Source organism: Metopolophium dirhodum, chromosome 9 (assembly GCF_019925205.1).
Source record: "Metopolophium dirhodum isolate CAU chromosome 9, ASM1992520v1, whole genome shotgun sequence".
NCBI lineage: Eukaryota > Metazoa > Arthropoda > Insecta > Hemiptera > Aphididae > Metopolophium > Metopolophium dirhodum.
The window spans coordinates 31,634,309-31,907,845 of record NC_083568.1 but is presented as its reverse complement, the minus strand read 5'-3'; the positions used below and the strand labels follow the sequence as shown (position 1 = coordinate 31,907,845).

Here is a 273,537-nt window from a genome sequence, read left to right as displayed (position 1 = left end):
AACGTTTACAAAGTACATAATAGACAAGTGTTTTGTTAAATTGATTTTATGTTACAAAAAAGATGAAAACTATATATTATAGATAAGTTTATTTGCTGTTTATCACAACAGTATCTGTTTATTCCACTCTAAATATAATACGGCAAATGGCGTAGCAGGTTTACAAACATTGCGTCTTATATTAATTTTTAAATTCCCCTTGCAGGTATGTTGCATTGCATTTGCATTTCATTTTTCATACATAAAAACATATTTAAAGTGTTTGTACAATTTGGAAATAAACTAACAGTATTTTGAAACATATAAATTGATTTGGAAAAGTATTCGGTGTTCTGAATTCAAATACATATGTGTAAACATAAAATCTGCCGTAAGAGTTGTTCATGCATGTTTTTTTAAACCAAAAAGTTTTTATCAAAAAGTAAAATAATTTCATTATAATATTATTAGAGTAATGAGTAATGTAACATCATTACATTTATCTCTAATAAGTTACGAGTAAAGAAACTTAACAGCAGAAAGGTGATCGGGAACGAGAAACCAATTTGGTATATCAGTGCGCGATTTTATTGACAAACAAACTGAAGTGTGCAGTATTGGATCATGTGTATGCGGTAATGGAAAGCGTCGCAATAGACACCGCTCCACATGGATGGTCTAAACAATTTAAACTCAACAGACATTGCCTAGATTTTTAGTCCAAGTGAAGTGTAGGATAAATCTTTTTCTTGGGCCACACAATGTTTTAGATTCTGAGCGAAGCGATGAATGTATTGATTTTACAATGATGTGTGTTTTTATTTTTATTTTTGTGTCTGTCATCACCTTTTAGGACAGTAAAAGTGCTTGGATTTTCTTCAACAGTAACTTTTCTGATAGGAAAGTGAATCTAGTTGGTACTTTTGGGGGTCATAAGTAAAAATTTCTCAGTAGTTTTTTTACGTGAAAAACAAAAGAAAAATTAAGGAAAAACGGGAATATTTACGCAAAATCTGTTTTCGAGAAAATCGATTTTGGTTTTTGGTGTAACTTTAAAACAAATTACCGTAGGGACATGAAATTTTGACTGAATTTTTATAATTGAATTTCCCATACACCATAACATTTTCCAAATATTTTGACTTATTTTGAGCTGCTTACGGATATTGTCAATTTCCATTTTTTTTAGTTTTTTTTTCTATAAATATCAATAAAATTTTACCTGTTGAGTAAAAAAGCTTGAAAATTTAATAGAAGGCTCTTAGGTTATTGTTTCAAAGGCAGATGAAATTAGCAGACAAAATTAAAAAACCTTAGGCACAGTTTTTATTTATAAGCATTTAAAGTTCAAATTTTGACAAAATACGGAAAAATCACGAAAACTATCAAATTATTTTGAGTTGAGAATTCATTAAAATTTTTTTTTTTAAATCTAAGATTTGAAAATATTGTTAAGAACCCCTGGCTATATTAGTTAGTATATATATATAGTAGTGTATAATATAATATTGTACGACGGCGACTGTCTGGAATTGCTGCGACAGCAATTCCAGGCAAGCGCTGGCTACAGGCACGGCTCGTATAGCAAGCCGTGCCAGTGGCATTTCAGAGCAGTAGACGGAACATTGTGATTCGCACCAGAACATTATATTTGTCAGACCATTTTTTATAAAACATTAAATAATTCATTAAGTGCATTGTAAGTTTTTCTTTTCAAGTTAAATATAGAGAGTAGTAATTAGTTCGAAAGTGTTCGTTGTTTTTATTTGTGCACGGACCTCCAGGGAGATCCGTAACATTTTTGGTGGCAGCGGTGGGATAACGACAAATATCAGTATCCCGTTACCACGAGCAATAGCCGAACTAGACTTTCAACAATATATTAGAAGAAAAGGAAACGAACAAAAGCGTATCCATCCGAAACAGAACATTGTACACAAGTGGCGTAAGGTAACACTAATAGTATAAGATATTATTATTTTATAATATTTTATATATTTTATATACATCTATATGGTGTGTATATATACATGCAAACGGTTGCGTGTGAACGAGTCTCTATAAACGCGCGATCAGCAAATTCCCGGCGTGGTGTAACACATACATACGCCGTCGAGAAAAAAAAAAGAATTGACGACAGGCAGCCGCCGTGTGTGTGTGGGCCTGGCGTACGTGTTGCCGCCGCCGTCGTGGTTGTGACGACATCCGTGTCGCCGCCGCCGACGTTTGAAAACCGACGACAACACAGCTGTTACGATAATACGATATCAGAGCCGCCGCGCGCCGCCCTCGTTGTTTATAAACACGATAGCGCCGCCGTAACGAATTTATATCAAAATATAACGATATATTTACGTTACTTAATCATCAAAGCGAAACCCAATATTTAATTATTGGTACCCGCGCCAGCAGTTTCGGGGCGTAGAACATCGTTCCGAAGTGGTTAAGGTGTCAAAGAGGATATTCGACGTGTTATTGTTCCGAGATCAATTCGACGTCATATACCAGAGCATTCAGCATCAATCACAACGACCAGACGCAGACGAACACTGAACATTTCAATCCATTATAGTCGAACAATTGTGGTGGTCGTGAGTATTTAGCATTAAGTTTTCAGCTCTGTTTATAGTTAAATAATTTTTTTTTACAAACATAGGTTAATAAATTATTATACATCGTATATTAACATAAACCTATGGTAGAAAAAAAGGTATTTCTTTGTAAACACATGTTCTCAGTGTTTCTTATTCCGAATTCTTTTTTTTTATATATCTCTTTACGATTAGAGAATAAACATTTTAGGAAACTCTTAGGCAAACTTTAATGAGCGCAAATTCGGGGGAGGATTCAACCACCAAGGGGGCTAACACGTCCGTTATTGATACCCCTACCCCTACACCAAGAGTAAGTTTACCTGTAAGGTGCTCCAATCCCGACAATCCAAATTCCGAGCGTCAAATACACGAACTTTCCGTCGACCATTTACTTATTAAGGAGGCGGATTTGTCTGTAGCAACAAATAGTCTTTTAACCGAAATTAACGAAGAACTTAGAAAAATAGACAAAAGTTTAATTCACGTCGCCTTCGAAACCACTTCAACAGAAAATTCAGAAAATTCCCAGAACACAAAAATTCTACAGACCAATCAAGAAAAACTATTAGACTGGTCTTCAAGCGACACAGTTGAATCGACAAACCAAGGAATTAAGCTTTTTGTAAATCAAAAACCATTGGAAATAATGGGAGATAAAGATCAACCAACAGAGAGTGGTGCACTAGGACCACAGTTGAACACAGACATTTCAAATAATCCAGATTTAAGCCAATTAATTGATCTAAAGATTCAGGAAATCATGAAGACAAGAGATAGCACCAGTTCGAGACATGGAGAATCGATATCAAATAATCAAATAGGACTTCAAGATGCGATTAGGCTACTACCAAAGTCATTTGATGGAAAAGACACCGAAAATTTAGAGATTTTCCTTGAAAAATGCGAATTTGTTGTGTCATGTGTAGTGGAACCGGCAATTCCACGACTGCTTCAGGCAATCCAAACCAGGTTAACCGGGAAAGCGAGGCAGGTAACAAAGTTTAAAACATTCGACACATGGGAAGAATTACGAGAAACACTTAAAACAAGTCTAGAACCCCAGCGAACCACACAACATCTATTTTTAGAATTGTACGCCATCAAACAAAAAAATGGTGAAGATATTCTGACCTACTCCATGAGAGTAGAAGCTTTACAAAATCTTATCATTGAACAGGAAACTGCAGACTTTTCACCAGAAATTGCTCAAGCGATGGAAATTTCTATTAAGAGACAGGTAATTCAAGTCTTTATGGAAGGCTTGGGGAACCTAAAGGACTACATTAAGGCGAGAAACCCGCTTACTTTAGATAAGGCAATACAAGCCGCCCGAGAGGAAGAACGGATTAGGATGTCATCCGAAGAATCCAAGAAACTGTACAAAGGAAACTCGGTGGCAACGAAAAAGCCAAATGGTTCTTGCAACATTTGCAATAAACCAGGACATTGGGCCCGCGATTGTAGATCCAACCGAGGTAACAACACAAATCAATCAAAAAATTCCAGCACGCCACACGGAACCTCCAAAGCTACAGTGAACACTATCACGTGCCAGTACTGCAAAAAACCGGGGCACACAAAAGATGTATGCCGGAAATTAAAATATGTTAATGGGAAAAGGAATGAAGCAGCTCAATCAGAGGCTTCGGAAAACCAAAATCAACCGGGCGCTTCCGGCGGACGTCCGGTAGGGAGCATAAAAAGCGCCGCCATATCATTTCCAGAATCTTCACATTGAAGTCAAATTTAACAGATAATACTTTTACATGCAGAACCTCTCAGACAATTAACCCCAATGCTAAATTTTTACTGGATTCAGGAAGTGATCTCAATCTAATTAAAATTTGTTCACTTTTGGATCAGGTAATGGTATACGAAGATACCATTTACTATTTAAAGGGCATCAACGAACAGTTAGTCCCAACATTAGGACGGACAACTATAAGTATTCAAATTGACGAGCGTATGATGCAAGTAGAATTTCAATTAGTACATTCCAACTTTCCCATTACACAAGATGGAATTTTAGGAAAACCCTTTATAATAGGGAACCATACGATTATTAATTATCAAACTAACGAATTAATAGTACCAGATACCGATAACATGAAAATCCAAGCTCGAACAGAAACTTTAATCGCAATACCTATCACAGAATATCAAGAGGGTGAAACACTTTTAATCCCAGCTCAAAAGGTTTCAGAGAATATCCTATGTAGTAATACGATTAACCAAGTGCACCAGAATCAGATACTCATAGCGGTGATTAATCCCACGGAATCTTCAGTGGAACTTACCCAAGCACAAACGAAATCAATTACTATCTATAAGTTTGATGAAGTTAATGTTTATGCAACTCAGAACATACCAGAAAAGATCAGCGGACAAGGCCGTTTAGGAACCCTAAGGGAAAAATTAAATTTGGATCATCTAAACCAAGAAGAAAGAGAATCTCTTATGCCAATATGTGAGGAATACTCAAATATCTTCCATCTAGACGGAGATAAACTATCTTGCACTGACCAGATTTATCATGAGATCAAAACAAGTGAGGCTGCACAACCGATTAATGTACGTCCATATCGGTTGCCTTTTAAGCATAGACAAGAAATTGACAGACAAATTCAGAAACTTGAGGAGGACAACATTATTGCCCCGAGCAAAAGCCCTTGGAATGCGCCATTACTCGTAGTTCCCAAGAAGCCTGATGAAAACGGAGTCGTGAAGTATCGCGTGTGCGTGGACTTCAGAAAGTTAAACCAGATATCAACAGGAGACGCGTATCCTCTACCGAACATTACAGAAATTCTGGACCAATTGGGAAAATCCAAGTACTACACTACGTTGGATTTGGCCCAAGGGTACCATCAAGTCAAAATGCACCCAGATCATTGCAATAAAACCGCCTTTTCTACGGACAAAGGTCATTTCGAATTTTTAAGAGTTCCATTCGGGTTGAAGGGAGCTCCAGCCACTTTCCAACGTCTAATGAATTCCGTATTAACGGGATTGAATGGGATCAAAGCATTTGTGTATTTGGACGACATCATTATTTATGCCCTAGACCTTGAAGATCATTCAAGGAAATTAAAAGAAGTATTCGCCAGATTACGAGAAGCAAACCTCAAACTCCAACCGTCAAAATGTTCATTCATGCGAAAAGAAGTGAACTATTTAGGACATGTTATAACCGACAAAGGAGTAAGGCCTAACCCACAAAAGATTGATTGCGTAGTAAAATTTCCAACGCCAACAAGTGCTAAGGAAATCAAATCATTCTTGGGTCTGTCAGGCTATTACCGACGTTTCGTTCCGAATTATGGACAAATTGCAAAACCGCTCACGTCGTTATTAAAGAAGGATGTTCCATTTTATTGGTCGGATCTTTGCCAAGAATCGTTTGACAAATTAAAAGCTATTCTCACCAAAGAACCTCTCCTACAATACCCTGATTTTGAACAACCATTCAATCTCACATGTGACGCCAGCAATTTTGCAATTGGCTGCATATTATCTCAAGGACCAATTGGGAAAGATCTACCAATTGCATATGCATCGCGCACTCTAAACAAAGCAGAGCAAAATTATAATACAACGGAGAAGGAACTTTGTGCAATAGTATGGGGAGTCAAACAATACCGACCGTATCTATATGGTCAGAAATTCAAAATTATTACAGATCATCGAGCGTTAAGCTGGTTTTTCAACGTAAAGGACCCGGGGTCCCGATTAATCCGATGGAGGTTGAAACTAGAAGAATATGAGTATGAAATCCACTATAAGCCAGGTGTTGCTAACACCAACGCTGATGCATTAAGTCGAATCAGAACTGTCACGACTAGATCCAAAATCAAGTCAGAACCTTCAAGACTAGAAAATAGGGTAACGTCTACAAATGGTTCCGACAGAATAAACATTGTAGATTTACCGGAAGTCTCGAACACTTCAGAACCTCTATGCAATACAGAGCCTTCTGATGAATACCAATTTTTTTTAAATACCGAAGCTAAACCTACTACCAATGTAATTGAGTTACCAGGTAATATTTTCGACTCAGAACCTACTACATCAATAGCACATTGCGTTTCCGCTGATTTTAATATGTCTCGAGGTATCGCCCTTCAAATGAGACGGAAATTCGGGCAGGTGGACCAATTGCGAAAAGAACAAAAATCAGTTACTGATGTAGCCGTTATTCAGTCAGAACAACGAACAATATTTTATTTATTGACAAAAGAGCATCACTGGCAAAAGTCGACGTATCAAGCAATCTATAGTTGTTTACAGAAACTTAAAGAATTGTGTTTGCAATTAAAAATAACCAGTCTAGCTTGTCCAAGGATTGGAAGTGAAGCAGATGGACTACAATGGGAAATCATCCGAAACATGTTTCGAAACACCTTTGGAAATTCGAACATCAAAGTCTGTATCTACACCAGAGATGAATTAACAGAAGATCAGAAAATACAGAAAATAAAAGAATTGCATGAAAACCCGCTAGGAGGACATCATGGATTAACTAGAACGTTCAATAAGATGTATGAAGAACATAACTGGAAGGGCATGAGAAAACAAATCAAACAATTCATAAAAAAATGTCCAGATTGTCAAAAGAATAAAACAGCGACAAGAACACCAAAAGAGCCTATGGTGATTACCAGCACAGCTACCAGAGCCTTCGAAAAGATATTCCTAGATGTCGTAGGACCACTACCTCGTTCACATAGTGGAAATTCTTTCATCTTAACTTTACAAGATGACCTCACTAAATTCGCATTGGCTTCCCCCATGGAGAACCATGAAGCGAATACTGTAGCACAACATTTTGTGACCAAATTCGTGTGCTTACACGGAATACCACAAAGTCTGGTGACAGACTGTGGTACGGAATTTTTAAGCAACGTTTTTAAAGAGGTGTGTAAACTCCTTAAAATTCGACAGACGTCGACCACGCCTTATCACCCTCAAAGCAATGGCAGTCTCGAAAGAAGTCATCGTTCTTTAGCAGAATATTTACGAAATTTTATCGGAAAAGATCAACTAAACTGGGATACCAAAATTCCCTATGCGATGTTTTGCCATAACTCCACTGTTCATTCAGCTACGAAATTCCAGCCATACCATTTGGTTTATGGAAATTCTGTAAAAATCCCCACGTCTTTCACTAACGAACCAGAACCTCAGTACAATTATAATGACTACCAATTCGAAGTCAAAAGACAAATGCAAGAAGCTCAGGCTTTTGCAAGAAGCAATTTGCTGGAAGCAAAGAGTAAGTCAAAGGAACAGTACGACAAAACAGCAAAACATCAAATTTTTGAAGTTGGTCAGAAGGTTTTACTACAAGAAAAAGCCGCGAAAAACAAACTGGCCCTGAAGTGGTTGGGTCCGTATGAAATTTTAGATGTAAATCCGACAAATAAAAATGTAACCATAAAAAAAAGTAACAAGAAGAATCAGACCATACACCAAAATTTACTAAAGTTATTTCACGAAAAATGAAACAAGAAAAATTAATTTGTTCCAGGAAACTCATCATGGCATTCTTTGGAATTTCCAAGAAAAATCCGTCATTCCCGAAAATGGTAATCCTGATAATGTGGATATGGGATAGTACAGCAGAAGCTCAAGAGAATTATAATATTACTACCTTCCCGGATCACAAAGGATTCTATTATGAATCTCACGGAGTGATCAAAACTTCTCACACTAAATGGAACTTGGTAACGTATGTGGATATTGGAATCTTGACCACAAAATATGAAAAGTTGATGACCCAGTATAGCGAAATGGAGACAATTTGTAAGCAAATGATAGCAAACTTTGGTAATACAGAAATAGAAAATATTTGTAATCAATTCGTAAACCAATTTTCTACTACAACCCGTCCATATTTATATGAAATTCAGTTAAATCGTCGTAACGCGATGTTATCGATAGAGCATAACTCAAATAATGAAATTCGAAATCGCCGAGGATTGGGAGGTACCTTCAAGCGCCTGATCAACGTTTTGTATGGTGCATACTCGAAAATCGACACCGAATTCATATTTAAACAGATCGTAGAATTAACCAAAAACAAAATTCAGAATATTAATTTAGTCAAAGAAAAAACAAGAGTTGTACAAGCAGAAATATTGGATGCAAATCATACTTCACAGGAAGTCACAGAACATCATCAGAAACTAGAAAATAACTTGCAGTATTTACAAAGACTGACCAAAGAAAGTATCGTTAAAATCAACAAATTAGAATTTAAAAATAAACTGTTAGAGCAAGCCTTTTTATTCGAGGTAACTCTCAATCAGTATGCTTACGAAACACAAAACCTTGTTGCCATTATAAATGCAGCACTGGATGGTCAGATCCACACCAGCGTAATCACCCCCAGAAAATTATTACGGGAGTTAAAAGAAATTAAAATCAACTTACCCATGGGAAACGACCTCCCTATAGAAGTAATACCCGAGTCCATGTCAAACCTTTTCAAAATCTCTGAAATAACGATTTTCGTGCAAAACGAGTACTTAATATTTTCTATTGAAATACCCTTGATTTCAAGTAAAGTATTAAATGTGTATCGAGTTGTTTCATTACCAATGATATATTCTACCAATACATTAATTTTAATTGAACCCGAAGTCGAATATTTGGTAATTAACAATGATAATGAGGAATTTTTCACTATGACAGGGAAACAGTGGGAATCATGTGTAAATTTAGGAACTTACAAATTATGTAAAGGTGGTCAAACATTTCACCGCCGCTCGAGATCGAACGTTTGCGAAGTAGTACTTCTAACATATCAACCAATCCCAGAAACTTGCAAAATAAAACTGGTAACATTAACAACATCCATTTGGGATAAGTTATTGGATTCCAATGCATGGTTATTTTACACACAACCAACTTTAGTGACCATCAAATGTGCGGAACCTCCACAAATAGTAACATTTCAGATCTCAGGCGTAGGAAGGTTGACCACCTCCCAAGATTGTGAAATCCATACAGAAAATTCCATTATATTTCCGACAAGTAGATCTAATAGAGGTATCTCTACTGATTTAATTCCAGAAAGCAAAAAACATGAATCAGTATTATCAGAGAGTCTTAAAAATATAATTCCCCAGAACCTAAAAGACATAAGTATCGTACACGATTTTAATTCTTTATCCAAAAGGCTAATAGAAATAAGTAAGTTACCAAAGGTAACAACAGATTCTCTAATAATATTTCAAATGGAATTTCATATGGTACTTGTGTATATCTTAATGTTAACTGTAATATCCGTAGTTAGTGGATTAGCTATTAAGTTTAGAAATAGCATAATTAGAATGTACTCTCCGGATTTACCGGATATTTTATCACTAAATAATCGATAAGTAAACATTATAATCATAAATTTAGTTGTGAAAACATATTGTACGGAACATTAGGGAACCATTAGGTCCCTAAGTTCCATTTAAGTTGGGGGGTGTTAAGAACCCCTGGCTATATTAGTTAGTATATATATATAATAGTGTATAATATAATATTGTACGACGGCGACTGTCTGGAATTGCTGCGACAGCAATTCCAGGCAAGCGCTGGCTACAGGCACGGCTCGTATAGCAAGCCGTGCCAGTGGCATTTCAGAGCAGTAGACGGAACATTGTGATTCGCACCAGAACATTATATTTGTCAGACCATTTTTTATAAAACATTAAATAATTCATTAAGTGCATTGTAAGTTTTTCTTTTCAAGTTAAATATAGAGAGTAGTAATTAGTTCGAAAGTGTTCGTTGTTTTTATTTGTGCACGGACCTCCAGGGAGATCCGTAACAATATAATACAAGATTATCCATAAGTTAGTCTACCTTTATCAAAAAAAAAAATGTCTACAAAGAAGTCAAATTAAATTTTTATGAGCGTTTGAAATTCATATTTTTACAACATTTGATATTCTCTCGATATCTCATTTCACGATTTTCTTATTTTGTTGTAATTAAAAAACGTATGACTGTAGATACTTGAAAATTTCACTAAATGTTTGTATTAGCAATTTCTATACTCTATAACATTTTTAAAATAATTTGACTCTTTTTGAGCTGTTTACGGATATTGTCAGTTTTCAATTTTTTTAGTTTTTTTTTCTATAAATATCAATAAAATTTTATTTGTTGGGTAAAAAAGCGTGAAAATTTAATATAAGGCTCCTGATATATCGTTCTAATAGCAGTTGAAAAATATTTAAAATACATAAGCGCAATTTTTTTTTATAAGCATTTAAAGTTCAAATTTTGACAACATTTATCAAATTTATAATTTATTAATTATTTTGTAGTTACAAATTTATAAAATGCTTAACTTTTATGGCTGAGGATTGAAAATTTAAAACAAGGCTCCACGTAAATAGGTTATATATAAATTACTTTATTCACAATAATGACTAAGGACTGTTAAATGGCAAAGTCGAATCCACTGATCTTGTTTCGCTAATAGGCTTGAAGTATCCCAGCGATCTACCACTCCTTTTTATGTCCCTCATGTCACCACAAACTCTCAGGTTGATTGCGAACGCCTAATTTTTTAAATATTTTAAACATTTATTAAAAACTTTTAAAACTATTTTCTTTATTTAATTGTTGTATATATTTGATTATTCATGTACTTATTTACGTTTATAATTTACTTTTTAATTTTAATATACATTATGTCAAAAAGGGCCCCGCCAGTTCAATGGCTGAGACACGAGTTTTTAATAGACACGTTTTGCCCCCCACGGTGTATTTTACACTTTGGTTTTCTAGAACTATAGCCCCTGTAAATATTCAATCCTAGTTACGCCCATGGATAAACCTGCACTATTGAGCATAAAAAACCCGGCAACGTTGCCATTTTCCATTTTAAACAATATTATACAAAAATATTTATTTAAATAATTATAATTATTCAAAATATAACACATCAAAAAAATAACATGATTTCATAGTCAATAATATAGTCACATTTCATAAATCTGTTTGATAATAATAATAATAGTTATGAAAATAATAAAATCAAAATATGTTACGAATTAAAAAAAATACTGCATGGTTTATAAGTCAAGAATACTATAATAAAGTATGGGTAATATTATGCCTATAATAATTTTGGAATTTTATTTTAATTTATTAAGTATCTTAAATTTTAACCCAATTTTGATTGTTTAAAACGTCGGAACTTTATTGCTCCGGAACCAATTTATTAATTGATAAAATTGTCTATAAAGCTGGGTTCAGCTCACGGCTCGCGTTTGGTATCATAATAATTGGTGTAATAATACGTAAAAATAATAAATAACAACATTTCGGCCACGTGAATGTGATAACATCACATAAAATATTCTATGATGAATCGTGTTGCTAAAAAGTTATTTGTTCAATCGTTTTATGCTCAATCGTGCTTTACCACGTTCAATAAATAAAATATGTTGTTGTTTTTGGCCATGTCGCCAGGTGGTGCACTTAAGCGGCCATAACTCCGGAACCACTTATCCCACAGCGGACAAACTTCACAGAAACTATCTAAATATCAATCTTAATATGTCCTGAAATTTTTATCGAAATTGGTTTGGTGTATCTTGAGTTATAAAATGTATTCAAAATGTACACTTATTTTTATATATATAGATAAATACAAACAAATATAATATATTGTACCTATTTATTATAATTCATAAAAAAAATAACATAAAGATACATAATATTATATTAACCAATACAATACATATAAACATGTACCTACCTGTAATGTATATATATATTTATATAAAAAAAAAAATGCAAACACCTGCATGTTTAAGTGTTAAGCAAGTCAGTCATCACCGTCTAAGACGAAACCAAAATGAGCAATCCGTCTACGGCGGATAGAATGGTAGGTATGTGCCATCGCATGTCCGGTGCTTTTTCTTATTTAAAAAGTGTAAAGTCAAAAACCGTGTTGGAGTGTCTAGTAAGTCAGTCATATCAAGTCAAAATCTATTAACTTTCAAGTTCGTCACCTAGGCAGGCTATCCGACTTAGTCGGATAGCGAACAATGTGCTGCAGAAAGTCAAGTTAGTATGTCTAGCTGCTATAAATGAAGAGAAAAAATAGTATTTTCCAAATACCCAATCACACAACATTCGAAATAATTTACGAAAAATAAAACAAATATGTATTTATTGTATGATATAACAACAATGATAATTTAAAGAAAATAATATGTGTAAAATTCCTAGTAATTTTTTTTTTTTTCTTTATTAGTAATACACAATCTGTACACAATCGACACAATAAGAGTATGAGCTGAGACACAATAAAAAACATGAAATTATGAGCTAAGAAGCCATCCACCGATGACACTTATGTTTTTTTAAATTATTTGTTTTAACTTAATTATTATTATTATTTTTTTTTTTTTTTTGTTAGGGATTAAGTAGGTCTCTACACCATTTACGCTTAAGGCGACGAGGAGGATTACCAGGAATGGTTAATGAAGCCAGATTTTTTACAAGTTCGTTTGGATGAGAGTTAAGGCGTAGGTGGAATCGTTTGTAATAATTTTTAGCTTCTTCCTGAACTGTTTTCATATGTAGGTCTTTATGCAGGGAGTGATTTGAGACATATAGTGGAGAGTTTTCTTAGTATTTTATTTTGGAATCGTTGAATTTTATTTAGATTTGATATTTTTGCGTTACCCCATAGCTGTAAGCCGTACGTCCAAATTGGTTTTAAAAGAGATTTGTAAAGAAGTAGTTTAATATTTAATTTAGAGTGTTTGTTGTTGACTATAAGGGTTTTGATTATTTGTAAGCGGGAATTTAATTGTGAAGTTTTGGCTTTGATGTGGTGAGCCCAGGTTAGACGGCGGTCAAGAGTTAGGCCAAGATATTTAACGTTTGAGGATGGGGGGATCTGAGTACCAAAAAGCGATACCTCTGGACATGGTGCTAATCTAAGTGTAAATGTAGTATGTACTGATTTGGTTTAATTTATTTTAAAACGCCACTTTTTATACCAATCTTCCATTAATGAAAAATGGTTTTGTAGGTTAGTGGAGGCTATAATAGGATCTGGACTGGATGATATTATGACTTTATCGTCCGCATAGTCTGCTACTAGTGTGTTGGGCGTGGTCGGTTGGTCAGGTGTATAAATATTGTATAGCATTGGGGAGAGGATACCACCTTGCGGAACTCCTGCCGCACCTAGTAATTTAAATAACATATAGGTACATAATATACAGTGGCGTATTTAGGAAGCACTGGAAGGATTTCAAAACGATAGTGAAACAAATTATCACAAAACCTGTTTATCCTATGTAAATTATTTTTAGAAAGTAATGGACATTTAAAATACATAAGTGCAACGATTCAAAACGAAATCATCGAATCGTGTAACCAAATTTTATTGAAACGAATTGTGAGTAGAGTGAACTCTGCTCAATGTTTTTCAATACTCGCTGATGAAACAGCTGACATTGCGAACATCGAACAAGTAGCGTTGTGTGCAAGATACCTCGATAAAAAAAATATGATATTAAAAGAAGAGTATTCAATTTATACCTACGTTTGATACGACAGGAAAAGGTTTAACATCATTAATATTAGAAAGCTTGCACAATTTTGCTATAGAAACAAAGTACATGCGAGGACAAGGTTATGACGGCGTGGCTGCAATGTCAGGAGAATTTAACGGCGTTCAAGTCATAATTCGTAAGACTCATCCTCTTGCTCTTTATGTGCATTGTTCCGCACATGTCCTTAACTTAGCTGTTTCAAACTCCTGCAAAGTACAGTAAATAAGAAAGTGTTTGGGGACCATTTCTAAAGCTCGTGATTTTTTCAATTTTCCTAAAAGAAAAGATGTTTCAAAAACTCAAATTGAAAATAGTGATGAAAAAGTCTCAAAAAAATCATTAAAACGTCTTTGCGCTACCTGATGGATTGAACGTTACCATGCAGTGAATGATTTTGAAGAGTTATTTGAACAAGTGATAGAATCATTAAACTTTATATCTGAGTGGAAATATGTTGAGACTTCTTCACATGCCAGTAATCTGTGTTGTGCTATATTAGAAGGTGGATTTATTATTTCTATGCTTATAGTAGCTAAATGCTTTAGTGTTGATCTTCCTTTATCGAAACATCTTCAACGGGTTAATATTGACCATGGCTAAGCGATCCAATCAGCGGAGGATACAATAAAAGAACTTGAAGATTTTCGAAAAAATGATGGTTCTATATTCCAAGACATTTTTGAAAATACTGTTTCTCTTGGTAATAAATTTGGTGTTACTATAAGTATCCCTAGAACTACGAAAAGACAAGCAAACCGTGTAAATGTTGAAACTGATTCAATAGAAGTATACTATAGAATCGCTATATTTATACCTTATATTGAAACATTTATTGAGCAATTAAAAGTTCGATTTACCAGCCATAAAGCTATATAAGTTAATTTTAATTCACTCATAAGTCTTCATACGGATGAAAACCATTTTTTGTCACTAACCGAAACATACATGGAAGATCTTTCTTCGTCCTCCAAGACAGTATTATTATCGGAGTATAATTTGTGGCAAAGACGATTGAGAAATTTAGAAACTTCTAACTATAGAAACGCAATGGAAGCTTTGTCTTTATGTAATCCAGAAATATACCCAAATATATTTAAATTGTTAACAATTTTTGCGACACTGCCAGTTTCAACTGCACAGAACGAAAGATCATTTTCATCACTTAAAAAGATAAAGACTTATTTACGTAATACTATGGGCCAAGTAAGTTTATTTTTTTTTTTGACTAAGTCTAAATCATAATTATAAAATTAAATAAATAAATAATTGTTTTATTTAGAAAAGGCTAAATGGATTATCCATGTTATCAATCAATCGGAAGGATCGCATTGAAAGTAAGCATTGGACGAATTGGCTGTAAAAAAAAAGACGTCTACCTTTAATATTGTGAGATTAAAATTTTGAAATGTTAGTGTTTTTTTTTCTTTTAATATATCTATAATATTATATAAGTATACAAAATAAATTAAACACATACGAAAAAATACTCAGTAAATTTAAGTGTTAGATTAGTTTTGTTTTATTCAGTAAAATTGTTTATACTTTATTCCTGTCATAATTTTATTATAATTAAAAATGTAAGTAGCAATCCCATAATTTTTTTTACAAAAAAATTTCCACTTATATAAGGTATTAAGATGTATTATAATCAGGTATGAATTAGTGATGAAACTATGTTAATATTTGTCATTAAATAATAAAAACAGATTTTGCGTAAAAATTCCCTTTTTTCCTTAATTTTTCTTTTGTTTTTCACGTCGCGTTAGAAAACTAATGGGAAATTTTTACTTTTGACCCCCCATAGTACCAACTAGATTCACTTTCTTATCAGAAAAGTTACTGTTGAAGAAAATCCAAGCACTTTTACTGTCCTAAAAGGTGATGACAGACACAAAAAAAAAAATAAAATAAAAAAAAAAACACACATCATTGTAAAATCAATACATTCATCGCTTCGCTCAGAATCTAAAACATGCTATGGACTGGATTAACCGAGCCCGTTTTTTAAGACCCCCAATAGATCAGGCTGAAATGGTGGATCAAATCATATCACACTTTTCATTTAACATCTCCGTCGCCCTCCGAGGTCTCCGCATCTTCACAACTAATGAACTCATCAGACAGCTCTCCCACCTTCAACAAGCCAATCCCCCTCAAAACACCCACAATAATCAATCTGCCCCCCCTTATCAAAATCAAAATTCGTATCACAACTCTTCTGGCCACAATCATCAAAACAGGTATCCCCCACGTCAAAACAATTACCAGCGACCCCAGTATAATGTAAACAATCAATCAGCCCCAGTTCTCACTCCCACTACCCCTCCTCTGGAAAACTGGTCTAACCATGCCCGTGAGGATGTGTCCCTCCCCCCCCCCAAACAATACTCAAAATATCTCCATACTCACACACCCATTAAATTCCGATTCTAAAAAAACACCTCCCCCAAATTACCACCCCGAAATTTTCATCACTCTTTTTAATAATTCTCATAACGCTCTATTAGACTACGGCGCTACTGTCTCTGCAATCTCCGAAGACCTTTTTCAAATTTTAAACCTTAACCTCAATCAACACAAAATCCCTATTTTCCCTCTCACAGGCATTCTTTTAACAACAGCTCTTAGCAACAAATGAGTCAAAATAAAATCTCAAATATATTTAAATTTTTCTATTCAAAATTATAAAACTCATGGCATCTTTCTTGTAGTACCTCAACTATCCACTCCTCTCATATTAGGTACCGACTGGTTGTTGGAGAATGGGGTGACCATAGACTATAGTAACAAAGACATCACCATCCCCTCCCTCAAGGAGCCAATACCTTTTAAGTTAATAACTGACCATGACCCTCATAGTCTGGGTAACTCGTTAAAAAATATTACTATTACAGATGATCACCTCACAATGTATGAACGCCCCTCACACACAGTATATCAAACCTATCCTTTTGAAACAGAAAAAAATATAGCTTTAAATGACATCCCCCTTAATAATATTCAACAAAATTTAATTTCCTCCCTTTTACTCCTACGTGAAACTGGCACTACAAAGTTGGCACAATAATCTAAAACCATTCCAACAAACTCTACTCGGACTTGTTGGACGTTGTTGGACAATTGTTGGAATTTGTTGGAAGCTACATTCAAAGTTATGCAATTTCAAAGTTTGTACTGCCAACTACATGACCAGCACTACATATACAAAAAAAAACTCTACCAACAATACTCATATAACATTGTTGGACATTGTTGAACACTTGTTGGAATTTGTTGGAACGTATTTCAAAAGTTATTCAAGTTCAAAGTTTGTAGTGCCAACTTCACAACCAGCACTACGAATAAAAAAAAAAACGCTGAAAACAGATCCAAAAATATACTTAAACAGTTTTGAGACATTATTGGCCTTTTGTTTGACATCGACTAAAAAAATATTCTGAATTTAAACGGTGTTAAGTAATTAAGTTTGGTTCTTAAAAAAATGATATCTCAATTAAAAATTTTTAACTATCGTTACATTGAAATCTAGTGTCCAACAACTTCAAAAAGTGGTCCAACAAACTTGTTAACACATCGTACAAGAAGGAAAATTACTCCAACAACTTTTCTAAGTTTTAAAATCACCATTTTCTTCTAGCACTACATTTTTCGTTTGTTCACCTAATAATCATATTAAAAATTTTTAATTGTTATTATATTGAATTCTGGTGTCCAACAACTTTAAAAAGTGGTCCAATTTAAATTTAATGTAAAACCTCATGATCCATATAAAATTAAACCCTATCTCGTACTTTTCTCTAGCCGACCCGCAGTCCGAAAGGAAATTGATAAAATGATTAAGTGGGGGGTGATCGAACGATCAGACTCTCTGTATAATAATTCCCTAGTTACAGTAGTCAAGACCGACGGTTCAATACGCTTGTGCCTAGATGCTCGCAAACTAAATACAATAATTCTCCCCACACGTGATGCGTCTCCTCCCATAGATGATATCTTAGCAAAATTTAATAATAAAGCATTTTTCTCCTCCCTCGATTTTTCTTCAGGCTATTGGCAGATTTCCCTTGACCCCTCTGTTCGCAAATATACTAGTTTTTTATATGACGGACGGTCTTACCAATTTGGTGTAGTCCCCTTCGGATTAAATATTTCTAATGCTGCTTTCGGCAAAGGACTAGAAGCCACCTTGAATAATTATACTACCTTGGTTTTGCACATGCCGGTTACCTGAGCTCCCAGCTCTACTAGGTTTACCTCGCTGATCTACCTGACTTCGCGAACGGTGTCCGTGTATGACGAACTAGCAGCCACCTTGACTAAAACTGCCGGCGGCTTTGCCCTGGGCTTCCCCCTGTCATTAGAGCAGCGGTCCCCAACCTTTTTGAGGCTATTACCCATAAGTCAGGTTAGATATTAACATATACCCCCGACCCCAAAAAAAAGTTGAGTAAAAAAAAAAACAAAACAAAATATATATTATGTTAATAATTATAATTTATTTTATTTTTTCAAACAAATAAAATAAGAGTTTTTATTACGACTAATGAATAACGGCAATGAACATTAATGAGACGGTTGATATTGCTTTTTTCTAACAATTTCTTTAATATTCGGTTCAGTTTCGGCCAATGCACATCTTAGGTCGTGTTCCAAGTTTAATCGGTTTCTTGCTTTTGTTTTCATTGCATTTTTTAACGCATCTTCTTTACGTTTGAAAAATGCAATATCTTTTTCTGCAACCTGAGAATGACTTCTCTCAAAATGTTCTTTTAATTTGCTTGGTTTCATACTTTCTGTTGTGAGAACTTTGTTGCGCAGAACACATTGAGGCTTCTCGACACTTTTATCAACAAACTTAGTAAACCCCCATTGTAGAAAAGCTTCTTTGTATGACCGTTTTTTCCCTTGTGACATGGTTCCTGATTCAAAGGAAAATTATTAAAATCCAACATAAAAAAATATAAAATTATTTTACTCACCTACTTTTACTTCACCACAAAATAATCAGAAAATCGACAATACTGATCGATATTCAGTAGACGGCACAGACAAGTACACTAATGAACAAACAGTGAACGACTGACTGATGGTAAAAGATTAAAACCATTAAATTAAATATCGATATAATTTTATAATAATAGAATATAAAATGTGTAGACAATTGTACAACAAAAATAATTCCAGGAAATTCAATATAATGTAATATTCTAAGTATTATTTGAAGATAATAAAATTATCAGTGTCATTAGGACATAAGATAAGGTATTTCCCAAAACTATTAACAACAATATTATATTATTACAATATCATTTACAGTCATAATACACATGAGTAAATGGATAACAAGTTCTTAAAATACAAGTTTAACTTTTACCCCCCAAAAAATCGTGTTTTTATATTCAGTCGATTCCTCAAGTACCGATTTTCTTATTTTGTTGTAATTCAAAAACCAATAACCGTAGACACTTGAAATTTATATCATAGGTTTATTTTATCAATTCCTATACTTGATAATGTTTTCAAAATATAATGGCTGTTTACGGAAATTTTCAGTTTCCATTTTTTTTATATAATATATGTCAATAAAATTTTATTTGTTGGGTAAAAAAGCGTGGACATTTAAAATAAGGCTCCTGATAAGTATTAAAAATACATAGGCTTAATTTTTATTTATAAGCATTTAAAGTTAAAATATTAACAAAATTTATCAAATTTAAAATTAAAAAATTATTTTGTAGTTAAAAATGTATAAAATGTTTAACTTGGGAGGAATGGAGACAGTACCGTTGTCTGTATTATGTTTAACTCAATAAAAACTTGGTGATAACGGATTACACTTGTTTTTTTTATTTTATGACTGTAGGCCCTACAGTGTAGGGTATCCGACGATTGCGAAGGACTATTCGATAGATTGAACTTGTAGTGATTGTATCTACCGAAAAGATTGAAGGCGTCAAGGATAGGCAACCAAAACTACATGCATGATTAACGTTTCAGAAGCGACAGTATGACAACACCTACTTCGGAGATTAGGCAATTTAACACATAGCTCAACGATGCTGACGGTGGGTAGCAATGACGCGACGATGGACAACAAGGAACCAAAACGCGCCGAAACACGAGGGTGTGAAGGATACAAGTTATACAATGGGAAATAGGTCCATGCAATATAAGTGTATAGAGGGGGGATATCTCTCTGTGGTCGGATATGTATGGTGCAATGACCACAGAGCTCACAACAATTGGATATAATCTTACAACTAACTTATGCTACAGAAGTATGTCCAGCTGTCACGATATCCATTGAACGATCCAGAATGTCCACGCATTAGTGACTGAGGTGGAGGTATATATGGTTGGCCGATCCACAGCGTATAGCACCTGGACGACCTGGACGGCCACTCACACAACGCACAATGGTTGCTGGCGGACTTACACTAATGAAGAATGATGCCAATAACGACGTAGATGATATTTATGATTCTTATTGACTATAGTCAGTCCGGACTATCTAACAAAGATGTAGGTATTATAAACGGAAACAAATAAATAAGTTATCACCGAATTGTAAACGATACATGATTTATTGGTAGTCGTTGTATAAATGATCTGCAGATTCAGTATCCACAAAACCAGAGAGAATTACAGTGATTATTGTGTCATCTTACTGATGACGACAATGATAAAAGGATGTAACGTGTATATAAAAATTAATACGAACGAAACTTGGGAGCTGCGTTAATAGCGAGCGTCTCCAGTACACACACACTAACAATACGACAGTATTATAATACGAACTCTTTTTGGTTATGTTGGCACAACGTAAAAAGAAACAAAATAAAATATATATAAACTATGGCGGTGTTTACATTGATTTAGCAAAGACATTAGAAATACGTTTGTATAGAGTGGATCACGTGCGTAATGCGTAGGCAAAGAGGGTGAAGAGCGGGGAGAAAAAAGTTGTCCATTATGCGTACTGTACGTTGTCACCGTTACAGATGTAGTGACGGAAATGCTGACGACAGCAGCATGAACAATATTACTAAATCTTTATCCAAACTTGACGACTATATTATGGTCAACCGACTTAGAACAATATAGCCCCCTATATTCTGAAAAACATCCAAAGGATTGAAAGCGTGTTCAAAAACGCTTTGTTTCATTTGATGGTTATGTCTTATAGATTACTTACCCTCCTCATAATATTAGATACACATAGACATAGATATCGTAATTTTTAATCTATCGTATTGAAACAATATAATATATTCGCAGCACCTAAGAGCATTTGACCAGACGTCCTACTTCCACGTTGTCGCTCATCGTAATATTATATATAGGTAACAGCGGGTACCTATACTTAGGTGATTTTCCCGCAAACGTACTAGGTAATAGCTCCCACTGTGCAATATGCGGTGACATAAACGTTTCAGAGACGTTTCAAATCAACTTGTAACATTGCGTTTATTGTTACTTTTACGTTGCGCCGATGTTGTGGTAACTGCCGTTGTCCAAATTTGATGACGTTTCTTATGAGTTGTATTGACGTTTACACTACATATTTTATAACGTCGTATCAACATCTCTGAGATGTTATTAATAAAACGTTCTTGAAACATCTATTTTACTTTTAGTAGATGTTACATATATGTTATTAATCAACATTAATACGAGATCAATTGTAGTAAAACGATAAAAAAAAGTATAAAAATAATAAGTCCGATTAGGGTATCGAACCTTATTGTAGGGAGAACCAATGTTGTTCCTACCCAACTGGGAAACGCCTTAATCTACCTTTTATAACTACGACTGCCTATTGCAAATAACGTGTATAATTGTTGTATTTAGGTAATAATATTTCCACAATATTGAGCTTAGAGATGATAGATAAATAGCAGCGGGGACTGGGGAGTATTATTATAAACGAAAAGTTAGATTGTAAAACAAAGTACTTCTGTACAAGTTAAATACTGTATTATTATGTGAAAATAACATTTAAGTACATTACTTATCTAAAATGTTTATTTTAGATAAAAACTTACGTCAACATAACTATATATTATGAACTATTGTCTCTTACAACATGTCAACATAATATTAAATACCTACCTACCATGAACTAAGAATAAAAATAAAAATCTTCTTAGTTCATGCTACCTAAATACAAATTATATTACGTAGATATGGTATCTACCTAACTATGTGTTTCAAATACATTAATTTTTTCTGATATTTCTCAAAAAAAAGAAAATTAGTGATCTTTTTAATGTCAAAAAAGTACTTAACATGTGTACTTACCTATACTACCTATAATAACTGTATTTCTAGTCACCATCTTACAAACATAAAATAAAATGATCATATCTCGCTTGAAAATTAAAATATCGTATAAAAGTTGACGCTGAGAATACGTAATGTTCTTACTTAAAAGTTTGATAATAGGTGAATTTACTCTAATATCAAAAATAACGGCACAATAATTCAATAATTATTGAAACTAGTGAACGAAAACTTGCCATGTCGTACATGACGTGTAAGACGGAGACGACAAATGTATGGGTAGCGTCCTATAGGTACTAGGTAGGTACTTAAAGTTTAAACTATGCATGGCCTGGCCTTTTCGTACATACGTAGGTATCAATGTACCATACGAGTTACCGTCTGAAGTCTACTGAAAAAATGTTTTTAAAAAATATTATTTCACTTACCTTTTTTAAACTTGGTGCAGTCATCGTACCTATATATTTATACAGTATAGGTAATAGTTAATTAAACAACGATATCGAATGATTATAAAATCAAAAAAAATGTTCAACGCACAGAGGGATATAGCAAAAATCGTTTACAACAATAAACCTAACCTAACCTTACAACAGTTGAAAATGCAATAACCAAGGCTGGGCAAGTTAATGATTTTTTTTTTAACTCAGTTAAGTTAAGTTAATATGCACCAATAACAAAAAGTTAAAAGTTTAAAGTTAATTTAACTCTAGGTTAACACGGTTAAGTTAAAAGTTAATACACAAATTTTGTTAACTTTTTATTAAGTTAAAAAAGTTAATTTGTTTATACAACGCTAGCGTACTTCATTTTTTTCCAACCCAAAACTAAATTATAGGATATAGTGTTAATACTTCATACAGTATTTCCATATAAGTTAGATTCGAATGATATAAATTTTTAACTTTAAACAATTTACGATACATATTTTTTTGACATGAAAACGAAATAGACTAAAATAGTGAAATATTATAAAATTAAAAACAAAATATATTAACTTAACTTATTTCTTAAAATGAAAAATTAACTCGTTAATTTTACGTTAAGTAAGAAAGAAATTTAGTTAGTTAACAGTTAAGTTAATGAAAAGCCAAAGGCAACTAGTTAAGTTAAAAACTTAAAATAAAATTAACTTCTTAACTTAACTTTAACTTTTTAACTTGTTAATGCTCAGCCTTGGCAATAACGCAGTGTTAAAAATATTATGTGTGGTAACTGATGGCCGGTGGGTGGGTTAGCTAGCCGCTCGTGGGTTATAGATAAAAAATATATAAAAATACCACTATATTTGTCTATTTATAAATAATAATTGAATTAATTTGTTATTATAATATATTTATTATTATTAAAAATATAAATCGTTTTCCATCACATCACTACGCTGTTGTTGTACTGTTACGGCAACTTGTTTTAGAGATGTTGAAACGTCAACATTTCTGGGATGTTTTTATGTAAACTTAAGACATTTGTAAAACTAAACCGTTAACACAATGTTTTGGTAACGTCGAGGGGCGATGTTAGCATTGAAACTTATATCATACATCGCAACAATGTTCTGTAACCTAAAATGCACAGTATATACATTATATGGTAGGTACAGGTGTAATATTATTGTCATAGTAACTACAGATATATTATATCCCAGCGGACGTTAAAAAACAACCGTTCTTTTTCTTTTTTTTTTTTTTTTATTATTTTAAAGCCTCGGCATCTAGGGCCATTGGCTACTACAAATTTATGGGGTTACATTGGAAGGTAATTGTTTAATATTAATACATATTATTTTACAGAAGGTTGATTAAATTAGAATTGATTATAAATGAAATCGTGTTTTGAATGTTGGCTGGCTGAAGGGCTTCGGCGAGAATGGATGGTACTCCTGCTTCCCGTTTTTCTCTTTAAAATTGGCGGCATTCCGAAATGATATGCTTGATTGTTATCTGTGTGCCGCAGCTTGTATAAATAGGGGGTCTTCCTTCTTCATCAGATGTTAATGATGTGTGCCCAATTCGCATTCTGTTGATTGCCGTTTCTATTTTCCTAGATATGTTCGGTGGAGAGGGCCATGCTATGGTGGTGTGTTTGATTTCATAGAGTTTTGTTTAACCTAGTCTCCAAGCCCGAAACCACATGTTGCTTGTGATTGTTTTAGATAAAGATTTGGCGTCGTGTAGAGTAAAGCCTTTAAGTTTTATAGCGTCCGGGGATGTTATTGCTTGGCGAGCATTTTCATCGGCTCTCTCGTTTCCCGTGATTTGATTGTGACTGGGGATCCATATCAAGATGATGGAGTATCCGGAATTTGTGAGGTTATGCAGTTGGTTCTGAATTTTTCTGGCGATTTCGTTCGGAGTGAAGGGATTTTCGATGCTCCTTAAAGAACTTAGCGAGTCACTTAGAATAGCTGCTTTGAGTATGCGTCTTGTTTTGATGAGGTCTAGGGCGTAAGAAATTGCCGTTGCCTCCGCTGAGTATATTGAGCAGAAATTGGGGAGTCTCAGCATTGATACGTGGTCTTTAAATACTACTGCAGCTCCAACTCCGTTATCCGTTATGGAGCCGTCGGTGTATATTTCAGTGTGGTCGCAGAGATCGGAAGTGATTGATTTTAGGTGTTGGTTAAAGATTATGGTGGGGTATTATCCTTAGCTAGTTCGCTAAGTTCACTGTTTACATAGTTGTTGAATAGCCAAGGGGCCATCAGAGAGATTTCATTTTTAATAACGTCGGGGTGTGGGAAATGGGTATCTTCTAGGGAGTCCGTGATTTGTTTCGATACTTTGAGATTGTTTTGGGTGTGTCTAATTACAAGTAACATGGTGCTGTGTACCCTCCTGATATCGAGTGGTGCGACTCCGGCTCTATGTTGAGGACACTGGGAATTGGGCTGGAGCGAAAAGCTCCGGTGACTAGTCTTAAGCCCGTGTTGTGAACGATGTCTATCATTTTAAGTGCTGATGCCTTAGCTTTTATGAACAGAAAAGAATTGTATTCGAGCTTGGATAAGATGAGAGCTTTATATATTTGTAATAGGCTGGACGAGTGGCTTCCCTATGACCTGTGAGCGAAACATTTCAGCGTATTGATTCTTATGAGCGACTCCTTTCGGATAGCCTTGAGATGTGGTATCCATGTGTTTTTTGAGTCGAACAGTATACCTAATATTTTTATGGACTTTTTGACGGGGATAGGTATATTGTTCATTGTTATAGTGGTGATATCAGTATTTCTTTTATTGGTGAAAAAAGTGCACTGAGATTTTTCAACCGAAAAGGAGAAACCTGATACGAGTGACCAGTCCTGCAGTTCTATTAGAGTGACCTGCAAGTGTGTTATGATTGTCTTGGGGCTGATGCTTCTGCAGAAAATGTTGAAGTCATCAGCGAACAATGCGCATTTTACGGGGGGTGCTATAGCTTGTGGAATATCATTGATTACTAAAAGAAATAAAGATACCGATAGAGTGGACCCTTGGGGTACACCGTTATATTGTGTGTATAATTTGGACGGTTTGTCATTAAACCTAACTTGAAATGTTCTGTCGGTCAGGAAATTCTTTATGAAATTGAATAATTTGTCAATAGATATGATATTTGACAGGATTTTTAATATGTGAGGACGCCATGCAGTATCGTAAGCTTTGGATATGTCGAGGGCTATGAGGCCCATCACTTGTTTCGTTTCGAGAGTAGAATTGATTTCCGCTTGTATATCATGTAGTATGTTGCTTGTACTTCTATGTCTTCGAAAGCCGTTCTGGTGGGGATCGAGCAAATTGTTTTTTTCAAGAAACCATCTGAGTCTGGAGTCGATGATTTTTTCCAATACCTTAACCATGGTATTGAGGAGTGATATTGGTCTATATGATTTGGTTTTGAATTTGTTTTTGTTTGGTTTGAGTATCGGAATGACTATAGAGTGTTTTCATTTTTTAGGTATTGCTCCGGAAGACCATATTTTGTTGAATACCATGATAATTGAATCCAGGGCGGAAATGGGTAGGTTATGAATGAAGCAATACGGTATCCCATCTGGTCCTGGAGCGAGACTAGTGCATTTTCCAAAACCGTTCTTTTTGTGTTAATAATTATATATTGTTTTATAAGAAAATTCAAAATATAGTCTTCGTAATCCATAATAATAATAATAATAATAATAATTGTAACTGCATATTAGCTTATGGCCCAGATGTTGCTCTAATGTGTTTGTACTTTTTGTTTTATATACATTGGTATTTAGATATATTTATTTCATCGAATGATTATTGTACGTCAGTCTATTATGTTTTAAATATACATAATAATATATTAAGTATGCAAATGCATTATATTAGAAAAAAAAAAATTCAATAAATTATTTAAAACTTATAGTTAAGCAGTGTTATATTGCAATATTAAGTATGTTATTGTGTATAATGAAACTAAATTTTAGATTCTGAGAGGAACGATTCTAAACGATTTTTATCTCATGTGAAGTGTAGGATTGTAGGAATCTTAATCTCGGGCCACACAATATTTTGTTTTGTTTAATAATATTATTAATATATATATTATGTATATTAAATGTATTATTAATTTGCTTGCCTTTCGCTATTTTAATTGCATAGGCACTATTGTTCATAATTGTATTGCTACTTATATAATTACTATCCTTAATATTTATCATATTTATGTATTTTTCTTTGTAAATTGCCGTCAGTTGTAGAAACAAATACAATAAAAACTTATCTGTACTTGGTCTTTCCTCGGAGGCTGAACTGTTGGTATTAGATTTATTGAAGGGCTGTTAAATGGCAAAGTTGAATCCACTGATCTTGTTTCGCCAATATGCTTTAAGTACCCCAGCCTTTCACTAGATCTACCACTCCTTTTTATATCCCTCATGCCACCACAAACTATTTAGCTAACAAACCAATGAGAAGGTTGCTTGCAAACGCCTAATTTTTTTAATATTTTAAACATTTTTTATTTAAAAACTTTTTAAATTTTTTTCTTTATTTAATTGTTGTATATATTTGATTATGCATGTACTTACATACGTTTATAATTTACTTTTAAATTTTAATATACATTATGTCAAAAAGGGCCTCAGCTGTTAAATAAATAAAATATGTTTATCACATGTGCACGTATTAATAATAAAAAAAAAAAAGGCATAACGATGGTGAGACATTATTATAATACATAATATAATATAGAAAAATTATGCTTTGGCAAAGAAATAGATGTTATTAATATATCTAATAAGATTATATAAATCATAAATATAAAATATGAAATCTTTTTATCTAATAAAGAACAAAATGTCTTATATTAAACCATCATAATTTTTAAAATGCAAGTATATTATAAAAAATTTAATTTTTTTATTTATTAATTAAATCTAACTTCAATGTTTTATTTGGAATGACAAAATGCTACTGGCCCCACTGTGGTTAAACCTAAAAAATAAAAATAAAAAACAGTTTGATTTAAATTAATTAATTAATTATGAAAATATATATTATTATATTTTTGAATATAATAATAATTATAGAACCTGTTATTGGTACTAAGTGCGTATTTTAATTAATTTTAAAATATAATATTAAATGCCTGATCTATATATTGTAACCAATGTATTAATTATTACCTTGTTGTAATTGTGTTATAAAATCATTGGCATATTCTGAAATAATATATATTAGTTTACTTATTAGTATTAGTGTAACATTTTTTATTTAGATACACAGTCATAAAATATAATATACACGAGTTATAAATGCTTAACAATTTAGAGATTTATTTGATCGATACACAATATTTTAAGCAATAATCATCATAGAACATATTTTAAACAATTACTTACTTCCTGAAGGGGCCGCGTATGTACCATTAACTAAACAATACAAGGAATACAATAAGAATAAAATATATAATACTAACGTTCGGCGTTCCACGGTTGCATCCAAAAACCGCACAATTTTGATTTTGACCCCAAAAAGGTCGATGGATAAAAACTTCACACTTTATCGGTCATGGTATAACTAAACTTATAGTGTATTAAAATTTCACACTATTTTGTGTGCTAAATAACGGATAAGATAATAAGGTTCTATACAATAATTATGCTAACACGTCTATGCACTAAGTCTTATTTCTTTAGTCACGTATTTAGCCACTCGTTATTAACCGGTCTTGTTCTCCTAAATAGTGGACAGTGGTTAAAGTTATTAGTGTAAAATATTGTCCGTCCAATCGAAAAACAAAAACTAGTTAGTAAATAGGTACATAATAGTAATATTCTTGATTTTTAATTAAATTATGTTTATTTTTAGGGGCACTTGTTTAAATGTTTAAATCTTATTTGCATAATATTGTACTTATACATTATAAAGTAGGTACTATTTTAAAATATCTTTTGGAGTCAAAATCATAAGTGTGTGGTTTTGGTTACAACAATTATAAAAATAAAAATTATATACTCAATATAATATACATCAATACATCAAAATATTATGTTGTTTTAATAAGGTTTTATTTTTATCATAAAATGCAGGTGCAGGATTTCTTATACTATTCGTCAAAAAATATTCATTACAATGTACAATTATTATAAAACGTACAACGTATCAGGAATTTGAATATCAAATGATATAGCATTATAGCTTTCCAAATCCAATAGCTTGATACCTAGTTGAAAATTGTAGACATAGCGATAGCCATAATATAGGCATATATCGAATCATACACAGATCTATAAAATATATTCATTGATTATCGACCCTCATGTTTGCGTTTGAAGTCAGTAATAAAAAATAATGGGTTGTTTATATAGTGGAATATAATTTTGAATATCCAATATCTAATAAGAATATCGTTGACGATGGTATTATCCCCGTAAATTTTGATGGTGATGGTAACACTGCAGTTTGTTTACCTTTAATTTTCATTTTAGTCTTTTTTATAAACATATCATAAAAAAAATGGTATAATTGTTTAGCTGATCCCACGAATTTCGTTGCCCATAAAAAATGACAAATCTTCAAAAAACTATGATTGTTCTACTCCTTTTGGGCGTAACTCACCGCAGCAATTGCAACTCAGCCACCCTGGTAGGCAATCCGACTACGTGGATTGCGGATACGCCGATGAGCAGCTATAAGTGCCTAACCTATAACCATGGTATAAAATGTGCAAAAATTCGATTTGATGCATGCTTGTACCTGATCTGCCATATTAACCAATGGCAACCAAATAATCATTTCTCTAATAACCATTGTTATATATTATAATATAATATTCAACTCTACATGATAATTATTAAGAACAACAGGAATATTGTGTTATACGACGACGTGACCGTGGAATCCGCTGACCCAGGGATTCTATTGTGACATGGAGCGTCGCCGTCTAACACACTACGGGAGGCCAGGCAGTCTTTATATTACGTTTGAACCGATACATTGTCATTAGCCGTAGTAATAATAAAATATAATTTTTATTAAAATTATTTTGCGTACGTTATTCTAATTGTTGTGTAAAATCATAACACCATTTATAAACAAAAATGTCCATCCTGAAACTCAAAATCCCTGTTTCAGCAACTTTCCGAGTTGGACCTGCCGGGTTCAATTGTGTTTAATCTTAGCTATAAAAATAATAACTTTTATGAATTTCTAACTGAAAAATAATTTTCAACATTTAAAAGATTTCTTATGGCTATAAATAGCTCGAAAAGAGTCAAAATTTTTTGAAAATATTATCTTGTATCTATAGATAGTGGTAATTTTAAATACCACTTAATACTATTTAATTTGATGAACATTTCAAGTTAAAAGTTACATGGCAACTTATAATTATTAACTTATTAGCTTAATTTATGATTTTTTTTTTAATAAATAAACATCCAGTAATATGCTTTAAATAATATAATAATAAAATAATAAAAATTAAATGTTTATGCGATATGTATCATCAATAATAATTTTATTATACTAATTATTTAATTATTTATAAATTAACTTAACTTGGATTTGACTAAAAACAACTAATTGTTTATTAAGTGTATACCAATAAAAATCAGTTTAGTTAAAAAGTAAGTTAAAAAATATTAAACTATTTAGTTTAGTTAAAATTAACTTAAATTATATCTAAACTTTAACTTTTTAACTCGTTTCTGCCTAGGCTTGTCAATTATACTTAATAATATATTATAGGTTAGGTCTATTACGGTCTGACGCGGCGCACAACGCCATCTCTTGAGCCTTATATATTTTTAATTTTACCTGAACGGCATTTAACTAACCTATTACTCGTGTTACGTGATATTCAAATATTTGTTAAACCAAAACTAATCAATGAACGGATTTATGTTTTACCACAGCGCTTAATTATACAAACTGTGACATGTAAGGTTCATAAAACTATTAAATAACTATACATGAATCTTATTACAACTATAAATAATGAATGTATACTTACTGTAGTTTTCAGAATTCTTAATCCAACGTCTTGTAGGTTCCCAACAATCTAAATTATAAATACGTACTTAAATTATTGTAAAAATTTCCGATTTCATCCCATTGCAAGGAATTATATGATCCGCCAAGTTGAAAGAAATTGAAGTATGACACCTAATATCATAATATATCTATGTGTCTACTAATTTTTACTTTAGAAGGTAAACTATGTTATGGCAAAATAAATAAGGAAAAATACTGTAAAAGTCGGCATAAATATAAATCACTCATCTATTTTTTCGGGGCCAGTTACAATAATTTAAGCCAATACAAGTTATTATCCGATAAATTCATGATGTGTTCATTGCATAATGGTAATATTGTTGGTTTTTCAACTAACCAAATTCATGGGCTCAGAACCAAAAGAGAATAGCTCAAAATATCAAAATGTTCAGGAGAGCCATTTTAAACTATTGTTATATGCTCACCACTATAGAGACTATAGAGACGCTTGTTATACGGAATATAATAACGCCTGTATGTAGGCGTCTTATCTTAGATATTTTGCTTATGCGCGACAAGACTATTGTATCGGTCCTGTCGGCAATTTAGTCTTGAACCCAACTCATTTGAGTTAAGTAGTGTGATATTTACATTTTTGAAACTAATAAAGTATAATATTCTCAATTAAATCTATAACGCGTATTCTTTTTAAAAATAAACTATTAAACAACATTTGACTATCACCCGCTACACAGAGAACAGTTTCAACAAATTGTCGTCTTTGGATATAACCAAGGACACAATATAAAATATAACAGAACGTCACAGGCATACACGGTGGCGTTCATAACACTATTTTCAACTTGAAACTGTATTATATTTTTTTACTTTTTTTTAACGAATTATTTTTAATTATTGGCACGTAAAAATTCACAAACTGTTTTGCGTTAACAATGGAAAATTGTTTTTTTTTTTAATCAAAACTTAACGTAAAAAAACAAAAATGTAAAAAGTTTTCGATATGAACCAAGAAGATCTTCATATTATAGAGAACCTTGTGGCTGTTAAATCATTTTTTCACTTAATTTTTCACATAAATAATGTGGTATTGGTATTTAATTTAAATAGATACCTATTTACAAGACAGAAACCGGGGAGGGGGTTAAGGGTTCAACCATCCCCATCCCCGAACATTTTCTCAGATTATGTAACCTTATAAATAATTTATTATTTAAACATTAAAATATTAAAGTAATATGATTTAAATTTTCATAACCTCCCAAATATTCACCGCCCTAAAATATATTCTGAGTGTGGCCATGATTACTTGATTTGTAAATTTCAAATTGTTTAGAGAAATCTTTGTTTTTTTAATAAAATAATGTACAATGATTAATAATAGTATTACAATACATCATATTGTTATTTTATACAAGAAATATCAGATAGTACTTTTTGGTTATCACAGATTTATTTTATCATTTAGATAAAACCTTTTAGTTTTAGCACTATTCAACTATTGTTAAGAACCAAAAGGTACTATTTAGATTGATATCAAAGAACAAATGTGTACATTTGATAGATTTAGAACCTTTTGGTTCAGGATAACTCTTTAAATAATGTACCTACAAAGTTGGATTATAGAGCATCAAACATTAAATCTATTGTATCAAAAAGTGGATCTTCAAAAAAAAATCTATTTATGTTTTGGTTTTGAGCCCACACAATGTCACATGTTTATATTTTAGGTACACAAAATATGTAACACCTATATTATAATTTATAAGATTATTAATTATAAACAATGAATGACATACCATTAAAAATAGTTTTGAGATTCAAAGATCCGAATTAAATACTCACCTTTAGAATGATTATAGTTCACAAAACCACACCACACGAATTCTGCTGTAATGATACGATGTTTCAAATAACAACGAATATTTATAATATTTTTAAAACTATCAACTGGTAGAGGAATTTTTTTTTCAATTAAGCCTGAGCAACTTAGGCCATTAGTTGTTTTGTTTGTTTGAAGGTTGTTTGTAGGTTGTTAGTAGGGTAGGAACGGTCGAAAACACGTTTTGTATGTGTCTCATCGGATTATTGGAATATATTTTATTAATACTTGAACTGTAGAACTATATACCTAAGTGATAAACCAAAAATATCTAATAATAATTTTTATTTTTTAGGTAGGTAACGTTTTATTTTTTAATTGTATTACAAACTAAACGAATTATTGAATTCAGGATTTGAGTTGAACCCGTACTTTTAAGACATTTTTAGCTTTGTACAAATTATTAAAGGTGGGCATTTACTAGTTAAATAAAATTAAGTTAAGTTAATTTTCAAATCAACTTATGAACTTAACTAGTTTAATAAAATTGACACTTGAATTAACTTAGTATATCTCGATTTATTTAAAAATAATCTATCAAGTTAAACAAATTTTGAAATATTTGTTTTTATGGTTTTATACGTAAATATTGATATTCAAATAAAAATAAAAATCATCGATTGCTTATTATAATTTAGGAAATTAGAAAGAACGCAGTCACTCTTTACCAAATAAAAAAAGTAAATTAACCTTTTTTAAATTGAGTAGTCGAGTTATTTTTATTTTCTATATTAACTTTTAACTTATTGAGTTAAAATTGTGATTTGCTAACTGTTAACTTTTAATTTATCATAATATCAATCTTGTATAGTCTAAACTTAATTGAGTTACATGTTTTCATTAAATTGCCTAACCTACTTTAACAAATAATAAATATACAGTGAGAAACAATTATTGTGATAGCATTGTGCTAATTTTTCTAAATAGCTGGGATAAAACACAAAAAAAATTAGAAAAAAGTGAGTTTTTTCACAAAAGCACTTTTCAACAAATTCTGTTTTTTTTTATTTTCCACCTTATTCAATAATTTATTATTGTTATGCTTACTATTTGAATAAAAGTAAAATACTGTACAAATAACATAGGTATGTTACATATTATGTTTGAAAGAAATAAACAACCAATAACTGTAACTATAACGATTTCAATTATTTTTAAAAACTAGTGATACGTAATTTTTTTTTTATGTTTCCATAAAATTAAAATCCCCAGGATTTTAAAATGAGGGGGGAATCAAAATTTTAACAAAAATACTCAATTCCAATAATTTGGGAACCTGCTTTTGGGAATAAAATTAAAACCTCCCCACCTTGACTACGTCACTGAAAATACCTATAATTCAACTTACTTGTATATAAATAATAATTATTTTACAGTATAAAAGTGATCATATTATGATTAAAGCGGAAATCACTTTATACACGTGTATGATGTATAGGTATATGTTGTGAAGTAAAATATAATAATACTTACTGAAACAAGCTTTAGCTTGAAACAAAATAATTAATGGTTAGTAAAAAATGTTATATTATATAATATAATGTTATGTAATAGTTTCTTAGGAATATGTTTGGTATTAAATCAGGACCGGGCCTGGAGCCTGGAATTGGAACCTAAGGAGCTAAGTGATACAAATACCTCGATTAGATCAATCGAACAAGAGTGGAGTGAAAAGAAAAGAACTTTGGGTGGATTATGTGGTTTAAAATTTACATTGAAATATTCATAATAATTTTCATAAACACTAGAAAAATAATTAGCAAAATCACTAAACATATATCATTAGATCTTAGAAGTATCAGTTAGACCAGGCATGTCAAACACGCGGCCCGTAGCTCATTTTTTAGTGGCCTGCGGCTACCAATATTAATGGACAAAAAAAAATAATAAAATATTAATGTCGTTTCACATTATTATACTGTCTTATCTTCTGATAAACTATAATTGAATAATAATTATTGATGGATTTATATAAATTTATATCTATATATTATATAGATTATAGATTATAGATTAATAATTTATATCACAGTGTGCGACACGCGTGCCTCTTCCATTGTTAACATCTACGTTCGATAATCAACGTGTGTTCGAGTTTAAATTTTTATGTACGGCCCAAATAATAAACTATTCAATATATCTGGCCCACTTGATACTTTGAGCTTGACATGCCTGAATTAGACGATATAAATATTAATCTACTAAAAATAAAAAATATCATAATAATATTGTGCTTGCTAATTGATTCAAATACTGATTCAAAAGGATATTATTGTGCTGAAAATTTAATTTTGCTGAAAACCTTATTCTGTCAATTAATATTATTTTATATATGATTATTATATCTTTAGTTTATGAACTAAAGTTACAATTATGTATTTTACACCTATGATTATCCTTTAATATGAATCTGTGATGAATCGTGTATACTGTATAGTAAAAACAAATAAATAGATACTTACAATCAGCGTATGTACAACCAAGAACATTTAATATAAAAAATATAGATATCATATTATTAAGACTTTTTCCCATGTTTGTAGGTACAAATCTGCTGTACAATAACTGAATAATATTTTACAGCGTTGAATATGAGAATAATATAAAATGTTTTCTAGTCAATACTTAGTATTATACTAAATAGGAAGGTATGTAAAATAGCAATATATATAATGAAACGCGTCGTAAGATACTAATATCTTTTCCCACCAAGTGAACAAAGGCCTTGTACTGCGTAAACAAAATTGAGTGGGAGTCGATCGCAGCGACAATGCGAGTTAGTGGCCGTAGTTATCCCAGATTTCATTATAATTTTTTATTCAAAAGTTTGCTTGTTTCTTATAATACCTTATTTCTTACCGTACAGTTCTGATGATATTTTTTTAAAGGGTAATCTACACATTTTTTCCAATCAATTAGGTAATAATTAAAATTAAGCTATAAACACCCTACAAGTCTCAATAGGAATCTATTGATAAAACTTTTACTAAAAACAGTCTAGTAGTTTTTGGGTCTATAAATTACAGACAAGCATTATATCCATTTGTATATATTATATTATATAGGTACAAAATAATATACAATATTACATATTCATACAACAAACGTATAGTCTACTTGTTATTACCTGATGGACCAAATGTTTAGAAGCTAATAACTTTTATTGTATTTATGTAATCTAAAATATGGGCAAGCTGTTGCATAGATAATTTTCCACCCTATATGTTCAGAAATTTTTAAGCCACTACTACAAATACAGAAAGATAAAAGTTGTCCCGCGCAAAACAGTTTTTGCTATGTTGTACTTTTGTAAGACAGAGACAACACATGCGGGTGTGACATCCTCTTAACAGCCTTGGACAGTGAATTAATCGGAATCCGTAATAACCTTAAAACCCTTGAAAAATCAAACATCTGAAACCCATATACCTAACCAGAAAGATTTTTTTTAAATCATTTGAATTAATCAAAACCCGAATAAGATATTCTACTTAAACTGAAACCCTAAAAATATTATTATATTGTTATTATATAACAGTTTATAAAAACCAATAAACATATGAATTATGAATATGTGATTGTTTTAATTTTTTTTTAAAAGAGAATTTTTGATTATTTTTTGTTACTGACTGATGCGAATTTTTCCATAAAATGTTGTACTTAAAAAAACAAATATATTATTTGGTTAATATTCAACATATTATATATGCATTAAAATATCACAATATTATTATACCATTCATATCATACCCATTGTCCATATCATAATTTAATATAGTTTTGTTTATTATGTGAACAATATTTAAACTTTTATTAAAAAAAATTAATATTAAAGCCTTACATATTGTAATCAATTCGTCGACCAATAAAACTTAAAATATACACTAAGTCAAAATCCGCACACAATCTTAAAATAATGCACCTCAGTTTGTTGTATCTTACAAAAAAAAAAAACATTATTAGAAAATGATTCCATAATAAAATATCATGACAAACAAATTTTCTAAGAAACCTCGGGAGGTTCATATTGAGATTATAATTTTAAAGAATTGCAATTTATGATCATTTAACCATTTATACATTTAAAATGCTCATAAATTGGTTCAATATTAAAATATCAAAAATACACTTTTGAGGTGCCTCAGCAGTCTATAATATGATTTCTAGAATTTAGATATAATGATTGACAATTCACTCCAATATTAAAAATAACAGAGTACAACGAGAACTGCTGCAGGTAAAATTGTACGTGTTCTGCATTAGTAGACGGAGACGACAAATTCTACCGGCACTAAGGTTCATACACGTAAAAATCCAAAACAATTTAGTTATAAAAAATGATAAACACAAAGGTTGTATAGCGTTTTAATTCAAGATGCAATCCCCGGCTAAATCCACCATAGCATATTTTGGTAATAAAAATAACAATTTTTTAACATATATTATAGTGACAGAGAATTCGTAAACTTCTATCGACACGAAATTGTTAACTATAACCTTATTTGGGCCCCACAATGTGATTTACTCTGTGAACATTTAATACATTTTCATTGCAACTTAGTCGTAAGTGCTGGTTATATTTTTCTTTTGTAGTTTGAACCACATGTTAAATTGTTTTTGTATACCTAGTGTGTTTACATACTAATATCTGCATATATTTCGATACCGGTTATTAATACAAACCACCATAAGTTTTAGTGCTGAATTTCCCAGTACAATTTTCTTATAAAAAGTCAAAATATATATTATTTTAGTAAATGTTTAATATATACACACATTGAATATTACAACAATCGTATACGCTATGAATTTAATTTTTTCCATCTGTACGAATAAGAACTGCCGAATCCTATACTAAAATATGATATATTATTTTGTTAGGTGTACAGTACTTAAAGCCTTACACATTGTTGTCAATTTTCCATCCAATGGAACTACCTACAAATATTCACTGAATCGATAGTCCTCAGTCAGTTTTTAAAGAAACCCAATCAACATATATATATAAATACAAATGATTATAGGTACATCAAAATATTTAGATTGCAGCGTTATAAATTATTATATCCATTCGCCCCTTTTTAAAAAACGGTTTTTTTTTATAAATTGCCTATCTATACCAATATAATTTATAAAAGAGAAAAGATTTGTATATTTGTTTGCAACGAATAAACTCAAAAACTACTGGACGAATTTCAAAAATTATATCACCATTAGAATGCTACATTATCTCTGAGTAACATAGATTATATTTATAAGTAGAAAAAGTTAACGATCCCCAATAAAACTTCCATAATTTAAACCTTACGGCTTTCATTAATGTATCGGTTGAGTCACGGGGAAGGTTTTTATGTATAATTATTGTTTTGGAAAAATTAATTTGGTGGTAAAAATATTAACAATAATATCCATATAATTCGATGATGACAAAGCAAAAAGGCATAAGCGACACTTATTATGAAATGTAATTCGGGCATAAGCGACGGCATTCTGTATCGATTGCTCTTACTCATTTATCGATAGGTACGATCATTATTTACGATATAAAACAAAAATTTAGATTTAGACATAAGCACCAAAAAATTTTAATTAATTAACAGGTGCGTGTATAAATAGGGAATAAGCGACATTTAGTTTTAAATGTTAGCATAAGCGTCATAGGATTTTACTTTATGGAACCTAAGCGACAACATCATTATTATATTTAATAATAGATTTTATATAAAAACCATTTTATGGTATCTGTTCGGTTGATTATAAATAATAATAATAAAAAATAACACATCGTAATCTTAAAAATGCAATATCGTATGAAGTTATTAGCATTTTTATTCCAAAGAGAATATTTAACAACGTTTCTATTAAAATAACATGTCATTTATTTATGATTGATGATTATAAATAGTGATGATCAAAATTGGTCTTGATCTTGTAGTCTTGCAAGACTCTTGTGGCAAGACCAAGACCAAGACCAAGACCAAGATTAGGCTTGCAAGAACAAGACCAAACCAATACGGAAGCTGCAAGACCAAGACCAAAACAATACTATCACTGCAAGACTCTTGCAGTCTTGCAATTTTTTTTTTCCCCCGAAAACACATTTGTGTATAGTTAGATTTAGATTTCATTAACTAATAATTTATAACGAAAATAATAAGAAATTATTTGTATTGTTATTATTTGATCAGTATTCGAGGAAATGGCGAATTATTGAAAAAAAGATTACCTACTGATTAGAAATAAATGGAATTAATATTACAAAATAACATTGTTGTCTCATACTAATTAGCAATTACTAAAAAATTATTTTACTTTCCTAAAATCGATAAAGACGTCGAAAGTTGTCTTGTTAATAGAATAATGTATGTTCATAATACTCCTCTACTTTGAATCGAATATACTAATAATTGCTGAAAGTCATTACGGACTACGGTAGGTATCATTTTAATAGGAAGTACGTTTTTATTTTCGTTCGTAGTTTGTATGATTTTTCTGTACTGGGCATTGAGTTCTTAAACTAGTGTCTTATACAGTACCTATAGCATTTCATTACTGTCGTAAACTTGTTGTCTGTTAGTATTACACCTTGTTATAGTACCTAGTTGTTACTTGTTACTGTACCTTTAAAATGAGTGATATTGAAGATGTAGTGGACCAAAGCGAGAGTGTGAATGAATTAGAAGATAATAACCAACGTTTTAAAAGTAAATTTAGTGGTTATTATGAAATAAAATGTTCAAACAATGAAATTTCTGATTTTTGTAAATTGTGCGAAAAAAATAAAAATAAAATAAAAATATTGAAGATACAGTAGGTGTACCAACAACTATAAATCCTATACTGGACTGCCCAACAAGGTGGAATTCTACTCATAGTAGCTTGGGGTGGCTTTAAAATTGAAAAATGGAATTAATACATTATGTAGTATTTTACCAGAGTTAAAGGATTTACAAATCGATGATACTGAATGGTATATATTTGAAAAAGTATTAAAATTTTTAATTAATTTTAAAATTCTCACAACAAGACTTGGTGGTGACAAATATGTTACTCTTCCCCAAGTTATTGTTTCGTTTAACCTGTTACTTGATAAGGTAGAAAGTACTATAAGATTGTTAGATGAGAAAATCCAACGGACTGTAGAAGATGAGCAACTAATTTTGGGTTTTCAAGCTGCACGTGATAAAATTTTAACACTACAAGAAAACGAACTGGATATACTGTGTATCATTGATTATGGATCCTAGACATAAAGCAGAAACTTTTGATTTAACACTTTGGGGGTGGAGATTAAAAAGATGAGCCTGCAGAAATTTGAAGTGATTACATACTAATCATACTATGACCAAGAGCCAGTGTTAGAGTTACCAGTACAAGAAAGTCATGACATTGATAGTGATGAAGACATCATAGATTTTAACACGTTATATTCAACACCAGTTACTTACACAAATTCCCAAAATTGTATGCAAGAACTAGATACATACTGAAGTCAGCCGAGGAGTGCAAGCAGTGAAGATGTACTACAGTGGTGGAAGCTAAACCAAGTTCACTTCCCTGTGTTAGCTAAGATGGCAAAAGATTTTTTAACAATTTCAGCCACCTCTGTTCCTGCAGAGTCTGGCAGAGAGACTTTTTTCTAAAGCGTCTTTAGTCATTCGGAAGCACCGAAACCGACTAAACAATGAGTCCGCCAAATGGCTTCTTTGCAGCAACTCGTGGTCAAAAAAACTTTAATACATTTACCTATTATTATTTAATTTACATTACATTATTACATGCACTATTCTTTATATTACCTATTTATAAATTAACCATAAATGATTCAGTTGTTTTTTTTTTCCTTTAATACGATTTTAAAACAAAATAATAAAACAAAACTTATATTTAAAAGATGTTTTGCAGTTTAAGTTGTGCGGGATCAGCTAGTTATTTATAAAAATTACTATGGCTTTATTTTTATTTTGCCATATTTTATATTTAACAAGCCGATTGAGAGCTGTTAATTGTTATTACGTCTTTAGTGTCGGCCAATATTGGATATTCACTCGATTTCTCAAGTATCAATTTTCTTATTTTGTTGTAATTCAAAAACGAATAACTGTAGTCACTTGAAATTTATATCATTCGTTTATTTTATCAATTCCTATACTTGATAAATTTTCAAAATATATTGACTGTTTTCGAAATGTTTACGGACATTTTCAGTTACCAATTTTTTAATTTTTTTTTCTATATATGTTAATACAATTTTATTTGTTGGGTAAAAAAACATGGACATTTAATATAAGGCTCCTGATATATTGTTACTATAGCAGTTGAAAAATATTAAAAAATACATATGCACAATTTTTATTTATAAGCATTTAAAGTTCAAATTTTAACAAATTTTACCAAATTTAAAATTAAAAAATTATTTTGTAGTTAAAAATTTATAAAATGTTTAACTTTTGAGGAAGTCGGAGGGATATTGGGTTTTTAAAATTGTCTGGGCTTCGGCGTATTTTGGGCACCTAGTGATAATTTAGTCGATCGGTTGATTGGAGAGGTTCTCATATGGATGGTCTAAACTATTTAAACTCAAGAGACCTATTCTTAGGACATCAGTTAAAACCAATCCACTCCAAGACGAAGTAGGCAACCTTCATTAAGACTCTGTAGCAATAGCCATCATATTTCCCACAAGCATGGAGAAGCATTTTTCACCGCTTCCCAGCCATTCTTAATCTATGAGGGGGTTCAAAAGTCTCTAGATCAATACATTAACTTAATCTACGGAAAATCTATATTTTTCTCCTCTGGTGAAGTCTGGAATATGCTACGTAAGCTACTCAACAAAAGTGCCCCTGGGCCAGACTATATTATGTCCAACTGCCCCCTGAAATGAGGAGTGAAAAAAAATATATAGCACCTAATAAAAAACCAAATAATCTAGATACCCTCGGCCGATCCACGGTCAATAATATCATTGACTTCTCAACAAATGTTTTACATGAATTTGAACTTCACCAACCAGTTAATGAACTATGTACGGATTTTCCGAAAGCATTCAGTCATAATCCTTATTTTGGATAAGCTGGGTGTGGTAAATCCATTATTGTCATGGATTTAATCATACCTCGGTGACAGATTTCAATTTGCTGATTTACTGAACAATAAATCGGAGAACGTAAAAGCAACATCTGGTTTATCTCAAGGTAAACATTTGTCAACGCTCCTATTAAATATTTTTATTAATCCTATATCGAAGATTATCTTGCCTTGTAGAATACTTATTTGCTGACGAAGTAGGCAACCTTCATTAAGAATCTGGAGCCATGATATTTTCCACTAACACGGAGAAGTATTTTTCACCACTTCCTAGTTCCCAGCACTTCTTGGGTCTATGAGGTGGTTCAAAAATCTCTAGATCAATACATTAACTCAACCTACGGTAAATCTATATTTTTCTAAATCTATATCTATTATTTTTGAACTCGCTTTCACTTTGTTTTTCATAAAAACATATTAAAAATGTTTGTACAGTTAGAAAATAAACTAACAATATTTTGAAACATATAAATTGGTTTGAAGATGTATTCAGCGTTCTAAATTCAAATACATATAATTTATGTTAACATAAAATCTACTGTAAAAGTTATCCATGCATTTTTTTTACCGAAAAAGTAACTTAGTTACTTTTCTGCTTGAAAAGTAAAGTTATTTTATTATAATTGTACTAGAGTAACGAGTAAAGTAACTTCATTACATTTATTTCTGAGTAACGACTAAAGTAACTCAGTTACCTTTTAAAAGTAATTTACCCAATACTACAGAGATTTCATAAACGTCTTCCGACATTATATTGTTAACTATATAACCTTACTGGGGACCCCAAAGGTGATTCAATCCGGTGCACATTTAACTAATTTTTCATTGCAACTCGGAAGTCGTTAGTGCTTCTAATATTTTTCTTTTGTAGTTTGAACCACATGTTAGACTGTTTTTGTATACCTAGTGTGTTAACTTAACCAACATAATACATTGTCGTGCCGTCGATATTTTTTATTTCGTTTACTTAGTTTGAGCCACCAGCGTGGCGCTAGATTAAAATATGTAAACCTATAACCTATATAAGCTATAATATATATTATATTGTTATAGTACATACAAGTTATTATGTTTCGGAAAATTCAAAATAGTACTGTTACATGAAAGTTATGTTATATTCTACTGGACCAAAATCCAATATGAAACATCCACAAAGTGTGAGCTACCCTTTATAACCGTCTTTGCTCAGAATCGTTTTTCGTATACAATGATATTATATCATTGAATTCAAATTTAACACTAACTATTACAGCTAGTGATGATCAATGTTGGTCTTGGTCTTGCGCTCTCGCAAGGATCTTCCTACAAGACGAAGACCATGATGGTACTGAACTAGGCAAGACCTAGACATAGCTAAGGTTTGCAAGACCAATACCAAAACAATACCGAAGCAGCAAGACTTAGACCCAAAAATTAAAATCTAAAAATTATAAAGGTCAATAATTATTAATTACCTACTGGCTACTGATATTTATTGTAAACATAATAGGAACATACAAACTTAATTATGCTGGTAAATTGATTCATAAAATATGAATACAAGTAAAATTATATGAATATAGTTTAATATAATTAAAAAAAGTGCAGTTTTAAAACGAGTAAAATAAAAATCAAATTGATTGACCATTGTTTTATGTTTATGTTTGAACTATTTATATATTATAGGTATATAATTGTGTTTTCTTATCAAATATCAATAACTATATTGCATACAATGATTAGAATTTAAGATGATATTGAAAAATGAAAATTGTAGTTTGGTTCACTTGATTATACGATTTTCTTGGAAAATTCAAAATATACAGGATATGCATCTTAAATTTTTCGTCTACAGATGTTGCAGTTGCATGAAAGCTTTTTTTATTATCCGAGTTATATTAGTGTAAGCCGTTTAACGGAAAATAACAATTTTATTGAAAAACATTTTTAAAGAGATTAGGTAGGTCGTAGGTAGGTACTCATATTGTTATATTTTTTGTGCATCCATTACAGTTTTTAAGATTTGCTGGATAAATTTGCTAATGAAACAGTAAGAAGTATAAAAATTACATACATTTTGAATACTTAATTTTAAACGCATGGAATTTTATCATAATATTACAATATGACTTGAAATTTAAAACTTAAAATAATTAAAATCTATAATTGAAACATTATAACTCAACTTTTTATTTTTTTTTTAAGGAATTTAAGTTATAATTTATGATATAAGGTTGGTATTTTGCTACAATTCATTTCACGTTATAAGGCAATATATTATTTAATTTGCAATTTTTGTTTCAAACGTGTATACAAAAGTAAATTGCAATATCAATCAATAGCCTACAACCATATAATATCTGCAGAGTATATTTTTTTCTGACCATAATACGTAATAAATATGTTACGTAATACCTACTTTGGACTTAATGGGGTCTGACGCTATGATATGTCATTGTAAAAATTAAAAAAATGATTGATATAAAAATAAACTTATTGCAATTATACAGTTTAATATTATGTAAGCATTTGAAAAATAATCTCTCGGTCACAATAAGTGTGTTTTCTACATTTCAATTCTACAATAATAGTGATGCGCCACTGTAGGTTGCGTCGAGGTAGTCAAAGCCATAAATCAATTGGAAAAAAAGTAAAATATTATATTAAAGACTTAGGTACGGACAAAACTAGACGACAATTAGGTTTTATAACGGTTCTATCTCATACGTCTTGTAGTAAGTACCTATATTATTTCAATGTTATTTCACAATACATACGTACACAGTTGTGTGTACACATTTGTGAAGTATAATATTTTGAGCCGCAGAATCGTCTCCGTATGATACTGATTTGCGAACAATAATATTACTATCGTTCGCACGGTAATTAAATATGATTTATCGTGTCGAACAAAGATAAAAATAATGCCGTAGTAATATAGTTCGTATATTATATAGGTACCTAAATGTAGAATGAGCACGACGCGTGTGTCGTTGGGTGTAATATGTAAGCAAAACAAATAAAACGCGTAGATGTTGTAAATTGCCGCCATTAAAATGTCAAGGAAAAATGTATGGATACCTGCAGAGTGCACATATAATACGGTTACCAGGGTGGAGAACCAGCGCTGCAACGGAATAGACTGAGGTGAAATTCGAGTTATTTAATGTTTATTACCATTTAGAACCGAAAGAAAATGCCAAGTCTAGTGCTAGAACTAAATCAGTCGGACCAGTCGGTATTCATATATATATATATTATATGGAGGTACGCAGTGGGCGTTAATTAATTGGCATGTTCGCTTGAGGCGTGGATGCCAATAATCGAAGACAATAATAATAATTATAATTATTGTTATAGCGTATAAAGAACTCCTTGAAATATCGATTGTATGAGACTATATACATATAGTGCACCGGGCCAGCTGCACACCACTCTCGGTCGTGTAAGCACAGTAAGCGAATAGAATAAAAACTATGAGTTTTCCTAAATATATATATATATATTATATATATCAGTATATTGGCTGTACAGTTTTGCAGTACACGGCTGACAGCTGCCGTCAAACCTATATAATATATATTATGCCACTTTTGCTTCATCGTACACACGGTCTGTACACCGATCGAATTGCAATATAAATGCCACTGACGGTCGCAGATTCACAGATTACTTACTTTGACGAGAGAATACAATATTTAGGGTCGTGGAATTGTGTCGTACCTACCTTGTAAGCATTTACAGGACTGCTATTATTACAAAATATAATATTACAATAAATTATAATGTCATATTGAAGAAAAAAAATCGCAGGTCGTAGGGGCCTATAATATATGGATACTACTATAATGATATTACGTATGACTTTTACAAAAACAACGAACCAGGTGAAAAAAATTTAAATAAATTATTATCAGAAAATGTGAAATTCTCTAAAAATGTTTTAGATGCCATTTCACATACCCCATATACGTTTGTAGTAATCATTATTATTATTATTAAAATTAGGCAGGTATACTTTTTATAATCAAACTATATATAAATATTAGGAAGAGAAGTATTTGTTTTTTTTTTAAATATATAATAGGTATTAATATTTTTATCATCAATTGGAATTATTATTATCACCGTTGGTATGTCAAATCGGTATTTTTACTGCTGTGAACATTCATTTAAAATAATGTTGACATTGTAATAAACAAAGTCTTATAAATATATATTGTTTTTAATATTTCCACAAAAATCACAGTTTTCATTTGTCATAGTAAAATAATGATGCACAATATATTTTTATATTCAGCATATTTTTACACACATAAACGATAAATAATATAATATTCGGTTTTATATTATAGGTTAGGCTATTTGGCGTAGAAATAACATTTGAGTTTACTTATAGTTTCGTAAACTCCATTTAATTTTGATTATATCGAATAATTATGGTTTATGGTAATGTGAAATCATTCACTGTTACCATTTCTTACACGGGGCGTAATAACTATGAATATTTAGTAGACGATAATTATACTAAATTGAAAAAATGAATTCACTAGTCAAATGAACGGAATTTCGAATATCTTTGGTATTATAGCGTATATAGGTAGAGTAAAATGTTTAATCAGCACCACTGATATTATAATATTGTACATGCATAAATGTGGTTCTCCGTACCAAAAAAAATGTATGGTAAAATAATTTAAATACTACAGCATTCAGTTCTGTAAAAATATATACAAAAATATGTATATAAAAAAAATTATATACAAATAAAATTGATAAATTATGAGAATAAAAAAAACTTTATTTGATAGATAGATCGGTTATCTATGCAAAAAAAAAAAACAATAATAATAATAATAATACAAATACAATAACGCTAGTATATAAGTTGTATATACGTCTAGTACATAAAAAAAAATAAGATTAAATTAAACCGTAAGAACTAAGAGGACGTCGTCTCGAAGGGTATGATTGATACGATCTACACGTAAGTATATTATATAATATCGATAGGTGTACACGTGATTTCGGAGGAATGTGTACGTATATATATATAGATAATATATATATATATATACAATTAAAAAATACAATTTAAAATCGGACTCGCCGACCGAAAGTCCGCCGCCACGGTCATTGCCGTCAGTCGATGACTTGCGCGACCCGCTTGTCGTCTTCGGCCATGTCCTCGTCGCCCCATCCCCAGATGCCACCCTCCACGTGGTGGTGATTGTGGTGCTGGTGGTGGTGCCGTTTGGTGCCGTCGCCCGTCCTCCGTGACCGCTTCTCCACCAGACTGGCGTTGGCAGTCTTCAGGTTGTACGCCAGACCGAGCCGGGCGCACCCGTCGATGAACGCCGTGCTGAAATTTAACCGGTAATTTCCCAGCTCGGCCGCCTTGTAGTCCCACGGGAACGCGTGATGGTAGTTGTGCCACCCCTCGCCGAACGCCAACAGCGCCACGGTGGGGTTCTCGGTGGGTGTGATGTTCCTACGGACAGACAGATGCGGACGTGAGCATAACGTAGGTATAATATGACGAATACCGCATATGGTATTCTTTGGCGTATGGTCCTAAACGACATGTTTTCAGGAAGATTAAACAAAACATTGAAAAATCATTCGTCGACAGTACAATGTCTGGGCCGATAATATTAATTTAATTAAATGTACCAAGTTTTATATGTTAATTCTTCATTATTTTTAAGTGACTTAAGATGATTGCATTTTTACTTTATACGACTCATGCTATCAGGGAATGCATTTAAAATTATCATACTAAACTTGACTTAATATATTAAGACCATTTTAAAATTATTTTTTTCAGATTCCCAATTCTTAACTAGACATACGTGTTGTGTACCCAATATAATGTGACTTAAAATGTTTAGACCAAAACAAATTTCACCAATTGAGTGAGTTTTAGTTTTGACTTACGTGATCTGTACCAACAAAATATAAAAATGTTTGATTCTAATAACACTATACGAGACAAAAATGTAAATTTTTGACTTAAGTCATTTATACCATACGCCAATCATAATATTGTAATAACACGTCAACCACCCAGTAGGTATGGTAACCACTACCCACGCTATTCAAATTCTGCAGTGATGTCTGACTAAAAAGCCGACAGTTTTTATACGTAGCCACCTTGCCATCCCAATTTCGCCAAGTTTCCAGGAGCACGCGAGTACGCCAGACCAACCCCCGGTATTAACCATATATTTTTTTATACCGATATACCGCAGTATCGCGCATTACCGCGCCTTTAGACCCATTCAAACCTCATGGTTGTCATTTGTCGTACATCGCAGACGTAGTGATCAGCGTGTATTGGGTTACATCACGTAATTGTGACCACGGGCTTCGAATATATACCACACACGAGATCGCAGATTTCTGATAAGAAGTCAAGTTATAAATAGTATTACCATAATCGCTAATTAAGATGATCACCTATATATAACAATATATAATATATAATATCTATAGTGAAGATGTGATGTAACGTCTCAAGGAATTAATGTTTTTTTTAATATACTAAATATATTTATTTTGAAAAATATACAATTTATAGGTATATATTGTATACATTTTATGTAATGAACATAATATGTGGTAATTTAGTTCGTAGACGAATCTTGATTCAAATGAGAAGACTATCTATATACTATATTATTATAAAAAATCCGTCCGTTCAGAATTAAAACAAAATATTTTGATTTGAAATTGTTAAGAATTTATATAACACCTAATATGTATAAATATTTGAATTATTATTCGTTATTGTTTTATAATAAGATTTTTTTTTATTATTACAATTTGGCCAATGATTATTTAGATTACATATTTTTTTTAGAAAAGATAGATGGTTTCCCCCAAATACTTTACGTTCAAATTTCAATAGTACATCTTAGTATTGTGTAGGAACTATGAAGTGATTTGAAGAGTGCAATAGGAAAAAGAGTAAAAAAAAATCCATGAAAACTACATTATTATATCTTATATTATAATTTATATACACATAGATTAAGCCGGATATTAAGCTACTTGTAGATATGTATATAAAATTTTAATATTATTATGTTTGAAACAGTTTTTCGAAACTCTGTATACGCCCTATACGCGTTGTAGTAAACGATTAAAACCGTCAAATTCACTTATGGGAGTATCAGTACGAATATATGTAATATGTATACGTACACTAAATAATATAATAATATTATAATACATTAGCTTATAATCGATATTGCCGTTTGATCGTGTCACAAGTCACATCGACACAACGCTGCAGTACCGCAGGCTGTGTATTCTCTGATAATCGTTAGGAGTATACGTTGTTGGTAGGTACATAATATATACCAGATACCTATATACGTATATATGTATATGATTCGGTTCTTCTCCGCAGGGGTTATACACCGATATTCATATTATTGAAAATTAGTCTAATTGTTTAGGACATCCCGCGAGGACGTACAAAATGAAAGCGATCCGGTATGATAAACGTGCATGTCTCGCTGACTCGCCGCTTTAAACGATTAGTGAAAATTGTACTGGACTGTATATAGCATTATAGCTATCTAATAATAGAATTTACATTGCCTGGAGCAACCATGGCGCAATGAACACGATGATCCCTAGTGAATCACCGTACTAATCGTACGCACGTAGAGCTTTCCTGGTTTCAACAACAAAACTTTGGGAATATAACCCATGCATCGATGAGCGAAATTGATATCGAATTCGTGTATTGTTTTAACGAACTCGACATTTTAATGTTCTGGTAACTATATTATAACAATAATTTGCTATTCGTTTTATCGCAAAACGGTCAACACCAATAGTTTAACCGTCACAAAGTTTTAAACAACACATTATACCACAATATTATTACGAAGAATGTATACAATTTTGTAGAATGGTTTTTGGAAATATTAGTTTTGGTTATTTTAAAAATATGTAGATATGCAGATGTTTAACAAAGTATATCTTCAAGGATGCCAGTACAGTAAGAGAAGCAAAAACAATACTTACATACTTATATGAATAAGTATGTAATTATCTTATAACATTATACGCAGTACCAGTACCTAAACGTTGAGCTTCAAATGGGTCATAAATTATCAAACTGACATAAATTGAATTAATTAAATGCATTACGCGATTTAAAGGATTGCATATCATATAATATTACCTGTTGACTAATATTGATGACGAGCGATTGGTGAAAAAATTATTTATGTTGTAATCGAAAAAATGAATTAGGGCCATAGTTTGGTGTAATGCATAGAACCGTATATGAATACGGTTCTATGATGTTAAAATGACCTTACGGGTGTTATCAGGTCTGAACAAGTATCTATGCTGAATTAACCGAAAAATTTGTTCTATAAATATTTTTTTTTGAACATGGATGATTTAAAACGACAATATTTCCGATGTTTCAGGACGAGGAGACTATAATATAAAGTGTATACCTACACGCGCAGCAAATATTGTCCCCCTCGTTGTTTTGCAAATAAAAAAACCCTACGATTTGAAATCTTCGACACACGTGTCCTGATGGGTCGAAAAAAAATTATTGTCACAATCGTATAATATGATATGATTGAATGAATAATAATAATAATAATAATATATAGAGCGTATTGAATGCGAAGTGGTGTTCGAGACCGTGAAAAGGTTATAGTATTAACTAGGTACATTTCTCAATGTTAAGAATTAATCCAAATATTGTCGCAAATGCTAAAACGTGTTAAACCACATTGAAGATTACGACAATCGACCAACGGAGAAGCATAAATATTAAAGTATTTAGTCATCGGCTAGTGGGAGGAATCTACAAAAAAAAAAAAGCTTTCACTAACATCATTATAAAATAAAGGAGAGAGATGTTCACCTTGTGGAACACCCGAGGTTGGAGTAGGTAATTATACATATTGATTCGGAGAGGGTTATTATTCTTTTCTATTCATGTTTTTTTTGCATCCGTTACGTAAGACTGTGGCCAGGCCAAAAGCGGACCTTTTATGTCAAACATTTTAGCTATTAATTGGTATTGGTGAGTAAATAACTATAGATGTTATTAATTATACCACCCCATTATTATATAGCTGGTATTAGTTTATGATTGAAAACGGCGTACCAACTATATAATATTTTAAATATTAAATTTACAAACAAAATACATAAAATATCTATATATTACTACCGATAATAACGGGGTATTAATTATTGGTGTTAGCAGGGATAAAAAAGAACGGTTATATTAGTTTATCAAAATAATTATATCATAATTATACTAACTTATCGTAGGGTTTTGTGCCCCATATATGAGCAGCGCTGTTAACCAGCCACGTGAAGTGTAACGATATCATGTAACGAGTGACACCAACCACAACGAATGCATACCAAAAACGTTCCTGCCACAACCAGTATGGTATGAAAGACGGTATCAGGAACGTTACCAAAGGAACTAGCCATAAGTAATATCTGAAAAAAAAATGATAACAATATATTACAAGAACAACAATTATTATGATAATATTATATTACAAAAACAATAATTATGAAAATATTATACATATATAAAAACAACAATATTATGGTAATAGTAATTAAGGCGATGTGCTTTCTATACCCACTCGGTGGGTCTATTATTCCTAAACATAACTCGACTAGGTTGGATCGGAATGGACAACTTTGTTCTCGATTTTAAAAAATGTCGTGTTAATCAATCATTTTCACGATGTATAACGAAGTAAATTACAACATAACATAATACATAGATTAGACTACGAGAGTAATGAATATTGTATTTGATTTGGTCCGGTTTGGTGTGTAAACTATAGCAGATTCGAAAGGGAAATTTGATTAAAACACGACGTTTAATCTACTTAACTAGATAATATAATTTTATGTTAATACGCGTAGGCTGTAGACACTATTATGCAAACTTTATTATGATGTACTATTGAGTGAATTTTTCAATAAAGTAGTAGAAAAAAAAATTGTATAGTTAATCGCTAGTGATACATTCGATATGTTGTGAAAATCGTGACGTTTAGATGATATATATTTTATTCCAATCTATTTCATCTGAGAATCAAATAATTGTATGATATTTATAAGAAAAGGATAATATTGTTATGTTTCTAGGCACCACAATATTCCGAAATGTATGTCATTAATAATATTGCAGTGAATACAATAATATATTATTGTCTCGAAGATTCTACCACTGAATCTGCTTCCGTTATGATTTTGTTATATAAAAAGAGTGACTAATATGACTATATAGAGTATGGTATCGTGCGAAATAAAAATATAATATAATTCACATATTTAAAATAAAAAGCGGGTAAGTGAGATATCTCTCTGCTGTACAGTAGGTTATAAGTGGGTCAATGTATAATTGATTGTATTAAACTTGAATTCAATGATATAATAATATCATTGTACCTATAAGAAATTAAGTATAACGATTCTGAGCGGAGACGGTTTGTCAGTCTCATTTTTTAAATTGTTATTATTTATTATAGCTTGTAAGTTGAATTAATATTATTATTTTTTATTTGTTGCTATGGTGATAAAGAAAGAGTTAGAAATTAAAATCCCATTTTTAGTGGGCTTTCGTAATTTATCGGTAGTTTTTCCAGTGGCATTATAACTATAGATAAAATCGAAAAATGACCTTTTTAAAGTACCATTCTTATGCAATTTGCTAAAAAATAAGGTACTATAATATTTTGAAATTGAAGCACTCCTTCTGGTAGATATTTTGTATAGGTACAGGATAAAAATGAAATAAAATAAACACCATTGTAAAACCACTAGCTTCCTCGCTCCGCTCAGAATCTAAAATAAAGTATTTAAGTGTTTAAATATTAAGACGGCTCCATATTCTATATTTTCAATCACAAATATTATGCATTGACGTAAGTAGGTATTATATACATTATACATGACTCTATAATATCAGCTTCACTCGTCACTGCTATCATAAAAATATTATATTATACAAATGTAGGGAAATAACTTTCTAAAGCATTGGAGTATAATAGTATAACCTCTACATATATTTGAATACATAACCATTAGTTTATACAATATGCATAATGTTTAATTACTATTGAACAAAATATTGTTGTTAGAAAATTCTACTTATTAATTTAGAAAATAACTATTGAAAAACGAGATTTCTGATGTAAAACCACAAAATCCTCGACAAAACGTATTAATATATTACATTTTTTGGAATGAAATTAAATGTTTGTAGAGAATATAATACAATGTTAATATGACTGAAATCACTGTACCTATGTCCTATAATATATATATATAAAATTAAACATTAATCATATCGGTTTATCGTTTAATGTTTAGATATGAGGTAATTTATTTTTAAGTTTTGAAATACATAGTTGGTGAGTTAGCATGATAGAGAATATCCAACTTGATAAAAATTACATTTATTATAAATTAATAATTCATAAATCATAATAATATGGAACACTTTATACTTTTTTGATAATATAATAATGTGATGAAATATCTTATTATGGGTTTGTAGAACACATAAAATCTAATCGACTTCTATTAGTTATGTATTTTAAACAGAATTTAGAATAATTTACGTCATAATCAACAATTGCTAATAGTTTTATTGTCTTACGCCTCCTAGTCGTTAGCATAGTATTGACTTTTCTTAACATTTAAATTATTAGACCCATTTCATAGTCACGCGTATGGTACGCAGCATATTCGTGTGACTGTGAAACGGGCCATAGACGTTATCAATAAAAAATACTTTTCAGTGCATTGCAGTTAGCAATAAAGCAACAAATATCATACTTAAAATACTATATTCAAGAGCTCTCGTAAGAATAATTATTGTAATCTCGTCATGTGTTTATTACAATTTTACTTATTTTTACCAATTTTCTAGTGGTTATTCGCATTGTCCGCCGAATAAGTGAAATTTTTTCAGATAATGCAGAGGTAGGTACATGGCCGCCGGAATTACGATTCCACATAAACCTCATATTATTATAGGTTATTTACGGACGAAGGCCGAACGTAATAACTATGGTGATAATAATATTATTAGTTAATGCGCTGTAATTGCTATTGTGATTTACAACGATCACTATTATAATAGGCGCAACTTCAACAAAAATATGAGTCGGTAGCACCGCAATGTACCTAAGTAGTATCGCGGATCGGTGTAAATGAAATATGATAATTTCAAACTGAGATTATTGGAAACAAAAAAAAATCGGAGAGTATAAAATATGGTTTAAACATATTATTATGCATAGGTTAGGTGGTGGCCTACTGGCCTCTAATTTTGGATCTGAGGGTGGTGTTATAATAGGCGCTCCTATAGTCAACCCACTATCACGTATTATAACATCGTATTATTTACAAGGTGTTATTAGTACAGCTGATAATATTATGGAGATGTCTACCTATTATTATACGCACATAAAATATTAATATTATGCGTTTATTTAGCGCTTTTTACACTTGCATTACCTAGTATATTAAATTGCACGGTGAACGGTGCGATTTCGTTGGCGCGTTTTCATTTAACACGCATAATAATATGTGCGATTTAATGACGTGTTAATGCATAGTAATATATAATATGACGCGAACGTAGGCAGACTCTATGGCGGGTAACTGGGACGTTGTTGCGTAAGTAAAACGCACTGCATTGATGTTATAATATAATATATCATGACGTATTGATTGAATTCGCCGAGTCATTCGTAGTAAATCGGAACAAGAACGATTTGTGTGCGAATGTGTTGCGAAACCAAACAAAATCGTTACATATATAATATCATTAGATATATTAACTTTTCGTCGGAAACGGTATGACACGCATGTTAAACCGACGCGAATATCGTACGAACCACGCCAAAAGGTATTGCCAATAATGACCATAACTATATACACGTCGAGTACAAACCGGAGCTTGAAACCGATATTTGATACCGATTTTGAATACCGGTTAAAACCGTTAAAAACCGAAATCGATACCGAAACCGAAAACAAAATCGAAAAAAATCAATACCGCTAATCAAAATCAAAATCGAAATCGAAAAATATAAAATCCGGTATTCAAAACCAAAAACGAAATCAGAAAAAATAAATACCTATATCCAAAATCGAAATCAAAATCGGGAAAAAAATAAATACCGATAAACGAAACCGAAATCGAAATAGCCGTGGTACAAACACCGTTCAACGGACTTTTCCAGACGACCGCGACATCTTAGATAGCCAATAGGAACCTAGCCTATATTATAACAATATTATGTACTATGCAGTGTCGGGAAGGAAGTCATTCTATTTAAAATATTGGAACAAAGAACGGGAAAGAGTTCCTATTTTTAAGGAACTTGAACGAAAATTTCCGTTCCTCAAATTATGAAAAAATGAAAGTTATTTTTAACAATAATGTTTTCTAGAATATATTTAGTGTTGGTATCACTTCGTCAGTCACTAGTAAATATTAAATTACCAAATAGTACAATATACCGTGATCCCAACATTTCAATTTTTATCACGAACAACCTAGGTAGGTATCGTTGGAATATATTTTAATATTTGGTGGATTTTACCAGATCATTTTTGTTTGGTACCTCTTAGAAATTCCTGTTTTTCCGCCAATTTCTGTTAGTTTTGAAAGTAAAAATTTAGTTTTATTATAATGAATATAAAAATTAGCTGATTTTTAGCTGGTTAAAAGGTGGCTGCAAAAAACACCATTGACAACCGCTGAGATCGTAAAAATATTGTAAAAGAACGAGAATGCGTTCTTTTTTCGAAACAGGAACGAGGAACGGGAACGAGTTCCTTTTTAAAAGGAACTTTTTCAACACTGGTACGATTGAAAACCGTACAAGGGATATTATTATATTATTCTATAAAGCAACAGTTCTCAATATTTAAGTAGTGGTGACCCAAGATATTTACCAAATTTTTTATAAATAATGTTCAATGAATAAGGATTAAAATTGATAAGCATTTTATACTGAGCACCAATTATCAATATTATCAATAACTTATAATGGTACTCTTAGATGAATTTACAAAAACGGTTTAATTTATTATTTATAAAACTATTTCATATAGCCAGACTAAAAAATAAAAATATTATATCAACGTTTTAAATTTTTGCCGACCCATTTAACATTATAGGCGACCCAAAATTGGGTTGAGAACCGTTGCTGTAAAAAAAAACTCTTTCTATAGGAGGTATTTGCGACCGCGGACTGATGTAATTATATTATTATTTTAACAATTTTGTGTAGGGGGAAATGGTGTAGAAAAAAAATCCCCCCGCGTGGAAGGCGCGTGTGCAAGCCCAGATTGAGACATTTTGAGGCCCTTGTACGAAAAAAAAAATAAGCCTATAACGAATAACGTGATGTACAAATCTGAAGCCCCTAAAAAATTCCAACTATCGAGCCCCGGGGGGCATACCCGGACTTGCGCGTGTGCGGGTGTTTCAACGACAATAATTTATTATTATTATAATATTGGGCCTCGACAATAATATCGATAACGCGCCGTGTTAAGCGTTCATTGCAGCGGAAACACAATACCGCGCGGCTGTGAATAATTAAAGCCAGAATAGACATAATAATATGTGATCCGATAGGTGGCATATTATATAATATAATATGCACATACAACGTAGTCGTTTGCAATAACCGAAAGCGTTTGAGTGTATTAATATTGTACATTATAAACAATTCAGCCGATGATAGAAGCTGATAAAATTATTTTAACATTGCATTTATATAGTAAAGTAATATTCTTGTACAATATTATGTACTTACGCTTTTCTGCAGTCTAAAAAAAAAAAAAACGATTAGAAAACTGTAATATCGGCTGATTGGTGTGCGACGTGTCTTCAAACGTCGTCCGCGGAGAATACGTCATTATAATTTATAATTGATTTCGACGGACGGGAGGGGAAAAAAACGATGCCAATATATTCACAGGAATATTATCAAATTTTTGAACGAAAATTACACAATACATCGATCATCCGTCGGGTTGAGGCAACTTAACCATATACCATCAGTTATAATACGCTTCTGCAGTTAGCCATAGGGGTTTTTTTTTTAAATTTTATGAAACGATTGCGTCAGAGTACAGAGCGATTATTATTAACGTAAAACAATATTATAAGCCTGCGTCAAGCACAGCCTTCGACGTCATTTTGACCAGACTGAAAAAAAATGTTGCTGTCATCGTATAATATATTAAAAATTATTCTCGAAAAAAAAAATAGAAGTTTTTAATTTAGTTCGTCGATTGTTATAAATTAAAATAACAAATAGTGAGTTTGACGATCAAATCGTTTGAAATTCATATATATAGTAATTTACATAATTTTCCACGTTTGAAATATTATGAGAAAAAAACTGCTAACACAGATACCTACAGGAAATACCATGGAAAATATTTTAAATGTATGTAACGGTATTAAAATATATTGACAATACATGATACATCATCGCGGTTGAAAAATCACACTTCTCTGCGCAGCTCCGGTGCTTAGGGAAACCACTGAGAAATTCGAAGGTTTTTCGTCAAGCACCAATTATATTATATTTGACTTACGATTTGAACACTTTGTCTACCGATCCAATACGCAGTAGGAACAAAAATAATAAAAACGCCCAACACTATCGAACATAATAAAATAAAACCTCAGCTCAGAACAAAAATTAAAGCACCCCTATATAGCTGCAGGTATAATCATATTATTATCAACGACGGTATCGTTGAAAAGCAAGTAAGTACAAAACTTAAAATAATTAAAATATAATATTTGAAATACTATATATGAAAATAATATCGTTGGACTCACTTTTTCTGCCACATGACCACCGGATCAGCTTCCAGGTCTTTCATCTCGATCGCGCCACCCTTGGAGGACACGTCCGGGTGTTTGCGGACCATCAGCCAGCCCATGTGCGAGAAGAAAAATCCCCGAGAAGAGTTGTGGGGGTCAGCGTCCGTGTCGGTGAACTTGTGGTGGACCCGATGATCCCGGACCCATTCGTAAATGTGGTTTTGAAACGCCAATGTCTGGAACACGGCCAGCAGCACTCGCATCGGCAGACGGGCGCTGTAGCACCGGTGGGCCCACAGTCGGTGGGCGCCGACCGTTATGCCCAGAGCGCTACATGCCGCCACCACTATCACTGCAACGACATCACAATAATCAGCAAAATTATAATATTACGATAATAATAATAACAGTGTAACAATACTGTGATAGGGGGACGGAGTGGCTGAGCGGACTAAGGCGTCGGTTAAGACGCGCACCGTCGTCGGTTCGAATCTCGGTCACGGGCGGCCTTTCTCTCCGGGCAGACATCTGTCTGGAGAGAGAGGCCGCCATCGGGGCGACCAGGTATGGCAGAAACCTACGGGTGCCTAATTTGAAATTCTGCCAAACATACGTGCTTACAAAAACCTACAGTACCCTCCCCCACAGTTAAAAACCACCCAACGGCCTAAGTTGCCGCGGGTTAATTAATAATAATAATAAGTATTGTGATATTCCTTTGATAGTACTCGTCGGTGCGACGGTGGCTCAGTGATTTTAGCTCAAAACGTGAGATTAGATGTTTTTAGTCAATGGGAGTAAGACATTTATTTCAGCTGAAAAGTATTTTTCCAGTGGTTTTTTTTTAGTGAGGAACCTCTCCCTGTTTACGGTACACGCATAAGGCTGCACCCAAAGTCCGTGCCAAGAAAAACCCTCCGATTTGCATGTCATCTCTTAAACAGGCGTCTATCAGGTGACAAGTTGCATAATATATTACGTTTTCACTTGAAAAATTTGTATTTATTTTGTACACCTAAAGTAAAAAATTAAACATTTTTGAATTATTAAAACATTTTTTCTTAAGATCACTAATTTTTAAACCAGTTATTAAAAAAAAATTATTTTTGAAATTTAAGTTCAAATATAATATTTACCCTGTAATAATTACTAAATTTAATAAAACCATATTTATATTCCAATTTTGCAGACTTGGCCAGGAATTAACATATTAGATTCTATATCGAGGCGTGCACATAAAATAAATACATTATGACGAGTAAAATTAATGTAATGTATGTACCAAAAAGTCTGCGATGCCCGTGGGCCGTTGCATGCAATTGGGACACTAATTGTTACTTATTTTTTGGCTTACGGATATGCACCGATGTGCATGGCAGTGTAATATGCACTTGCACTATGCACCATCTACCCATCCGTATAACATTATATACCTACATCCACTGCACCTCCTCATAAAATTGTTATTGTTGCGGGTGTGTAATATTATTGTACAGTATAATATACTCACTGAACAGTATGGTTTTTATTTGGACGTATCCGCAGAGCCCCAGGTAGAGCCCGTAGACGGCGATCGAGTGCAATACGATGAAGCCGATCACGTTGCGCCACACGATTTGCCAATTGTACCCTGCCTGTTGTGGGTAAGTCTTGGGCTTGGACGGCCGGTGCACTATCGGTGTGGGTGGTGGCGAGTGGGATGCGTCCGACGTCAACTTGCTGTCGCCGTACTCGACTTGCACTCCCGACCATATTTGCGCAAACGACGACGACGTGGCCATCGGGTCCGGATCGGTCGCAGTATATTATAATAATATTATATAAGTGGTAGCTGAAAAACAAGACGGTTTTGAAGGTAAAAAAACGGCGGCTTCAGCAGGCACCGCGCGCATGTATATTATATAGGTTACTACTGTTTAGGTTAGGTTGGGTATACTAATAATAATTCGAATACCTGACAATAATTATACCAAACTGTGTTTTATAATTTATAATTGTCGTTCACGCGTCTAATGTGACATCGTGTTTGATATACCTACGTGATATTATTCCCTAGGTATGTGATATGATCACGCGCGAGAAGGAACGTATCAATCACTGCACATAATATTATGTTGTTCACGTAGTATTGCACTGTATTTGAGTAATTATCTGTAGCTATAGAATGTCTATACTATTCGCGATTGCATTGATGTCGACATTTCATAACCGTGGTACGTTTTCATTTAAATAACAAAATTGAAATTAACGTTTTTCCGGTGAGTACGATCGTTTAAACTACTTTAAAGTCATAATGGTGGAGGGTCGATAGTCGATTAACGGTATTTTAAGTTAATCTCAATTTAAGCTAGAAAAGTTCACTTAGTTTTAAAGCTAATATTAATTGTCTTATTAAAAAAATTCGATACTTAAATTAACGAACAACTGAACAAGAATTAAATATATATTGTGCATCTTTCTACTATTTATTAATCAGTTACACTTTTAATTAAATAAAATTGAATTAGTATGGGCGTCTGCAATGCGTGTGTATTTATATACTTAAATTTGTAATTAAGGCAGTTAAGTTTTGTTTCAGTAACCTAAATTTAAATAAAACGACATATAAACGTTTGTCATCTTTGTCCGAATACACGTATTATAATAGGTTATTAACAAATCCCTATTTATGAATTTCATATTATTATTATTATTCGTCACCTAATCGTAGCATTATGACACTTTTCCATTATAATAAACAACAATTATTATACATAGGTATCTGGGAAAAACCTAATACGTATTATAAGATGATTTCTAAATTATCCATAAACTGTTTTTGACATTTACAGTATATTGATACTTAAAATGACACTAAAATAGTATTGTTAAACTATAAACATAATTAACAAAAATCTACTATGTAAAGTTCCAAATTTCGATGACGTAGTCTACTGGTGCCTGGTTCTATACGTATCGTATATATTTTTATATAATATTATATTATATTTTGTCTAGGTAGTTAGTGTGAAAATTAAATAAGCCACGACAGACGAGAGACATTTTGTATGGAAATAGTTTGTACTGTGCAGTTATCTTCTATAATTATGTTGTACACATAGAATTATATTATGTTATCTATTCACCTATAGTTATTATTCTCAGTGCTCAGTCTCCATACGTCTAATGTTCTAGACGAGTTCGTTCAAGTACACATAATCATTGAACTCGTTTTTATTTTCTAAATGCACTTTTTAAGAAATATTGCACATCGTCTCATCTGTGGAGAGAAATATAGGAGATCTTCAATTTTTACCAAAATATTAATTAAACTATTCAACAATAGTTAATAACATTTAATACAGGTATTGAAAAACTTAAGTGCATACCCGATAGTAAAAAAATGTATACATTTTAAAAAATAAACAATATAACACTGGAACCATTCATCTTTTGAAAGGATTCAATCGATAGAAATTATGGTGAAGTTAGTTTCATACTATTATAGTTTGTGTAGTATAATCAAAAGTAGTGCAAATATTTTTTAATCAATATTGTAAATTACTTTCTAGTATTTTCAAATCATGTACAGCTGCAAATTATTTTCACGCCAACTTCATGAAGCTTCCCTTCCCTCTCGCTCTGAGTAATTGAGTAATTCGCACTGTACCAACGTCAACGCTTAGCAAATCGAATGTGAAAAATTATTTTTGAGTGTGTCACAGTAATAACTGAATTCCAGGTCGTGTGGACAAATTCACAATAAACAAGCATTAATATTTGGCAAAAGGAAAACGTCAAAAAGTTTTTTTTTTTAGGAATTATTTCAAAATTACATTTAAAAAACGATTTTACACCCACACAAATTCCCTTGAATAACTACTTTCAAGAAATTAGTATGAGTTGAAGAGCAGAACAAAATTGCAAAAATTAAATTGATTTAAAATAGATTTAATAAATATTGCTATTGGTTTTGAATGGATCCGACCAAAAGTTGAACGTAAACATTAATAAGTATTATTTTGTTTTGTATAGGATTTTAAAATTCTAAAAATAAATTTACAATTTAATGATTGCAATTAATTTAATATATATTTACACTAGACTTTAGTGATTTAATTAAGGGGGAGCTGACTTTGTAGACCAAGGTATAAAATATAGCTACAGAATGGTGAAACCACGATTATTTTTAATTTTTTGAACAAGTGTATAACCCGTCCGGTTAATCTTATCTCATAGCAACCGTTGCGATTTTAACGATTATAATTTACAATTCCATTGACCAAGATAGAAAGTAGGATTATGATATTATTTTCAATATTATAGTGTTTTGCAGGACACCTCTTTTTTTTAAAACGTAACAGTTGCCGAGTGCCAAGATAAACTGGACAGGTTATACTCAAAACTAAATTTGTTACAAGACTCAGGCAAGTACCTGCGCATTTATTATGTATCTATACTTACTACGTAGGAAGCTTATAACAATTAACGAGGTGTATGTTTTGAAAGTGCCTATAAAATACCCCATTGTCTACAGTATTATTACATATTGTGTTAGATGGACGAAACTCGATGGTGTTATTATTTTGTTTGTAATTACAACGAAGACAACAAACGATCGTCCTCGGGCGGTGTTCGAGGAGTGACATCATCATCACGATAAACCCGAGCTTGTAACGATTCGACGACTTAAATGCGTTTGGGATGTATAACATTGATTATTCATAAAAACGTTACACTATTATATTATGCATTAAAATTATTACTGTTAAGAGTGCTTTTTCTAAAATGTCTATAAATTATTAATTCTGTTTTCGGGATGTAGATACCTAATACTATACTATAACATTCTATTCAAATATTAAAACTTTTTTGCAGGGTTTTCTTTACAAGAAATGTATGGAAACATCATAAAATGACTTACGACTACTTATACGCAATATCTTATATTAACGTAAATATTAATTATTGCCTATTCATGTATAATGCTAATTAAATTCCAAGAAGTTCCCTTCAAATGTAATACTAAACATTTATATTAATTCATACATTTTTAGTACAAAATGAAAGTTGTGCATACAAAATATTAAAGTTTATTATACTTATTATAATATTATTATAACTATTATACATTTAATGCATTTATTTGATTAAAATATAGTTCAATACTTTTGTGCCATGTATGCATGTAAATAAGCAAAAATCTATGGCATACGAATAAAATAAAAATATAAACTATAATAAATTAAAAGTATAAAGTATTATTTAAGTATTACAATTTTACTTTCGTTACTTTATCATAGTATTGGATCGAAAATTGGTTTTTTTTTTTACTGTTGTGACATTTACTTTTTTTGACATCATAATAGTATATAATAATATTATTAATATCTATATTGAACTTTACTTTTACAATACTATTAAATGTCTATAGGAACCTACTTTAGACACATTTAGTGATACATTAATATACCAACAACATTAAAATATTAATCCACTATTTCAACATTATTAAATATTACAGAATATATTCATCAAAATGTATGCATTTATAAATTAAAATAGTTAATATAACCAGAATTTTTAGGAGCATTAAGGCAGAGGAAAAAATTCAATGTGATCACTCTACAATTGTGCAGTGCTTAAAAGTTAAAAATCAGCACAATCGCGGTAACCAGATTAAGTCCATACCAATTTCGTCATAGTTTTATCATATGCGATTTTTGCGGATAACTTCGTAAAAACCACCAGGTCGCCGAAAAAAAACCTTCTCTACGATACACATCTAATTTTTTAGCATATTTTTAGTGTTGCGTTTGTTAACATGCAAGACAAGTGCACGGCATTATTGTAATATCGATAAATGTAGTCCATCGAGATTTTGTGACCCGATCACACGTCTTTTGCCGGCCCACCAGGATTTTATCGATGCCAATAATCTGGTCCAACTTACTCTTCGATCGAATACGTCTAGATACGTCGTAGATCGTATTGTGATATATTACATACTCCACGTATTGGTAGTAAAAGTAAAAACCTGATTTGAGACTTGTCATACAAGACTATGATTAAAAAAAGGGTCAATGCCGCACATCTTTAGTTTGATTTATATCCATTGAATCATAATATAATCTGAAGTGTAATACTATGTAGCTATCTGTTTTGGATTCATCTATTTATGTCTACTTATAACATTTCTATTATTTGACGGAAAATCTGAACTTCTATTATAATATCCAATGTTATAAGTTAAAAAAATAGTTTTTCATTTATCTGTTCGTCCATATTTTTAACCACAATTTAAATTAACTTTATACTATAGTGTTTGTATCCGTCGGATTATCTAACAATTCACACAGGCGTTAATTAAAAAATAATATTAAAAGGTGTTACCGTGGATAATCGAATAAACCGTATGCATGGGACCTGTATAATTATTATTTTGTTCGAATCAGATTAAAAAATATATACTTTATAAATATATAATAATATATAATAGCTACACTGTGTATTTAGTACATAATACAATATAATTTTTCAATGTAGAAATAAAAGACGTACATTTTTAGATTCTAGCATTTCAAAAAAAAAAAAATATTAAAAGAATTTTTACGCAAAACCAGTTTTTGACAAAATCGTTTTTTTTTTTTTAATAACCTAACAAAAATAACCCTAGATACTTGAAAATGCACAAAATGTTTATCTAACCATTTTATATAAATGATAACATTTTTTAAATTTTTTAAATATTTTGCCTCTTTTCAAGTTATTTAATATTTATATAGACATTTTTAATTTGATATTACATTTTTACCGCATCATTTAATAAGAATTGTCCAAGTAATTTTTTTTTAGATTGTGTATTAAAGTCATCCGACTATTCAAGATGTATACCTACCTCGAACGTGTACTATACAGTGGTTCAGGGATATAACCGAATTTAAAAAAGGTTTCTTGTCTTGTTTTTAAGACCAATTTTTCTGATTTAAATTTTTTTTATCTAATATTCTGAAACCAGCATTATTAGAAATATAAATTTAAATTTAAAAAAATATAAAGATAAAATATATTAGGTACATAATAATATGATATGCATTTTTATTCATGGTAAATACCTACTCTTCTTTGATGACTTCTGTCGGAATAGAAAAACAACATAATAATAAGTAATAAAATATTATATAGCTCAGTATTATTTCAATATTTCATAATACCTAACGCAGACTAACATTGTGAAAAATAAAAAGATTTTGATATAATGGTATGTATATTTTGATACATGTTTCTTGTTTAGTGTCTGCGCTTTGCCGCAAAAAAAAAGGAAAAAAACAAAATACTCCATGTATAATAATATATCCGATTGTAATGATTAATTTAGTTTGATATATGATATGGACAATTCAATAAAATTAATTTAATCGATGACCAAAATAATTACAATATAATAATATTTATCAAATTAATTTCATTCGAATCCATTATACTGAGCTGAAATAGTTATCCACAAAATAATTATTGTTTAGTCCATGAATTGAAACTGAGTGCCCACAAAGTTGATAAATCACAATAAGAATTAAGCACAAAAGTACAAAATTCCTGAACTATTATTACTTACTATAAAACAGTTGTTTCAAATAATTTATTAGAAACGAATACGGTAACACGAGTTAAATACAAATGCCGGACGATAGAAATTGGCAAGCATATAGCTATATATTTGCAGGTGCTACAATTATGTGGTTTTATCACGACTAAATACTTTTTGGGCCAGTTAAAATATTCCAAAAGTTTCATAAAGACTTCTTAGAATGATTAAAAACTAACTGTACTCGCGTGGTACTTTGAATTTTTGTGTATTCTCGTCGAGTTTGACGAAAAAACTGTGACATTTTAGATGAATTCAAATTTACACGAATTGATTAGAAATAATATTATCATCATCGTTATAGGTAGTAAAGAACTTACCGTAAGTGTTCAAGAATTATTTCATTAATTTGTGGAATATTTAGAAATCAAGAAAAACGTAAACAATTTGAGATAAGTTTAGAATAATGTTTTTTTTTCATTTATCTCTGCCGTGTAATGGTTACATAATTTATTACTTTTAAGTTAAATATAACAAGACAGAAACACAGAACCATCTCGTGTTTAAATGAGAGAAACCAGTTTCTGCTGTTGGTATAGCAGGTAAAATATTAGATTTTCATACTTCAGCCATACACGTAATTATTTGTCTTGTTCGTCTTAAGTTCCGATAGTTATAGCGAGTAATGAGTAATGAGTGATTCCGTATAGATCTTTATTTATTAAAAATAAAAATAAAATTATACGTCTATATGGAATGATAAGGAAGCGTTTTCTTTTCAAGCAATCAGAATATCAAATTATAGAATTCAAAAAACTACGTAAATAAAATTACATATTATTCCGCCGTTGCGTGTGGTTTCGCGAATCATGGAAGTGGGCATGTGGCCGTGAATGAGGGATATTATAAGGTATCGAACTGTCAAAAATCATTGTCATGAGTGAAGTATCGTCAAAATATGTAATATTAGGCATTATGCAAACTCATTAAAAATAAAACTGTTGATCTATTAAACGTTGACAAAACCTTGGCAAACTCACACTTAAAACGCACACGCCATACACATACATAACACTAGATCACAATAATTACATGGAAATGCAGCGGGTATTATTATTAATTATTGTAAATGTAAACATAATGACTAATGAGACTGAGTGAATTTTGAAATTATTGCAAAAAAAAAAGAAAGTTCCTAGGTAGTAATTAATTATGAATTATAACATAACATTTATTTTATCTATATATTAATATAATATAATAATAATATGGTCTGATAGACAAAATATAGTACTCGGACGTGTGTATAATAATTATTGTATAGTACAGCTCAAAGTACATAATATATACTATAACCGTACTTACCTATAATTATATGAATGAAAATACTTTGGTAACAGGGAAGAGTATAATATTATGTTTATGACGTTAGTTTGATTAAAAACAAATAAGACGGTAATAAAGTTTTCGGTGGAAAAAGCACATACGAATTGCTGTACAGTAAAACCATAATTGAAATATTTGAAATAAAATACCTACCAATATTTTGCAATGCATCGGAGTGTTTTACGATTTTCGATTCTACCATAATTTCGTGATTAGCTTGTAGTTGTTTACAAGAATTTTTCAATGATCAGACAAATATGTCGTAAGTCTAAAATAAAATTTCATAACAAATTCTCGCGTGGGATTTAAACATTATGGTGTCTTGTGTCAGTGTCGCGATCGAATTATAACTGTGCATAATATACAATGCCATCGTACACCGACTCTAATAATTGTTTGTAGCGTAGTTCAAACGTAAAATTTGAATACATATAATATAATATATCAATGAGATGGTACTGTTTAATATTCAACGATACTCTACATTAGCGAATTTCTGTTTATTGCATCGACATAAAGACGCGTTTATTGTTTTTATTTTTCTCGTCTTTCGTTTTTCCACAGGATACGTATTTATTTTATATATAAATAGGTAGTCTGCTTAAAGGAATATAGGTACAATGAAATTCTACTTATTTATTATTAATAAATTCACATTGTTTACATTTCAGTGAAAACTGTATTAATTTAAAGAGCAAAAACTTATTTTCCGGATCCGTATCCTATATATATTATAATAATTACCTATTCACATAATTACTAACCATTTATTCATAATAATAATAATAGAATGTATAATAAAATAAATCGATCGATCATAACACGGTATTCGGAGTATAGATAGTTAAAAGCAGAGTAGACATTTGTCCTTCCATCGACTGAAAATATGATTAGATATATGTTTTTCGAGATGTTTATATAATAATATTATGTCGATCGTGGCCCCCAAAATTGTTTGTGTCTGTCGTTTTAAAAATGTTATCCTCACGCCGCGGGTTATGGTGGTGATGTGAAATTTTACTTTTTTTTTGCAAACGTCATTATCGACAACTCGGTAACTTTGCAAATGATTTTCTCATTGAACCCTTTCATAACAATGTACCAGACAACACTAATGTTAAACGTCGACACGGTTTGACGACCGTTAGATTAGGTCTTTCACTGGCATCCAACGACAGTAACTGTAAATGTTTAAGCGCTATATAACGATATGATATCAGTATAATGACGGTATTCATTAATCATCTAAATTTACACCTGGTACGACATTCGTTTTGAAGTCAATTACCGAAGAATAGTATATAATATTATATATTTTCTTATAGCGAAACAGTGTCATACCATAAAAGAGATGCTCATCAACAACAATAGCGTACGTTTGGCTATGTTTGTAACAGTTCAAAATATACTCTAATTATTGTCGTTTTAAACCATCCTATATGTACTTAGGTATACCTACTAACCTATATATTTTCGATATTGTGTAATATGATTTATTTTATTTTCGCGGTAATTTAACTAAAATTACAGAGACATTAAAATTTAACAGGTTTTATAATGATAAGAGTCCTAAACGTTTTTAAATATGTTTAGTATATATTGTACATACCATACGACAGCATATTATTTACCTGGGCGGAATTATATGAATAATAATATAATTTACACAATAATTATTATTTTGTTAATTTGTTGTTTAGTTGTAACGTTTTTGTATATTATTCCTTGACTAATATAATTAATTATTTATTTGTACGATTTTTCAGTGGTATATCGATAGAGATATAATATTATATATTTTATATATATGACAAAAATAATAAAATCCCAAATAAAATTTGTAATTTAAGGTATTTGTTGACTTGTTATCTAAATACATTACGTACCTATATAACATTATTTATAATACAACTCTAGCAATATTTCGATAGACGCTACACATTATTTTTCTAGAGCGCAGTTATGAAAAACAATTTAATATGTATCTATATGAAATATTTATTTCTGTTTTTTTTCGGCGATAATTGAAAATATTAATATTTTTTTGGTGTGCATAACAATATATTTATATTATAGATCCTTCAAATTCAACATTCAAAATGTTTTGTTTTATTATTTTAATTTTATAATATTTTTTGTAGGACACGTAATAATAAATAATGAATAAAATAAAACCATTATGTCAATATGAACAATAAAACAAGAACTAAACATAGTTGTAACAACAATAATCATAGTTTTTCATTGCGTTTTATTTTTATATTTGTGAACATAAAAATAAAAAATAATCTTTAAATTAAAATAAATTCTCTGATAATAATATTCGAATAGGTAATATCCATTAATATTGTTTATGCTAATACGTGTGTATATGAAAGTTAAAAAAATTAATTTTTTCTGTATTGTATAATATATTTGAATTTTAAAAATTCTAATGGTGTATTATCTATTTTTCAGCATATTCAAAACTATATAGTCACATATTATCTTGATATTATTTTGAAATTGCTTTAAACTAAAGTATAATACCAAAACATTGTAAAATGAGTAGTCATGTAAGTATTAACTATGTAATAATATGAAGAATAAAAAAAGAAGAATTTTTTTTAAGAGAAAATTAATTGTCATTACACTTCACATTTATTCACAATTATTTTGTGCAGTATATTATATTGTAATTAAAAACTGGCAAACATTTAAAAGATGAATAATATTCTAATAGCTAAAAAATTTAATTGGTATTATAATAAGTGACCTGAACGGGACTTATAATAATACCGTGAATAAAATAGTTTGCTGATAACGAACGTGCTTCGACAATATTATGCAGTCGGAAAATTTAACCGGAATCAAGTCGGAAGCGATCAATGCAATTCGACAAGATATTATGTTTAAATAAAAAAAAAAAAAAAATTGAAAAACCAAAGCGGTAATAATACCTAATAAAAGTTATTGTACCTACCTAATAATTAACAAAATAATATAATATCGTGTACCTGGTAATGAAGTGTTAGTTGTGCTATTGCGACGGGATGCGACGATATCGTATGCTAATATAATAAATTATTATATTCGAAGAGCTTCGGAAAATCACTGTCGGCGCATAAAACTGCAGTCTGAGAGTATTATTTAGCGCACACGTTATTATGATAATATTTTAAATTATATTATACACTGTGTAGATACGGAATTATTGTGCGGTCATCGTCACTCGTGCGACGGACCTTTCTTGGCGAGGTAAAACCCAATAGCGTTCGGCGGCACACGTACGCGCGAGGAAAAGTCTCGAAAACGCGCCGCGGAGGGAGAGCACTCAGGGTCGACGCAAAAGAAAGGGAACGTGGTGCCGCCGAAATCTCCGATATTTCTTTTACAACGAACATTACCATTCTATTATAACAATATAATTAAATATTATTTTCAGGTTTCACAGTTTTTGCCGCATAGGTGACCGACCGACCGGTGGTGGTAACGGCGGCGGCTGCGCGATTTGGCGGTTTGTACCTACGTACTTCTCATTAGTATATTATTACCTATTAGATAAGGAACGATTGGAATTCGTCATGATAACACGATATTAATAATTGTCGGGGCGATTTTCGGAAGAACGACAGCGATGACGAGACGCGAGTAATGTATGATAATATAATCACGTATTATAATATATACAAAAATGGGAACATATGTTGGTTTTTCACGATTATACAGTTTTAAGTGAGTTATGAGCATTTTTAATTAACGCTATACCTATTATATACGCATAACTTGCTAAAAAATTGAACTATCGTAAATGACCAACATACGACCACAGATAATGCTCTTACCATTAAGTTTCATAATAGGTCGATTCACTCTAATTTTTAAACTAACGGAGCTAAACGTTATCTGCTGAGCGTGAATTTACTATGTTACGCACTTGTGGGACGGATCTCGAGACAACAAATATCCGTGTGGCGTCCTCTTAATAATAATTATTTATAGGTATCCGTGTCGGAGTTGGGAGTGTGGAATGGCTATCAGCTCATGAAAAGTGTTGATGTGAATAATTATTTAACTTAAAATTCGATTGAGTTAAACCATAACGCGGACCATGCACTGATAAAACAAAATTTAGTAGGTACCTACGAAATAAACTGTGGATAGACGAAAAAATATGAACTTAACTATAGGTTAAAATAAAGTTATATTTTTTCTCTATGTAAAACAACATAGATATGAACAACAATAACACTGTGTCTCTATTTAAAAGTCAAAACATTATTTGTTATAAGAATTATCTCAGAAATATTTTACTTTTTTGTATTTTAAATATGATTAAATCCATTGATCATTAGTACTAGCGGAAGTTATTAAATCCAATAATACTTAATAACTAAATGTTCCCTAGTGTTTACTAATATTATTATCCCAGCATAATTATTTTATATTTTGGAACTATACAATATTAGAAAAATGATAATAATATTTGTGGGGGCATCTTGCTCTCCAATTAGGGACACATATTTTATGGATTTAATTTTGAAATACGTTAAAGCTATATACTTATATATAAATATTTTTAAACTACAATTGTATTTGTGGGCACCAATGTTTTAAAATTGATGCAAATAATTTAAATAATTCAATTTTAAACTATAGAAAATCTTATGAAATAGAAAAATAAAAATATTGTGATAAGAATCAGTTATCGAGGCGCCTTGACTACTGAAAACCCGATTATCCCGCACCACACTTAGCAATATTAAGAAAAAACTGCCGAAATAAATAAGAATTTAATAATGTGGTCTGTCCATCAACCAAAAATGTTATTTCAGCTACAAAAAACTCAGCTAGTGAGCAATCTATATTATTGTCACAAATTTATACACAATTTTTAATCTTATATAAATTAACGCTAACAAATCATGTGAACCAAACATTGGTTGTAAAGTTAACAAGTTAAAGAAAAATGCACATACCTATACATCTTATAAAATATAATATAGGTATAGGAGCTAGGAAAGCAAACGGAGCTGAACTCACTGAATTTATAACATATCACCCCGTCACTGTCGTGGCCTCGATGATTAAAATATAATAATAATATTATGTTTAAGCAAACGCGTTTTATCACATCATGATTATCCGTGTCCGTAAACCGTGCCTAAATAGTATCACATATACCCGGTACCCGGTACCTATAATTTGACCGGTGATAATACTATTATTATTATTATTATTATTATTATTATTATTATTATTATTATTATTATTATTATTATTATTATTATTATTATTATTATTATTATTTGGTATTAAGGTGGGTTTCCACTACATAGGTACGTTCACATGTACGTGCATTTATTGACCGGATCCATTCGCTATGAATGGTCTCCGAAACGTTTCCTATCAGTTAAGATGGGTTAGATCGGTTAGGATTGGTAATATATTAGTTACCTCATATATTCTTATATTCTTATTCTTTATATTTTCTTATATCAATATAGATCCATGTACACGAAAAAATTGAACTAGATCTAACTTCATGGTATCATGGTTAAACCCGTGGTAAGAACCAATAAACACTCTGGTATACCAAAAGCTTACCATGTATACCGACCAATCACAAAAAATTATTTTTATTTTTTATACACGTATGTAGTATGAACCCACCTTTACGAGTACAACCGGTACTTATAGGTATATACCTAGACGTTTTTACGAATCGTGATAATATATTTTATTACCCAACCATAATATTATTTCATATTTATATGCTCATACATAATGTGAACAAATTATATTGATTTCATTTTCTATGGACCATCAAAAGTTTTTTTTTACCCATTTACCCTTAAGGTTATTTTTTGTCTATTTAATTGTTTATATTTTATAGTTAAGTGTTTTATATTAAAAACTTATTAGGACAATTATTATTCATAAAATGTATATATCATACCGCATACAAATATTCTAAATGCCATCTATAATCTATTTGAAAAATACACAACTTACATGCATGGTTAAAATAATTACAAGTTAATTCAATTTTCTTTTATTTAACTACAATGCATACAATGGTTTTAAAAAAAAGTAAATGAATAATTATTTCTTAGTTGAATAATTTAGTAGATTTAGGTACATAGATATATGTACTTAAATTGAATAAAACATAAAACAATAAAAGTGTACAATAAAAAGGAATAATAAGATTAATAACTACAAAATGGTTAATTGTTTAAAAAATTTAGAAGTTTCCAACCACTAATCACCAATTGGTACTAAGGCTGATAATTAAAAAAAAATGTATGAAAATTTTTTTAATTGAATAATTTTGTTCATATTAATTTTGTGCTCATGCTAAGTGTTACTATTGGGTGACATCTTACCCCCATATTATCATGCTTGTTTACTCTCTTCAAATACACTTATTGTGCTCATAGTATGGATTGTGTATTTCTTATAAAACCTTTTAAAAAAAAAATATAAATTTTAAACTTTTCATGGGCAAACTCCACAGTTTTACACAGCAGCTCATGTGATTCCCTCCAACCCCCCCCCCACCCTCTCCATAATATATGTTGACAAAATATAGTATATATATATAGTACCATGTCTATTTCTTTTGTAGATATTATATCTTAATTCGTGGTTATTACCAACAATGTTTTAGTAAATCCAAAATATATACTTTATGTACCTCGTAAAGAAATGTCTATTTTCATTCGTGTTTTGTTGAGCACCTGATGGTGAAACCAAGACTTTCCTCTGATGGAAACTCAGTGGTATTCTGCATTTCTGGTATGCGTCTTAGACACCATAGTATGATATCACCATAGCATGATCATCGATGAAAGTAGTCAATTTGGAATTAAAATCTGTATTTGTCATAGCACACAACAGACACGAGAAACGATGATATTATTATTTTTTATTTATATTTAATTTTAATTTTAATTTTGAAGTTTGCATATTCAAGTTTCAAGATTAAGTTACGTGACGAATTTATCGATTTATGCTAAGAATAGATAGGTACTTAGTCACAAATACTAAACAAAATGTCAACACCACTCAACATTTTATTACTTTATTATTTTATTACTTCTGAAGGATTAATTAATGAGAAATATGCTGATGTCAACGGATCTATTTTTAGCGATGCCTCAATTGATCAATTAAAGATAAAGACGTGTCATTACCTACTTTTGGTATTTTATTTTTATAATATAAATAATGGTTATAATGGAAAAAATAGGCAGGTGACAAAATTCGACATGTTTCTACTTTTACGTACATTGACTTAATTGCACAAATATCTAAAAAAATGTGTTCAGAATATGGAAATCAATATCATGAATTTCAGTCGTGTATAACTGTAAAAGATACTTTTTAAAAGTATTCAAGTATTCAAGATACATATTATACTTATTTTAAGAAGTATTCGAATACTCAGTAAACATCGAACTTGGACTACAAATACAAATACTTTAAAAAAAAGTATTCATAGACACTTCCAAGCGATTTGAAATATTTTCTAAAATTTTTTTTTACCTTATAAATTAACGGAACCTATTTTAATATTTTATTTTAATTTTATGTAGCATTTTACACCGTATCATTTGGTAGAACTTTGAAATACTCTTCTGTTTTCTTAGTCGACGTACCTACCTGTTTGAATTTTCGATCGATTTTGATTCACGGTAAAAAAATGTATTACTATACATTATAATATTCTCGATTTTTATTTTTCTTTCACGTGATAAAATTTAAAATGGAACATTATAATATATAAGCTATAAGATAATATTCTGATAGATACTTTGAGAAAGCATTCAATATAATTTGTTCATAATATGTATGAGCATATAAATATGAAATAATATTATGGTGTCTAAGGTGCATTAAGTATATTATATACGGGTGGGTCCATGCACGCTTTATGTACACGGGCACCCGGGTATCTATACACAGCTTTATTATAAACCAATAGTATACACATGCACGCAGCTGATAATTAACCATAACCTAGCAACCCTGTACGTCACCGAGTGGTTGTAAACATATCCCGTCCATGGAAGAAACGCAAAAATGTAAGCCGAGAACTTAATAACAATCAAATATTATTACACAAGTTCTTCTTAAACGGTACGTTGATAACGACTGAAAGGCGTTTCGTATATTATTATTTCGACGAACACGATTTCCGTCGCCGAGCGTTGTTGCATAAAATGTTATAGGTACGGTAGGTAAAATTTGATATTATTATGTTCATAAAAACTACGGGTTTGTGAATAGCGTTTGAAAAAGTGACACATTATAGATGGTATATCGTGACGATTATTATTTATTTTATCACGCCATATAGTAATTTTCTTGGTAAACGTACTCGCTTGTAAAAACATATTTTTTCTTCCATACATAGTTATTACTTTTAAGTCATTAGTCGTTACATGCCGTTTTCCAAGTTTTTAGTTTTTTAAATGACAACATACGGTGATGTACCTACCCATTTCGAACTGGTAATACAAATTAGTCGTAGGCACACGCAGTGCAGTAGATGAGTGGAGTGTAGCACGATAGGAGTAAGTAAAACAAAAAATGTCGTTCGCACTTCTGCGCCCGCACAAAGGTTTCGCAGTTTAAAAACGTATAAACTCGAAAAACGACGGTGGTAAAATTCATAATAACAATATGTAATTCATTTTTCAAAAGACGCGTACATTCACCGCGAAAATATGACCGATAGGAAAAATCGTCTCTCGCATAAGTACTACCAACTGGCATAGCGTAAAACTATAATATTATATTACGGGTACTTACGGAAAAAAAGCAGCAACAGCAGCAGCAGCAGTCCACGCGTAGGCGACCGACGGTTATGTGATACGAGCACTGAACAGAATGGATTAAAAGCGCAGAGTAAAAGTATTTGCGACTACGTGCATTATACAGAGCGGTGAAAAAACATTTGTCAATATTATAGGTATACGAATTCTCATTCCCTACCTAAATAAATTCGTTGCACCGTGTGCGTGCATGCGATTCTGCGAGATTAAAACACACACACACACACATCTCGTGTGCACGTGTTATACATAATAATAATAATAATATATATTATTATTATAACGAGTAGGTGCCTATCTAGGTATGTATAGCATCGACCAGATACCCGAAATAACCTTAACACGACCGTGGTATGGACCGTGCACAGTCTTTCTTCCTAAACCGCGGAACGTAAATCGACTGCTAGTGTGTATGTAGAATGTAGGTATAGGTATAGTAACTGTATAATATTTTTCTTTTATTCGTTTTTTTTTTTTTGTTGTTACAGTGGATTCGGTCAAAACCATTAGTCTCGACAATTATATCGGTACTGCAAAGGTATAAACGAACTGATACGTCATATTTATCGCGATTGAATTTTAGAAAAAAAAAAACAAATTGTAAAGCCTGCAGCGTTTCAGAACGATTGATTAATTGAGGATAAAATAACAATATATGAATAAGACGGAAGGATGGACTGAGAATTAACTGGGATATTTAAGAAATCAATCAAATCGAGAGAAATCTTTTGCGTGAGCTGTATATAATAATATTATATATTATGTATAAATGAAGAGCGTTTATCTGCACTGCGGCGAAGAGGATTCGCATATTTTGTTTTGTATTTTATTTTATGGCACGAATGGTTCGAAAGATAGGTAATAGTAATGCATTTAATATTATTATTTCTTTTTTAAAAAATTTAAATTGATGTTTTCCAAAACATTAAATCATTAAATAATAGGCAGGTTATAAAAATTTTAAAATAAAAGTAATAGAATATAATTAACAGATAAATAATTAACGTACCGACCAATTATAGGCGTAGGCTATACCTAATATATATACATAGGTAGTTACTAATAATACGAATAAATCATAATTTTTATGATTTAACCGCATAAATAAGTTAGTATACCTATTGCTCTATATTAAATTGGATTATATTTTTATTAAACATTATAATTATTGTTATGCTATTTCCTGAAAATATTGTATAGTTTTAAGAAAAACCCGTATGAAAACCCCCAACGCGCAATTTATATTCGACGCGAAAAATAATTACGCGACGAACGTAATGGTATTAAAATGAAAGTGAATAAACATTTCTGACGCATTCACTGGTGATAGTAATAGGTATACTTCTCAGTCTCAGTAAACCGAACCGTTCAAAACGATATATTTTGTAACTCTGTCCTTGAATATAACATTCAGGTTTTTGCGTTCGAATTTTTTTTTCATGTCGCGCCGTAATGACTATTACACTTATAGATGTGCACAGATCATTATTTTAATATTTCGTTTCGTTTAATTGAACTCGTTAACACAATTGTCTTCTTTGTTAATAACAAAATAACGATTTAATGAGAAATTAGTGAAATTCTAACACATAATATTATTATGGTTTAGTAAACACTTAAGACGACGACACAATATCGCAGTGCTCTACGTAGTATTGTTAGATACTATTTGTAGATTTGTATATAACAATTTATTGTAACAATCTTGAACCGTTGAAGTGTAATATAATTATTTATTTACATATTAAAGTGATTCACTGGCTGTTGTATATACATTGTTGATTGTTAAATTATATATTTATAATTAATACGTTATCCTACGCGAGAAATAATAGCGATTTCACTGCATAATTGGTACAATCAGTATATTATTTGATGGGTACATATTTTTACAAAGTTATAATATAAAATTGTGAAATTTAAACTGTTTAGTATGTTCAACTTTACTTTTTGAAGTAGAAAACCAAAATATTGTTTTTAATATAAATTTAACGTAGTTTGTGATCAATTACTTATAATATATTCAATTATTCTAAAATACGGCACGTTTTGATGGTGATCTAAATATTACAGTATTTTGTATATAGGTCAGTGACGTGCTAAAATCCATCGTTTATTTTCCCAGTAGATATTATGATTTTGAAAAAAATATATAGATACCTATTTATTTTGTATGTTAATAGTTGGAAGTTGAAACTAGGAAGTACGTTTGGATTTACGATTTAATTTTTTTTATAAGTTTGTTTTTTTTTATGATACTTAGTCCATGTTTTGAATTTGTTGTTCTTAAGATTCATTGCTAATCAACAAAAAGGTAATCAACAATTTTTTTTTTATTTAATATGTTAATTGTTTCAATATACTAAGTATTATTACAATCGCTCATTAATCAACAATTTATTTTTATTTAACTTTACATATTTATAGACAATTTAAGACTGCACAATATGAGCGGAGTAGAGTGTGGGAAGTTCCCATATAATTTTAAAATTTAATTATTCGATTTGCATCGATGAAGAAAAGAAATCTAGATTTTGTATCGTAGTATATTTTTAATTTTTAATTGTCTAATATAACTATTTATTTGAAATTTTTACCTACAAATGTTCCTATTGAATATATGTTTTTCCCTCTGTGTAGGCCCAAGTGGGTAGATAATTTAAAGTAGAATTTTTGGACCTAAAGCATTTTACCCCCTTTATTTCCCCTAGAAGAAGAATACAATCTTCACTGGTGGGAATACCCCTCAAAAATAACTTACGCAACTAAAATTCACTCCTTTATATAATTATTATTGAAATGCTTACAAATAACTACAACTTGCGTTTTTTTTTTACAGGTATGTGTATATTGTATGGTGACCAACTGGCCTGTCGTTCGAAATTCATACTTTGACATAATTCGGCCGAGATAATGCGTATGTGTGTTGCGTTGAAAAAAATCACCTTGTACACCAAACTAGCGTGTGCGAATAGGATAATCGGTGCGTAATTATTATTATCACAAATTAGTATATTGCGAGGTACCTACGACGAAATACATTTTTTTAATAGTAAACCTGATGGACCGCGGAAGCAATAATGCAACAGCAGTGTAGTAGCAGTACCCGCACGGTAAACCGATTTCGTTGTGTGTTCGTGTAACATGTGACTCTGCTGAGTTATGAAGTACCTACCTACCATGCATGCGATGTGAAAGTTTTCGATTTTTAAATTGGTTTTTTTTTTAACTTCGCGTCGACTATACGATGACTGCCGCCGCCGTGCGAGTTATATAGGTACGTCCTATAGAGAAACGGGACGGTCGTTAAACCTTGGCAAAAGACGAGCGAACAAAAAAAATTCACCTTGTTTAAGCCCGAGTACCTGTGCCGCAGTTTGTATAGGTATAATGTTGTATATTATATAATATTGTCGAGGCGGAAAAGGCCGAACCGCACTCGAGTAAAAACAATGGCTGCACGACAAACGCGTCGGGGGCGCTGCCAGACGGCGCTACCGATAAATGCACCGTAGGTACATATAGCGATCGTATAAAAGAGACGATTTGCACGCGAGTCGACCGAACAAAGGATGGCTCGTTCTACATTATGACAATGCGTATATTATATACCTACAGTATTATTATCATCGCGTCATTGTCATAACGGTTGAAAGACTGTAACACGACAAAACGGTTATACTTGGTATAGTCGATATACCGACGTCGGACGATATATTATTGGCGAAACGAGCTCGCGGCTCTAACCGATACACATCCGAGGCATTCCGAGCGTGATGTGCCTCGATCAAATAGTTGCTCTTTTCGCGAAAATCCGATAAACGTGCGACGTGTGAACACTCCAGACGTGACTTGAGCCACACAATATATTGTGTGGTGCGTATACGCAATCTATTTATAATATATAATATTATAATATTACGTTATACGCGTATTGTAGGTATCTATTTATGTATAGGTATACCTATACAGAATGACAGCGCGGAATTCCGTATAAATTCGTCTTGGGGTTTTGTCCGGAACTGCTTTCGGAGGGGTGCGTGCGCTAGATAATAATAATATATAATATTATGCTGCAGTGCGTGCTCTTCTGCAGATGCGTTCTTAGGAATCCGTTCTTACCTTACCATAGGTTACCTGCCTACCAATGCATACCATACGCAATGTGTACGCATTCGTTGTTTGAAAATTCCCTCCGAATACGCGGCGGAATATATAATCGTATCCGGCGCATAAATATTGGATTTTTCTTCCGCTTTTTCAGTTTTACGGGGCAACCCTAACGGTGTACCTAAACCTACTGTATTATATATTATTTATACGTAAGCAGATCGCACGTTACCTGCAGTGGACGCCGTATAGTTACACAATCAATCATTTAAAATTTAACCCGACTGATTTATTAAAAATCTTTAAAACAGTCGTGTGCTCAAAATATTCGTTTGCAGTTTATTTCTCTACAAACTTATTGCGATTTCGTTTAAAAATCAATTTGCCATTAGAATACGTTATACTATTATTGATATTATTATATCGTATACTGCTGGACGACGGTTACGTTAGAAAATCAGGCAGGTACTCGTGTAGTATACTACCAACTAATAAGTTGTAACTTATACCATAAAATATGACATACTTATCATATTGTTATAAAAGTTTTATTTTTATTTAATTTTATTACGGGAAAGTACCCGTGACTCGACTCATTGCGATTAACATATAATAATATTATAATCTCCATTATATTATAACTGGTCAATATCCACCAAGACAACGAACATTTTCTAGGGTGACGTAAAAACAACATGAAGTTCAACATATAAAGCTGGATTTACGATTAGGCCGGCCAATTTTCGGAGGTGGCAAATTGTGTAAGAAATTAAAAAAAAATCATATAAATATTTTATGCGTTTATGTAACTGCATAAATTACAGGCGTATGACACTGATTAAATACACTGTAATTAATTAGCAGATAGAATACAGCATTTTTAGCGGATAAAAATACGCGTACAGTTGTTTGATATGTATAGAATTGAATTGTAAGTTAATCATAATGCATACTACTCTAACTCGAGTAACGAAAATTATGACAAAAAAAATTTAGGTACACATAAACTGTGCGTCTGTGCCTTTACCTATATATATTATAATATATAATTAAACTGTATTAGTTAGGTATATGATTTAATAATTAACATTGTGAGAGAGAAAAAAACTAATCAAAAACCATAACAAACCTACTTAATATTTTTCCTTTACAAGGAAAATCTATGAATCGTAAATATTATCTTGTTGTTAACAAGTAACCATGACAACAAAAAATCGGTTAGAAACGAAAAACGTGTATCCTGCCCATAAACATATTATTTATGTTAAAATTATTGCGATAGGTGTTATATAAGTATTGCATATTACATAATATATACCTATAATTATACTAGTATGTAAAATACATCGAATAAACAATATTGACTATGATTTTACTATGATTTTACTATTAATTTAAAATATGTGCCCATCGATTTCCTTTGACTACTCGTCCATAACCTACCTTAATAGTCGGTGTACTCATTGTTTCATTGTCAATGGATAATTATTATTTTACGCAGAATTTGCCGGCCAAAAATGTATGTCCTGGTTACATAGAGTTATCTTCGATTTCGCGCGTTTCCAAATGTTGATATACTTTAAAGTTTAAATCCACATAGGTTAAATTTTCCTATATTAAATTTTCGTATTGTATACAGTATAATATACTATACATATTATGTTGCTACATGGGTGACTTTTACGAGTATTACATGTGTATTTAATTCAGGACTGAAAAACTAGGTCGTACCACTTATTTAGAATACGTACCAAACTTTTAAAAACGTTGCTTACATATAGTTAAAAAGTTTAATGTATACATAACAATTGCTACGGTAGTAACTTAACAAGAAATGTTTCGTTTAATGAAATGTATAATGGTTAGGATATTTTTCCAGATGTTATTTATTTTTAGAAGTAGGTATCAAAAACATGGAAAAAAAATTTAAACAAGTCTAAAAATATTGTTTTTTTGATAAGTATACCTATCATATATTTTACTATAGTTTCTTAAAACATTTATTTTTTTACGTTTTTCACCGTATTCACACTATAATTTTAAGACAACAATAATAAATAATTTATTCAAAAAAAAATTTAATTTACTCAAATACAAACTAGAGTACTTAGCACTTAATACTTACAAAATTGAAAATACTGATATTTCTAATATTTTTTTACACGATTATGTACACAACTCCATGATTTAACACATGTATAGGTATGTTCAGTGTGAAATACAATTATTGCAGAAAAATTAACACTCGTAATCAAAATAAATTTGTGGTCTTATAGAATTCAATACTTCATAACAACTCATTCAACGTGGCAAGATTTTCTTTGGAATATATGATTTCATTATTTGCGTGTTTTCTGCTTATAAAATACTTGCTATATCCCAGACAGCAATTTTTTGATTAATAATACTATTATAACATTGTAATAACGAATAATATTAGTATAACGTTATTATAATACTATTATAATATTATCATTACAAAATTCTGTCTGGGATTTAAAAAATAATAATTGTATATATACAATTATAATTGAATCACATTGGTTTATTTAATAACTGTGCTAAAAATAAAATTAAAATGAAAGTTCATGTCAATTAATTAAAATAATAAACTTAATTTCACTTTCATAATAATAATTATTAAGACATAAAAAACTCGTTTTTAAAGACCCATACGAAGACTTAACATTTCAACTATTTATTAATAGGTCCTTCGTATGAATTAATTTTAAAGCTATGTTACTTATGTTAAGCTTATGTTTATTGCACAGCTCAAGTATATGATATACGCAAATTGTGTTGGGTGGCCCGTAGAATTACAGGCGATGGACTCATCTCGCTTCAATCATCCCAGTTCAGATCAGGCTGTAGTATGACGCTGTGTTGTCGATAATTAATTTTAATTTGCAATCAAAAACCAATTTTGATTGAAGCTCACGAAGAACCGCTATATACCTACGCTTGCTGACAATTTGTTGAAAACCTTCGACGGTCATCCGTTTTTTTCTGTAAAATAATAATGTTATATCATACACCATTTTAATGAATCTAAAATTGTCATTCTATATCGCAATAATATTATATGTACATTGTAAATCGTATGATTGGTAAGAATCACAAAATATACTACATAGTGTAATATAATATAATATTTACATTTCTCATATTTCAGTACAAAATAGTCATTACTTTACTCGAGATAACTATTACATATTTTATTGTAGAATGTCCCAATAATATAATGCAATAATAATCTAACGTTATCTATAGAGTATACTTACATATTATTTTATTCGTTGCTATATAGTATATAAGTTACAATAGCAATAAAAGTTTTCAAAACTGTACATTGCGCGAGTTATTATCCCAAATTTGTTTCGGACGTATGACGAATAGGTATAGGTTACTGTCCCCATAGTAAATTTAGGGCACTCTCTTATTTCCCATTGTGTACGATATGTATATCATTATATTTTATTAAATCATTTTATACAAATGGGATTTTGAATAGATTCGCACAGAATACCACGGTGTGTTAAAAATCCTATTAATTGAATCCAAACTATTTTAGACCTACTAATAGATACAGAATATTCATGTATCTACCTACTACTTACTATTTTGTATGATAATATCAATAATACGATAACTAATAACGTATATAAAATATAATAAATGCGTAACTGAATATAATGATATAAATAAGCTCGAAAGTCACTAATGTTTAAAAAGTGTAAAAATTCTAAAAGGATATACGGAAAGTCGTTATGGTAATGCTATTTTGTTTTAAACTATTGCAGGTTTTGGTGTAGGTATGGGTAGGTACCCGTTTTCGAAAATTCATTTTTGGTTGGACGCACCACCGAAGTTGTCCGAATATATTTTTTCAAGCTTAAATTATTAATGATAGGTATATCTCCGAGTAAAGTATGAAATGACGAAATTTTAATATACATTTGATATATTATTTTATTTTAAAAGAACAAATTGCACATACGCTTTCATGTGATATTCGATAAATTGTTACAACATAAAATTACGTTAAACATTTTATATACATCTACAATTTAACACGATGCCCTTCAAATACGAATTTCATCAATTACGTAAAACATGTTCTGAACTGCAGGCCAAACACTGACCATAATATATTTCATCTAGATCATAGTATACTTAAACCCTGTTCATTGCCGAACATTCAAATTCAGAAATAACTGACAACTGTTGTAGTAAATATTAAATTTCTTCCAATTTTTCTTTATTTGTTATGTCTTTAAGAAGAACATTTTGAATAGTTTCTATTTTTAAGAAGAGGTATAACATAATTTAAAAAAAAAATAAATTATAAATCTGTATTAATATAATTAATTATGTTTGTGTTAATTTATAGAAGTTAACTCAAGTTTAAACGGATATTAATAAATAAAAATACAAGCACTGAGTAATGTGAATTGATATTCAATTTTGGATTCTGAGTGAGACGGGGGAGATGCGGGAGGAATACGTTTTTGGGCACATTTTCTTCATCACTTAAGGGCGTAATATTTTCCCACCGAATAAGAGCACGTTTAAGTTCATATAATTCTGAGCCGAAACATTGTCTTAATTGTTATTGTAATTCAATGTGTTTTTTTTAATTTGTTAATTTCCTCGACATTTTCATACATATATTAATTTTTTTTCAATACCAAGGTATTTAGTTGGGTTTTCTTAATGTGTTCATTAATTTTTAATTAAGTTTTCACAATGCTGTTAATTTTTAAAATTGTTCCTAGTTAGTTTTGTGCCCAAACGTATGTATTTATAATAATGAAGTGTTTTCATAAATGCGCCCAAAAGTGTTTTCAATTTTCAGGTAAATTTTTGATAACGTGCCCATTCGTATTACGCCTAGAATAATATTGGTCTTACAATGATATGGGTTTTTCTAACAAAAAATATTCAAACAGTACAAGTAGGTAACAACTAGCTGTCAATCAAGTATGAAAAATGCGGTTAGCTATAGATGTGTGGTAATTTCAGGAGTTATCGCACAATATCTTATATTATATTCTAATAAAAATAAAATTGAGAGGGATGTGTCATCATCGTAATATCATTGTATTATAATATTATCAACCTTTAAGTTATGAAATTATAATTTTGGTGTGAATTACATAGTATATTATAGTGGTTTTGCGGTTAACGATCTAAACATAATAATATAACGATAGTAGGTAATAATGATTATCATCTGTGTTTGACCGATATAAATTTAAAACCGGACTGGACTGGTAGCAGGTATTTTCTAACAATTATTACTAGAATTAAATTTGCAATTGATCATCTCGACTAAAATGTACACATATATTTATGCATACACAGCACAGTAGTTGACAATACAGTAACAATGTTATTTGATTGAAACATAGTGATCATACAACGGCTGTTAAATTGTAATTAAAATAAATAATATATTTCATAAATTTTAATACAATGTGCAGTCAATGACTTATAACCGCATCTCAAATCGATGTATTGATAACTTTGAGAGACTGAACATTTGACATAGTTATATTATGCATTTCTAACAAAGTTATTAATTGCTCGTGTTAAACAATTTTAGGTCATTTGAATAATAAAAATAATTATTTGTAAATTATCAGGTATAATGCTGTATGTACCTATCGTTCCTTCATATACGTCATATGAATTAGCATAATGAATGTTTAGCCAATATAACAAGTACCTACATGTTACAGAAAAAAAGTACATTGTACTTTTTAAATGCAAAATAATTGTTTAGAAAATGATAATGCATATTGTATATATTTTTTTATTGATTTTTATTTGCGGATATAAAGGATATAAAATATATATATAACGACAGCCAGAAAAGTATATTGATGTATAATTGAGTAATTTGATTGTTTGTAATTTAGAGATATAAAATTGACTATGGTAGACACTAAAACAAAGTTAATTAATTAAAATGGAGTAGGTACGAAAATATTCCATCACGGAAGATGGAAGATAATCAGAAAATTGCGAGTAGTTCGAAGGTTAATACTCTATTGTATTGTTGTTGTTATTGTTTATTTTTCAAACAATTTTTTGCGTAGGTTTTATGAGTTTTATTTTTATTAAATTTTTATACCCATTTCGTTTAGTAAAATGTTATCGACATTAATAGTGCAACGGTAGATATTTTTACCCTCGTAAAAATAAAGATAAAGTACACATTTATGAAATCTAAAATATAAGAGTCGATGAATAGTAATACAAATATAATATAATAGGACAAATGATAAAAGAAAGAACTCAAAGAACTGCTAGCTAAGTATAGCGAACGAGCAGTCTTTGGACCATACATACATGTCCCGGGGAAGTAATGTGAAAACTATTTCCCGGGGTTCATAACAGAACAACTCAAGGGTTTGGGTCGAGGATTTTATTTTTTATAATGGACTTGCCAAACTAAATGCCAACATTAGAAATGTACAACAACTCGAAATGTTATTTTTTATTTTCGAGTTTCGATAAAAACTTATAATATTACGAAAAAAATAATACGTCAGCTATACAATAATAATGCAGTTTAGTATCGATGGATACAATAGGAATCTTTTTATTGTATATCATAGACTGTGTTTATTGTCGACTTAAGCAAACGTAATGTCCTAGCAAGTGCGGACAAGTGCGCGCGATTTCTATTCTGTTCTGCACCCAATGCGTTGCCCGCATGTGGCGAAATACCTATTTTGTTTTTTACTGCATGCCTGCAAATCAGCTAGAAGGACCAGGGCTTAAATCAAAAACAATAATACTGTTAACTGTTATATGGATATTAAACGTTGTGATCGAATGAATTTTTAACGTTATAAATAATTTAAACGTTATTCAATTTATGTGTTTAGACGTTTTAAAAATTTAAACGTTCTTCAAATATTTAAACGTTATTCAATTTATGCGTTTAGCGTTATATACAATTAAAAAGTTACAAATAATTTAGCGTTTTACGTTTAAACGTTATTTAAATTGGTGTGACATTACTCTACTAGCCAGTACCTAGGTTAGGTACAACCAGGAACGGATCTATAAATTAAAATAGGGAGGGGCTAGACGAAAATATTTACTTCAAGTAGGTACATTTATTTTATTTTGATTAGGTACCCAGTATTTTAATTTTTAAATCACAGTTTTACAAAAATAACCATATAATATTATATTATTTTACTGATAGTTATAATTTTATAAATATTTTTTTTTCTGCCAATGTTATGTTTCAATCTTTAATCGTTTTCTATTAAGTTATTCGATATTAATATTTAATTATAATCATTTATCGTTTCTGTTTCGTTATCCGTTATCCGTTTCAATCGTTTATTGGTTACTGATAAAATGTTAACTGTTATCCGTGTCAATCGTTTAACGTTATACTTGTAAGTCGTAACGTTATAAAAACATTTTGAAACCCTGGCTAGGACACGGTGTAATAGGTAGGTCTATGTAGGGACGCTATAAAATATAGGTATCTCCTATTTCTTGGTTTGTTTGCAATTTTGAATTAATAATATTTGAAATGCGTATTAAAAATTATTATTATTTATTAAAAATAATATATAATATAATCAATGGTATTACGTTGCCTAGCAGTTTTCAAAAACTAGTTTATAATATTTTATCATAGTATCATAATAATATTATGGTAGACCATTCCAAACATAGGTTTGAGGACGAAAATCTGCAATTCTGAGGATGTTTAATTCCGCGTATACGTCAAAAGTTAAATAGGAGAAGTCAAATTCGTATCTAAAGAATGTTAAAAAAAATGCTAATACATAATTTCTCTAGCTTTCTTCTCGAGCTTAACCTAACTTAACCTAGTAAGTGCAGACAAGTGCGTGCGATTTCTATTCTGACCATGCTGTTCTGCACCCAATGCGTTGCCCACATGCGACGAAATAGGTAAAGGCTATTTTGTTTTTTCCTGCATGCGTGCAAATCGGCTAGGCCTAGGAATCAGCAGGTAGGTCTATGTTGGGTCTCTATAAAATATAGGTATCTCTGATTTCTTTGTTTGCTTACAATTAATTATATTTGAAATGCGTATAACCATTGATTATAAAATATGTATAATCAATGGTATTACGTTGCTTAGCAATTTTTTTTAAATTAGTTTATAATATTATACCATAGTATCATAATTATGGTTGACCATTCCTAACATAGGTTTGAGGACGAAAATCGGCGATTCTGTGGATGATTAACTTCGTGTACGTCAAAAGTTAAATAGAGGAAGTAAAATTCGTATTTAAAGAAAATTAAAAAAACCATGGTAATACATTATTTCTCTAGCTTTCCGGATAATAAAATAAGGTGAAGATAGGTTCATACAAAGATGTGCATGTAAGGTCGTTCAGATGAAGAATTAACTGCCTATTGGTCAACTGGTTTATGAATTTACTTCGATTTCCAGTAAATATTATTACTAAAACAATAATACAATATCCTTGCAGTTTTCAGGTTATTGACGTGTCTGTTATACGCGTCGATCCGGTTTAAAATGACAAGTAACTAATATAGTCATAAAATGAGATAACAGTACAACACAATATATTAACATATTATTATAACCGCGTGGCGCGTGCCTGCATAAATTAATTAATTAAATAAAATCAATGTCAAATCATACTTCTCGTCGCCGCGGACCTATAATAATTTGTAACTGACGAGTACGAAGATTATTGATAAAACATCGCGAACGAAATCTCCAAAGGTTGATTACAAAGTTTTCATCATATAAAGATGATAGATAGCTAAAATGTTGAGGAATATAATTTAGGGGAAAACCAGTTCTCAAATGTTGTGGATAAAATATTTGCGCAGACTAGGGTGATGTAGTATAGTGGGCACTTTAGCTGGGTGGTATGTGAAAAATTGAGGTTCGTCTTTTACCGAAACCGCGAGAATGCATAAATATTTAGTGGAGTCTGCGCGATGAGATTGCTTGTTTTCAAATTTTCCGGGATTCTCGTAACAAGTTCAACAATAGGTACGCGACACCAGCCCTCCTTCACAATGAAATTGAAGTCACACAACGTGTTTCAAAATTCTTTATCGTTGTCCATTTGTTCTCGAAAGCCACTTTTCGAATTTGCACACATCCCCCGCAACTTTGCCCAAAAACGAAATACTCCGAATTCCACGTCGGGTTTTCATGTGCGCTAATACTTAGCGCGTAAACGATCAGCATTCAGATAACAAAAATTAGCTAGGTAGGTGCATAATATATTGTGACGATTACGTTCTAAATATTATATCGAATAAACAAACGTTTTGAAAGTTACAATTTTTTTTGTCGGGGGTACGTCAGCGTCACGGACAACAAAACGTTTCCGGCTGTTACGATACCCTTAGGTACACAATCAAAAGTATTAAAATATTTCGACGACACTCGGACGGCCCGGGGGACTTGGAAGAGGATAGGGTCTGTTGTCAGGTCGGCTCCCAGCAACGATTCCGGTTTGGCCGGAAGAGCTGCAGACCGATCGGTCTAACTTCCGGTCGACGGAGTCGCGGACACGCGCACCCGACCGAATACGTATTACGCGACGGCGATAGATTACGACGCGCGTCTCGTGATGTACACGAACACATACACGAACGGCTCGCGTCTCGCGGGCCAGAGACTCATCTGTCCATGAATTACGCGTTCGGGAGAAACGTTTGTCGCGTCAACAACGTTTTTCGCGCGAACTGTTGAGGAATCCGCTCGGCAAACGACGCACACGCGAGCATAATAAAATAATAATAATATATATAATACACCTAATATAAATGGTAATACAGCGGTGATTGATGACGCGTAATATATATCCGATACGTCGTATGTATATTTTCTACATTTTTTTTTACACGACGACCGTCTACGACTTAAGTGACTATAATATAATATATTGTGTTGGACGTTTTTTTATTACGCCCGGCGCTCCAGAGAATACTTTGAAAACGTACACTTAAAACACACTATTCAAATACGCATTTTCATTCTGTTTTTAAGTGTTTAGGACACTTATCGAATACATTTTTTTTTCTTTTTTCAATGCATTGCATACTCAAAATATGTTCACCGTCATACCTATTGAAAGAACGAATTTTTTCTTCTGAAAAATGTTCACGAATAATTTCGAACCAATTAATAAAAACTTAAAACGAGTTAATACTTGTGATATTATTTAAAAAAACAATACGTGCTTAAATAATTTAAATATAGATTAGACAATTCCGAAATGTATGTTATGATACATTGATATTAATCAAAGCTACTGGTTTTGGCCATGGGCAATATTCGCGTAACATAAATATGTTGGTAGTTAAAAAATAAACTTAATGCGATAAATAATAATTTTAAATAAATAGATATTGTCTCAAAAAGTTAATTAACAAATCTACATCTATACTAATATTATAAAGAGGAAAGATTTGATTGTTTATAATTGAATAGGCTCCGAAATTACTGAACCGATTTAAATGAAATTTGGTACATAGATAGTTTAGACACTGAGAAAAAACATAGGCTACTTTTTAATACTAAAAAAGGGCTGAAAGGGGCTGTAAGGGGCTATACTGGTTCGAATTGAAAAATTATTTTTTTGTTGCATAGTCCATTCATCGAGAAGGGCTATAGGCCAGCGTTTCCCAACCTTTTTGCAATGGCGACCCATAAATTTAATCTTTATTAGGTACGCGACCCCCCCCCCCAAAAAAAAAAAAAAGTATGCCGTAAATAAATAAGATTTTTATTATAATCCATTTTATCATTGAGTTTTTTATAAAATGCAATACGATTACAATATACTGAATAATAATAACTTAATAAATAAATAAATAAAATAAATTATAATAAAAATAGAAAATACAAAAAATTAGTATAATAGAAAATTTAGTGTGAATTTTGATTTTGGACACTGTTGCATAAAATTTCCCACTGGGGTATAATTTTAGATAAACTAATGCGCATGTCATATGTGACATATAATCTGTTTCTTTGTTTTGTTTTAATATTGGCCATGGTAGAAAATGTGTTTTTAATCGTAAACTTAAAATTTGCGTAGTCTCGATGTACCGCTCGTTGCTCAACTGCACATTATGGATTATGGACAAACGACCGAGACCGATCGCATCGACTAGTCACTAGTCATTAGCACATTTACCGATAAGATAAAAAAAATTCCATAATCGTAATAACTTTACGTCATTTATTCTATAATACTAGTTATTTATACTATTTATCAATTTACGACTAAAATAACTGTAATCGTAACTGCGAGTCGCGACCCATCAAAAAAATTTCACGACCCATGGTTTGGGAAACGCTGCTATAGGCTATATAACATCACGCTACGATCAATTAATAGAAGTGCACAAACATTGATTTTGAGATTTACGATGAAAATATTTGTTTACAAATGGTTGCTATTGGTTATAGGAGAAATAATTAATAGAAATAATATTTATTTATTATTGGTTGCTATTGCAGGTTAATCGGGCAGATAAGGTTACAAGCATAAGCATGCATCAAATCGAATTTTCACACATTGCCTACCAGGGTGGCTGAGTTGCATTTACCTGCAGTGAGTTACACCAAAAAGGAGTTGAACAATCACAATTTGTTTAAGAGTTGTAATTTTTTACGGGCCACAAAGTGCGCAGGATCAGCTATAGCCTATATTATATATAAATTAATGTTTGTGTGCAGATCTCTGGGAAGAAGATAGGCTAATTTAAAAAGGGTTAAATTTGGTTTTTTTATTCGTCGGAATTTTATACGGTTAGGTTAGGTTAGGATTATATATTAATTGATTACATTAATCCACTGTATTATATCAAAATAAACTTGGTATAACTTTGATACCTTAGAGTTAAATCATACACTTACGTACAAACCGCACTGGGTCCGCGAACTACCGCAGATAGATTGCCTACCTGATAATATACTGCTGCGAATCAGAATTTTTATTCCAGGCAACAGAAAAGTTAACATAAATTTTGAACACCGTACACCGAATATTAAATAACGAATAGAACAAAGTTTGAGTCATATAGATTTGGTACATTTAACGGGCAACGAAGTGCACAGGATAAGCTAGTATAATATAAAAATGCAATAAATTATTAAAATTATCAACTATAAATATTAATCAGCAGTAAGTATAAGAATAGGTATGCTGATAATTAAAATAGTGATGAGTAGTGATAATGTTATTATTTATTATTTAAAATATAAATTTATTTGTTTAGTATATCATTAAAGCTATTTAGTTTTACAACTGTTGTGTACGATATACACATGTTGTTGATGTGTTTATCATTCTGTTGATTTAAAATGTTGAAGTATATTTCTCAAAATAAATTTTAGTTCATACCTATTATTTTATCATATATGCCAGCAATCAGAAAATTGAGAATTGTTGGTGGTTTGGATTTGATTGTTGTGAATTTTGTTGTTAATGGTCTTATTATATCATTATGAGTTTTTAATGCAATTTTAACATTTTTATTTTTTTCCATATTTGTTAATTAGGAATCTATGGTAATTGATTTTATAGTAATTTTGATGTGTGGATTTAATATTATTATTTTATTGAATGTTCTTCTATACCTTTATCATGTATTTTGTTAAAATAATGTTGAATACGTTTTTTTTGTGATAATATTGTGGATATTGTTTAATTTTCTTCAGACTTATGTGTATTATTCATAGGTTTAATATATTGTGATAATATGTATAAAGTTGAGATGAAAAACAATTTTTTTTGTGAATTTAATGGTTTTAATTAAATGGCATTTAACCAATCTCAACCTAAATAAATTTTTCAAAACATGTAAGTAGAAGAAAAAAAACCGTATACATTTAAACATAAAATCAAATATCATAATTTTAAACCAACCAAAAAATAAACACATCAACAACTTATTAAAAAAAATACATAAGTACACCTACAAAAAGAAGAACAACTAAATGGGTAGATAGCTTTAATGTTATTTTAAACAAATAAAAGAACAGATCTTAATAATGACAATATTTTTTAATATATTTAAATAATCAATAATCTAGCAATAATGTTCAATTATCACTATCTTAATTATCAGAATACTAATATAAGTATTTTTTTTATAATTCATTGATTTTTTTTATAATTTGATTAATATTAATTTCTATAAATGTTTATTTATTTAATAATACTTATTATTAGGAATTATCTACCTGAAGATGGATCAAGGCCATCACTAGTAGTTTTGAAAACATATAATACTTTTTAACGTTTGATAATTTTTATTGAAATTATTTATGTACATATTGGTTTCCAATCAATTAATGTTAAATTGACTATGGTTATTATATTTTCCCCATAACATTTGTAGTTGTAAGTTCAAAGACTTGAATATTCACAACACGAAGATAATTATGTGTTTTTTTGTAATTTTAAATATGAAGATCTTATCTTACATTTTTCCAGTTTTATTACAATCATTTTTTTTTTTTGTAATCGTTTTAAGTTTAACCGTAGAAAAATTGATCGACTTCATTACGATGTTAGTAGTATTTATTTTGATAATAATCATAATTTCAGCTATAAAATTGAATACATAATTTGAGTAATTTACATGCATAATATGGTTACTATTATTATACCAGGATCGGTTTTAATAGTTTAACAACTTATAGTATCATAAAACAAACTGTGGGTCCTATTTTAATTATTCAAGCTTGTATGTCATTGTGTTAGTTTCCAATATTTAAGAGATCTATTACATAGCTAAAAAGCGGGAAACTGGATTTGAGTGGGTCAGGTTATTAAGGAATACTTCACCATGTTCCCATATAGATTGTCAATGTTTTTTAATAATTTTACATTTCATAAGATTTTTTACACAATATGTAATATGTGTAAAAAAATTACATAGGTACCAATAGATTGTTTCGCCGTATTTGTCCTCGTACACACACGCCCACTAATAATATATTTAAAATAATATGATATTTAAAACACCGCTCCACCCATCTCTCCTGCCAAAACTGTATAACTTCTATAACTATATGAATACTTAATGGAAATCGATAATTGAACTTTAATAATATTCAAACGAATTATTTCTGTGAAATGTTTCGAAAATCGAATTTCGGTAAATCAAAAATGTTTGAAAATATAATAGGTTCGTTTACCTGTCTTTAATATACCCACAGTTAATTTATTCATATTTTTATCTGATGGTACAAATGTATTAAATCAGTAGTCGCTGTAGGTAAACCCAAACGGGAAAAAAATAAAACATTTCCATTCCTTCAGTGTATACCTAGTTGATAATTATAATAAAAATAGAACACAATTTTTTTTTTTCGCGAAATAATTTAAATATTTATTACTTCTATCCGTTGAATATTATTGATAACTTTACTATTCTAATATTTATCACGTTCTATGACTTTTATGAAATATTTCTATGTATCGAACATAATATGTGGTACGGTTTTGTATTAAAATTTTAACAACTAATGACAATATAAATTGGCGTTTGCAGATATCGAGTTTTCACCGAATAAAAGAAATTTGAATCAAAAAATAATTACGATTGCAAATGAAATTTATGGAAAATGTAAAGGTTTATTATATTCATCACTTGTGAGTCAAGTTTTCGTAATATGAAAGCCAAAAAACATAACAAAATCGACAAGTACAAGGGATTCCGAACGGATATATATATTTTTACATGGTGTTGAATATTATTGTGAGTTTATATTTTTAAAATTTTTCTGAAGTAAAAATTGTATTAATTGATTGGCTTTTAAGTAATAAATTAAAACCAATTTATTTTTGATGTATACTACAGACAGATTTGAGCAAGACTATATTTTAGGTTTAGGATAATCAATAGTTGTGACTTTTTTAGCTTTCATAGTCAAATAGCTTTATATTTTTTTTAAGAAAAAATTTAGAAAATTTAAAATGTCCATACATTTTGAAGTAGCTATATTATAGGTTCCTACTATACAATTTAAACCAAACTTTTATAATTAATTGACGAAATCTCGATTTATATTTATTATTTACATATATATTATTTATTTAATTCACATATATATATTATTTATTTAATTTACGTTTAAATAATACTAGTACCATATTTAATTGATAAATAAAATGTAAATAATATCATTATTAAACGTCATATTATACGTAGAAAATTGGTGGTCCGTGAATTCAGATTGTTTATTCAGATACGCAGTTTTACGCGATTTATTTTTCTTCCGAGAAAATTACTAAAAATCATAGTAATTAGTAAATAATAATATACGGTTATAAATTTTAACACGATCATACATATTTTTTTTTCTGAAATTGTATATCGATATTTTATATGTTGTGTTTGTTATGAAACCAATAAAGTTGTTGGGACTTTCTTCGTAGCTTATTTGGCGGAGTAAAAATAACAATTTTTTTAATCAGAATTATAATTTTAAAAAGGCAGTAAGCAGATAACCACTCTGCTGTATATAGGTGTCGAGTATACCTTGTAATACATGTGTTAAATTTGAACTCAATAACAACTCATTTAATATTATGAAAAACGATTTTCATTTCTGAGTGAGGTCTGTTAGCCTATTTTACCAAGTATATCTTATGATGTATTTATATTGCCGCCATTAAAGTAATTTATTTTAATATTATGGTAATATTCTGGTAGGTTCAATTAAGTTTTGCCGAAAACGTCGCATTCGGAAATGTCATTGTGTGTATAAAATATAACAATATACCTACGTTTAAAGTTTCAAGTACTCACGAATAATATTTTTAAACTATAACAAAATACTTAAGATCTTTATTTTAAATAAAGTTTAAATATTCAATTTTGTCCAAATTTTGATTTAAAATCTCTATAAAAAAAATAAACTATGTATTATATTTAACCGTAAAAGTTTAAAGTTAATTGAGAAAATATTAATACTTCACTCAGTTAAAAAGAAAATCATTCCTGTAAAATAGTTATTGTGTGAATTCCTCCGTTTTTCCTTATTTTTTTTCCGGTTATTTTTAAAAGTACTGCGTTTGACACCCTCCCCCCTCCCCAAAAGTACCCACTAGAGTCAACTCCCAACCAAAATCTACCATCAAAGTTGAAAATCAAGGCATTTCTACGGTCTTAATAGCCCAACAGGTAATAACGGACGGAAAAAAACAAACAAACATCGTTGTAAAATCAATACAATTATATTCATCACTCCGCTCAGAATCTAAAAAATATTGTAAAATACTTAAATATGGAATTGGTCTTTAATAACTTAGAATAATTTAATGAAATAAATTACGTCTTGTTCTATGATAAATATCAAACATTAAGTTCAAAACAGCATTTGGCTGTAGAATTCTTTTTTTCTTATTTTTTAACAATTCTATTGAATAGTATAGGTACGTACTATCTACTATATACATGAGTACATTGTATGATCATGTGCATAGTGCACACATTGTGATATTTTATTAAACCATATTTTATAAAATAGTAGTAATTTATAATTTATTATTTCAGTTTCGTTACACCTGAGTAAATTTATTTTTAAAAGGCGAATGTTATTGTCAACAGTCATTTTAAATTGTCCATACTTTTAAATTCTGTAATTCTTAAATTATTTAACGAAACAAAAAAAAATATGTTGAAATCGTTAATTATTTATAAAATAATGTACCAGTATTATTGTTACGGTTTTTGCGCAAATTTCCCACAAACTGAAATTAGTCAAACAAAAACGAAAGCGATTGTCACCATTGTACAATGCATTTTGAAGGCCATCGTGAACAACAACAAAAAAAAATAATAATTAATAAACGATTAAAAAGGATGTCGTAGAATATTTTTGCTCATTGGGGTTGTTCACGGTATTTAGGTTGGGACCTTGGGCCACAGTATCCACCAAAGATACCCGTATCTTATGTTTTACGATGTTAGTTTTTAGAGACGATTATTATTGATTTTCACAAACTATTGTATGTCATAATATTATTATATTCAACCTAACTTATTCTATAATGTATGTAGATTCAAAATTCGAGAAAAATCGTTTTTCGTTTGTCATATTATTCTATTCGTGGACGTTTGTAAAATAAAAAATTTATGTTTCCGACGAATTCGAAATGGTAAAATACAATACAATGAGTATCGAAAATCTTGCTCCACAACTGTCACGGTGCATGCCATACAAATTATTTATACAGACTATATGTTTTAGAGTTGAAAAACTACAAATAATAATCACTAAAAATAATGTTTTCTGTAAAATTATTTTATAATAAGTATAATATTATAAATTTATCGTAACTTATCTTTTTCCCGGATGTTAATCTAAATAAAATCAAAATACGATTATTTGGTCTTGCGTTTTCAATTAAATATTTATAATATCACTTTATAATCTATTAAGCGAGATTTTGTATTATGTATTATATATAATATAGAATATAAATTAATAGTTTTCAGGTTTTCAATTACCTTTTTTTTAAATTGAAAAAAACGGCATTTTTCTTAAAATCATTTTGAGATTGCGATAACAATTCCTTTCGATTTATCATTATAATATTATACACTCACTATTGTCGCTCACAAAAAACATTGGCTGACTATTTGAAAGCTGAGTGAATAACATGTTTTATACATTCCGAGAAGTGCCAAAGTCCATTTTGAATTACAATGAGGGAGGTAAAATTCCTATTTATTTCAATAGATATTTCTATAGGCTTAAAATTCTCAAACTATTTGAAAAAACCCCTTTTGAAAATTAAAATGAAGTTATACTAGCCAAGTATTTTTTGAATTTATCAGTACAGTTTTTAAATTGAGATTTACGATTAATAAAATATGTATGATCGATTTCATTTGTTTCAGACAAAATCTTAATCATTGTTGGATATCACGCGGAACTACAATCAGTGTCGTTTTTCGAATAATTAGGTACTGTCTCGTCTGGATTAAAATAATAATTACACCACCAGCGCATGCGCCGTGTTGGGTACGTATTTTGTATAATGGATTAACAAAATATAAACCATTAAATCCTTCAATATAATATCTGATTTAGGTTTATACCAATACGCCGGACAATACCGCACCTTTTTAAATACTATGATTTATATTTTAAAAATCTCGGGACTTACCGATTTACAATATTCGTGTAAAAAAAAGTATGATCTGTCTTGATAATTGGCGCAAACAGGGGGGAAGGGGGGACATAGTCCCCTCAATCCAAAAGTCAGTACTCATATTACTGAGCATTATATAAGTTTTAAAAATATAACATAGGAGGGAAGGGAGTTTAAGTACCCCCCCCCCTCAAAAAATTGGTCTGCGGTAATGATTGATATTCAATTTAAAAATACTGTCCTGTATTAAACTAGTTGGGGCTAAAATAAAAAAGCCCGAACGCAGGTGAATATAATATAGCAAGTAAAATAGCAGGGTGCGTTATCAATGAAATATTTATTCTAAATTTGCACACTAAACGATATGCAAAGTATACATAATTATAATATTAATGACTCGTGAACTCGATTAAAGTAAATTTTTTACAACTGCGGGTGTTGGGATAACATACCTATACACATATTTTAGGGAAACGTCTAAAAGTACGGTGGGCATTCAACCGTTTTCAATTGTGAGTTTTCGTACGCTTTAGAACTTTCAATAAAGTAGGTCATGATTTTTTGGTATTACCATATTGTCTGGTCTGAGGCCTACACTATTTTGTTGTTTACATTCGCTAAACAAACTCGACTATTTACGTTGGTGTTCAAGTGATGTCATACAAATATTTACTAATTCAAAACGATATGAATAATTTAAATTATATTAATCCGATAGTTTTTAATTAGTAACGCTACGCATATACATATAGTCTACATGGGAAACCTGTTTGAACGTGATCTACGACAAGGCATGGGTCTCAATTTATTTTGAGATAAAATTTAATGCACTATAAAATGTCAAAATGTCGATTTTTAACTAAAATAAAATGGTAGATTTTACGTCCACGAAAATGCTTGTGAAAATGTGATCTGGTTATAAAGATGTAAACAATGAAAAACAATATTGATAATCACTAATTACTAATTAGTCGCAGACAAATGCTTTTTGATTCGTAGTGAAAAGATAAAAGTTTCGTAAGTATATATGTATGTGGTTGAAAGTAGACAATAACGAAACAAAATATAATGAGGTATTAAAAATAACGATCAAGAAAATAATGTAGAAATGAAAACCAAATCCCTCGATGTATACGGTCGTAGTATTAAATGAAATAAAATATATCAATAGTATAGTTATGGCTTACGATTTTAAGTGAGTAGATTAGATATATAATTATAAAAAGTATATAATTAAACCATTTTTATATGTTAATTATAAATGTACTTAACAGGGTGTATGTTTGTTAGTAATTAATAACGTTTGTATTTCGAAAATGTTTAATTTATTTATTAAGTGTGTCCATTAATATTTTTTTAGGTAAAGGTGCCCTAAAAGTTTGGTATACAGTCCCAATGTATATTGAAAATTAAACAAAATGGTATTTTAACAGGTTGAATTTGAGATTTTTCATTAGTGCTTTGGGTAATTATGATGAACTACAATCTGAATAAATTACTGATTAATGTATATGCAAAATCTTTACTTTTTAGCATATTAATAAGTATAATATGTGATGATAGAATGAAATTCATATGCATTTTAACTGACTATATTATAATATAATATTTTACTGTTTTATGGACTTAAAATGACATTTTTACCACATTTGAGCCATTCAAATGATTTCAGAATATTATATTTTATCAAATAAACTGTCCAAAATCGGTGCCTATTTGAGTGTTTAAAAGACCGGAAAATGTAATTAAATTACGAGCTGTGCTTATCAATTTTATTGCCTTAAAATCGAAACAATCAATATTTATTAGCAAGTTATTTGACGAGGCCTTAAAATGTATTGTTATTATTTCCGCAAGCATTGGTTTTACAGTTTGCCATATTATTATAAATTGTATTTACATATCGATTGGTCGGTACACCAATCGCCTTCGCTAAAACAAGGGAAATAATAATAATAATGATAATAAAAAAAATTGCATTTCCGCCACTATATACACTATCCGGACTTACGCGTCTCGGTCCTCGGGGGGAGAGGGGGGGGGTATCCGTATAATATAGTATTTGCACGACGTCGTAGTTACATCGGAGTTATCATTACAATTATTATTATTATTATTATTATAAAAAACGGCGTTTATTATTATTATTATTTTAGCAAACGCCGTGACGGAGCTGTCGTTGAGGGGGAGGGGGGGGGGGGGCAACAGAGGGAGGGGGACGTGCGCAAAACAGACGCTGCCCCGGGGGGGGGGGGGGGACGAGTGAGAGATATACACAGTGATATATAGCGAGTGGGAGTGTGACAGAAAGAGAGAGAGCGAGTGGGCGGTAGAGAGATGAGCGTCGTTTATGACGACGTCGACGACGACGACGGAGTACCCGGGAATTTACGCGGAATACTACCAGTCGGAAGTGCCCGCGACGGGAAAGGGGGGGTCGCGAGCGTGGGCGTAACTCGCCGCGGTGGTGTACGCGCGCGCGAGTGTGCAGTGCGTGTGTGCGCGTGCAGTCGACCGAGCGGGTGTGTGTGTGTGTGTGTGCGCGCCGCCAGCGTACTAGGTCAGCAGGTGGCTGCGGAAGCGTAGGCGGCGAGCCGGCGGGCGGGTGGACGTTACCTGCGGGTGCAGTGGACTGCGGCGGGCGGCCGCGCACCTGAAAACGTTCACCACGCACCGTTTCGCCGGTCGTCCGCGTAAATCGCGTATTCCGCGGCCGCCGTCATCGTAGCCTACGTCGCGCGTATATACTATATATACAATAATATAATGCCGCCATCGCCACCGCGCGCCGATCCGACCCGTCGGGCATCACCGCCACGGCCGCCTGCACCACCGCCGCCGTCGCTCGTAGTACGCGTCGTAGTACGCGGTGCGTTGTATATGTGTGCAGTGTGTGTATACAGTATAGTAAGCAAATCGATCGGACGCCGCCGCCGCGCCACTACAGACCCCCGTGGCGCACCCGCCAGACCGCCACTGACGACGCGGCGGCGGCCGTCGGATCGACGGAGCTCGGGACACTCGTGGCCGCCGCCGCCGCGCCGTAGGCCTGTTTTCGATCGTTTTACCTGGGCAGACTGGGTCACCCGGTCATCGCTAGCGGCGGCGGCGGCGGCGTCGGCATCGGCATCGACGACGGCGATAATTGTTTCTCCTCTTCTCGTTGCCGCCGCCGCTCGTAGCCACCTCCACCGCCGACCGTTCCCGCCACGCGGTCTCTCGTTATAATATGTATTTTACTATTACCGTATGGTACGTGCGTGAAAAAATCCATATCGCGCGCCTCCGTCGTCGCGATAAAAAATAAAAGGTCGATCGGAAATATCGCGACCGAGGTTGTGTCGTCTATACGATTTTATTATTTTCAAAAACATAACAATAATAATAACAACAACAACCGACTTTAAATCTTTAACGATACTACCATAGTATGTGTATAAGATATATTATATTATACCTACTGGCCACTAGCCCGGATTGAGACTTTCGGGGGCCCAGGGGCCAATACATGGCTGTGGGCCCCCAACAACTCTTTCAAATAATAAAAATTTATAATATTATATTGTCTCAATAATTATATTTTTGAATACAGCGATAACAAAATATATCCCAACACACAAACCTGTGCCCCCACTTACCATACCCGTGGTGACAAACCTGGTAAGCGGGCACCAAAAAAATAAAAATATTCTTTGAGGCACTATAAAAAGTGCAATTATTTAATTAAGCCGAGAAAACTATGAGCCCTTTACACACGTGGGCCCCACAGGCCCTCTTGCCCCCCCCCCCCCCTTAATCCGGGCTTGTATATACTATGCGTGTATCTTTATAGGCGAAAATGTTACATTTTACGCGGCGCAACGCTTACGAGGTAGGCAAATACCCAATCATAATATTACTATATTCAGTGTAATATTATACGCTAATTAGATATTTTGATATTTATTTATTTTATTTTCAAGCCCTTTAGCATTTGGCAATTATTATAATTAAAGGTTATAATATGGTTAACAATCATAAAATGTAAGAAACAAATAACGGGTTATGAGATGGTGGCCAAATAACCAAGCCAATCTGTTGAACTGGCGGTGCGTTCTGTGCGGTACCTGTGGTACACTTGGTAATGGTTACAATATCAATAGAGGTACCTATGCTCCCGATAGTTAGATACAGCTGGAGGTGCCTACCGACAAGACGTTTTCGAATAAACCGGCAGTGTAGTTCTATCGAAACATTACGTATAACCTAACCTAACCTAACGATGACGACGGGTGCGAAATGGATTTCACGGAGTCGTGAAAATAGTGACAGATTCGATATTTCACTCATCTGCCACCGCCGCCGCCGCCGCCGCCCGTCCCGCATAACCACTGCGCGTAATTCGAGAAACCGCGTAAACTCGAACCAACTTGTTAAACAGCGAGTCTACAAATATTTAACTACCGACGTTTATATTATTATAATAACCAGTAGTTAACGTTGTAAACTAACTTGAAATATTATGCTTTATTAATTGTGGCGCTTAATTTTATAAGAAATCAACTTCTATAGTAAGTTACAATAATTATTATAGTTGTGTTGCCTGCGCTTACCTAACTTTTTAAACGATATTAAGTAGGTACCTAGGTATACTTATTGTGACATTGGATACAGGACGTACATTGGTAACCAACAAATTTCTTTTCAAATTGTTATCATTAATGATTTTAAATTATGATTTTCCCATGATATAAAATTGATTACATTTATTTTTACATTTTATGGAACAACATACTTTTATTTATTCATATGACTTGTCTGAGTAAACATATTTTAACCGGGAAATTTAAATATACTGAATTTAAATTGGTATTAGTAAATTCTGTACAGAAATAATGTATTGATTATTTTCAATCAAATATGCAAAATTGAAAATTGAATTTCTCTATCATTATGATGGTAAAAAAAAGTCTACCTCCGTATTCTAAAGTTATTACGAACCTCATTATGCCGAAATAACGCAATTTATATTATTATAAACAAAGTCATAAATATTTTGTTACAATATTTTTATGGATTTAATTATTTTTAAATTGTGTCATTCAATCGTGTTTATTTTTAAACTCTGAGCAGAGCTATGTTTATTTTATAATTAGCCGTGTGTTGTTTATCTTACATATTTGTTTTGTCTGTGATCATATTTTTTGATAGAAATATAGAGACTGCTCTAAAAGTTTTATTTAACTTCTCTATCGACTGTAAAATTACTTTGTATACAATTGGTAGTACTATACTATACTAAACTTTTATACAGAAATCGTATCATATTTAAACTTTATATTATAGCCGACAAATTTGAAACATTTTTAATAGAAATAATATTTTTACGAAGATGAAATCGAAAAAATAAAATAAAACGATGCAACCCATGTAGGTACATATACTTTAGTATTTAAACTAAATCTCGTACTTATATTTTTTTCAAATACGATGGTATATTATTACTAATATTTGTTATAATGATATATTATTATGACAGTGTCTCGCGCATAAGTATATAAATCAAGACACATTTTATTTTTTTTTATTCTGTCAACTTTTAAAATTGTCTATAAAGAAATTCTGCATAATCTGCTCTAGAAATTCGCCATAAAAGCAAATATAACATAGCAGCAGTTGTAATTTATAATATTATAGTACCTATGCCCTATGGCAATAAATGCAGAGTAAATATAAATCCACTTTCAAGGTAGCTCTAAAAACTTTAATAATATAAAAATCAAGAAAAAAAACTAAACGGACATTACTTGAATGTTGAATAGGTCACTATTTCAGACGGGCACTGCAGTCACTTGTTAAAATGTTTCAGGATTATTTAGAATTTAAATACAATGATAAATAAAATTATTTTGAACCGAGTAATAACGACAGTAACTGCCCATAAAAAAATATTCATTTATACGATTCTTAGATTTTTTATGTCGGCCAAGAACTTGGATTTTACTATAGTAACGTGACACATATTATGTTATATTATTATTGTATATAAAACTGCAAAGGGGTTTTATCAAAATAAATAATCATAATACTGTATTGTTGAGAAATTAATGTAGATACATAGGTTATATCATATTGATATTCTCATCAACATTTAGAACGACGATCACGTTTTAATATTTTTGAAACATATTTTGTATAACATAATATTTACCTATTATTACTCACGCAAATTATTTGTATAAGAATTAAGTCTTTAAAACTTAATCAGAAAATAAAATTTATCATAAAACAGAATTGTGTAATATAACAACATTGAAGTTGCAAAATTAATCATTCATTCAAACGTTCAAATACAGGGATATAATAAAAAATAAACTCTGTTTGTTTCAAGTTTGAAACAAGTCACATAGTCAGTTTGTCAAGACTTAAAAGGAGAGAAAAAAAAACTGAAATCTAGTCGTATTTTGCTTTGTTACGTGATGCAATTCTTACGGCGTTCTAAATAGGCAATTCACTTGTTTCCGTTCCGGTGTCCGAAACTTTTGTTTACAATAAAACTTTTTTTTTTCATGCTCTTCAGATAGTACTAAAGGTTTTAAATCCTTTTATTTTAAAAGAAAGTAAATTGTATTTTGGTCTATAACGTAGAGTTTATTGTTGTAAAAATGTTATCGAAACAACAATACCTAAGATAAATTTAAATTATAAAAAACGTCACATTTCTAGGACGAAGACACTTTTAACTAAGATTACTTGTACCTAAAATGTGCAGACGTGGAATAAATTATTATTCACATTAACACGCTGTCTCCCGTTATTGATTTAAAACCGTTTACTCCTAGTTATAAGATGTACGATATCCGTGTAACAACAACAATGTTTGCTGACAATATTGACATATTCGATATTTTTATCGATTAATAAATTCAATTTTATTTAAGAGATTATTGGTATGGACAAGCGCATATTATATTACTTAAATAGTTATATATATTATAAATATATATATTACGGACCATTCTCCGGGGTAGAGTTTCTCAATGTTTTTAAGTTGATGACACTCGATATTTTATTTCATATTGTCCGTCCAGAAATAAGAGCAAACCTAAACTAATCATTTCGGTGTTTATTGAATAAATATATTATTTTTTTTATTAAGATTATTTTATTTTGTACTACGTACATATTAAATATACCTACGTAGGTATAACAAGTATAACAAAATATCAAAACATCAAAACCTAAAAAGTATAACAACATATTTTGCTATCGGTAAACCATTTTAAATGCCGTTAATTTTCAATTATTACGGAAAAGACATTTTTATTGGTAGTCAGAAAAAACGAAAATTATTGTTCTCTCGAACTATCTCAAAGGTCGTCAACAAGTCGAGGGTAGAAGTTTGATAACTATTTGTGTTGTATGTTCGTATATGTATACCTTTATGATATTAAGTTTTATCTTTTTAGATCCATCGTTAAACCAAAGTTTTTTTCTCTTCATAATTTTAATATTCTGGTCAACTTTTTTATTAATTATTATTAATGCAAGTAGGTACGAAAAAGGATATAAGATTAATTTTTTATCTTGTTTAGAATTAACCCTAAGGATTTATTATGTATGTTACGTATTCCAATATTCCATATAATACATAATATATTATACAAAAAAGATAAACTGAGATACGGATATAATAAAATATACCCCGAAATGTTTCAATTCACCCTCTACACAAAACATATTTTCTAATAATTACATCAAAGGTACCGCTTTAAAGATACAGAGGTAAAGTATTTACGGGTTAAGGAAAAAGACCTATCAAATAAAAAAAAAATTAACACTAGTTGAACGCATAACGAAAATTATGAAAAAAATATTAATAATAAATTAATTAATGAAATATATACTTATGCCAGGAAATTACCAAAAAAAATGTATCATGTTTCAAATTAATATGATCTATAAAAAATATTGGTATTAAAAAAAACGTAAAAATTGAATTTACTTAAATAAACATTAAATCATCAAAATTTGTTTAAAAATTTGATTTACAAATTGGTTATTTTGAATATATCAAAAAAGAACTCGAGACAATTTTAAATTTTTATATTTTCGGTATTCCAAAAAAAAAAAAAATGTTTATTGTAGTGCTAACGTCTATAAATTATCAAAAAAAAAATTTTACATATTGATAAGAACAAAAGTTATTTAATTTGTCAATTATTTCTGTTACACCCTGTATAAGTATATGTTTACTGTTCAAGTACCATAGTCAATTTGCGAATGTTTTTCTCGTTTGAACCTTGGTTTCATTTTGTGGTATGATTAATAACCATCGACGTGTGGAAGATAATAATCAATTAAATTAAGGCAAAATATTATATAGCAGACTAATATCGCTTACTAAAAGTGTAACTTCACATTTTCACATACTTTTTGAATTCACTCAATGTGAGCTTTTTTGTAGTGTGGTACAGACCGTCAATTGTGGGGCGTACAAGAATATTATCAAATGGATCTGGTTACCAGCTAGTCTTATATCAGATGGGTAATATGTTTAAAGTTTATAATATAGTATTATGATAACACATTATTATATAATATTATTTTTTATTCACAATAAGTACTTATTTCGAATATGTTTGAAGAATAAAGATCATAATGTATGAAGTATGGCAAGTATTACTAATAGCCAATATGCATAATATAATAGTGCAACTATTATATTAACTGGGTACATTTTTAATATTGCAAATATCATGAAAAAACGTCTGAAAAAATAGGATTTAGTTAAATTAAAAGTTCTAGCGATGACATAATCCAAACAGAATTCAAAATGTATACATTTTTATTGATCATTTTGAATAAACTAATGGATATTTTAAACGAAACAACACTGAACTATATTTTACATAATCTAGATTTGTAAACATTACATTAGAATACAGTATTTGATCACAGCTTTTCTCCCGTTTTTTTTTATGTGCCCGTACCACCATTGGGTCAGTATTTTGTGTCGTCCCAAAAGATAAGTTTTTTATTTTTATAATATGCATTGAAATCACACAAATATGCTAACACGGCGTCATGAACAGGCAATTTAGCTACACCACTTGCGCGAGTTTAATGACGATTGCCCAATAATATTATTACTGAAACCGGTTTTCCCTTGAGGCTTTAGTAGTCCGAACTATCCACTGGACACCTGTCACACATTAACGACCGAACAATCTGATTCCGCTGATCTAGCCACATAAATAAAGAATAATGTAGACACGCGTTCTTCGTCAAAATTTGCTTAATTTTTTTAACGTCGTATTTACTCAACTGTCAATATTGTATTATTTATGCTTGTTTAATAAAGCGTATCATTACAATTAATTAATATGTCAATGCGCGGAGAACATTTAACAACAACCTTGTCTCGTTTTATTTACACATATTATATATATACATATATGAATAATACATAGGTTAAGTAAATTTAATAACATCAGAATATGACGGTATGCTGTTACATGTTCTCATAAATTACGTTAAAAATATATCTTCAAGTCTGTGTGGGTTAACGAGGAAACGTTAGGTTACGTCGTTATGAAAAATAAACATCAACTGCTTTCATTCTAGTGGTAATCGTTACACTTTAATGCAATTTTTTTTAAATTTTGTACAACATTGGTTTTGTAATATAAAATATTATATATTATGTAAAAATGAAGCAAAACACAATTACGACTTTTTCTTATAAAAAAAAAGATATCAGCACAACGTGTTGTGTTATTTTATGTTTAGAATATTTTATCCAATTTTTAATAAATATAGATAAATTGTTTATAATATGTTTAGAATATTTTATGCAATTTTAATAAACAGATATATTGTGTATAATATTATAATATGTTCTTAACTATTCAGCGCCATAACGATATTGAGTAAAATATTTATTCTGTCTATATTGTAATAATAATATATGACGTATAAAACTTAATTTATTGTTTTTTAAGTGATGAAATATGAAACAATAGAAACTCTATATCGTCCTCAGTTGTGGCTCTGCATATTCAGAATAATTTTTTGAGTGTTAGTCTCTTTTTTATATATACATCAGATAGTTTTATATTTTAAAGTTAATACATTGAACAATATGACTTTTTTTTTATGAAGAACTTTTGAAAACTTTTGAACCTAATAGAATTTAGATATTATAATAACCCAATAACTGATTAGCGTTAAGTGGGTATTTACTATTAATAAACAATAAATAAGATCGGTATCACGTTGTTCATAATTTAATCAACCGTAACAACTCCGGTCTTGAGTCTCGCTTAAAATAGTTTTCTATCGAACGAAAGTCCTCCCACGTCCTTTAAAACACCAAGCTAGTAATTTCCACTATACTGCAGTAAGTTTTTGAAATTAAAAGTATTTCATTAAAAGCTTAAAATGGTACTTAAAACGGATGATCGAACTCATAAAAAATTGTAACACTCTACGGCAGTATCAAAGGGTTCATCATATTATTATGTGTTGTAACATGCCTGATAATTATATATTTTGATATCGATGTATATAACAGTATATACTGTAGACAGTACGATTCAGACAGTTCAGACTGCCCGAAATTAAGCTTCGTACCAACACGGTTTTTGCAATGAAATGTATTATTATGACATTTAGGTACCTCAATATGACTGTACATTTCATGCACAGCAAACTGCATAAAACTCTACGCGAAAACTACTGAGAACTATTCCCATATTATAACGACACACGATAAGTTGGTTTATTGCGTGCAGCAGTCAGTGATGTATTCTCGGTGCATTAATGGGGCTTATTGCGGTCGTGTCTTGGACTGCGAGCTAGGCGCCGAGGAATGCAAATTGGTTTTACAATAATTTAATCGAGATTACTGGCGTTCTTCGACATTTTTCTACGACTCTCAGTAGGTTATCCTCTACTGAGGGGTAATGACTGTACAATGGGGACAAACATCTTCGACGTGAATACGTATACCGGGTCTAGGTCAGTAATGTCGACTATCACTTTATGTTGGCAGGAAAACAGTTCGATTATGCATTTTTATTATCTGCTAAAAACGTTTGTACTTGGGATTATTTTATAAATTTTAAATTTACGGTGTGAAATTTTCGGAGAAGCTACGGGCGAAACATTTGACTTTAATAGTTTAATGATTGGCGATAAATCAATATCATAGATCATAAAAACCGCGACGATCTGGCTCGTAATTACGGTTAATTCGACGGGAGCATCCATCCCTCCAGAAGAAGATGAAAAATATGTGAAAAAATCGAGAAAAAAATAATCGAATGAATAAAAACGAGCGAGAATATCGCGCGCGGAACGGTAACGCTATACGGCCCGAGTCGCCTATGTACACATAATATATAGATATATATTATATTATATATTGTGATGTAGCGTGTAAAAAAAAGAAAAGGAACGGCGGTGGCGGCGTCGTCCGCTCGCAGTCTCGGGGGGGGGGGGGGGGGGGGGGGGGTAGTAGAGCGACGGCCTGTTAGGGGTTGGTCGAAGGGTACCCGCGGGGGGGTTTGGGGGCGGGGGCGGCGGCAGAGGATATACGGCAGCGGAACCGCCCGGGAGTTCCGCAAAACCGAAAACGTACGCACGCCACACGGTCGCCGAGCGCCACGCCGTACGGACGTTTTCCCCGCCGAACCGGACGTCCACCCTCCACGTCGTATCAGCGCCGCTGATGTTAATCGCGACGACGACGACGACGATATTTATATAATATATTATGCGCCCGTGCCCGTTATAATATATCATAATATTTTGTTTTCGTAAATCACGTGTGATATTGCGCACGTTTCGAGCTGTTCACACGTACAACGGTGACGTAACGTCGCAAACGTCGGCCGAGTATAATATATTTTTATATCGCAGCGTTGTCCCGACACTCAGCAACAGGTGCCAGTCCGAAAATATACCAGCGGTAAGTAACTATACATTGTCCAGTATAGATTGCAAGAATTCAAAAATAACGTATTCCTATAGTACCATGTACCCACCAACCTTTACAATAATAATTACAACACACTTATCGCATGCCGTGTTCCCGTGATCGCAATGCGACGGCCGTCGCGGGATCTACGTGATCGCGGGAACTCGCGGATGCGGATATATTGGTGTCCCTCGGTAGACACCTGTTTATCACGACCACGTATCGTTTTGGCCAATATATTATACGTGGGCACTAATCCGATCCTCGGGTCTCTCCCCCCCCCCCAAATGTTTACGATGCATATTGTACAATACATGGTATACTCTGCGTATAGGTACAGTGTTGCTCCTGCACAGACCATCCGAACGGACGATGATGGTACCATCGTCGTTGGCGGCCGGGTAACCCTGCGGTATCGCCGGTATCCGGTGTGGTATTATTATTGACACGCTCGTTGATCGAGATAATAATAATAATATACCACCGCATCGCGGAGGATAAGGACAGAGAGCAGCGGATTGGGATCACCGACGAGCGCTCGTCCTCATAGCAGCAGCGGGGCGAAAGTTGGAAAAATGGTCATCGAACCTGGCCTGATGGACATGCTGGGCAACTCGCTGTTCGACATGCTGGCCCCGGTCACGTCCACCGATTCGTCGGCCGTGGCGTCCACCGTGTCGGCGCACGGTTCCGGCGACGGTTCTGGTGGCCGCGGCGACGGTTCCGGCACGGCCGTCGACGACGACGAGGACGACGGCACCGGCATGGGCGGCGGTTCCGGTTCCGGCGGTTCCGGCGGCATCGGTCCCGGCGAGCTATGGTACAGGCACAGTCCCGCCATGACGGCCGTCTACTGTTTCGCGTATACCATGGTATTCCTGGTCGGGTTGGTCGGCAACCTGCTGGTCGTGTCGGTGGTCTGCCGGTCGCCCAGGATGCGCAACGTCACCAACTACTTCATCGTCAACCTGGCCGTGGCCGACATACTGGTGCTCGTCTTCTGTCTGCCAGCCACGCTCTTGTCCAACATCTATGTCCGTGAGTCCTCACAAACAATTCAATCCCCGACTTGCGCGTTTTGTTTGTGCCTATATAGTAACATAATATTATAATATTGTTATTTCACGCGCGTCGTCGTGTATGAGATCTTATGTGGTATTATAATATGTGTGTACTTAGTACACCTGCGTACTATAATGTTGTTGAGACCCGCAAGGACGTGCTCAGAAAACACCAATAACGGTGCAGACGCGCGAGTATATCATATTTCCCCCCCTCCCTTCTACCCGTCACGCCGTTACGCGTAAGCAGGAGAGGTTTAGAGTTATGGGTCAACGTTTTTTTTTTATTTATTTATTTAAATCCGGAGACCGATTTATAAAATTCGATAACCTTATCTACAAAGTATAAATTCCTGCAGTCTTAGACTCGAAAAAAAAATACCAAGTGCCCACCACTAATTGTACACAAAGTAACGACGTCGTGCAACGCAGAAACAATATAATTGTATAAATTACAATATTTAATAATAAAAAAAAAAAAAATGTTCTCGGAACGTGATAGGTACACAGACGAAACTAGAATATTTGATATGCTAATAAGTATCTCTACAAAGTATAAGCCGGCGAGTTAAGAGAAAATCATACCCATTGATCAATAGAATATTAAAATAAAGTGTATCAATAATTATGGAAACGTTTGATGCAATTCTGTTTTGCGGAATTTAACGGAGATAGACGGCTTACGATAGGGAACATCCGAGTCAATCAACAAAATAACAGCATTGTCAAAGATTTTAACGAATATTTTCTTCCACGAACAAGATTCATATCCAGTGTTAGGAACAGATAACAAAAAAATCATCCGGATAAAGATAAAGATAACTAAGATACTGATAAAAGATAAACAAATCAAATTCATCAAACAAAAAGATGAAAGATAAAAATATTTTATCTAGATAATTATCTAAATATTTAAATAACAGATAATTTTAGAAATTAAAATTAAAACAACTAATCAAAAAAAAATTATATACCGTTATGTAAGTACACAAAATAATACACACACAAGAGAACCCATGGCTAACGGCCGGTCTTGCCGGGCGGGTAGTGGGGTGACCGGCCACTTTTCGTGTCACGTACTATTATTAATTAACAACACTGAAAAGATATTGACGAGTATTGTGTATTTGTGTATACGAAATAATGTTTATTATTATTATAGGTACGTCATGTGCAATTAAAATTGGTTTAGAGATTGTTTACAGTCCATAGATTTTAGATTTATAGTATAAAACTTAAAATCCGAAATGCATAAATAGCATCTCATGTATTGCTCATCAGACTTGTTGTCATTAATTTCAGACGCATTGCAAATACGGAAAGAATAGTCGGCTGGTTTATCTTTATTTCTCAATGAATAATATTATATTCAATGGAATTTTGTTGGGACGGCGGTGGTTATAACTTGCCATCTGTTCTATTATTCGTATTTTAATTATAGTTTAAAAATATTTATAAAATTCTGGGAATTTGACATATTTGTTGCGACAGTAATTGGCTAATTATATAAATTGATTAGTATATTATATTATATATTATTAACCGAATACAGAATAATATTAATTACTAATAAGTAATAAGTACTAAATAGGAATAATTTATAGTCTTTTCAGAATAACGTCATATATTTTTAGCCCTGGATGTTATTTTACGTACAAGTTGTGCCTCAGATAATGAGAATAAAAACGAAACATTTTCGAACAGATCTAGCTAATTTTCACCAAAAAAATTTATCTTGTAAATTTATCTAGATAAGTAAAATTTTTATCTAAAATAAATACTTAGATAACTTATATTTATTTATCTAGATAAGATAAAAGATAAGATAAAAAATAAATACTTGACTATATAATAACAAAAAAAAAAGATTAATATTTATACGAAAATCATCTCATACTTAGGCTTAGCTACATTATTTAATATTGTTTTTATGATATATTAACAAGAACTTATTACACTGCGATTTTATATCAGTGTTGTAGTTCTCGGGACTTGATGGAATTAATTTTGTATTGTGTGTGTAGAGTTGGGGGGGGGGGCAGGTGGTTCATTCGTCCACGGTAGGAGGTCCCATAAGTATACCTCCACGTCGACTGTACGTCGGCTGTAGAATCGCGTGTTTAGAATGTATTGTAAGCCCACGTTGTGGATTTTGTTCGATTATGTATAGATTCGAGTGGTATAAAGAACAATGTCTCGAACGATCGGAAAAGCGTTAATACGGCTTTAAATACCATCGCTTACTAATTAAAGCACAACGTAATTGATTAATATATGTGGAACTTGGGGGTGTTTTAAGCACACGTAATTACGAGTGGAACGATCCTAATTAATTTCGGTAAACTCTATCTTTGCGTACACGTCGTTAATTTAAAATCTCAACTTCCGTACCTATAATATGTATATATAATACGTACGTGAAAATAAATGATGACGTCGGCACTCGACCGTTAGTAATTACCAATTACCAGGTGAATTTAATTTGTTTTTACAATATTATTAAAATAAGTAATTTATTAGAGCGGACGACTGCAGACAACAGTGAACTGATCACTGATACATCATATTATTATTATTATAGGCCATGTTTGTTTAATTTTGTCTATCGATAAAAACAATTTTCATAACCTGTGAAAATGATCGTGGATATCAACTGAAACAATTATTAATTACGCAGTTTGATAATCCCAAAACAACTGTTCAGTGTAGTACCTATCTTAACATATTATAGTAAAAAAAAAAATGAAATCAAAGCCTTCTTTCTTTTATTGTGGATTTTCAATTTCGTTTGTAAAACGATTTCGCGGGGCGGGTCTGAAGTTCCCTTAGTTGAAATGGTTTGTTTTCAATTAAATCCAAACGATAAGAATTCACAATCACATTATAATGTGTAAAAAATAATAATATTATCTCTTGTTCTCGTCGTCAGCCGTCGGCGTCCTTCGGCATAGCATTTAATTATTATTGTCCCATAATGACATTTAAATACAAGCGAACCGAGCACAGTTTGGTTAATTGATATAAGTTAATAGGTGTACAGTGGCATAACATATTGTAGAGTCACCTCAAGGACTACGTGTTAGGCGACTGCAGTGGCGTCATTTGGGCCATTCACGCGAAATTTACATTTGGTCATTTTAAATTCGAACTATATATAGTAATGGTTAAAGACCGCTATCGCTATCTTTTATAACTATTATTTTATGTATACGCTACGATCCATAGTATTATTATGTAGGCCCATCAGAGGTCGGTGGTAAAATTTCCTAAGCACCCTAAATAGGGTTTCCGATAATTTCTTTTTTCTATATTACCTACGAGTATATTATAATATCATTGTTAATCAATTTTTTTTTTTTCGTTGAAATCCGATTTCTTAACGTGATAAATTTGAAACGGCTATTTCTTAACGTTTTTAAACTTGTTACAATTTAACCCACATTCAATCATGTTAGATTTTTAATGATCTTGTCGTCGGCATGCCGCATAGCAAGTGCCTATATCCAAAATATCCTTCGATCGTTGTATAACACTTCCAATATGCTAAAATTGCCCAACCTAACCTGTTATTACAATATTATTACTATCGTACATATTTTATGTAATAATATTACCTAGCCGGTCGATCGCCGTATACCTACGGTATACGTATCACATCTATGGTTAGTCGTTACAGTTTATTACTGTAATTATTGTGAAGTTGTAATCTGACAAAATATGTTTGGTACAAGCGTGAAATACTCGTTATCGTAGACGTAAATGACGCAAAATGATAAAATATTCAAAGTGGGTAGTCCAAATTGCACCTGCGTCACAAATTGCAATGCGGTTTTGCACATAATTCCTAATTTATTTCATTAATTTAATTCGATGGCTTTTTAATATTTTTTCAACATGTTCAATGAGGAAGATGGCAAAAATTATCTCGGAAGTTAATTATTAGTGTCTTTTTTTCCAAGGTCATATAAAATATAATGCCGCACCATATACTCAAAAGTAATTTAAAATTCATAAAAAATATTTCGATCCTAATTATAGATAATATCTTAATATTTTCAGATGATAATTATTATACAAATGATTGTTGAATTTGTTCTACCATAATAAATTACTGTGATATAACTAATAGTAGTGATTTATCTACAGTTATATAATAGTATTAGGAAACGCTGAGTTTCTCTGATTTTCTGAATTTACATAATACCTAGCAGAGTTCAGAATTCATAATACCTACACACAATAGTACAAACACACAATATAAACAAATTTTTATTCATTTGGGGATCTATCGTGCATCGGAATATCGATCGGTCAGTCCCGTATTCAGTCCGGCCAACATAGTAACATAATAATATAATATTTGAGAACCTATATTAATTAATTTTTCAAGACTATATTATATGGTACGTCCAACTGTCGTATAGTAATTATACGCCCCGGAGACTTAATTGTTATCCATCGCGATTTCGGTAAACTTACGTGTATTTGTAAAATGTAATATTGGTCGAGTTATAAATTGACCTCGATAGATCGACGGACAAGCGGCGAGGAATTTTTTTTTTTTTTATAGACCGAATCATTTTACAGGGGCAATAACAATATTATATTTATGTGGGACTCATTGTTTTTACTGTCCACATAAACGATTCGAGCGTTTTGTTTACAACACTGGTTTACCGGCCATAATGGGCGGCTATTATTGCAGTCGACGATTTAATCATTTTTTCTCGGAATCCGATCCCTTATAATATTATGTATTTTATTTCTATTATATGATATGCTTGTATTAAATATTATTTTGTCTCGCGACCGATCGAACACTACAAACACCGCAGCGGTAAACAACGGGGACGTTTAATTGTTTTAGACTCCCCCTCCCACCATCGCGTATTATAAGTGTATAACGAATTATACCATGTTATTTATTTAAACCGATATACGCCACCACGTTTTTATCGTTATACAGCCCGTTTCGCGACACAATATGCATATAGATGATACTATATCGTGTTAATGGTTCGCGTTCGAGCTAAACCTTTGCACGACTACAGTGCCAACCGATTATCACACCCCGCCAAAGACGTACATGTCCCCGACGCCAACCAATAAAAATGTTGACATTTTTTTCAACTCAACATTTAGCAGTCAATAAGCAACCGTTCGCAAGTCTATTCACACAATTTGCAAGCACTTAGTCGAATCATAAAACAAAAAAAAAACTATGTGCGACTATGGGCACATTTACGTCCGACAAAGCCATAATATCGCACGTTACGTCGTTCATTAGACCTACATAATAATAAATATATTTTTTTTTATTCTAGTAACAAGAAGTAATATATTATAATGGTACAACAAAACATTAGAAATATTACTAGAAAGTCACTCTACGCCGATGAAGTACCTCGTGCCGTAGAGTAAGAGTTAAGACTCGGTCAAACAGAAAGCGGTTAGCCATGGTAGGTAGGTTAGGTTAGGTTAGGTTAGGGTAGATACGCTAGTCCGCGGCGGACAGCGGTCCGGTTGTATTATTTTACAGTGTCCGCGCGGACAGACCGCTTTGTGTTTGACTGAGCCTTAATAAGGGTACTTATTAGTTAGTGATAATAATATAAAAATTTATTAAACATTGGTATAGTGACGCAGAAGCGTTTTGGCGCTCCACTGCGCATGCAGTGATTCAAATCGTGAGGTGGTTGAGTGCTAATTTCCAGAATATCGTCGGAGTTTTTCTTTTCATTTCCTATAGTACAACGTCGCAGAAAAAACCCCGTCAAAGTCTCTGGCCCGCGCAACGTGCAGCGTAGTTATAAGCAACTTAAACGAATGCGAATTCAAGTGACGTTCAACATGTCTTCTAAACGAAATATGTCATATTTACAAAACCATGACCTGAATAGTCGGCCATTTCAAAATGTAGTCCGATCGAAATGCAATAACAAAAACCGACGTTCCCCATTGCTGCAACGACTGAGTGTATGAAGGAGACACTGTTATTATTTAACTTTTCTACTTGTCGGAATATTTAATACGGAATAAGTTTTTCATTGTGTTTCGTTGTAATAAAATATGTATTATCTTTGTCACGATATTTATAATTTATTTACATTGTTTGAAATTTGTTAGCCAACCATACCACTATGGTATAATAAAATACCTTATTAAAAAAAAAAAAAAAATACAAATAATAATCTTCTTTTACTAGCAGCCATCAGTCATCTTAAATGTATCCTAATTAATTAATAATAAATATTAATTATAATATTAACTACGGTCTTGTATGAAAATACTACTTTGTACAATATCTTTCAATATTATCGATTTATTAGTCAGTATTATTATTATTAATTTTTAATGTTTAACAAGATAAGTCAAACACTCGTGTAATTATACTCGTGTAAGTATTTCACTCTACAGCTTTCATGTACAATCTAATTTACCGTTGCGGTAATGATTCGCCAATAAAATATACCATAAGCGCTGGTCTTGAACACATGGCATATGTATAAATTAGTGAGATAAGCTGGTTCTTTAGCAATTTTAGCTAACCGAGAAAATATTTTAAATCGGCTTTTACCTTTATTACACGTTACTGTATTTATAACGATAATCGTTGTTGACATTACATTTCTTTATATCAGTCATCTTGAATGTATCTCTTTTAATTGTAATATGTCGACTACGGTCTCGTATGAAAATACTGCTCTGCACAATATCATCTTTCAATACTATCGATTTAATTAGTCAGTATTATTAATTTTTAATGTTTAACAAGATAAATGAAACACTCGTGTACAAGTATTTCACTCTACGGCTTTCATGTACAATCTTATTTACCGTTGCGGCAATGATTCGCCAATAAAATATACCATAAACGCTATAGTCATGAACACATGACGTATGTATAAAATAGTGAGATCAGCTGGTTCATTATTCAATCGAGAAAATACTTAAATTTGGCGTTTTACCGTTAAGTGTAAATATAATGATGTATTACACATTATTGTACTTACGACGATCATCGTGATCTTTGTTTACACTATAAAATGTATTTATACGGACTTGTAAATATTATCCGACAAATAATCCTGGTTGCACAGGATATTATACGGAAAAGGAAAATATTGTGTAGGTAGTTGCTGAGCGACCATGTCGTAGAGTTCAATGTTTCATTGAGAAGTTCTGATCAGATAATAACAATTAATATTATTATTGTCTGTGCAATTTCACAATGTGGTCTATAGTGTCATTGTTAAAATACTATTATGGATTTACTGTTGCGCGCGATGTTTGTATAATTACGCCAATTACGGCGGTACCTTTAAGTATTCCAAAACCACAGCAGAATACTGTTACCCATGCATTTCATAAAATGTATAATACTTGGTGAGTGATTGAATATTGACACAATAGTTAACAATAAATTGTCGATTCGTGCCAACAACTTTCGGTTTCTAGTGAGTTTTATATGAATTACCAATACAACATTTATGTATCAGGAAATCGTTATTAATTATTTTAATAAAGCAATGAGTATTATGATATAGTAGTATTCAAATTTTTTTTATACACAATTGTATGACTTAACTGCGGTTTTACTTTTCTGTCGACAAATTAATTCTAAACGCATAAAAATATAAGGATTTGTTAACTTTGTATAATATTTGTTTTTGCGAGGTACACATCTAGTTATACAATAGTAAAATAGTTGTTTCTGAAAGACATAATATATATTATATCGCAGTAGTTTTTGAAGAGACTAAAAATAATAACTAAAAACTCACGAGAAAAAATGTATTCCAGACTGTAACATTCATTATTAGTATTATTTTTTATTTTTGGTACTTTATAAATATAATAAGATATTGATTTTTTCTTATCCAAGTTTTTAAATATTTGTTGTACAACGTTTATAAAATTTGCAATTTAAATTTCAAAGACAAGAAAACTCAATTGAGAATATTAATATTATATTAATTATAATTAAAAATCCAATGCCAAATATTAAAATTAATTAATTTCACGAATTATGATGATATTGTTACCTAGTAAATTGTTTTCTCGGGATAAAATGTGTAATTACTAATTTTGCAATGTCTTAACTTTTATAATGCTTGAAAATATAATACTTTATTTGTATTACGATATTTTAACTACATATACATAAAATATATCGAAAATATTAACTATAACAGTTTGTATTACTAACGTTTCGATACGTTTTGAAGTATGTATTAAAGTTATTTAATTTAAAAATATTAATGATTTATTTGGAATATATTAATTACTAAATATGTTTTTTTTTTCGTTCCATCGTATCATAATAAAACCGAAAGTGTTTATTTTAATAAATCTGATGTACAATACTAGTATACTAGAAATAGACAATATACGATTAGAATGTATAAATTATATAAGAAAAGAAACGTATATTACATATAGGATTCTTTATAATACATATTATTATACGCGTGCAATAACTTTTTGAGCATACACGTGCTGTACAACTAGTATTATAACTACATTGCAGTTGTCATAAATCCTTTCACAATCTTAATGCAGTTTTTACTGGGGGTCTTTGTAGTATGTGTTGGCCCTAACACAAATTATTATCGCAGTATTTTATTTTTGTTTCAGCAGAAAATATAACGTTTGTGTAAAAACGAGCCTAACTTCATAAAACGTCCCTATGGTACAAAACATTACGTACATATTATTCACGGTGCCGTATTAAATTACAATTATTACAACAGCAGAAAATATTTAGCAACTCAATATTATAATAAAGCGAGAGTGTATAATATACATATCATGCGGTGGATGATCATCGCCGCCAGTGGCTATATAGTTTCATAATTTAAAACCGTAAATTATCGTACTCATATCATGATATATCGGCGAGGCAGGCAGTGTCGGGATCTCCAAAAGTTTTTCACGGGTACGAAATCGTACCAACGAACAGAGCCGCAATACCGCGTTGATTAATTATTTTCACTCGAACGGATGTAACGGGTTTCTACACACGTACAGTGTTTTGGGTATTCTTCCGTCACAGCTATATCATAATATCTACGATTATTTCATAGTTACTGGCTGAACCCGTGCACTTCCCAACTCTTGAAACAATTATGATTGTTCGACTCATTTTGGGTGTAACTATTGCTGCAGTAAGTGCGACTCAGCACCCCTGGTAGGCAATCCGACTAATAAAGGGCAACTCTTTCAACTTGGTAGGCAATGTTCAATAATTCGATTTGATGCAAACCCCGATTTGATCTGCCCGAATAACCAATGGCAATCAATAATAAATAAACACTTATTTCTACTGTAGACTGTAACCAATGGCAACTATTAGTAAATAAAAATTAAATTTCCAATGTGAACCTCAATGTCCTTGTTTAAGCATCTGTCTAAAATGCGAATTTCAGCAAATTCTTTATTATCGCACGGTAAAAGTATTCAGGGAACCACTATTCCAAATTTCGATTTCGTGCGTTGAGTAGCTTTTGAGATACAGCGATCAGTGAGTCAGTGGTATTTGGATTTTATATAATATATATAGATTCCCCTATCCCTCCCTCCGACAAAAAAGTGAAAAATCGGGCAACGTGGTAACACTCAGGAAGGTAATTGAAACAACTCTGTGAAAAAAAATTGGAAAAATATTAAATAGTGTCGTCACAAAATTGGAACAGTAAAAAAGGCCTGTTCTAATTTATATATATAAGGATTATAATATATTATACTCATTACGTATCTTACAAAATATGTATTGTGTTTTGGCACGCGTGGGCCACTCTACATACTAATATAGGTAATATTGTCAATATAAGGTCATACGGTTTTTCAAAGGGCCACAGACTTTGTGCGCCGCGACCACGTGTTACCGCGGTTACTCGAAAACCGGACGTCGGAAGTGCAGACGTGTCTGCCGCAGACGAACGTTTACGCTTCGGTTATAACGATATATATATTATATATACAATTATTATAATAGGTATATTATATTCATTACGTATTTTACTAAATAAACATGTCTTGGCACGCCCGGGTCGCTCTACATCATAATATAGCTCTTGTAAAAATATAAAATGTTAAAAATTTTCTGTATTTTATTTTATTACATTTATAAAATTATTAAAATCGATATAATGTTTATCGTAAAACGTAGTTATAAATTCGTATCTAGTATTGAACTATTAAATGTAAATAATATTATATTATTTATAGGGATATAGTTAACATAAGGTTTTTTTTTCTTTGCTTTCCATGTTCTCTGGCCCGCTAGATTTTTGTACATTCAAAATTGGACCTCTATAGTAGCATTGAGTTGTGCCCATCTCTGACATAGGCAATTGTCAATATACGGTCATACGGTTTTTTAAAGGGCCACAGACTTTGTGCATCGCGACCACGTGTTACCGCGGTTACTCAAAAACCGGACGTCGGAAGTGCAGACGTGTCTGCCGCAGACGAACGTCCGTTTACGCTTCGGTTAGCTGAGCGTGACACGTCTCTCGGCCGCGCGACCACCTCGAGGCGATAGTCGCCCCCGACGACGGTTCGATCGAAACACCGGACTTCCGGCTGGTAGAAATAATTACTAATTTATTGCACTTCAAACGACTGTACAACAATCGTCTCGTTATAACAATACGGGTTTCGCGCGTGTCGTGTGGCGATATAATGTTATTATTATTATTATTATAATGCGATTATATTATTACGTGTTATTGTTCTGGATGTATGTACGACGCGGCGTGGCAGGGTGAAATTTCTTGGGGTGGGGGCGGCGGTCGGAGTTTTCGCCTTGTAAAGTGTCGAGCCCATGTTTGCCCCGGGGCAGCGAAAGGAACAAGGCTGCAAAGCATTTATTCGGGATCAGTATGGAGAGGGATTATAATATGCGAGTAAATTGCAAACACACAACAGCGCTAGACATTCATAATAATAATAATAATATTATAACGTTATAAGCGGGTAGGATAAGCATACAATATGAGTTACCTACGACTTTAAATTATTTTCAAAAGATAACAACAAACGCAGAACTATGCTTAGCTAGGTAAGCGTCTGTAACCGAATATAATTAATAAATATATATATTTATTATATAAAACGGTATGAAACAAAAACATAACACGTGGCGGTGCAGAGTTTTCAAAATATGCGTGAAAAAAACCCAAACACATATTATTTTTAACAACAATGATATTTCTGTTAAACTTTGATGTGCAAGGTGGTTTTTTTTTTTAATGTAGACTGTTAAATTTTATTTTTACGCACTAAAGTGAATTTAGAGTTTATGGTCCTGATTAGAACGGCGCATATAATAAGATTATAGTGTGACATTTTTATAAAATCTCATAAACAAAAAACCCATAAATAAAAATAATAACGACGTCGTGGAATTCACCATAAGCGTGTAATAAGCTGTCAATATAGTATATAATTTTATTAAAAACGAAAGAAACAAATCATACCATAATATATAGAACATGAATCCCACGCATCGCATATGAATATTCAACAGAATTCAACACGTTAAATTATATAGGAACAGATTTGACGTCTACATAATACAGCAGCGAGCGTGGCGTGTGTTCATGTTTAGGGAAGAGAATAAGGGATGATTTATTGCGGTGGGTCTTCGCATAACTGTTACGTTGCCAAATTTCCATGTGCGAGTATATACCCTAGCAAATGACGGATAATGTATTAAACTACTCTATTGTTGATCTACGACATGATTTATCATTTCATTTTGTCCTTATTATTTTTTTTCTTTGAAAACGCATTATTCACGACTTTGAAGAAGAACATTACTGTGCCGTGTACATACGGTATTCTACAATAGGTAGCTTAATTACTTGACGTGAAACTGATGTTTATTGTATGCCACGTAAGTTTTTATTCAACATATTCAGCACGATTATTTATTTACCTCGATCGTTTTCAGCCATTGCGTCAGTCATCCGCGAATCATAATGTAATGTAGCGTTAATAGAAGAGAGTATTGGGAGTGTAAAAGGAGTGATGGGTACTGCTTAGAACCATGTGGGTTGCCAACATTTATTAAACGCTCAAATTAGAAAGCGACCCGTCGTGACGATGAGTTATCGCATCTGAAAAACGATTCACAGCCGTCTTCGGTTCAAATCGTCATGATTTGTCTAAAACGAATATTTGTTTATGTTTCTTTGACGTTATTTGGCCGTTTTCACGGTGTTCTCCAAATTACTGTAGGTACTACGGGGTATCCGAAGAATTACCCCACTAAAGTATCAACCATCTGTGTTCAATCCCCAATCTACAGAAAACTTTTTAAGCTTTTTTACTGCTCCCAAAAGTGTATCCGGAAAAACACCGTAAAAACCAACACGTCAGTTGTCCAATGTAACATTTCAAAACCAATAGGTCTCTAACAACACTAATAACACTTTAGAAAAAAAAAATAAATACTTGTCATAAACGAAACTGTTATTCGTATTACACTTAGAGGTATCGAAAATGATTGTGTTACTGACTGTTTTTTAGTATAATATAATACACACCCCTTAGGCCTTAATCACCCCCTCCCCACACCCGTTTCACAACAAACGCTTTCCGTGATTTATTAGGCTGGATCCACCCCTCTCCCAAGTTATCAGAATATAGTCAGGAAAATCCAAAAGTTTTTGATTGATGAAGCCGACACTTTGATGGATCTTTCTGATATTGTTTTTGATAAAAACTATAGCCGATAGAATATTGATACCTGATACGTAGTTAAGAAATTATATTTTGTTAACACAATTATTATTGGAGAAAGTCGGAATCAATATTGGTTTTATGTACTGAAATATAATTTTGAACTTAACATAAAGTCTTGACTATTGTTTTGAAAATGTTCGAAATAATATCATAGAATTATAAAACATGCGAATGCTTCAAAGAAATGATTTGAAAAACATTTCAAAGTCATATTATCTTCGTTTTTCTGTAACATGCGCATTGTATTTTTCTTGTAACGTGACAGACTGTTCTGAAAGAGGTTGTATTAAGTTTATTTTAATTTGAAATTTAATACAAAGAGCTATTATATCCTCAACAGTTTTGAATAATACAAAGTACCGCTAAAAAAAAAATATATAAATATATATATTCGCTGCTACTTCAAATAAATATTATAATATGGAGAGAAAAAAATTACTCAGAAACGGTAAAATTCCACTCTGAATGTATTATGTAAAACACTCTAGAAAATATTATTCTCATTTTACTGAAATTGCAAACCATGGGTTTATACAGTAATACAGATTTATCGTTTTTTTTTTTAATTAATTAGTTTATTTTTGATTTATATTGGACCACCGCCGAACAATAGCATTGATTTACAATATTTATTGTGATTTATTGTTATAACGCCCGACCGGTTTACGATTTGTAAGTATAGGTACTAAACAAAACCCGTCCGCAGTGTATGGATACGCACAGTATTAAGATGTTAGCATTATTATTAAATTTATGCACTATTGTAATATCATTACTATCACCACGGCCATAGAAAGTATGGTTGCCCATCGACCCATGATTCCTAACCGAAATGAATCAGTATTAAAGTTAAATTAAATAGCTGGAGATTTAAGCACTAGCGCTTACTTGACTATCGTCACGGAACTACGATTTACATTTGAAAGATAACTGCATTTATAGTCACTTCAATAAATAAGCGCTAGTGCGGAAATCTCCGCACCTGTTCAATACTGATAATGGAGATTAATTTCGGTAGACACTTTTCTAGATTCGTTGGACAACCATACTATCTTTAATCGTGATTATCATTAAGTATCTAGATTAACGTCGATACGATAATATGCGCGTTATCATATCACACGTCATGCGCACCCACACCCACACCCACACACACACACACACACGATTTATTCTACTTTACACGCCGACTGATAATAATAATATGTAATGCAATTATTTATCGTGGAACCTCCGAGACTTGGCTTCGAGAACCTCCGAAAAGTATGTTTCTGCGCCCGCGCGACGTGTACCGAAAAAGCTCGCCAGACGCATCGTAAACGCGTAAACTTGTCCTCGGGGGCGTTATAGCTACAAAATAATATATCTAATTGAATATAACAAATAACTCTTTGCGTTCGAGATCGTGACGTTTTAATTCGGCGGGTCTCGAGAGGGGTAGATTTATCGCTGGCGCGGCCATATCGTTCGGGATCGACCTTGTACACCGTTTTCATTTTCTAGTATTTTCTCTTTCAATCTTGTATACCTAACGAATGTGCGTGTATATGGTGTATAGAGAGATGTATATTGGTTATAAATCCGTGCAGAGACTTGAGCACGGTGTATACTCTACCATATTAATGATATATTGTGCCAGTGGAATAGCCAGGAATTTTGTAAGGGGGGGGGGGGGGGGGGCTAAGTCTCACAAAAAAAAAAAAAAAACAAAAATACAAATAGATTTTATTAATCTTGATGAAATTCCCGCATTCGAAATTAATAATTACTATATTCAAGGCTGGGCAAGTTAATGATTTTTTTTGAACTCAGTTAAGTTAAGTTAATATGCACCAATAACAAATAGTTAAAAGTTAAAAGTTAATTTAACTCTAGGTTAACTCAGTTAAGTTAAAAGTTAATACACAAATGTTGTTAACTTTTTATTAAGTTAAAAAAAAGTTAATTTGTTTATACAACGCTAGCGTACTTAATTTTTTTCCAACCCAAAACTAAATTATAGGATATAGTGTTAATACTTCATACAGTATTTCCATATAAGTTAGATTCGAATGATATACATATTTAACTTTAAACAATTTACGATACATATTTTTTTGACATGAAAACGAAATAGACTGAAATAGTGAAATATTATAAAATTAAAAACAAAATAAATTAACTTAACTTATTTCTTAAAATGAAAAATTAACTCGTTAATTTCACGTTAATTAAGAAAGAAATTTAGTTAGTTAACAGTTAAGTTAATAAAAAGCCAAAGGCAACTAGTTAAGTTAAAAACTTAAAACAAAATTAACTTTTTAACTTAACTTTAACTTTTTAACTCGTTAATGCCCAGCCTTGATTATATTATTTATTAGTCGTAATAGAGATTATCAATCATTATCGATTGTCCGTGTCTATTCTTGATTAACTTCGACGTCACATATACAAGGTACCAAGGCACTTGATAACATATTATTGTGATATTTATGAGTGTATTGTACATTCGAACTACGTTTAAGGTGTTGGTAATTTGTACGTCATGTTAATCTAATCTGTTGTAAGTTGTCGGTGAAAATTCATATAATATTGTGTTTCTCTTTAGTAATTTATTTTATTTTTTATTACGCCCCTGTAAGTATAGGTACTTTGGACTGCGTATTATTGCGAAGGACCATCATAATACTTCTGTACATTTGCGTAATATCGGCATGACTTCAACTATATTATTATTATATCATATACACGCCACACTATTATGAGTTTCTATGACTACAACTATAGAGGTATTGAGGTCAAATAATATTCTATTTACGCCGACCACAGTATTAGTCTGTGCAGAGTGATCCGACTTGATATTGTATAATATTATGCTTTATAAAAAAAAAAATGTATTGAATGGTGGTGAAGGGGGGTAGGAGCACTACTCTGGTCATTTAAACTTTAAACGCTTATAAGTTATAAATAAGAAACCGTTCGTTCAGTAACAGTTTTAAAAAAACATCAGGCGGAGGGGAATTCAGTTCCATGGCACAAAATAATGTGAAAAAAAAAATGTTTCCATCCACTTGCCGAAGATTGTCCAAGCTTAATCGCGTTTTATTCTTGTCATATATTTCAAAACTTTTATAATATTTATTGTTAATAATTGCCATAATTTATTATTTTTTAATATTTAAAATTTATATTTATTGCAAGGCATTAACCAAGTCCCAAGGGAGGATGGATGCAATCGCCGCAATAGCCCCTCCTCGACATCATCACTGCATTATTTTAATATTCAAATTTCACATTTTTAGAAAAGCATTATAGCCTCTGGATTATGAAATGTAAATTATAGGTTGTTTATTTTTATAAAAACTAAGCGTTAAAAAGCAATAAATGTCCATGACGGAAAATAGTAAAATGTGGGATTTATTTTATTTGAAAATGTAAAAGTTATGAATTCTATAAATTTGTTTTACACCACAAAATGTGGTATAAGGGAGAATCAGCTTGACCGGTACTCGGTTTAATGGATCGTACTGTAAAGTACATTATGTACAATAGATACCTGCGTGTGTGCGCTATACATATATTATAGAGCTCAATTATTACCTATCTATCATAAGTTTACTGTAGTATGCTGTACCTATACTGTAACTATATCATAATAAACGTGTTAAGTGATAGTTGTGAGATGTTTCTACGAATCGGTATACGCCGTTACATACGTGTCAGAGATTACGACCCTAAGCGCAAAGGTCGTACGTGTATTATAATATTATCATGACCTACACATATCCCATCGATCATTATTCAACAATATGATTTTTCACTGGCATTCTGATCGGTGTCCAATTATAATGTTACGTAATATTGTATAGAGAATCACATAAATATAATCCAAGATTTGGATAATATTCGCATCATCTCTGTATAATAAACTGCGCACGAAAAAAAAACCTGTTGTGCATTGTGTTTCGATACACCACGTGTTGTTTTCGGACGACGGCTGCGCAGAAAATTCAGAACTACTACGATTCCCACAGGTTATTGGGGGGGGGGGGGGGATACACGATTATTATTATTATAATAATATAGGTAGGGCAGAGGTGGTGTAACACTTGAAACGATACGTTCGAAACAGCCACAAATTCACTCTGTACTACCGTAGCAGGCGCCTATACGTAGGTATATTATGTCAGCCGACCGAGGTGCGATCGAGGTTACCATATTATTATGACCATATAGGCTCGCCAAATGGGATAAATCGAATTTGAAGTAAAAAAAAAAAACGAATCGCTCGATTGCGTGTTGGGCGATGGGCATATAATATCGGCAATAAATTACTATAATTGTCGACGATCCAGACGTACGAATATATTTTATTTCTTTTTTAACGCCATTCCATGTACGGATATCATCACATAATATTATTATATTTAGTACCCCGTATGGTTAATATAAATTATTGCACGCACGTTCTATGTATACATAATAATAATGATGATATGTATAAATAGTGTACAAGATGTATCGCGGATCTATTCTTTTCTCAGCCAATACAATGGCGAAAAAATATTGTTTTTACATGCGATTTTATTATAACGGCGTACATTTTTTTGAGAAAAGGAACCGCTCCATAACTTTTATACACGCATTTTATCGGTTATAAATTGAACACGAAAGTTCCTTTGGGAGTCATTTTTGGAATTCCGCTGCAGTAGTATTTGAAGAAATGTCGAATAAAGTTTCTAACAAACTCCGAAATATTTGTTATACCAAACTCGTTTCCAACAAAATATCATATTTTAATTATTTTGTCTTTATTCAGAAAATAATATCAAATATTTTATCTCGAAGAGTTTTAACTTCAAAAATTGGACTTTACCTGCCTATTTCTATATTTTCAAACCAAATTATTTTACGAAAACGTTCAACTCTTTTCTTAGACGTGGTATGAATAGGTTTGTAGGGATTTAAAACTTTACTTTATAATAATAATTTAAAATAAATAAGTTTTATTTAATTATATTCGATAAATGTATATCGGTTATACGAAAATGTGTGTGTTTTTTTTCAACTTTAACTTATGTTTTATCTGTGCAGTCTGAAAACACTTTATACATAGAAGAAAAAAATGATCAAATCGTTGACTTCAAGGGAAGTTATTCAGGTAGAAAATTGTATCTAGTTTGTACTTTGATAGGGGTCAAAAATAGAATGTTCTCAGCACATCACAGAGAAATCAGGAAAATAAAATATCGCGAAAAGCTCTACCTATAGGCATTATACAGTTTAAAAATATTTTGGCTCTTTTTGAGTTATTTAAAGACATTTTATAAAGTTTTGACTTATGAATGATACTTTTTTCGTCTGTGAATTATGAGTATAAATGCTTGAAAATTCAATACAATGTTCTTCACAAAGTTTTCTGACGGCGTGGCAGTTCAAAATTACAGAAAACCGTCACTTTTTTTCATTTACTTTTAAATTTCAAATTTTGACGAAATACCGGATATATTTTAAACCTATATATAAAATTTTACCACAGCACATCGAAGCTTATACACTTTCGGAACTGATGGTGCGTTTGCGAATGTGCACCTACTCGAAATTACCTCCATGATACTTTTAATACTATTAATAGATAATTTAGATTAATTATTTTCAGAACGCGTTTTTTGCGAACACCGCGCCACACCCAAATCGGTTTCGACGTAGGGCTAAATTATGTGTTAAAATCTAAAACGTTGGTAATTATTATTCTCTCCGCCCGCCGATAAAAACGTGCACGCGTAATCGTTACCATAATAATATAATATAATACGATCGGGAAATAATGACGTTATATACGCGGATTCAGATTAACCGGGAAAACGGCCCGTCGAGTAGACCTTTTTATGGCCGGGGTCCTCTGCAAAGGTCGTAAACCGGCCCCCGTTTGTATATACGGTCGCGGAGCAGTTTGACATTTCGCCGTCCAGTTTTCTATAATATTATACAGGATTTAATTTCCATACATGCACGCGCACTTTAATACAATAATCGATATGAAAATATTATCGAGCACTTTGTCGGTTCTTTTTTTTTCTTCCGTTTTTATAGCGCGCGCACACACGGAAAACCGACGCCCGTCAGTGGCGGCCAAACGCGATTTTAGGCGCATTGTAAAAAAAAAAAAAAAATATATTATCGTCTCTCGAAACAGACATAATATATTATATACATATCATATACACACGATAAAGTATAATAGGAAATATTATTGCGGATCGTCAATAAAATAACAACCGAGGAAAAAACGATAGTACAATAATATATAATATAGACATATTAAACCGTATAGGCGCGGTGATGAAAAATCGGTGTAAAAACGCGAAATGCGGCGACGACAATAAAAACTGGTAGGAAATTTATCGAAAAGTCATCGGGGCGCCGTTTTAGTAATAACATAACGATGGGCCGCCGCCGCCGTCGTAGTGATGATGATGATGATGATGATGGTCTGGAGCCTTTTCCTGTTTTGTGGCCGACGGGGAGGTCGCAGCCGACTGTTGCGATTGGGTTCGAGCAGGTCTCTTCCGCAAACGCCACAGTAATATAATAATAAACTATACGCGGCTGCCGTCGTCGTCATTATTATTATTATTGTACCGTCTTCTTTCTCGATATTCTCTATTCCTTTGTCGTCCTTACATAAATAATAATATAATATATTATGCATCCACTATATAGGATATAGACTGTTTTTCTTTTTGCCTCCCCTCCGCCGGCTGATATCGCAGCACGACCATTCCTCGGGGCGCATCAATCTTTAGATAATAATATATACCTATGCATATTATTGTACACAATATTATATATATATTGTGTATACAACTTCCGCCGCATTCGCTTCCTATTTTCAGCGTTCCGTCCGCATCAGAGTTTATTGACCTGATGTGCGTGCGGGGGGGGGGGGGGGGGGGGGTGCCCCGCACCGCGATGGCTATCTCCCGCTCACCATCGCGACGTCTCCGTTTTGTTTCCGGAAATGCGACCGTCTTGATCATATCGTACTATGTGAGGGTCGTGAAATTTCCGGGAGAGCGTATTTTCGTGGGCGGATGGCCGGACAGCGGCGTCCGGAAACATAGGACAATTTTGTTGGCACAAGGAATCCCAAAACAAATATGAATAAACGGAAACGGAAAACGGGGAAAATAAACAAACACCGAAACAGGGCGATCCCTTATAAGGTTCAACTTATAAGGTAAAACGGGCTGAGATCACAGCTTGCACACCCTGTATACGATTATGACGAGATACGGGTTGTATGACTTATATAACATAGACTGGCTGAAAAATGTCATTCCTGTATACTTTACATCATAATATAATATGATTATGTTTTCAATGTTACAACAACTATAATTACTGTCGGCTTACATAGTTTTTAATTTTTTTTTTATTGAGCTTGAGCCCGACGACTTTGGCCATTAGCTGTTGGTTTTTTTTTGTTTGTCTATAGGTTGTTAGTAGGGGAAGGAACGGTTGAAAACACGTTTTTGTATGAGTGGCAAGGATTCGTTGCTAAAAATCCCGGGTGGTCACCCATCCGGGAACTAGCAACGCCGGCCGTTGCGCACACTCAGTGCGTTTCCGCAGTTGTACGCACTGCGCCACACCAAGCCACAATTTATATTATTATTTATTACATAAAAATTAAAATAATTATCAAACAATTGATAAATGATAGCTCTCGGCCTGAAATCCATTTAAGCATACAGTTTGTGTGAGAACTGAGAAAAAACATAACAGATATTTTTAAAATCATTTTCTATAATTACTGTCACTTATCTTTGCAGGCACTTCGATCCTCGATTAATACGGTCCATCAAAACTCGTTAAGTTCCGATAGTAACAAATAACGCAGTGACTAAAATATTGTTTATTATTATGTTCGTGTTACAACATATTATATATAATAACCTATCGAAACATCTGTCTACGAACACCTCACGATTGAGAAAGTCCGAAGCCCCCTCTGTATGACTGTAGTGTGTCGGATATGTTGAAACATCTCATTCGAATGTATTACTTGCACATTTCACTCGTCCGATAACAGACTTTCACGTCAAATATTCCAGTGGATATAGAGTGATAAATTACGGAAGTTTACCAATAATTGCGCTTAAAATTACTTTTTCATATGCCAATTGCGCTCTAAGCATTTTAGGATCCATATACCAATCGGTACACTGACCCTAAGATATGAGCTGCGCAATATTGGTATATTGACCCTTAAGTATAAATTTTGTTTTGGTGCAATTGGTCCATGCCCATAATTACTCCTCTTGATTTGTGTTCGCGTGGTAGGAATATAATATGTAGGTAGACACATTTTAATATTATACAATAGAATACAATAGGTACCTATTTATTATGTGTATTTCGTGAAAAAATTCCGTTTCTTTAATTATTTTCAGACATAAATGGCTGTAGATAGTGTACCCACTGGAATTTATTTAAAAAATTCAAATCTTTTTTTTATTAATTTTCCGAGAATTTCTCTTATTCGCTTAATAATTTTACACTAGAATGTATTATGCTATTTTTTTTAGTGTTTTTTTACGATCCATTTTTCATCGTTTCTGCTGATTCTAAAAAATTTAGTAAAGCGCTGCTGATAATTGTGTTCGTACGGTTTTTGTTACCCGACATAACCTATGGATTTATAGCACTTTTTTTTTATTGCTTTTATTAACACACATGATAGTTACCAATAGTAATAGCAGAGGTATCATACACGATACCGAGTACCCATATAGGTATGTTTAACAATTGCAGTAGGGGATAATAATATTTATTTAATATCCCAATACGATAATGTATGCTGTGTATGCGGCATCTCGAACTCCTATCCCACACCGACACACACCCACACCACCCATCGATGAAATCCTGCGCTATTATTATTTTTTGCAAGTCTGATTATGTTTTTCTCCGCAGCCAGAATTTAGGAAAAAAAATAAAAAAGAGGTAAATCAAACGAATCGGTTGTTTTGGGTTTATTCCGCGTTCGGCGTGCGGACGTGGTACGCGCACGGCGCTTGCGCGACGAACTTTTAAAACCGCGACGGGCCTATATAATTAGCATTATGTATTGTACACGTCCGTTTATATTATAATATGCACACATAATACATAATACAAGTGTTGTGTGTATAATATGAATATGTTATGATGTACAATGCGTACACGATGGTCGACCAATTATTATTGGTTTAAATTCTGTTGATATCCGCGCACGGTTACAAATCATCGTCGTTATTATTATTGCCATTTGAATGTTTGTCATCAATAGAAGTTAAAAAAAAAAAAATGAAAAAAAAATTCCGTAAAAATGATTATCGGCAGTAATAATTATTATTTTTGTTTTTTTTTTCTCATCGGCTTTCGCGGTAATATTGCGTGTTTGCGTCGGAAACGATTCATTTGCCAATCCTGCAGCCCTCGATACTATTTATTTGCGTTTTTTATTTGTTAATCGGCAATACCGGCGTGCCTACAACATAATAATACTGTGTAGGTACATATAGGTAATAATAATACGAGTGCACCACAGAGTAATTATATTTATAAAATATTAATATATTATGTATAGGTATATAATATTTTAATTACTATAGGACGCTGTGTACGAGTACAGCATTTTTTTTTTTATATAAAGGAATTGAGGCTTCAAATTCTCGGCCATTATAGCTTGTCTTTACAATATTTATATTATGGTTGTATATGTAGTTATAATAGTCATACTTACATGTCACTTAAAATTAGAACAGCATGCCTTAATAGTATGTATAATGATAATAATTTAGATTATTAATTTGATTGAAACGTTACATTTATGAGATGATTCCGAGAGTGAGTACAGCATTGTCATACCTATAACAGTCGAATCATTGGAGCGATTGTTATGATAGACCGTATTTTTGTTATTCGACAGCTGCCTCACCCGGTCACATTTAAGACATATAAAAAATAAAATGTATAGTATGTTTGCCATTCGTTCTGAAATTTGACCACACTGCTACGTGTGTGCATGTAATAAAATTATTTTGGTTTTATTTGTGTAGGTACTCAACGAGTTTCCAGCTAGGTATTGCTTCAGAATAGATTAAAATCGTGGCGTATTATTATGTTGCTTCGTTCGTCAATAAATTATAAGTTTACGCCGAAAATATAATGTATCAATATAATATAGTAAGTTTGTGTGCACGCCACGATAGAATCGCTTATATTACGTACAACCTTGTTGCCCCGAGATTTAAACATGGTGGCGCCCACGGTTGAGATTTGAAAACCACTGATAAAAGTATATTAACATTAAATTACGAAATAGGTATGTTTGTGAATTCTAAAAAATATGCGTCTCGATGGAATTTAGTTACCACAAAAACATTAAAAACCCAATTCATATTGATACCTATACGTAAATGCTTTATATTCACCGAACAATTGTTTTCTAAAACTGATTTAGTTACATAGGTGTTAACACCACTGATATAATGCCATAGAGCATTGATCAAATAATGTTAATACGAATAGAGTTGCAGTTTTAGTTACTCTTTTCACATGAGATTCCCACGATTAAAGGAGAAAAAATTCTTAATCAATTTTTAAATTTCGGTACCTTGATCGGATTATTCTTCAATCTATCTAAATGAAAATCGGTATAATAAAACGAGATAAACAACTATCCATGTAGTGTAAAATTTATGTAACAGTATAATATAGATGAACTCTCGGAAAATCTGTATTGAAAACAGAGAAAATTTATCGTGACGTTTTGAAGGGGGTTTTTAAAATAACTTTTTTCGTTGTACCCGAAAATTTTGAGTACAATGTAAATTCAAGTTACCAGGTGTCAGCCACATAATATTTGTATTATTTTTTTTCACTCTTCAGTGACAAAAACAACAAATATTTTATGAGTGTTCGGTTAATGCAGTTCAATAACAATATAATGAAGTATATTTTATCTTTCATCAATTATTAGAAAGTTAATTTATGAAATATTATAGTGTATATTAATGTTTATTGAAAAATATGAAATCATAATTGCTGTAAGATCAATGGGTACTCCAGACAATTAATTTTGTTTTTGATCCTTTGACGATATGTTTGAACAGAGAAACCAATGGAAAATGTCGAACACTAAAATTCAATATGGTTTGTTTTAAGCTATATTTAATATTTATATCAATGAAACAAATTAATTCATTTACTTTGAATACCTAGGTTACATAATAAATATAAACACACGTTGATGTGTAGGTATTATACCATGTAATGTATTTGTTTCACTGTTTCAGTTAATAACATTGAGTGTTCAGTATTAATTATTATTGTTTGCTTGTTTCCGTGTTTAACGTAATTTTAGACTTTTGATTACACTAGTAAACACATAGTTAACATGAAAAAATCACACTTTGGGTTTCCGGAGTTAATACTTTGGACACGGCTGAATTGTTGAGTTTGACCCGGTGACCTCGTTCACCCGTACACGTGGCAAGGCGTACGCCCTCCCCAAAGGGCTGTTTGCCGAACCGGCCTATAAAAATCGGTCGATTTCGCCAAACCTTTAACTAGACGATTTTTATCAAATAACTCGTATTTTATGAGAATCCAGAATGTATACACAAAATCTTAATAACATAAATATTTTAATAATAACCCTCATTCGGCATAGGACTTTTTTTTATTATTAGAATACGTATATTATACTATAATATTATTATGAATGCATACATTTATGTGTATAAAACTTTAACATGATATTCTATTGAAACATCACGCTTGACAAATCCGACAATAAACGTACGAACGAACTGAATAAAAATAACATAATATATACACGTATTGCATGATTTAAATACATATTTAATAACGATACGCGATTTATCATTCCCGAAACGATTCCAATTTTTTTGCATGATTCGGAAAAGTTTGAAATGAAGCCATATTATGTTTTTTTTTTTTATACATAAATGTATTCATCAAAAACTTGCATTGATTTTGTACAGTCTGAAAATACAATTTTTATTTTTTAGAAAAGCACAAGATTGAATTTCGAAAAGAATATTTTAATTGTATATAAACAGGGGCGTGGTTTTCCCCGTAAACGCACAGGTTAATATAATGTATATAGGTAGTAAATCAAATTAGCATAGTTACCAGCTAATAATATAACAAATTGATCGAAAACGAAAAAGGCACGCGAAAAAAATATGATTTTCACCGTAAATAAAATGGATGGGAAACGATTTGCGTACGACACTGTAAATTAAACCACAAATCACAAACCTCACCGATGTCCGTTCGGTTATCTTCCTTTTTCACGAGTATATAGCGTATTATTTATCCTGCACCGTCGCCGACGATCCGAAGATGATGTACGATTTTTTTTTTCACTGCTCGCGATATTATTATATTATTGGATTTCAAGGCTGCAAACTAACTGTGCGAAAAACCGCAACGGCTTACCGCAGTTACCATATATGTAAGTAGACGGTTGACCGAATTAAAAAAAAAAAAAAAAAAACATTAATATTGAATCTAGTGCGGTTATCAAAATTATTATTATGATTATTATTACGGAATACCACGCGAAGTGAACCTACGTTTAAACCCCGTGCTATACAATAATATATTATGATGATGGTATAATAACAATAATAATAATAATAATAATAATATGTAATAGAGTAACTTGGCCCAACTAGTATTACTCCGTAACACCCCCCCCCCCCCCCCCCCCCCACCAAAAAAAAAACTGTTGTAGTAGTTATTACTATTATTATATTGTTGTTATCGTTTTTTTTTTTTTTTTTTCAAAATTCAGTTATCAACTTGATAGTATATATATAAAAAGTTATCCGAGGACTATGCTCGATGAAATACATATTATAAGACATAAGATTATATTATATATAGATATAAAATTCAATACAAATTAAACAACCTTTAATCATTTTGAGACATAACTGACATAACATATCATAAATTTGTAATCTTAATATTAATTAAAAAATGTACCTATTTATTATTTGACTTAAAACGTGTGACATTCATAACAAAACAATTTAAAAAAGGTGGGTAAGTGGATGTCGCTCAGCTGTACAGTAGGTTACAAGTGGGTCACTGTAATGGATGGTGTTAAATTTGAATTCAATGATATAATATCATTGTATAAGAAAAACGATTCTGAGCGAAAACGATCAGTCAGCCTATAATATTACCAAGTATATTTGATGATATTATTGTGAATAAAGTAATTTATATATAACCTGGAGCCTTGTTTTAAATTTTCAATCCTTAGCCATAAAAGTTAAACATTTTATACATTTTATACATTTTTAACTACAAAATAATTAATAAATTATAAATTTGATAAATGTTACTAAAATTTGAACTTTAAATGCTTATAAATAAAAACTGTGGCTAAGGATTTTTAATTTTTTTCATCTGCCTTTGAAATTTTCAAGCTTTTTTACTCAACAGGTAAAATTTTATTGATATTTATAGAAAAAAAAACTAAAAAAGATGGAAATTGACAATGTCCGTAAACAGCTCAAAATAAATCTCACTCAATTATTTTTGGCATATCATAACATTTTAATACATTTTTATTTGCCGCAATAAGTAAATTGTAAGAAAAATAAATTTATCTTTAAAGTAGTTAATTACCTTCCACTCGACGAAGGTTAAATATGTATTAATATTACTGCGACCACTGTACGATATATAGACTTCATATTTACGATTTACATATTTCACAACAAACAATGCTAGTTGCAAATTTGAAGTTGACTTCATCAATGGAAATTCTTTTTGTAGATCACTCTTAAAATTGCACTTCCTGCAAGGCTGAGACATTTCCAAAAAATAATTCATTGGATTATAATATTTCATTTGTAATCTTTAAAAGCAGTAAACATTAGCGTAAAATCAAGATAACAAGGAGGCATTGACACCATAGATAATAAATAATATCATGCCGCAGCGTTGTTTTAACAGTGCCTCCACTCTGGCGATCACAAATTTTTGTAAAACATTGATAAGGATTCATTTTATTTTTTCTATACAAATTAAATATGTCAAAAATGTTATGACTCCATTTGGAATTGTTACATCATATTTAAAAATAAGTACTTTTTGGTGTACTTCGGCAATTTATTTTGAACAATAGGACACGGCTTCAGAAATAAGTACTGTCCTTATAAAGTAAGTACGTCTGGTCACCCCATATACGTATAACGCAACAGTAACATTATAAAATATACATCGTAGGACCATCGAAAATTTACGTCACAAGACTTGCGTGTATTACGACTATCCGATGCGATCCCCATCGGTTTTGGAACGAGAAATTTCGGCGATCCTATGGCACACGTTCAGCTCAGCGTCTGTGATAAATTATGATATTATTATTATATCGCAGGCCGTAATTGTTTCGCAATCGGTCTCCGACACACCGCAATATATCAAAATATCACACCTAATTAACAATATGTCATTAATGCAATTTGGTGAAAGACTGCTGAGCAATTATAACTAATAAGCGTGTCGGGTAATTATTTTACCATACATTATAATAATATACATAAGGCTTAGGTTACACGCGCGCACCAATGGACCGGTTAGCCGATGTACCTCCACGCCGTGCAGTGATCATTTTAAATGATTATAATTCCTCAACGGTTTTTGAAAAATTTATATTTATTCCGTTCCGTACCGTTTTCGGTTTTTGTACTTTTTTGATTGGCACCGCACATTTTTAATTCCGGCAGCAGAATATTTTTCCGAGACTTAATAGGTATTACTCGTACAAAAATCGAATTTCTAGCGAGTACACGTCTTATAGTTGATTATTTATAAGTATTTAGACGAGCGGAGTATTATTGCGAGGGTAGTGGGCCAACACTTTTCGACGTACCGCCCCTTTTTTTGTAAAAACACCGCCTCGTAAAAAGCGTTTTTATTTTGTGTCAACCATATGCGACGTGACGTCACTCGTCTCCTATGGTCCAATGTATACAATTTTTTGTAAGTACAGCTGTTTGCACGTGTGTTAAAATAAAAAATATCGTCGTAATGTTCGAACATATAAACCGTAATTCGTTGTTGGCGTGCTGAAATTGCCACGGCGCCGGCAATATACGAGTGCGCTGTAGAAATAAAATTCAAATTACGTATAATCACATTTTAGATTCATTTTCGAAACGTCCATAATAATATTATGTTATATGAATATGAACGCAGACGGTTTTAGTTAAATATAACAAATCATTACGATGCGTGGCATTTAGATGTAATTCGATTTCTCGACTTCCTTTGTGGTCGCGATATTGCAATTTGCTCGCATATTATATTATTATGTGTGCACGGGGAGTCGTCGCAGTCAAAGACATTTTTGAATATTATTCTCTAAAATTGCAGCTAACGCTTATTGTTATCAGAATATTTACCCCGATGGTGGCCACAAACATAAATTTTTTTTTAAGAATCTAGTTTCGAATTCAGTCGCCATTCTGTATACTGGCAATCGATATTATTTTTACGACAGACCTTTAAACGCCCCATCGATTCGTCTATTTGTCACGGAAAAGGTAATTGATTTTCTCTAGAGAAATTAGATTTGGCAATACTATCAATCAGCTCACACCGTTGATTCAAGATAATTGAATATTTATACCAGCTAGAAGATACGCATATACTATTTATGTTGTCTAGCGATATAATCAATAAATATACAACTCTTTCATGTAGGTACCTTGTAGGTATATAATATCCCTGTGACAAGAAACTGACTTACAGACATTAAAAACAATACAATAAAAATAAACAGTGAATAATACATTTTTATATATTTTTTAGAGTAATTTTATTATTATTTCGTTTTATGTTTCATTTTACTTATTGTTAAAATTAATAAGAGCAGTTCAATCATTAACCGTACAATAACTAGACGTCTATACGACATTGAAATGAACAAATCTATACGTAACATAATTATACTTATATTATTAACTATAATTTTCGAAAATTTCCGAAAAAAATCTTTGAAATAGTTATTATAATATAATTTTTAATAACTATATTAATATATCGTGTCCTATAATAATATAGTAAATCAATAACCATGGGCTAATATAATATAAATAACCTAACCTAACCTCATAGGCTTGACGTCATCTAGTTCTGGATTGTTTGTATTTCGTGTATCGTTATAATATATTGTATTTCGTGAAACATCTCATCTTTAAAAGATTAAAAAGCAACACCGCCTACCAGCGACCTATCTCTGCCCCTCGTACCTATCAGACATTCACAAAACCGTGACTATACCCGACAATGGAGTCGCGATCAAACACAAGTCTGACGGCATTGTGTAGGCATGCCGAGCGACAGAACACAAACAAGAGATGGCCTTTTTTTCTCTCGGATAAACTTTATTGTTACGTACACTAACCTAACACACAGGACACGTCGTTGACGCAGCACAGCGTATAACCCGCGAGTTTCATTTTGGCCGACACCGTGAATTCTATGTTTTTCGCAGTTAATATTAAAGTACCACTATTTTTCTATGAAACCATACCCAAACCTCGGAAGCAGACTACATATTATTATTGTATCGTGTACAATTATATAGTTGACTGTCGTCGAGCTGCAGAGCCGGTTGGTCGATCCACTGAAATTAAAAAAAGATAAAACCTCGACGACTCCCCGCCGACTGGTGGCAGACGGAATCGGCTCGCCGCGAGTATTATTATTAATTGATAACACAAAATTATATTATATATTTGTGGGGGGGGGGGGGGGGGAGTGAAACGAACAATAGACATCGTTCCGTGCTCTACAATATAGGTACATCAGTATTCGAAAAAAAAAGGTCACCAGCATTTTATATTTTTATTATTATGACATGATATAAAATATTGATAATATGTATACCTACATCGTCGGAGGAAAAAAAATAATTTATCATTTAATATTATTATCGTTTTCGTTTACAAAATGTACGCATTATATTTCTGGGAAAATATTTGATATTATAATATATTTTTTATGCACATATACAGACCTATTATAGTGTAATAATTGGTTTTTCGTTTTTCTCGTTTTCAGACCTATTATACACCCATCGACAACTATTCTGGGTGAAGTGATTTTCGTATTATTGAATAATAATAAAACGATAATTTAGCAAGCACACGGTATTTTATTCCCATAGCATATTATAGCTGCGAAGTCAAGCAAATATTATTATATATTATATTATGTAAATACCAAATTAAAACTTTGCGTATGCGCTTAACTGTAACTATAATGGTCTACGATAGCTATACATTATTTGTGCTAGAGCGAAACTACGGAAAAAATATTCATTATCATATTTTATCGTGTATTCATTGAAATTTCGAACATTTTTCGCTTTTATTGTTTGTATATTTCCCGTAACGGAGACAAATTTTACTAAAACAATTTGAAATTTAATAGAACACATGTCGTACATTATCATTTGCGTCCAATGTACAATCGTTGAAAATAAGACATACACTTTTTTTGTCCTACAACCATTGGTATAATATTATCATCGCTTCTGTAGTTCTGTCGACAATGTGCTACGATTTTTAAGGTTATTTGACGATACAACAATAGGAATAAAAACCGAAGAATTAAACGACATTTTAATACATTATTATTGTCGCACATGCACGGTGTTTTACCGGGAAAACCTTTTTGTACTTGATTCGTTGGTCGTGACTCGTGGAATGGTCGTAGATCAATTTCTATCTATTATTGTTACAAAGAAGATGACTTTATCTGGGGTTTGTCCGGGGTCTTTCTTTTTACGTGTTTTACATTGCAATATAATGTATTATGTTTTAGAAAAATAAAAACGATCACATTTTCAATTCAAAATAAAAAAATTTACATATAAGTAAGATAAAAAAAAAGGCTCCCGCAAAACGCGTGTGGATAAAGTTATATTATTATTTCTGACAACAGCGACAACAAAAAAAATTGTGTGTTCTACAATCTACGACTGTTTAACGAGCCGTCCCGACTGGTGATGAAGTACGGAAACGTGATTTTTTGACGACTCGATCATAATATTATTATAGGTACTTACTATACTACAGTCGCGACCTCTTTTAAGCTTAACTAAAAATATAATAATAATAACAATAATAATAATATTGAACATGTGGTGAAAATCTAATCGGCCGGTAAAATTTCTTATATTGCTTCTTCATTTTTTTAGCCTGGATCTTGGGATCGTGGATGTGCAAAATCGTGCCGTATGTCCAAGGTGTTTCAGTGGCAGCGTCCGTGTACAGTTTGATCGCCGTTTCAGTGGACAGGTTGGTTTAAACAATTTAATTAAATTAATAAAAAAAAACAAACGAACACTAAACGATTCGCGTTTAACTGATACGATCGATGCATGTCGTTGTGGTATTTTAAGTGGACGTTAATTTACTCACGATTTTTAAAGTGGTGCAAACTAAAACGAATTAAACCATATTCCGATGTTATAGTTCATCAGTTAAAATAATATATTTAAAAAGTAATAAATTACAATGATTACTGCAGGTGTGGTTCCGTGTCAGTGTGTCGCTGTATCATTATACTATGATCGAAATACCAAAGCACATTTTATATGTTTTAATAAACTGTTTGTAAATAGTATTGTGGTACCTGCATTATTGAATATAATAATACAATTTGTATCACGTGTATAGGGTACCACATTATTTTCAGTGATAGCGTATTTATTATTTATTTTCCGTTAACTTATTCTGCGGTTCCAGACGATTGAACGAAAATAAATTCTCTAAATTTGTCACAAACATTTGCGAATTATTATTTTTTTAAATAGGTATTTATGTTGTGGAAAAAAAAAGAATAAAACGCAAAACACAGATAAAGTTCTGCTGTATTTTCCACACGTAAACATTTGGGTTTTAACACTCAAATTATGCGTGTACACGACTACATACTTTTTCATAAGGTCGATAAGTATAGCATTGTACGTAGTCGATCGACCTATCGTATACAAAATCCCACGACGCCATTGTTCTAATACAAATTTACTGTGCCCTGAAATAATAATTGGAATAAAATGAGCTATACGTTTATCGAGATTAGGGGAGCAGATTGTATATTAGTCTATAGTGAACGATTTATAAAAGAAAACGAATATTAATGACAAACAATAAAAATAATCCATCATCGTACACTTTTGATGGCGAGGCGTTGTAGATAGTCTACTAAACATACACGATAACAATATTATTTAAGTGCTAGGTATGATATTATAATATCTAATAAAACCATCACTCTGTAGAATTAAAGTAATTTCTGGTGTTTTCATTATAAACAAAAAAATTAAATAAAATGTTTGAGGCTATAATATTCTAAATTATTATATTAATTCTTTTGTACATTATAACAAATAATTGACCAAATTGTGTTTACAAAATAAATATATTAATATTACAAGTGATTTCTTGTACAAAGTCTTCAATATAATAACGATTTATTTATTTTATTACACTCTGATGGAACGGACCTGAATTGGATAAGACATGTGAAATTGAGGTTAAGTTATGATATGATGGCTCTTCAGACTTCATTTTAATAGAAAATATTGGTATATAGGTAGGTATAGTTTAATATTATGATAGAAGTAAAAGATTACTTTTATTGTACGACATTCGACAATCTGATTTTTTTTATTTGACTACAAGAAGTTATAAAAAATAATGCCTGAATAGGTATATTTTTAGTTTGATATATTATATTATTTTTAATATAACTGAAACAGTGTACAAATATTTTTCTTTCGCAGTTTGTGTGTTCTTGAATATTGTATAGTATATATTGTTTTGTGTACCACTACTTAAACTTTCAAAAGACAATAGCTCGTCCAACCATGGTATTGAAATTGAAATGATACGTATGAACTTTACTAATAATCAAGTTTAATCATATTTATATGTCACTACTTTGATTAAAAAGAAGGAGTATTAAATAAACATTGTAATATAAATATTATAGTTTTAGTACTCTTTATATTATATTAAAAATGAACTGCTATTAAACTACTATAATACAATATTGTACTATAGTATGTTGTACTATTCACGTGATGTTTTTATTTTCTTGTTCTATAGACAAATTATTTCGCTACTAAATTGTTTATAATTACGGCAGATCATTTCGAATTCAAATAGATATAGGTATATTAAACATATATCTATACATATAATTCGGAAAATCCGTTATTGCAACGCTGTAACAAATATATATAATACATTTAGAATAGTATTCGTACCATACAATTGCATGCGATCGATAAAATATGCTCCAAGAAAGTTCACAACAGTGCAAAGGCCTCTTCTGTGTACAGTTTACAAATACGCGCGTGTGCAGGGAAAATATCTGACAACAGTCTAATCGAATCTTAACAACTACTGCATGTTGTTCAATGGTCCATCACAGTCAGAGATTAGGTACATAAAGCCCCTTCTTCCTCCACTGAATGTTTATGAAGCCCCTAAAAATTACGAATTTTCTCGTCTATTAAAATGTAATCTATCCTCCCCCTCACTTTAAATACGACTACATTTCTGCCCGTTCAATATGTTTAAGCTTTTGTATTAAGCCGATAAGTGCCGTGTATTATTACCATACAGAGTGATTAACCAAGCAGGCTCACTGCTTTTTTTCTTCGATAACGCAGTTATTCAAGTTCTGGTTTTTGGAATTTTCAACTATACATGAATACTATATTTTGTGCTACTTAAGCAGTAACCTGCGGAGATCCAAACTTCTGTTTTTTTTCTTCAAATTAGAACCTCCATTTCTACGGTAAATTATTTAGCAGACCACTCTTTATTTAAATGTTGATGTTTTGAAATCAAAACTCGATTGAATTGTTTTTTGATTTATTGAACTTTGTACACTGGGGATAGCTTTGTAGCTCCTTGATAATAATGGGTCTGGACGATTTGGGAGCTATTATAGTGACTATAGTACAAAACTATAGAAGCTTCGCCGTCGCGTGCATGGTGGTTGTTTTCGTCCAATCCAGGGTCTCTAAATATTTCAATGTTTTTGTGAGCTACGTCGTGGTTTTTTTTTTATAAAATTAAAAGCTGATGCAACAGCTGTTATATGAAGAATTTTGAGTACCCTGACAAAATGTACATTGTATACTGTCCTTATAACGAATCACGCGCATTTGAAATTATTTTACGAGGGATAGTAGAAGTAAAAGTTCTGACGAAAATTTGCCACCATACGCGCGACGGTCGAGCGTCTTGTTTCGATGGCCGTACTATAACACAACTTGAGTAATTAATATTATTAATCAATCGACACTTATAATTTGTGTCCATTTTTAAAAATGGTCTAAATATAATAAAAACTGGACCAATACAATTTATATTTTTGGATAGGCAACCATTTTTAATGTTCTTTTTATCATTAGTATACATTTAAAGAACCAGAAAACTACTCGTTTGACTTTTGAATTAAGCACCTACATCAAAGTTTATAAAAAAAATTATGCACTTAATAATTTACAGTAAAAAATGGGGTTCTCATTTGAAAAGCATACAAATCACAGGTCTTGTATCACCCTGTATCACTTACCCCTATTAATAGTAGTACAAAAAAAAAAAATCTTAAGAATTTGAATAACTTTATATAAATTAAATTGAAAACCAGTGTGAGCATGCTTGTTGAATTATCCTGTACATAATATATATATGTATTATATCTGTGAGTATGGTAAGTGTATACTTTCCGTTGTTTTCTATTATTTACAAAGAATATCATATCATGCCGGGAAACGATAAGGTATAAGGATTATCGTACAATATTTGGATGGAAACAAATCACAACGCGAAATATACAGTTATATGACAATCATTATAATTATATCAATACAATTATTGTTTTTATGACCAAATTCACCGAAATAACATTTTCCGGTTAGTTATTTGAAACAATTTCACAATAGTATGTGACGACAGTATAGACGAAGAAAACTTGTGCGCTACACTCGTGAGTGTGCACGATGATAAATTACGTGGACGGAAGTGGAACATCAGTAATGCACGACAGTGTGGACGGGCAATACCGGGTGCACTGCTACCGGGTGGACGGCCACCGGATGTACGGCAACCGGATGTACGGCAACCGGATGGACTGCTGGTACAGCTACCACGCGGGTGACCACGGGCGATGGGTGCGATTGGACTACTGTGGACGAGTGCACCACTGAAGCCGGATGGTGTACCACTGCTGGTATGACCGGGACGACGGGCACGAACGGTGCTGCGGCGGCAACGGCAACCAAACACAGGACAAATGCGATCTGGAAAAAATTTAATAAAATAGACTAAATCATTGTTGTCATAATTTATTCAATATACATTAATTCTGTTAGATTCCTGCAACTGGGGCAAAACTAAAAAAAATTGAAACCTCCAGCTGTAAGTTTGTAATAATTACACGGAAAGCATAATATCTTTACACACAACCAATCGTAGACGCTCGCCGTTTTACACAACTATCCCTTCGCTATAGGTCCTTTTTGCTTTTACCGAGTAGGCGCAACCGTAGTTTCTATAATTGTTCGAAATAAAATATACTTACATGTAGGTATCTATACTTAATTGAATTTAGAATAGAACTCTAGGCATTGAGATTAACCGTCCGACCAAAGGACGGTATAGTGCCGTTGTGGTTTTCGTGTCGAAAAAAATATACCAACTATATCACTCCCAATGGAAAAAGCTTCCGGTGTAACGAAATTATACTATTGCACTATAGCCCGAGATAATGCTTATAATTTAATATATTATATTGATGAACATTTTTTTATGAAAAAAGTTCGAGCTGTGAAAGTCCTAATGGGTATAAAGTATTATATAGGTTCTTAAAAAAATAAGAAGGATCATAAGTCTCTTTACGCGGGAACACTGCTAATAGTTTGGTTTGTTGATACCCGTCCATGTGATTATTATATAAACAGCTTAAAAATGTTGGTTTAAACTTTTAAAATTATAATGTTTGGAAATTCGCGGGTTTTCGGTAAACATTTTTCAAGACAGTAAAGTTATACCTACTACAAAAGAATAGCATAATATACAGCCATCGCCGTTATCGATTGAAAAAAAGGACACATGTGGCACTATATACAAACAGGTCAAAATTGTACATTCCCAACGGGTTTCGACACAAATTTGAAAGAAACGTCTATTAGATCAATTTGACGGAAAACCGTTAACGTAATATCCAGTTACGAAAACGCAATTTAAGAGCCGGAATAAAAGCGTTCAATACTTTTCGCATGGGGTGCTGTTCTATCGAATACCGGTTTTGTCATAGTATATAAAGATTAGTTTTTCAAAAACCGCAATTGTGAGTGCTAAGGATAACAGAAACTGTTGAAATACATAATTCAAGAATAAAATATTATATACACCTTCTCACCTCCCCGTGTGACCCATCATCCGGAATCATGCGTCCTGCGCGTGGTCAAAGTCTACAGTGCTTGTAATGCGATTTGAAATACTTTTACTCGCAATAGTTTTCGAGGAAACGACTGGAAAAAAATTACTTTGCGGTGGGTATCGAACGATTAACGCACTACATAAAGCGCATATATACATAACGCCACGTCCGGACGTTTTACCGCGAGGTAACACTTGTTATCTGATAGAGACACGTCTAAAATTCACTCGTCGTCGAGTTTCCAAAGGCATATGTTTTAATGATACAATGTCCCGTACTGGTGTTATATAGCGTGGAACATGTTACTATCGAGTGTAAAAAAATTCAACGCGATTTTATAGTCATCGTCGCGGTATAGTGCATCTTGACCTTTTCACGAGCATTATATAAATACACGACCAAGCGAGGCTTTTTTATACGCGTACCTATATTGTAATGCCGTGCACGTGTACAAAGGTGAGCGCAAAAAAGTCCTATGGCACAGGTATAGTGAGGTGCACCCGCACACACATAATATATATAGGCAGAGTTGCAATTGCATTTTTCCCCCTCAACCCATAAACTCCGTCCATTATTGCGGTGTTTTTATATTATATATAATAAGTGCCACTACATGAATACATAACATACACACACACACACACACACACACACGTATATATATATAGATAATATTTAAGCACGCTGTGTGCGAGCGTATAACTGCTGCAATGTATAAAAGTGTGTGTGTGTGTGTGTGTGTGTGTGTGTGCGTTTTGCTACTGAAATTGATTGTTTGTCAACTCGGCGGCATAATGATTTACGCGACCGTGGTTGTTTTATACCGTAGCAACCACCACCACCGACGACACTGACGACAAAACTGGCTATATATTTTATATACACAATATATATGACTATAATAATATCAATGCGTACGTGTACCGCAACGACGACGACTGCAGCACAACACACAGCAAAATATATAATATTATCATAATATATCATTGTTGTTGCGTGACATTATTACGACGTCTCTAATGACCGCCGCAACTATACCACAGTGGTTACTGTTTACGCGTCTGAGCGTTTTAACAGGATGATAATATTGTAAAACAGAAAATATGTCTGACCGTACACTCTCTGCACTTTCGCTGCAGAGCCGTTACGGGTTTTGAAGAACAACCGATTCGGCGGCACGTGTTGTTCGCATACACAGCATAAACGGTATGGCGAGCCAGTAAAATTGCATCGGTGAAAATGTGATCCAAGACCTCATAATAGCAGCGTAAAACGTCCGCAAAATAGGGGAGCGAATGCACATCGCGCACGATAACCCTCGACCAGCCCCTCCCCGTATGGCGCCACCGCAGCCAGTCGGTCGGGCAATACAATAACGATATGTATTTCCATTGGGCCAGCGCAATCTCCTGCACGAGACGGACAATAATAATTGTCTATATCTGGGACTGTATCTCTCGTTTTTGCAACCACAAACGAGATAATATATATTATGGTCTCCGGAATGACACTTAAATGACGCGATTTTCCATTAAATTACGACTATTCGTTTTAATGAAACGTTGTACAGAGTCCAAAAATAAAAATAATACAAAAACGAACAGGTCTTAGAATATTGTAATTATATTGACGATTAAACCATTTTAACGATTGACATGCGATTATATGCGTATATTTGATGTTTCAGTTATGAGACTTTGCGACATCTCTATTCGGGGTTATAATAATAAAACCAGTGAGTAATATTGTAAAAAAAAAAATTCCATTGAAATAATTAGCTGATGTACTTAGCTTGTTATTCATAATAATAATATAACATACAAAATAATACTATTATGTGATTAGGATATTGACGTTTTATTTTCTCACTAAGCTCGTTAACTTGGACACCGCAGTGAATCGGAATGATTAAACCTGAACCGAACTGGGGAAAATACTATCACACGATCTACAGTAATGATTAACTCGTGAAAAAGTTTAAGGTGTCGTTATTATGACGGTGATAAGTTAACAAATTGATATCGTAAGTTGTTGTTTTGGGTTTTCCATAAGCATAACAGACGTCATGAAAAAAAATACGAATAAATAAACAATAACATTTATGATATAATCGACTCGATGATAATATAATAATAATTAGTCGACCGTAAGTAAATTGTTGTACTCGTCACAATTATTATCATTACCTTACATAATACATCATATAATAATGCCTCCTCGAGTTATTCGAACAATTATTATAAATACAACACTTATAATCCATACTGGTATCAAAAATATTAAAAAGAAGAAAGCATTGTGTGAAGACGACAATAATTGATAGCAATATAATCACAATAATACAGACCAGCCGGAAGTGAAAGTCGTCCAACCGAGACCATAACATAACTACGAGCCTATAACAATAATCGCACAGTGTTATCACGCGGTTTTTCGAGTTTAGCGTAACTATACCTATCGTAAAGCGGACAAAGATTAATAGTTATAATGAAAAAACGATTCAAAACAAATGAAAATCCTTTCGGCGATTTAAAAACGACATCGACAGCATTATGCGTGCACAGATAATATTACCACCTCATAAACAAGTAATAGTAATAATATATTATCGTTTGGTGGACAGTTTTCTAGATGCTTACCGTTAACTTCATCTTGATGGCTGGAAAGGTCTGCTGCGGAGACTTGTGTCGGGTCGTTGGAGTTTTCGACTTGTCGGGTCGTTGGATTTTTCAAATGTTGTAGTCGCTGGACACGAGATGAAACCGTAATGTGTCTGCTGCACGTCTGTCGCGGGCTTTTTATACGTCGCCGTCGAGTTCACCTCCGCAGACACAAACTTGGCCGCCCGAACTTGCCGCCATTTACGGCCGTCCCGCCGAACTTGACCCGGTAAACGGTGCGAAATACAAGTGCGCGGCCGCCGAGTGGGTAAGGCACGTGGAAACGTCGGAATTTTTTTCGCCATCGTCCACGCCAAACCGGACACTGACGCAACCGTTACCATTTTCGACAGCCGTTCGACGTCGTTTTCCCATCCATCTATCCATCGTCGTCGTCGCCACGACCTACGGTAAACCACCTTGGCCTGGCCGCAGTTTGTAAGACGACAACAACAACAACAACAATGACAACAACGACGGCGGTGATGTAATATATAACAATATAATATATAATTATTATATGTGCAACATAAATAATATACAACATGATATCATATATTATTACTTACTGCAAACTTATAAGCTATATGGACGCGTATATCGTACTGGATGACAGCATAACTTGGATATTTTTTATTTTATTTTTTATTTTTTTTTGGGGGGGAGGAGGCCAAAATGTAATAAATATTTTTTACCTATTTCATCTAAAAATAAAACAGGTGACCCTTCTACGACTCAAATTATTTACCGATCATAAATCGATATACATCGCACGCAAACGAACCGAATATTATAGTTGTCCTAGAAGTTTTGTATAGTTGTTAAATCAGTGAAAACATATTAAGTTAGTGTTTATGTGTATGTGAGCAAAACTTTAAATGTGCGCCTATAGTCTATACCTATTAAAGTATAAGTATTTTAATTACCTTACAAATTATTATTTACATAAAAAAAATTATATTCAATCACAAGCATAACGATTTTGAAGAATAAAAAAATGTGACGTAACACGTAACGTCTTGTAGGTAATACTAAAAAAAAACCCCAGGGATGGGGTGGATAATATTTAAATAATATTTAAACATAATATTTGCCCTCGCCGTATAAAGTGTCGTATAAAATGTCACCAGGGGACACTGCTCACCTTGCCACTTCCAGATTACGCCTGTCTTGGACACCGGTCATTTTTTTCGCCTAGCAAATTTTCGTCTGGAAAATATAATTTCAAAACATCAAGGCTTACGATATTTCTATGTATAATATACTGAGCGTACATTATAGTACAGATGATTTTACCCGTAAACAGGTGTTAACTGATTACGGATAAACGTAGATACCCTATGACGTTAATTCGATCGAGTGATCCACCGATGAAGAACGTTTCGACACGAACGTAAACTGCAGTGACTTCAAGATTTATCATAATATTCTTTATAAATAAACATGGTACCAGTTACGCATAATTATGATAATATAATATTATAATATGTGTGTGATAAAGTTTTGTAAAATATTTGAGTAAAAGTTTATTTAGAATACCTTTAAATTTAAGTGTTCGAAAAGTATTTTAAATAACCGACGTGTTGGACGTATTTGTTCCTACTTTAAAATCAAAATATAATTTTATGTAAATAATTTTTAAAATAATATTATTCGTCACATTTTGGATTGATTTTTAATAATCATTAAGTTATTTTATTCATAATTAAATTCAAATTATTAAACACTTATTTGAATATTAATTATTTATTTTATATTTCATTAATGAAAATTTATTAATATAATACAGAAATATTTTAAAACTATGAAATATAACAAACATTTGTTCATTTCCATTTTTCAGTAGGTACAAAGTTTTAATAATAGTTAAATGCGACATCACAACTTTAAATTAGTAATTATTACTAATTACTAATTACAAAATAAATGTTTTTATCTACTTGTGTAATCAAAAAAGTAAAATTATAAAACACTATTAGAAAATTATTTGAATTCTTTTTCTTAAATGTAGGTATTTGAAATTTTTCCCTGAATGGATGTATTTGTTTCTGTATTTTAATATAAATTTCAAAGTATTTTTTACAAGTTAGTGGTGTGATACATTTACACTATAACAACGATAGTAACTATATATAACTGTAAAAGCAAACTATCCGAAGTCAGAAGTTAAAAATTATGTTTGGTTAATTTATATTTCTGACACTGGATGGATTTTTTAATTGCTCGTTATTGCCAATGTATATTTACGCGATTTCGTAACCTAATTATTGTGATAAATTATTTTTGATTAGCTCAGCACTTTCCGCTTTATAAAATTGCTTTTTTCAAAAGAATATTATTTTTGTTTAAAAGTGGTTGAATTGGCTAAAAGTTAGAAAGCTTGAAATCTTACTAATCCTACGCATTATGTAAAACGAGAGATAAGTAAAACTTTAAACAAATACTCGAATTGTGACCTCAAAAACGCAGTATTTTCGTAAAATTTCTTTAGGTTAGATTTTTTAACTCTTGCCGAAGAAATGTGCGAATGTCTACGCCTGTTTACTTTAGGTCATCGATCAAATTGTATTCATTACTTCGTTTGCGTAAATACTTGTGCAAGACTAAACAAATATTTAATTTAATTAACTAAAAAATGCGATTTAGTTTTCACTAACATGTTCCATGGCTGACACGATTACTTAAGGTTTTTCAGTGATCACGGTAAACTATTGATTTTATATTCTCGTGCAATAATATTATGTCAATATCATGGAGGACAAGAAGGATAATGGATTATTTATTTGTCCTCATATCTCCATGAATAATGTACAAAAACAATTTTTTTTTTTTTTTATTTCACATATTTTGCAGTTGTTTGTACAGCAGCGATTTAAAACAATAACCGTTCAGAAATGTATAAATATATAAACATATATTATATTATGTATACCTGAATCATATTTTAATTTGTATTTTTTTCTTGTACATTTTTGTCTATATCAAAACGCAAATTGATATTCCTCCTTAGTGTCAGTCGAAGTGGAATAACCTTAGCATTTGATAATAATATTATGTCTAACCTTAGACATTTTATGTTATGATTGAGTCTACATAATAGTGTAGCGAATAACTTATTTTTATATACAACGACTGAACGAGAAAAACTTAATGGAGCGTCATTATTATAATTTTTTATCTCTGAACTGAAAACCTTACGTCGAGAAAGCAATGAGGTGCAATTGAAGGAATAAAAAAAAGGTCTTAATCAGCGAACTCGCTGTATACCCGATTTTGTATATTATTTTATTCGAACAATATGAACAAAAAATTTATTAGCTCGTGGTTATCATAATTTATTATAGTCATTACTCGTTCGAATCATTCACTGCGCGAGTTAAATTAATTGAGCATGTTTTACCTTTTTATTCACGCAGAATTGTCATGAATATAGGTATAATCACTCCTAATCTTATAAAATATATTGTAGTTTGCAATAGTTTTAATTCAATAACCATCGATGAATATTAGCGATTAATCGCTGATGACAGTGGAGGGACGAAGATCTTCTTAGATTTTATGCTTAATAGAAACTTATTTATAGTGACTTTATAATATTATCAATCGATTTCTATACAATTATAAACCACGTTATTGTTCGCTATAGATCTCGACTTTTGTAAACCGTATAATATAATATAAGATGGAAACATTTTATTAGTATAAATTAATTTAGAGTAAATCTGACCACGTAACATTCACGCTAATTAATTTATCGAATATTAATTTATTTTATTTTCCATTTTTTTTTTGTTCTTGTTTTAAATCGATAATTATTTATATTGTGCTCCCCCTCACTGCCACCACAATTTAATACAAAACCACGATTAACGTTATAATTTACTGACGGACAATCGAAACTGAATAACGGACAGTAAACAGAAAATAGAAATAGTGTGCCGAAAGATTTTAAACTAATCACTAATTAGCAGTGTCTTGCAGATGATAATAATGCAATGTCTGTTCCAATTAGTTTTAATGATTGTCTAAAATATAATATTTTAATATTACAACTGTTCGTATTTTCTTTAAATAATTATTCGTAATACTAGCTAGTATTTTTTATTAATATTGCCGTTTTCAAAAGTTGTGACAAAGACGCAATTTATTTGGTCTGGTTAATTATTTTTATGGTAGACCCACATTGAAAGGATTAAAATATTATATTGTTTCGCTAAGCGTAATAGCCATTAGGTATTGTTTGAAGACGCATGAATTACTATTGTTTGATTTTGTATTATTCAATATTGCATAGGTATTATAAATATGATTTTCTGAAATAATTTATCATAATATTACCTATTAGTTATTACAATAATGTGTACGTATAGTTGGGTATCAGTGTCAATAATATTATATATTATTATAATTTGTTGGCTTGTTTGACTGGGGAAATTATAGCGATTGATTTATTATTGTTTAAACTAATGGAGTATAGGTACTAGGTATATTATAAGTTTGTACAAAACTCGTTTCCTTCCGATTGACCATCTATTTAATAATAATTTTTTTAACGAGCAAAAATATGAAAGTACGAGTTGCCATCCGGTAAAAGAAATGAAAAAATGTATCGTTTAAAATAGAGCTGTGCACCGATCACCGGCCAGCTGTTGTAGCTATGGCGGCGAAAACGAAATGCCAAAATTGAAGAACGACGTACATCATTTCCAATAGTGCGCCTCATACAAATAATAATATTATATTAGCCGCAAATCATGTATTATTTTTCGTCTATTTACAGCATCGCAAGCAACATATTTCAAAGATGGCGATGTTCGATCCGAATAGGCCATATACGTTTGGTCGGACCTTGCATAATAACAATAATATGTGGTTGTGCCATTCGAATCAGCACAATATTATTACATAATATTATTTGTCGTCAAGTGCGATTTTTTTCTCGAAGTCTCGCCACAGCTGACGTACAGGCACTTTTCCAAGTTTTTTCCACAGTTTTTTTTTTTTTTTTTTAACTCCTGCCGTATAATAATATAATACTTCATCGTACACCGCGAGCCCTTTGTCATCGGTCCAAAAAAAAAATATATCGTGCTCGGGTGTTGTCAAAAACACGAGTTTTCATTATAAAACGTTATTGTTATTACTATTAGGTACTCATAATAATATGTCGTACTTGTCTCGGATGTGTAGCGTATAATATATTGTGTGAACGTAAATTGTCTTTAAATGTGACGGCCAATAGTTTTCAACCGGATAAATATTATGTCGTAGGTTCTTGTTGGCGCCGATGCGTATAATATTATATAATATATAACCAGTCGTCTCCTTACATCCTACTGGACGTGATAATTAATTTGTCCCGGCATTTTGTAAATTAATGTAAGTTATCAACGCTAGGTTGTTGTTGATGTGCACGGTCGTTGTCGTTGTTGATTGGACGGGGTAAAAGCATAATATCTTTTGGCGTGTCCGCCAAACCGAAATGGATTTAACTATACCCAGAGCCGCCCAAGGCTAAAACAAAGATTACAAACCGGAAATATGTTAGGTAAATTATACGACCTCCAAGCGTGTAGGTAGAGGAAAACTGTAAGTTGGATTACAGTATAAATAGAACTAAGGAAAATAACACTTTTCCCGAGATTACAATTGGGCGGAGCGTAATTTTGTTCTCTTCGGGAATGGAAAAAACATTTGGGGAGAATAATTTCGTTTACCAAATATGTTTTTGGGCCGGAGTGGTGCAGTGGTCACGCAGATGACTACGACTCACGCAGTCATCGGTTCGATTCATAGCAAAATGCAAAAAAATTTTGTGGATCTACGCAACCACCAAAAATCCCCATGCTGTCGTCCGATTGCGTCATCCAGTTTTCAACTAGGTCCCACTCCACTGGGAGTGAAGACCGCACATGTCTCCTCTTGGAGAAGGGGGGTAGTGTCGTGTTTATAGTGATATATATATACATAGATAAATAGATCACATGGTCTCCCTACTACCCACTTGTGATAAGCATTGACGAAGACCTTGAGGTCGTTTCAATGAACAAATACAAATACAAAAAAAAACTTATTATGTTTTTAATCTATGAAAAAAAAATAGACTACCGATTTTTATTCACATATGACTTGGTGTTATGATTAGTGATTATAATATAATAATTGATAACTCATAAACCACGAGGAACGAGTAAAATAATGAGTTCCTTTTTTATAGGCATGAGGAATTGAACTATTTCCTTTTAATATTTAACGAACTGACCGAATTCCTATTTATACTGAAGGAACTGACCGTGTCCTATAAAAAAGGAACGTATTAACAAAACTGACACCTAATCGAACATAATAATATAATTATGCATTATAAAATAATACATAATATAATCAGTAGCGGATCCAGGGTGGGGGCAAACGGACATTCCCCCACCCAACCGCCATAGTTTTCCTTTGTTTTACACTGTGTTTAGCCGATTTTGGAACTTTTTGTACTTCCCCCCCCCCCCCCCCCAAAGAAAAAGAAATTAAGTCCCGGATCCGCCACTGTAGGTACATATTATTATATCTACCTGAATAATATTGACATGACGGTTATTTGGTTGGCAGGTTCCTGGCCATCTGGTACCCGCTGAAGTGTCAGATCACCACGCGCCGGGCCCGGTACATCATCGGCGTCATCTGGCTGGCGTCGACCACCATCACCATACCGTGGGCGCTGTTCTTCGACATGGTGGCCATATTCAAGGACGCCCCCAGCCTGGAACTGTGCCTGGAGGTGTGGCCGGACTACCTGGACGGCAACCTGTACTTCCTGCTGGGCAACCTGGGCCTGTGCTACGTGGTGCCCACGGTGGCCATATCGCTGTGCTACGCGATGATCTGGGTGAAGGTGTGGCGGCGGACCATACCCACCGACAACAAGTGCGCGCGCATGGAGCGCATCCAGCAGCAGAGCAAGGTCAAGGTGGTCAAGATGCTGGCCATGGTGGTGGTGCTGTTCGTCGCGTCCTGGATGCCGCTGTACGCGATATTCGCCCGGATCAAGCTGGGCGGCCGGCTGGTGCCGTGGGAGGAGGACTTCCTGCCGGTGGCCACGCCGATCGCGCAGTGGCTGGGCGCGTCCAACAGCTGCATCAACCCGGTGCTGTACGCGTTCTTCAACCGCAAGTTCCGGCGCGGCTTCACCGCGGTGCTCCAGAGCCGCCGGTGCTGCGGCACGCTCCGGTACAACGAGAACCTGCAGCACTCGGCGTCCGCAAGCGGCAACGGCGGCGGCAAGGCGTCGTCGTACTACATCACCAATCACCACGCGTACACCAAGCGGCAGTCCAGCCAGGAAACGAACGTGTCGTACATATTCAACGTCTGAACGTCCCGCACTGCAACGCACCCAAAGCCGCCCCCCGCACAAACCAACGATAACGATGAAACAATACAAGCGATAATCAAATTTTTAATCGTGAATAATTGTATACGCGCGCATCTTCGTCGATGTCCTCGATGTCGTCGTCGTCGTCGCCGTTGTTGTTGTTGTTGTCGTCGTCGTCGTCGTCGTCATACTATTATGATCGATCGACGATAATAATAATATAATCAATCAACAATAACCTAACATATATAATAATAATTCGAAAGAAAAACCTCCTTCAATGACGTCGGAAGTGTTTTCAGGTCCGGCGGCGGGACAACTGTTTGTTATAATATGTTTTACCTATGCCTGCGATTAGATCGTACACTATACGTAACAATAATAATAATAACAATAAAACGACAAAAATATTTTGACGTGTCGCGCGTTTCCCGCCGCCAAACATCCATATCGATAATACATTTATATATAATATTATTATATAATAATCGCACACAACACGTAACGATAATACGCATTGTACTGCCGATGCACACTGTACGTGTATATTATGTTATAATATACAATAATAATAATAATAATAATAATATGTAACATATCGCCATCTAAATAATAATAATAATAATAATGTTAAATCGTCTTAGACGGAATGCGAAACCGCGATATTGTGTTATCGCGCGATTTTCACATCTATTATTAATATTTTATTATATTATTAATTATAACGATATATTATAAACAATAATAACAATATGATATTATAAAAATGTAATCCATCGAAATAATAATTATACAACACTCACACACACACACACCTACGCACACACACACACACATACACACATCCAGGGGCGGATTTTCGATATTTCGATGGGGAGGGCACATATTATAAATCGTACAATTTGAATTTTAATTAATATAATGCGCACCTATAGATACTATCGTTTTCAAACAATAATGATTATAATAAATAACAATAATTAATAGTTGTTCTTATTAACTGAACTTTTCATTTATACGATACTCGTAGTTGCATAAAAAAATTGTCGATAGAAAATTGACAGGGGCGCACGTGCTCCTCCTGTGCCCCTCCCCTGAATCCGCCACTGCGACACACACACACACACATACTCGTATATAATATGTATTGATTGCTCTAATGTACATTTATACGCATATATATCATAATGTAAAGTGTATTTATAATAATTTTTTTTTTTTTTTTTTAAAAAAAAGGTACGAATAATACGTAATTTAATAACGATAATAATATTATTGTTACGTACAATCGTCGATTTGCACGCTGTACATACACATAATATTACATTAGAGGGTGTACTACTCGATATTATACTTTCGCAGCTTCCCTATCCACCGCAATAATATTATAATCGCACAAGTTGTTTCGCACCGTCCTGCAACCCCCACTCACACCCATTCCCACAATAACCGTTCACCCACCGACAACGACCACGAACGCCATGTATATAATATTATTATAGTTACGATGTATACGGCGTGTTACGGTCAACGGGTGGAGGTATATTATGTCCGGGCATTCGATGCGCGAGTTGCTCGGGCGACTTACGATGATCGCTATCGTCTAGTTTTACAAGGACAGTACTTATGCAACTTTTCCGCGGTTCGGATGCCCAGCCGAATGCGTCCGAACTTCACGAGTTCCGGTATAATATATATATATATATCACGTGACTGGATTTGTGGACCACTGCAATACGACGGACGAGTAGTAAAATATGGCCGACACAAGTGCACAACATGTTGTCTTGTTCATTTTTTTTTTCAAATTCGAAATATCTCGCCGACAAAATAATATTATAACCGTCGGCTTGCTATATCATATTATTATTGCGTTCTAAGCTGAAGTTACGGCGATAATATAACATTATAACGGTTAGCGCATTTACTGTCGTCGTGATTTTATCCGTGCGACTTGTGGCGATCACCCTTTTCGATGACTATATACATTGATTCTGATGGCACAACAGGTATAATATTATTATGTAATAATAGTTTGAATTCGAATAGTCGACAATCAATGGAAATGTAAACAATTCACAACTATACAATACCATTTATTATAATATTTCAATAACCCCATGACTACTCCATCATTTGATTTGTCTGCATTTGTACATGTCGAGCAAGGCGCAGAATGTCCGGTACACATATAATATTGTTAAGATTTAATCACAATAATATTATACCCACACCCCCCCCCCCCCCCGACAAGGGAACCGTCCTGAACACCGTCCGTAACATGTTATATCATACACGTAACTATACACGTCCCACGCCCGTTTCCAACGAGGTCTCTGTCGACCCACCATACCCACTCGAGATAACGACCGCTAGATCGTTTTCTGTTTCGAAAAATTTCCAAATTCCAACTCACTCTACATCATACGTCTCGTCGGCCCAAACTGTTGGGCCACCCGATTCGTCCGAAAGCCTACGTGGACTCGGCAGTCCGTGTTCGACGACGTACACTTCCGTTTCACACACCCCCCCCCCCCTCACCCTCGCATTAAGTAGAACGATATCATAATATTGTATTTTTAAGCGGTATGCCCGGAAATCGATCGATACGCGTTGAGATCGCGACGTAAGTTGTGTGTAATAATTATCATTACAGACGCGAGAGAATAGAAAAGGCGTGAAAGATGACGATAAACGTCGGATTGTTTGTTTTTTTTTTGTTTTTTTTTTTTGGCAACGATAACAGTCTCGTTGTAGATATAGCTCTACAACCCCAGAGAAGTGATTTGGCGCAGATTTATCTGGCGTGTAACGCCACGTGAAACATCCCAACCGTTTATTTGGAAACGGCGGAGAGAACGGGAGAAATACAATATTATTATTGTCATCGAATCGCGATAACAAATAATGTCACATGTTATATCCCACCACGCCTCAGGCCGGCGCTCTCGTCGATCCGTTATAATATTATATCGCAATGATATTATATTATCACAATGTACAACAATGATGATAACGATCGCTCGACAATTGAACCACACTGCCTACCCGTTTGGTTCGAGTTGAAAACGTAACTCGCGTCCATGACTTGGTAGGCACAACATAATACAGACATAAACTTAACCACCCACAATTAATATATTATGACATTAACAATCGCAATGATATTCATACCTACCATTTCGCATGTGCTCTGCGTAGTTACACATACGACGTATACTCATTACATTTATGCGAATAAACACTTAAAATATTATAGCGTAGTTTGAAAAAAATAAATAGTGGGTAGATATACGTTTGGGTTCTGAGAGTGTTTCTAACCGATTCTCTGAAACCATCGAAAAAATACGTTTTTTGTTTTTAATTAATTCTAAAAATATAACAAAAATAAATTTATCTTTGTCAAACGGACATAATATTACGTAGTTGCGCATAATTAAGAAAGTTCAACTTTCAAAAGTTTGGATAGCAAACAATTACCTAGTACCTACGATTAATATAAATTAGAATTTTACATTTTAAATTCAACACAATATATTATTATTATGTACGTAGAGGTTGAAAGCTAAACTAATACTAAAAAATTGTATTCGTGTTTACCGTACCCTCAATATATTTATACGATAACTTAACATGAAAAAAAAAAAACAATAATAAAAATTGTATTGGTTTCTAAGACAGACACACTACACATATATATATATATATCGATAATTAATATTGTCTAATTTAATTTTAATGGTGAATGCAACACAAATAAACATTAGACTTAAACTACAATATAAACAATACGTGTTAAATCCAATATGAAAATGTTTGATTTAGATTTAAGTGATTTAACCAAGGTATTATATTTATGTCATATTTTGTTAAATCAATCATATTATAATGGGAGTGAATATCAAATACCGAACAATAATAATAATTATGATACTACATATTACTATATATCAATATATACGTTTATATTATAATATTTAAAATAAGTATAGACACTCAGGAACCTAGAATATAATATAATATTAAATGGCAATTATTATATAACTCGGTGTTTAATCAAAAATTATGTCTAAGTGTTTTTTTAAGCAAGTTTCTTAAAAAAAAGATCATAATATAAATATATTATATAAAAATATAACTGTGTGAATTATAAATGTAGATAACTATTATTATTACAGTTTTAAGCTTGTCGTGTAATTTGTTTTTTAGCAATGATGCATCAAAAAGAAGGATAACTTAATATCGAAAATGAAATCATCAAAAACACCTGTTTGATAAAATGTATGAATTGATTTTGTATACCTACCTATTATTATTTCATCGTAATATTATTTTGTAACACAAATATCTTCGGCGATGGAAAAATTAGATAAAAAATGTGTTCGTCTATTTGTCGATAATAAGCACAGGAAAAATTGTTTTTTATTTCTTCTCCGGTGAATGCTTCGCGCGAATAACGTTTTAGTTAAGCATTATATAACTCATGTATACATTGTGTTGTACTTAAAATTGTCGATTGCTATATTATAACTGTAAGTTGTGTAATACGCTGTAATCAAAAACTACTGAATAGTGTTATAATTAAAAGGCGTCGCAGCATGATTAGCTATTATTATTCATAATCATTAATTATACACCGAAACGATTTTAACCGATTTAAATACAAACCATATTGCAATAGGTATTATAATGTCCAACGTTAAAGAAGAAAAAAAACACTTTTTTATTTCCGGTGATTTTGTCGTCTATGGCTATGTTTAGTATGAGTTTTGATCACGTCCCTTTGCGATGTTCTAATTTAAACAGAAACCAATTCGTTCGAACCGTAGAGTAAAATGTATACTATATACACATTATGATATTCTGTCATCGTTTGTATGCACTATGAAAGCAACACAATATTAAATTACTCGACTTTTCACCCGTAGTTTTGATGCCGCGTATCCAGTTGATGCTGCAACGTGTTTTGACCATTTGACGGACTTTTTTTCTCGATGTGATATTAATAGGAAACGAAAAATCAGATATCCGATCGTATTATATTATAATAATACATTATAAACAACGCCGAACAACCGATGACACTACAATTGGTTCACAAGCCGTCGTCGACAGAACGTCGAATAACCTAAGTCACCATTATTATAATGTAGAACCTGATAATATTTATTAATTGCAATTGTTGTTATTTTTTTTTTTTTTTTTTTGGTATGTTGAATGAGTGAGCAAATGTGAACACATTAAAGGAAATACACGTATTAATCATGAAAAAAAATTCGTTATTTGTCTATTGACGTCCGTATTTGATTTACTGTACAATTCTATAGTGAACAAAAGTAGACGTATGAAACACAGCTGACTGCCGTGCATGGTATAGCAATAATCAAGCATGGGCAAGTTGATAATAGTTTTTAATTGAATTAAGTTGAGTCGATAGAAAATATTTTGTAAAGTTTAAAGTTAATAGTTATCCTATTTTTTTTTTTTTTTAACTCGGTAAGTTAAATAAGTTACACGGAAACGTACAATTTATTAACTTAAAATAAATTGACCTAAGTTAAGATATTTATTTTATTTTTTTTTTTAATAAATAAATATCCAGTAATATGGTTTAAAATAATAAAAAGTAATGTATGTAATATGTATTATAAATAATAATTTTATTATATCAATTATTTAATCATTTATAAATTAACTTAACTTGGATTTGATTAAAAATAAATCGTTATTTATTAAGTTTATGTCAATAAAAATCAGTTAAGTTAAAAATTGAGTTAATGAATATTAATTTTATTTTTTTAACTCTATATCTCCAGGCTTGACAATAATAATAAATATTATGATAGGGCTACACCGATGTTATTTTTTATTCATATAATATAATATAATTATATATTAACCTTTTTTAGACAAATCAAGATATTGAAAACTATTCTCTGAAATGATTTGATGATTTCAGCATCTCAGTTTCTCACAGTTAATTTTCCTTGAATAACATTTATTCTCAAATAACTGTTTCAGCGGCTGTCGTATCACTTCCGTGGTGTGAACACATTTTCCCAAGTCAGACGTTTATTAAAATAATCTGATTTTTTTCACTATACGAACGAAAATATAACATTTAATTAATTGTTAAATGCCCAATACAGCGTACGGAAATATATTTTATTATTTTGATAACATAATACTACCTAATAATAATAATTATATTAATACGACGATAGAAAGATTATAGTATTGGATATATTAATTGCCTATCTAATGCGCCGCCTTATATTTATAATTTAATACAGTCAAGTCAAAAACCTCCACAACCCGAATATTCTTTTCTCGCCCTCGGAAGCGTTTTTAAGTGATGTTTGATCTAAGTATAGAAATCGAAAAATACATAATTCGAATTTATTTTTATTCCCCTCGACATTCCTGTTATCGAGACTCGACTTATAAATGTATAATATTAAACGTACCTATATCTAGGCACGAACGCATTGACTGAAAACTGCGTGAAAAACGTTTTCGATAAATATCACAATATTATGACGTGTTTAATGTTGCTAAGTATCAAACGTCCTCTCCTGAGAGCGTAATCGTTAAGTGAAAGCTATCCAAATTTGGTACACTGCGGTCTGGAGGACTATTGTCTGGACTATGACGTTTTTGAATTCAAACAATACGCCGTCGACGATTTAAGTCGCAGAGAACATCTTTCACTCATATTTTTCGTATTTACGCTAATGGATCGGTTAAGTATGCGGCTAAAAAAGAGATGGTTACCGTTTCGTTATTATCGTGTCTACACGTTTGATCGAAACTATATTCTAGTAATTGTTTTGGAGTCACCCAGACACGGTTCTTATATATTATATAAAAAAAAAATGGGTACCATTGTTAAGATATAAATCATGACGACTGTCATAGGACTACTGTTGACGATATTATATTATATTACTAGGGTTAGGATTTGAAGGCAAATGCCTTTATTTTATTAATCATAATAGAAAAATAAATTTTATACAAAAATGTGTTTCATTTAATTTCTTAGACGATGGAACCTTTTTTTTTGCCTTTTTTTTACCTTTTGTACTTATAAATGCCTATTTTGTGTTTAATTTTTCAGTTGATTTTATAATTTTATACACAGCTTGCGTATTATCGCTACAAATGGGTTTTATTATTCGCAATATTTATCGATATCGTCTTATCGAGTATTTGGTATGGCCATAAAATTACCCGTACACCTATTTAAAGATTAAGATATGTTCGTAATGCGTAGATTCAAGATTGTTCGTCAGTCCGCCCGCATTTGTCGATCGCAATAATTGTCGTTCAATAATTTTTCCACACGTTTATTTTATTCTGTTTTTTTAATTATGCCAAAAGTTAAACAAAATCAAAATTCCAAGTTGAAAAAGTATGTTTCAGAATTCGGTGAAAATATTTTTTCAACCGATAGATTAATTTTATATCGTAAAATTTGTGACGTCAAAGTGTCAAGTGAGAAAAAATTCCATATTCAGCAACATATCGGAAGAGATAAACACAAAAATGCGCTTGCAAAAATTGAAAATAGTAAAAAAATTCAGCCTTTCATTAATAAAAATACCATAAAGTCAGATTTCAATTACGATTTGTGTAACGCGTTGGTTGCGGCAAATATCCGGCAAATGTGTGCAATTGAAAGTGTTTAAAAAATGTTCACTTTTTTATTTTGTAGTATATTTATGAATTGCCTTTTTATATAAATTAAATGCCTTTTTTTACATTTTAAATGCTTTTTTTATTGATTATATTGCCTTCAAATCCGAACCCTATATATTACGTATAGCAAGGCAGGTGTCAAAAAATAAACAAAAACCAATAGCCAATAATAACGTGATTTATTTGCGATATCACTCTGAATAAAAATGTTATAATCTAATTCACCAAGTTGTCGTCTAGAGTCGTATGACGGATCATATTATATAATTATATATTATATCAAATATTATATTATTATACACATGAAATTTAATGTCTTTGCCAATAGTATAGGTCAATTTTACTTATAATATTATAATACAGTCGAGTCGCGTCAACTCAAAAGCCTTCGTAACAACTCGAAGTTTTTTCTCGTCCATTGAATTATATTTTACATGTCACATATTTTGAGGTGTGCAATTCGAAAAACGCACAAATCGAATTAATTTTTATTCCATTTTAGATTTGCGAGTTGTCGAGACTCGACTGTATGATTATAACAGCTATATGCAAATAGATAATTTGTACATTCATAACTGATAACACTTAAAAAAAAATACACTCGTAACAATTAACAGTGTTATAGTAATATTAAATTCTGTTTTAATTCCAGTAACGTTTTCATAATCGTTTCGTCATACTGTAGGTGGTGGGTCAACATTAATTTCCGACAGTTGTCTACGCAATGTGCCTACCTACTCAGTTATTATATTGACCACTAGCCAAATAAATGTAATTACCGATGCGAAATATTTGTTTATATAATAATATAATTATAATTAAATAAATAGTTTTATATCGCTCATAACATTATACTTATAACAACATTTAAACAATAATATTTTACTACGCACTTGATTATTTTTGTCTAGTAGTAAACATTCATCGCTACTGTGAAAATATATTTTGTATTTTAATTTATACAATTCAATGTATATATTAGGCTTAGCAAGTTAAGTCATTATGTATATTATAGTAGGTACCTACATTGATATAGAATGAAACATTTCAATTCAATTTGTTTGATAGGGCGAAAATACAAATGGGTGAGAAAAAATAAAATTGAAATTTTTAAAGTTTTAAATTTAATTAGACAAAATACAGGCACTGTTTTTTGTTGTTGTTGTTGATAAGTTTGTGTTCAAATGATTGAATACAATGTTACCTGATTCGAAGTTTAATTGCATTTTTTTCGAAAACCATGATTAACCTAGTCATTTCGGTCTAAGTAATTACAGCTGTGGTTTTAAGGTTTTCGAATAAGTACCTAATGCTTATAACTAGTTAGCATGTCTTATAAGTTAGCATATTTTATATCTGTTTTTAATTATTTTTTGATTCACATAAAATTCATTGAAATGTAAAGTTTACTTACAAGGTTATCACACTGCGTTTAGGACTTGTTTATAAGTTTATACAAATATCGATGTTTCATTAGTTTTTTACTCGAAAATGCAAGGCAGCTATACTGAGTGTTTAATTGAGTACTAAATACTAATTATGCGTATCAAATGAGTAATGAATAATATTCACACATTAATACAAATAATAAACACATACCCATTATACTGTTATTCTATGGGTTATTAAAATACATTTAAGAAATAGTTTTCATAGTTTCGACTTAAGACTCAAACTTAGAATAAATAATTATTATTTCAGTATTGTATCGGTTCATTGTTGAAAAAAAAATGTCTAAACTAACGGTTATAAAATATGAAATTCGATATAAATAAATTATTTTTAAAATCTTTATCGTTTTCAAAATAATATTATATATTTTTTTTCTTTTAAATGACATTGACGCCTACTTAGGTACCGACTTGTATTTAAGAGGACGTCGCACCCCCCATAATGTAAAAAATGTTTTCAAGAACGAACCGAGAAGGCTACAATCATAACTAAGAAACGAAATTTTCGCCACGTAAAAACGAGAACTTTGGATGTGCAATATCGTTTTCATTTTTTCGATATCGGAACTTCGAAAAAAGTTATTAAAGTTTAAAAAACACAAACAACAATGTATTTTGAAACAATATAAGAACACTCTATGTACAAGTGATATCAAAAAAATAAAAACGATATTGCACAACCAAAGCTGTCTTTTTTTAAGTGGTGAAAATTTCGTTTCTCAATTACAACTGTAGCTTTCTCGGTGGTTTCCCACGCAAAACAGTTGTTTCAATGTCACATGCAAGTGCGACGTTCTCTGAACGTTTGTGCGTTACAAATAACAGAATTATACATTTAAACGATATATTTTTAATGAGGATTGAGAACAATATGATACGATATTAAGGTTTTAGTTTACTTGGTTTTAAAGTCTTTAATTGTCGGTAGAGGTATATCCATGTGTGGAGGAGTAAAGTTTATAAAAGCTTTTTTATTATTCGTACTGAAAAATATAATTATATTTAATTGATCACCAATATAAAACGTCTCGTCTTAAAATGGATGGCTAATAATAATTAATATACATACAAAATTAAAAATATCGTATGGCTTTAATATATATTCTAATTCTAAGTCCAATATGTTAATTATTAGTATAAGTAAAATAAAAATAAAAATAAATCACTAATTACTACTGTAAATTAATAATTTTCTAATAAGAATTGTTTGTAATTTAAATAATATTTAAATTTACATGTCTATTATGTTATTATTATTTACTAGGTAGAGTACTATTAATGTGTATACCTACATTGTAATAATAATGTGTTAGTTACTGAAATTTAACTTAACATCTGAAATTCATTTTTTATGATATATTATGCACAGTATTATAATACTCGTAATAAAGTTTAACAAAAAAAAAAAAAAATAACATATTTTCTAATCTTATCATAATATTTGTTTTCTGTTTAAAACCAGTTCAAAGGTGTTTATATTTTTATCTAATTAATAATTTTGAAAAATAACAACTACAATATTTACTCTGGAACGTTGTATTCATTTCAGGAATATAAATGAATTCGGTTAAATTATATCTATTAGAAAGGGCATTATTATAATATATTATCTATCTAATCATGTATAGTATAATTATTTCATTATGATATATTGGAAATTACAATATAAATAGTTAAAAAAAAAAATAAGAATTTTGTATACAAATGATACGTTAAATGCAATCTTTTTTCAATTTCCCTAACGGTATAATATTATTAAATATATTTTATCTAACATTTAATTATTATCATCGGTTAACTACTAAACCAGTAGTAATATCACGCTCCATCTGAAAACTTATGAATTATATAATATGCATATAAAAATAATGTGTCAGTTAAAAAAATAATTATGCAAATAAAACATTAGTAGTTAGTCTATTTAAATTACAATCAAACATTATTCTCTTTTAAAATTATAGGTAAACAGGTATATAGTTGATACATATTTTGATCGATCTCCACCATATTATCATGGTAGTATAGTGCAGGTACGATTTATTAATAACCATTGAGGGATCAATAATATAGTAGATAGGATAATAGTATTATGATGCAATGATAAAATTAATTACACTTTTATTTCATAAAAAATACACAAAAAAAAAAAAAATATAATAAAATAAATTAAAATATTATTATAATCTTTACCCGTGAAAAAATAATTCAATTTTACGAGTATTAAAACTATTGGCAAAAAATGTTTATGATTCTAACAGAGAACATAAAAAAAAAAAAATAAAATAAAACCATAATAATATGCATAATATACTATCTTCGAGAATAAAATAAAATGTTATCTGGATGAAAAAACAGGTGGTTACTGAAATGGAAGATTTCTCACTTATCGAATTCGGTTGATGACCACTATAAAACTGTGGGCGGCGCAGGAAAAACGGACGCGGTATAAAATATAGAATCTATTATTTCATGCGGGTAATGTGTTTTCGGGGTGCAACATGCAACACGTACAATCATTAACATAATAATATATAGGGCAGAGGGGAGGGGGTTGAATTTAACTAATTACAACTGTATAATATGATGATTTAAATTTTTTTTTTTTTACCACATAAATATTTTTTTATATTGTAATGAAAAAGGTACTCGTATAATATATATATATAATATATGTATTTGTATTATATTATATAGCTTCTGGCTGAGGAATCTTTTTCTCGGTGGTGTCATAGTATTATTATTATTACTACTATGTAACACAGGACGCGCCTGATTATTTGTACGATTCCTGTCTGAAACCCATTTGAATCTCTTCCAAAGTCTTGTTCTTGGTTTCTGGAACTTTTTTGTACACGTACAACACGAACAGCGCGAGCAACACGACGAATATGAGGAACACGTTTGACTGCAACATTTCCTACACAGAGCAAAAAAAAAATATATAATATATAATATATAAATTAATAAATGTGTAAAAATGATTATTAGTATTATTATTATTATTAGTTATGATGTTTTAGATTCTGAGCGGAGCGATTGTAATGGTTTTACAAAGTCGAGGGGTGAGAGGCGTTATCTGAAGTCACCTTTATGCCGTGTAAAAGTGCTCCAATTTTATGTGTGGCTCAAAAGTAAAAAGTTCCCTGCAATTGTTTTTAAAATAGTCGGAAAAATCATAAAAGGGAAAACGGGAATTTTCACGTAAAATTGTTAACATTTTTTTTTTCTTATTTTTTTTTTGAGAACTCGTAAGCCAGACCATTAGGTGTGTGAGGGTTTACGGTTGAACACGCGTTTATATGGAGCGAGGATACGTCGCTAAAAACTCGGGTGGTCTATGCTGACGATTCTTGACCGCAGCACACATTAGTGACAAAGTTACCATTGTTAACCTCGTGGTGTAAGGACTTAAACTCGGCGTCACTGCGGATACCCCGACGATGGTCTATACCAGACTGCAGGCATATACCTAGCCTAACCTATATATTTATATACAATATCGTGGGTACAGTCCATGGGGTAGCTGTGCAATTGTCGTTACCTGCAGAGGTAGGAAACCCAGACCGACGACGAAATTGGCCGTCCAGTTGACTCCGACGGCTATGCTGGTGGCCAATGGTCGGGCAGACGAGTTGAACAATTCGGAGACCAAGAACCACGGGATGGATCCTGGACCGACGGCGAACGCGATGACGAAGGCCATGACGAGTACCACGGCCAAACCGGACACAATGGAACTGACATTCTGTTTGAACAAAAAAAAACGATCAATTAATAGGTATAATAGATAATAATATTGTATTATATAATACGCATTCGGTGGTTGGAAGAGAGTTGCACATTTTTTTTTTTTGGACAAATAAATCATCCCACATGATTATAAATTATATGAATTGCGTTGTTGAATATTTTTTTTCAAACGTTTTAATTAATATGACATGATTAATCACATTGTATACATTTATCATTATTCACGATATATACCGATAATAATTAAACATGTCAATAAAATTGACAAAATGTTTTTTGTTGCTTTTCGAATTTCGTTATAAAATGCCAGCATTTAGCAGTTACACATACATTTATTGCAATGTCCCATTTATTAGCATAGAAGGTCATAATTTTACATTATTTTATGGATGATAATATTTTCAAAATTTAATTCCAAAAATAAAAAAACTAGCCTAACTAAAAAAACTATTAATAATTGTAATAACGACTAAGTCTCACAGTTACGAATTTTAAACTGGATATTAAAATATGAAATTGTATGTATCTACCCTTTAAATGACATCATTACGTCTAGTACAATATGTAAAAAATAATACTAATATAAGAAAAAAAGTTTTCCATTCCATCCGAAAAAAAAAAAAAAATACTCGTCTCCAATAACAAACCACCTCGGCATAACGATAATTATATAGTTTTAGTTGTATGGCCTAAATGGTCTAAATGTTATAAGACATGCACTTACCACAAACATCAGAGCGATAGTAAGCATAACGGTGACGACGAACATGGAAGAGAATCCAATCATTAACAGAGTCTTTCGTCCAGTGAGTTCAACCAAAAATAGAGAGATCAGCGTCATTATCACGTTGAGTGTTCCCATGCCGAGCGTGGCGTATTTGGCTCCATCATTGCTCATCCCAGCCATATTGAAGATTTTCGTGGAGAAGAACATGACCTAGAAACAGTAAAAAGTTTTACTATTTTTATGATACAAGTGTACAAGCGGTTGGACATAGTGTCCGAGTCTAAGAATCATATTAAGTTAACTATAACTTGTGTTGTTGAATAGGTATAAATAATAAAATTAAAATGTTTTCAATGACCGGTCGATAGTGTTATATTTGAAGCGACCGTAGTAGCTTGTTGTATCAGTGAACAACGTTGCTACATAATTTATTACAGCTCGTCGAAAATTGAAACCAAACAATTTTAGACAAATCATACGTTTGTGAAAGACACGAATAATTAATGTAGAAAAAAAACGTTACACGCGTGTCTCGACATAATAATATAATTTCGCGAACTCCAAATAATATTTTTTATATGAAAAAGACATATTTTGTATAATATCGCCTATACATGTACTAGAAAGTTACCTAGTAGAATTTATGGGTAATACTTACGGCGTTGATACCGGACAACTGTTGGCACAACATGATCATCACAGATATTCCTAGTGGAGTTTTCAACATCGGGTTCGACAACATCTCACGAAGAGTTACTCTTGGGATGACCTTCATCGCCTCGTTTTCGGCTCTCATTTCATCCATCTCGTCGTGCACTTCGATCGTTCCTCTCAGCCACTGCAGTCCTACAAGAAACATTATAATGTGTTATTGATATAACGTCATTTACAAATACGATAATGGGAATTAGGTTTATTATGTATGCAATTATTGCAATAATATTGTAATCGCATCTATATAGTATAATACAAGACCGATCGGAAAACGGATATTTATCAAATTTCAGTTTGGGTTATTGGTGAAATCCAATGCCACGCTTATTTGTACTCGTATAATATTATGATTTTTGTCGCAAGTCAAAATGTGCACGTCACTTGATTTCACCAAGGACCGCAAAACCCGGAAACGCAGAAAAATCCATGATCACTTCGAGCAAGCATCCTGACCAAAACCCAGACGAATCACATTTATGGACTACTGAATAGTATATAAAATTGCATTGATTATGGGTGGATAAGGATAGCCGCGGTATTTTAGAATATTCTACCTAGTAAAAGTGTTCGAATACGTCATACTCATTAAGTATTCGAAATACGCATTAAATAAATTTATAAAAAGCACATGAAATAGTATTTTAATACTTTTGAAAAGTATTTAAAACAAAATATTTATAAAAATGTAAAAAGTTTCATTACTTATTGATTTTATAGATTTAAATAACGTTTTGTGTTTTTGTAATTTTAATTCTATAATTATATCACATCGATGTGAATATGATTTGTATTAATTTTATTGAGGAACCTTTATAATCAGATCTGTACACTAAACAAGTTTTCAGAGGGATTAATCATTTTTTTGAAATTATTATTACACCACAGTTTTAAATCTTAAAATGTCTGATAGGATAGAGTGTTTGGAAAATAGTCAACCCTTCCGGTCCTATCAACAAGTCATCGCTGCATTTAATGGTAAAAATTAAGTGTATTGTCTACATTGTTCTACGTAGATACCAGATAAATATATCACAAAATATGATAAAACTAAGGTTCAAAAAGTATTTGACTACTTTCAATAAGACAGTATCTTATACAACACTGGGTTAAATAATAGGTGGGTAGGTATATGCTGGGTACATACCTCTCTCGGCTTCGATGTCTTTCTTCTTGTTGATCAGCGTGTACTTTGGTGATTCGGGGCAGAAAGGCAATGTGGCGAACATGAATATGGCTGGCGCGATGATTAAGGCCAACAGTATTGGCCAAAGATCAGCTGTACCCAAAATGTAGTCCAAACCCAATATTTGGGAAATCAAAATCGAAATGGTAACGACCAGTTGGTAAACGGTTCCGACCTGTATAAACCATCAGAGTAAAAATATTTTAATACCTGCGTATGCCGTTGAGTTGTCAAAAAACAAAAATTTTCTGTTATACATATTATTATGTACACATTATTTATATATATAAAAGTCTACGTATGTGCGAAAAGCGCTTTTCCGGAAAACAGTATACTTACGGATCCACGTAAATTCATGGGAGAGATCTCGGCCAAGTACATTGGGGTCAGACCAGCGTTAAGTCCGGAGTTGATACCGATGATAAAACGTCCGATGATGATTAGTTCGTACGATGAGTACATCTTTGAAACGCCTAAACATATATAAATGCGACAAAGTTAATTTATGTTTGTCAATAATTACAATAAAATATACATAGAACAAATTAATAAATACATTGGTACACGTCATCATGATGTGTTACATTTAACTGTCATATTATATAACATTATGCGTATAAAATTAGATTTACTTTATATTCATTTAAAAGAAATATATTATGCGCGGTCGTTAAACTTCACCTCAGACTTAAAAAAAAAATCACTAAATAATGACAAACGTAGAATACGTAACGATATCGTATCGCCACGATGTGAATATGTACTTGTACGGGTTTCGAAATAATTTACTTTATGGGTACGTTCGGAAAACCAAACAAACAATCTTTCCGCGTACATAATATAGGTAGATATTATAATGCTGCTGCTGCTGCTGCTGTAGATGGTTGATTTAATATATTTCGTTGGTATAAAATAATGATATGTGATAATAATAACTGCAGAATAATAATAATAATAATATATAATTGCGTCGCATTCAAAAGTCGTACGGTTCGCACCGCGGGTAGAATAGGTAGGATATGCCTGGATATGGAAATTTATCGATTTATATATTTGATAAAATTTGAATAAAAAAGCACTTGAGAACGTCAGCCGTTTCTTCGCAGATGCAATCGTGTGCCGCGCGTTAAAGGGCACCGCTCCTTAAATGGCGAATGACGTTGGCAAACAGTCAACGGTGAAAGCATTCGCACGCGAATCGCTTGTAGACAAAAAAAATTAATAATAATAATAAACAAACACACACACACACACACACGTGCCTGCGTTTTCCATAGGTAGCACACGATGACACACTACACAGTAATAATATGTGATAGGTACTAGTCTGCACGTATTATTGTTGCACAGACTCTGCAGGAATACGATAATATCGATGGCAATAATATTATGCGAATTGCAGTAATGTATACGAAAGTCGAGTAAAAGTCGTCGAGTGAATCACGACAGTATAGTGATCTATATGTTGGTTGCGAGACGTTGGACTTGAGGAGCTCACCCCCCTCACCCCGCTGCAAAAGGATACAAAAAAACGAGGAAAGCGCATATATACAGTTGGTCTGTAAAAATATTACGAAAGTGTATAGAAAGCAGTACGCTGCTTACTGCTGAAATTGACGGATTATATTTTGTTCGAATAGATTGTGAAAAATATTGTCGCTGAAATATTTATTTATTTTCTAAATGGCGTGTACAAAGCGCGTGAAATAATTTTTTTTTGTAGTTTTTTTTTTTTTGCTTTTCATAAATAATGATATTAGTTTAAAAATTCATACAAAACGAAGACGAACACCGCACGCGTATCGCATTTCTCGCAGCGAAGAAAATATATTCACTGGCCTCGTCGTCTACTATTTAATATTAAATGAGCAGAAATATCAAACGTTATAAATGCACAATACTCAATCATATAATATCTAGAACTCGTCCGAAAACGGATGCATGCAACGTGCAGTCTTCAAATACGTATAAAACGCGAAAATAATTCATAATAATGTTTACGGACAGTACACCCATACAAATAAATAATTCATGACAGACGTTTGTTATTTTTTTTTATTTCAATTCGAAATAATATTTTTAAACTAAAACTATCGTATATGGATCATAATATTATAATATGTACGTGTGTATAATATCATGTAGACCAGCGGTTCCCAACGACGCACGGTGCCATAAACTTGGATTGAGTGTGCCGGCGAATTATTTAAAATAGAGAAAGCATCAAACATTTTCGCAATTTTTTAGAAAAAATTATTTCATATGAAAGATGCATTTATCGTGAGTAGGTATTTTGTGAAATATTGTAACGTTAAATATATTTTTATTTTTATACTGGTTTGGCAACATCAGTGATAAATTGAAAAACATAAATATAAATAATATTATAATACACTATTATCTCCGCAATATCATTAGAAAATACCCTACTGTGAGTCAGAAAAGATTGTGAACCTCTGATATAGACGTACAAATATCAAGACATTGACTAGGAATTATGCTTAAAATACGTGTGAATTCTATGATTTACGAACCATATATTATATTACAATCGACAAGGCATTACAACAATAGGTACATACTGCAATGTTTTCAAGAGAAAAAAAAACGATAAAATATTTAGACAGTTACAACGTATGGTTATGATATTTAAGCATAATATTATACAGTTGGAGATTTTTTTTTCAATAAAAAGAAATTTATTTCATTTCATTTAATAAAAATGCATGATTTAATTTGCAAAAACATAAGTTTGCAGTGTACGTACTACGTATATTATACATAACATAATATAACAATATTCCATGTAAACACTTTTTCGGTACTTGAAAACACAAACAATTACAGGGACAATAATATTAAGTGCATATTATGAGATAATATATAATCCCCCTGTATATAAAGTCATGTTGCTGCAGTTGCGACAGCACGTATTTGTTCGTAACCATATTCGTTAAATGAAAAAATAATAAAATTCTATACGACAATCGTATGATAAAATAGTATACGAGTGTAATGATGATCTAGCAAGTGACGTTTTGAATAATACAAATAAAAAGTCTAAACGACCGGTCAATATAATATTATATAATCAATTTCTTAGACTCCATCGCGTGAACATTATGGTGTAAGAAGAAAACGTGCGGGAGGAAATTCCTCAGTAAACAGACCCAATTAACATCAATTGGACGTTATATATTATACGTCGGCTTGCTATATATATTAAATGCGATGCATGTACTGTGCTGTACACCATCATCGGCTACATAATAATAACAATAATCACTAATATTATTATTATTATACATGTATACGTGCGCTCGACGACAAGTTGCAGTTAATCGTTATATAAATAACGCTTCGTGTTACGAACGTCGAATTTTTTTCTTTTTCAGTCAACCTTTGACGATTTCTAGTGTCATTGGTGACTACTGAGATACAAATTATTACCGTATTGGTACATCCGGTAGTTACGCGGAAGACGAGGGCGACTAGATTTAAACCTGTCGATTGGTCGCTACTTTGGACGAGTGGTGCTATTCCAAAGCGTTAAAGTATAATATTACAGTAATATTATTATATAGTTTATCGATTGATGCGATGTGATCATACAGGTGGAGCAGTTAACAAGGGCTAAAATAATTGAAGTCAGTACCTAGCATGTGAAAAGTATTCATCAATGTATCAGTTAAAATAGAAGAATTTTTTGAATTTACATATACAACAATTTTTTTTATTAAACCTGATTTGCCAAGTTCGTCCCGATTATATTTTTAAAACGAATGTGTATAAGATTTAATTCAAGTCAAAAAAGTTGAAAGTTACTTCGATGCATTGTCCTATGACTAGTGGAGGTGTTTTCAATGAAAATTATGTACAAAATATTATTTTTAAGAGTTTAAAATTAAAATTAGTTGGTCGTCTGCGACTAAATACACGTAACTAAGAGCGTGGGTGGTAATGACTATATTATGACATTTTATTGACGTGTGCTTGGCGGATACAACACGTGCCTACAGCTGCCTACGTAATAAATAACACTAATAACACCAGTCGACCCTGACTTTGGTACAGACGGAACGGGATTTGGCGGGATACTATAAGTCGTAGAGAAATTAGAAATTGTATTTGAATAAATTACCATTAGATTAAAACAGTGAACTAATGTCAATGTTTTATTCATTGGTTATAATAACGACGTAGCTTTTCAGCGTGTTGTAGACGAGCATAGGCTGTCAGCATCAGTGCACTGAGTGTACACATGTGCATGCTTAATGTTTAATTATCTAACGACAAACGTATATTATATAATATAATATATATATATGTGGATACTATTTGAATACTGGTTACAGATATTTTGTTTTTTTACGGGAATAATTTATTGGCTTTCAAAAATGGATACAAAAAAAAAAAAAAAAAAACTATTTTATTTAAGGAGATATACTATAATATTTCTAGTAGAAGTAAAGCGTTAAAACGTTTTTAACTCCATCACAATACACATAATTTATGTCAATAATAAACGTATAATATACCTTATAAATGTTATATTATGATCCGGCCTACACGATAAGTGTTTTAACGCGTACGAATATAATATATTATGAGTTTATGTCGAAAAGTGTAAAACCGTCTGCACTAATGTTATGGAGTAAAACTATACACATCGATCCATTTTCGCCTTACCTTGGAGTGCAGCCGACAGGATGACCAGTGCGTTGGCCACTAGCAAACCGCCCTTGCGACCAAACTTCTCGGCCACGAAGCCTGTACTCAGACCGCCGACCATACCGCCGACACAGAATATCGACACCGCAATGGCCCATATCAATGTCACTTGTGTTTGGTCCGTTGGCTTGCCGTCGTTTCTGCCGGATATCACACCGCTAATCCATTTTTCGATCAGCTGTAACGATATGGAAAAAATCACACACCCCGCTTATAGTAAAATAATATATAATATTCTATGATTGTGTGTGGTCTACAGTGGGTGCCTCACACATATTATTTTAGTGTGCAGCACATTTTGGCACGGCGACGAATCGTGAAAAATATGTGAGCCTTTATGTATATTTTAATGATATTATTTTCACCCGGGAAAAAGTACTCATCAGTGGGACACGCGTTTTTGTATTGAATAAAAAAGTAAGCTAACATTTTTTCACCACCTCCCCTCACCCCATTATGCGCTAATGTTTGAACTGACTTCTCTGACGGGACTATCTGATACCGGTTGGTCGTATAAGCGTGATATTCTACAGGTGGGTAACGCACTTTTAAACACGACAGAAAATTCTGTAGCGAGCCACGTCAATTGACTGAGGGATTTCCGGGGGATTATCGGCAGAGCATCAATTCTGCATTATTAACACGGCGTTTCTATCGGTCGAATGAATTTCGTTTTTGTCGAAAACAGAAACAATCTCGCAGCGACGTAATGATATATTATTAAAGCCAGCCGAACATAGTGGCGGATATTATTTGTTTTGCGTTCGTAAAACAGAACAATATACTTGGAGGTAGCAGGTACTTAAAAAAAAATAAACCGTTCGGCATTGCGTCTACTACGCACATCAATAATATTCGACGGTCGTGTTAAACGTACGAATTAAAATTTTGGCCGAAATGTTTGCGCCGGGCCTAATTATAGGTATATATTATGTACCAGTGACATGGGCGTATACGGCAGAACGAGAGCAGCTAATTAAAAAAAATTACTCTGATAGTAATCTGCAAAGTATATTATCATATACCTATGTAGAGTCGTTTGAAAAAATATCAAATTACTGCGTTTTCTAGTTCTCGTTTCCCGTGTGGAAATATCCTAATGCGCACTATATCTGTCAATAACTATATACTACTCGCTCATAGTGCGGTCGAATCTGGAGAGAAAAAATTAAATATATTTTGTAACTCTATACACAAACACGGGAATGCGTTCCGAAAACGTGCAAAAACACATTTAATAAATCTATGCTCTCCGGTGCGTTTGAAATTAAAACGATATTTATATCGGCAGGAAACGTGCTAAAAAATAAACCGTTCGGCATTGCGTCTACTACGCACGTCAATAATATTCTAATACGATCGTGTTAAACGTACGAATTTGAATTTTGGCCGAAATGTTTGCGCCGGGCCTAATTATAGGTGGCAGTGACATAGACGTTTACTGTAGAACGAGAGCAGCTAATTAAAAAAAAATTACTCTGATAGTAATCTGCAAAGTATATTATCATATACCTACGTAGAGTCGTTTGAAAAAATATCAAATTACTACGTTTTCTAGTTCTCGTTTCCCGTGTGGAAATATCCTAATGCGCACTATACCTGTCTATACCTATATACTACTCGCTCATAGTGCGGTCGAATCTGGAGAGAAAAAATTAAATATATTTTGTAACTCTATACACAAACACGGGAATGCGTTCCGAAAACGTGCAAAAACACATTTAATAAATCTATGCTCTCCGGTGCGTTTGAAATTAAAACGATATTTATATCGGCAGGAAACGTGCTAAAAAATAAACCGTTCGGCATTGCGTCTACTACGCACGTCAATAATATTCGAATACGATCGTGTTAAACGTACGAATTCGAATTTTGGCCGAAATGTTTGCGCCGGGCCTAATTATAGGTGGCAGTGACATGGACGTTTACGGCAGAACGAGAGCAGCTAATTAAAAAAAAATTACTCTGATAGTAATCTGCAAAGTATATTAGCATATACTTATGTAGAGTCGTTTGAAAAAATAACTAAATAATATCAAATTACTACGTTTTCTAGGTCTCGTTTCCCGTGTGGAAATATCCTAATGCGCGCTGGGTGCGCACTATAACTATATATACCTGCTCGCTCATAGTGCGTTCGAATCCGAAGAGTGAAAAATAAATATGTTTTGTGACTCTACACAAATGCGTTCCAAAGACGTGCATGTTTCGAAAAAACACATTTAATAAACCTATGAGATGCTCTCCGCTGCGTTGGAAATTAAAACGAGATTTATATCGGCAGGAAACATGTTGTCCGACGACAGTGCAGAGGCTGCAGTCGTCGGAGGCCGGCACCACATCACAGGAGGCGCTCACAAAAACGGTTCCCTGGGATTTATTTTTTAATTTTATTTTCCACAATATATATAAGCACATAATATTATATATTATATTATCACGACATAAGACGTATCCCAAACGCGTTTTATAGCCGTCCGCGGACATATATTCCGACGTGCATTCCTCCGTCCGGTGTGTGTGTGTGTGTGCGGCCGTAAAGTTTTTTTTTTGGGGATTAATTTTGAATATATTTGATGGAGAAAAAACAACTCGATTAGTTTATCGTGGAAAGTAGAAATGAAAAAAATGTATTATGTACAAGTATAATATTATTATGTCTCTCGAAATCGATAATTGAAGGTGAACCTCGCGCGCGCACCCATCGAACTCGTGTGTCCGTTATCGTCCGTACCAGCCGCCACTATATACCGATAAATTATTACAAGACGTCGGGTATACAAGTGGGTATATATTTAAAATTTTTAACACTCAATGCAACTCTTGTGATTTTAGATTTTTTTTTATAAATGCATATTTTTTTTTTGTGTCGTTTGTATTGCCCGGGGCCTACGCATAATATTATTTTAACGAACAACGATCCTAATTTTTAGTACTCGACGACGATCCGTATATCATTTGGGTAACTTGTACTATGGGAAAATGTCAACCGTCTGCACAAGTTTGGACAATAATTGTCGCAATTAATATACTATGTATAAATATATTATCAACAACAAATATTATAAACAATTAAAATTTAGGCTAGCTGTAGTAATTCGCGGGAAATCCCCCGCAGCTCCGCTTATCCTATCTTAAGCTTATCTAACAGCTGATAATAAGATTGTGTCGGTTCAACGTTCGGCATAATATTATATTTGCGTACTGCAATTCGTTCAGACAGAACAATCAATATAATATTGTACGTGTTCTGCGTACGTCGCTGTAATATGATAGTACCAACATACATGATGTAATTATCTAAGATACAACCGAATTCGGGTTAAAATGAAAAAAAAAAAAATAATGAAAATAATATGTAAGTACCGATAAAAAAAACCGACAGCGCCTTGCTCTGAACAATAAAAACCAACCCCTCGCCCATCTCGGCCCGACGATATTTTATATTTTTTTTATAGTACCTATTATACTATTATGTTATCGAAGGAATGCAGGTAAGACGAACCGAGTCTCGGGTCGGGAATCCGAATCTTACAACGATGTGCCGTGCCTAGATATTTTTTTTTTTAGAAATATTTTCGATCCCCACCCTACCGGACGGATTATAAATATATTAAAAAAAATAAAATATATTCATCGTGTAGTCGTCGTACGCAATCGTTAGGCATATTAATAATATATTATATTACTTGTAATAAAATCTCGTGTGTGTGCGTGTGAGTATGGGCAAGGTGGTTAACCACGCTGGTATCGTACCCAGGTCGGAATGCTGACGGTGCATTATACGATGGCGGGAACCATCGGTCGGGCGTTTACCTACCCGCCAAACCGGAATCGGGCAACAAAAAATCTACACGAAAAACCAAATGTGCCCGCCAACGAGATCAACCCCTTGTAATATACCTACACGGGTAGACAACTACACGATTTATTATAATAATAATGTTATAATCGAACGGCCGTACAAACTATAAGACGACACTATGGTATAGGCTCAGACCCTATTAATCCTTTTTTTTTTTTTTAAGAACAACATTATTGTTCGCTGTCGGCTGTCTGGAATTTACATTCCTGCCTCCACTCACATATTATAATCTCACCGGGGTGGAATATAAAAAATAACATCATCGAGGAGCGTTCTCACATGTGGCCACCACTAATATTGTGTGGTCATAATATGTTACAACCGAAGTCTTGACAGAATGCGGCCTAATCCGAAACGTTAAGAAAAAGTCGTGGGCCAGAGAACCCGACTAAGGTGATGTGGGGTTGCTAAATGTGCGATATTTTTGTGAGCACTCCGACCTACCCGTACCTGCCAAGAGGAGGGGTTTGTCACTCGAAGCCACTGGCAGTTTTTAAGTTAACAGTCCCGCAAGTAACGCCAACAGTAGACGCGAGTATGAATGCGCGTACACACACGAGACCTAGTTAAATGGGCAGTAGCGGTAGGATATACGATTATTTGAAGTAATAATTGCTTCATGTCTGAAATGGGTGTAAAAATATAAGACCTCGACACAAATAGCATGGCAAATATTATAATTAATAATTATTAAAGGCCCCTGCTGCTAATTTTGATTCAATGAAGCGGTGGTAAAAATATTTAAAATATACAATATAGGTATGCTTCAAAGCCTCCATAGTTCACAATTTCGCGCCGCCACTGTAAATGGGTGCTTAATGGGTACATAATATAACAATATATTGTCAAGTATAGGTACTTACCGCTTGGGGAGCATTCACCACGCCTGTGTTGTACCCATGTTGGAATGCCGAACCGAAAGCCGAAGCTATGATGGCGAACAACAGTCTTCCGTTGAGGCTCTGTAACAAAGAACAAAAATCGGTTGGTTGTTGTTCGGGTTGTAGTGGGATTTCGGTGCAAGTGGTTTCAATTCGTTCGTCGGAAATGGAATAACAACCCACGCGATCCGCCGCGGCCGTTTCGCTGTCGCACGAGGCGGGCGAAAAGGCTCGTATCGTGACGCAACAGCAAAGGCCCGCGGCCGCCGTGTCCCGGAGTTTGCGCATTTTTTTTCCAATATTACGCGATCGCGAAAATACTAACAATATAATAATAAAAAAATAATCGATATTTTATTATTATTATTTATTAATTTTATGGCAACTGTCTTTTCACCCGCAAACGATCGCACGCGACAATATATTATTATCGTTCACGAATTTCGTAAGACGCGGCGAAATGGTCATTAGAAGTGTAGCTATGGTATCGTCGACGGCCCGACCAGCACTAAGTCGAAATCCACGACGGACGGAGGTGGTGTGTGTGCCTTTATTATATTATATTATTTTGCTATTAATATTTAGGAACATACAGGTATTATAATGGTTACTAATATCGATTCTTATCGCAAATATCGTTATTGTAACGACCGTAGACTACGATCGGGATCTGTGTGGTCGGACAAACCTAGAGAAGACTCATAATACTCACAATAGAAACTTATCAAAACAATATCGTTTGTGTGTATATTGCCATTAGGTACCTACCAGATTTAGCCAGTTAATCGGTTACGATAAAAGTATGAACATAATAATTAAAATACGTTTCTTCAGGTGTGTACCTCCGGGGTACTATCATCGACATGTCAAATATTTAATGTTTTTATTAGTATTTATTATTGGTCCAGTGTTGGTCAGTATATAGATTAATTATTTATCATAAACGTAAAAATATACACACATTGTTTATAAGTTCTCCGAGTTATCTCATAGTTTATTTTACGCGTTTTGAAATAAAAAAAAATAAATACGAAATATATATAAAGTAGGTATTATTTACTATAATATATTACCAGCTACGCTGTATATATTATATTATACATAATATACGTTAAATTATTTACATTCTGATACTTCTCGTGACTTTCTCTTTTAATTATTTTGTATTATAATACCATTAATACCTGTCGACAATCGCAGTACTTACGTAGGATATAATAATAATATAATACTTTGAATAATTATTTGTACTACAATATCAGAGTAAAATAAGCAGAGATTTAAAATGTGCCTATCATTTTATTCAAGAAAAACTGGACTGCAAATCGTGTTGTAATGACGTCGATTAATACTATTTACCGAAACATAAATATTTCCATTTCAAAAGAGTTTCGACAGATTTAAACGTGATATATATTATAAATTATACATGTCATGTTCAGTCATGTTCAGTCGCATAATATTCTGACGATGTCAAACCTGGTTTTGACCGGGGCAGTTCGTATACAACTTAAATCGGGTTTAAGTATAGTCAAATGTTTATTCGACTAAGAAATATAAGATAAGATAATAAATTAATAGTAGATTTTTTTATATTCTTCAATTAATATAAACATCCTTACGAGCGATTATAATACTGGAATTATTTCAATAAAATAAAATTTGACGAAAAAATGTTCAAAAACTCCAGAACCGATTAATATTTAATACAGTAAATTGTAAAATATACAGGTAGTTAATTTACAATCATTATAATATGAGTTCCTACCTACTTACGTACATTCAGTTAAAATGTTAGTTTTATCTAAATCAATATCAAACGGATAAATTAGTACAAAATTAGTTATTTTAAAAATGCACTTGGCAATTAGCATAATATTATAATAATCGTTAAGGAATTATGCCATCTGAATTTCGATGTTCTATAATCAGTTTTGAAAATTATTGATTTGTACTATTTAGTATTAAAATCAGCACAAGTAAACATTTTTTTAAATTCATTTATGTGATCATCGGACTTAAAACAATATAATTTGGTTTATGGAAAAAGTTAAGTTTATAGTTATTGTCTATGACTTATCACAATTGCCAATTATTTTGAGTGTACGCAAGTCGCGCATTATCGTTTAATTATATGATTTTTGTAATATTATTATGTAATCTTTTGATATATTGTTTTGAATTATGATAAATAATTAAAATATGTTTCCTACCTATAATGTAAGCACTAAGCATGTGGTTATAAATTATTATGATAGTGGCTCCAACCAAAATTATTTTTATGCAAATTAACTATAATATTTTACGATTTTTGTGGAATATTTATATATTTAAAAATATATACAGCTATTAGAATAACCTAAAATTTTTTTAAAAAATAAACAAATTTTCCAAATTATCTCATAGTTGCATTCACGCCGGAGTGTCAAACCACATAAAGTCAAATAATTTATATGGATTGGTAGAATGCAAATAAAAACCGGTTACCAATACATATATACACTGCAGAGACAGGTTTGTTGGATGAAGTTTACTTGGCCTTATGTCGGCCCCTATGGCGCATCGTGAGTGCATTTTTATAGTTCCATCTCGTTTTGAACCCGCTCGTTGTATTATTATATTACACTCGGCATGCAGTAAATTAACGTGAAATATTTCCCAAAAAAAAAAATACAAAATGTCATACCCAAACCTGAAAACAAAATAATAGTTTAACACGCCTCGTTGAAATGTTTGAAAAACAAAATTATCGTATTAAATTCACTTTTCAATCTAATGTGCGCAATTAAAATACATTTATAATTATTACAGAGTATAATCGATGCAGCTTACGTACAGAGTTTCCATGTTGCGTGGTGCCCAATCAACTAATTGGTTGATTTTAAAAGTTTAGAGGCTGTTTAGAAGAGACCTTACTGATAAATAATGAACTAATAACACATAATTATTATCATTTCATTACATTCAAATGCTGATAAACTTTGGTACTTGTCCCATTAGTTTTTTTAATTTATTTTTTAATGTTAATTACCTATACTTACTTATCGTTTTGGACAATAAGACAATTATTATATAATAAATAATGATTATGAGATTAGCCAATTAATAATATTAATAAACGAATAATGATAATTCAATCAATAAATCAGTTTATTGTCGTTAAAACAAATAAGATTTTTTTCCCAAAAATTTGAGCTATACGCGAAATACAACACTACTTGGTAAAATTTGTATATTAGATAAAGAACATTCAATACATTATTGTAACTTTGAGATAAGACTTAATTATATTATAAATTAGAATATCTACCTACTTAAATTTTTGCCAGTGGAAAATTAAATTTTTTTTGTTATCAAGTTGGCCGGAAATTGACGAACAAACATGAATACATCTGTAAACATTTTCCGTTATTTAACCAACACGTGTAAAAGCGTAAATCATATACGTTATATCCAGGTCTACCTAGGTATATATGCTATAATTTAAATTATTAAAATACGTTTTTACAGCCATATAAAAGGTGCTAATTAGATTTAGGTTCGCGCCAATACCACAGAATGCTAAATTAATTTAACATAGGAATAAAAATATATAAATATATTAAGGATCAATTGAAAGGTCAATGTCAAGATGCTCTTAACAATATATAAGTGTGTAATGTGTAATAATATAATAATATAAATTATTTCATACACAATCTCCGGCAATACATATATCGGAACAGAATATAATTATTATTGTAAATAAAATGATATAAGTAATATACCAGATTAAGGAGTGGTTTTAATTAATAGTAGCTATAATACCAATTTTAATGTCTTTGCAAATTAATTGTATTTTCTTTAATAATCACTTAATAAATAATTTCGCGTGATTGCAGTATCCATTCGTTGATGATCTCTCTATTAGAGGAAAGAACAAGTGTTCATTTTTTTTTAAATAACAGAACGATATTGGAAATTAAATATATAATAAAATAGGTTTGTAAGACGTATAATATCTTTATTGTAAGAACGTAAATGATATACCTTTAGGGCCTAAAGTGTATTCCCTATTTTATGTATATACCTACGATCACTTAACTATATGATATGTAATATTATAATACATTTATAATGCACCAAACTAACAAATTATTTTACGTTTGGTGGCGTTGTTTTTTCCGTCGTTGTTTGTTCGACGTCCGATACAAGTATTTATATACCGAAAGGTAAACATTTTCAAGCGCGATTTGCTTATTACCGCAATATTATTGCACGATGAGTTTATTTATTAAACGAGTAAGTACTTCTATTAGGCAATGATAATATGACCATCGGTGTTGATTTTATACATTAAATAAACGATTTTTTTTTCACTTTTTAGCTACAACAACATCAAACGAGTTATTTCTTGTACATATTATAATATAATATTAGCCATTAGGCACCTATATGCAATACTACGTAGGTAATAATATCATATGGTACGAATCGGGGTGGGTGATGTTGGGGGGGGGGGAATGCAGTAATGGTGGACGTATTAAAATATGTAGGTACCTACGTTTAAATGCCAACTAATTGTATATATGGACGTTATATATTGTCGAGTTGGGATGTTGAATTATTAATATAATATGGTACACACACAATACAGTACAATACATATTATTATTATAATGTCATAAATTATACAGGGTGACGCACCGTGATTTACCTTTTTTTCCCTCGTTAGACACACGAAAACAATAAACTATAATATTATATTATAATATAAGCCAGGGAAAACACGCGGTGTGCTGCCCTGCAGCAGTGAACATATAGGTTAGGTTACGTCGTGTACAGTGAAATAAAAAAAAAAAAACTCGACAGTCGCACGGCGTCTAAGTATATAATATGATGTATTATAATGATATTATATTGCATTATTGTACGACATATTATTATTATTATATATATTATAATAAACGAGAGCCCGGCGAGCGACATAATTATTATATTATGTTTTCGGTGTGCACGTCAAACGAAAATCGTCCGACCCGAGCAGCAGCAAGTCTACGAATATTTTTTTAGTCTCGGCGATTTAACTCCATTTCCTTAGATTATATCGACGTCGACAATAACCATCGTACACATTGTGACAATAATATATCGGGGGACGAGGTGGCCGAGTGGTCTAACGCGACGGATTCGGCACAGCCGGTCCGAGTTCGATCCTCGACCACTGGGCGGCATTTTTCTCCGTGCAAGTCACGGTGTCCGGAGAACAAGTGCCGCCATCCCCCCACCCCGGGGCACGGCAGAAACCTACGGGTGCCCCATTAGAAATTCTGCCAAACACAACACACACGTGTGTACCAACCTACCCAATATAAAACCTACCAAACCTACCCAATATAAAACCTACAGTGCCCTCCCCACACCCAATGGCCTATGTTGCCGCGGGTTACCCAATAAAAAAAAAAAAAAAAAAAAAAAAAATAATATATCATAATAATATATTACTGTGTACGCGGTACCTATACGCGCACGTGTGATGATATTATACTGCAGACGGAGCTGCAACTATATGTGTGTGCGTGTGTAAGCCACAGAAATATTTTCAAAGATCCTCCGAGCACATCATTTAAGATTTAAAAATAAGTCACGAAAATCGTTTTACTCGATGAGGCAACAAATTGGCCAAGAACGAACCGGTATATAGGTTATTACTAGGTACCTATGATATTATACTTTATGCATGAGTATAATGCTGCAAGACTGTGCCGATCTAAAATTTGTTAATATCGATATCGAAATAAGAGATTCAAATGTAAATGTATTAAAAAATGACGTATAGGTATTGAAAGTAAAATATATGTATATAATTTAAAATACAAAAAAATTTAATTTGTTTGTTCGATAATTTATTATACCAATATAAAATATTTTATTCACATGCCACGAAGTTCCATCGATGGATGGATTCTCAACGCACGAGTGCACGACTAAATAACCACTTATTCAACACAATCACTTTCGCTTATTGTAAAAATTTAACTAACAAATTGTGAAATATATATTATTTTATCACGTACAAACATATTATACATATAATAAATAAATATCCATGTAAATGTACATATTAATTGTTATGACTTTTTTTACAAATATATAGTATGCACTTAGTAGAAGAGTGTAGAGGACATTTTCACACAAATTAATAAAGAAACAATTTGATGGCTATTATACAACTGCGGCTTACCCAAAAATCCTGGTCCTTAGTTAAGCGTCATATTATTGAGTAATAACGACGGAAGACATCGCGGATAAAATGTACGAAAACCGAACGAGGCTTGCCTCTACCTAAAGGTTAAAAAACGTAGAAATCGTCGAAGACTGTCGGCGGACGAAGAGAAAATCAGCAATCATTAGGTATCGGATGGTCGGCGAGCGAATCGCGGTGACTCATAAAGTCAGTTTTTGCCATTTTTGATTATTACGGCACCTTGTGGAAAACCTACGGCACGGTAGTGTTTATTACCAAAATATAAATTATTGTCGTATCTTGTGCTCTCGTCTTAAATTATTAACCGTGCGGAGTGTTAAAATACCATCGCAGCCGAAATAATATAATATTATATTATGGAAATGAGACGTTTTTTTCGTTTTCCGTAGTAAATTTTTAAAAGTACGGTGATTTTTGACTTGTGCACAATTTCGATCGCGCATCGTCCATAATATTATATTATTATGCAATGATACGTACTCAGAATTACCGAACAGTTATTAAATATTATGTTTGAAGAAAAACCACGATTGCTGCGAACAAAAAATCGGATAATCACGTGCCGTTGCATATATACGTTATCGGCCGTCGGTTTTTACGGGCGCATCTCGTTCGGCGAATGGAAGCTGTAAAGTAATATGGTAAATTATTATACTCAGATAAAAGATTTTTCGGCGGAAAAACGAAGACCCGCGGTAATAGTTATGCGTAGTAGTATCCCACAATTATATTCTATCTACGTCGTTCGTATCGTCGTTATTTATTATTGCTCTTTATTGTTATTCTAATAACGGCGCACGACGAATATTCCAATTTTTTCCATCATCGTCGGGTGCATAATAGTATAGTGCGTCGTCGACGAGGTCGATTCGTGTTCGATATTATTTTTTTCGTATTCAATCGCTTCGCCGACTGTGCCCGACAAACAATACACGAAAATTATTATAGCACGTGCGCACCTGACACAATATATTGTAATATGACGTTTCCGAACAATATAATTATTATTTCCAGTGCATGTTGGATAACGAGATACCTATATACTCTGTCCGCAGTGGCGTCTCTGTCCGTGTAGGTACACTTTATTGAAATCCTCCTTAAGACCGCAAAAAAATAACCGACGAGTAGAATATAATATATTATAATAAACGTATTAGATATTTTGTGTTCGATGTGCATTGCCACTGCGCATTATAAAAATCGTACGGCTACTTAACCGGAATCGCGGAAATTCCCGCCCCCCCCCCCCCCCCCCGACTATTTTCAGTGTAGTAGAACATCCCCCCACACCTTTTTTTTTAAAGTTTACTATTTAATATTATTATATTTTTAAATTCAATATTATTAGTCAATAATAAACTTTAAAAAAAAATTGGGGGGAGGGGGATGTCCATTTACCACTTAACCACCCGAAGGCACGCCTAAAAAGACACGTGGCATTTCGAAGGCTAAACCAATCGCCGGCACCGAATGTCTTTTGATTATTGTCAATTACCGGCAATTAAAAGTTTAAAACAAAACACAACATTACACTATATATGTATGGACAAGTATGGTATATGTTTTAGTACTGACGATTTACGCGTCATCGCTAAACAATCTATTCAATCAGTTCATCGGTGAATGAGATGTATTATGATACATTACATCGTGACATATATTAATATGTCATAATATTATAAATGAATAAACAACATTTTCAAAATGCATTATTCCTCTTGAATACAATAATTATGTTTGATTTTATGAATAAATAATAATAATTGCATAGTATAATGCACTGTTTAGTTTATCTCGAATGTGCCGAAGATCGAGTACCGCGTTTGATCATAAATCATACACTTGTGGCGATGCCACCTAGACGAATTTTAAGTGAATCGATGTCATTGATGTCTACTCCAACGGTTTGTGTGTGTGTGTCGATTTTAGATAGTAAGTGATATTATCTATACGTCTTAATGTCCAAATACACATACAATTATTATTATTATTATTATTGGTGTCCGTTGGAATGGTAAGCGACAGTTTTCATTTATTATAAAACTATATAAAAATGTGCTTATTACGTATATTATCTAAAATCCATATTTTGCAATTTATTATGATAACAGTTAAAAGAGTTTACGTCAAAATATAATATGATTGAAACGAATAAATTGTACGTTCAAAAGAAATGATTGATATTCCGTTGATAATAAATCGTAAGGTTTCATTTTCAAGTTTTGATTCTTCATAAACTATAACACGCGGGACCTGGTGTGTGGCGCGTTGGTTGGTCGCCATCACTATATTATAATGTTTTATAATATAATTACCCGCTGGCTCCCACTGACCACCCGGATTTTGGAGACAAATCCTAGCCCCCCCCCTATAAAAACACGTATGTCCACGGAACTAACCACCCACAAAAATATGATAATTTACTATAACGATGGCTTTCAAAAAAATAAAATATCGAACTTAACCTGATATATAATTATTATAAAATTGTACTATAATAATTCTGTTTGTACTCACTAAAAATAAGTAAAATGTATGCAGCATTATTATTTTTTCGTTAAAAAAGATAAGTTATTTCAATTATCTCTACGCATAGGTATCACAACTATATTGAAGTCGGCTATTTTTTTTATAGTATTTCTATATGTGGAAATTAATACTTTTATCTTTCCGCTAGATGAACATGTTACATTTAAGGTAGCGTAAAAAGCTAAAGGTTAGAGTGCAAGTTTATAATCTTAATGAAACATACTTATATTTATATATATTACGAGGGTCATAAACTCATATCCCCTCTCAATAGTCATCGATATACTTCAGTATAGTTTTATTTTCTTCAATCCGACTCCCTCCCCACCCCACAACATGGTATTGATCCAAAGTTCAGTCGACAAAAAATATATCTTGCCTCACAACAAACATTATACTGTATAGCTGGACAAAATAAAATATATACCTATGTAATATATTATAATACAAAGTATACGTATAAGTCGCATCACAGCGATTGCAAAACTGAAAATTGGTTTAAAATTGGTTCAATCAACAAAAATATAATATTAATAATTAGCACATACTATTATACAGTAGGTATACCTTTTATACCTACACGTGATAAAATTTAATAAAATGTCTTTATCCGAGTAATGAATTTGATTTCAAATTGAATAAATGCTATAATAACAACGTCAATTGCGATGTTTTTTTAATATTAATTATCTTCCTGTTTTTAATTTCGTCAAAACTAACCTTGGGTTCCTTACGCTATCACATTTTTTTTTTCAATTGAACCTAGTTTGAGTATATTAAAATATTTATTAGACACAGGTAAGCGTAGGTACCTGTACACATAATATAATGATTGAGATTAATGTTTGGGGATTAACGATAAGATAAACTCTCCGGAAAAAAATTATAGCCTTACAATTTAAATTACGACACTAATACGAGTTAAATCGTATAAAGTAGAGTTAGTACTCTTCTACGTTGCGTTTAATTATAACATAATATTACCTACATATAGAGTGTCCTACCGTGTTTGTAGCCCGATAATTTTTGAAAACTCTAACTGTATTAATAAAGCTACGCATAATATATTCTTTAGAATTTTAAATATTTGCCAGTTACCCTATACAAATCGCAACATATTATGCACTCCGTATAGTAGTTAGGTAGTATACTACAGGTACATTCTATTTTCTCGGCTGACATTGTGTTTTTTTTAGATAGGGGCTGATGCATCTACTGCATAAAAAATGACAAAAATCAAGCAAGTTGGTACCGGCACAAAATTCGCTCGGAAACAATGTGCGTTATTAACGTATAATATGCATTATTGCACCAGGTTGAGACGAGATAAAGACCCGAAGTTGGTATGCGGTGACATGTTGGGAAAAAATACAAAAAGCAGCGACTGCACATAATATTATGATCCATTGTATTATAGTAATAATAATAATAATAATAATAATAATAATGATGATGATGATGATGATGACGGTAATAAATAATAATATAAGTGTGGTAGGTACTACTAAATCGATTATGAACCTCGCGCGCCACATAACCACCGCGAAGCTTCGCTCGAACGACTATTGTAATATGCGTCACCGTAGCCAGCATTTTGTTATTTGCTAAGTAAAAAAAAAGCCTTCCAATAATAATAATTATTATTATTTGTAATTTGTATAATTATGTACGGATACAATTAAATTCCAGCATTGTCACGGCAGACTGCGGGTATTTCGTACAATAGAAAATATTCGGCGGGATGTAGGATGAACGACCATATATTATATTATAATATATAGTCATACTTATATTATATACGATCGCGAGTAATAATATTATAATGGTGTATGACCCGGGGCGGCGCACAAACAATTTTCGTCTATATCATAAGCACGCGTTACGTACGCATACAGAGTGATCGATATATCTGACTGGGCACGTTTTTTTTTTTTAAAGTCAAGTCTAGTCGAGACTAGTGAAGTGGAAAGTGTTCAACAAAATGTGTGATGATCCACGCCGCGAATAATATGCTTCTATTAGGTTTTTCAAAAACCTATTCGTTAAAATTTTTAAGACACAAAAATGTTAAAAACAATACTTTATGCTAAAATATGGAATTGAATTTAAAAATTAAGATAAAAAATAAAATAAATAATACTTGAAATATATGTAATGATATGATAATTTATATAAAATTATATTATAACAAAAAAAACATCAGGTTTTTTAGAATCATCGAGAAAACTATAATGTTTAGCTGCAGGTTGAATATTGATCACTTTGTATGTTATTTAGGTGTGTCTGTTTGTGTCTATGTGTGCGTGCGCATGTATAGAGAATTATGGGTACAGAATTAAACGCTGCATAATAATATACACTATAATATTATGATATGTAATGTTACTTTTTGTATCATATTAACGAAACGGGTAAAACCTTTATGGTTTTTTAGAACAAATAAAAAAATATAATATATTCGTGGGTAAGGTACCTCCTATAGTATTATAATGCGGTAATACATTATTTTTAAACGTTTTTGTTTTTGATTTCTGATCTCCGTGTACTTAAAATATTACGTATTCTCTACATATATGCGCCGTGTTGATATTGTTCGTACAAATATAGGTAGGCTATCGGCGGCGGCTATATCCGAGCGACGTCCCGTTGTCAAAAATAAAAAATAATACAATACAAATTAAAACAACGTCATAATATTATAATATTATTTATTACACACGTCGCGGTATATTATTTTAATATAGTTGCTGGATAATAATATTGTTGTGTATTCCATAAAAGTGAACGTTGCTTTACTCGATCAGTATAACATATTATTGAAATGTAAGTAGGTAGGTAGGTATGGGTACTACGATAGCGATAATATTCAGTGGCCAGAAATTACGAGCTTGAAATATACTCTACACCGATTACATATTTTTACCACGACGTTATTAGGACTCGAAAATTAAATTATCCAACCGTAACCGCTATATATTATACCTTCGGCGAGACGTGTTCAGACGGCGCCTGGTTCAGATAATGGTAACAATAATAATAATATCTTACGAGCACATAACCTGCAGCAGATGATGTATTTTCAACGATGCCTGCCAGTTGCCAATGCATCATTATAATTTATAACATTAAATTATTGTGGTTTAAAAGCGAAAGAGGAAAATTTTTAATTGAACTCATTTGAAACGTACCTATATTAGGTCCACGTGGCGTGTAAAACGTTTTCCTATCGACACGAAACACATTGCGCCCATAGAGTAAATATAATATAATAATGTTTTATGCTGAAGCGTGTCAGAAACTTTTTTATAGATTGACTTTAATATCTAACCGCGCGGCGAGTCGATTGACTAAACGATTGTATTTAGTATAATTATTATGGTTAACTCTGTGCGATCTGTTTATGGCCAATACATTATTTCAATAACTGCTGCAGTCGAACACTTTCGTCTGAGTGGAAACATATCACTTCTTGAATAAAAAAAAAATTAACGGACAAACGACGGTCGGAAATTTAAAACATTTCTGGCGAATAAAATAAAAAAAAGTGATTTATTACATCGAGAAAGACCGTTGTTGTACGCTACGAATACGACGTGCAATGTTATCGTAAAAAAATAATATGTACGTTTGCCATGTTTTGTCATGTACTCATGTATAACAGACACGGGTAGTTATAGTAATTGATTAGTATATTATTATACCACATAAACTTTCATACGACGGAATTGCATCTGAATGTTTTCACGGTTGATAAGGCTACGAAAAACCTAAACGTCGAATATTTTCCACGGGCTCGACAATAAACATGTACCGCAGATAAAATACGCGAACATGATATTATTGTGTTATACCGTATGCGCCGTTATCAGTAAGTGGTCATTTCGAGGACTCTGGCGGATAATAACATTATAATATGTAGAATATCCAGAGCACGTTTAACTTATTATGATTTGTTTTCGTTACTGTATAATGTTATTGTGTATATAATTTATTGTGATTTGTAATATATTATGTACTATAGCGGAAGGTACGTACACGACTGGTATAAGCGGTAAAACCTGTGACGTGACTCGGTCAACGTGTTGCAATATTATTTTTCACTCCAGCAAACCACGAACTAATTATATGTATTAAACTAAAAAACAACATTTTCATACGCAGCATTCAAACATTATATTATAAAATTAATAATAAGATCAATTCTGATAAAATGATTATAAATGCGGTAGATCGGGGATTTTATTTTTTAAATTGTCGTTTTAAAATATCTGCGTTGTCTGTTTAGTGCGATCCAACCGTGGCGTTCGAAAAAATTGTCCAAAAAGAATTAAAAGTCTAGAACACTGATTTTTCCATAAATTAGAGTTTGGAACTAGGATATTAGACAGTCGTAAATTTGACTATAATTGGATTACCGACTGATTATTAATGAAAACAAATTAAAATTATGCGAGTATGCAACACACACAATCATTATTTTGTTGTCTCAGTCTTAGAAATCACAAAACATCGAAATTCAGAATTTCATATCACATATTCCGTCAAATTTAATATTAGTGTGAATATTCACATATCGTACAATTTAAAAGTAGCAACATAATACGCAGAAGAATTGAAACATTAAACAGAATCGTTTTTAATATTTTAACAATAATATTAAGCTGATAATATTGAATATTGAGTAGTTGTGTGGAAAATGTGACAGTTTTTTTCCCTCACATTAGTATTCAATTTATTACCCGATAAAACAATAAATAAAACCATCTTTGTCATAGATATACTAACGATCAGTTTTATAAAATATTCAAATCGTTAACAATAGTAGTGACACCACTGGCATGGTACCGGTATTATAGTGCACCACTTGTTTGGAGTTTGAATATTTTTCAATGTTTCTGTGTTACAAAGCGCAATTATCGGTACCTAAAAGGTACATAAATTAATAAGTACTTTAGCCACGCCTTAAAAAGTTAAAAATCATTTTTTGTCGCAAGCGCATCTCCCGACATGCAACACACCCGAATCACGCCACCTACACAATATACCTATAAATTATAATACAACTGTTAATATAATAGTATTGTGATATTATTATTCACGCACTGACGGCATCAGTGGCATTGCAGTGCAGTGCGTGCACGTGTTGTATGCACAGGATATTCAGTTGAATATGACTGGTGAGGACGGACGGATAGGAATATAAAAAACCGCGGCAAACACACAATTTAGAACGTGCACACTTGTTGCACAAAGATCGTATAAGCCATTGCGGTTCGTTTACATAATACAATATTGAACGTCGTTAAACCATTTCAAACATTGATTGAGTACGGATTAAAAACAATATTTTAATATATAATATGTATGTCTATACAGTTATTACACGCGTACATATGATATAGTTACGAGATACGCGTTATGAACGCATTTCATATCTCAATTGGCTTGAATTATAAAATTAATCGATTGAATAAAGTGATAATAATAATATGTACGTCAAATATCATGTTTTATAATATGATACAACACACATAATATAATTACACGAAATTGACAGGAAAAGTCACGTTTTGACGAATGTTCGACGCGAACGACGAAAACGGAAATCTCGCATAAAGATAATATTGAAAATGGATAAATAATATTGCACACGTACCTATATCTATTATAGGAGTCTATTCTTACATGAAGTATTATATGATACTATCGTTATACATATATGGCGTACTAAAATATCCACGTAACATCGGGCTTTGGTATCGAAATGCTTGGCGATTTGTAAACTATAATTGTATATAGATCCGATAAAATAACAATAAAACGATTATAATATTATATCCATTGACAATAATTATTATTATAAACTTGAACTAATGGAAAATAATTCATACCGTCAAATCGATATATTTATTGCAACACGGGGATTAAACGATCGATATTAACTGTCGATTGATAATCAATATACCAATATATAATAGGACGTACCGCTTGTATAAGTATATTATTATTTTGGATGTCAAGAGTCGATGCTACAATAATATTATAATAATATTAACTAATCTAATAGTTTGTCCCGTGGAGGACCGGCGGATTGAAAACAATTATTGACGTATAAATTTAGAGTACCTATACCTTGTCGTAATAACGTATTGCTCGCACACACTATTTCGGTTCGTCGAGAATAACACTTTTATACGTATACGAGTTTGTATGTTAATATGAACGTCGATGTTTGAAATTTTGAATATCGTAGCAACCCAATTCCCGAGCACAGAATCGTGGTAGACTAGCGGGTGTGTCCGATAAGCTTTCCCAGAGGTCCAGACCGTCCGTCTAATTTTCATATCGAGGAATACTCACAAAAATTATGGCTCGTTATATTTCAGTAACATGATATCATAGTTTTGTACTCCCGAGCACAGAATCGTGGTGGACTAGCGGGTGTGTCCGATAAGCTTTCCCAGAGGTCCAGACCGTCCGTCTAATTTTCATATCGATGAATACTCACAAAAAATATGGCTCGTTATATTTCTGCAACATGATATTATAGTTTTGTACCTATTATAATATTTGTACGCTTTCGTATAGGTATATCCGAAATCGTTCAAAGTACAGAGCCACCCTAAAATGAATCTATCTGCTCACCCTCAGCATAAGACGTAGTAAGTGTACACCACACACACACACGCACACACACACACACACACACATTTATTATTTAAAGTCAAATAGGGGTGCCGCAGTGTTTTGGGGTTGGGGTTCGATCGGACCCTCCGAAGTCTAACCGGAAAACGCGGATAAGGGTAAATAATAATAATAATACACACGGGGAGCGGTATACTGTATATTGTAACGACCATAATATTACAATATCATGCGACATATTTTATTCCATACACACACATATGAATAATAATAATAATAATATTACGAATATACCTATAGGTACCTACACACAATAATATCGGCGTTCAAGGTTAGGCCACTAGGTACGTCCACACATGTGTGTGTGTGTGTGTTTGATGTCTGAGTGCGTGTGTGACGCCAACGAAAAAATTATGTACGTAAAATCATCGTACAGTGTCCGTCAAGGTTGTGTGCCCGGCGTGTTCACGCAACGGTAGATTGGGTCGTCCGCGATCTCTTTTGCGTCCATTGTACACATACATAATAATAATAATAATAATAATAATAATAATAATATTGTGTGCATACCTATAGTACGTTGTACAATTTGTATATTATAAGCACGAATCGCGATATAATAACCTAAAAACGGTTTATACGATTTGCGGATCTCCTGTGACGTGTCGAGCTTTGTGATGAAACGTCCTCGGTCCAGTGATTTCCATCACCGCGACGACTCGCGTGCCCGACGGACGACCGTAATAATAAGCGCACGAGTGTGTGTACTCGCGTAAACCGATTTATATCGATAAATCTTCTTTCTTTTCTTTTTTTAATCTGTTCGCAATAACAATAATATAACGTCATTACACACGCAAATTACGAATAAAATGGACGTATCCTGCAATCGGAAAAAAAGCAAACTGTATATATACGTAATCTGTTCGATGACCGGTCAAGTGCAGCGGAGCACTTCTGCAGCGTATTATGACACACTGATGGACATTGACTGGGAAGGAATAAATTCCAGGAACATAACCAGATTGTTCTTAATCATTACTTATCCATATAAAACCTAGTAAAAATATAATATCTCTAAAGGATACGAGTGATTAAAAAGACTGCGGACGTACAAATTCTAAGTTTCGATTGCGAACGTTACACAATTTTCTAAGGTTGCAGAAAATAATATATCTAGTGACTTGTAACGTATTAATAGTAGAACATTAAGTTTAAATTATATTATGTTCATTTGACACGCGATCGTAGCACAAAAAATGTAGGTATATAATATTATTCTTATAGATTATTTTTCTTGCTTGTACTGTACCGGTAGATTTTTATCAATGGCTGATAATAATTTTCCCAGTCAATTCCCATGTTCAGAATAATGGTTAAAACAACATATTTTTTTATCTCTTATTTAGTATTGACTACGGTTTGATTTGTTTTTGAAAAAGGACAAAATACTATTAAGTAAGAAATTATTATTTTGTACGTTAAGAAACCACTGTGTAGGTATATATTAGATAGATAGATATAGATAGGTACATAATATACAGTATATAATAAGGAAAACGCATTAAAACTGTGTTTCTATATTATAATCATCACGAGATATCTGCGATACAAAAATTCCTTCGCCGTGACACAACAACAATAATAATGATATCTATTTTATTGAAGTAACTCAAATATACAAAATAATATAATACCGACACAAGTCTTAAAATAATATAAAGAAAGATAAAAAGACATGGAATTTCAGAAGGCTGCTGAAAATTATTGATACGGAGCAGACCCGCACGGTCTGTAAAATATGGTCAGTTACCTGATGTTAACATTTAAGTCGAACATTCGATAACACGTACGATATACGCGTCTTTTAACATTTTCGTGTTCTCGGTCCGAATACTAATAAATGACCACAAACGTTGTACAACGATTGACCATATAAATGCGTGCGTGATGTCCGAATTTAATTAACACTAAGTACGCTACGACCTCTTTATAGGTATGTTTATAGTTATAAAATGTGCATTAATCAGTCTCAAAAACTATATACTCTGATGCCGAAACCCGACGCCACGATACAGAAGACGTTAATAATTTTGACCTATATATTTTAATAAATATTATATTACTTATATTTTACGATACGGGCTTAACGCGCGCGTACAACCGTCGTTCGCGACGAAAAAAGTCGGTCGACTGTCGAGAAAATATTGATGTGCCTATTGTATAGGTGAAAATCGGTTTCACCATAATTAGTATGAAACTATAATATTATATACTAGACGCACGACGTTTAATTTGTATATAATAATAATATGTCTAATAACTACACGTAACTCGGAGACTCCCAAAGCTGCACATAACTGCAGGCATTACTATTATTATGCGATGCGCGCTGCACGGTCACACGAGCCGTGTACGATTATTGGTACGATATAATTTGACATAAAATTGTTACAAAAAGAACATTTCGCAAAACTACGGATGATAACCAGACCTACTATGGTTGCGGATGGAGGTAGTAACAGAGTTGGAAACCGCCTTGGCCGCGCGGTGCAGGACGGGTTATTTCATTATCTAATCTGGCGCAGAAATTATTATTAATAATAATAATATATTATGTCCGTCAAAATAAATGTACAGAGTTCGATAAACTTTAACCTTCGCGCACTCTTACTCTCTAAACTTACGATTTAACCGACAGCGATTATTATTCGATCTTATCACATTACAAGTGACCGCTAAATGTTCACATATTTCATCGTCTGAAATACATAAATGGATAGATAGTGTTAAGGGGAAATAACGGTTCGTAATTTGAAACGACGGAAAATGTCACGAACGCGTTCGAATGCCGATTGTATAATAACATGATGGTATAGTAAATGTTATACCATGGACCCTGGTGTGCAATGCGGTTGTGAGACTTGGATGTATTCCTGCGGTTATTCTTATACCCCGTTAGCAACATATTATAATGTTAAATTAAAAAAATAATCATAAGTCTTGATGGACGATATTATTGAACCCATTAAAAACGGTCTTTTAATTTTAATTGCACATAGGTCACGCGCTTGTAAGTTAAAATAATATAATATATGCACATAATATATATATACATTACAAATATTGATTGAAAACAACTAGGTATATCGAATATGTACCTACGTGGAAAAATCATATATCTGCATACAGGAAGATAAAAATATGTTGTAAGTACATTTTATTTTTACCTTTTTATTTATATATTATATGAGGTGACTTTTAAGCAGACTGCATAGAAAGTTTTTGTCAGAAATGGCGTAAAATTAAATGAAAGTACCAGCTAGTACAGACTTTAAGTAATATATTTAATAGGGGGCAAAATATTAACATCGTCGTAAATATTAATAATATTATTACTTTATTATCGTTTTACTATATGCCATTAACTGGTTCATATATGCACTGATTTTATAATGATCATTAATTCGGTCGTAAAAATGAAACTAATCGATAATATGAAACATTATAGCTACTTATAATCATGTGAGTGTACTGCAGCTACACTATACTGATATATTTTCGCAAAATTACACCAATCATTAATACAAAATTGTAGAACGTTTATAGTTGAAGATATTTTTATATTATGTTTAGCTGATAAATTGAAAAGTTGGCAAAATGTATACGATACGAAAAATAATGCTCAAACCAATGAAAATATTGTCGTAAAAATTAATAGTATATATAGTACGTAGTAAAAAGTAAAAAGTAAAGGTAGGAACGCGCTATTAACAAATAACGTGTTAACACGTGCTCTGTCATGCCACGTTTTAATAAGACATGTTACACTTGAAAAACACCATAATGCCATGCAATATGATTTTAAGTTCGTCATCTAATTTTTTATCACAATATATTTTAATAATAATAATTAAAACATAATACAATACAATATTTCATTACTGTCTATAATGAGCGCGACTTGTGATTTGAAGTGCGTTTGGTATCTTGTCGGATATAGATGGAGAATATTTCGAACAACAATGCAATTACAGCCAGATTCTGTTAATTATTTTGGCCACCTGTTGCATGCTCAAAGTATTGTGTCATGACCGCGATTTTGACCCAGACAATCGATTTGCTGATGATCAGTTTTTCAAAATATACAACCAATTATAAGAAATAGTAGGTACCTGCGCTACCAAAGAAATGTTTCGATATGACAGATAAATATACAGAATACTTTTGGTCATCGAGAGGTATTATAGTTCTATATTGTCTATATGACATTGCATTACACTAGAGAATAATTAATAATATTAAAATATCTGTATAACATTTTTGACAAACTTAGTCTTACTACTTGACAATATAGTATCTAATTAAAATTTTATATTCAAATCAATACCTAGTGCCTTTTGACTGTCATATGTTTATGTATTACACCATACAAATAAAATGTCTAATGATCTACTTTTGCCCGTATAACGTAAATGTCATGAAAACTGTAAGCTTGAAAATAAAATGAACCCTAATTTTCGTATTATGTTTCCAATTTTTAGACGCGGCATCTCGACGAAAACAGTATATTATTATATTAATGAAATTACGATTTACATAATATTATCGCAGTTATAATCAATCTACGCGAACTCCGTATAATAGAGTTGTGCCTATGCGTTTGTTATAAAATATGTGTTTGTGTTTTTTCTGTAGGCACCAACGCGGAAACGCGAGACATATTACAGGTAGGTGCCTAGCCACGCACTGTGGTTATACACAATGTAAAATAAGCATATCCGGTGGACTGCACTGCAGTAAGTTGTGATACGTGTACGAGTAGTAATTAATAAAATGTACGCAATGGTTTCAACTCACGGGCCCGATTCTAATGAACTGCCCGACCTAAAGTCAAAACGGCCATTTTTTTTTCACCTTTGTCTCCTTGACGCCCTATTAAATAGCTCCAGGGTAAATCTCCTATATTTTAATAACCGCGTTCATTTCGACGGAGGCGTTTAGAATTAAATTTTCGTGAGCATAAGCTCGAGTGCATATACTGATAATAATATACAACCGTTTAGATTTTTTGTTTCAATATTATTTATAAACGCGCACGGCCCGCACGGAAATCGTTAACTCGTTTTGAAATGAAAAAAATGCACAAGACCGTATACGCAGATGCAAACGGATACGTATCTCTCAAACACAATAAAATATTTCGTAGGTCTAATATCGTAGTCAGAGAGCGCATCATAAACCGTTTTGGATAACTACTTCCGGTGTATAACACTGCTGGAACTAGCTTCGAGAATACAACGTGACACACGTCCGGAAATACATATATTATAAAAAAAATATTTTGTTGCTGGACAATATTATTGTTCATTGTTTTTATTTTTAACGCAATTCGTCGTAATATTTTACGTTACCATATAGTAAGTTATCGATTACCGTTTATTACTTATTAGTAGGTACGTGCGCGGCTCGTACAATCAATGATTTTGAAATAAGTCCGAATGTCCGATGCAATTAGAAATAATGGCCATTAAATAGTTGATTATGATAAATTGCTGGCTCCGACTTATTATATTACGATTTACATTAATTGATAGTATAATACATACCCATAACGCAAATTTTCATCGTTTATATATTATACTGCAGCGGTGTACATACGATTTTATCATGTTTAAGGGGTGGGGAGAGAATCAAAGTAGATACCAGTGGATCGGTCAGGAAGAGCAAAGATCTAGTGGAGAAAAATATTGAGAGTTTATAGGTACTTTACACCAAAATATAATATATATTATACTATATTATGTAAAATTTGCACCACATATACATTTTGATATGCATAATTCGCGACAAATTTTGCTCAAGGTTATGAAGGTGTGCATTAAGTAATTTATCGCATCAACATTTCAAAGTTATATACTGTAATGAATACCGTTTATTTGATACTTTAATGCGACAATACCAAGTTCATAATATACATTTTTTCCTCAAATCAAAATTGTTCTCATAGAATATTATGACAGCGTGTGTTGCATATATAAGTAATAACCATTCATGTCTGATTAACTTAAATTAAATTTTAATTTCATGTCACTTATTAAGTGAATTACATAATATTATTTTGTTTAAAAAAGTAATAATAATGGTTTTATTTAAAAAATTCATTTCTGCATAAAGATTGAATAACTTATTTCATAAATACATTTATTCTGACATTTCAATTAAATCAACTTTTTTATAATAATGAAATTATGAAATACTTACTAAAATGAGTGTTTATGGGAAATATATTACCTATAAAATAATTGGTTTATAGCGTCAGAAAAATTGTTTTTATAGTATGTTTTCCTTTGTAGCTCTAGTACATATTATAGTACTTAATAGAATAAATAGGTAACCAATAATAAATATTTAAGAAAAAAATGTTACGTAATATGAGTAAATTGCACTTAAATATCAATATATAAAAATTTAATAAAACTATGAAATTAAGTAAACCTCTTCAAAACTACGATACTATACCTACGTATAACATTTTTTCCTCAGTAAAAATAAATTCGGTTTTGATCAAAAGTTAACCGATTAGATAAACAATTCAAAAATCAAAATGTATTAAACTGGATGACAAAATGTTAAACGTACTTTTTTCTTAGATACTATCTAAAAATTAAATTATAGGAATATATTTTATAAATGATTAGCATACCTAATCCTAGTATTACATAATTTGTCGTATAACTTTATAATTCTATTTTTATTAGCTATAAAATAATAATTAATAATCTATATACTACGATGATAATATTATGTAGTATATTAATTAATTATAGAGGCGTCAAACACGTAAATTAATTTGTCATTACTCACATGTTCAAATAGTATGAATTTAAAAGATGAATGACCGTTGTCAACAAATAATTGCATAAAATAATAATGAATTCAAAACATTGTTGCTATATCGAATTATCTTGACGCCAAATCATTTTTGATTATTATAACACTCAATCGGGTTCAAAGATTTAAAGTTTAAATATTTTCGTTGAATATTCATCCGCGCACATAATATGTGACCTCATAATTATCACGTCCCAGTAAATATATTCATTACTCTCAATTTACCAATATTTCTGATATACACGACAATATAATACTATCCGACAAGTCGACTTTTGATGGTTATTGAATTGACCTTAAAATTAATTCACTCGTCTACACTGGACTGTATCAGCTAAACGTCAAGAATCTTATTTAAAAAAAAAACACTGTTCATAAAACAGTTAATAGCGTGTGTATAGAATCTAAATGCACTAATATGCATTACGCGACTCATATATATACTTATAAACTATATTAATAACAGTTTATTATGAACTATGAAAAAATATTCAAATGCGGTGTTTTATATACAGGCCTTTATATGTATCATATATCCTACACATATGTTATGTCTTTCACTCGTTCAAGATACATATATTAACATATATTAATAATATGTTTCACTTTTAGTCATAAATGCATGTCAATACAACAATATAATATACGTGTATTTGGTTTCACATGAAATAGGTACAAACATTTCGTTGACTTATACAATATGCAAAAATTTAGTTATAATATTTTTTGACTATAATATGTAATAGGTAATTAATGCTACTTATATGTACATAATTATTACAGTTTTTTTTTTCGGAATTAATACTATACCATATTATGTGTGTTTATTTTCGATTAGATAATGAAACCTTTTCTCGTCAAGTTTTTTAATATGTTTAAGTAACTTATTATAATTATTAGATAATAGACATTTAATACTGTTTAACTCAACATCTACAAAGAAAAAAAAAATTAATTCCCTTTTCAATGAAAAAAATCAAATCAATTATCTAATAGATAGAATGTAGTAATAATCAATATAGACACAAATATACATAAGACATAATACTTGACTTCAACAACGACAATATAATTACTAATTAGGCATTACAATATTTATGTCCGATAAAGACATTTTTCTAGTATTTTCTTACAGAGAGTAACGGAAAATCAATAGTTGTAATACCAACGCGTTACGTGACTATTGTTAAGGATACGCGATCGGGAAAATTGAAAAAAATAAATATTTTCCAAGATAAGGTAGTTGGGGTACCTATATTAAAGATTTTGTAAAGAGGCAACGTATGAATTAAAAACTAGAAACGAACCGGCCAACGATATGAATCGCGTAATGATTCTTATGCGGTAGTTGAGAAAATATAAAAAGACTTATTCTCTATAGGCTCGCAAATAGTTTTTCCGAGACGATTGATCGTGAAAAGCCGCCGCCGGGTGGAAAGCGCGCGATGTAAATATTATGACGACATAACGTGGCGCGGGGAGACCCGATAAGGGGAGCAGAGGGGTTGCTCTCCGCGATTGGCGAGCAATACATGACAATAATAACAATACTTATAACGACGGAAAATCGATCCTTCGTCTTACCTGGTTTTGAGGCGTGGGCGCCTGTTTTTCCGCGTCTTTCACCATTTGTTTTTCGGTCATAACCTACTCCGCGCACAGTATGAGTTGACGTGACCACGTACAATGTTATCGGTCTTCTACGCCGGAACGCCGTCGATCAGGGAGAGATTATCGTGATGCGCCGTGTGATGTCCGTCACTCGCTCGCTCTCTATCTCTGTCCAAGTCTCTCGAAAATGCCAAAGTTCAGCTGCGGCGTGTGGGTAAACCTATGTGCCAAGCCGCGTACAAGGGACGACTGAGGGTGCGACCGGTCGCGCAAAGGATCTATATAAACGCTTTGTGGCGCGCGCGCGTGTGTGTGAAAAACCGTCGTCGAACGTATTTTATACAAAATGCGATATAATAATAATACGATATCGAGCGCGCCCCGGCTGCGTCCTCCTCGTCCTGCACACGGCCAAACGCGTTGTGACGACGGGAGCGCTCCCGAGCGCCGGTAGCGGCGGCCCGTCATCCTTCCCCCCGCGCCGAACGCCGCATCCCCACCCCAAGACGCACCCACACGCGCGCGCTCACGACGCATCAACGAACGCTGCAGCGGGGTGCAGGTGCGCGCGCGTACACTCGTGTTGTACTCGTGTAGAATATTGTATGGGTGTTCCGTGTTACGCTTGCCTACCTATCGGCTATCATATTATATTATATACCTGTCTGACGTTATTCTTATCAATTATCGTCATCGCGTGATGTCTGTATGATTTGGGCGAATCATTATCATTTTCAAAATGAACAATGTTATCATCAACCACGATCCTGCTCTCTCCCTCCCACCCCCCCCCCCCCCCTCCAGGACAACACTATTCTACCACCCCCGACCGGGATTTGTGCGCAGTCTTTCGCGGTCTTTTTTCTTTTCCAAAATAATATTATACACTGCACGACCGAGAGCAAAAATCATGAAAATAATATGTCAAATTTTCAATTTCAAGTGACCGCACCGTTGTTGTATGTTCTTGTGTTAACGCGTGATTTTCGAAATTTTAAAATAAAAAACTTTTTAACAGTCCTGAAATGATTACAATAAAAGAAAAAAGAAATCAAAATCATAATATTATATTATTATTGCTCTGCGCATCAATTTATCGATGCAATTTTTTTTCTGTTTAAAATATGCAGTAGAAATTCAAAATTCAAAGGTGCCCCGAGATACTCGTACACCTAATTCACATACGGCACTCACTGTGAAATTGTAATAAAATTGTAGGTAATAAAACCTTTAAGTATAGAGGTGCCTATTAATTAAAAAAACTCGTCTAGACCACGGTTCGACTCAAGTACTACAAGTACTTATAATATTATATCAGTTATGCGCACGAATAATACATATGTACGCCGTATGGAAAAAAACTGGTATTGCAGTAATTAATTTGTATAATAATCGATAATACAAAACAACTTCCGGTTAAGAATTAAACAAAAACTTGCATGTATACTATGTATTTACCTAGGTATTATAGGTACCTAATTATATTAATTAAATACTAAACTGTTTAAATGTCTATAACAATTTAACGCGAATGATGAGGATATTATATCTACTGTTGAACTTAATGTCTACTGTTTTCAAAATAATAAAGTAACAATCAAGATGCATTTTTTAGTTACCTTATTTATTATAGTACACAGTAGCACATTTGTATCTAGACACTTTTCTAACACTATATATTATATTTTAGGTGTTAAATGTACTTGATGTACTAGAGTGTACAATAACACGTAATATTGTATTTTATAATAACGAATTAAATATAAGTAATACACGTCCATAAGTAGCAATGTTAAATTTAATTAAAAATCTTTTCTATGCAATTTTTTAAAAATAATATTTGGTTTTAAAAGCATGTGTAATTCTAAAGTTTAAAAATATTTTATTTAAAATTAAAAGTAATTAAATATTCATTGAATTTGAATTTAGAAGGATTATGGATTATGTAACATAGTTGTTAAAATTGAAACAATTTGACAATGAAAAAACCAGTTGGTGATATTAACCGCATAGCGCGTACACCATGGCTAAAATCACTATCCGTGAACAAAAATGTACCTACCTATTTTAATTATTGATATTATTATATTATATTAAACATTTGAACCACATCTAGGTTTGAATCAGGTAATGATTCAATTAATGAATTTAATGGAATTCGTGAATTTTAAATTATAGATACTTTAAACCTTATAAGTTATATTATTTTTAAACATCGGTCAATCATTCAGTTTTGTCAGTTTTTACCCAACACTGAGTCAACGCCCGTTGCGATCATTATAAAACACATTGTGTTTCATTTTCTCAGGCTCAACATTTAAAAGGTACCTTTATTATCTTTACGTGAAGGTACCTACCAACGTAAAATATAATACAAAGGTACACGGATTAATTTAAATTTTGCCAACGAATAACATGCATAATATACTTATATTTTATAAGTAGCGCCTTATGAAACATGGCAATATAAATTATAAATACCTATATAATATTATTGTACTAAAAAGATAGTATGTATACTGTATTATGATTTTTGGGTGATATATTATTTACAAACGAAATAACTCATAGAAAAATATGTATAACGAGTTTAACGACTAAATGTCTAAAATTTAAATCACATTTTTTTCCTTCAATAATTCAGTAAAAATTATGTACTATAAAAAGTTTCAACAGTTCAAGAAGGATGTAATATAACCAAACAGCTCTGTGAAAAATTGCTCAGTGTTGACCAACTAGGTGGAACTTAAAGGGTCGTAAATTTGTATGAGATTTTTTTGGGTTTGAATATATTACATATAATGTAATTTAAATAATTTTTAGTATGTTTATAGTAATGTTAATTAGTAGGTAGTAGGTAGGAATTTAGAAATTAAATATAATAAAAAATTATTATTGTAATTGTAAGCAGTGTATGTGTTATAGAAATGACATTTTTTCGAATTAAATTAGTTAGATTTTATTTTATAAACGTATGTTTTAGAGACGTAGAGTGCTGACCATTGTATATAATATTTTGTAGCCTGTATGTAATATGTATGCGGTATTGATGCAACAAATTTATTTTATATAGGACGCATAATAGGTCATATTATTATTAGGTATAGATTATAGTTATTTGATTTGTGAAATGTATATTACGACACAGGTATTATAGACCATAATATTAGGTTAAACAATAGTAAATCAATACAAACAGAACTGTTGTTTGAATCTAACGATTATATTAGTTGCGATCTATGAAGTACCTACCTAATGAAATATATTACACGTGCACTATGATATATGTATAATATATTTATTTTTATTCCAATAATAATAATGGGTATTAAAATTAGTTAAAAATGTTATTACAAAAACCAAATTTTTAGACATACCTAACTTAAGAGACTTAAATTTTTGTATATTTTTTTATGTATATATATACCAGGGACTAGGTTTTAAATTTTAAAATTAGTATGATTTAGTGACTATACTATTTATTGGATTTAGGACCCATGCATTATATATAATTACGCCATTTTCATTAATGTGATATTATACATTATCAATAATTAAACTATTATAATATATTATATCGATACCTGTTAGTGATTATTTTATTTAAATGTTGGTACTATTATAGTATTTAAGTATCTATACTAAAAATTATCTTTTCAAAAAAAAAAAAAAATTACAAATAGGAATAAACACAAATAACGAGAGTTGAAATATAATACAATTCATATTCAACTATACAGTTTATAAACATAATAATCACAATTATAAATACATCCCTATATTAAACCACATTAAAGGCGATATTATATCTATAATCCTAAATAAAGAAATTTAAAAAAAAATCCACAAATTCATTAGGTAGCTATATTTTTATGCAACAATAATAAATCCAAATTACCATTTATGATTGATATATCCAATATGTTCTACGTGGGCTGAAATATGCATTATTAAAGTTAAAAATGTTTTATCTTAGTGCTCTTATTATAACATAATATAACCATTAACCAAATTTCAAGGTAATTGGTTATTAGTTATTACGCTTATAATCGGTTTCATCTAAACGAATTTTAAAATTTAACACCCATTGGTTTTAGTCTAACAGTGGCAACACAAGCCAACATCATCGCACAAGCTTTGACGATGTGTTTTAATCAAAACGATATTATATAATATAATGTTTATTTTAAATAAGCGGACAAAACTATATATGGATATGATATAACTGACACTTTATTGCACAGATGGAAGATGTATCAGAATGATAATATTGTAGTAATAATTTATATCGACGATAATGTATGACATTATGTGAAATTATGACGACTAGTAGATCCCACGCGCTCAATATCAACGTGAACAGAAACACTGTCATCGATAATAATTATTCCAATGACTATTTCAAGCTAGGTATCGGACGGGATATGTGTAATGGTATTAATCATATTTTGCCAAGCAAATTATAATAATGTATAGGTATAGACTATAGAGTATATAGGTATATACACAACCGATTGATTATTTAAGTGCACTAACTTATTTTGCATTTTTATTGTATATAATAGTAACGGATGTTAAGAAAGAAATAATTGGATGAAATGTCAAATTTAGGTCAAAAATAAATTTGCACAGAGCCATTTTTAAAATAAAATTGGAAGGGAGAGAAGCATTGGTCACAATATATGTAAATATACGCGTGTGATAGGTTATAACAAAACGGCGAAGTGAAAGGCGTGCTATAGGAGCAATTTTAGTGAGATTTCGGGTTGAAATTTGAACTACGCGTTTTAACTTTTAATATAGTAAGTAGTAGGTACCACTTGCTATTCAAAATATTCTTAAGCAGCGATTTAAAAGACTCGACAAAACTTAGTTAGCGTTTCAAAGAATCGTATAAGTAACGAAGTTTTTGAAACGCTTCGAAATTTTTTTACAATGTTCCTTCTTCTATACCATTAACAGTTAACACTTTACACTAATACTACAACAGAAACATTAGATACTTTGAGCTAACATGTTATAGATATTTTGACTTTCAAGTAGGTTTTTTATTTTATTTAGTTGGATGCAAATTTGATATTTGTTAGTAATGTTGACATATTATATACGTATTTACACTACGCGTACTTATAATCAACTCTAAAATTTAGTTTTAGTTATCTTACATGAAATGTATGTACCTACGCCAATGTTTTGTGGTAAACATCATTATTTATTGGACTAATGGTCGAACAGCTGAGTACCTATATTAATATCATATTTACTTTGGTAGTTCAGTGTGGATATTATCATTATATAATATCCATTGTTCGACCAATCTAAAGCGTAATATTTTTGTGTCAAATATTCTATAAAACAAATATCATTAGAATATTATGATAAACATAACTACAATTGAAGTGGGTGGTGATAGTATAATGTTTGTTAATTTTTTTCAAATAAAAATTGAAAATAATAACGAATGAACGTGGAACGCCCAAAATAATTACAATGAATTTTATTATATTATATGTATCTACTATCTACTTTCTAACCTTTGTATATATATAATGCAGATTGAGAACATTTATCTATAATATAATTAAGTAAAATCATTCAATTCAAAATGAATTCCCTTTTGTATGTAAGTATTATATAATATATATTATGTTTAAATGTTTGTAATATTATCGGTGAATAATGACGTAAATAGTAAATGTCATAAACTCATAACAGTTCAACAGATTGAAGAACAATTTAAGAAATATTGACAGTATTTAAAATATTACACATAATATATCAATACGACAATTATATGTGGCAATAATGGTTAATGTGGAATTTAACATTTTAGCCATATTATATTGTTTTACCTTTACAGCAGATTCCTAGTTTCTATTAATTCAAAAATAATCGTATATTTATATCATACTTATATTCACATTAAATATGAGGAATATAAACCTTAATGTATCTACACAACTAACGATACTCATAAATTAATTAGGTTTCTTAGATCGTTAAAAATTCGTTAGCCGTCGAGCAGCCATGCAGGTAGGTAAATAATAATATGTCTAGACGGACGGAATTGCATTAATCTATACTCAAAACATAAGCTTAATACATATTAATTTAATTGGAATTTTATTTATTGAATTTTGTTTCGATTGCTATTTTTTACCATTGTTATATACACAATTTTCAATAATTTTTTACCGCACAGTTAAGTTCGGTCAGTGGAGGAAAGTACCTAATACTATATTATAATACTACCTATAAGATAATATATATTAACTGTAGCAGATAAATTTAATAAATGTATTAATATATTCATACATATATAATATAATATATTATAATAAACTATAGTTTATGACACAATAATTGAACTGTATACAGTTATAGTGCAAGTCTCAAAAATAGTACACAGAAGTGAGCAATTTCAAAAAGAAAATACCACTATTAGGATAAATACAGATATTTTTAGTACTTTACGACACACTATTTCAACATAGATAGGTTAAGACAGGAATAGGCAAGTGCAGGTTGATAGAAACTGCGGCAATATAAATCACAGTCACTTATGAATTTTGATAAAACACTACCAGTCTGAAAACTTACACTATCAAATTGAATACACGCAATCCATAAGATATTTCAGCATATAGGATAAATGAAATTTGAGTCACCCAATTAAACTTCGCCCAATCGGGAGGGGGGGGGGAGTGAACATAAAGAACACTCTAAAATATTATCAAAAGTTCAAATTTGTTCATCAATAATGAAAATAATGTAAAATCAAAAAAAATGCAAGTATAAGTATAGCTACCCTTTCTTCAAAATATGGACCAATTGTCATCTATTTATTTATAAGTCACGCGTGATCTATATGAATATGACCAGGTTTTCATGGATATTTTGTTTACTATAGATTATATCATATTATACGAACACTGATTTTATTTTATTTAAAAAACAAACATCTGTAGGGTGTATTCTTCTATGGATTTAATTTGTTAACACAACATCAATGTTATCATTTACTTAATTTTTTTTTTTTGTTTCATCCAAATAATGACTATATATTATATATTATATGTAGATATATGGTTAAATAGGAAGGTAAATTGTAAATGTGTATTTATTGAAATTCACGTGCAAATATGCACTCGTGTACCAATACTATAATAGGCATTCAATTATTTTGACCCTCATTATGGTCAAGAAATTTAATAAAATTCACAAACAACCATCTGGTATACATTGTATTACGATAATAATTTGGGATTAGTGTACATCGGTTAGTGGAGTGTGTAGGGCGAAGTTAGTATCCAGTAATATCATACATTTCGGATATTTAAATCAAAAAGCTACAATCGAAAAATCTTTAATATAATGATGTTAATGTAATATAATAAGATGGTAGGAATGATTACGAAATCGGATCCTAAACGTTGTAACTGAGTAGGTACTGTATAACAATATTATTAACTATAGGTTTTTTAAATTTTTTTCGTGAATAATAGATAGATATCATTGTATCAATTGCAAACTAATTTTGGTTTTACTTGATTTAAAAATAAGATATGTTTTATTCAATAATAAAAACATTTCCAGACATCTCAAATAAAAAATGTTGTATAATCACATTAAAATCTTAAATCTAAATATAGAAAATCAAATTTTTTAGTGTATATAAAATATACCAATTATTGAATAATGTATATAAATCAAAACACATCACTAAAATATAGTATATTTGATTAATTATTAACAATGCATAAAACTGATTTGTAACATAATGAACATTGCTAGTGCTGAAGGAAAAATGACAAATAGATCGAAATCTAAGTTCTAATAACCAACCCTAAATTTAATTTTCTGGTCGAATAACTTTCAGATTCAAATTTCACATTAGTATTTGTAAGTAGAAAATAATATTAATATCAAGGACAACTATATCTTATTATGATTTATGATATTCATACATATATGCTCATACTTAGGTATCAAATGGATGATGGATATATTGTATATATATCACTGCATACGTCCACTGCGATTATAACGAACGGCCACAGAAATGAGCAGACCAAATCAATTGCATGATTTGCACATTTTAATACTCCCCCTCCTCATCATCAACTTTCTTGTGATTAATGTTTCACTATTTTTTGCGACTTATTATTATAATAGTAAGATGGAAAAAAAATTTAATTACAGGTACACAATGAAACCAAAATATACGTTACAAAAATGCCATAGCCACCAACAAATATTGAATCTATGCAATATACAAAACATATTATTATTATTATGTGTAAAGTTTCAATAATTATTTTTAACATACTCGAAGATGTTGTCACATATTATTATTAAACACATATTATCATAATATTATATTCTATATATATTTCAAGAACAAACTACTTATTAAAATATAAGTAGGTAAGTTCATTGATTGTAAATGTAATGTAAATATCCAAAATAAAACTGATCAAACCTAATGCGTATTTCTGTTCTTAAATCTGTTTAATTCAATTTGAAAAATCTAAATAAATATTGGTTTAATGTATATTTCTTATAACATCAACTGGATCCGCCACTGATTATTTAATTGTAAATAATTTGGCTGAATAAATAAATAAAATAATTAAAAAAACATTTTTATTTAATAAAAAAATTTACATGTCTGAATTTATTGATACTTCAATCAAATTAAATTTGAAAAATTCAAAATTAATTAAAAATGATTCACAAATATTTCATTACTTTCTGTTTTGAAAACTCGTCGATAATATCATCGAAATTCAGGTTGGTTGTAATGTAATTTTCGATTGATATTCCCAAAGCGTCTACATTTTGTTGGCTCAATGTTTATCTTAATCTATTTTTATACGTCAATTATGAAAATTATTTTTTACTGGAGCAGTTGGTTGGATTTGATTTAAATAAAAATACTAATTTACTAAAACACTTATATAGAACATAATATATGTATGCTGTTTTTCATTGATTCAATTCAGAATAATCTATCACAATATATATTATTAATATTATTGGAAGTAATATTATCGTTAGTAACTACTCTTGTTTTTAGTATTTTTTCCGAGGTTTTTAGACCATGATATTATAAATATTATATATGGAGATAAAAGTACAAAAATAAAAAAATATAAAGTTTGACAAATTTGTAGCAACCACACACGTTTTATTTTAATATTTACCTATTAAAATATTAAACAAAAGTACACAATATCGAGCTATTGTAATCAATACAATAATATATTTAAAAAATTTAATTCTTGGAATAAGAATAATTCGTTAAGTCATTCTAATCTATTTACCTATATCTAATAATTAATATTTGTCAAGATAAGTTGTTAGCAACTACCTATTAGCTTGAATCAATATTGGTTTCTTATATTATACTGATAAGTAAAATGTTCATTGAAATTTGTTGAGAAAAAAATTACCCTGTCCAATTGTTAGTCAGTAACTGTAGGTAAGTGTAATATTATTAACATTGTGATATAGATTATGCATAATTGTTTTAATCCACTTAATCAATCTTGTATGTTAGATTTTTCTGCACTATGAAATAAATAAATTAATCATACCGCATTAATTATTTAAGTATCTATACAATAAATAGTATGATTTTAAAATACTGTTGTTAGTTGTTTTATACTTAAATCATAAATTAATTTTAAATATCCACTCGCTACATGAAATCTTATTTCAAAACAAAATATTTTATGCCTACCATTGTATAAAATAGGCATTCGTAACAGTTCTACAGGTAACAGGTTTACCTCACAGGTTTTAACAATATTATAATCTATTTATTTACATTATTATTTTATGCATTTATTGATACACACACCATTACACCAATAGTAAACTATGATGCTATAATATATTACCATCTTACACTCATATTTATTAGTGATATATATTCATTAATACTAATTTATAATCCAGGCTGAAGAAATACGCATTTTATGATCAATTATAGGTAATAATTTATTGTATTCAAATAAGTTAATGAAAACTTAAGTTAGGTAAATGTTTGAAAATATATTATGTAGATATTAAAATTGTGAAATTATAAAATTAGAGATGAACAGTAGAAGAAATTAAAACATATTAAGTATCTAAGAATCACTGAGAAAAACCAATAGGCATCCATATAAATGTATAGGAAATATAATCAAAATGGAGTATTTTTTAGCGACTTTAGCTGATATAATTTTCGTTCTGCAGTTGGTACCTATATATTATAATATATCAATAATATATAAACAAATAGTAATTGGTAGTTATAACTTATAATACATATAAATTACCAAAGTAGAACTTTTTAACAATTACCTACATAATATAGGATTATAAATAAAGTGGCATAGTGACAGTATCGACAAAAATTGTACATTTAAATATTTATCGCAGTAGTTTAATATCCAATAGCCGTATAGATCAAAATAGTAGGTCATGGTAATCTTTAATATATTACTTAAAATTTTTAATCGTTACCCAAATATCACGAGCCGAAAAATTGACTAAATTGTTCGGTGAAAGTGATTGTATGAAAACTATTCAATTAAAATCTATATTGAAAACAAAATATTATATACCTACCTAGTTACCGTGATATATAGTATAATATATTACATTTAGACTTAGGTGCTAATAAAGTTAAGTTGTATGCGTTTACTATTTGGAGCGGGACATTGCGGTGTGTCATGAAAAATAAATTAAATTTTAATGTATAGGTTACTCACACTAAAATACGTCATTAATGGCAGTTATAAATAACCGGCGTGATAAAGACAGTCTATAGTATTTGTTTAACATTTTCATTTAATTAATATTCGTAATATACCTAATAACACCGCCAAAAAAACTCTGACATAAGGGCAATGCAAGATATGTATTTATAACATAAGAAATGTACGAGAGTGAATATATAAATGACCTTATAGTTATAATAGTTGGTACGAACTGAATCATTCTGAAAAACAAAATCTTTCTATATCACTTGCAGTGGGTCCCAACAGTGTAATTATTCATTTAACTAAAAACATTGTTTTTACACTTCAATCGAGTGTCGGTCATTATGACATGGGTAAACGTATCTATATGTTGTATATAAAAGCTTAAAAGAGAAAAACTCTGTGCGTTTTTACAGTGTTCCGATGGATTTAGATTTTCCCGTTGAACATCTTTTACACTTCAACCAAACACAACGCGTGATATATTTTTAAAAATACGTACTTACCTATACAATATTATTATATTTACAAGTGTACCTATCTACTGTATGCACGGCATTACAATGTATTATTGTGATATCGTAATAGTTCATGTCAATCACAGACCACTAAAAGATTTATATGGAGTTGCACTTATACACACGAGTATATATTATATTATCCGAAACAGCTCCAAATATATATCGTGCACACTGCACAGGTGATTACACGTTTACGTGACGAATATACGGCCACAATGCGGTCAGTGAAACTACAATATGTACATAATATACAGATATACCTATAGGTACCTACTATATAGTGAACAATAATAATAATAATAATATGTACTAGTATAGGTATTATAATATATATTTTGTGTGTGCTGCAGAGTTATAACGATCATTATATCTATGACGTGAGGACTTTCGATGTACAACATTATAATATTATATACCTCCTACCTACCTACTTTTATACGCAAAATGATAACACGCGTCGTTAATATAATATTGTACCTATATACGCGAGTTTATTTCGATACAACCGCCATTTCGCCGGTTCGACATTCGACGCCACCTAAGTATTGACGTTGTCGGGCGCCACGTCAAATACAATATTATATATGTATACTTATTATTGTATCGCAAATAAGACGTAATGATATGTACTATATAATATTATATACTAATACGCACACGGAACAATATGATTTTTTCGAAAATATAATACATTTTCATTGACAAAAATATATAACAATGGTGTGAAGTGCGGTAAGTATACAACCCAAGGTGAAAAACCAAACACGCGTGCAAGTCTCCCAAGCAATTCCTTGACACAACTACTAGTGCACGTTATTAAACTAAATAATAATAATAATAATAATAACGTTACTTAACTACTTAATATTACTAGACAAGTAATATCTGTGAATAAAGAAAATATGAAAAACTACACAATTACAATTTATATTATAATATTACCTATATAAGGCGCGTCAGTTTATTTATGTTTTGTTTTGTACGAATTTAATAGCCAAGCCACTTAAAGTGTAACGGGAATCAAATTAGCCAGTCCTGGTATTGTTATGTTACACACCAGCTCTAAGTACAGTGTTAAATAATATTAATGTTTTATCTTTTCAACGACGATCTCTGTTTGTTTTAAACTATGAAGTATGTATTGTTTTATGAAAACCTGTAATGTACATGAGAAGTTCTTAAAAACAAAATACTTAGAAAGTATAAGTTATTATAAAAATAGTTTAAACGACAGAGAAACATGGGACACGAACTCATATTATCATGTGAAAATATTAGGAGTATAATAGTGCCAATGAACCACAAAAACGTGTGGTATCAAAATTTATTATATCATTTTTAAATATAGAGTGTGAATTTATACTTGGATAGAACCTATATAGTGAAATTAAATCTTATTAATTCTTTAAAAATACGATAGTAAAATATAAACATTGATTGTGTGAATATTATACTATAATATGATAAATATTTTCCTAATTTTAGAAATAGCCATTTTAAATATAATACAAAAATAAATTGTGATTGGAAATTGTATTTTGGTTTTATAGTACAAATCCGTAGACATATTTTAAAAGAAATACACGTGCATTTACATGTCGAACTTCATTTGCAAAATAATGATGATATTTAATAAAATAATGTTTGGGCAAGTGACATAAGTTTATATCTAGTAATATTATCCAAAATGATTATAACTATTTTTGTATATAAATTTATAAATATTCAAAATATTTCCGTTCTCGAGTACCTATGTGAAAATTAGGTATAAATAACTAATAATTCTTAAATCGTACAAATGAGAAAACAATATTTTTAAGAGTTATAATAAGGTAAGACTGTTTTTCATTTGTATTAGCAGTTAAGGGCCCTACTCGTTATTACTGAGTTACATTTTTATTATTTTCCTATTTAACACAAATATTTGAAGTTTTTAAAATTCAGACTTTTTTTATTTCAATTACGATACTTACTTGATTAAAAATCAAGAAAGTAAAAAATTAAATAGAATTTATCAAATTTGTATTGTTATTTTTAAGTTTATACAATTTTGAATTTTTAGTCATTATTTCAAATAAAAAAAAGTCACATAGGAGTTAACTAAAAAAATGTTTTAGGTGAACATCAAAATATTTTTACATTTATATCTTTAATACCATAAGAAATCGGTAGGTTATTACAATTCTTAGAAGTGAGAAATTTTAAAAAGTTTTTTCGAACAATAAGTTAAAATAAAATACATAAAACAAATACGACAATAACACAATTCCAAATCGCGAAACTATCCTGATGCACAAGCCATTCTCGTTTCAGTTTATCACATTTTAAGTAGAATGCTACAAAACCCAAACGATCAGAGATGACTAGCTTTATATTCCATGTGAACTTCTAGCAACATGCAGGTCCGGAAACACTACCTACTGAATATAAATAATTTTTCGATTTAAAGAAATTTATATTATAATATTCAAACCAAAAATATTATCTAACTTTATACCGATTTTACAAACTTCTTCATTTTATTTCTTATTTAAATAATGTGATTACCTATAAATGTAAAGCTACTCATCGATAATGCTAGTAAACTGGCTGTTAATGAATATAAAAAGCAATTAATATAAAACAACAAAATGCATTGTATAGCTCACAAAACTCTATTTTAAAAATATAATATTTCTTGAAGCAAAAAAATATTACTGCAATTTATGTATGACGTATTAAAGAATACTTTTTTTTTTTGATTAATCCAATTAAAGATATGAACATTTACTTTATTGGTTTGATAATTCATAGATATTGGTTCTACAGTAAAACTACATTTTTACTCTACTTTTTATAGTAGTGTTGTTTTAGATAAGCGAAAGGTTAAGGTGTTTTTATTTTAACTTCGTTATTAATTTTATGTCTTAATAATATATTGTAGGGTCATAACTCATTATCCATTAACATTTCTTTCCAATAAAGCTTTGATTTGTTGCTGTTAAAACTATACAAATTAAATACCTATATGCAATTAAAGCACATTCAAAATCAACATAATATTAAATGAAAAATTAAATTACAATATATTTTACACTTGATAGAATTAGCATAAGATATATTCTAGGAACTATTAATTGTAGTTACAGATTTAGTAGATATTTTTCTGAAATTGAAAGCTCGGTTTCTTTGAAAAAATAATGGATTACAAACACACGCAGATATTACTATAAACATTTCAGATTTAAAAAAAAAAATTGTAAGAACTTACATTGTCACGACTATTAATGATGTAATTTATTGCAATAGTAATAATAATATTATTTTGTATAGTATTACTGTGATTAGAAAACAATATGTTATACCTATTTACATACCAAACACTATAAATTATTATACATCTATTTATAGAATAGTTTTAAACTAAATCAGTTCAAAGTCAAAACTTATTATTTCATTTGAATATTTAATATATTAAACCGTGTACAATTTTTTATCATTTACTTGAACATTAACTATCACAAAAATAAACTAATTCATTGAGGCAGAATTAATTGATGTATTCATACAGATTATTCAAACCAACATAAAAAAAGTTGAATGTCAAGTCTAAGATCTGAACAAATTATGATTCATTTTTATGATCCTATGCTGTTAGAGAAAAACAAAAAATTTGTATAATAATTTGTAAGTTCTAATATTATCCTTAAGTATGTTTAATATTTTTCTAATGATACATAAAAACCAATTAAGTATTTAAATAAGTTTATATACTTCATTTATTGAACTGAAATGTTTAATATATATTCAATTATTCGTTAGAAGTAGTAAACTTTTCAATTAATTAATTTTCTTTAAGAAACATGTTATTTTAGGAAACTAATATTTTATTAAATATTTCGTCAGATTTATACCAACCATATTGGTAGGATTATGAATGTGCCAGTAATATTTCTTTTTCGAAGTTCGTTCTGATTCGTAGTAATGATAGAATGGAGGTCACGAGTTACATTGGTTTGTAAAAATATTGCTGTGATTTTAAAACTCAGACAATAATTAAGGCGTTTAGGATAGGCAATATCAGTTGAAATTATTAATTTATCATTATTAAATTGATAGTAAATCAATAACTTATAAATTATAATGTTTAACGCAAATTAAATACTTGTCCTGAGATTAATTTTTTTTTAAATTAAAATGATGACTGTATTATTTTTAAATTTAATGTATTTTTAACAATATTTTAGTCAAACAAGACAATAAAGTATAGGTAAAATTTGTAATCTTTGTATAAAAATACAAAAATATATTCCAAGTTTTAAATCGTATATATGAAATTACAGTTTTTGAGTTATAATGAATCAATAATTTAAAACATAAACAATTCAAAGTATAATAGCACAATGTTTTCTTTATTTTACATATTTTATTTTAATAAGAAAATCAACTTTATAAAATATTACATAATATATAAATCATATGTATTTATGATATGGTCAAATCACAGTACCTACGTTAGATATAGAAGTCATATTAGGTTATGATGAAGGTAAAATGGATATAACTAATCATGTTTACATTAACTTCTACCTACTATAACTGTTACTTGTTTATTTAATTACCTATTAAAATGTCTTAAAATGCATATTATCTTCTATGAAAGCACAATAATATAAAAAAAAAATTACCTATCCATATTTTGTTGGCTAATATTTATTTATACTTTTCACTATAATATATACTAACACCATTCATATTTGTAAGACTCCTGTTATCATTTGATTTAATACTGCAGTTTCGGTTCATAAACTGCATATAGTAGGTATCTGACAAGTGAATATAGTATCAAATTAGAAATTTTATTTTCTAATGTTATTAGAAATTGTTATCAAATAACATTTTTACAAAAATAAAAATATAATTAATACAATATCATTTGGTAGTAATTTATTATGGTTACTGATTTATACCCGAACAATACGAATTCCCGAGACTTCTCAAATTGAATAAAGAAACAAAATAGTATATTTTCTAAAACAAGCAGAACCATAACAATTAATTCAGATAGTATTGTGAAAAAAATAATGTAAATAAATTCAAAACTAATAACAATGAATAATAACTGTTCTCGAAGCTGTGCATCAAATTATTATATTATAGTATAGTTTTGTTTTTGTTTTTGTTATTGTTGTTAAATAATATTAAATAAAACATAATATTCATTCTACAACTATTTTTAAATATAAAATACAATCATAAATATTAATCCTGTTATATTATATCGCTGCCAAGTCATTAACCATGTTTATATTTTGGATAGGTCAAGTAAAAATTAAACATTTATAAAAAATAAAAACACTTTATTTTGTTGTGCAGCACATTCTTTAGAAATCTAACAGTGTTTACATACAATACACATTTAATATTTTTAAATTACATTTGACAGTGTAAAGTGTAAAAATGTCCCTATATGTATAATAATTATCATAACATCAGCATTAACACAAAAATCAATATAAATACCAATGATACGATACATTTTTAAGTTTTTTTCCTTTCCTTGTAGTTTATTTGATTAACAAATGAATTATATAGTATTGTTCACGTGGACTTGGTTATCATCAGTCACATATTATTTTGTCGTGTATCACACATAATATGTACATTATACATTATAATGTGCGTTTAAATCAAAATATATATTATGCCAAACATTTGTAAAAATAATTAAAACCTATTAATATTTAGGTAGGTACCAATAGAAACGTGCCATAACCTTAAAAAAGTACCATGATTGGCCATATAAAACTCCTAACGAAAAAATTAAAAAAAAAATATTACTGATATCTTAGAAGTTTAACACGTAAGGACATTACAATATAGTGTATTGTGGATTAATATAAGTTATAATTAATTATATTAGGTTACAATTGCACTTTAAATAACTTTTTATATAAATCATACTTAATACCTCTATATGGCTATATGGTTAACAAACATTTTATTACAAATAAATTGTGAACTCAGAGTTTACTTTCTTTCATTATCTTCTCATAGAATAATAAAACAATTAATAATAATATATTTAACCAGTATAGCCCCTTACAGCCCCTTTAAGCCTATTCCAGCCCCTTACAGCCCTTTTTTAGTAATAAAAAGTAGCCTATGTTTTTTCTCAGTGTCTAAACTATCTATGTACCAAATTTCATTTAAATCGGTTCTGTAGTTTCGGAGCCTATTCAATACAAACAATCAAATCTTTCCTCTTTATAATATTAGTATAGAAGTATAGAATAATCATACATTGTATTTAATTAGCCTTAGCAATTCTGCTAGTTGAATTTAAAAAAAAATATGCACAACGAACATTCATTTATTGTACGATTACTGATTGATCTGCCAAATATTTATATGGTCACTCAGTACCTAAATGAATTATTTTTAGTTATGTAAACATTTATTAAAACGTATAAACTGTTTTGATTATCAATTAGCATGTACATAAAAATATACATCATTGTTACTGACCTATAACCTAACAATCATTTCACATATATTATATATATGTATAGAAATCGGTAATGTAGCTTCAATATTTATGTTTTCAGAAGAAATTTAAATTTTATTTTGTATGCTGATACCTTTGAGTGCTAATATTAATAATATAAGTTTTGATTATATAATAATATGTACATTAAGTCATCCATATTTATAACTTGTTGGACTCAATCGACTTAATAAATCAGTAGGTGGGTAGTCTGTAATCATGTTACATGTTATACATTGGAATATAATAGGTACCTAAGTAAGATATAAAATATTATATTATTTACATTATCGATAATAATAGATCTATGTATTATTTATACGCGTGATTTAAGTTAAACATTTTGTTAGCATTCAGTTCGACGACATTTCTTTAACATAGAGATTTGAACGTTTTAACATTGGTTCAAGTGATATAAATTAATAGATGCACATAATTTTTTTTTGAATAATGTAAAACGATAACACCAATACACACGTGTAGTAACCACATAATGGTTAAAACTTAAAACAAACAATACACATATTACGCCCCTACTATTAGTTAAGTATTACGCGATGTCGGTGCTAGCTGCTAAATCGGTGAGAAGGTCGGAAATACATTTCAGCGTACCCCGTAAAAAAACAAATCGTCATTTCCGCGTCAAACTAATATGAAACGAAATTAAAAATAAACACTTACCCGGTTTCCTGTGCTCCTGGACGAAGGACCCCTCACATAAATGGGTACGTCCATATCAGTGGTGGACGATGCAAATGACGCATCGCCCGGCCGACTTGGAACTTGGAGCAGCTTAACGGCCTGCGCCGCTAATTCCCTGTTGCCGTGCAATTGCAGCGGATGATCCTCCTCAATGAAACCCACGCTGTCAGGAGATCCATCCCCGTCTTCATCGTCGTAATACAACATTGCAGGCCGCGGCATCCTAGTACATACAAGACCAACCACGATGGTCGTCAGAACGAACAATATTAGGACTGCGATTTCAATGCCCTACTGCAAGGCGTTTTTTAAATTAATCGTGTACCTATTCATTATTATTAGAAATGTTATGTTTTGGTGTTCAGTGGTGTATACATTACTATATATTAGCATGTCACATGTCATTAAAAAAAGTCAAAAATGTTAAATTATAAAAATATAATTATAAATAATATGAAGGTATTACGATAATCTGATAACAAAATTTTTTTTTAATTTAATGTATCAAAATCCTAGACTTGGTTATAATAATAATATTTAAATTGTTTAGAGACAATATTCACACAAATCAATATGTCATACCCTCAAGAATATTGTGCTCTATCATTTTTGTAATGGGTGTATTTACTCTAAGATTACTCAAAAGCATAAAAAATTGGTTCGGCGTAAATGCATGTTTGTCTATGCTGCGCATGGGTCGGAGAGAGAAAACAAACAGTGCGGCTGACATCCTCTTAATACTTTTCTTGGGCATTTATTTGAGAGATATTCAGCCATCAATTTTATATAGTTAAATTGGTCCACTGTTAGTTTATTTTATAAGAACTTTAATCCTGACCAAATGATCCTAGCTAATAAGTCAATAAAAATGGGAGTGAAAGGCAAAGAAAACTAATAAAAAGAGTAATTTTAATTTAATAGACTAGACTCTAGTCACTATAATTTATTAAACATATTATATTATTGTTGCTTTATAATGAAAAAAAAATGTAAATTAATGAAATATAATAAACTACTAAGGACATTGGGAAAAATTATTAAAAAATTGTTATTGCGTCTAGATAATTTTATTATTTACCAAATAATTTTGAAAAATAAATCTAAGGTTAATTTAATTTGATTTAATTATAACATGTTTTTTATCTAGACAGGCGATATAAATTTTGGGTTTTAACGTATTATTGCATATTAATACCATAATAATAACATTAAACATAATTATATGGTAAAATAAGTCCGGATATCATATCGTTGTGTTAAAATATTTTCACATGAATATATATATAGCCATATTATAAGTAATAGGCATATTAAAAAACTGATTTGATTAATACCTTTTTAGTGGAAAAAAAATACTTGGTAAAATATTTCCTAATTATTATAAATAACTGCATTAAATACCTAAAACGTTGCTTATAATTAGAATTTTTAATAAAAACAAAAATATATTCTTATTTAATTATAATACGTTATAATTATATTATAAATATTATTATATTCATGTAGGTATTATTATTTATATTATTTATAATTTATATATTGATATCAAGTGTATATCATTTATTTTATTTATATTTAAAATAACTGAATTGTAAAGAAATTGTTATAATTTTCAATATTCAATAGGTACATATTGTGAAATTAAAAAAAAAATATTAAATGTATAATATAATATACATGAAATGTCTTTAAAGATAAACTCGTTATCTCGAAAACTATTAACATTTTTAGAAATATTTGTTGACAAAATTTGAAGTCATGACAATACGACATTTTACATATATCCATTTTTTATTGTTATTGTGTTGTTTTTTAAGTTTCTTCATTTTTGAATGATATGATATTATAATAATGTCTCATTTTTCAAAGCAGAATATTTTTCTAAGAATTTCTATGTAAAATAAATTAAGTATCAAACGAGTGGTTAATTAGTTATAACTTATGACGTCTTATAACTATAAGTAGAGGGTATTTAAAGTTTTTATAATCTGATTTGAATGGCAAGTGGTACCCATCGGCCAGCAAAATATTGATCACGACTACTCCACTCATCCAAACTTTAAGGCCTAATTATAACTAATTATCTACTCGTTCGGAACTCGATTTTAGTTTACAATATAGTTATATCAAGTCTTAACTGAAAATCTAAGACAATTTATAGGTAGTTGTTTTATAAGTATTGACCCTATAACAAATATCAGGTTTTAGATTATACGTCATACTGGTATTATAGGAACTATGAATATGATTTAAGATTACTGATTATCAATTTAATTGCTAAATACTAATCATTATGATTATTTATTTATAACCATGTAAAACTATTACATATAATTGATAAATATTTTCATTTTTAGACCATATAGTTTTTTTTTAGTTTAATCTTATCAATTACAAAAATCGTACAACCTAAAGATATCAGTAATCTTGTATGACCCCCTTGGATGTTTAGAAATCTTTAATCTATGTTTAAAAATATTTTTCAAGTAGACGCCTATATTATGATGTGCACCTTAATTTAATTGTAATATTATTATCGATTATACATTAGATTTCTTAATAAAATGTAATAACTACAAATTGTGCAAATTTAAAAATAGCAATTTTTTTTTATATTTCTATAATAAAATATTTAGTACTCAACGAATTATTTTAAAAAAATATATAACTAGTTTTAAATTATGAAGTGGGGTAGGTAGGTACCATAGGTTATTATTAATTATTATATCAGTCACATAATTATTATTAACAGGAACATCATTATGCCAAGATGATATGGTAGTTGATACATTGAATATCCGGCCTAATTTTTAAGTGTGTTAACATGAAATAAAAATATAAGAATAACTATTAGGTATGTATTTACAATATAATAATACAATAAATACGCAGTTAGATGATTAAAAGTGTATTAATTGTGTTGGATTCAATATAGTTACAATGCACCTAACCCGAAGTGTAAATGTGTAATATAAAATTGTGTACTTACAGAATTATTATCCTCGACCTTCAAAATATTGTTTTCATAGATCAATCCAACAAAAACTTCGCATCACTTATCACTAAAAAACATATTCATAAAAACAATGTATTGCGCGATATAAAACAGTCGAAAAAAATTACAAAAAATAAACAATAAATCCGATATAAAAAGGTCGCGCTGGGTAATCGCTTCGCCCAAACAAAAAACTAACGCGGTTTGCTATAACTTATAAAATGAAAACGATTTTGTCACTAGAGAATGAATAAGAAAATCGGTCCGCGGATTCTCATCTAGAACTGGCAATGGACCAGAAGGGACCACATGGCGGTCACTGAGGGACAAAATTAGAGTAGGAAAATATGTTTGGACAACCTCTTGAAGCCATAAATTGCATTATACAGGGCTGTATAAAAACTCAACGTTCGAAATCACGCGAAAGTCGCGATTAATTCGCCTTTATAAACCAAACAAATAGACATATTTCATACTTTTAACGGATTGTACTCATTTCGTAAAATGTTATTTCATTTCATTGTTTTGATAATGTTTTTGTTGCACGGTCACCACTGTTGTCAATTTAAATGCCCTGTATGCGTCGTGCGTCGGCCTGAAAATTGTAATTGACAACAGAAACCCCACATTATTAGTTTGCGATGATTACCTCATATGTCATTATGATGGTTAACACCAAATTGTCAATGAATTCGAACACGATAAGTCTGGAAGGATGACATATATTGAAAAATCCCTATAGTGAAAAGTGCAAGTACGTAAATTAAAAAAACAAAACTAATTGTGTGCACAGAGAAAAATCTATTATCGAGTGAATATTATAATTTATAATATATTCATTAATTATAATATATACCTATATGATTTTATTAAATTCTCATTGTTCGTCTATTCGCCAAAACATTATTATTTTTGTTTACAAAAATGTTGAATATACCTATAAATAAGATACACACAATCGTTACTTTCAAGCAACAAATATTATGACGTACCTATTAGTCTAGTTTGCGCAATTATCAATAGATAAGTACAAAATAACAAATGGCGCCTACTTGATACTTTTGAGTAGGGTGGAAACGATTTTGACGCAGTATTTTTAGTCACCTTGTGTTTAACGTGATCTTACGGTCAATAATTTTTTGGCTAAGAACAAATGTCTATTTTTAAAATTCGATGTTCTACCTCGGCCGTCCCACGAATTTCTAAAGGTTCGCTATACATTTTGAAGTTGTACTATATTTTTCGATTTTATATTTATAATAATCAAATTAATCAAATTTTAATGTCAATGATATGGAAACAGTATTCTAATTGCAGGCCACAATAGAATTTACATGTCAAATTCACATAGTAAACATAAACATTAAAACATGTTATACAGGTACATGAATAACGATAAAAATAAAATGAGTGTAAAAATAACAATTTATACGTAGGCGGAAAAATGTTTGACTGAAAAATGGTTTGACACTCGCATTTTTAATGTCAACACTCAACACTAATATTTCTACAATATGCCAAATATTAGTTAGGTACCTACCTATATATTAGAAATAAGTAAAGGATAATGTATTGTATAAAAACCTGGGAAGACAACCCCCACTCTCCCCATATTATTTTAAAACCAATAGGTTCATTGCTCTGCACCGAACCTAAGACCAATAACCATATTATATACCTATCTGTAATATAAGGTATGGATGATAGGTGGATTTTGATTTTTTTCATGTTCGTAAAGTTCCAAAACTGCCTTCAAAGATCAAACAAACCCAATGAAGCATGAAAGAATATTTTTTTTGGTATTTGACTGAATTTTAATATTTTTAAAAATGTCAAATGCTATTGGCTATTGGTAAATAATATTTATATCTTTTAAATTTTTTTTCACGTTTGAGCGGTTTTTTGTATGTTTGTTTCGTACAAATGTTTTAGGATATCAAATAGGTAGATTGTTTAATAGAAAGAAAATATTTATTGCTGTGTCTTGGGCTGTGGATGAAACTAACTCACTGGTTTCCATGGCGGTTTAGCTACACTGACGGTGTTGCTGAAAACGTGTAAGGCTAGTTTACAACTCATTTTCTGCCATGGATTCGGATGCAAATGCCGTTAATCAATTTTATATGTTGCTCTAATTATTGTCGCTTTGCTACTCCAGTTAATTTTACATGTTATTTATATTAGCATTTTCCATAAATGGTAACATTTTCGAAATATTTTGACTCTTTTTGAGCAAGTTATAGCCTTGAGAAATTTTTTTATTATTTTAAAATTTATCTCGATAAAAACTTTTTTACCAAGTAAAAAGCTTGAAAATGTAATGCAAGGTTCCTTATAATATTACGAATAACCAATTAGAACAAATATGTATGTTTTGGTGTTTAAATGTAATGATATGAAATGCTGAATTTGTGACATTAATAGAATTTATGTAAGGATATGTTCCGAAATATTATTATCATCACAGCAGAAGATAATTCATTATAATACTAATACATTAATCATTATTAATACTTCATAAACATATACATAATATGCTATTTGGTGAGTGGTCTCTGGACTAAGAGATCAATTAAGCAATATAAATAAACTAGCAAAAAGACTAGCAAAAAGATTCACCAACGACTCTGGGACCAGGAACTTAACAACAAACTATACCAGATAAAACCTTTTCTGTCACCTAACCCGAATCCTCCCTCAAGTACGAGAAGACAACAAGTGATATGGACACGGATGAAAATTGGACACACAAACATCACACACGTCCACTTAATGAGAAGAGAGCCGAGACCAAACTGCGAGTTCTGCAACAACGCCCCGATTTCCACAGCACACCTAATCCTTGAATGCCCTAATTTAACAGAACAAAGAAAAATTTTTCCTCACCTAACATTAAGAGATATTTTAAGTATAGACAATTTTAACTATTTAATAACATTCCTTAAAATAACTAATCTATTTAATAGAATCTCAATAGTTATATATTATTGTTACCTATACCATTATCACCACATACTTGTACTATACTGTATTTCCTTTATTTAAATATTAAGGTAATTGTAAATAACTTGTAAACATATTTTTGTCCCCGGCTAATGACTTTAATGTTGAAGCCGTATCAATAAAAAAAAATAAATAAACTAGCTGATCCCGTGCACTTCGTTGCCCGTTAAATGTATCAACTCTATATGACTTAAACTTTGTCCAATTCGTTATTTAATATTCGGTGTATAGAATTCAAAATGTATCTTAATTTTTCCGTTTCCCGGAATAAAAATTCTGATACGCAGCAGTACATTAACAGGTAGGCAATCTACCTGCGGTAGATCGCGGACCCCGTGCTGTTTGTACGTATGATTTAACTCTAAAGTATCAAATTTTCATTTAAAAAAAACTGCACGACAATTGGATAAGAAGTTTCGAAGCCAAACCGTAATAAAGATTTCATCTTTTGCTTGATTTCAGTTTTATATAAATAGATATAATAACTAAAATTAGGTACTTACGATTGTAATACATCACATTGAGGTTTCTAGCGGTTGATCCAAACTAATTTCAAGGACTGTTGCACTACTGTATACTCATCAACTACTTATTATGCCTGTCCGGGCATATATCAATTGCGCCGAAAATCACAGGTAAAGAAAGAAAAATTATGGGATAGGAAAAAGGTATACATCAACTGCGCCGATCGATATTTGAATGTAATAAATGGTGTACGTCAATTACGCTGATCGATTCTTAAATATATATAAACGACGTTTATTAAACGTCTATAATACTATTTCTATTATAACTACAAATCGGTTTTTATGTGTTTTAATCTAATATATCTATATCGTATTCTATATCATAGGTAAGTTTGAATTATATTATTTTATTACTTGAAGATAAAATAAATTACAAAATGTGGACAAAGACCGTGTTAGGTTATAGGTAAATCCATAGTATTGTGCAGTACAATTCCACGCGTCGTTCGTATAGTCGTTCGTTTAGTTGTCGTGGCTCGTACTTAAATTTATAATGGAAATAGTATTAAGTGAACGTGGTAAAGAACTAATTATTTACCAAAATTATAAATTTTCTTATAAGGAACTTACCAAAAAAGGGCATAAATGGCGGTGCGCACACAAAAGTTGCAACTCTAAGCTTTACGTAGATGAGGGTAAAACTACAATTTTATTTGAAGAAATTAAACATGAACATCATCCTCCTAATAACTTGGAACGTCAAATTATATCAAATCAGGTGAAAAGAAAAGCAATGGACGATTTAACAGAAAAGCCGTTAAAAATAATAAGTAAGGAAATATCTAATCATTTAACAAACAACCTTAAAACCGACGATATTTCAAATATAAGACAAAATTTATATAGAGCTAGACGAAAAAATACTCAAACATTGCCCACAAATTTGAGAGAAACCTAAGAAGTTTTACTTAGCATTCCAACACTTACGAATAAAGACGAAGAATTTTTATTAATAAACGATTCTGAAAACAAAATAACGGCATTTTCAACAATGGCTAATTTAAAATTTCTCTGTAGTCAAGAAAAAATATTTATGAACGGGACATTTTCTTACTGTCCCAAATATTTTTATCAATTATTCACAATCCATACAGTTAAAAACGGTCATTATATTCCATTAGTTTTTTTTCTTTTGTCAAATAAAGAAACTAAAATTTATGAACAAGCATTTAATAGTTTAATTGAGGTATATAAATCGAAATTGTCTGTACATTTTCAACCAAAAATTTGCATTGTAGATTTTGAGCAAAGCATACGTCATAAGGCTGTTCTTACGGTTTGGCCGAATATAATATTACGTGGTTGCCGATTTTCATCTCTCAATCATGGTGGAGAAAAATCCAAAATTTAGGCTTATCTTAAGAATATAAAAATCATTCAAGTGACATTGAAAAATGGTTAAAGTGGATATTCGGCCTACCACTACTTGAATCTGAAAACGTCGGCAGTTGCTTCGTGGTTTATTTTATGAGCATTAAACCAATGGACGAACGAATTGATACGTTTTGTGATTACCTTGTTAATACATATATTGGTGAAGATGCAACTTTCCCCCCGTATATTTGGGCATCGTGTAACATATCAGGCGAAAGAACGACAAATGCCCGTGAGAGTCGTTTCACTCAGCATTTGGGAAATATTTTTACTCACCACATCCAAACATTTTTGTTTTTATGAAGTTTTAAAAATTGTTCAACTTCAATAATACATAAAAATAAATAGCGTCGAGAAAAAAAATAAGAATAAAAATCATAAGAATAAAAAACAAAAAAACCATAATTGAAGATAATATATCCAAGTATTTAAATGGAAATTTAGATATGTTTGTATATTTGTACAACGGATAAGCTACCACTACAAAAAATGATTATAAGGTAATTAAATATAAATCTATTTTTATATCTACATTTTCTAATTTTAATTTGATTTTTTTAGATTGAGATTAAGATTCAAGACACTTCATCAGAAAGATAAATTTGTATGTCATATATGTATGTATATTATTTTTATTTAAATTTACTTTTTAATATAACTTTCTTAATACCAGTGCAATAGATGTATTCCTTTTTAATATACCTTTTTTATGCCGGCGCAATAGATGTATACCTTTTTGATATACCTTTTTAATACCAGCGCAATAGATGTATACTATTCAGGTAGTATCCCAAATTCGGCGCAATTGACGAAACCCCGTCTGTCCACATGCCCGCTGTAAAAGCCAATGTTGAAGTGTCTCTAAAACCTAAATTTATATAATATAATATAGAGTTAATTTTAATTTTATATAAATATTACAATAAAACCAAGAAATTACTTTAATTTTTATATGCTATAAATCATAATCATTGTCGATGTGTATAGGATTTGTGTACTTTGTATATAACTCACTTGGCTCGTATTCATCGACAGACGAATTAAATTGTGACTTGCAAATTGAATTTCATCGTTTCATTGGATTACTTGACCAACATTGGGAGATTCAGACATTTGCATTGGATTGCACTTTTGGTTGGTAAGGTATAATTTGGCCATTAATTGAATATGGTTGAATATACTGAAAAACATTTGTTGTTAGTTAATTTTTAAAATATAGTATGGAACTTGAGTAATATATTTTAGAATAGTATTGATTTTATAATGATACCTAATGATAGGTGTGTTCATTATTCATTATTTTTTTAACAATACCTGTAACGGTAGCCACAGCCAAATATGGTCATTTTCAAAATTAAGAATTATAAAGAACTGTCTAAAAAATTGCATGGGGAAAGAACGACTGTCGGATGCCGCGTTATTATATAGAAGCTATATAGAGAAGCAGTTACGCAGATTATGGACGACTTTGCTAATTTAAAATATCGTAAAGTAAAATTTTAACTGTTATAACTGACTAAATGCACCATTAAAGACATATAAACTTACATTTTTCTTTTACATTTATTCCGAAAAGGAAAAGGGTTCTTAAGTTTTTCACGTTGATTTTTATACTTAGGCCACTGCTATGAATGTCAATAAAATTTTATATGTTGGGTAAAAAGGCTTGAAAATTTAATACAAGGCTCCTAATATATTGTTACACTGATATTTGAAAAATATTAAAAAACCAGTCACAATTTTTTTTTATAAGGATTTAAAATTCAAATCTTGACAAAATACGTAAAAATCATGAAATTATGCAAATTATTTTGAGATCGAAATTCATAAGACATTTTATTTTTAAATCTAAGATTTGAAAATGTAATACAAAATTTCCCATAAGCTAGTCTACATTTATCAAAAAAAAAAAAATGTCAACCGGAAAGTCGAATTCAATTTTTATGAGCGTTTGAATTTCGAATTTTTACAACATTGGTTGTTCACTTGATTTGTCATGTAAAAAATGTCTTATTTTGTTGTAATTCAAAACCCAATAACTGTAGATAAATTAAATTTACACCATAATATGTTTATTTTATCAATTTCTATACTTGATAAAATTTTAAAATATTTTCACTCGTTTTGGGCTGTTTACGGACATTTTCAATCTTCAATTTTTTTTAATTTTTTTCTATAAATGTCAGTAAAATTTTATTTGTTGGGTCAATTTAATTACCACAAGTGTCCTTATATTATGCAGTTAAAAAAAAAATATTAAAAATACATAGGCACAATTTTTGTTTATAAGCATTTAAAGTTTGAATTTTGACAACATTTATCAAAATCTCGAAAATTATCGATTATTGTAATTAAAAAGTTATAAAATCTTCAGTTTTTACAATTAAGGAAACCAAGGTTATCATAAATAGCTCACACTGTAACCAAAAAATCTAAAAAGTACGAAAACAGTTCATTTTTACAGACATTTTAAATTCAAATTTGGATAAATTACAAAATATTAAAAATTTAAAACTAAGAATAATGATTAAGAATAAGCTATATTTGTGGATATATGAAACTTTCAGAGCATATTATTATGTGTGCTATATTATAACAGTACGTTCGTCGTAACTCGCTAAACAGACCTTTTCAGGACCATCAATCAAATCACAGCATTATAATTTATAACACAACGAACCGCCAGTACCTACAAATATACGCTTATCTTACAAAGCTCCAATTTGTCCTACACCCCTAACAACCAGGGCTATACATAGGGAAAACCACCACGACATTGTAAAATAACCAACTTTTGTAAAATATAGAACAAAACCTAACACCAGAAACTCTACGTGTTATTATTCAACGGACGCCGGTCCGTTGCGACCGTGCCGTCTCAACATATTATAGGTATTGTGTATTTGTGTTACACACAATGACGTTTTCAAATGTAATTTTTGGCAAAAATTAATTTGACCTACTGTAATAGACTAAGGGTCTAAATACTAAAATACTAATACTAAAATTAATTAATTTAATCACAATAATATCATAAAATATACTTACTTAAAATACTCTATTCCAAATAAGATCAGGCTTCGGCGGCGACCAGTTTTCATTTCGCGACGGTCAGACGTCGTCCCCACTACGGAACATAATATATATATGTATATAATATATAGTAATATTACAGGCGGACAGACCGTCTTCGCTCAGAATCGTTTTTGGTATTTAATGATTTTATACCATTGAATTCAAATTTAACACCATCCATTACAGTGACTTTCTTGTAACCTATAGCTACTGTAAAGCAGAGTGGCATCCACATGTCCATATTTTTTTTACATTTATAACACAATAATAATTCACACTTTACTTTTTAATTATAATAATTTAGTCAATGTCTGTTATATAAGATACAATTATATTTAATGGCTCATCATTCATATTCATTTCTTTTAAGATTTTTGAGACCTAATCATAATTTATTTCTATTATCGACTCTACTCTATGGATAATTTTACTAAATTGTGCATAATATAGGCTTATAGATGTATCCCCAAATTCCTGCTTCTTAAAGTCTTTAATCAAATCCCGGAAAGCTACGATTTTCCAGAATTTGATATCGTAAATTTCAAAACGGTTCTTAGTATATACTTGTATATTGTATATTAAAAAGCTAGAATACATTAAGACTGAAAAATCAATGAAGCTGAATATGTATTGTACACATGGTGGCTGTAAGAAGTTCAAACTATACATTTTGCCTACTGGTGAAGAAGCAGTTGTTGAAGTTTACAGTAGGAGTAAAAACTTTAATCATAAACCAGAAGCTCGATACACTACTCAAATTAGGGAAGCTGAGCAAAAAATGATTGCAGAAAAAATTAAAGAGAAAAGTTCTTTTAAGTATAGACAGGAATGTGTATTATCAATTTCACCTATTAAAGTAATGGAATGTGGAAATTTGCAAACAATTAAATATCTTTTGATGTTAAGGAAACTGAATAGTGAACAACAGTTGAAGGGGATTTAAACCAAAATTATCACTTTGATGTAGTTTTAATGGCTAAAGAACATCCCTGGTTAAATATGAAAGTTCCCGAAAGTATAGAAGAGCCTTTCAATGTAACATGGGCAAGCCAATAGCAGTTCAAAATGTATTTAAACAAGGTGTGTTAACAACTATTTATGTGGATTCAACAGGATCAGTTGTTAGACCTCCAAAGAACTCAACAAAACTAACTATTTATTATTATACTTGTGTAGTGCGTATAGGTAAAATTAAAACTGTATGCCCAATAACTGATATGGTCAGTGCAACGCATGATAGAGAAACTGTAACAGAATGGTTGAAATGTTTCAAAGATCTAATAATTGTAAAAGATCCAAGTACCTATCTGGCCGCCTTTCAAAAATGTTGTAACTGATTTCAGTTGGGCTTTTATGCATGGTATTTCTAAAGCATGGAATGGTAAAGAAACAATATTTGTATACCTGTATATGTGTCATCGAATATTAACTGGAAGAGAAACATTGTCTTATAGCACAGTAGTTATTACTTCTTGTACAAACCATTATGTTAAAAATATTCTGAACCATGTTAAACGGTATTATCCAGATGATGAAAATCAGCGTTTTATGTAGCCAGATGTTTTGGGTTAGTGTTTGAAATGAACAATTATGAAGAAATCAAACATTGGTTAAGTTTCTGTCAACTATGATATTGTCAGACAAGTCAACGGAAATGTGTAAAGCAGCAAGTATGGAAATGAAATCATACCTACAAACAAACAATGGATTAGTTGAGTATGAAATTGAAAAGTTTGATGACGATCAAAATTACTCTTGTGGTAAAACCACTGATACCTCATATTATGCCGAACGAAAGAAATCTGCATTTTATCATGATTTTAAACAAATATTTGACAGTGTGAAAAAATAGTAAATATTCCCTCACAGGATCATAATCACCTAGATGTTAATAATATGTATTCAGAAGAGTACTTGTTACATTTCCTTATTGAAAATGTGCCATACATACCTCTGTGGACAAAAGTTATGACTACTCTTATTCATCTGGAAGAACGCCAGAGTAATGCATCAGTAGAAAGTTGGTTTAATTTAATGAAAAATCATATTTTAGCAGGCAAAAGAAGAATGAAATGTGGTAGGTTTATTGAAAATATAACCCAATATGAAGCTCAATGCTTTAGACAGGTTGAATTACAAATACCTAAACGTATATGTGCCATAAAAAAAAGCTGATAATGACAAGGACAACCTGCATTTAAATACTCCAGAAACTTGGAGGAAGAAAGGAAAACGTCCAGCATACTTGAGAAACAATAATACAATTTTAGTCAAAAGTTATGGTGAAAACCAACAAAATTGTTTGTCATTAAATATACAGACCCAAGATAAAACACTACAACAGGGTGTTGTATTACATTCAAAAGGAGATGAGTTTAATAATGATCATCATTGTTGAGTTCAGATAGCAAAAATAACATCTAGATACATATTAGATTACTAGCTAAATTAATATCTAGATTAATATGAAGATAGAATATTCAATTTTCATCTAGATGTTTATATTATTATAGTTGTTAATTTTTATTAATGCTTGACATGCTATTGGATTCTTGGTTTAGTAATTTATTAAGAGAAGCAAATCTGAAAGGTTAATTTTGTATCAAAAATATATTAATGAATAAATATAAGTATAAAATATATATACTGAGCATACAGACATACAGTACCAATTTCCAGTGTATGACAAATACATCTACCACAAAATCATGGTTGAATTAATACTAATAAGTATTTAATAATAAATTACTACTTGACATATATTTTCTGGTTTAAAAAAACTGGTTTATAGACTTTTTATATTATATTTAAACTATAAATTAAAATAAGTAAATAAAACTTTATTCTTTTTGAAAATATTAATTATTCAACACAACATAAATAATTAAAATAACATACAAAATAATGCAGGCTTGTTTAATTTTTTGACTTGCAACATAGCAACATCTCAAATGTTTTATCTCCTAGACGGTTTCTCCGGTGTGTCAATACTTGGATTGCTTCACTAAAGAGACGTTTGACTCTTTTACTTATTGTTGTAATATAGACTTACTTGTGTATTAAATAGGAGTTTAAATATTTTAAATATTGCTAAAGTAATTTAAAGTTAATTTTCTCATTTTTTATTTTTAAATATTATATTGTAGGTATACTATCAATTCATCTACCTCGCCACAAGCACTGCTTAATGAGGTAGATTAAAAATAATAATTCATTGTAACAGTTCTAGTTTTAAATCGCATATTTTTTTATGTGTAATGTTATGTATTCTATTTTTCTTAAATTAAAAAAAAATTTTAACAGAATACAACAATACTATAAATAGTTAAAATTGTTATTAAGTATTACTTATTCACAAGTTGATAAAAATTAATTTTTATGATAGGTAATAATTTAAGTTTTGTACAGTTACTATAATCTGTAAATTAATATTTTTATTATAGGGAAGTTTTACTAGGTAAGGGGAGGTACAATATAATTTAAAAAAAAAATCATTAGATATTTACCCATAAAGCTTTTATTATTTGAGCTCCAAATGTCCGCAGTTGTACAAATATAATTATGCTTTTGTATTAAATCTGTAATCATTTGCACATATAATGCATACCTGGATTTTAATTGAGCTTTTATTTGAGTTCTGTTTGGTAAAATAGAAGTATCTTTAATTCCAGTAAGTCCCATTATTAATTCTCGAAAGCTATGTTTTTTACATGTTATCAAAGGTCTCATTTCATTAATTATGTAATTAAACACCAACTCATTTATCTGAAACAAAATATTTTTTTTTACTTATCTATAAATCAATTTAAATTTAATATTGGACACTTTGTTATCGAGGCGCACTAATGTGATTTTACATGGAACAATACATTAAAGTTTTAACTATTTTTCAACATTTTTTTTTTTATAAAATCTTCTCTAAGGAAAATAATATTATTATATATAAATTCTTCCCATTTAAACCATCTATAAAGCATCAACCCACTTACCTTTGGTTAAGTTTTAATATGAGTTAGCCGTTAGGTCACTAAATGTTGAAAATATTTAATATTATGCAATTTCAGGAGGGTTAGACCAACTCATTGAAAATTAGTTATTTACTTTAATCTGAATCTTTTTATAAAATATAAACTAAATTATACTGTGTCCAATGTGTAATAGAAAAGATTATAAAATAATATTAATATAATTAATGATGAGGTTAAATGTTAAATTACCTTTTCCTTAGACACTTTTTTGGTAGAAACATTATATTATATTTTAGGTTGAAGAGAGGCAGACGCAATTGTTGATTCGGCCTTTCTCTTTCTTGCTTCTTCAACTTTTGATATTAAAAAGGAATGTTGGCTCTATACAAATATGAAAATTAATAATAAATTTAAATACCTAGGTAAAAGTATATAAAACACTTATATTAACTATATAAACGAAAAAATACATTTAAAACCTATAATTTCATAAATCCAATTTGACTAAATTCAAAATGTGGAATTATCTAGTATCTACATTCTTTTTGATTTTACGAACAATTTTGAAAAAATATTTTATTAAGAGATATATTATAAAAACTTACCTTAATATGACTTAATAAGTTGCCACTTGAAGTAGTGTACGCAGTAATTACTTTGTGACAGTTTTGACAAGAAGCTTTGATTTTGTCACTATTTATGGACACCAGTTTATAAAATGGGGGCTAGGACAGTTTTCCCGATTTTGATAACAGCGAGATATCATCAAAATCAAATTTCGGGAGATCGGTTATGCCAACCTTAGAAACATAAATTTCCCGCATAAAAATATTTTTAGTTTTACCTAACCAGCGTTTCCCACATAAAAATACAAAAATCTTAATTTAAAATAGCTAAAAACCTAACTACCACTTATCAATTATAACTACAGGTTATCAATATCCGAATTTAAAAAAAACAAATATTGGAGCTACCCATTACCCACCAAAGTTACACATTAAAACCTTGAATGCTCAAAAACTTAAAATAGTTTGTTCATGACACATCTAGTGAATCTTTGTAACACAGAATTCATAATAATTTTGATTATTCTTGATTAACTTTTGATAAAATATTACATGATTGAGTGACTTACATTTCCAATAACAATACGATGCGACATATGTTGAAGAATATTGGTGTATTGCTATTAATTTTATGTTCCACAACAGTTATTTGTTTTAAATGCAGTTTCAAAAACTTACATATGTCCATACATACATAAGCTCCTCAAACATTTCCTAAATTTTGTTTTAAGCTTATTCAATATTATCAAAGTAAGGCGTTAGCCACCCCAAATGCTATTTGCGCCCATGCATACATATTAGTATCAATTGTAAATTCATCATAATATATAAACAGTATAAGACTTAAAAATTGCATTTACTTGTCTAAATTCTATATATATTTTATGTATAAGGTACATAGTTACATAAGATACAAACATAAGTAATGTGTAAATTATAAAACTAAGATTTTATATATGTACTAAAAAAAATTATATAGCTAAAATTTAAAATATAAATATAATATTCGTCTAAGTTTATCAATAAATAGAAACAAAAAAAAATACATTCAAATATACATTAAATAGACAAATATAACTTAAGAAGTATGAAGTGAAGAATACACTGTTGAGTACTGTAGAGATGTGACAAGTTGTCTTTAATTAACTGATTCGTTTTTTTCAAATAAATGAACTGGTTCAGACAGTACAGTGAATCATTTGATCATAAGAATCATAATTTATTTATTCGTGACCACCACTGACGAGTTTATTTAATTGAATCATTAGTCTAATGCGAGTTTGTTCTTTTCATAATTATACAAAATTAATTAAATGAATACAAAATAATTTATTATAAGAATCTAAATAATAAATAGTATACAAGAAGTCACCATTTCTATTTTTTGGTTTTTATACATCAAATTTGACTTAAATAATATAAAATTAGTTTATTGACACATTAAAAACACAGTAAATAAAAATCATCTACATCTTATATGGAGTTAAGTAAAAAGAAATAATAATTAATATTAGTCCCAATTATCTACACACCAAGTATCTATTTAGTTAAATTTTTTATTTATTTTAAACTAACAAACCATGTTTAGTAATCAAAGGTCAGGTATTTATCAATAGAGTAATATGGTTTGAAACTGGCTGGACAGTGATGTACTGATGTGATATGATATTTAATCTTTTAGTCGGGTAAATATTTAAACATAAATTCAATCAACCAACCAGGGAAATTTTATTTTAGTACATTGAAAATGAAAATTTGTTTCTTAAATTACATTTTAACCGTTTCTTATTCTATTTTATTGTATCTTTTAATAAGAAAAATTTCAATCCCCTAAAGAAGAATTCAATTACAGTAAAAATATTAACTTCAAAAAATACAAAATTGTTTGTTTGTTTTTTCAATATTTTATTTGTAATATCTATTTATTAGATTTTGTAATTTGTAATTTAGTTTTATAATATAGGAATTTTTTGTATATCAAGTGTCAGAAATAGCGTGGATTTTTGTGAACGAGACATCTAGAATCTACATATATTTTATTGTAATGATATGCTCACACACCATTATAATAAACTAAAATTTTACAGATTAATAAACAACAGCCAGACTGTCGCTTGTAGAAATCGGTCGCATCAAATAAAACCATTGACAACGACAACTAATAATTCGACACGCACTCATAACAATATTACGTAGGATGTGTGTGACCTTATTTTATGCTGACGCCAAAGAATAATCTAGTTCCCAGGCCCACAATAAGTTAGTGACAAAGCCACCCTCCACTCTCTGGTCAGCATCCTCGCGTCCGTCCCTTAAACCAGTGCATGAGCACCAACCACCGAAGTAACAACCTCTCAAGTACCAAAGAAACCGATTTCAACGAGCGACAACTGGACTTCTTATGCAAACAATAATCAGTGCGTTCGTTAATTCAATTTGTGTATCTGAAGTAGTACTTTATTTTATCTAAAACCTAAAACTCTTACAATATTGTCTACGAACAACTGCGAATCAGGTAAGACATATGATATAATATTTTATGTTGATTGCAGTCAATACGTTCTATGTGCTTTTTTCCATAAAATCATATTGTACGGTGTATTTGATATAATTCTCGAATATACGATCTCGAGAACCCTCTGAACATCTGGAGGAAGGTAATAGCGTAATTTTTACAATTCTAACTTTTACTATTTTAATATAACTATCGGCAGGAGCCGTATTTATATATTTATTTATATGTTATCTTATTCTACGTTATTACACTATTATAATCTATTTTTCATTTTTTATATATATAATATATAATATTAGGGCCTTGTCCTTGAGTATAGGTAGGTGCAACGTTTTAATGTCATTAATTATTATTAAGGTGTTAATATTAATAAGGCAGAATTTAAATCTCTACTCATGGCACCCAATTTATTTAGTTGTGCCTTAACCACAGTGGCACAGGTCACGGATTACAGAATAACATAATATTATTATATATAAATAAATACACCGGCATATATCCGGAAACGGTATTTCCAACTCTATGTGGTATAGCTTAATGACGTTCTTTCAAGGGTGAACACAGAAGTTGAAGCTAGATGCCTATTTTGGTCATTACTCGTAAACCGCCATGTGGAACTGTTAGTGGAAACAGTTTTTTCAGAAGAAGTTTTTCCAAACAGAATAATCTCCTACATGGCTTGGGTACATGCATACACCAGTTACTGTATCTTGCTTACTAAAATTGGAAAAAAAAACAACTATATTAATTAAATTATTTTGAAAATAGTATTCATTTAATGGCTCAATATCATATAAAAAATCAATGAAGGTAAAATAGTAACCAATCAACATTATTCATAGTCCCAACACATAGTGTATCCCAATATATAATATAGCAAACATCCTTGTGTTATAGTTGTGAACCTATAGTGTATACTTGTATTATTTATTATTATCTATGCCTTATGGAGAAAAATAAAAAATAACAATATAGGTAAACATGTAAACTTTTTAATATTATGAATAATTAGTAACTCCATCATCATTAACCATTACTATAAAATTTAACACTAAGGACCATAGTCAATGCTTAAGAATAAGTATTGCTTAAGTAAATGTTGGTAATTTAAAAACTAAAAAAGTTGTGATATAAAAAAACAGGTTAGGTTAGCAGCTATAGTAACTAAAAGCAATGCTTGATGCAGGTCTCGACGATCCTTAGTTTAAGTAACACTATTTCTTTTCTTAGGCTAAAGTCTCGTATGAATCTCGTTTAAGTCATAAGTAGGTACAGCTTAAGCAATACCTATTTTTAAGCATCAGCTATGATAATGGCCCTAAACATTTACAAAATATCAGATATTAAATCCACATCTGACTGCAACTTTGTAAGATAAATAATTATCATTTTAATGTATCTGTTAAGTTGTTTCAGATGTATCACCACCAATAAGTAATACATTATAGGAATTTTAATACTATACAGAACATACATGATTTGAGTTATGAAGGTTTGAATGTGATTGTTGTAACTTGTAAATGGCATATTAAGTTTAACTTGGATTTGCAATGATTTTAATTCTTTGTAGATACATTTGACCTAGAAATAATACACTGTCGTATAACATAAAATTTAAAGAATAGGCAAGCAGATTAGTAGCCAAAATGTATGTACGACTTACGAAAATTTAAGGTGAACTGTTTAAATTTGTAATTTGTAACAGCACAGTGCACACGATAGTGAATAATAAACATATTGTATAAAAGGTAAAAAATGTAAAAAAATTAAATAATTAATAAATTAAATAAAAATTAACAAAATATTAACGAATAATTATTATTTACATTTGAATTGAACATAACCTCAATTATTGTTTGCTGACATTTGAAGTGGTAACCATCTACAACCTGAACAATGGTTACACATGTTAATAATTCATTATCATAATTTAAAATCTATGATTATTTGATAAAGCAAATTTAGTATGGTTTTTTGGTTTTTTTTATGGTTTTTGTAAGCTCTCTATTTAACAACTGGAAAATTCGTTACACCAACCATTTAAATGGAATCTCCATAATATTCTCCATCGACAAACTTTAGATTTCACCATTTCTCGTTCTCCTATGTGGGATTAATCTCATCCACAAACAGACGACCACAATAGTTCTGAATAGAGTACATACGTAATAGCTAATATTATATTATATATCTGTCATTTACTAATTCTCAATACGTTTATACCTATTGTCCAGCGTTAGTAAATTTCAGGACATGTCATATTAAAGTATTATAATTTATGACAAAATACATTTAGTTATAATCATTTTCGAGACGTATAATACGTCATAAACTTTGATGATTGAGTTCATCAATTATATAAACAATTGTTCATGTTTAACACTAAATAGATTTATTATCGATGTGATTATATGAATAGGTAACTACTTCTAGGAAAACTACTGACATAGAAAGTTGTATGTTACCGGCGTAATTACCAAATGCGAACTAACGTATAAATATGTAATAGTTTTTAAAGTTCAATAAATCTATAAGTTGTAGCTGATGACGTTTTCATAAGCTAATATTATACTTTTAAGTTCCCAAACGTTTCGGTTTAGGCCCTTCTAAAACGTAATCCCGGAGTCCCCCCCCCCCTAGTTGTATTTTGGAAAAGATTTAGTTTTTGTACGACGTTTCTGAAACTCGATATTTGTATAGTTTGGAGGTCGGTGATCAAATTCGGTTTCAGGTGTCGAGACCATAGGAGCCGTTTTTCTCCGTCTTTTGGGGCTTCGGAAATTTAAAATTTGCGTTTTTCGGGGTTTCCGGTACGGACACTTAGATTTCGGGAGCGGTGAGCCTTTTTTCGTAGTCGGACGTTATAGAAGACTTTGCGCCGTATCGATGGATACCAAGATCGAGGTTATCCCACTTTTGGTTCGGGAGTTATGATTTTTCAAGTGTTTTTTGTACTTAAAAAATTACGTAGTTACGTGTATTTTGGATTTTAGGTTTTCGTTTGATCAGTACGAAACTCGAGATTCCTGTCTTTTGGTGTACGAGGATTTAAAAAGGCTCTATGGTTGAAGTACGTGCGACCATTATTTCGCCCGTAATCGGAGAAGCAAAAAGTTGAAAAACGCAATATGTGATTATTCGTATAACCAGACGTTTCCTTATGGTATACGTATGTATGACGTTTTAAGTAATAATTGTTTTGAACTTTTTTTCACATTTATTCTAGTAGGCGTGTTGCTTATTATTTATTAATGTAAATCGATAGGCATATAAGAATAAAATATTAAAACCTATAAAATAATAGGTCAATTAACTCTAATATAATATTTGAGGTAACAAGTAACAACACAAAATTGGATGTACATCAAAAAAATTAGCTCCTTTAATATGGGTCGTATCGTTTTGAAATCTTTGAGGTACAATGCAGTGACATCTCTAGATCAAATTTCTGTTCTCGAAAAAGCCAAGTCTCGTATTTAAGTTTGAGAAATTGGTAAAACTAAATTTCCCGCTAATTTTTTTTTTAAAAAATTCAAATTTTGATCACAACATTTACCCCCTTAATAGTAGAGTTAATAAACTTTTAAAAACTGGTAACTGGTCTAGAGACGTTTCTGCTTCGATCCTCGAAAGTTTCAAAAAGATCGTACTTTTTTTGAAGGATTTAGTTTTTTCAAAATCGTAATATATTGAGAAAACCTAAAACCTACAATATTGATCGTATCGTCTTGAAATCTTCGAGGTTCAATGCAGTGACCCCTCTAGATCCAATATCTGTTCTTAAAAAATCACGTATCGACCCTAAGGCTGGATAATTGACAAAAGAAAATTTCCAGCCAATTTTTTTTTTGAACAATTGAAAATGTTGAACCTTAACTTACCCCCTTAATATTTGAGTTAAAAAAACTTTTACCAGATGACAAATGAACTACGCATGCTTCTGCTTCGATCCTCGTAGGTTTCATTAAGATAGGACTTTTATTGAAGGATTTAGGTTTTTAAATAGGTTTTTCAAATTCGTATTTTATTGAAAACCTAAATCATTCAATATAAGTGCTATCGTTATGAAACCTTCAAGGATCGAAGCAGTCAACCCTCGAGATCAAATTTCTATTCTCAAAAAAGTCGCGTACCGACCTTAAGTTTGAAAAATTACAAAAGAAAATTTCCCGCCAATTTCATTTTTGAATAATTCAAATTTTGAACATGTAATTTACCCCCTTAATAATTGAGTTAATAACCTTTTAAAAACTGGAAACTGGTCTAAGGTTGTTTCTGCTTCAAACCTTGAAGGTTTCATAAAGATAGGAATTTTATTGAAGGATTTGGTTTTTTCAAAATCGTAATATATCAAGAAAACCTAAAAACTTCAATATTGTTCGTATCGTCTTGAAATCTCCGAGGTTCAATGCAGTGATACCTCTAGATCAAATTTCTGTTCTAAAAAAAGCTGCGTCTCGTATTTAAGTTTGAGAAATTGGCAAAACAAAATTTCCCGCCATTTTTTTTGGTTTTGAAAATTCAAATTTCGATCACAACATTTACCCCATTAACAATTGAGTTAATACACTTTTAAAAACTGGGAACTAGTCTAGGCACGCTTCTGCTTCGAACCTTGAAGGTTTCATAAAGATAGGACTTTTATTGAAGGATTTAAATTTTTTAATATGTTTTTCAAATTCTTATTATATATATATTCAATATAAGTCCTTTCTTTAATAATAGCAGTATTTCCTATTTAACAAGTTTTTGAGACCAAAAGATTTACAACATCTAGGCATATTTTAAATGATACTTATATTTACATTTTTATAAATCTTGTATTAACAATATTTTTATGTTTTGATACAAGTAATAATAAACATTATTTAAATAGCTTTTCAAAATTATACACATAATATCAGAATACTAGCACAGTTTAGTAACTTTAATAGAAATTAAATTAATTAATTTATAGTTACTTTTAGTTATGTAAGTGAACATCATAAGCAAACCCCTAACTCTCAAAACCATAAGTAATAATTCATTGAACCAGTGAAATATAAATTATTCTCAATTGTATTTTATCAAGTATAGTACTAAGATTACGAAAAATGTAGTAAATGTTTTTAGTTACCACCTAGGTAACAGTAAAAGTGTTTTTAAAAAATATTTATAAACAAAATATGATGTAATATAAAATAATGAAAAAAACATAATAGGTACTTAATTTTTAAAACCACCCTAGGTAACAGTACAAGGAAAATAAAATACACGTCACTAGATAACAATTAGAAAAGTAATTTCAATTTTCAAGTTTCAAAGTACCTACTAAGGCACAGTGCATTTATAAAAACTGAATCTTCGATTGAATAATTTGAGGTAGTTTGAAAAGTTTGGGAACCGCTGAGTTAAGCTCTAGGTAGCACAATTATTTTTGGAGTTGCAACTAAATAGTAAATAATTAAAATCAATTTCAAACAAGTTTTGGAAAAACTATTGAGAATTTCGGAAAATGACCTCTAGGCCTTAACTTACATTTTAACAATTATTAATTCATCATTGCTTTCAAATTTAAATTCATCTATACTTTAAACCATACGCCTATAAACTAACTATGCATAGAACAGGTACATCAAGGATGATGCAAAAGGAGAATGCAGACATGCATTTAGTTACAGGTATAACATTGAAGGGTAACAAAAGTCAATAATATTTTTTAATATAAAAAAGTAATATAATATTAAGTTTGATAAATAATAAATATATCATAGTATTATTGTAATTTGTCAAAATATCATAATTATATAAATATATATTTATTCATCATGGTGTTGAAATGAAGTTAACAGTAAAAAATGAATTAACAGGGGTCAGTCATTGTCCATATTTCTTACAAACACAAATATTACTGAAAAAGTGACAGTAAATTTATGTTTGCTCATAAAATATAGGTACTTATATACATTGTCCCTTAATATGGACTATATTGTATATGTGTTATACAGCATTATCTTTATAAGGAGAAAAGAATACCCATTTTGTTATGTACTAGAAAATCCCTATGTAGTACCTTCTATTAATTGTGTATTTATTTGAGTGAATAAAGTAGTCTGTTTGGTCTTGTGTATTTATTTGAGTGAATAAAGTAGTCTGTTTGGTCTGTTGATAGTCACCAAACGTGGAAGTGTGTTTAAATAGTATAGTCTGGAGTACATGTTTAAATCCAATAAAGGTATCGAAATTATGGGGTTAAATATTTTATACACTTATCTTTCTTTATGTTATAACACTTAATTATTGCAAATTGCATTACACTTAAATTTATTTTTTCTAAATATACCAATAAATTATAAATACTGAATAGATTGATACAGTTAATACATTTTAAAAACAAGAAATTGTCACACAACAAAATTAAACCTTAAACAACTAAAAACTATGAATAATTTGAAAGGTTAGGAATTAAAATAAATTTAAAGTACTTATTTTATTTTTTTAGTAAAAAAAAAAACCAAAATTAAAAACATTCATTGCCATTTAAATCATTTTAATAATGTAAAGAAAAATATCTTGTTGAAATAATACTGTCGATTTTGTACTACAATCCAGGCTGAAACAGAAATAAAATTGAATGATTCAGTGGCTTAATATGTTTAATCATATATTTAATACAGTAAGAATATGTACATAAATATAATTAGAATGAAGATTTAATAAAACTGTGAAGAAACTGCCTATTGCATGTAGCGATCTGCCATTTAGTTACATAATACCTATAACAAGTTTAGTTTATCTTTAATAAAAACAGAATTGTTAGTAATAATCATTGAATATACCTATTACCTACTGAAATACTTGTCCCAAAAAATAATTATGTTTACAAAGTATTTAAAAAACTATAAACATATCGATATAAGTAATAACTAATAAGTAACAACAAATATGAATTTTTATTTTTGTTTCTAAATATTATATAAATAAATAGTTTAGTTTCTTGCGTCAATATGAATTGTGGAATTGTAAAGTTAAAAATAATCAAATTAAATTTATTTTATGAATATCTACTAAAAATTTACTACAATAATATCCAAAGTAGTATTTAAATCTGAGAATAATTATAGGCATCATACATTCATACCTTTTCAATAAATGTAGTTATGTTTGTTTGGCACATTTAACATATTATTATATATTAAATTTATTTCTTATAGCACAGTAAGTATACTTTCATTAATATTAAAGCTGCATTTAACTCCAAAAATTTAAATAATAATACTAGTAATCGTGAGTATGTACCTACTGTGAAAGTGTGAAGTATAAAGCATAGAATAGAGGTTAAAGTTAAAGTATTGGTATAAAGTATAAAGTTAAAAGTATTAAAATTTAAATTTAAAATATGAATATTATATATTATGATTAATGATTATTGATCAATAAATGATAAAAACCTAACTTCACCGATTAAAAGCTAACTAAACAGGGTTTTATTTTATAGAAGGCAAAATTTCTCGCTATACATTTTTTCAATCATATGAAAAAGATTTTTATATTTTTGATTTATTCGCTGGTCAACGCCGCGGGAATTGGGATTTTTTCTAACTTTTGTAGGTTGGCATAAGCATTATTTTTTTTTTCTTATCAAGTTCGCTGTTATCAATTGTTATCAAAATCGGGAAAACTGTACCCGTCCCCCAAATGCAATGATGTGCATACTGTAGTCACATTTACTTGAGGTTTTGACTCGCTCAGTTCAGAATTCATACTGTATTGTAAAGTGGTATGTTTTGTTTTTAATTAAATTTACCAAATATGCATTTAAAATAAATTGTTTTGATTCAGATTCTTCGGTATTACCATTGATTTCAAAATATACTATATATTTTAAAATCAATGGTATTACTAACCAGTGTTTAGAAAGTTCGCTTAAAATCTGAACTCGTTCACCTTTTAAGTTCATAATTTATCCAAAAGAATGCTTTCACGTTCATCAAAAGAAATAATTCCTTTTATTAGACGTGAGTCAAAATATAGTTTTTATTCAATCTTTATTATTAATACTTTATGAATATAAATCAGATACATTAAATCACTTCATTGTTAAATGATTCTTAATTAATTAAAACAAAAGTGAAGCATAAAAATGTTAAATTTAAAAACCTTTAAAAATTAATGTTGTCCCTTTTTAGTTCAAGAATAATATTTTAAGTATCTATTTTTAATGTCTATATACAATTAATTACATAAAAATACTAAAAATGTATTTCATTTGAACGCCTTGAAAATAAATCTAAATTTCTCGTAATGAAGGGGTTCTTTCCAAACACTGCTACTAATGTAATATAGGTATTAATACTTGAGAATTCTCTACTAATGATGTAAAATATTTAAATTGTAGGCAACAGAACATTAATGATGAATGACTTAAGTAAAATGGATTTAGTCAAGTATTTTGACGATGAACGAAAGTCTCTGCCTGTTACTCTTCAAAAAGATAAACTTTGTAGTTTAATTCAAAAAAATGAAACTTTAATCATAATTGGAGAAACAGGAAGTGGCAAAACAACACAAATTCCACAAATTGTTTACGAAAACATATTACGCCCGGACGAAGATGTAGTTGTTACACAACCAAGACGTGTAGCAGCGATATCGTTAGCTGAACGTGTATCATATGAAGTAAACACTGAAATCGGAGACTTGGTTGGTTACAGAGTCAGGTTTATTGACAAAACTAATCATTTTACTAAAATAAAGTTTATGACTGATGGTATGCTATTACGGACTGCTATATTAGAAAAGAGCTTATCAGCATACGGATGTGTAATTTTAGATGAAGCTCATGAACGTACAGTCAATACAGATTTACTTTTTGGAATTGTAAAAAAAGTCCAACGCAGTCGTAAACATAGTTCTAACCCTCTTAAAGTAATTGTCATGTCAGCAACAATGAATGCTGATTTGTTTGCAGACTATTTTGGCAATGCACAGATTGTCTACTTACAAGGTAGGCTTCATGAAATCAAAATATTCCATGCTAAGAAAAATGTAGAAGATTACTTCCATGATACTTTTGTTACAATATTTCAATTACATAAAGAGGCACCTGAACGTCATGACTTTTTAGTTTTTCTAACTGGTCAAGAAGAAATAGAAAATATGGCCCTTGCTATAGAGCACATCAACCAAGATCCTTCTCTAAGAAATTATCCTGTTATAAAAGTACGAACATTATATGCTTCATTGCCTACCAATGAGCAACTCAAAGTATTTATGTCATTGGAACCTAACGAGTTTGCCAGAAAAATCATATTGAGTACAAACATTGCAGAAACATCAGTTACTTTGACTGGTATTAAATATGTGATTGATTGTGGCAAAGTTAAGGTTCGATGTTTTCATCCAGAAACTTCGATGGATGCTCTAAAAGTTGAAAATATCTCTCAAGCCCAAGCTGAACAAAGAGCAGGTCGTGCGGGTCGTGAATCTGATGGATATTGTTACAGGATATATTCAAAAACGCAATATGATGAAATGACCAAAGACCCAGTACCAGAAATCTTGAGATGTAATTTGGGTAATGTAGTATTACAAATATTGGCCATGAATATGGATCCTTACAAATTTGATTTCATTAATAAGCCATCGACAGTTGCAATTGATCAAGCTTACAATATGTTAGGAAATTTAGGTGCTACAAAAAATAGTATTTTAACTGAATTGGGTCATAAAATGACTAAATTTCCTCTAGACCCAAGGTACTCAAAAATAATATTGTCATCAGTGAACTATGGTTGTATGGAAGACATTGTAAATATTGTATCTATATTGTCTACTGATTCAATTTTTGTATCTAGTCTTTCAGAGAAAAAAAAGAAACAAGCTGAGGATGCTCATACAAAATTCAAGTCATCTGTCAGTGATCATATTATGTTGCTAAAAACATTCCGTTCGTTTAGGAAAGTAAGAAAAGATTCTAAGTCCAGTTGGTGTGACGATAATTTTCTCAACGTCCGTAATTTAGAATACGCAGATCGCGCTCGAGAACAGTTGCTCGATATCTGTAGGTATTTACATTTACCAATTGGCCAATCATGTGGAGACAATTTTGACCCTATCAGAAAATGTCTGTTGACGGGATTTTTTGAAAATCTGGCATACGTCAATCAGGAAAAAAAGTATGTAACAGTTAATGCTAAGAAAGAATGCAAAATCCATCCAACTTCAACACTGTTTCATTCATATCCTCATTGTGTTCTATACACGGAAATCATAGAGACTAGCCAACCATATATGAAATACATAACTGTAATTGACAAAGAGTGGTTGGTTGATATTGTTCCTAATGTTCATCAACGTCATAATTATCAAGTACTTATGAATAGTGATTTATAGCTTAACTTACAAAATTATCACTCTAGTAGCGTACAAACATTTTATATACACCTATTTTTTTATAGTTGACTAAAAATAAAAATGTATTATATAAAACATGGAAATATGACATATAATATATATTTTTTTAAAGTTAGTTATATTTTATAAATTGTAAATTGTATCATATTATATATTTTTTACTTTTCATTTTACTCTGTAGAATGCTGATGTTTGTCATGAAATATAAATACAACGAATGTATGTGCTCAAATATACATAATATGTCATGTTATATATTTAAATTGTTTTGTGCATTAGTCTTGGAATACAAAGATTTGTGCATTCGAAAAAATAAATTTTTGCAAAAGCAACACATTTTAAATATAGGCACAAGACATAACTATAAGTCTGTTTGAGTAACAGAGTTTATGAATAAACTAATTATTTAGGTTCATAAAATATAATAGTTTTAATAATGTTGATGAAACAAAAGCATACCCCAAGCCTCAATGATGAATATAATATTTTGGTGGAATACAAGTAAAGATACAACAAGGATGATATATTTTTGCGTTAAAACCTATTTTTCCCAACTTGATCTGGGCAAACTCTGTTTGAACTCAAATTTAGTTAGCACACTATAGGCCGTACAGGGAAAGCACGAGTACGACTGGACCGCCATTTTGTGATTTGTTTATCATCAGTTCCATCTTTTAAATCCACACTACATTCTGGAAACTAATGGGTCAAAATATTATTAGTTTTCAAAAATTGATTTTATTTTCATGAATAAAGATGACTAATAAATGACAGTGACCAGTGACCACTCACAGATAAAGTTGTCCTCTATAATCTATTTCAAGTAATAACTTTAAATTTTATCTTCAAACATGATATTATTTTTTGTTACTTGAACAATTTCTTAAGTATTAAAGTATCAATAAAATAATTTATAGGAAACTAAATAAAAATGTCATTAATGCATTGTCCAAATACAAGAAATACTAAAACAATATTGGTATATTGGTTTAAATTTTAAATGGATATTCATCAATTTTATCATCTTCTTCCTCTTCATAATACGATGATGCATCTTTATCATACATTTCTTTCTCAATTGACCTACTCCTCCTTCTACCTAAAGATTTGGCTTCTTGAATTTTCCTTTTTTTTACAAAATCAGTGAATGACAAATACTGAGTTTCTTCAGTATTTTCTGTCATAGTATTTTTCATAACATTATGTACAGCAGAAGGTTGACGGTGAGCAGCTTTTGACTTTAAGATGGCCATGTTCAACTAAAAGGAAAGTAATATAATAATCTTTTTTAAATATTTAATATCAAATAAATCCGCCAATATATTTAATTCTAATCAGCTTTTTTTCAATCATTAGGTTCATTTTACATCAGTTATTTGTCTAAAAAATGTACTCTTGCAGTGTTGTTTTATTACATAAGATTATGTGCAGTGGGGTTTCTCATTGCCTTTTGTACTACAAAGTGTCTGGTACTGAGTTCGAACCAGTAACAGGGCTTAAAGACACAAACATCTTATCCCACTTGGTCATATTATTATTTTTCTAATCAACCTACATAATAAGTTAAAATAAATATCTTACTCTGGCCATTATTGCACTATGATCAAGACCCATTACATCCATCTTCATTTCAGGAATGTCCACCTCATCGTTACTTTCATTTTTTAGATTTTCTTTGTCCTCTAATTCTTTAATTTTTTCCTAAAATTAATTTAATGTATATTATACATAAATTATTTATCATACTTTAAGTAATTATAAGTAGGAATATTTTTTAGTTAATTACTTTGATCTCTGGATCAATATTGGTATAAATTGTAGGGTGATAGTTTAGTAAAACATTGTAAGTAGGTACAAAATCTTCACCAAAATCCGCTTTACTTAATAACCGATCAACTGCTGCTATGTTTGCATAAGTCTTATCTTAAATAACAGAATAATTAGTTAATAATTTCTTTTATTGGTCCACCGTTTAGCTTATAAATAATTAAGCATCATACCACACTAGTGCTAACGTTGTGTGTATCACTTACCTTTAATAAACTGTATTTTTGGAATTTCACCCATGATTCTTAACGTAGATAATTCATGTCTCAGTGGACCGCTTATCATCTGCAATAATTTATCTAACAGGGAATCGTCTTCAGATTTTCCAGCCATCCAATATACATTAACAGATCTGTAATCCCCTGCAATACAAACCTGCAGTAAAAACATAAGACATTTTAGGCTGAAGCACTTAACACGCTACCCTAACCTTTAAACAAATATTTATACTTAAATAAACAATGTAGACTCAAGTACTTATATAAGTTAATTGTTACAAGCAAATGTATTTATAATTACTATTTCTTAGGTTTTACTTTTTTCATATTGCTAATTGGTATTGGAACAATATTCAATATTTTATACATAAATAAATTCATATTGTCAGACTAATATCTTGTTTCCCAATTTTAAATTAAAAACGAGGTTTGGCGTTTGAAAAAATCAGTATAATAAAATATAATAATAAATAATATTTGTTTTTATAAGAATTTAACATTGAATAAAATCATCTTTTTAAAAATCACAACAATTAACAGATATGAGTAGGTATAGCAATATAGCATTTTAAATAAAATGCTAAAAATTAATAACGATTTTGTACCTTTGAAATTTCTAGACCATATCCAACGAGTTTATCAGAGTTTTCACCGGTTGCCATTAAATCAGTTATATTTTTCATCAATAACTTATTTAGAACGGCTAAACGCTTGCTAGTCTGACGTCCAGCATTGTTTTTGGTTGTTTGTTTCATTAGCTCTTCAAATGAAAGATTTGCCCCAACATTTGGTTTATACCAAACCTTTCTAATTAGTAATATAAACACCAGTTATTAAACTTATGATGTATACTTTTTTCAAGATATTATTTAGATAACATATATCCTACTTACTTGGTTTTCCGACTAAGGCCCATAACTTTGTTCATCATTTTACCATCTAACGACGAAGCATTACATTTTAACATTTTGAAATCCGTTCTGAACAACAAAAATGAAGTGGATTGAAATTTATGAAACATTTCTATAGATTTTAACTTAATAGCGGAAATTAAAGAAAGACGACAGTGTTATGCGAAATGTCGTAAGTATTTGGGTGTGCTAATGACATAGTTTTCAAAATAGATTTTTCATTGAGACTAAATCAGTTGACAGTTATCTCCCTAGCTTTTACAATTTATTCTAGCCATAACCCAAAATAACAGACTACAGTCTGAAATATAAATCTATAAACTGTGGTCTATGGACTATGAAGATGAACAAGTCTTTAGTCTACGCACAAGTGCACAACTTTAAATTAACTTATCACTAAATTTATCAACGCTTTATCAACAGTGATAAAAAAAAAAATATATTTTGATACCCCGCCAAATATTTTAAATATTAGGACGAAATATTATTTTTTATTGTTATCGGTTCATGATAATTCAGAACTCAAGTACGATCAGTCAGTCAGTGGCCCACCCGTATTGGAACTAGTGAACAAAAGTGTTATATGTCATACGTGTGTAAGACCATTATGACGGATACAACAAAATATGCGGAATGGGCCATGGATGTGATGTAGTGTCCACCACGAATTAAGATATACGTTATATATATATTAAGGTATATCTTAATTCGTGGTGTCCACTTAAGATGATTACAATTATGACTATTTAAGACATACAGTCATATTGGTATAGGCATGACGAATAAGTAATTTGTCATGGGTACAGGTACCTTAATTAGTGGTATAGATGGAACCAGATTCATTTTAAAACAATAATAATAATAATAATAAATCATCTATAATTTATTCACTTGACACAATTGCACAATGAATTTCTGTTTGAAATATTTCCCTAATTTAGCGATAATAGATTACGTGATTTATTCATAAGTGATATAAATGAATTTCTAATGTTAAAAAAATAATTCTTTAACTTAATCTAACATAATACAAAATATAAGCATTTTTAGTTTCTACTGGTCGCTTAAATTAATGGTTTAAATAATCAAAGATAAACAACCCTTTGCTAAAGTTAATGAATAAGATAATATAGTAGATGTTCTTATTTGTTCAAAATATGTGTAGAAAATATATTATTATTTATGGAAAATATAGTTAATTTCTAAATAATGCTTTTTAAAATTGTGTATGCAAATGACTTAATTATAAATAGTTTAAACATGAAAACTATAGAATATATATTTCAATTTACAAAAAAAAAGAATGTAGGTATTTTAAATATTTTATAACACTTATACGTTTTATATTATTGTGAATTGACAATATTTCAAAATATTTTTCATTATACCGATAAATTTATCAATTATTATGAGAAAAAAATCAAAGTAATGTACATACTTTAAAATGCATTTAATTAGATAAGATTAAAGTCACTATGATCAATAAAATAAAATTTAAAGTGTAAAGTTATAAAAGAATTTATAACAAAATGGTTTATATATTGTAGGTAACCTAGTTATAAAGCTTGTTTTCTAAAATCATAATAAATAATTATAATTGAGTAGGATATATAAATTTAAGATATAGTATAATAATAAGTGTAATTTTATTGCAAATAGTTTACATTTAACAACATATTATTATTTATTGTTTAATAATCAATTAAATTAATTAGAATGAACTGTAATTATTATTCATTATCTTTTTATTACAAGTTAGCTTGAAACAAAGTTAAAACATTTTAACTACAATATTGATACAACAGTAACAAATAAAATATTTGTTTTTGGATGTACACATTAAAATTAAGAAAAATGTTGTTTAAGCTCAACAAAAAAAGATATAGAACACTGTTTTCTATTTGTTTTTATTAAAAGCATAATTTGGGTCCAATAAATATTTAGAAAACTCTGATATATCAGTAACACCACGTACTTCCTTTTCTAACAATGGAAGCTTAGTAACATGGAAATCAAGATACAAATCACTTATCTAAAACAAAATATAAAAAAAAATAACAGTTAATAAATATACTGTCATTATTATATAATAAACTAACTTGTTCTAGATAGATGCGCTGTAAAGCCCGTCTGGAAGAACACTTTTTACAACTCGGATCGGAATCTCCATTGTTAATGTACAATTGATTAACAATAATATTATGGGTGTCAATTTCATTTTTGGTTAATTCTTGGATAAGCCTTTCCGTTTCATACAATGACAAAAATTCAGCAATGCATACACAAACAAATGTAGTTTGATCCTAAAACAAAATAGTTTTAAATCCATTTTGATTATTTTAAAAATATTTTGTGATTACTTACAGGATTTTTGAATTGTTGATTAACTGTCTTAATGGTAGCCAACATTTCTTCAAGTTTTTGTGAAATATCATCTACATTAATACCAGCTCCAAAAAGCATACTCATTTGATTTAGGTAAGGACCTATTCTATTTTTCAATTCCAATATTTTTCCTATAGCTTTTTCCATCATTAAAGGGAATGTTAGTAGTCTCAAAGTATGCCCAGTAGGAGCAGTGTCAAATACAACAACTGAAAAGTTCATACTCTTAACCAACCTGAAACCACACAAATATAAATGTAATGTCATGATAATATCCCATGATAATATACCATGACTATGAAGTACAAACATACAATACAATTAAAAACAAGATATTTTTAATTTGAGTGCAACAAATTGAAATATAGTATTCAAAAACCTATTTTGATCATAATCAATTTTATAAAATAAAAATGGGTAAAATTTAGTTTAAATAAGTTGTTTGCTTACTAGGGGTGACCAACCTTTTCTAACATGTAAGCCACATTAAAAATGTTTAAGTATCTGGTGATCTATATAACTATTTATATTATTACATGTGGCATAATAATTAATTGTGTAATAATATTATTTCGTTATTTCCCATAGGCAACCTCTGGCTTATACCATAATTAATGAGTAGACCTTGGATTTGTATACATTTACATATTCACTCATGTTAACTGAATGATATGCTAAGTAAGCAAAAAATGTGTTAGTGCTTTGTGGTTTAAAATAATGAAACTTTTTTGTGAATATTTTAATTATTAAGAAAATAAAAAATAATTTTTAGTTAATATTTTATGTCATTGATTAGTTTATGTAACGTTTTCTTGTATAACGCATTTTTATTTATGTCGATAAAGAACATCACCTTACAGCATAGATATGATAGTGGTTTTAAAATAAATAATTTATATAAGTATTCTTACATTTTTAAATATTTAAATAAATAAGTTTTAAATACATTTATATCATAACTGAATTCATAAATATATATTATGTATTATAGAAGTGCATACAGGATGATTCATTAAGCGTACAACACTCATTATCTCCAAAAGTGTTTATGTTTTTAAATACATTATTTTACATAATTTCAAGTTGTTAAAAAACTATAGCAGAATATTTTTCTAGACTTTGATTTATAGGTTAGAAAAATTAGAAAAATTTAGAAAAATATTCTGCTTTGGAATATGAAATTAAAACTCTATGTTAAAAATATAAATTTTTAATAAAAACTTTGTTTTTTAACAACTTGAAACTATGTAAAAAAATATTTTCAAAAACATTAATACTTTATGAGATAATGAGTGTTTTACACTTAATAAATCACCCTGTATACAGTATATCCCAGAAGTCCCATAACACTCCCTTAGTATCTCCGTGGACAATCAATATATTTAAATGCAGTATTTTTTACAGTAATAAATATGGAAATTCTAATTAAATAGCATAATTTTCAATTTTTTTTTTAGGCAAATAAGTTTTTAAATTTCCGAGATAACCATTTTGTTGATTGTATTTTTTAAAACAGTTCAAAAAAAAAAATATCATAATTTAATGAAAATTGGCCAAGTTAAAGCTAATTATTATTTTGAATTTCTAAGAATAATAGTTTTGTTACCTATGCATTAACAAAATACAATTTGCATGCTTCAACTAGAAATTCGAACGCTGGTATTTTTTATGACAATCTTATCTAATTATTAGTGAAAGCTTTCAGTTATAAAATTAAAAACTTAAATTTTTTATAACTTATATTGTGTATGCCAAAATTCATAATACCAAATTCCAAAAAAATAATTCTTTTGTAATTTTTTAATAAACTATCTAAGATAAAATCATAGACCATTCGTAATTTTAGATTTACTTCATGATAATTAAAATACTTAAAAATAGGTAACCAGTTTCATTATCCACTGTTCAGTGAACGATAAGACACAGCCATTGTTATTTTATTATTTCTATTAAAATTAAAACTTTAATTAGGTATGTATTAGTTTTATCAGATTTAAATAGATGTTTTTCTTATTGAAATGAAAAAACAACTATTTTTTTTTGGAATTATTATGAATTTTGACACACAAAATATCAATTATTAAAAATTTAATTTGACTTAGTATTCAACTTTCAAAATAAACAAAAATGTTGTATATTTAAATTATGTTTAAATTGTTTTGAGACAATATTTAAACAAATCGATAGGACATTCCCTCAAAAATATTATTCTATATCTTTTTTGTAATGGGTGATTTTACTCTAAGATTTTAAAACAAAGAAAAAATGATTCTGCGTAAATGCATTTTGTCTATGTTGCGGGTGGGCCAGAGAGAGAAAACAGATAGTGCTCTGACATACTCTTAATTAAAACAATTGTGAAACCAATGCTGTAATAATCGATTATTCAATAAGACACGCGATTATAAAGAAGTTCTTTATAATTGTGATAGAACATTATTTTCTATTCAGATGTTCGGTTTCAGTGATAAAGCTTTTAAGCCCCTAATATGTGTTTTATTTATCATGTTGGTTAAATATTTACATTATGGCAATGGTACATAATATGTCTCAAGCATAATTAAAAGTAAGTAAAATGGTATATATTTAAAGTTATTATTATTAGTGTAATATTAAATGTTTGTACCTATACACTTACTTCATCACTTGAGCATAACTCATCGACTCATCAATACCTGGAAATGCTCCAATAATGTCTTGTATAATACTTTTACCTAATCGCATTGTATCAGATTCATCTTCACTTCCAAGTAAATTTTCACTTTGAACATCGGGATCTACTTCCTAAATAGGCAATACATTTAAATTATACATTTTCCATTGATATATTTTTTAGGGTATTTATCCTAAGTTCTTAAATGCTTACCATGGCAAATAAATTATTGAAACCTTCGACTTTAGTAGGGGCCTTGGTGAATCGTTGTCCAAAAGCATCAGAAATGTTGTGTGCTGGATCAGTTGATAATAGAAGAACTGATTCACGAACTTTAGCCAATTGAATAGCTAAACTACAACTGAAATTATAATTTAAAAATTGATAACTAGTTTATTGGTGTATGCATTAATCATTTATACAATAAGTAAGATGAACGATGCACTCTACGTCTGTACTACACAATGTTTACCTGCAAGTTGTTTTACCGACACCTCCTTTTCCACCAACAAAAATCCATTTCAAACTACTCTGGCTGATAACGTTTTGTAAAGAAGGTTCAAGTTGATCTTCTTCAATAACATCATTACTATCCATTTGTAGAAATTTTAATAAATTTTAAAGTAATAAAAAAATTAGCAATGTATAAAACAGGAGTTTACTATTTTGACTAAAACAAAAAAAAATTAAATGTAAATGAACGGAGTACTGAACAATTGCACCGTAGCAAACAAAAACGCTGCAGTTGACGCTTAACGTTGACTACATAGGCAGACCGATTAACTAATTAACTATAGAGTGTTACACTAGGAAAGTCAGAAACTAGGAAATATTGTTTAATGCTTATCATTTATAATTATTTGAGTAACGTCATGATTTATGTTATCAAAAATAGATATGTGGCGGCCGTACAAATGTACAATGAACACCGCGGACTGGGAACGAGCGGATCGTCGGTGGCCTCGAAAGTATGGTCACGGGGCAAATGCGGGGGGGTTGCATTCATAATTGAGAGTTTACAGCGCCACATGTATAAAACACGGGCTGAGATGGAAAATGTGACGCTAAATAAAGTCACTGGTAGCGCTGAAAGCATTCAATTATGAGTGTTGATGATGACAGAGGAACCTTTTGCGGGCCGTCACCCGTCACCCGCCCGCCATGTCGTTTCCAGTCCATTATATCTTGGTCCGTGATGAACACTGAACCGAACAAGCCGCCGCCACACACTACCGCGATCTGGGTTACTCGATTCTCACTTCAATTTCGTAATAAATTCTATGGTAATATGGTAATAACAATAACTATATACCTAATTAGTAATTATACTATAGCTGTCTAGATAGCAGCTAGGGTGCGGATTTAATTGCTCTAAAAAACAAGAAAAATGCGTTTAAAAATTACAATTTAATGATCTAATATTACCAAGCTTAATAAAATGCCCTAAAACATTTAAAAAATTCAAACGAGTTATACGATATAAAATTTATACAAGTACAATAGTATATTTAATGTTTTATTATAGAACTGGATATTCAGATGCTGTTTAATATTCTCAAATAAAAACTACAACGGTTATATGTACCGGCAAGTGTTGTTTTGTATCTTGAAAAACTTCGTTCCACGTCAACTGAAGTCATGGGCATAGGCGTGTCTACAGTGGCAGCCTACGGTGCTTATAGGCTGCACCTTCAATTTTTGAAAGGCGCCGGATATCCGAGTTTTAAGTTAGATGAGTCACAACTTTTAATTTAACTTTATTTAATCATTCATAAGATATACGAAAAACCGGCCAAGTGCGGAGTCGGGGACTCGCGCACGAAGGGTTCCGTACGATCATCTGTAAGACATTCTGACGGATTTTCCGTATTTTTTGTTATAGCGGCAACAGAAATACATCGTCGTCGTCGTCATCTGTCTAACTTTCACGGTTCATGAGATACAGCCTGGATGGCAGACGGCCTTATAGTAATACGGTCCCGTTTTGCCGTGCGGGACCCTAAAAACGGAAAAAAAATATGTAGTCCAAGTCACAGCTGCAGTCTGCACCGTGGAGTTTAATACCTATGATATAAATATTACATAATGGTCAAGACTCTAGGGGACTAGGAGGTTATGTACATTATATTTGTATATGGGGCTATCAGGGGGTTGACGGGGTGTATTTCACCAAGCATGATGCTATTGCGTATAATTTTGATTTTTGGAATTTTCAAATACCTATACTAAAACACCATATTTTCAAATACTTAAGATTTGTCGTAGGTATACTATTTAACTATTTGAGGAGTCCCTGTGGAAAAACAAACTTCAATTTTTCAAATGAGGACCCTCCGTTTTCTACTATAAATTATTTAGCGGATCAATTTTTTGAAAATGTTTACTCATCAAAATTCAAACGATACCCATAGTAATTTTTGACTTGTAATAATATAGGTACGTCTGTAATGATATGAAGAAAAAATCGTACTTATGTATTTTGTATATCTTTAGTATTTTTCAATATCTATAATAATAACTTAGTATAAACCTTGTATTCAAATAATTGTCAAGTTTATTGACCGGGCAAAAAATGTTTATCGAAATGCAATGTAAGAAAAATCGAAAATGTGAAATATTTATAAATAATAATTGCTCAAAATGAGTCAAAATATTTTGAAAATTATATTATGTATAGAAAATGTTAACATACCTAAACATTTATATTTTATAGTAAATTGTGACATTGTGTGGCAAGGGCGGGAAGTGAGCTATTTCAGTCGCGGATCCATGCGACAATCGGATTATTCTGCGAAAACAATTTCATGAAATAAAAAGGTTTACACGTCATGCTAGGAGATTATAATAGTAAAATAAGATGTAACCAAAAGTTTATGTCTTGTAAGGACCGTGGTATAGATTTCAGTGTCTGGTTGTGCAGGTAGCACAATATACGGGCGCACAGACCAGCACTTTTTGGAATTTCCACTTTACCGCCCGGCACTATGGGGATTCCCACTTTACCGCCCGCTGGACGGAAAAAAGGTCGCCTACCAAGTTCCAACGCTTCAACCGCTGTCCGCTATCGAAAACCAAACTTTCGGTGCAGCCGTGACACAAAAATATGTCCCGGACGGTAAAATGGAGTTTTAACCAAAGAGTGCCGAGTGGTAAAGTGGAAATCCCCAGAAGTGCTGAGCGCGCATATCCGCGTACACAATCAGACACTGAAATGATCAAATGAATACCACGGTCCTTACAAAACATAAACTTTTGGTTACATATTACATGACGCATGACCATTTTTATTTCATGAAATTGTTTTCGTAGAATAATCTGATTGTTGCATAGATCCCGCTGCATAATGCATTACCTTTGCCGTGATTAACTTTTAGATTCTGAGCGGAGTGATAAATGTATTGATTTTACAATGTGTGTTTTTTTTAAATTTTAAATTTTTGTGTCTATCACCACCGTTTGGGGCAGTAAAACTGCTCCAATTTTCTTCAATAGTACAGGGGCGTGATTAAGGGGATGGATCCCCCCCCAAAAAAAAACTTTTTTTTTACCGTTAACATTTTGATCAAAGTATTGATAATGACCATTCATGTTTGCTAAAAACATATAACCCCCCCCTCCAAACCAAATTCCTAATTACGCCACTGCAACAGTATCTTGTTCGATGGGAAAATGAACCTAGTTGGTGCATTTGAGAGTATAAAATATAAAAATTCCAATAGTTTTCAAAAGCACCGGGAAAACCAATAAACAAATTAAGTAAAAACGGAAATTATTACACAGAATCAGTTTTCGACAAAATCGATATTGGTTTTTGGTGTAACTCTAAAAAACAAATGACCATTATATACATGCAATTTTCACTGGTTGTTTATATTCAAATTTTCTATAAACAATAAATACATTTCAAAATATTTTTAAAAAGCTTGAAAATTTAACACCACAAGACTCTCACTATATTGTTACGATGACAATTAAAAAAAATATTAAAAATCAATAACTACAATTTTTTTTTATAAGCATTTAAAGTTCAAATATTGACAAAATACGTATAAAAATCACGAAAATGGCAACATTTGAAAACTAATTTTCCAGAGAATCTCCATTCTAAATTCTGATTAGTGAGCCAAACATAAAACAATATTATAATACATTGTATTCAAGTGTATTGTGTAAAATATCCATTCATATTAAAATGTTATTACCTACCTATAGCCTATAGGTACAGGTTATAATTTCGATGAGCTTAAAAATAACGCTTGTCTACAATTAGTATAAAAACACTTAGGTAAAGGTAATACTTAATAAATGCAACACCATGCTTGACTATTTATTTAGTCATTAAACCACGTATCTTATTATTATCAGTAAAGCACGTAGGTGTCTATACTGTAAATTGTAATGTTGTAAGTATTATTTATTAGTTATTACATTGTTTTGAAGTTATTAAAATAGATTATTTAATTTTGTATAATTAATTAAATCATAAAGAAAATAATTCAGAAAAGGTGTCTTGTAAAATGTCAGAATTTTCAGTTACGAGGGAATGCCGCAAGGATCACAATCACTTGTGTGATATCAGACGTTAGTTTTTGAGAGAGAAAGTTTAATTTTTCAGTCCTCTATTTTGTTCGCTTCATCTGAATCTTTGAGTCACTAAAATTTTCAGTTTTTAGAAAGTAGCGCGCCAAAAAATCAAAAATAATTTTTTGATGACGATTCATTTTTACTACCTATACGGCTGTACATATTATTATATTCAGCTGCGGGAAAATTTTTGTCTATGATTATGATTATTACTAACCTAACGAGGGAACATTATATTATTATATAGAATAATAACAGATTTTTAATAAATATTATGGTGGACGTCCATAATAATTATATTATTATAATATAAAGTGACTACGATATCATCGTTTAGCGCCAACACATTCGACTGTTCTCTGTATACCTGTCAACAAGATAATTTTGAATTTTTTGTCACGTTTTGACATGGTATGGTCACCTTACTGATAACTTATAGCTTAGAAATATTATATTTTGTTATTGGCGTTACTTAGTACCTAATACATATTATCGTCATATCAAATATGTTATGCTAAAAATCAACAAATAAATATATTACTAGAATAAAAAAAAAATAAAAATATATGTTACCTATAGTTATAATAACAATTGGAAAAAAATCAATTATATTGCCTGACTAAGACGTTATGGTAATAGATTATGAAGACCTATTTTGTGAAGTGAAAACATTATGGAAACTGATAGAAAAGTAAGAACAGCAGTTAATTACTATAGAAAGAACGTATTAAAGAAATATTTTCAGATTTGGAAAAAATATTCTGATCACAAGCAATACCTAACAGGCAAATCAGTACCACACAATAGTTATTTGGATTCAAAGGTACCTACATAATTAATAATCATAGATGCAATTGGTATCTATTATACATTTATACTAAAATAGTATAATAATATGTTCCAAAAATAATATTTACATTACAATCAAGAATAAAATTATTTTTTAAGCCAGGTGTACAATTTGATTATGAAATATTAAATTTTAGAAAAAATGATAACGACCAAAAGATAAAAGAAGTTGTATTTCCAAGAATTGTTAATACAAACAAACATTTAGACAATGATGTAAAAGAGAAAACAATAAAACTTAGGTATAATTTTAAAAACATGTTTAATATATTTGAGTTTTCAGTCCGCGGTGGAGAATATTGTGACTTCCAACACCTACTCATAAACTGTCCATCTCTCTCTATCCAAAGATCTCAGCTAAAGATTTTCTTTTCCACCTTTGGTATTAATATTGACGCTCTCAGCGGACGACAATGTTAATATAATCAAACATACGCTAAATTTTATCCTGCAATCAGGCCTCCGAATTTAAGAGTGTGAGCTTTACCAACTTATATTTATTTCAGATTCATGTACATAATTGTCGAGATATTATAATTTAATGTTAAAATCTCAAAAAAATAACTAAGAGAGGATATAAATGTATAATATTATGCGAATATATTATATTATATATATTTTCTATGTTTAGATTTATAATTGTTGTCCCAAATTAAGTTTAAATTTTAAATTTTAAATTATTAATATGTTTTTATAATTAAAATTTAATTAATTTTTTTTTTATTGGTCTTAAGCCCGGCAACAGGCCATTAGCTATGGGATGTTACTGTAGGATTTTTGAGACTGTAAGGAACGGTTGGAGAAACACGTTTTTGTGTTTGGCAGAATTTTCAAGTGGGTACCCGTAGGTATCTGCCATGCCCGGGTGGGGGATGACAGGCTCTTTCTCCAGACAACGTGACGGCTCGAAGAGAAGTGCCGCCAGTGACCGAGGTTCGAACCGGCGACGGTGCGCGTCGCAACCGACGCCTTAGTCCACTCAGCCGCTCCGTCCCCAAATTAAAATTACTATCAATAATTTTTAATGAAATGTTATTTCTTAAACCAATATACATAATTTATTTTTAGGAATTTTATTACAGGAAGATTATGGGAAAAATGTAGTTTTATTGCAATAAACAAACGATTTAGTAGAACACGAAATGAAAAAATAATCGTTGAACAATCACAAAAGTATAATACAGTTTCCAGAAAAAATATTATTATAGCGTACAGTGCATTATTATTATTCAAAATTGCGTGGAAAATATGGTATAGGTATTCCAATATAATAATTGAAAAGAAAAAATGAGTACATTCATCGTCAATGTTTAATAAACGACTCATATAAGTAATTGAAACATTCATGTATTAAAAATAATACATAATATGTAGGTACATATTACATTCTGTTCTGTGTTTGTTTTATGTTATTTATTTAATATAACATATACTTATTTAAAACAGTGTGTTATGCCTATAAATAAATGTTTTTTTTTTTTGGCAACTTGAACTTGAAGATCTTTAGTTACATCTTTTAGTCTCAAGCATTTTCATTAGATATTTTGCCTGTGTCATCTAATATATTAGATTCTGAGTGAAACGATGAATGTATTGATTTTACAATGATGTGTGTTTTTTTTTTTATTTTTTTTTTATTTTTTTTTTTTTTTTTTTTTATTTTTGTGTCTGTGTACACGATAAGTAGTCGAAATAATGCTTCGATTTTCGACTTCAGTATCTTGTTCGATGGGAAAGTGAATATCGTTGGTGCATTGGGGAGGTCAAAATTTTAATTTCCCAGTAGTTTTCAAAAGTGATGTGAAAAACAAAAGAAAAATTAAGGAAAAACGGGAATTTTTACGCAAAATCGATTTTTAACAAAATCGATTTTGGTTATTGGTGTAACTCTAAAACAAATGACCGTAGATGCATGAAATTTTCACTGGTTGTTTATATTTGCATTTTCTATACACAATACAATTTTGAAAATAATTTGACTTTTTTTGAACTGTTTACGGACATTGTCAGTTTTCAGTTTTTTTAAATTTATTTTCTATAAATATCAATAAAATTTTATTTGTTGGGTAAAAAAGCTTGAAAATTTAATAGAAGGCTCCTAGGTTATTGTTTCAAAGGCAGATGAAAAAAATTAAAAATCCTTAGTCACAGTTTTTTTTTATACACATTTAAAGTTCAAATCTTGAAAAAATACGGAAAAATCACGAAATTTTGCAAATTATTTTGAGTTAGAAATTCATAAAAAATTTTCTTTTTAAATCTAAGATTTTAAAATGTAATATAAGATTACTCATAAGTTTGTCTACCTTTATCAAAAAAAAAATGTCTAGAAGAAACTTAAATTAAATTTTTATGAGCGTCTGAAATTTATATTTATACAACATTTGATATTTACTCGATTTCTCATGTAACAATTTTCTTATTTTATTGTAATTAAAAAACGAATGACTGTAGATATTTGAAAATTTCACTGAATGTTTATATTAGCATTTTCTATACACCATAAAATGTTGAAAATATTTTGACTCTTTTTGAGCTGTTTACGGACATTGTCAGTTTTCAATTTTTTTAGTTTTTTTTTCTATAAATATCAATAAATTTTTATTTGTTGGGTAAAAAAGCGTGAAAATTTGATATAAGGCTCCTGATATATCGTTCTAATAGCAGTTGAAAAATATTAAAAATACATAGGCACAATTTTTTTTTATAAGCATTTAAAGTTAAAATTTTGACAACATTTATCAAATTTATAATTTATTAATTATTTTGTGGTTAAAAATGTATAAAATGTTTAACTTTTATGGCTAAAGATTGAAAATTTAAAACAAGGCTCCGAGTAAATAGGTTATATATAAATTACTTTATTCACAATAATATCATCAAATATACTTGGTAAAATCATAGGCTGACTGACCGTTTTCGCTCAGAATCGTTTTTCTTATACAATGATATTATATCATTGAATTCAAATTTAACACCATCCATTACAGTGACCCACTTGTAACCTACTGTACAGCAGAGCGACATCCACTTATCCACCTTTTTTAATATTTATATATGTTAACATGCAGGCTGTTATATTTTAGATTCCAAGCAGAGCGACGAATGTATTGATTGTCCAATGATGTGTGTTTTTTTAGATTCTGAGCGTACAATGAATGTATTGATTTTACAATGATGTGTGTTTTTTTTAAAAATTTTTTTTTTTGTCTGTCATCACTTTTTATGTGAACTTTCTGCAACAGTATCTTTTCTGATAGGAAAGTAAATCTAATTAGGGGGGTCAAAAGACTCAAAAGTAAAAATTTTCCAGTAGTTTTCATAAACGCCTCAAAATATATTGTTTCAAAGACAGATGAAAAATATTAAAAATCCAGTCTCAATTTTTTTTTATAAGCAATCAAAGTTTAAATATTGACAAAATACGTAAAATTCACAAAAATGTGCAAATTATTTAGAAATTCATAAAAAATTTTATTTTTAAATCTAAGATTTTATCAAAAAAAAAATGTTTACAAGTAAATCAAATTAAATTTTTATGTGCGTTTGAAATTCATATTTTTCTAAGGTTGGATATTCACTCGATTTCTCATCATGTAGCCATTTTGTCATTTTATTGGAATTCAAAATCGAATAACTATAGATACATGAAAATTTCACTGAATGTTTATATTTTCATTTTATATAGGTATACACCATACAATTTTGAAAATATTTTGACTCTTTTTGAGCTGTTAACGGACATTGTCGGTTTTAAATTTTTTAGTTTTTTTTTCTATAAATGTCAATAAAATTTTATTTGTTGGGTAAAAATCGTGACAATTTTATACAAGGCTCCATACAATATCAGTTGAAAAATATTAAAAATACATAGAGCACAGTTTTTTTTTATAAGCATTTAAAGTTGACAATTTAAAATTTAATAATTATTTTGTAGTTAAAAATTTATAAAATGTTCAACTTTTATAGCTAAAGATTGAAAATTTAAAACAAGGCTCCACGTAAATAGGTTATATAATATAAATTACTTTATTCACAATTATATCATTAACTACGGGCTACGCGTATACTTAGTAATATCATTGCTGACTGACCGTATTCGCTCAAAATCGTTTTTCTTTTACAATATGATATTATATCATTGAATTAAAATTTAACACCATTCATTACAGTGACCCATTTGTAACCTACTGTACAGCAGAGCGACACCCTGTACTTGCCCACCTTTATTATTTTATTTATTTTTTCTTTTGTGTCTGTCATCACCGTTTGGGGCAGTAAAACTGTTTCGATTTTCTTCAACAGTATCTTATTTGATGGGAAAGTGAATCTAATTGGTGCATTCAGGAGGTCAAAATTTAAAATTCCCAATAGTTTTCAAAAACGTTGTAAAAAAACTACATAAAAATTAAGAAAAAACGGGAATTTTTACGCAAAATCGGTTTTTGACAAAATGTCAATGTGTTGTCACTGTGCCGTTACAATATTACGAAGCATTATTATTTTTAATTTTATTCAACGATATTGAAAACACAGACAACTATTATTAATTTACAATAAAAATGTATGTTTATGTATTAAAAAAAAAAAATTAGGAACACTGTTTAAACTTTAAACCGTAAGTACCTATAAGTATTATGACACTACCTAATTGTTCCAGGCTCGTCCAGAAATCGAAGTCTGAGCACAGCCGTGTCTAAAATATAGGTAACACACTCATATCGATCACCAGTATTGTAAAATAACTTTTTAAAAGTATCCAAGTACTGTACAGATACAGATACTTATTTTGAAAATAATTTAAAATACGTATTTGAATATAGTCAGCCAAAAAAGTATTTATAGATACTTTCAAATTTTAGATTCTGAGTGAAGCGATGAATGTATTGATTTTACAATGATGTGTGTTTTTTTTTATTTTTTTTATTTTTTATTGTTGTGTGTCTGTCATCACCTTTTAGAACAGTAAAAGTGCTTGGATTTTCTTCAATAGTAACTTTTCTGATAGGAAAGTGAATCTAGTTGGTACTTCGGGGGGTCAAAAGTAAAAATTTCGAGAGACAATCGACAAGCGACGTGAAAAACAAAAGAAAAATTAAGGAAAAACGGGAATTTTTACGCAAAATCTGTTTTCGAGAAAATCGATTTTGGTTTTTGGTGTAACTCTAAAACAAATGACCGTAGGGACATGAAATTTTGACTGAATGTTTATATTAGCATTTTCTATACACCATAAAATTTACAAAATATTTTGACTCTTTTTGAGCTGTTTACAGCCATTGTCAGTTTTCAATTTTTTTAGTTTTTTTTTCTATAAATATCAATAAAATTTTATCTGTTGAGTAAAAAAGCTTGAAAATTTAATAGAATGCTCCTAGGTTATTGTTTCAAAGGCAGATGAAAAAAATTAAAAATCCTTAGTCACAGTTTTTATTTATAAGCATTTAAAGTTCAAATTTTGACAAAATACGGAAAAATTACGAAAATTAGCAAATTATTTTGAGTTGAGAATTCATAAAAATTTTTCTTTTTAAATCTAAGATTTGAAAATGTAATACAAGATTATCTATATGTTTGTCTACCTTTATCAAAAAAATAATGTCTACAAGAAGCTTAAATTAAATTTTTATGAGCGTCTGAAATTTATATTTTTACAACATTTGATATTTACTTGATTTCTCATGTAACAATTTTCTTATTTTATTGTAATTAAAAAACGAATGACTGTAGATACTTGAAAATTTCACTGAATGTTTATATTAGCATTTTCTATACACCATAAAATGTTGAAAATATTTTGACTCTTTTTGAGCTGTTTACGGACATAAGGCTGCTGATATATCGTTCTAATAGCAGTTGAAAAATATTAAAAATACATAGGCACAATTTTTTTTTATAAGCATTTAAAGTTCAAATTTTGACAACATTTATCAAATTTATAATTTATTAATTATTATGTGGTTAAAAATTTATAAATTTTTTACGTTTATGGCTAAGGATTGAAAATTTAAAACAAAGCTCCACGTAAATAGGTTATATATAAATTACTTTATTCACAATAATATCATCAAATATACTTGGTAAAATCATAGGCTGACTGACCGTTTTCGCTCAGAATCGTTTTTCTTATACAATGATATTATATCATTGAATTCAAATTTAACACCATCCATTACAGTGACCCACTTGTAACCTACTGTACAGCAGAGCGACATCCACTTATCCACCTTTTTTACTTTATAAATCAACTGAACCGATTTTCAAGTATTACGTTAATTGTATATACTATATATAGCATATATTTTACACAGTGGAATTTTAAAATTATCAACCGTTTTCTTTGTTTACAGTACCTAATTGATTTTATAATTCACAGTAAAAATAATATATTATTGTATATATTTACAATTTTTATTTTTATTTTACGTAATAATAAAATTAAAATAGAAAATATATAGGTACTAAGTACCTTGAAGTACTATTAAAAGGATTTGAATACTTTTACTCAAGTACTTTACAACATTGTCTATCACGAATGGTAACCAATAATAAATAAATAGGTACTAATTTCTACTAATTAATTCTCCTATAACCAATAGCAACAATTTATAAACAAATATGTCCACCGTACATTTTAAAATCACCATTTAAGCACCTCCCCGGGTTTGACCAAGAAGGGTGAAAGATACTTTACGACCTATTCTTTACCTTCCAAATATATAAGAAGAATTTCATTATAATCGGTCAAGCCGTTTTGGAAGAGTTCGAACTTCGAACACTAACATCGTGAAACGAGATTTTTATATATTATTAAATTAGATAATACAAGCTGTATCTTTATGTAATATGTCTTAATTCTATTTTATTTTGTGCGATGTTACTTAAATCGCCTCGATGTTAAGTTAGGCATAGTCATTTGGACAAACTATTAAAAATAACCATTATACCTAGGTGTCCAAATTGTACCTACCTATGAACATCTCTTTTTTTTTATAAATATTGTTTACGATGACAGGATTTTTAGTATAGCTAGCTGCTAACATCGAAGTTTTAACCGCATGATATAATAGTAACTTACTGCTTTAGTGCCCTGTGGGCTCAGAATCAAAAAGTTCCA

The 273,537-nt window shown here is 30.9% G+C and overlaps 9 protein-coding genes and 2 long non-coding RNA genes across 16 annotated transcripts; 3 read left to right on the top strand and 8 right to left on the bottom strand.

Annotated features, from left to right (window-relative positions):
- Positions 1–18,718: 18,718 nt before the first annotated feature.
- LOC132953067 (zinc finger BED domain-containing protein 5-like) lies at positions 18,719–19,069 on the bottom strand. Its single transcript, XM_061025615.1, has one exon. It carries the CDS (start codon positions 19,067–19,069, stop codon positions 18,719–18,721), a length of 351 nt encoding a protein of 116 aa, XP_060881598.1.
- A 27,561-nt stretch (positions 19,070–46,630) lies between these two features.
- On the bottom strand, positions 46,631–75,629 carry LOC132952017 (acyl-CoA Delta-9 desaturase-like). Of its 3 annotated transcripts, none has more exons than XM_061024128.1 (5): positions 75,486–75,629; positions 59,247–59,567; positions 57,752–58,088; positions 51,163–51,348; positions 46,631–47,341 (listed from the first exon to the last, which is right to left on the bottom strand). In XM_061024128.1, the coding sequence occupies exons 2-5, from the start codon at positions 59,515–59,517 to the stop codon at positions 46,993–46,995; spliced, it is 1,143 nt and encodes a 380-aa protein (XP_060880111.1). In that variant the 5' UTR covers positions 59,518–59,567; positions 75,486–75,629; the 3' UTR covers positions 46,631–46,992. The 3 variants fall into 3 exon arrangements, with proteins under 3 accessions (XP_060880111.1, XP_060880113.1, XP_060880112.1); XM_061024130.1 differs by lacking the exon at positions 75,486–75,629 and adding an exon at positions 73,366–73,585; XM_061024129.1 differs by lacking the exon at positions 75,486–75,629 and adding an exon at positions 69,683–69,963.
- A 33,794-nt stretch (positions 75,630–109,423) lies between these two features.
- On the top strand, positions 109,424–162,772 carry LOC132951652 (neuropeptide SIFamide receptor-like). The gene is made up of 4 exons (XM_061023475.1): positions 109,424–109,747; positions 110,091–110,794; positions 141,854–141,953; positions 156,384–162,772. Exons 2-4 carry the CDS (start codon positions 110,332–110,334, stop codon positions 157,144–157,146), a joined length of 1,326 nt encoding a protein of 441 aa, XP_060879458.1. The 5' UTR covers positions 109,424–109,747; positions 110,091–110,331; the 3' UTR covers positions 157,147–162,772.
- On the bottom strand, positions 145,512–149,918 carry LOC132951653 (calphotin-like). Its single transcript, XM_061023476.1, has 2 exons — positions 149,760–149,918; positions 145,512–145,978 (listed from the first exon to the last, which is right to left on the bottom strand). Exons 1-2 carry the CDS (start codon positions 149,769–149,771, stop codon positions 145,709–145,711), a joined length of 282 nt encoding a protein of 93 aa, XP_060879459.1. The 5' UTR covers positions 149,772–149,918; the 3' UTR covers positions 145,512–145,708.
- Positions 162,773–168,396: 5,624 nt separating the features above from the next.
- On the bottom strand, positions 168,397–231,093 carry LOC132952921 (solute carrier family 2, facilitated glucose transporter member 1-like). 3 transcript variants are annotated; one of them, XM_061025432.1, is made up of 11 exons: positions 231,077–231,093; positions 227,565–227,637; positions 224,555–224,798; positions 182,129–182,227; positions 177,359–177,578; positions 173,009–173,142; positions 172,631–172,844; positions 171,431–171,618; positions 170,770–170,982; positions 169,837–170,040; positions 168,397–169,212 (listed from the first exon to the last, which is right to left on the bottom strand). In XM_061025432.1, exons 3-11 carry the CDS (start codon positions 224,795–224,797, stop codon positions 169,069–169,071), a joined length of 1,659 nt encoding a protein of 552 aa, XP_060881415.1. In that variant the 5' UTR covers position 224,798; positions 227,565–227,637; positions 231,077–231,093; the 3' UTR covers positions 168,397–169,068. The 3 variants fall into 3 exon arrangements, with proteins under 3 accessions (XP_060881415.1, XP_060881417.1, XP_060881418.1); XM_061025434.1 differs by lacking the exon at positions 231,077–231,093 and having other exon boundaries at positions 227,565–227,770; XM_061025435.1 differs by lacking the exons at positions 224,555–224,798; positions 227,565–227,637; positions 231,077–231,093 and adding an exon at positions 206,046–206,505.
- A 9,827-nt stretch (positions 231,094–240,920) lies between these two features.
- Positions 240,921–244,431, bottom strand: LOC132952073 (uncharacterized). Its single transcript, XR_009665443.1, has 3 exons — positions 244,262–244,431; positions 244,073–244,179; positions 240,921–243,315 (listed from the first exon to the last, which is right to left on the bottom strand). It is a non-coding gene; the product is annotated as an uncharacterized LOC132952073 (long non-coding RNA).
- Positions 244,432–248,874: 4,443 nt separating this feature from the next.
- Positions 248,875–249,854, bottom strand: LOC132951871 (uncharacterized). Its single transcript, XR_009665423.1, has 2 exons — positions 249,719–249,854; positions 248,875–249,190 (listed from the first exon to the last, which is right to left on the bottom strand). It is a non-coding gene; the product is annotated as an uncharacterized LOC132951871 (long non-coding RNA).
- Positions 249,855–250,258: 404 nt separating this feature from the next.
- On the top strand, positions 250,259–253,807 carry LOC132951868 (ATP-dependent RNA helicase DHX33-like). Of its 2 annotated transcripts, none has more exons than XM_061023887.1 (2): positions 250,259–250,357; positions 250,976–253,807. In XM_061023887.1, the coding sequence occupies exon 2, from the start codon at positions 250,990–250,992 to the stop codon at positions 252,970–252,972; it is 1,983 nt and encodes a 660-aa protein (XP_060879870.1). In that variant the 5' UTR covers positions 250,259–250,357; positions 250,976–250,989; the 3' UTR covers positions 252,973–253,807. The 2 variants fall into 2 exon arrangements, with proteins under 2 accessions (XP_060879870.1, XP_060879869.1); XM_061023886.1 differs by lacking the exon at positions 250,259–250,357 and adding an exon at positions 250,364–250,595.
- Positions 253,808–253,956: 149 nt separating this feature from the next.
- On the bottom strand, positions 253,957–256,655 carry LOC132951869 (putative ribosome-binding factor A, mitochondrial). The gene is made up of 6 exons (XM_061023888.1): positions 255,932–256,655; positions 255,644–255,845; positions 255,027–255,195; positions 254,780–254,916; positions 254,575–254,694; positions 253,957–254,252 (listed from the first exon to the last, which is right to left on the bottom strand). The coding sequence occupies exons 1-6, from the start codon at positions 256,057–256,059 to the stop codon at positions 253,983–253,985; spliced, it is 1,026 nt and encodes a 341-aa protein (XP_060879871.1). The 5' UTR covers positions 256,060–256,655; the 3' UTR covers positions 253,957–253,982.
- A 918-nt stretch (positions 256,656–257,573) lies between these two features.
- On the bottom strand, positions 257,574–261,919 carry LOC132951870 (ATPase ASNA1 homolog). The gene is made up of 6 exons (XM_061023889.1): positions 261,460–261,919; positions 261,201–261,348; positions 260,973–261,118; positions 258,314–258,569; positions 258,049–258,252; positions 257,574–257,981 (listed from the first exon to the last, which is right to left on the bottom strand). Exons 1-6 carry the CDS (start codon positions 261,582–261,584, stop codon positions 257,847–257,849), a joined length of 1,014 nt encoding a protein of 337 aa, XP_060879872.1. The 5' UTR covers positions 261,585–261,919; the 3' UTR covers positions 257,574–257,846.
- A 4,325-nt stretch (positions 261,920–266,244) lies between these two features.
- On the top strand, positions 266,245–267,711 carry LOC132952018 (uncharacterized). The gene is made up of 3 exons (XM_061024131.1): positions 266,245–266,394; positions 266,520–266,662; positions 267,489–267,711. Exons 1-3 carry the CDS (start codon positions 266,245–266,247, stop codon positions 267,709–267,711), a joined length of 516 nt encoding a protein of 171 aa, XP_060880114.1.
- The last annotated feature ends 5,826 nt before the right edge of the window (positions 267,712–273,537 follow it).

What these genes read in the sequence shown, in the direction of transcription:
- LOC132953067 (XM_061025615.1), bottom strand. Translation starts at nt 19,069, where the DNA reads ATGTCACAAGGGAAAAAACGGTCATACAAAGAAGCTTTTCTACAATGG.
- LOC132952017 (XM_061024128.1), bottom strand. Translation starts at nt 59,517, where the DNA reads ATGGCCACGTCGTCGTCGTTTGCGCAAATATGGTCGGGAGTGCAAGTC. An exon ending in AATAAAAACCATACTGTTCA is followed by an intron (nt 58,089 to 59,246) that starts GTGAGTATATTA and finishes ATGTCGTTGCAG; the next exon opens with TGATAGTGGTGGCGGCATGT. An exon ending in GTGGTCATGTGGCAGAAAAA is followed by an intron (nt 51,349 to 57,751) that starts GTGAGTCCAACG and finishes TTTTTTTTTCAG; the next exon opens with ATATTACTTATGGCTAGTTC.
- LOC132951652 (XM_061023475.1), top strand. Translation starts at nt 110,332, where the DNA reads ATGGTCATCGAACCTGGCCTGATGGACATGCTGGGCAACTCGCTGTTC. An exon ending in CTTGTCCAACATCTATGTCC is followed by an intron (nt 110,795 to 141,853) that starts GTGAGTCCTCAC and finishes TCATTTTTTTAG; the next exon opens with CCTGGATCTTGGGATCGTGG. An exon ending in ATCGCCGTTTCAGTGGACAG is followed by an intron (nt 141,954 to 156,383) that starts GTTGGTTTAAAC and finishes TTTGGTTGGCAG; the next exon opens with GTTCCTGGCCATCTGGTACC.
- LOC132952921 (XM_061025432.1), bottom strand. Translation starts at nt 224,797, where the DNA reads ATGCCGCGGCCTGCAATGTTGTATTACGACGATGAAGACGGGGATGGA. An exon ending in CCATGAATTTACGTGGATCC is followed by an intron (nt 172,845 to 173,008) that starts GTAAGTATACTG and finishes TGGTTTATACAG; the next exon opens with GTCGGAACCGTTTACCAACT. An exon ending in TGGGTTTCCTACCTCTGCAG is followed by an intron (nt 169,213 to 169,836) that starts GTAACGACAATT and finishes TGCTCTGTGTAG; the next exon opens with GAAATGTTGCAGTCAAACGT.
- LOC132951868 (XM_061023886.1), top strand. Translation starts at nt 250,553, where the DNA reads ATGCTTTCACGTTCATCAAAAGAAATAATTCCTTTTATTAGAC. An exon ending in AATAATTCCTTTTATTAGAC is followed by an intron (nt 250,596 to 250,975) that starts GTGAGTCAAAAT and finishes TTTAAATTGTAG; the next exon opens with GCAACAGAACATTAATGATG.
- LOC132951869 (XM_061023888.1), bottom strand. Translation starts at nt 256,059, where the DNA reads ATGTTTCATAAATTTCAATCCACTTCATTTTTGTTGTTCAGAACGGAT. An exon ending in ATGGTCTAGAAATTTCAAAG is followed by an intron (nt 255,196 to 255,643) that starts GTACAAAATCGT and finishes TTTTTACTGCAG; the next exon opens with GTTTGTATTGCAGGGGATTA. An exon ending in AAAAATACAGTTTATTAAAG is followed by an intron (nt 254,917 to 255,026) that starts GTAAGTGATACA and finishes CTGTTATTTAAG; the next exon opens with ATAAGACTTATGCAAACATA.
- LOC132951870 (XM_061023889.1), bottom strand. Translation starts at nt 261,584, where the DNA reads ATGGATAGTAATGATGTTATTGAAGAAGATCAACTTGAACCTTCTTTA. An exon ending in GTCGGTAAAACAACTTGCAG is followed by an intron (nt 261,349 to 261,459) that starts GTAAACATTGTG and finishes TTATAATTTCAG; the next exon opens with TTGTAGTTTAGCTATTCAAT. An exon ending in ATCAACAATTCAAAAATCCT is followed by an intron (nt 258,253 to 258,313) that starts GTAAGTAATCAC and finishes ATTTTGTTTTAG; the next exon opens with GATCAAACTACATTTGTTTG.
- LOC132952018 (XM_061024131.1), top strand. Translation starts at nt 266,245, where the DNA reads ATGGAAACTGATAGAAAAGTAAGAACAGCAGTTAATTACTATAGAAAG. An exon ending in ATAGTTATTTGGATTCAAAG is followed by an intron (nt 266,395 to 266,519) that starts GTACCTACATAA and finishes TTATTTTTTAAG; the next exon opens with CCAGGTGTACAATTTGATTA. An exon ending in GAGAAAACAATAAAACTTAG is followed by an intron (nt 266,663 to 267,488) that starts GTATAATTTTAA and finishes ATTTATTTTTAG; the next exon opens with GAATTTTATTACAGGAAGAT.